Source organism: Salmo trutta, chromosome 34 (genome assembly GCF_901001165.1).
Source record: "Salmo trutta chromosome 34, fSalTru1.1, whole genome shotgun sequence".
Taxonomy (NCBI): domain Eukaryota; kingdom Metazoa; phylum Chordata; class Actinopteri; order Salmoniformes; family Salmonidae; genus Salmo; species Salmo trutta.
In genome coordinates, this window is record NC_042990.1 from 4,642,959 (window position 1) to 4,853,283 (window position 210,325).

General features: G+C 42.7%; 2 protein-coding genes across 13 annotated transcripts; both read left to right on the plus strand.

Moving 5' to 3' along the window:
- Nucleotides 1-25,576: 25,576 nt before the first annotated feature.
- LOC115173367 (plectin) lies at nt 25,577-200,830 on the plus strand. 12 transcript variants are annotated; one of them, XM_029731376.1, is made up of 37 exons: nt 25,577-25,639; nt 25,896-26,106; nt 139,908-139,969; nt 146,012-146,026; nt 147,389-147,478; nt 148,013-148,048; nt 149,057-149,134; nt 151,811-151,903; nt 162,659-162,825; nt 167,767-167,882; nt 168,020-168,126; nt 169,024-169,143; nt 169,499-169,594; nt 169,727-169,854; nt 170,968-171,061; nt 171,307-171,461; nt 171,675-172,002; nt 172,162-172,239; nt 172,349-172,510; nt 174,728-174,832; nt 175,242-175,337; nt 175,452-175,577; nt 175,693-175,845; nt 179,244-179,398; nt 179,790-179,916; nt 180,262-180,445; nt 180,697-180,717; nt 185,419-185,576; nt 186,256-186,434; nt 186,572-186,710; nt 186,954-187,310; nt 187,526-187,609; nt 187,718-187,822; nt 187,933-188,031; nt 189,411-192,761; nt 193,170-200,469; nt 200,602-200,830. In XM_029731376.1, the coding sequence occupies exons 1-36, from the start codon at nt 25,592-25,594 to the stop codon at nt 199,533-199,535; spliced, it is 13,989 nt and encodes a 4,662-aa protein (XP_029587236.1). In that variant the 5' UTR covers nt 25,577-25,591; the 3' UTR covers nt 199,536-200,469; nt 200,602-200,830. The 12 variants fall into 12 exon arrangements, with proteins under 12 accessions (XP_029587236.1, XP_029587237.1, XP_029587238.1 ...); XM_029731377.1 differs by lacking the exon at nt 146,012-146,026; XM_029731385.1 differs by lacking the exons at nt 25,577-25,639; nt 25,896-26,106 and adding an exon at nt 32,596-33,055.
- On the plus strand, nt 98,763-102,256 carry LOC115173368 (fibrous sheath CABYR-binding protein-like). Its single transcript, XM_029731389.1, has 2 exons — nt 98,763-101,276; nt 102,222-102,256. The coding sequence occupies exons 1-2, from the start codon at nt 99,254-99,256 to the stop codon at nt 102,227-102,229; spliced, it is 2,031 nt and encodes a 676-aa protein (XP_029587249.1). The 5' UTR covers nt 98,763-99,253; the 3' UTR covers nt 102,230-102,256.
- Nucleotides 200,831-210,325: the final 9,495 nt, after the last annotated feature.

Consider the following 210,325-nt stretch of genomic DNA (forward strand, 5'->3'; position numbering starts at 1 on the left):
AGTGTCTTCCCTTCAATAAAGAAGAAGATGATAAATATACCCACTGCATTTTGGTCCACTCTTCATGACGAACGTGACAACACTGGAATGGTAGATTTGTAGTGGAAGAAAGTGCAAAGTAGAAATATAAATAATGGGGTGCAAAGGAGCAAAATAAATACAGTAGGGGAAGAGGTAGTTGTTTGGGCTAAATTATAGATGGGCTATGTACAGGTGCAGTGATCTGTGAGCTGCTCTGACAGCTGGTGCTTAAAGCTAGTGAGGGAGATAAGTGTTTACAGTTTCAGAGATTTTTGTAGTTTGTTCCAGTCATTGGCAACAGAGAACTGGAAGGAGAGACAGCCAAAGAAGGAATTGGCTTTGGGGGTGACCAGAGAGATATACCTGCTGGAGCGCATGCTACAGGTGGGTGCTGCTATGGTGACCAGTTAGCTGAGATATGTTTTTTTAAAAACATAGCTGATATGGCTGACTTGCTTAACTTCTATGGGCTAGCGTCCCACCCAGGTCAACAGCCAGTGGAATCGCGTGGCGCGAAATACAAATACCTCAAAAATGCTATAACTTCAATTTCTCAAACATATGACTATTTTACACCATTTTAAAGACAAGTCTCTCGTTAATCTAACCACATTGTCCGATTTCAAAAAGGCTTTACAGCGCAAGCAAAACATTAGATTATGTCAGGAGAGTACCCTGCCAAAAATAATCACACAGCCATTTTCAAAGCAAGCATATGTCACAAAAACCAAAACCACAGCTAAATGCAGCACTAACCTTTGATGATCTTCATCAGATGACACTCCTAGGACATTATGTTATACAATACATGCATGTTTTGTTCAATCAAGTTCATATACATTTTAAAAAACAGCTTTTTACATTAGCATGTGATGTTCAGAACTAGCATACCCAGTGAAAACTTCCGGTGAATTTACTAAATTACTCATGATAAACGTTTACAAAATACATAACAATTATTTTAAGAATTATAAATCCAGAACTCCTTTACGCAGTCGCGGTGTCAGATTTTAAAATAGCTTTTCGGCGAAAGCACATTTTGCAATATTCTGAGTACATAGCTCGGCCATCACGGCTAGCTATTTTGACACCCACCAAGTTTGGGGCTCACTAACTCAGAATTACTATTAGAAAAATTGGATTACCATTGCTGTTCTTCGTCAGAATGCACTCCCAGGACTTCTACTTCAACAACAAATGTTGTTTTGGTTCCAAATAATCCATAGTTATATTCAAATAGCTCCGTTTTGTTCGTGCGTTCAGGTCACTATCTGAAGGGTGACACGCGAGCGCATTTCGTGACAAAAAAATTCAAAACATTCCATTATCGTACTTAGAAGCATGTCAAACGCTGTTTAAAATACATTTTTATTTGATTTTTCTCGTAATATAGCGATAATATTCCAACCGGGCAACGTTGTGTTCATTCAAAGGCTGGAAGAAAAAAATTGAGTAGTCTCGTGAACGCACATATCAGTCTCACTGTCCCCAGGCTGACCACTCAAACTCTGCTGCTGTTCTTTGCCCAGAGACAGCAGACACCCCATTCCACTTTCTGGTGGCTTTAGAGAGCCAATGGAAGCCTTACAAAATGTCAAGTTACAGCACAGATGCTGTATTTTCGATAGAGGTGCAACAGAAGGACAACAAATTGTCAGACAGGGCACTTCCTGTATGGAATCTTCTCAGGTTTTGGCCTGCCATAAGAGTTCTGTTATACTCACAGACACCATTCAAACAGTTTTAGAAACTTTAGAGTGTTTTCTATCCAAATCTACTAATTATATGCATATTCTCATTTCTGGCCGTGCAAATACTGCCCCCTAGCCCCAACAAATGTGGTGTCTACTGATAATTGAGATGTACAAACTATGGCATAAGGAGACAACAAGTGGATATGAGGACATCCATAATTTCGATTAAGACGTTAGTGAGTGAGCTAGGATGGATGTAGTCAACATAACTATTTGTTCAGCACTTTTGAAATGTGCAGCGACGGAATTCAGAACATGGACCATTCTTACAGTGTTCTCCCTGTACACCAAGTCAGAACCATAGGATAAATAAAGGGGGTATATAAGCAGGCAGTGAAAGCTCTTACAATATTCAATGATTACATTTCTCAAAAACAGGTTATAGGCTACATGTGCACCACCAAGTCAGAACAGTAGGCGAAACTAAAAGGTAAAAATAGACCAAATTATTAGGGTGAGGCACATGGGCTACTAACTGCTTACTACACAACATACACTTAGTATAACTTACTTACCTACAGTATACATATCTCCCTGGCATATTACATAATTCATGCAGCAGCATACAAGACATTTTTGGATTCACCTTGTTGTGCAGTGCTCACTTGAACAGGAAGGTGGTCCTTCGTGGGCAAACTTTGTCATCAAAGTCTGGCATTCTCTGGATTTATGGTGCTTTCAAGACAACTTGGAACTTACTTTTTTTTTTATCATGATGATGTCAGTGATCTTCAGGTTGTAGCTCTAGAACGAGGCCTGAGTTCCTGATTTACAATTCTGAGTTGGATGAAAGTTCAAAACGTATTTTCCCAGTCCTAGCTCATTTTTCCCGAATTCCCAGTTGTTTTGAACTCACTAAAGTCAAATTTTATAGTTCTGAGTTAACAGTTGTTTTGAGTGTGGCACAAATCACGCTTAATTGACAGCATGGCCAATGTTGAATGCTTATCATTTTAAACTAGGAAAATAGACCCTTATTCTTAGATTTGGTACCACACAGTTACTACTGAATAGCAGGCTAATAATTGCTTTGCAATGCTTGCAGTTAGCCACTGATTCCTTCCAAAACACTCATTGTTGAATTTACGATTTCCAACTTGTTTTGTCCAATGGCCGATGAGCACTGATACGTTTATCTCTAATTTCTCTTCATTATTTATCTTCATATGACAAGGATTTAAAAGGATTTGCCAGTAGATTGTGGACTTGATTCATGACTGCTGGCTAAGATTTTGAAAGTATGATGTTGACAGTCCAATCAAAGCTACTGTAGATATAACGTGATTTGACGAAATTGTATCTGTGTCCAATGACCTTGAGCCTTCTTGGATGGGCACTTCTAATGCAATTCTATGACAGCACCCAAGGGGCTAGAATTTTAGAGCTCTACCCTTAGACTCGATGGTGACGTAGTGTCCCCATGAGTGACAGAACACTGAGCCAATCACGCCGCAACACTCCGTATTTTCTGCTGGCTTCCCCAACCACCACAGAAAGCACTGAGCTAGCCTGCATTTTGGAGCTGCCTTACTCAAGAAATCAAAACAGAGACCATTTATTATCTCAATGGTATATATATATTTTTTTTTACATTGCTTGCAAACTGATATGTGACACATATTAATGCCAAAATAACATGCAAAACAGGCAAGCCCCCTGTTTTGCAGTTTATTTTATTTATTTATTTTTTTTGCCAAAAATGTGGGACTCTAAACAGGTGGGGCTCTGGCCTGCCCTGAACGACAGGTTGCCACTGAGTGCACTACATTTAGCCAGCAGCATACCACACTGCCTCCCACTATTGGTTTGTCTCTGAAGATAAGTAGGGTTGGTCCCTGAATAGGAGACTGGAAGTGGTGTTGGAGGGCCAGTAGGAGGCACTCTTTCCTCTGGGCAGTGATTGGGGGCATTGCCCTGTGTTGGGTGCAGTCTTCCAGGTGTCCTGACTATCTGTGGTCACTAAAGATCCCATGGCACTTTTCATAAGAGTAGGGGTGTTAAACCCAGTGCAAATTCCCAATTTGGCTTTTATACCAGCATCCAATTGGTTTATTGTTCACCCCTGTAACTATACCCCAGGTCGTTGCTGTAAATGAGAACGTGTTCTCAGTCAATTTACCTGGTAAAATAAGGGTGAAATAAATGTTTTTAAAAAAGAACTTTTGACTAGAGCTCAACACTATGAAGGGAACAGGGTTCCGTTTGGGAAGTAATTTATGACTTTACACTGTTATTCCCACTGAGAAGACCAGTTGATGATGACCAGGGCAGATTGCGTTTAGTGTCCTGTGCCGTAAAGTGGCATATTTTGCGTCGTTTGCATTTTTTCCCTAATCATATTCATCATCCCGTCAACTAGTTATTGGATTCCATAGTGCTTCTAGAAGTATCTATACAGTCTGATCTCATAACTTTGCCCATGCGCCTCTGTGAATCTATCTGTGATATTGAGAAGGAACCTGCAAATAAGCATTTTGTTCGACGGTGCAAGGCAGGCTATACCATGTCATGTGTATCTCGTACGTACGACTAATACAACTTCAAACTAGATATTTTACACTGCTTGATTCAACCATTACTTGGCGAGTGGTGTGTGGCAGCCTCGGTTATCTTCCCCGAACCTGTCTGTCTCTCGAGGGACCATCTATTTAAACAGCCCAACGCGGGATACAGACCAAGGGGCTGCCTTTCGATGGCGGTTTAATTTTTCTGTGAAACGGGCCGGAGGACATTCCCAATTCAACCTGGTAGAGTCATTTATTGCTGTATAACAAGTCGTGGAGCGATACCGCGGTTGGACCAGTGCAGTCAAGGTTGTTAACGTGAGTATAAAAACATCCACTGTTTTACCGAATGACTCATCATCCTGGGGCTATCTTGCCGCATCATCGATGTGGTTTAGTAAGCTATAATGTGGGCTTGTGTCATCGAAACTGTTATGACTTCTACCATATTGTTGACAAGTTATCATTTGCGTTTCTGGAGGATGACTTTGATCATGTAGTAGCATCAATAACATCCAGCATGTAATTTCGCTACAAACTAACGTCACGGCATCATGCACCTGTAATGATACAGTATGAAGAAAACAACAAAAATGCTTTTTCATGAATGTCCTGCGACTGTTTAGGGAAGTGTTTATTCATTTGAGTACTGTCTTTTAAATAATTTTAAAGAGTCAAAGTTATGGGACCTTAAATGTAATCAATGGGAAGATTAAATAACATACAAACCAATGGCAATTTAAAACAGTGCAGATATAACCAACAGAAAGTTGTGGTGCAGTAATTCCCTCAGCAAGCGATCAGTGGGCGTGTCATTTCCAAGTGGTGTCATTGTTGAGGTCAGGCTTCTCTAGTTTTTAATAGAATATAATAATAACACCTTTTCCGCTCCCACTGTTACCTCTGATAATACAGCACAGGTAATAAAATGTACACTCCTTTCCCATATCAAAGGACCGCTACAGACTGTGCCTACGGTATCCAATCATTTGCCCTGTCTTTGCCCAGCCTGGTCTCATAGACTAAACGTAAAATAGTAAACGTAAATCTGTGACACTCAAATTAGTATGCGGTTAGGTATGATTACATAAGACAGATGGTTATTAACACTAGAACCGCTGGGGCCTCGAGGGACACTCCTTCAAGCTAACAAGCAGTCATTCTGACTGCAACATTCTAACAGTGTAATTAATACATTTCATATATGTGACTAGTTTCAGGAAACTACGCATATGTCGCACATCACTACTTCACAGGAGCGGCATTTGAACATAAAAAATAAATGTTTATCAAAATGCGAACTTTCATGTGCCTTAATAACAAACTTGTATTCATCCATAAATACAAAATAAAATTGGTAAATTACGAGCCTAGTTGGTTTAGCCATGGAAAAGGGCAGGAACCTTCCCACTAGCCATGATTGTCTGAGATAATGGATGGGCTGGACATGCCGAGAGATGAGTTTGGATTGGTCTGCCATGTAGCATGCTTCTGTCTATAACGTGAGCTGTTCAGTATGTGTTGACAGTCCTTTCTACCGTGCTGTTTTTTAAAGATATAATGTTAGCCATTGAGAACTACAAAATATTTTCTACTTTTCTCAACAACATTGATGCCCTGAATTTAGCAGGCGCTATCGACAGATTAGTTGGAAAAAGTGATGGGCTACTTTCTGCACACACCACGGTCAGTGTGAACCGGAGTGACTTGACACAATGCTGGTCGAAGAAGATGTAGCTACAAACAAAACGGAATTAAATGGTTCCAGTCTGCCGTGAAGCGTTCATCTATGGATACGGGGAAGAGTCTAGCTACATTTTCAGATATGTTTCTAATTTTGTTCAGAAAGATGTTTTTATTGCAAGTTAAAGCTTACTGTTAGTTAGCTAGCAAATGTTAGCTTGCTGGCTCGCTAGCTAATGTTACGTGTATGATCTGTGTAGTAATGTTATTTGAATCAGAACTCCATTTGCATTGCTAATTATAGCCTAATATTAGCTAGCTAACATTGAACCTAGGAGAATTGTTCAACCTTTGAGTAAGGGAGAGAGTGAAGCCACACCCGATCACTAACCTGGAACTGCATGTCTCTTCTTACTATAATTTGTCTTCTGCTTGAGTCGAGCCTGGATCGTGTTCTTTGAGACAAGCTCTCAAGTTGTGGAGATGGACTACCTGGTCATAGCATGCAGAGTCTGGAGTAACCTGCTGGGGCTGTAGCACCATATCCAAGGGTCCTCGGATGGGACGACTCAGGTTCAGCTCTGCAGGTGTGACTCCAGTGGACTCTTGCACAGCAGAATTCAGGGCAAATCGAAACTCGTGAAGGTGCTTGCCCCAGTGTTTGTGCAGGGTCCCTATATAGGAAGCAACCTTTGTCTTCAAGGTTCGATTAACTCTCTCACTGAGGTTGGTCTGTGGGTGATAGGCCGTGGTCATCTTCTGTCTCAGGTTCCATCTTTGGCAGGTCTCTTCAAAGAGATCAGAGACGAATTGGGAACCTCGGTCAGACAGGATGTAATCAGGCACTCCCCAGCGAGTCAGGATCTCTTTCGTGAGGATGTTAGACAGTCCTCGCTGTGGCCTGACGCTGGGCAAAGAGCTCCATCCACTGAGTAGTAATCAACAATAATAAGCACGTAAACATTCTGATTGGAGCTTCTAGGAAATGGGCCCATGAAATCCACTCCTAACATTTCCCAAGGTCAGGAAACCACTGTTTGCTGCAATTTGCAAGCAGGCTTTCTACCTTGTGGTTTGTACATTTGACAAACCTGACAGTTTCGGATGCAAGTTCACATCCATGCTCAGATGTGGCCAGTACAGTAATACTTGCAACCGCTTGTAGGTTTTGAACCTGCCAAAATGACCAGCTAATAGGTCTTCATGGAAATGTTGCAGCAGTTGAAGACGTAGAGGTTCAGGTATGTCAATTTGGTAGAGTGTTCTGTGAGGTAGTTGTACAACTCGGTAGACTTTGTCTTCAATGATGGTCAGCTTGGTGGTAGGATTGACCATCTTTTCTCCATCTTCCAGGATAGTCTGGTGCAAAGCCTGTACTTCTGGATCATCCTTTCGGGCTTTCCATATGGCCTCATCAGAGATGGGAAAATCAGTTTTGGGTGAGTCTCGACTGCTAGACAGGACAGTAGCACATGTAAGATGATGGCCACCATTACCACCAGCAGGAGCTCTGTATAAGGCGTCTGGAACAGTGTTGTATTTTCCTTTCCTGTATTCTACTGCAAAAGTGAACTCTTGCAACCATAGAGCCCATCTGATGAGTCTAGTACTTGGTTTGTTGGTCTTGAACACCCACACAAGGGAGGAATGATCAGTGAACACAGTGAAGTGTCTTCCCTCCAGATAGTGCCTCCACTTTTCCAAAGCCCAGACAACTGCAAAGCACTCTTGCTCGGTTGTGGAGTAGTTCCATTCTCCTCCATTCAATGTCCGACTGGCGAACGCTAGCACTTCTTCAGTGCCAAGTCCTATCTGTTAGACTAGGACAGCACCAAGTCCAACATCACTTGCATCAGTGTAAACAACAAAAAGGCAGCCAAAGTTGGGATGACCCAAAATGGGAGGTGTGACAAGGTGTCGTTTCAGGGTTTCAAAGGAGGTCTGGCACTCTGCCGTCCATCGGAATACCGCTCCTTTTCGCTTCAACGCGTTGAGTGGTTCTTCCACCTGGGAGAAGTTCGACACAAACTGATGGTACCATCCAGCCATCCCAAGGAACTGTTGAAGGGCCTTGTGCTTCAGGAGCCCAGTGCGTCCCAGCTTTGAAGTACATACATCAGATTTATTCTGCAGCTGTTCCAACAGCCTTAACCCTTCTGGCTGTTCCAGCTGAGCTCTTCTCGCAGCCTGTAAAAGGAGATCATCAGAAGGTTTACCAAGGGTTAGTACAGGAGTAAAGGCCACATTTGAACCCCAATCATGTAACTTCGTAGCTTCTGATTGGAAGAAATGCTTCTTGCTCTGATTGTGGGGATACCAGTAGCAATTGTGTGTGATATCAATCTGGACACCACTGAAGTACATGAAATCAATTCCCAACACGGCAGGAAAAGCAAGGTTCTTGGTATGTAGAATAACTGAAGGAATCATTTAGGAGCGGTTACACAGGCGGAACTCCACCTCACACCATCCAAGTGGCCATTTAGCCTCACCATCAGCCAGATAGAGTGGACCTTCTGTCCACGGCTTCAAGTTGTATTGTGGACCTTTAACCTCCTTCCACAGTTTCTCAATGAGCAGTGTGTAGGATGACCCGGTGTCCAGGATAGCTCTTCCTGTCCACGGGACTATGGACAGGGGTAACACCAGTTGGTGCGGTATTAACTGAAAGGAAGGGGATGTCGACGGGGGGGCGTAGGCAGTGACTCTTGGGGTTTCAGCTCTGGTCAAAGCACCCAGAGTAGGATGGTCGTTCCTGCGAAGGGAGTTAGGTGTGTTGGCCTGTTGTGATTTGTGGTTTCTGGAAGGGTTTACTTGATACTGACTTGGACATGTAGCTGAAGAATGTCCCTTTTGGCTACATCTCCAACAGAACATGGGAGGGGTCTTGGCTGGAGACTCTGGCTGTTGGTGATGGTCTGGTTTGGGTAACTGTTTGGGTGTCTTTCTTTCTCTGTTCATATTGCTGTTGGCATTCTCTGTCCTTCTCGAACTGCTGTCCCAGTCAAACCAGTCCATCGACAGTGGTGACTCTTTCTCGGAGTTGACTGGCTAGTATAGGGTTGCTGTTCTTCAAGATCAATTTAATGACCTCTTCCTCCTCAATTCCAGGTTTCCACCTTCTGCACAGGGAGTGGTAACGGTATGCAAAGTCATGGATACTCTCTTTCTCTCTTTGCACTCGATTCCTGACTCTGTCTGCCAGCTCATCTGTGTAGTCCTCAGACAGAAATGCAGAGGAAAACTTGGCCTCAAAGTCAGCCCAGGAGGTAGTGGTGAGACGTGCCACATCCCACCAGTCTCGAGCTGTCCCATGCAACACATTCCTTAATGTGGCAAGGAGTTCTTCGTCTGGGGTGCCATTTTTTATGTAACGGTTTTGACTTGAGGTTATTGTTTGTAGGGGTGCCAGGTAGGTTGTGCCTACCAGAGAAAATATTGATTTCTCCTTTTGGTTTGGGAGGGAATGAGTCCCGTCTGGTCCGTTAAGTCTACACCAATACAAAGGACTCATGTAAAAGTCAGGATGGACATACACTTTTCATAAACCCTTAAAACATTAGAAATAACTTCAAAACAACTATTCTTTTGCGTGGGTTGTATTACCAACATAAATGATCACACACACACATAATAATATAACAAATCATGAGCTCTGGTTCCTCCAGAAAAGTCCTGTACCTCGGGCCTAAAGGAGTCCAGCCCGGTAAAGAAGTTCAGGGAACTCAAGTGACCTTAGTCACGCAATGTTTGTCCATTCATAAAAGTGTAGCGTAAACCCAGTCTCAATCATACACTCAAAATATCAACTCTTTTACCACACAACCATAAAGAGTATCAAATCTCAATAAGTCTTCAACTACAACTGACCACATAAATCATCACGGTATACATCACACCAAAACAAATGAAATACCGTATACAAAAAGGTTGTAGTCAGTCAGACAATCAAATCCGCCAACAGATATCCAGCGGAGAAAGGCTGCTGCGATTAGGCTACAATGCACACTTTTAAATACAACAAAACAAACGGAGTAAAGAATCTTCGGGAACTGAGGGTTGAACACATCCTCATTCGCGTCTCCATCACAACCCCACTTTTGCACAGCTGATGCTGGCTATTTAATTGGGAATTAAAGGGGAAGCGCCCTATTGGAAGGAGAAGCACTGAGACGGTTCAGACAAATTTAGGGCCGTCACAGTATGATAAACAATTTTCTAGCTCTGAGTCTCGTGTGAAAAAAAACACAATTTCAAATTTTGCTACATAAGACGAAACGAGGCAGTCGGTCACATATGCTATCCATAAAATAATAATTTGGTTGTGTTCATGAAGGTGTTGGGTAACATTAGAATACATTTTATTTATTTTTTTCATTTCAAATAACAAAATTTGCATTTTCATTCGTTTATGTTACTGTAGGCTATATGTAAACACAGAAAACTCACAAATTCAACTGTTCAATACGTTTGATTCATGGAGTGCCTTTGTTACAACTATGAAACAGAAACCATATGTGTTCGAACATGGTAACAGCTTCTTTTTAGAGACATTTATTTTTATTTATTTTTATACCCCAAACCTAAAGATGCATGCACGGTCAAATGATGAAAACAGTAGCCTAACCATCATTATAAGTGCCAAGTGTGCTTGATAAATAGTGATAATCAGCACAAAAGCAATAATGGCATTATAATGAATATTAGTGTCGATATGGCAGCAGTCAAAAATAGTAAATTATTGTCAGCTCATGCTTACATGGTCTGCGTTTTCACGCAATGGCATCAGTTGGATTTCATCTTGGGGTGATCCCTTGTCCTAACAGTCAACACAAATCTTTGCCACTTCACTTGCTTGGTATATGTCCCACAAACACGTCGCATGCAGGTGACACAGGTGTCTTGGGTTCTTTGTGCGTCTGGCCACCTGACACTGTCTCCTCCCCGGGAGCTGTGCGCAATTTGCCTCGTGCAAATGCTTGCGTGGATGCTTTGCTGCTGCCTTCGCCCCCACATGTCTTTGACATAGCCTTAATGCTAGACTCATGATGAAGTCTTTCCTGGGAATGGTGTTGTTCATGGACTGCTTGAACAACATGTGTGCGTTGATAGCAGCCAAGTTAAGCATGTTGTAGAACACAGCAACAAGCCAGTGGCAGAGACATTTTTTTCAAAGAGTACAGCCATGTCATCTGATCTAAAACAGCCACACCTACCTATGAAACAGAATAGAGTAGAAAACATTAGAGCTGTGCTCGAATACTCATACTAACCGCACTAACTTTACTATTTGTGATGTAAATTGAGTATATAGTATGCTTATTGGTCATAGTATGGATATAGTTAGTATGCCAAAAGTTCCTGGATGTCCGTACTACATTCTCCAAAATACGAAATATACTAGCAGTGGACACTATTTCTGTACTTTTAGGGCCCATAATGCAATTCTTCAGGAAATGGGCGTGGTTTCACATTGTTTTCAGATTTGAAGAAAATGGCGGAAAATATGCAGCTGCAGTACAATGAGAGCAGATACAAATTCATTGCTTTAACTAATTAGGACAAATGTTAAGAACATTTTAAGCAATGTAAAAAAAAGTAATGACTTTTCAAATAAGTTACCTTACACGTTATGTTGGCTGACAATTTGTTAGCTACGCTGTCATTACGAACGACATAACATATCATTACAGCAGTATGTACCGGTATGTTAGCTGGCTACCTAACATTAACGTTAGTTGGCTACTAATACATCAAACATGCCAGTATATTAACTATATGCTATCTAACTAACTACCCAATGTTTATTGACTTGATTATTCCCATCATTCTTCGCTTAGCTAAATGGTATGGTCATTGTGCATTCTCAATGGACATTCGGGTGCTTTCGTAAATTCACTCTGGTTCTCTACTCTGATTTCAGAGCACTCTTGTCTGAGTGTGCCAGAGAGCAGAATAACTGATGAATTTACGAGTGCTCAACACCGGTTGAATATGGCCGGTGTCAGTAAATGTCTGCAAAAAAGTGTAATTAAATTGTTGCCAGCAGCACAGTTATAGTCACCAACGCTCTGGATAACATGAAAACTGCCTAACCAGCTCTGCTAGGGCAAGTAAAATGGTCAGAGTGAGGTGTTCTCTCAATTGTCTGGAAGTAGCTAGCAAGCTAGCCAACGTTAGCTTGTGTGCTTGACTGCCATTGTAAGGTCAGAACGCTCTAATCAACCCCACTCCTCGGCCCGAGCATCCAGTATGCGCTCCGAGAGCGAAATGCTCTGAATTTACAAATGGACAATCTGACAACGCTCTGAATTTACGAGCGCACCTTGGCACTCTAGAGTGAATTTAAGAACACACCCTAAATCGTAATAATGTCTAGTAATTTGTTGTGCTAACTAGCTAGCAACAACATAAACTTCCGGTAGACGGGTGAGGAGCTAGAACGCTCATCTGAAAGGATACCGTTCATTTACAGTATACTAAAATGAACCAATAGTATGTAGTATATACTCATTAAGTATGTAGTATACCAGTGGTTCCAAACTTTTTATAGTCCCATACCCCTTCAAACATTCAACCTCCAGCTGCGTAGCACCAGGGTCTGCGCACTCTCAAATGTTGTTTTTTGCCATCATTGTACGCCTGCCACACACACACTATACAATATGTTTATTAAACATAAGAATGAGTGTGAGTTTTTGTCACAACCCGGCTCGTGGGAAGTGACAAAGAGCTCTTATAGGACCGGGGCACAAATTGTAAACTTGAGTTCATTTGCACACACAAAAATCATACAATGATGGAAAGACCTGTGTGTTGTCCTTGTTAATGCAGACAGAGAAGAGCTCCAACTTCTTAATCATAGCCTCAATTTTGTCCCGCATATTGAATATAGTTGCTGAGAGTCCTAGATTCAGATCATTCAGGCGAGAAAAAACATCATCCAGATAGTGCAGCCGTGCGAGAAACTCGTCATCATGCAAGTGGTCAGACAAGTGAAAATTATGGTCAGTAAAGAAAACTTTAAGCTCGTCTCTCAATTTAAAAAAACATCTTAATACTTTGCCCCTTGATAACCAGCGCACTTCTGTATGTTGTAAAGCGTTACATGGTCGCTGCCCATATAATTGCATAGTGCAGAAAATACATGAGAGTTCAGGGGCCTTGCTTTAACAAAGTTAACCATTTTCACTGTAGTGTCCAAAACGTCGTTCAAGCTGTCAGGCATTCCCAGCAAGAGCCTCTCGGTGGATGCTGCAGTGTACCCAAGTGGCGTCGGGAGCAACTGCTTGCACGCCTGTTACCACTCCACCATGTCTCCCTGTCATGGCTTTTGCGCCATCAGTACAGATACCAACATGAGCAGCAGCTACGTTTCGCTACATACGGACCGTTAGTGGAATTCTCACGAGAGAGTAACGGTTAATGTGATTGGATGTTAATTATTTGACCAGGTTACCTGTATTTGACATTGTGTTGTTATTTCACTGAACACTAGATGGTTTCATTTTATTTTTGGTAGTGACTCAGGCAAGAAAAAAACCTCGCCCAAATGTATAGCTCCGTTGGAAAATGTAAATGTACTGTTTGAAAATGTAAAGAGAAAAAAAATGTGAATGTGAATCACATTTGTATTTGGCGCACCCCCGACAGCATTGTGTGTACACCAGTTTGGGAATACCTGTAGTATACATTATGTTAGTATGGGTATTCAAACACAGTTTTGGATTATTTCCCCATAGGAAAAACAACATGTGTTATGTAGAATAGCATAATGCATTGCATAAGTTTATCTATATATGGTGATGTGTATTATGTAATATTGGCATATGTTTGATTGTAGTGCATAATAGTATCTGGTTTTCTTTTTATTGAGTCCCTGTCTATGGCAACTGTCGGATGCATGGTGCTTATGACAGAAATGTTCTTTCTTGCCTTGCATTGGTATAGTGTGAGTGTTGTCTTGTCATTCTTCAGCATCGTTGTGGACTACAACGGCAGTGCAGGTGCCTTGTTTTGCACAGAGGGAGGGAGCTCCCGTCTCGCTTTGTTCATGGTGTTCGCCAATGACAGTGACGTGTAGAAATTGTCCACGGTGTAACGTGTGTTCTGGGAGTCGGGAAGCAAGTTCAGGGAGTGAATAATTGTATAAATAAATAAATGAATACATAATGCTAAACAAGAAACACGAACAAAGCACAGACATGAAACTGAAACAGAAACAATGATGCCTGGGGAAGGAACCACCAAAAGGAGTGACATATATAGGGAAGGTGATCAGGGAAGTGATGAGTCCAGGTGAGCCTAATGACGCGCAGGTGTGCGTAACAATGGTGAGAGGTGTGCGCCATAACGAGCAGCCTGGTGACCTAGAGGCCGGAGAGGGAGCACATGTGATAGTACCCCCTCCCCGACGTGCGGCCCCAGCCGCAGGACGCCGACCAAAATGACGATCCCGGGGGTCAGGAGCGGACTGGTCACCTCTGCTGAGGCACGGGAAACTTGTCAGTCCGGCTGAGACGCGGGAGCATGGCGACCTAGAGCACCGGAGAGAGCATAAGTGACGGTACCCCCTCCCTGGTGAGTTCGGCTCCAGCCACAGTACGCCAACAAAAGGGACGATCCCGTGGATCAGGAGCGGACCGGTCACCCCTGCTGATGCGTGCGAACCTGACGAGGTGTGCACCATAACGAGCAGCCTGGTGACCTAGAGGCCGGGGAGGGAGCACACGTGACACACAGTGGCATTTTTCCCCTTGCCAACGTAAGGTTCCACAAGCCTCATCCCCACATTCTCCGACACTCGCTCGTCTTGTTTCCCAATGTGGATCTTTTTTCCAAAATGGTGCTGTCCCATCCTTTCTCCTGTCTCACCGTTTGATGGTGGCGCGGGCATCAGCAGTCTTTTTTGTGCTTAGGCCTCGTCTGAGCCTTCCGGCTGAGGCTCAGAATCAGAATAATAACAATCAAAGATGTCATGATTAATTTCTTCCGCACCATCTGAGTCGTTTTCATTCAGATCTTGTAGCAGTGCTAACACAGCATGTGCATCCAATCTTCTTGGTTTTCTTGCCATTGTAAATTACGCATGCTCTCGCTGTGTATTACAAGTAGGCCAAAGTAGACTGATAAGACTGCTTGGATTTGATGGACTGAAATAGGGTATGTCAAGCAGTATTACGTCAAGCATTTCATTAACTGCAAAACCACTCATGTCATCTATAGATTGGAATGTCCTCAGTGCAAGGTGTTCTACATTGGACGGACAAAGAGACGCCTTCAAGATCGCCTAGCAGAACACAAGTACGCCATACGGGTAGACAATGAAGACTACCCCATGGCAAGGAACTACAAGTCCTTACACCATGTCAACCCTGCCTCCCTACAAGCTATGGGTATTGATCATATCCCGGCCTCTATTAGAAAAGGGTACCGTCTTAAACAGTTAAACCAAAGGGAAGGTTTTTGGATTTAGAAACTGCAGGCCACTAAATACCCGGGTTTAAATGAAGATATGGATTTCTCACCCTTCCTGAAGGGTTGTGATGGGTCCATTTGCTGTCATCTAGTGGACATTTTGCTCAATTGCCCTCAGCTATGTTTACTCTTGTTGTTCCTGTTTTGCTGTGTTCTAGTGTACTATGGAATATATTGCTTTCTTATTCTTGACACTTCTCCCAGACATATTTAAGGTTAGAACTACCTTTCTAAGTGTACTGATACTTCTAGCTTGGAGTAAAATTTTTATGATAACATAGCTACAGTATTTCACTTTACAGTGTGTATAGTATTGCTTACTAGGTGTGTCCAATCAATTTTAACCACTCCCTCTTCAAATTAGGGTTAATTGGAAAAGCTGTTAACCTCTCTGGGCGTCCCACCTACTCAACAGCCAGTTGAATCCCGTGGCGCGTTATTCAAATACTTTGGAAATGCTATTACTTCAATTTCTCAAACATATGACTATTTTACATCATAAAGACAAGACTCTCGTTAATCTAACCACACTGTCCGATTTCAAAAAGGCTTTACAACGAAAGCAAAACATTAGATTATGTCAGCAGAGTACCCAGCCAGAAATAATCAGACACCCATTTTTCAAGCTAGCATATAATGTCACATAAACCCAAACCACAGCTAAATGCAGCACTAACCTTTGATGATCTTCATCAGATGACAATCTCAGGACATTATGTTATAAAATACATGCATGTCTGTTCAATCAAGTTCATATTTATATCAAAAACCAGCTTTTTACATTAGCAGGTGACTAGCATGTGACTAGCATTCCCACCGAACACTTCCGGTGAATTTACTAAATTACTCACGATAAACGTTCACAAAAAACATAACAATTATTTTAAGAATTATAGATACAGAACTCCTCTATGCACTCGATATGTCAGATTTTAAAATAGCTTTTCGGTGAAAGCACATTTTGCAATATTCTAAGTAGATAGCCCGGCATCACAGGGCTAGGTATTTAGACACCCAGCAAGTTTAGCATTCACCAAAGTCAGATTTACTATAAGAAAAATGTTATTACCTTTACTGTCTTCGTCAGAATGCACTCCCAGGCCTTCTACTTCAATAACAAATGTTGGTTTGGTCCCAAATAACCCATTGTTATATCCAAATAGCGGCGTTTTGTTCGTGCGTTCAAGACACTATCCGAAAGGGTAAATAAGGGTTACGAGCACGGCGCATTTCGTGACAAAATATTTCTAAATATTCCATTACCGTACTTCGAAGCATGTCAACCGCTGTTTAAAATCAATTTTTATGCCATTTTTCTCATAAAAAAGCGATAATATTCCGACCGGCAAATCGTTTTTTATTACAAAGAGAGTGAAAGTAAAAGCATGCTATCCCCTCATGCACGATAGCACGAGCCTCAGTCTAATGGCCCTCTGATAGAGCACTTGCCAAACGCGCTAGTGTGTTTCAGGCTGGGGCTGCCTCGATATCATTCAGCTTTTTCCCGGGTTCTGAGAGCCTATGGGAGCCGTAGGAAGTGTCACGTTACAGCAAAGATCCTTAGTCTTCAATAAAAAGAGCCAAGATGAACAAGAACTTGTCAGACAGGTCACTTCCTGTATGGAATCTTCTCAGGTTTTTGCCTGCCATATGAGTTCTGTTATACTCACAGACACCATTCAAACAGTTTTAGAAACTTTAGGGTGTTTTCTATCCAAAGCCAATAATTATATGCATATTCTAGTTACTGGGCAGGAGTAGTAACCAGATTAAATTGGGTACGTTTTTTATCCGGCCGTGTAAATACTGCCCCCTAGCCCTAACAGGTTAAAAAGAGAACATTGTATTATTTCTTTGTACTCCCTGACGAAGGCCATGCAGCCGAAACGCGTCGGATTTTTAAAAACATTGTTTCTATTGAACATGCCATACTAATAAAGGCATTTTAATCAATTATATGAAGAGTGCCTTGGTCCTCCTTTCTTTTTGATGACCAACTCACCCCTTTTACCAAAGAGCACCTTCTGTCTAACCAACATTTACTATTGTGTACCTTAGTAGCGCTTCCCTTTCTCCTCTTTCTACTAGGGTACGTACCATTTTGAGATAATAATTAGAGTATACCAATATAATAGAATTGCCTGCCCTGTTCTTCATTCACAATTGGTGATTACATAATTATGCATTATCCGCTTCCCCTCACTCATCAACTCACCCATTCTCCCCCTTTCTGCCCCATCATACTTTACTTCATTTATTTCATCTGTAGTTATATGTGTGAAAATAGTTTCAGAATAGTTTATGTTCAGTTTCGAGGAAATTATTGGGGTGATTATCAACTGGCCACTGCACCTTCCAATGTCAGGATAATGAGTGGAGCAGGCCGAACTGTCGGGAGAAGGAGGCGTAAAGGGGAAAGTCATTTAAATAAAACTGGTTATAACGGCAGTTCTGTTTGTGATATTATGATTCTAACAACGACAGTGTGTTATATAGACTTATTCGGGAAAGTCAAGGATGAAGGGGGGCATGCCTTTTAAAAATGGAAGAGTAAGAAAATTAATTAATTAATGAGCACTCAAAATGACTGCTTTAGCAGTTATAGTGTTAAAGGAAAACTCCCACCCAAAAACTCCCACCCAAAAACTATCTTTTGGTATTTGTTTCAAAATACATCAAACGGGATGATTTCTGTATTTTGAAAGTTACATATCTTGAAAACTTGATTGCTGACAAGCAAAACATTTTGGGACTATGTCACCAATGGACTAATAAAACAAATACCAAAATATAGTTTTTGGGTGGAGTTTTCGTTGAAGGCCGTGGTTCCCAAATAATGTTTTTTAAGAAACTTTCAATCTTTAACCTTAACCCTTTAACCTAACTCCTAAATATAACCTTAACCCTAACCCCTAATCCTAACCTCCTAGCCTAGCTAACGTTAGCCAGTGAGCTAACGTTAGCCACCTAGCTAGAATTCAATACATATCATATGTTTTGCAAATTCGTAACATATAATAAAAATTGTAATTCGTAACATATCATATGGAATAGGTGATGGACACCCACAAATTAATACATACTAAATGGGTGTCGGGATTTAAACACAGGACAAGGACAATGCAAAATGCTCTGAGACCTGGTTGCATCTGCTCTGAGACCAGGTTGTCATTTTAAGCATAAAGGAAATTAGAGGAGGAAAGGGAGTTGTCTAAGACTATACAGACACATCCACACCAACTTTCTACAACTTCTTGACCTCACCCAATGATCTGAGAGTGATTCATGCACTGCCAAAGTCTATTCAAATGGGAAAACACTGATGACTTTCCCTGTTTCATTTACATCTGGAAAACTTTCAGGAGTAGCATACCCTTTAAAACTCCTCGAGGTTGCCTAGTAACTCACAGTTGCCTTCACCTTGGACATGCTTGGGTGCTATCCAGGCAGAAGGCAATGCCGCTCTGAATAGAAATGATGTAGTTTAGGAATAATGGCAAGTAATTTCCTTCCTGAGAGGGGTACTCCAGGTATTACCATACAGTGAAATGCTTACTTATAAGACCTTAACCAACAATGCAGTTCAAGAAAGATTTAAGAAAATATTTACTAAATAAACTCAAGTAAAAAAGAAATACTAAGTAACACAATAAAAGAACAATAACGAGGCTTTATATAGGGGGTAACTGTACCAAGTCAATGTGTGGGGGTTAGTCGAGGTAAGTTTTACATATAGATATTGGTAAAGTAATATTAAACAGTGAGTAGCAGCAGTGTAAAAACAAAGGGGGGGGGGCAATGTAAATAGTCCAGGTGCCATTTGATTAGTTGTTCAGCAGTCTTATGGCTTGGGGGTAGAAGCTGTTAAGGAGCCATTTGGTCCTAGACTTGGCGCTCCGGTACCACTTGCCGTGCAGGAGCAGAGACAACAGTCTATGACTTGGGTGACTGGAGTCTGACAATTTTTTGGGCCTTCCTCTGACACCGCCTAGTATAGGTCCTGGATGGCAAGAAACATGGCCCAAGTGACATACTGGGCCATACGCACAACCCTCTGTAGCGCCTTATGGTCAGATCCCAAGCAGTTGCCATAGCAGGCGGTGATGCAACCAGTCAGGATGCTCTCGATGGTGAAGCTGTAGAACTGTTTGAGGATCTGGGGACCCATGCCAAATCTTTTCAGTCTCCTGAGGGAGAAAACGTGTTGTCGTGCCATCTTCACGACTATCTTGGTGTGTTTGGACCATGATAGTTTGTTGGTGATGTGGACACCAAGATATGAGAAACTCTCGACCCACTCCTCTACAGCCCCATCGATGTTAATGGGGGCCTGTTCGGCCCGCTTTTTCCTGTAGTCCACGATCAGTTCCTTTGTCTTGGTCACATTGAGGGAAAGGTTGTTGTCCTGGCACCACACTGCCAGTTCTCTGACCTCCTCCATATAGGCTGTCTCATCGTTGTCGGTGATCTGGCCTACCACTGTTGTGTCATCAGCAAACTTAATGTCTTAATCAAAATTACAGCTTGTCTCTTATACACTCATCGTTCCCTTATGCCATAGTTTGTACAGCTCAATTGTTATATTGCATATATAGGTCTATCTCATTAGTATCTTATTCATTATTTTAGGTGATGTTGGAATGATGCATTTTATTGTTTTGCTTACTTTGTGTATTATAATTAGGCAATGTGCTTTTCTCAACAGGTAGGGATACTATATAGTGTTGTTGGGTTTGTAACCATGTTTACCAGTGACAGTCTCATTCAAATATTTTTCTTTCATCAAAAAGTCCAGTAATAGACCCATGTAATTCCAGTTGATATCGCAAGGGTTTGTTTTGCGCAATGCACTGTCTGTGCATCGTTATATTGGCTATAAAAGTGGATCCGCGTGATTGTATTTTCCTTCCTTTTTAGACCACATAGGCCTAATAAAATACTTCAAATGTTAGGCTAACCGTGTCTCTCTCTCTCACTCTCTCTGTATGTGGTGACTTAAAGAAGAGTAAGGGTAAGGCCTCAACATCTTGCTGAATTTATCTGAACTAACATCTATCTGAATTTCTGTCGGTGTCCATTTTGGAAGTGCTGAACGAAGGCCTACCTTGTCGCAGCTCATTTGCTTGCACTTGCTTATACTTAGAGCTAAATGTTAATGATATAAGAACAAACAGATGCAGGAATGACCACATGCAGGAATGCCCCGAAATACAGACTGCAGTTGCACACTGTTGGCCTGCCTGCCCACACTCTTCGATTGCGTCGCTACAGCTCACCAGCTGATGTAGGCTGTTTGTGCCGGTGTGGCGTGTCCTTCTCACTGCTAGAGAACAGAACCCTCTCTGTTCTGTGCACCCAGTGCTGCTAATATTTTGCTTATCATAGCCTATCCAGTCCAAGTTTAAGTACAAGTCACGGAAAGGCGAGTCCGAGTCACAAGTCATGAAAATCGGTCCTGGACTCGAGTACTACAACTCTGCCCACATCACCCACCTTCAGTCTAAAGTTAAATCCAGAATTGGTTTCCTGTACAGCAACAAAGCATCCTTCACCCACACCGCCAAGCACACCCTAAAAATAACCATCCTGCCTGTAACATGGCAATGTAGTTTACATGCTTGCCCCCAAAACTTCCTCAATAAACTTGATGTCATATACCACACTGCCATCCTCTTTGTTACGAGTGCCCCCTTCAACACTCATCACTGTGACCTTTACACCCTGGTCAACTGGCCCTTGTTACATACCCAACACCTGACCTACTGGTATCAATTTATTTACAAGTCCCTCATAGGCAAGTTCCCCCTCTACCTCCGCTCACTCCTCATCTCCACTACCAATCGCAACCTGCGCTCAGGTAGATAGGTCACACTAGTCATTCCCAAAGCCTGCATATCCTTTGGCCGTCATTCATGGCTGCAAACAACTGGAACGAGGAGCTGCACAAGACCCTCAAACTTGACACATCAGTGGCGGTCGGTGCCGTTTAAGATGAGGGAGCATATTGGTGACTGTTATTCATACTCCATTCACCCCGTTCAATGTAATAGCGATAGGTTAAGGCTACTACATGATACTCAAATTTTCACTATACCCATCGAGGTTGCTACAAGCTAGCCTATGAATAAAATATTACAGGTGCACACTGGTCGAGAGAGAATTTTGAGGTGACAGTGACACATTCAATACCGCCTTGCACACTCTTGCCTGCATCTAGCTGATCTAGGGTGTAATCGTTAGTGTAACCAACAGTTGCAAATAAGAATTTCTATTGGACATATTCAAGTATGTTTATCCCTGTTTCGTTCCGTTTGCTTCCGTTTAAGAAACGTTTTTTCAACAGAATCGGCAGAATGAATACACCCCTGATCATGCATAAACACTTTCATAGCAGCCACGTTGTATTCCTTCTCGCATCTATAAGCTCTCCTCCTCTCACCTTTTCCCTTCACTTGTGGACTTCAATGCACAACACGTCAGCTATATGTGACCAGGCGAAAAAACCTTTCCAAGCCAAATTATATCATAACCGGTGGCAATAAATTACTAAAATCAAAAGCTTACCTTGACTTGAAATAGTTCCAGTGTTGTGTTGGATAGTCCTAGCCAGCTAGCTAACATAGCATCCCTCTCTTTAAGCAGGGTGTTTGAGTAGGCTAAACTAGATAGCTGCATTTGCTAAGTAAGTGGAAATGAAAGTTTAAAACAGGAAATCTTTCTCTTGCTTCTCCTTCATTTTGGAAGAAACTAATTTGTTCAAAACTGTTCAACTATTGTCTTTCTCTCAGAGTCAACTACTCACCACATTTTATGCACAGCCGTGTTCGCTAGCTGTAGCTTATGCTTTCAGTATTAAATTCATTCTCTGATCCTTTGATTGGGTGGACAACATGTCAGTGCATGCTGTAAGAGCTTTGATAGGTTGGAGGACGTCCCCCTGAAGTTGTCATAATTACTGTGTAAGTCTATGGAAGGGGGTGAGAACCATGAGCCTCCTATTGAAGTCAATGTATCCAGAGGAGGACGGAAGCTAGCTGTCCTCCGGCTACACCATGGTGCTATCCTACAGAGTGCTTTTGAGGCTACTGTAGACCTTCATTGCAAAACAGTGTGTTTTAATCAATTATTTGGTGACGTGAATATATGGTATTATCTGAAAAGGACAACTTGTTAAATATTTTAAATGCCACCCTATCCCCTATATAGTGCACTACTTTCATTTACATTTACTTTCGACCAGGGTCTACCCTCAGTAATAAGTGAGGACACAGAGCGGGATCTTTCAGTAGTTGTTGTTGCTAACCACACTCTATATTACATAGACAAGTGCAGACAGACTGGACAGGGTCAGTCATATTTTGTGCTTATGGGGGTAATTTTCCCTTGACATGCCTTAGTCACCACCTGTCACGTGTCATTTCTTGCCACAAACTCATATCTCCTGTGCCTCAACCTGTTGCTTTGGTCTGTTGTTTCCCAAGTTTTATTTTGTTTTAATTGAATTTTGTTCATCAGTATTTGCATCAAAACCTGTTACCAACTAGCCAGCTAGCTAGATAGCTAGGTTGCAATGGCGCCCGCTTTGCCTGGAATAGCTAACAAACGTTTCCAGCGCTGTAGAAGCTGTGTTTATTACGCTCTTGTCCGGGACAATATTGACAATCCAGAGTTCCAATGCGGCAATTGTTTACTAGTTGAGGATTATAAGAATGAGGTAGGTATGCTTAGATAGCAAATTTCAATTCTGAGCGAATTTATGAGAAAAATGCAATTAAACTTTCTCGTTATCAACTCCTGTGACTGGATGTCTGATGGATGTTTCCCCAACCTGGTCATCTGTCCCTATCCGAATGGACTGTAATACCTGGAACTTGCCTGCATAGGAAGTTGTCTCCATCTGCATCTCCTCCTCCATCTTGTAGTGGAGTAGACAGAGAACAGCAATAAGATTTGTTCCAGTCAGCGCTGGTCCCATGTCACAAGTTCTGGAAACCGAAGGCAGTGGCATGCTGCTAAGTGGATGGGAGTGACTGGGAGAGGTTCGTAGAAGATTGACATAAGGAATAACTCTGCTGCACTGGTGCCGGATCTACCTGCGCCTTCACCGCTGAGATTGCTCGTGTCAGCGACGGCTGTGCTGACTCCAACTGCGCTGACTACAGCAGTGGCTTCGTCGTCGAGTTCGGCTCCTTTCCCGCTCTCTGGATCTGATGGGGCACTACCTGCTGTGGGAGGTCTGGACAGCGGGCTTACGCTATCCTGCTTCTCGTGAGCCCGTAAGGGGGGAATTGTGTGAGGGGTAGGAATGGGCGGATTTCTCCATTCTCTTCTCTGGCCATATTGGGCAGTTCAATGGTGAGAAATGTCTCACTCCCTGTAGCATGAGGAGCACAAGTATAGGACATCAATAAACTGCTCCCAGACATTTTAAACCTGCATCAGCAAATTGAGTCTATCATAGTTCATGTTGGATTCAATGACATTATGAATGGCAGCTCAGAACAGCTGAAGATGGATTTTAAAGAACTGATTGGGTCTCTGCTTGACACCAACAAACGCCCCATAATATCTGGCCCTGTCCCCTCCCTAAATCGTGCCATTAAACATTTTAGCAGACAGCAGATGCTTGTTCTATAAGGAGGATTGGATCCAACCAAATCATTTGTGTTCCTGGATCCTTTCACAGCTTTATAAGGCTGCGTTGAGACAATGACTTATCAAAGATTGAAGCCCAGCTCAGTTAATCCCTACCATTGTGTCACTGAGTTGTCATAATGATTCAGCAAATGTACATTATCCCATTGGCGTTGGAAGACACAATGTAAGTCACCTAATTTATGTCCCTCTAACTGCCCTGAATGCCTCTGCTGACCCTACAGCTGTTGTATGCAGTAATCATGTGATTATGAACCAGAGTTATACTGTTAGCACTGAGGTGGTTTGCCCTAGAGGAAGTCCAGTGTGTGCAGCTCACCCTGCACTAACATACATAACGTGAGCATGTCTACTTCTGCTAAGCTTCCCAGTAAAGAAATGCAAACTATCAAGCATTCCAGAAAAGTGATAAAAATAGCCCACGTTAACATATGTAGTTTAAGAAACAAGATTCATAAAATGAGTAATCTGCTAATAACAAATGACATTTATATTCTGACAATCTTTGAAACTCACTTAGATAATACCTTTGATGCAGTGGTAGCAATACGTGGTTATAACACATACAGAAAACACAGAAATGCCAAAGGTGGAGTTTCCGTTTATTTTCAGAACCACATTCCTGTAAAGCTTAGAGAGGATCTCTTGTTAAACACCGTTGAAGTAATATGGCTACAGGTTCATCTGCCTCAAGTACCGGTCTGAAGTGAGCTCCATCGGGGCAGTCTCGTTTTTCTCTTATATACTGCTTACATAGACAAGTTATATGTGCATGATTTACATTATTCATCATTAATTCATCATTAACTTTTGGTTCATGCATGTGACTGACCAATACCTCACGAGACTTCTTCTCTCCAAGCTGAGACCTTGAAACTGAAATATTCCTTTCCGTTCTCAAAACAGTGTTCTGAGCGTCCTGCTAAATTGCTTATGCTGATTGATTGATGCCTGAGAGGAATCCTCACTGTCATTTGCATGAACCCAGTTGAATTAGTTATTAGAAAAACACAAACGTAACATTTTCCTTCACAGTATTACTTTACTTAACATAGTGATCAGTGTTATCACTTTACTTACCAAAGTTGGTGATTTTTTTTGCATGTTCATTACGTGCCCATTGCTCTATATTATTGAAGATTCCTACTAGACAGGAATACAGTAAGCTATCTTACAGCATGTGATTTTGCATAGCCTATGTGTTGATACTGTATGTAGCATAGGTTTTATTAAAGCGTGTTGTTGCTGTCACTTTGCTATCCTAGCCGGTGGAGGGATAGGCTACACTGATATCATAGCCACTGTGTAAACCGTGCCTGATGCGCTCTATGCCTGGTTACCCTTGGGACAATGGTCCTGTCTGCTCTCGTCCAATCAGCGCCGGGCTGGTGAGGCAGCCAGCGCCCCTGTGGAGAGCAGCTTGAGTACTGTATGGTGACTCAGCTGAAAAGGAGGCTAGCTTACTTGGTGCATCATCACGGAGAGTGTAGCTTAAGAATGCTCACTTTCTCACTCGGACCATTTACAGTCGACTATCTGTACAAGGTTATATTTTAGTTTTATCTAGCTGAAGTGGCTATCTTTGTACAGTTTCTGAACCTGATTTTCTGTGTTCCCCCCAGTACTAATATACACTAGGCATGTAATCCATCTAGTCTATATGTTATCACCTAGTAGGAGAATTTACTATTTTAGGTACCAAGGTGCTCCATTGAACTTAGAGTCCACAGCACAACACACCCTTGTGTTTTCCCACCATCCTATACTGCACATATTCATTATTCCTTTGTTGCTCATGCAGGCCATGGAGGAACTTAAGGAGAATACTAAGAGGTATCCGTTGGTGAGGGCTGCATCTGAGGAGAGCTCCAGTGAGCAGAGCAGCTCTCCGTTCCCAGGAGACACCATGCCCTGGAACCTCTCCAAACACCACCAGATCAAACGCTCCAAGTCTACCTCCGGAGACGTGCATGTGCTGGACTCGGCGGAGAGGGCCGTTCTCCGAATCGCAGGTAAGCTTGGACTAAAAGAGCGTGGGACGCACACAGAGAGGACTGAGTCAGAAATAATTTGTTGTTAATTGACCTGCCTGGTAAAATACATACACACACACACACACACACACACACACAGACCATTAATCAGATACACTATACTACGCCGCACATCGCACACTTTTGGACAAGAGCAGAGGACTGATACATTCATCTTAACAGGTGCTCTCATGAATGTTCTCTAAGTGTTTTATACAGCTTGTGATTCAGTAATGACATTGCCATTGCATTGCTAATGAGGATTTAGGAGCTAAGCTATTATGGTAACAACTCTAAGTTTCCCATTTGAATTCCAAAGGGTGTATTAGGCTGTCAGAGCTTGTCCCTGTCAATCTCAGGGCTCTCCTTCCTTGGTTCCAACTTCGAGTCCACTATATGACACTGCGACTTCAAAATAAGTGTGCTATATAGGAAATAGGGTGCCATTTGGGACACAGTCTGTGTCTGGCCACTGATATTGTGGTGTGATTATGTTGCTGTGTCAGCAGGCACTGACTCTCAGATTCTCTCTTTGGAATAAACCGTATTGATTTGATTCAGTGGGGTGGGGTGGGGTCCTTAGACTGCAGTAGCATTGTGACTGGATATTATCATTGGTCAGCACAACAAGAGTTGGAAGATGCAGTTTGGAGATAAGATTGGTTTCTTTTGAAAGCTTTTTATTTTCATTTATGTTCACTCAGCTGCACGGCGGCAGGTAGCCTCGAGGTTACAGCGTTGGGCAGTTGTGCCCTTAAGCAAGGCACTTAACCACAATTTCTCCAAGGACACCGGTTAATTGGCTGACTCTGGCTGTGACCCAAATTTTACAAACTGTATCAAACATTTATTTAAAAGCAATGATCTATTCTAATCTGCTTAGTTATGTCTGTTTAATTATAACTTGCTGCTAGTTCTGTCCTGTACAGGGATGGGTGTTACAAGTAGGCTCTCTTCGCTAACACCCTGTGGCTCTTACTGAGTAGTGCAGCATGGTGGTCTCCCTGCAGTGAAGATTGTCAGGGAATTATGCTTCACAGCTATGGCGTAGATAAGGATCTATATTGCTGTTGAATATTTATATTCTGTGTGATAGAGGGAAAAATGGTTTTGATTGACCAATGTCAATGTGTAGGCTAAAGAAGTGGGCTGAGAGTAATTGATAACATAGTACATACAGAAGTAGACCAGACAGATGCTCATTGAAATTAAATGGTATGACCAGGGCATCTAAAAAAAAAAAAAGACATTTTATTTCACCTTTATTTAACCAGGTAGGCTAGTTGAGAATAAGTTCTCATTTACAACTGCGACCTGGCCAAGATAAAGCAAAGCAGTGCGACACAAACAACAACACAGAGGTACACATGGAATAAACAAACATACAGTCAATAATTCAATAGAAAAAGTCTATATACAATGTGTGCTAATGAGGTAGGATAAAGGAGTTAAGGCAATAAATAGGACATAGTGGCAAAATAATTACAATATAGCAATTAAACACTGTGATAGATGTGCAGAAGATGAGTGTGCAAGTAGAGATACTGGGGTGCAAAGGAGAAAAATAAATAACAGTATGGGGATGAGGTAGTTGGATGGGCTATTTACAGATGGGCTATGTACAGGTGCAGTAATCTGTGAGCTGCTCTGAAAGCTGGTGCTTAAAGTTAGTGAGGGAGATATGAGTCTCCAGCTTCAGTGATTTTTGCAGTTCGTTCCAGTCATTGGCAGCAGAGAACTGGAAGGAAAGGCGGCCAAAGGAGGAATTGGCTTTGGGAGTGACCAGTGAAATATACCTGCTGGAGCGAGTGCTGTGGGCGGGTGCTACTATTGTGACTAGTGAGCTGAGATAAGGCAGAGCTTTACCTAGCAAAGACTTATAGATGACCTGGAGCCAGTGGGTTTGGCGACGAATATGAAGCGAGGGCCAGCCAACGAGAGCATACAGGTCACAGTGGTGGGTAGTATATGGGGCTTTGGTGACAGAACAGATGGCACTGTGATAGACTGCATCCAATTTGCTGAGTAGAGTGTTGGAGGCTATTTTGTAAATGACATCATCGAAGTCAAGAATTGGTAGCATAGTCAGTTTTACGAGGGTATGTTTGGATGCTGCCAAACATAAGCTGCATTTAGATAAAGGGGGTGGTTATATGACTCACAGGTTTGCAGTCACAATAGCACTGGTCTCGTACATCAGCTGTGTGTCTGACAAGCTAGGCCACAGCAACCTTAACTCACAGCTACTGGAGACAGGACCGTTTGTTATCCCGCTGCTTTTACAGCTGCCGGCCATACAGGCAAATTAATTTGCCCATAGTAGTACTGTATACAAAAGGCTGTTGTGCAAAGACTGCAGAATAGTCTCCATTTATTGGTAGTGGATAGTTTTCTCAAGTTATTTTTAGCAGAACCACTCTGTACGCTTATGTTTTGTTGAGGAGGGTGTCGTGTGGTAGCCTACTTTCCCACAGACATTTCACTGACCTCTGACCCTAGTGGAGCAGGCCTCTTCAATTGACCCCTACATGTCAGAAGTTACTGTAGATGGTTTGGGCTAGTTAAACCAGTTCCTTTTTACGCAAGCCATCGGCAGTCTGTTATATCTCAAATGCTTCACTTTCCAGTTATGCCTGGAATACCAGGCATTTGACCCTGGGGAAATGTACAAGGTTTTGGGAGGTGACTTAATGGTGCCAGTGTAGACAATTATTACCCATTTCCCAACTATGCAGACTTATCTGCATAAATGACACCCCTGGTGGTGTGTGACCTTAGTCAGTGATTAATTATAAGGACACATTAAACACTAACCCTTCCTTCTGGAGTGATGTGACAGAGGACAGGTTCACTGGACAGATGTTTACTGTTGCAAGCATTATGATAAGCCTATGAGAGGAATGCAGTGTTAGTGTGGTACCATGGTATCCCATGTCCAAAAACCATCCAGAGTCTTCACTGAAGAGATAACTAGTTTAACACTAAGGAGCGGTTTCCCAGACACAGATTAAGCCTAGTCCTGAACTAAAAAGCTAGCTCATTGGACAATCTCCATCAGAAAATGATTTTTAGTCAGTACTAGGCCACAGATAGAAGAAGGAGACAGATATCTCACAGAATGTATAAATCTGAAGCATCTGTTTAGAACTTCTCACCACCAAATATGGTGAGGAGAGGAAGTCCAGTGGTGGGAGAAGATGGAGCTAGATGAAACTTAGACTTGATCCTTTTGTCAAAGTTTCTAAAAATGTTGTTAAGAAGGAGTGCAAGGGCGAATTGAGTATTGCACACGTGCACTTCACATAGTAGGCGTTCCCAAACGGAAATGTGCAAATACATGCTGTAATGCGCCAATAGGATCTCGCTAGCTCAAGCTTGGATCTGCCCACCTCCTTGCTTATTCTGTCCACCGCCTTGCTTATTATGGAGACTGCCCCTATACCTTCAGAGGAGGCATTGGCAAAGAGGTAATTGCCTAGGTTTGTGTACACTACAGTATATGATAGAGAGAATCCTTATTTTGGTGTTTTTCTCAAACATTCTCATAGAATGCTTGGAGTAAAAAACTTCAGTCAACATGCTGTAAATGTACTGACATATAAAACATGATTTACTGAAGACCATGACTTGCTCCTCTGAACATTCTGATGTCCAATGAATTATTCATCATAAGTTTCAAATAGTTATTTCCACCCTACTAAAAGCACCCCTGTGCTACATGTGAATGAGCCGCTGAGGGATTCTACTAGAAAGTGGTATAAACAAGTAACCATACATCAGAACCTGCAATGTAAGTAGTTTCACACAAGTCAGACCTTCTATGTCCTAAATGGCATACCTGCATAGTGCACTAATTTTAACCAGGGGTAAAAATAAATGCACTTTATAGGGAATAGGGTGTCATTTAGGATGTAGCCCTTCTCTCTGTGCCCACTGGGTCTTAGTCCATCAAGACGTCATAATGTCCACCGCACTGTGTGCCGGAAAAGACATCATAGGGAATCCCATACATACTGTACATAAGTGCAGTGAGGGGGGATTCTGCCGTGCTAACAGAGGCTGCTGACCCATGTAATGCTCGCTGATGCCACAAGAGGACAGTAGCCAAAGCTAAAGTATCTCTAGTATGATTTGTTTGATCTCTGTTCAAGATTTTATGCATCAAAGTGACTTCAGGTCTCAAAGAAGCCTTGTGATACCCAGATAGGCATGCTTTGGGGTCGTTTTTCTGTGCTCTATGCCAACCTAACTCAGCTGTAATCTTTAAAAATACGTTTCAGGACGGCAACTTCAGCTGTACTACTACTTTAGACTAGATCTACAGTTAATTAAGCAATAAGACCCAAGGGGGTGTGGTATATGGCCAATATACTGTACCACGGCAGGGGGCTGTTCTTAGGCAAAACGCAGCGCATGGTGCATGGATACAGCCCTTAGCCATGGTATATTTGCCATATACCACAAACCTCTGAGTTGCCTTATTGCTGTTACATGTATAAACTGGTTACCAATGTAATTAGAACAATAAACAAGTAATTTTGCATCATACCCATAGTATATTATCTGATATACAGTACCACGGCTTTCAGCCAATCAGCATCCAGGACCCCAACTACCTTGTTTATAGCATATATAGCCTTACAAACAACATTCCCTTCATTTGCTGTGTGGGGACCATGTCTTGGTAATGAAAGCCAAGCAAAACCTGAGAAACGTATGTAAGTGTAAAGCGTTTCCTTTCTATTAGCGTTCAACCTTCAAGGAAGACATCAACCAGATGTATTACAGAGGCTGTAAAAAAAGTGTGTTGTTACTGAACAGATCAGAAAGAATACATGGCTACAATCAATGAACACTGAGGACAGTGTCCATCTTAAATATTTAGTTTGATCCTCCTGCCTTCTTTTGATGTTTTGAGATAAGACAGTAGAACTACTGTGCTCCATAGCCAATGTAGTTACTGAGGCATGGGAGGGTTAGCTGCCTGGCAGCACAGTCAGTCATGAGGGCCCAAGGCAGGCACTATAACAAAGGGAGAATCTTCTTCCTCTGAGGTCATAATGACCTTGGTTATCTGGGCTAGGCTACATGTCCTTCAACTAGTTACCTTGCTATGCACTAGGTTAGTGAATCATAATGTTGAAATATTTTCACATACCAGACATGGTAAATATTTTTGCAATTAGTACATTTCGGCAGTTGATCTTGTTTACTAGTTTGAACTTGGTGAAGACTTCCTCTCCTAATCACTCTGCTGAATGAAGTCTGTCAGGATGCAGATCACATGGCATCCATATGTGTTTACGTACCCTTCACTATAATGAAGTTTTAAGAACACACATGCACATGCGTGGTTACACACACAATACACACACGCACACAAATACACAATACACACACACACACATACACAATACACACTTACACACACTTACACACATACACACACGAATACACAATACACACTTACACACATTTACACACACAAATACACAATGCAAACATACACACACAAGCACCTTGAAGAAGAATGTTCTGTCAGTGCAGTGCCATAATGTTTCCAATTCCTCCCGTATTAGGGTCATTCTAGTACATTTCCTCCTATTTCGCTCTCTCTTTTCCTGATGGAGAGAACTCTGACATGCTTCCCAAACGCAGTTTCCTTTCAGGAAGGTTCCATTGATGATGCAACATGTCTTGGCATCCACAGTGGCTCTTTTAGTTGTGATGTACAGATTTCTTGAGTCTCTCTGTTTACTATCAAGATCAGGTTTGCACTTTGCATTGGATTTTCCAACAGGCTAAAACTCACAGAGAAGGGGACAGAAACAAACATTTGCCAATAAAATGGCTATTTAAGTTCATTAACTCTTCACGCACATAGACAAAACATGTATTGTTTTTGCATATCATGTGAATCATTTGTAACTGAGCTGTAGCATGCAATCATGTCATTTGTTGAAAATGTAGTTTGTTTGGCATCTCTCCATTGTATTATGGTGCTGCTTCAGTTGCAGCTGAAATTCTTAAATCCAATAACCTTCTGGGGACTTTTCTGAAATGGACAGCATATTGGCATTATCTCTGGTATACTACAGCTACAAGTTGTATCAGGGTTATCATCTTCTGAAGAGGTGTGGTTCTCTGGCATCAGTCTTTATATGTAATCTGTCGTCATCCAGTTCTGGGAAAGTGTGGTGTAGAGTGCTGGGTGTTAAAGCTATGTGTGGATGGGAAGTTGTGATGCATCTGATACCCCTTGTGTGCTCTCTGTTTCCCCTCTGTTAGAGGAACTTGTGTAGCCCCATGTAGCTTAGTCACTTGTTTCTCGTTGAGGTAGCTGTGTGAGTGTCTGTATGGGAGGGGTGGGGGGTTTGACCGACTCTGATTGTGTGGGAGATCTCAGTGTCTGCCTCTGTGCCTTTAAGAGGAGGGCCTGTTGTGTGTGTTGGTATTTCTCAAGCAGAGAGAGGAGGGGAGTGGTGGTGCTAGTGGTCTGGAATCAAATCCACTGCTTTAAAGGGAATAGCCTACATTTACATTTTAGTCATTTAGCAGACGCTCTTATCCATAGCAATTAGGTTTTAGCGCCTTGTTCAAGAACACAGCCTAGTCGTCTCAGGGATTCGAACCAGCGCCCTTTTGGTTACTGGGCCAACACTCTTAACCACTAGGCTACATGCTGCCCCACTGAGTGCGCGTGAGAGAAGGAAAGGGGGACCAGCAGATACCACTGTACTTTTAAAAAGTTACTGGACAGCGACAGTGGGGAAAAAAGAGAAGGATCAGAGGAACGAGAGAGGGTGACCTGACCCTACTACAGTGGCAGCCAGGGCCATGTCCATGTATGATCCAGCCAGCCGGCCAGCCCATGCAGAGGAACAGAACTATGTACAGGCGTATGAGAACGTCAGGGAGAAATATAAAGGTAAAGACCCCCTCTAATATCCCTGAGTGGCTGGTACAGCGCTAATGACGTGAATTGTAATCACTTCTGTATGTTAGGGTATGTGAGGTACAGGGTTGGTTGGGAGGGGGCGTGTGTGTGTGTGTGTGTGTGTGTGTGTGTGTGTGTGTGTGTGTGTGTGTGTGTGTGTGTGTGTGTGTGTGTGTGTGTGTGTGTGTGTGGGCAACTCGGGTAGCTGACTGGCGTTAAGTGGTTCCATATTGATTGGCACAGATGTGGTCTATTTCAGGGCTGCTCGCAGTGCAATGGGAAGCTGCACCTACTGTATTGTTCCTCATCAGAATAGTGGTAAGCTGTTCTACCACAAGTGTGCCGTCAATGTCAATAGTGGTACATTAAGATTCAGCCATTGCAAGTATTTTGTTATTTATACTCTTGTAACATCATTGATCACAATGTATCAGAAGGTAGGCTATACAATGCTCTGTACAGTAGGCCTTCAGCCACCCGAGCCATGGCCTGTTCACCCCGCTACTATCTAGAAGGCAGTGACAGTACAGGTGCATCAAAGGGACCGAGAGACTGAAAAACTGCTTCTACATCCAGGCCATCAGACAGTTAAATAGTCACCATTAGCTGGCCTCTGCCCAGTATCCCGGCCCTGAACTTTAGACACTGTTACTAGCCGGCTACCACCCCGTACTCAACCCTTCCACCTCAGAGACTACTGCCATATATGATTGAACACTGGTCACTTTAATAATGTTTACATACTGTTTTCCCCACTTCATATGTATATGCACCTTATTCTAGTCAAAGCTTATCCTCTCAGGCTCTGTCAGGTTGGATGGGGAGTGTCGCTGCACAGCTATTTTCAGGTCTCCAGAGATGTTCGATTGGGTTCAAGTCCGGGCTCTGGCTGGGCCACTCAAGGACATGCAGAGACTTGTCCCGAAGTCACTCCTGTGTTGTCTTTGCTGTGTGCTTAGGGTCGTTGTCCTGTTGGAAGATGAACCGTCACCCCAGTCTGAGGTCCTGAGCGCTCTGGAGCAGGTTTTCATCAAGGATCTCGTTGTACTTTGCTCTGTTAATCTTTCCCTCGATCCTGACTAGTCTCCCAGTCCCTGCTGCTGAAAAACATCCCCCCATATATATTTATATTCCGGACTCTGACCTTGCTCATTGTAATATTTCTATATTTCTTAATTCCTTTCTTTTGAATTTAACGTGTATTGTTAGGTATTACTGCACTGTTGGTGCTAGGAACATAAACATTTCGCTACACTCACAATAGCATCTTCAAAATATGTGTACCCGACCGATACAATTTGATTTGATCCTTTGTGTCCGGTGAATGGTAACATGAGTACGAGGGATTGATGTTTCTTCCTTCTCGGACCTGCCGAACTGTCCACCAGGGTTGGGGTCAATTCCATAAAAAATCCTGTCAATTCAGGAAGTACACTGTTAGCAGTTGTTGAGTTTTCTTCAATAACACAGATCCCAAAGCAAATCAGGGGGAGGAAAATAGGTTTATTCAAAGAGATCAAATCATACGGGGAGGTAGATGGTAGATGTTCATGCTCCCCTGTCCTCAGTGATTCTCTCCCATGATTCTCTCCCATGATTCTCTCTGGTGATTCCCTTCTGTGATTCTCTCCCGTGATTCTCTCCCCAGAACAAAGGGACAGGATATAGTTTTATAACCCAGCCCTAACCTGTGGTTGACCAATTAGAATTCTTTGCAATAAAACTGGGCCAATGGCCAAATAACAAGTACCCTATTTCAGATTCAATGTATAAACAATTTGGACCAATGACAACTTGCCTTGTAGCTATGAGTCCCAGACTGAAATTCCTCCCATGTCTCTGACCCATTGACATTAATCCCCTATTACAGGAAAAACACTATTTCCATTGATCATTAGTAATCTATTGACCTCTCGTCCTCTGCGTTATGTATTTATCTTCAAAATATTCTTACAACACTGAAACTCCAATTCTCTTCAATGCTTTTCAATGAGGAAAAATTGGAATTTGGTTTACTTTCTGAATTGACTGGAATTCAATCAATCAAATGTATTTATTAAGCCCTTTTTACATTAGCAGATGTCACAATGTGCTATACAGAAACTCTGCCTAAAACCCCGAACAGCAAACAATGCAAATGTAGAAGCATGGTGGCAAGGAAAAACTCCCTAGAAAGGCCAGAACCTAGGAAGAAACCTAAAGAGGAACCAGGCTCTGAGGGGTGGCCAGTCCTCTTCTGGCTGTGCCGGGTGGAGATTCTAAGAGTACATGGCCATTTAAGGCCAGATTGTTCTTCAAGATGTTCAAACGTTCATAGATGACCTGCAGGGTCAACAGGTCAGTACCTCAAGAGTAAATGTCAGTTGGCTTTTTATAGTCGAGCATTCAGAGGTCGAGACAGCAGGTGCGGGAGAGAGAGAGAAAGAGAGAGAAAGAGACGAAAACAGCAGGTCCGTGACAAGGTAGCACGTCCGGTGAATAGGTCAGGGTTCCCTAGCCACAGGCAGAACAGTTGAAACTGGAGCAGCAGCACGACCAGGTGGACTGGGGACAGCCAGGAGTCATCAGGCCAAGTAGTCCTGAGGCATGGTCTCAGGTCCTCCGGGAGGAGAGGGAGAGAGGGAGAGAGAGAGAGAATTAAAGGGAGCATTTTTAAATTCACACAGGACACCAGATAAGACATGAGAATTACACCAGATATAACAGACTGACCCTATCTCCCCTGCACATAGACTATTGCAGCATAGATACTGGAGACTGAGACAATTTAAATGGAGTTGACCCCAACTCGGCTGTCCAATGCATCAATCACCTGGGAAAGACTTAAATCCACATTGTTTGCTCCATGTCTGACTGTGATGTATTCCAGATTGCATTATAATAAATCATATGTGTCACTGCAAAGTTCCCACAGTTACTATTCTAAGCATGTGTATTTCAATAATACATTTCAGTGACGTGTTTTCAGTAAGTCAGTAAGAGAATATGTTGTTGGTCATCCAGTGCTTTCATGTTGATAAAATCTCTCAGTATACCATCAATTACATAGCCTACCTTTCAACATAACTTTTTTCATACCTTTGGCAATGTTGTTTACATTTGCATCTCTGTAACTTAGAAACAAGTTAAAGTAAAACCTACATGGATCCCATCCCTCCTGCAGTGTTGGCTGCTGTGTATTATTCATATCCTCCCTTGCTTCATCCCAATGTTGGGGAAGAAAGTGATTTCTAAAAATACAGGCCCAATTTGTTATCACAGAGAAAGAGAAGTTCAGTCCACCAGAAAGAGTTGTACAATGCCTTGGCTGGGTTTCTCTCTATCTCAGGAGGCATAGTTACCAAAATTTACTGTATATGAAATGAGAGTATGGATACGCCCCGTATGTCACCCTATTCCCTTTATAGTGCACTACTTTTGAGGAAGTAGATGAATTCACTTTTGGGGAATATGGTGCCATTTGGGACACACGCTATCTGCTTTATTAGGAGTGCTGAGCTATGCCTTTATAGACCTTTTAAAAGCGTATACAAAAGCTGTGTGTATACAAAAGTGTGTACAAAGTGTATACAAGAGCCAATGTGTGGGGCCAGTGTGTGACATTGGGATACACATTTCAAAATGGTTTGAAGTTAAAATAAAAAGGATTTTCATGCAGTTCCACATGGGTAGTTAGAGGAATCAAAGTGAATATATGCAAATTTGCCAATAACTCCACCTATACAACAACATAGGCCTAGGACTATACATCCTTTAAAGAAGGTTCATACAGACATTGGCAATTCAAAGTCAAGGGATTTCAATGTTATACAATGGTATAATTAATATAATTGTACATATAGAGCCCCCCCACCTCTCCCAAAAAGCATGCAAAGTGTCAAAAAGTAGGCCATTACCTCTTTAAGAATAATTCGTTTTTTAGGCCTTGCACATGCATTGAGATTAAAATTATTATTACATTCTAGAATATATGTGGACATTGCCTGACGAAATAGATTGGATTCATGGCGATTTTTCTGTTGTCTGTGGCTGACACAGGCACACAGTAAATCCATAAACAGCGGTAGCATTAATCTCACCATTAGAATCTCACCATCGCTGTTTTTATAATGAGAAAGCGACCAAAAACCAGGTTCCTTTCTTAATGGAAGGATTTGTATGGAAAGCCAAGTTGAAGCCAACATTAGATGTTGTTGTCCTCATAATAACCGCACGTGGTTTTACCGCAACACTCTTCAATTTAAGTGGCAGGAAACAAACAAAAGTGAAGAAAAAAAAAATCTTAAATAAAATCACAGATAATTATAAGAGACAGTGGCGACCAGTCATTCAGGGCAGGTGGGGTCTAGCTCAGTGCTTTCTGTAGTGGTGGGGCAGCCAGCGGAAAATACGTAGCGTAGGGGTTGGTAATGTTCTCTAGTTGCACCTTGATTGGTTCAGTGTTCGGTCACTCATGGGACACTACATCACTGCAAATATACGGGGAGAGCTGTGGCTCAGTTGGTAGAGCATGGTGTGTGCAACGCCAGGGTTGTGGGTTCGATTCCCACGGGGGGCCAGTACAAAAAAAAATGCATGAAATGTACGAAATGTATGCATTCACTACTGTAAGTCACTCTGGATAAGAGCGTCTGCTAAATGACTAAAATGTAAACGTAAAATGTAAAAATTCAAGCCCCTTGGGTGCTGCCATAGTTACATTAGAAGTGCCCATCCAAGAAGGCTCAAGGTCATTGGCTTCCGTTTTGAGGAGAATACATTGCCACCGACACGGCCCGCTACCAAAGACTGTGGGCTCTCCTTCTCTGTGACCGACATGAGTAAAACATTTAAACGTGTTAACGGCCCAGACGGCATCCCTAGCCGTGTCCTCAGAGCATGCGCAGACCAGCTGGCCGCGTCTCTCCCTATCCCAGTCTGCTGTCTCCACATGCTTCAAGATGGCCACCATTGTTCCTGTAACCAAGAAGGCAAAGGTAACTGAACTAAATGACTATCGCACCGTAGCACTCACTTCTTTCATCATAAAGTGCTTTGACAGTCTAGGATCATAGCACCTCCACCTTACCTGTCACCCTAGACGCACTTCAATTTTCTTACTGCCCCAATAGGTCCACAGATGCTGCAATCGCCATCACACTGCACACTGCCCAAGGAATAACTATGTAAGAATGCTGTTCATTGTCTACAGCTTAGCATTCAACACCATAGTACCCTCCAAGCTCATCATTAAGCTTGAGGCCCTGGGTCTCAACCCCGCCCTGTGCAACTGGGTCCTGGACCTCCTGATGGGCCGCCCCCAGGCGGTGAAGGTAGGAAACAACATCTCCACTTTGCTGATCCTCAACACTGGGGCCCCACAAGGATGCATGCTCAGCCCCCTCTTGTACTCCCTGTTCACCCATGACTGCGTGGCCATGCACACCTCATCGAGTTTGCAGATGACACAACAGTAGTGGGCTTGATGACTTTAAAAAATATCGATATATTTTACCTCTTTTTCTCCCCAATTTCGTGGTATCCAATTGGTAGTTACAGCCTTGTCTCATCACTGTAACTCCCGTATGGACGCGGGAGAGAGAAAGGTCGAGAGCCGTGCATCCTCCGAAACACAATCCAACCAAGCAAAGCCGCACTGCTTCTTGACACAATGCCCACTTAACCGGGAAGCCAGTCGCACCAATGTGTCGGAGGAAACACCTGGCAACCGTGTCAGCGTGCACTGCACCCAGCCCACCACAGGAGTCGCTAGTGCGCGATGGGACAAGGACATCCCTGCCGGCCAACCCTCCCCTAACCCGGACGACGCTGGACCAATTGTGCGCCGCCCCATGGGTCTCCCGGTCGTGGCCAGCTGCGACAGTGCCTGGACTCGAACCCAGAGTCTCTAGTGGCACAGCTAACACCGTGATGCAGTGCCTTCGACCACTGCGCCACTCAGGAGGCCCTTAGGCTTGATTACCAACAGCGACGAGACAACCTACAGGGAGGAGGTGAGGGCACTTGAAGTGTGGTGTTAGGAAACAACCTCTCACTCAACATCAACAAAACAAAGGACATGATCGTGGACAGCAGAGGGAGCACCCCCCTATCCACATCGACAGGACAGCAGTAATGGTGGAATATTTTAAATTTGTCTGCGTACATATCACGGACAAAGTGAAATGGTCCACCCACACAGACAGTGTGGTGAAGACGGCGCAAAAGCCCCTCTTCAACCTCAGGAGGCTGAAGAAATTTGGCTTGTCACCTAAAACCCACAAACTTTTACAGATGCACAATTGAGAGCGTCCTGTCGGGCTGTATCACAGCCTGGTAGGGCAACTGCACCGCCCACAACCGCAAGGCTCTCCAGTATATACATCTCAGCAATCTACACACAATACACCATAATGACAAAGCAAAAACAGGTTTAGACATTTTTGCAAATGTATTCAAAATAAAAAACAGAAATACCTTATTTAAATCAGGATTCAGAACCTTTGCTATGAGAGTCGAAATTGAGCTCAGGTGCATCCTGTTTCCATTCCATCTACCTGTGGTAATTTCAATTGATTGGACATGATTTGGAAAGGCACACATTCGTCTATATAAGGTCCCACAGTTGACAGTGCAAGTCAGAGCAAAAAAACAAGCCATGAGGTCGAAGGAATTGTCTGTAGAGCTCCAAGACAAGATTGTGTTGAGGCACAGATCTGGGGAAGGGTACCAAAACATTTTGCAGTGTTGAAGGTTCGTAAGAACACAGTGGCCTCCATCATTCTTAAATGGAAGCAGTTTGGAACCATCAAGAACACAGTGGCCTCCATCATTCTTAAATGAAAGCAGTTTGGAACCACCAAGACTCTCCCTAGAGCTGGCCGCCCAGCCAAACTGAGCAATCGGGGGAGAAGGGCCTTGGCCAGGGAAGTGACCAAGAACCCGATGGTCACTCTGACAGAGCTCTAGAGTTCCTCTGTGGAGATGGGAGAACCTTCCAGAAGACAACCATCTTTGCAGCACTCCATCAATCAGGCCTTTATGGTAGACTGGCCAGATGGAAGCCACTCCTCAGTAAAAGGCACATGACAGCCCAAGACTCTCAGACCATGAGAAACAAGATTCTCTGGTCTGATGAAATCAAGATTGAACCTGAATACCTAGCATCACATCTGGAGGTAACCTGACACCATCCCTACGGTGAAGCATGGTGGTGGCAGCATCAAGTCCGTCAAGACACAAACCATGATAAAGGTTTGAACATTTTTAAATCAACTCGGGAACTGTATTGAATAGAGCTATGATCCCCCTTATATCTTAATGTAATGGCATGAAAAAAGATGACGGATTATCATCAATATCTTATCAACAGCTCTAACATTTTGCCCAGTGTAGGAAATCCTCACTGGTAGACCTGATAAGCAAGACTGATTTTGGATCAGCTCTCCCCCCCGCCTATGACACAAGTGTGTTGTTTCATGCCTCAGTGGGATTGGTCAGTCTGCCAGGATCAGACTTCCTGTTCCTCTGGATCTTGTTGGTCATTGGTGGAGAGAGACGATGTAGGATTAGAAGCAATTGGACCAAGTCTTTCGCCATGATATCGACTATTCTCCTTGGTGCTCTGATACTGGTATTGTTTTTGAGGCACTTACCATACAGCAGGGTTTTCCAAGCTCCTGGGGTCCTGGGGCTTCCCAGGGATGCACATTTAGTTTTTTGCCCTAGCACCACATAGCTGATTCAAATAATTAAAGCTTGAAGATGAGCTGATTGTTTGAGTCAGCTGTGTAGCGCTAGGGCAAACCAAAACGTGCTCCGGGGGGGGGCTGCTATGTTCGAGCTTGGGAAACCCTGCCATACAGTATCTCCCTTCAAGGCATCATTGTCATTCAGGGGTATGCACAGTTTTGTATATAGGGGGGACTCATGTTTTTGTATGTCAGTCTTGTCCAGTCATTATAGTCTAACTCTCTTCCATTTACAGTGATCTGGCACATGAGGTAATGTTGCCAATTGGACCGATGAAGCGGTAGTTATAATAATTGCTGTACTGTTTAATTAGTGTTGAACACGCTGCTTTGCTTTAAATACTCCTAACCAATATATCTTGTGAGAGCAGTCAGTCAGTCTCAATTATTCTAGGTTGAAAGGCACAGACCTGTTAGTCAACTGAGGTCCATGTGAATGAAATCTTATTTGGGAAGATTTAAGTCTCTTCAATGTTAGCTTATGTCTGATTACATGTTTAAGAAAATAACGATTAGAACAGTAGAGCCTCTAGGCGTGATATTTACCTTAAGACAAACTTGTTTAGTTATGTGATTAGTTGGCGCTCTGGTCTGTATTGATGGCCACCCTCATTTTGTATTTGCGGGTTTTCAACGACATCAGTACAGTCTGTAGGCGTGTTATTTATGTCTTATTACATGATTTAAGAACAATTGATCAATGAGAACAGTAGTCTCTAGGCATGCTATTTACTTGTAGATTTCAGTATCTTCAATGTTAGTTTGTCTTATTTCATGTTTAATAACAGTACAGTCTTCAGGCTTGGTATTTACCTTTATCTATAGAACAGTAAATCTTAAGTACAACAATCCCCTTGTCAAGCCTGTTGCAATATGACTAATAATACAGTACTGCATCTCCAGCAAGCTGGTATTGTTTTAACAGTAGACATGCATCGCCGCCCCCTCAGGTGTTCAGGCCGACTTGCTAAACTGTAATTTGTTAACTTGTTAAACTACAATTACGTTTTTTCTTGCCACCCAAACCTGATTTCAAATAACTCACAACTCTCACCTGGAAGGCAAGGTAACTATAGAGCAAAATGATTCCTGCAGTTCAAATATTAGTCTAATCAACTCCTAAAGTAAGTCCAGTAGTACACTACTGCACCCCGAACATATGCTGACCCAAACATCTTTAGTCCCTGGCTTGCATGCCATCTCGGGTGGACTCCGTCCCTCAGGAAGTTAGTGAGCTCATCTCATCTCCCACCATGCCTCAATTTCAGTCAGGTCTTTTTAGCCCCCAGATAAACCACGACCAGGGTGAAGAGGACAAAGGAAGTCCTGTCACCCCCACTGATTGTACAGATCTTCGTTTGCTTAGTTCTAAACTTCAAGTTTAGGGTCATTTCAATGGAATTCCGCCCCCCGTCCCACCGAGATTTTTGAATACCCAAAACAGTCTGGTGCAAAACACTGCTGTTAGACATTCTGGTTTGAGTTTGGACTGTGAATTAGGCTATGTGCATGTAAATGGCAAAAGGGATTATTTTGTAATATTAAAGGGATTGATAGGTTTGTATGGTTGTGAATAGAGGTCGACCGATTATGATTTTTCAGCGTCGCCGATTATTGGGGGCGCGGAAAAAGCCGATACCGATTAATCGGCCGTTTTTAATTTAATTTTAATTTTGATTTTTTTACATCTTTTTTGTTATTATTATTATTATTATTATTTTAATTGTTTTATTGTTATTTAAAAAAAACTATTTTTTATAATAATGACAATTACAACAATACTGAATGAACACTTATTTTAACTTAATATAATACATAAAATCAATTTAGCCTCAAATAAATAATGAAACATGTTCAATTTGGTTTAAATAATGCAAAAACAAAGTGTTGGAGAAGAAAGTAAAAGTGCAATATGTGCCATGTAAGAAAGCTAACGTTTAAGTGCCTTGCTCAGAACATGGGAACATATGAAAGCTGGTGGTTCCTTTTAACATGAGTCTTCAATATTCCCAGGTAAGAAGTTTTAGGTTGTAGTTATTATAGGAATTATAGGACTATTTCTCTCTATACGATTTGTATTTCATATACCTTTGACTATTGGATGTTCTTATAGGCACTTTAGTATTGCCAGTGTAACAGTATAGCTTCTGTCCCTCTCCTCGCTCCTACCTGGGCTCGAACCAGGAACACATCGACAACAGCCACCCTCGAAGCAGCGTTACCCATGTAGAGCAAGGGGAACAACTACTCCAAGTCTCAGAGCGAGTGACGTTTGAAACGCTATTAGCGCGCACCCGCTAACTAGCTAGCCATTTCACATCGGTTACACCAGCCTAATCTTGGGAGTTGATAGGCTTAAAGTCATAAACAGCGCAATGCATTGCGAAGAGCTGCTGGCAAAACGCATGAAAGTGCTGTTTGAATGAATGCTTACGAGCCTGCTGGTGCCTACCACAGCTCAGTCAGACTGCTCTATCAAATCATAGACTTAATTATAATATAATAAACACACAGAAATACGAGCCTTAGGTCATTAATATGGTTGAATCCGGAAACTATCATCTCGAAAACAAAAGTTTTTTTCTTTCAGTGAAATACGGAACCGGTCCATATTTTATCTAACGGGTGGCATCCATAAGTCTCTAAATATTCCTGTTACATTGCACAACCTTCAATGGTATGTCATAATTATGTACAATTCTGGCAAATTAGTTCGCAACGAGCCAGGCGGCCCAAACTGTTGCATATACCCTGACTCTGCGTGCAATGAACGCAGGAGCAGTGACACATTTTCATGTTAGCAGGCAATATTAACTAAATATGCAGGTTTCAAAATATATACTTGTGTATTGATTTTAAAGAAAGGCATTGATGTTTATGGTTAGGTACATTGGTGCAACGACAGTGGTTTTTTTGCAAATGTGCTTGTTAAATCATCACCCGTTTGTTGAAGTAGGCTGTGATTCGATGAGAAATTAACATGTTGGGGATGGGGGCAGTATTTGCACAACCGGATAAAAAACGTACCCGATTTAATCTGGTTACTACTCCTGCCCAGTAACTAGAATATGCATATAATTATTGGCTTTGGATAGAAAACACCCTAAAGTTTCTAAAACTGTTTGAATGGTGTCTGTGAGTATAACAGAACTCATATGGCAGGCAAAAACCTGAGAAGATTCCTTACAGGAAGTGGCCTGTCTGACCATTTCTTGCCCTTCTTGATCATCTCTATCCAAAACAGGGGATCTCTGCTGTTACGTGACACTTTCTAAGGCTCCCATAGGCTCTCAGAAGGCGGGAAAAAGCTGAATGATGTAATTCCAGCCCCAGGCTGAAACACATTAGCGCTTTTGGCAAGTGCTCTATCAGAGGGCCATCAGACTGAGGCTTGTGCATGAGGGGATCCCATGCTTTTACTTTCGCTCTCTTTGTATTAAAAAACGATTTCCCGGTCGGAATATTATCACTTTTTTACGAGAAAAATGGCATAAAAATTGATTTTAAACAGCGGTTGACATGCTTCGAAGTACGGTAATGGAATATTTCAAAAAAAATTGTCACGAAATGCATCGTGCTCGTCACCCTTATTTACCCTTTCGGATAGTGTCTTGAACGCACGAACAAAACGCCGCTATTTGGATATAACCTCTATGGGACCGGCGGGACGAATTCGTCCCACCTACGTAACAGCCAGTTGAATCCTGTGGCGCGATTTTCAAAACCTTTGTAATGCTATTACTTCAATTTCTCAAACATATGACTATTTTACAGCTATTTAAAGACAAGACTCTCGTTAATCTAACCACACTGTCCGATTTCAAAAAGGCTTTACAACGAAAGCAAAACATTAGATTATGTCAGCAGAGTACACAGCCAGAAATAATCAGACACCCATTTTTCAAGCTAGCATATAATGTCACAAAAACCCAGAAGACAGCTAAATGCAGCACTAACCTTTGATGATCTTCATCAGATGACACACCTAGGACATTATGTTATACAATACATGCATGTCTGTTCAATCAAGTTCATATTTATATCAAAAACCAGCTTTTTACATTAGCATGTGACGTTCAGAAAAAGCATACCCCCCGCAAACTTCCGGGGAATTTACTAACAATTTACTAAATTACTCACAATAAACGTTCACAAAAAGCATAACAATTATTTTAAGAATTATAGATACATTACTCCTCTATGCACTCGATATGTCCGATTTTTAAAATAGCTTTTCGGATGAAGCACATTTTGCAATATTCTGAGTAGATAGCCCGGCATCACAGGGCTAGCTATTTAGACACCCACCCAGTTTAGCACTCACCAAAATCACATTTACTATAACAAAAATGGTCTTACCTTTCCTGTTCTTCGTCAGAATGCATTCCCAGGACTTCTACTTCAATAACAAATGTAGGTTTGGTCCCAAATAATCCATAGTTATGTTCCATCAGCGACGTTTTGTTCGTGCGTTCTAGACACTAGCCCAATGGTAAATAACGGTCGTGCGTATGGCGCATAACGTGACAAAAGATTTCTAAATATTTCATTACTGTCCTTCGAAGCATGTCAACCGCTGTTTAAAATCAATTTTTATGCCATTATTCTCGTAAAAAAGCGATAATATTCCGACCGGGAATCTGCAATTAGGTAAACAGCCGAAGGAAAATACTGCACGGGGTCGAATCGGGCACGCGCCTAATTCCATTGTCCTCTGATGGGCCACTTGGAAAAGGCGATAATGTGTTTCAGCCTGAGGCTGCCTCGTCATCGTTCATGTTTTTCCCGGGCTCTGTGAGCCTATTGGAGCCGTAGGAAATGTCACGTTACAGCTAAGATCCTGACTCTTCAATAAGCAGAAGCAAGAACAACAACACCTTGTCAGACTGGCCACTTCCTGCATGAAATCTTCTCAGGTTTTTGCCTGCCATAGGAGTTCTGTTATACTCACAGACACCATTCAAACAGTTTTAGAAACTTTAGGGTGTTTTCTATCCAAAGCCAATAATTATATGCATATTCTAGTTACTGGGCAGGAGTCGTAACCAGATTAAATCGGGTACGTTTTTTATCTGGATGTGAAAATACTGCCCCCTAGCCCAAAGAAGATAACAATGGATTATTTGGGACCAAACCAACATTTGTTATTGAAGTAGAAGTCCTGGGAGTGCATTCTGACGAAGAACAGCAAAGGTAATAACATTTTTCTTATAGTAAATCTGACTTTGGTGAGTGCTAAACTTGCTGGGTGTCTAAATAGCTAGCCCTGTGATGCCGGGCTATCTACTTAGAATATTGCAAAATGTGCTTTCACCGAAAAGCTATTTTAAATCGGACATAGCGAGTGCATATAGGAGTTCTGTATCTATAATTCTTAAAATAATTGTTATGTTTTTTGTGAACGTTTATCGTGAGTAATTTAGTAAATTCACCGGAAGTGTTCGGTGGGAATGCTAGTCACATGCTAGTCACCTGCTAATGTAAAAAGCTGTTTTTTTTATATAAATATGAACTTGATTGAACAGACATGCATGTATTGTATAACATAATGTCCTAAGATTGTCATCTGATGAAGATCATCAAAGGTTAGTGCTGCATTTAGCTGTGGTTTGGGTTTATGTGACATTATATGCTAGCTTGAAAAATGGGTGTCTGATTATTTATGGCTGGGTACTCTGCTGACATAATCTAATGTTTTGCTTTCGTTGTAAAGCCTTTTTGAAATCGGACAGTGTGGTTAGATTAACGAGAGTCTTGTCTTTAAAATGGTGTAAAATAGTCATATGTTTGAGAAATTGAAGTAATAGCATTTCTAAGGTATTTGAATAACGCGCCACGGGATTCAACTGGCTGTTGAGTAGGTGGGACGCAAGCGTCCCACCTAGCCCAGAGAGGTTAACAGGCACCGCATCGATTATATGCAACACAGGACACGTTAGATAAACTAGTAATATCATCAACCATGTGTAGTTAACTAGAGATTATGTTAAGATTGATCGTTTTTTTATAAGATAAGTTTAATGCTAGCTAGCAACTTACCTTGGCTTCTTGCTGCCCTTGTGTAACAGGTAGTCAGCCTGCCATGCAGGCTCCTCGTGGAGTGCAATGTAAGGCAGGTGGTTAGAGCGTTGGACTAGTAACCAGAAGGTTGCAAAAACGAATCCCGAATCCCCCCTGTACAAGGCAGTTAACCCCAGTTCCTAGGCCGTCATTGAAAATAAGAATGTGTTCTTAATCTGACTTGCCTAGTTAAATAAAGGTGTAAAAAAAAAAAAGATATCGGCAAATTATGAAAACTTGAAATCGGCCGAAATTAATCGGCCATTCCGATTAATCGGTCTACCTCTAGTTGTGAATCACACGTGCTGTGTTTGGACAGCTGACTAGTACAGCAAGCAGAGCAGTCCTCCTCCTTCATTTCCAGTCCTTGTCCAAGATCAGTTTCATGCAACATGACCTTGCACTCTAAAATAGTATCCTTTTAAAGACACACACACTCAACTATGAAAAGAAATGCATACACTGTACTGTTCAATAAACAGATATGGTATGTCTCATTCAGTGAACACACACACATATACAAGCATGCACACCAACAATATAGCATACACTCACACCTGTTCGTCATAGGAAAGGAGAGTACTCTCAGATCCTGTTGGCACTGCCACATTGTGAGATATGGTGTAAATAGTATTGGAGTGTGGTTGTGACTAACAATCAGAGCAGTTTATTAGAAGCTATTTATCTAGTTCCAGTCTCATTCCCAGCTGGGTGTCCATGTCTGTCAAGCTACAGTATACCATAATACTTTATTAGCTTGCTTGTGGTCAGCCTGAAAGTTTCATATTACTCAGTCTGTACTGTATTTACTGTACCCTATGGGAGTGTTTAGGTGAAATGCTTCAGGCCTCTAATGGGTGGTTGTATGGACCCCACAGTGGGAGCAATTGCTGTATACCGGCAATCATTCAATGTGATCTAATGAGAGTGCATCCATGTGGACAATGTGCTGCCCATTTGTCTTCAATTGCTCACCAAAAATTGACTGTGCATGACAATCCTTCCTGTCCATTTGAGACCAAGTTAGCTGTTGAAATCAGTGTTTCCCCTAAATGTAGGCGGGGTGCAAAAGCCCCCAAAGCAACATCCGGGCCACTTGGCACTAAAACTGTTGATTGAAACCAATGAATGACGACCAAACTTTTTTTAGTTTGGGGGCAACTGAGTTAGCCTGGCCTCACTGGTTGAATCATTGTTTGGAAAAGAAGTGAGGATATGTGACATTTAAGGGCTATTTTCTTGTAGTCCTCTCCTCCCTCTCTGCTATGGCTTTGGAAGCAGTCCTAGTGGATATTAGCTATTGGTTGAAGGGGACATTTTCAGTAATGGAATTGTATTCTTTCTCTATCCGGACTGAAAACTGTTGTTTTGCAGGGAGGAGAGTGACTGCATCATTCGTCTTTGTGAGATGTTGAAAGCACCGAGCTGGCTGATCAAATGACTAGCACACAGCTCATACACCCATGCATACCCCACAAAACATGCCACCAGGGGTCTCTTCACAGTTCTGAAGTCCAGAACAGAGACTCTGGAAAACACACAGTACTACTTGCAAGCAGTAAAATCAGATTTAAAAAAACAAAACAAAAAAAAAAAAAAAAAACAAAGTACGCCTTCTGGAACAACAGGCACTGTGAAGACACACACACACACACACACACACACACACACACACACACACACACACACACACACACACACACACACACACACACACACACCACACACACACACACACACACACACACACACACACACACACACACACACACACACACACACACACACACACACACACACACACACACACACACACACACACACACACACACACACACACACACACACACACACACACACACACACACACACACACACACACACACACACACACACACACACACACACACACACACACACACACACACACACACACACACACACACACACACACACACACACACACACACACACACACACACACACACACACACACACACACACACACACACACACACACACACACACACACACACACACACACACACACACACTACACACACACACACACACACACACACACACACACACACACACACACACACACACACACACACACACACACACACACACACACACACACACACACACACACACACACACACACACACACACACACACACACACACACACACACACACACACACACACACACACACACACACACACACACACACACACACACACACACACACACACACACACACACACACGTCATTTAGCAGACGCTCTTATCCAGAGCGCAACAACCACTTTACAATAGTACATCTATATCTTTTTTTTGGGGGGGGGGTAGAAAGATTACTTAATCCTATCCCAGGTATTCCTTAAAGAGGTGGGGTTTCAGGTGTCTCCGGAAGGTGGTGATTGACTCCGCTGTCCTGGCGTCGTGAGGGATCTTGTTCCACCATTGGGGTGCCAGAGCAGCGAACAGTTTTGACTGGGCTGAGCGGGAACTGTGCTTCCACAGAGGTAGGGAGGCGAGCAGGCCAGAGGTGGATGAACGCAGTGCCCTTCTTTGGGTGTAGGGACTGATCAGAGCCTGAAGGTACGGCGGTGCCGTTCCCTTCACAGCTCCGTAGGCAAGCACCATGGTCTTGTGGCAGATGCAAGCTTCAACTGGAAACCAGTGGAGTGTGTGGAGGAGTGGGGTGACGTGAGAGAACTTGGGAAGGTTGAACACCAGACGGGCTGCGGCGTTCTGGATGAGTTGTAGGGGTTTGATGGCACAGGCAGGGGGCCCCGCAACAGCGAGTTGCAGTAATCCAGACGGGAGATGACAAGTGCCTGGATTAGGACCTGCGCTGCTTCCTGTGTGAGGCAGGGTCGTACTCTGCGAATGTTGTAGAGCATGAACCTACAGGATCGGGTCACCGTCTTGATGTTAGCGGAGAACGACAGGGTGTTGTCCAGGGTCACGCCAAGGTTCTTAGCACTCTGAGAGGTTGGACACAATGGAGTTGTCAACCGTGATGGCGAGATCATGGAACGGGCGGTCCTTCCCCGGGAGGAAGAGCAGCTCCGTCTTGCCGAGGTTCAGCTTGAGGTGGTGATCCGTCATCCACACTGATATGTCTGCCAGACATGCAGAGATGCGATTCGCCACCTGGTTATCAGAAGGGGGGAAAGGAGAAGATTAATTGTGTGTCGTCTGCATAGCAATGATAGGAGAGACCATGTGAGGAAAAGACAGAGCCAAGTGACTTGGTGTGTAGCGAGAATAGGAGAGGGCCTAGAACTGAGCCCTGGGGGACACCAGTGGTGAGAGCACGTGGTGCGGAGACAGCTTCTCGCCATGCAACCTGGTAGGAGCGACCTGTCAGGTAGGACGCAATGCAAGAGTGAGCCGCGCCGGAGATGCCCAACTCAGAGAGGGTGGAGAGGAGGATCTGATGGTTCACAATATCAAAGGCAGCAGATAGGTCTAGAAGGATGAGAGCAGAGGAGAGAGGGTTAGCTTTAGCAGTGCGGAGAGCCTCCGTGACACAGAGTAGAGCAGTCTCAGTTGAATGACCAGTCTTGAAACCTGACTGATTTGGATCAAGAAGGTCATTCTGAGAGAGATAGCAAGAGAGCTGGCCAAGGACGGCACGTTCAAGAGTTTTGGAGAGAAAAGAAAGAAGGGATACTGGTCTGTATTTGTTGACATCGGAGGGATCGAGTGTAGGTTTTTTGAGAAGGGGTGCAACTCTCGCTCTCTTGAAGACGGAAGGGACGTAGCCAGCGGTCAAGGATGAGTTGATGAGCGAGGTGAGGTAAGGGAGTAGGTCTCTGGAAATGGTCTGGAGAAGACAGGAGGGGATAGGGTCAAGCGGGCAGGTTGTTGGGCGGCCGGCCGTCACAAGTCGCAAGATTTCATCTGGAGAGAGGGGAGAAAGAGGTCAAAGCATAGGGTAGGGCAATGTGAGCAGGACCAGCGGTGTCGTTTGACTTAACAAACGATGATCGGATGTCATCAACCTTCTTTTCAAAATGGTTGACAAAGTAATCCGCAGAGAGGGAGGAGGGGGGGAGAGGATTCAGGAGGGAGGAGAAGGTGGCAAAGAGCTTCCTATGTTTAGAGGCAGATGCTTGGAATTTAGAGTGGTAGAAAGTGGCTTTAGCAGCAGAAACAGAGGAAGAAAATGTGGAGAGGAGGGAGTGAAAAGATGCCAGGTCCGCAGGGAGGCTAGTTTTCCTCCATTTCCGCTCGGCTGCCCGGAGCCCTGTTCTGTGAGCTCGCAATGAGTCGTCAAGCCACGGAGCAGGAGGGGAGGACCGAGCCGGCCGGGAGGATAGGGGACATAGAGAGTCAAAGGATGCAGAAAGGGAGGAGAGGAGGGTTGAGGAGGCAGAATCAGGAGATTGGTTGGAGAAGGTTTGAGCAGAGGGAAGAGATGATAGGATGGAAGAGGAGAGAGTAGCAGGAGAGAGAGAGCGAGGGTTGCAACGGCGCAATACCATCCGAGTAGGGGCAGAGTGAGTAGTGTTGGAGGAGAGCGAGAGGGAAAAGGATACAAGGTAGTGGTCGGAGACTTGGAGGGGAGTTGCAGTGAGATTAGTAGAAGAACAGCATTTAGTAAAGATGAGGTCAAGCGTATTGCCTGCCTTGTGAGTAGGGGGGGACGGTGAGAGGGTGAGGTCAAAAGAGGAGAGGAGTGGAAAGAAGGAGGCACAGAGAAATGAGTCAAAGGTAGACGTAGGGAGGTTAAAGTCACCCAGAATTGTGAGGGGTGAGCCATACTCAGGAAAGGAACTTATCAAGGCGTCAAGCTCATTGATGAACTCTCCAAGGGAACCTAGAGGGCGATAAATGATAAGGATGTTAAGCTTGAATGGGCTAGTGACTGTGACAGCATGGAATTCAAAGGAGGAGATAGACAGATGGGTCAGGGGAGAAAGAGAGAATGTCCACTTGGGAGAGATGAGGATTCCAGTGCCACCACCCCGCTGACCAGATGCTCTCGGGGTATGCGAGAACACGTGGTCAGACGAGGAAAGAGCAGTAGGAGTATCAGTGTTTTCTGTGGTAATCCATGTTTCCGTCAGCGCCAAGAAGTCGAGGGACTGGAAGGTAGCATAGGCTGAGATGAACTCTGCCTTGTTGGCCGCAGACCGGCAGTTCCAGAGGCTGCCGGAGACCTGGAATTCCACGTGGGTTGTGCGCGCTGGGACCACCAGGTTAGTTGCAGCGGTCATGCGGTGTGAAGCGTTTGTGTGGCCTGTGCAGAGAGGAGAGAATAGGGATAGACAGACACATAGTTGACAGGCTACAGGAGAGGCTACGCTAATGCAAAGGAGATTGTAATGAAAATTAACTAAACAACTGGGGAAGCGAGAGAGCAGGGCCTCCCTCACTAACCATTCACTGAAACACTCAAATATAACTTTTCCAACTTCCACTTTAGAAATTATAATTGATGTAAACTACAGTGGTTCAATGTTTCCAGGAATAGGCTCAAACTTAGTTTATTCAGCTAGATAACTTGGTACAGTATTCTTCCGTGAAACCCACCCAGTGCACCGTGTCCTATGATGCCGTAGCTAACTAGCATGCTAGCATCCAATAACGCATGGTTAGCACCAATACTTGGTTACAACAAACTACCAATGGATCATTCGTGTTCGTGTCTAGTTCCTTTCATAACGCAGAAGTAATTAAACGTTGGCTAGCTAACACAAAGTCAGTCCTGCTAGCTACACAAGTGGACTACACAACTCGAAAGTTCAGAAAGTTAAGCTTACGTTGCAAAAATCTTATTGACTAAAAATGATACAGTACTGCTAGCTGGTAGAGTTGGCTAGCTAGCAGTGGCTGCGTTTACCTTTATCTTTGATACATAGACAACTATGTAGCTAGCTAACATTACACTAATCAAATTGTTCTGTTGTAATGTATTTAGTTTCTACAGTACTGCTAGTTGGTAAAGTTGGCTAGCTAGCTGTGGTGTTGTGGTGTTGACGCCATTTGGAAAACGGCACGAATGAACGAATACAGCTGGCTAGCTAACCTTGTTAGTTTCTCAGTTAGTTTCTCAAAGCTACACCTACACCTTTAGCTACACCTTTATCCTTGATGCAAAGACAACTATGTAGCTAGCTAGCTAGTTAGCTAACATTACACTAATCAAATCGTTCCGTTGTAATGTAATGATAATCTTGAAACCTATAACGACACAGGGCTAGACCCAGATGCAGATGGGTTGAGTCTGATATTTATTAGAATTCAAGGGGCAGGCAATATTCAGGTCAAGGACAGGCAGAAGTTCATTAACCAGGTCAGAGTTCCGAAAGGTACGGGGAGGCAGACAAGCTCGAGGTCAGGGCAGGCTGAATGGTTGACAAGATCATTAACAACTAAAGTGGTTGCTGTAATAGTGCATGCCCATGCCTAAACCCTGATTAGTGTACATTAAAAATATATTTCTCACATAAAAAAGAGCACAGTTGTACATTTACCAAGGATTCAAGAATCTTAGCTAGACAAGGAAGCCTTGAAATGGGGCGATAATTATTAACATCACTACTTTCCCTGCCCTTATGGAGTGGTAGCACAAGAGCTTCCATACTTTTGAATATTTCCTGATAACAGTACATTCTTTTTTTAAGTGGGTTATTGAGCCAACATTGATGGTCTTAAGCAATTGGTTGGCTTCTGTGGATTTATTGTTGTCTAGTGCTAGCAAAGCATCCATTATTTATTTTTCTGTAAATATCCCCCCCAAAAAGTTTTGACTATCATTTCTCTGATCAGCAAGTTTCCCCTATCAGCATCCAGCACAGTATCATTCTGAATAGGCTTAGACGTTTTTTCAAAGGATTTGACAGTTTTCCAGAATTGACATTACAATCTGAAAGAAGGGTTTCATAATAATCAGATTTATCCTTACATTTGTCATACACAATGATTCCTCACTTACTTAAAAGCTTGCCAGTCCGGGCCTGTGTTCCTGGCCTTGACCCAAGCATTTTATGATTGACTTCTGATAATTCCGGAGTGTACCAGGCATTCAATCTATCTTTAACCCTTAGTTTTTTGAAGGGAGCATGATTGTCCACAATAGTATTGAAGACATCTAAAAAAAAAGTCTGAACACTAAATCAGGTTCAGGGATTGCTGAAATACAATCAAGGTCACTAAAATAAAGATCATGTAAAAAAAAAAAAGCCTGTTGACTGAAGTTTTAAAGTGCCTCTTTGTGATGACACAAGGCTTAGATTTTCTTATTCTCACATCTCTAACACAAATAACTGGGCAATGGTCACTAATATCTTGGGCGAATGCACCAGTAGAAACATATATCTCTGGTGCATTCATTAGAATAAGATCAGAGTTCACCTTGAAGTATCTTTAGGGTTGGGCGATTGAGGCTTAGTCACCAGCTGAGTTAGGTTTCGATAATGACGTTGTCTGAAGCCTGCATTTCCCAAACATAATAATTTATGATTAGGTAAAAGACAACAAGCAAGTTAACTCCTCTAGTGCACAACGGTTAGCCGAGGGAGGACAGTAGACCCCTATAACAGTTATGGATTCATTTTTCCCCAGACAAAGGCTTAAAAGAGCTCAAATTTTTGGGCAAGGGAAATGGATTTCCTTAGAGACATTTTTTAAATAGTACCTATAAGCTAACAACAGCAGATCTAAGAGTGGAGTTCAAACAAATGGGTACAATATTCCAACTGACAACATCCCTGGCAGAATAGACAACAGTACGACGACAATGCTTAGAAAGCATGGGAGGTATTACCTGAGTGGGGCTTGGTCTATCTCTGAGTCAATGTCTTAACGCGGCCTTGAAATATGAAGAGAGGGTCCAGGCTCCTAGATGGTTTGGGTGAAGGCCATCATCTCTGTAGAGCATCTTTTGTTTCCAAAAACTGTCGAAATTGTTGAGGTTGAGCCTCAGACACCCTCGAGGCCTGAAGTGAGAGGACCCTCAGGAGATAGGGTAGAGGAGGAAGGAGTCCCCCAACCCAAGATGATTTCATCCCCGTTCACCAAAGACCGCTGACTTGCACTGGGCTTATAGTGTCTCAAGGCTTAAAAAGTCTTCTTTAGACTTCATCTACACTGATTAAAGTGGATTTAACAGGTGACATCAATACATGATCATAGCTTTAATGTCATGGAAAGAGCAGGCGTTCCCAATGTTTTATACACAGTGTATGTTCACACCTAGTCTTTATTAAACATATTTAGGCTTGAGGGGCTTGTTTTGGCTCACTGTCAGAGGGTGGTGGGGTAGGATAGTCCCGGGACATACAGGGCCTTCCTCACTACTCTGCTATTTCACATGGTCCTGTCAGATCAGAAGCCCCATTTGTCTGGCTGTTCACATGTGAACCTGAATGTACAGGGTGATTTATTTCATGGTGGCTTATGGGGTGTAATGTGATGAGGTATGCCTGTTCTGTCATATGCCATAGAATGGCTTCTCTCATACATAGGCATATTTTGAGCAGTGGAGGAAGCCATGTGTTTGATGTATTTGATACCATTCCACTCATTCCGCTCCAGCCATTACCACGAGCCCATCCTCCCCAGTTAAGGTGCCACCAACCTCCTGTGATTTTGATGTGTGTGTGTGTGTGCGCATGTTCCAATCTTGGTGTTACTGGGTCTTTCCCTGTTGCATGCTTGTTACATTAGGCACCACAAGTGATTTGTCAGCATAGCTCCAATTGGTCATGCCACCCTGCTTTGCCAGTAATGACTTGGCCTTTATGAATATAAATATAACAAGTTCAAAATAGTGTATTTACTTTGTTACTTTTTGCTAAGCATTATTTGTGAGGCTCTCCATGCCCTACTGTTAGATATGTCTGATGAATATTGAGTCTGCAGTAAAATAATCCTCTCCCACCTGAACTCTTCTTGACACAGGCTTCATCCCAAATGGCACCCTATTCCCTATAGTGCACTACTTTTGAACAGAGCCATATGGGCCCTCTACAGGGTGATTAACCAGTGGCGATGGGAGATTATTGAGTGGTCTCTGAGTTTCCACAGTGACTAGAGATACAGTACGACTGAGGTTCACTGGGTCTAGCTCCCAAATGGCAGTCTATTAACTACATAGTACACTACTTTTGACCAAACCCCTGGTCAAAATATTGCACAATAAACAGATTATGGTGCCATTTGGGATGCAACTGGAGGTTATTGATTGATTGCATGGGCGCTAAGAGGGATGTGTTTTATTTTTTTACCCCTTTTTTGTGATTACAACCTTGTCTCATCGCTGCAACTTCAACATGCTCGGGAAAAGTAGAGTCATGCGTCCTACAAAACATGACCCGCCAAGCCGCGCTTCTTAACAGCTCGCTTAACCAGGAAGCCGGCTGCACCAATGTGTCAGAGGAAACAGTCAGCCTGCAGGCGCCCAGCCCACCACAAGGAGTCGCTAGAACGCGATGAGCCAAGTAAAGCCCACTTGGCCAAACCCTCCCCTTCCTTGGGCGACGCTCGGTCAATTTAGCACCGCCCAATGGGACTCCTGGTAATGAAAAGGGGATCAAACCCCAGGCTATAGTGATGCCGCAACACTGCAATGCAGTGCCTTAAACCACTACGCCACTTGGAAGGCCTGAGGGATGTGTTTCTAATCTGTCTACGATGATGACGTCACATTGAGACATTTGCCATGGTGGTGTGATATGTCCGTCTCTCTGGGTTACTGTCTGATACAAACTCTGTTTCCTGTCATTTATCCCCTTCCTATGTTCTCTACTCAAATAGTCTATTAAAAAGGTGGGTGCAGGCCTCCCGGCTGTGCCACCAGAGATTCTGGGTTCGAGCCCAGAAGGGGGTAAAAAAAGGTGGGTGCTAAGTTTGGCTGCACAAAAATATCACAATGTAGACCTAGCCTATACACACAACATAATATCTGAATTGTAAATCAGGAAAATATAGTTGCAGTCTGCAGATGGGGCACAAGCTGATAGCGACCCAAGTGTACAGCATGTGATTCACTGTTTAAATGTGTGTGTGCATGCATGTGTTAGACCACTGGTTTTTAAACTATTGCATACCGGTATCTGCAGCAGTGAATGTGGCATCAAGGCATGTGGAACAATAGCACTAACACGCTGGTGCGCTAAAACAAACTCATGGCAGGAATGTCATAGCAGGTCGGCTGGTACATACTGTATGTTCTAGGGGGGCCTACCTGGGCTGGAGGCTGTACAGTTGAAGTCAGAAGTTTGCATACACTTAGGTTGGAGTCATTAAAACTCATTTTTCAACCACTCCACAAGTTTCTTGTCAACAAACTATAGTTTTGGCAAGTCGGTTAGGACATCTACTTTGTGCATGACACAAGTCATTTTTCCAACAATTGTTTACAGACCAGATTATTTCACTTATAATTCACTGTATTACAATTCTAGTGGGTCAGAAGTTTACATACACTAAGTTGAATGTGCCTTTAAGCAGCTTGGACAATTCCAGAAAATGTCCTCATGGCTTTAGAAGGTTCTGATAGGCTAATTGACATAATTTGAGTCAATTGGAGGTGTACCTGTGGATGTATTTCAAGGCCTACCTTCAAACTCAGTGCCTCTTTGCTTGACATCATGGGAAAATCAAAAGAAATCAGCCAAGACCTCAGAAAATAAATTGTAGATCTCCACAAGTCTGGTTCATCCTTGGGAGCAATTTCCAAACGCCTGAAGGTACCATGTTCATCTGTACAAACAATTGTACTCAAGGATAAACACCATGGGACCACGCAGCCATCATACCGCTTAGGAAGGAGATGAGTTCTGTCTCCTAGAGAGGAACGTACTTTGGTGCGAAAAGTGAGAATCAATCCCAGAACAACAGCAAAGGATCCTGTGAAGATGCTGGAGGAAACAGGTACACAAGCATCTATATCCACAGTAGAACAAGTCCTACAGCGACAACCTGAAAGGCGCTCAGCAAGGAAGAAGCCACCGCTCCAAAACCGCCATAAAAAAGCCATACTACGGTTTGCAACTGCACATGGGGACACAGATCGTACTTTTAGAAGAAATGTCCTCTAGTCTGATTAAACAAAAATAGAACTGTTTGGTCATAATGACCATCGTTAAGATTGGAGGAAAAAGGGGGAGGCTTGCAAGCCAAAGAACACCATCCCAACCGTGAAGCATGGGGGTGGCAGCATCATTTTGTGGGGGTGCTTTGCTGCAGGAGGGACTGGTGCACTTCACAAAATAGATGTTATCATGAGGGAGGAAAATTGCGTGGATATATTGAAGCAACATCTCAAGCCATCAGTCAGGAAGTTAAAGCTTGGTCGCAAATGGGTCAACCAAATGGACAATGACCCCAAGTGTACTTCCAAAGTTGTGGCAAAATGGCTTCAGTACAACAAAGTCAAGGTATTTGAGTGGCCATCACAAAGCCCTGACCTCAATCCTATAGAAAATTTGTGGGCAGAACTGAAAAAGCGTATGCGAGCAAGGAGGCCTACAAACCTGACTCAGTTACACCAGCTCTGTCAGGAGGAATGGGCCAAAATTCACTCAATTTATTGTATAAATCTTGTGGAAGGCTACCCAAAACATTTGACCCAAGTTAAACAATTTAAAGGCAATGCTACCAAATACTAATTGAGTGTATGTAAACGTCTGACCCACCGGGAACGTGATGAAAGAAATAGGAGTTGAAATAAACCCCTCTACTATTATTCTGACATTTCACATTCTTAAAATAAAGTGGTGATCCTAACTGACTAATACGGAGTCTTTACTAGGATTAAATGTCAGTAATTGTGAAAAACGGAGGTTAAGTGTATTTGGCTAAGGTGTATGTAAAATTCCATCTTCAACTGTAGCTGGTGCCCCCTTTCATTTCCAAGCCATCATGTTAGTGCCCAAACACCTATAAGCTATACATACACACTCCACTGTCACTCCATCCTGCTGGCCAGTTAATTCAACAGCTTATAAGATAAACAGACATGTCTGATCTTGTTTATGTCAAGGTGAACGAGGGTGCGAAAACACATTTTCACCAGTTGATTTTAATAATATTGGAAACCTGTCAAAGACTTACAACATAAATGAACGCTATAGTATTGGTAATTATTTTGGACATTAGTAATTAATAAATCAAACAATCAGAAACAAAACATCCCCGGTCTCAACCTCTCCTCTTCTATGGCCTTTGTCAGTAGGTCCATCTCACACAGATAAAAGTGTTGTTCCCAATCTCCACCCTATAACATCTACTTCGGGGTGGCCCTTGAACAGCCCCTAGTGGAGCTTTGTCTGAGCTACAGAAATTCCACCTGTACATTTGTGTGGAAAGTGATGTATGGCATAATGACTCTGTAGCGTTTCTCACCAATCCCTGTGCTAAATCCTGCACTACAAGAGGAACAGCCTTAGAATGATTCAGACAAGACATCTCTTGCAATCGATATATAATCAATGAATGACAGTCAAGTTGAAGCTATTGCATGGATTCGGGAAAACATCTTTAGTCCTTGATTCGTGTAATATTGTCCTGTAATATTCTTCAAAAGGACATTTCCCCTCACATTCAGTGTCTTTGTATTGGGGATACATTTCAAGAGTCTCCGTCAGTGATGTATGGGTTTGTATTGATTTGTGAGTGTGTGCAGTGGAGTGATAATGAGCAACAACTGCACTTGGAATTTGATATATCTTTGCTAAGTTTAGATGGCACTCCAGACATTATCTGGCCTCTTTAGACCACAGCCAAGATCAGACATCACATTCTACATCTGAGCCAAACAGCCTGAACTAACCCAGTCGCCCCCGTCAGTGTGGGAGTGGGCTGGTCCTGGTCCAAGCTCTCATTCTGGAACTGATGAGTGTGTGGACTGGGGCAAACCACACCCCAGTACAAGGGTGTATATGAGGTCCTACAACCCCCTGTGTGTTCAGATGGGAAGAATGGACTTGAACAGTTTCATGCAAACAGCATCCTCAATGAAAACACTTATAAGTTATGACATATCACTTCCTGGAAGTTTGGTCAGGTTAATCACAACAGTATTTGTAACATGGTTTTGATATGGAACTCGGTGTCTATTCTGATGATATCTGATGCACTTGACTGATGTTCTGATACCCTGCTTAATCTTGTGTTGTATGATGGGAATGTCCTTTCAGTTGGTACATGATGTTTACTGCCTGTCATCAGTGAACACTGAGGCTGTACCCGCTTTAACTTACAGTTTCAGACAGTGGTCAAGTAGGCTACTGTGGCTATTTGATCATAGTGTAGGCCTACCAGAGTGGCCTTACATACAAAAATATGGAGAAAATGCATCCCATAACATTTTAACATGGAAATAGCTGTTCTATCATTCAGCCTACAGTACAGTAGCAGCCAATATGTGTTGTTAAATGTAGGCCTACATTCCATGAGACTCTTGATTAAAAAAAAAAAACATTCAGGGCTTGACATTAACCTGTTTATCCACTTTTCCTTCAGACAAGGAGGTGACTGAAAATGTTGTAGTTTGATGCAAGAAACCACTTTACAAAATGAAATGCATTATTATTCCCATACCATTATTACAAAAGAATTAGACAAATTATGCTACCCTCTGCCTATTGGCTACTTAGCTTATTCAAGCTTGTCTCAAAAGACATTGTGCCTTTAAGAAAAAAAAAGCTCTTAACCTGTCTCCCTTTTCAAAGATATCTAGAAATGTATACGTTTTGTGCTCTTGTAGGAAGCAATCACTCCGCTATTGCTGACTACAAATTATCTATAACTGGGCTAATAACTCACTAACTAGCAAAGGATATGAACAAATGTGCACACCTGGCTACATGCAGTTCTGGCTAAATTTCAAAACAAGCGTATCTACTCATGACCTCTCATTTTTATTTTACCTTTATTTAACTAGGCAAGTCAGTTAAGAACAAATTCTTATTTTCAATGACGGCCTAGGAACAGTGCCTTGTTCAGGGGCAGAACGACAGATTTTTACCTTGTCAGCTCAGGGATTCGATCTTGCAACTTTTCAGTTATTAGTCCAATGCTCTAACCACTAGGCTACCAGCCGCCATGCTGTAAACACAGTCCAGTTTAAATAGAAGGGCAAAGAAACCATTGCCACATATGGATATTTGCATATAGGCCTACTGCAGCTCTGATTAGTTATGCTGCACAAGTCTGTGTAGAGTACAGGCTGAGTCGTGCGTGTCAATGCAGTAGAATCCTACTCCGATGAGTTCTGCCTACATCAAAATATCTTGCAGAGTTTCTTTTGTTACGGTATGTTGCATTGAAAGTGGCTAATATTGCATTGATTCAATCACAATTCCCACAGTAAAGAGAACCGTTGATAGTGTTAACTATCAACGGCTACACCATGAGCGTGGCCTTGTTTATATTACAGCATATTTTGTATGACTTTCATATTCCATTCAACCAGTTCAATGTAACAGTGATAGGTTTAGGCTACTACATGATACTTACATTTCCCCTATACCCATCATGAGGTTGCTACAACCTAGCCTATGAATGAAAGTTTACAACATAGGTGTACACAGGTTGAGAGACAAATTTGAGTTGACAGACAGTGACATTCAATACTGCCTTGCACACTCTTTCCTGCATCTAACTGATGTAGGGTCCAATCATCAGTCCAACAGTTGCAAATTAGCGTCTCTATTGGACAAATTCAGATATGTTTATCCCCGTTTTGTTCTGTTTGCTTCTGTTTAAGAAATGCTTTTCAACAGAATCGACGGAATGAATACACTCCTGATCATGCATAAACACAGTTCACTTTCATAGCAGCCATGTTGTATTCCTTCTCTCTTGCTTCTCCTTCATTTTGTAATAAATACATTTGTTAAAAACTGTTCAACTATTGTCTTTCTCTTTGAGTCAGCTACTCACCAGATATTATACACTGCAGTGACAGCTAGCTGTAGCTTATGCTTTCAGTAGTAAATTAGTTATCTGATCCTTTGATTGTGTGGACAACATGTCAGTTCATGCTGCAAGAGCTTTGATAGGCTGGAGGACATCCTCCAGAAGTTGTCATAATTACTGTGTAAGTCTATGGAAGGGGGTGAGAACCAAGAGCTTTCTAGGTTTTCTATTGAAGTCAATGTAGCCAGAGGTCTCTTCACAGTCCCCAAGTCCAGAACAGACTATGGGAGGTGCACAGTACTACATAGAGCCATGACTACATGGAACTCTATTCCACATCAGGTAACTGATGCAAGCAGTAGAATCAGATTTAAAAAAACGGATAAAAATACAACTTATGGAACAGCGGAGACTGTGGAGCAACACAAACATAGATGCAGACACACATACACACACATGATAACATACGCACTATACACACACATACACATGGATTTTGTGTAGTGGAGTAGGGGCCTGAGGGCACACACTTAGTGTGTTGGTAAATCTTTTATGAATGTATTGTAATGTTTTTAAAATTGTATAACTGCTTTAATTTTTCCGGACCCCAGGAAGAGTAGCTGCTGCGTTGGTCCATAATAAATACAAATACACTAGAGCACAGTATAGTAGAGTAGAACCAAATATGTGTCTATGTTCGGGCTCTTGGAGGGTTGGAGCTGCCGGCTGGCTATGCATCTCAATACTCTATACTTTTTCCTGAAGTGTATACTTGTCTACTACACACGTGGTGGCCGTCTGTAACTCAGTTGGTAGAGCATGGCGCTTGCAATGCCATTATAGTGGGTACGATTCTCGCAATCACCCAGATGTAAAGAATGTATGCACGCATTACTCTAAGTTGCTTTGGATAAAAGTAACCTGCTTAAATGGCATATGTTACATTATTATACTGTATGTTATAATATTTATGTAAGTGAAAGCGATGGAGTCAAGACTGGAACCTGCAATTCATACATACATGCATGCTCTTCCATAGTGTGGACTTTTGCCCTGACTTTTGCTATTATGCGAGAATGGCTCAGAGGCTTAGTGCCTTTGTCTCGTAATACATACCAACCCATGGCAGTCTGGGTTCAAATCCCACCACTGAGGCTTTCAGATAGACATCCCTGGACAGTGAGGGATTGTTGGTGTTGTGCCTGAACTGAATTTGATGACTTGTAAAATAAGGGCATAATATTTGAGAGGGTGAAACGGGCGAAAATACTTGATACCCAAGTTATTGCTGTTTTCTGTTTGTGTTTCCCTGATGCTATATCTCCTCTCCAATGTCACTGCTAAAGGATCAAACTCTTATTTATCAATTGTACTCTATTTCCCTTCTTGTGTGGAGGGATAGATAGATGTCGGAATGATTATGTTGATTAGCTGGTTTTTATGGCTTTCCTGCACCCACCCACTTACTCTTTGGTTCTTATGAGGGACCAACAGAGCCACTCTGTGGTGTGGTGTTGTTTGTGACATGGATGACACTGAATCCTTTCAGTCCCCTATGTCCCTCTGCATCCCAAATAGCACCCTATCCCCGTTATAGTACACTACTTTCGACCAGGGTCCATAGGGATATGGTCAAAAGTAATGCACAATGTAGGGAATAGAGTGCCACTTGGGGCGCATCCCATGTCTGTGCTGTGGGCAGTGCTAATAGAGATGGTACATTAGGGCAAGATTTACAGCCCTCTGTGATCTCACTGGGTTGGAATGTTGTTGGCTGGAGCTTTGGGGCGTTGCCTTGCCTGACTGGACTGTGCAACCACTGTGTCCCTCAGATGGACCGCTGTCACTGTAGTAGAGTTTCTCCCATCTTCCCTTATCTTTCCCCCCTCCTTATCCCTCTCTCCATAACCCCCTCGCTCAGTCAATTCTTTATTTCACTCCTCCCAGATTCTCAATTCCCTACTCCCCACCCTTATCTGTGCTTCTACATGTGCATTACTTGCTTTTTGGGGTTTTAGGCTGGGTTTGAGATATCAGCTGATGTAAGAAGGGCTATATAAATACATTTGATTTGATAGTCCACTCGAATATCAACCCCCACCCCCTTTACTCCCCCCATCTCTGCAGATTGTTAGAAGTTGGAACACGATCCATGCCATAACTTCAGCTTGACAGCCATTCATTGGTTATATATTGATTGGAAGAGAAGCCCTTGATGCCTTGTCTGAATAATGTTAAGGCTGTTGTAGTGCAGGATTTAGCACAGGGATTGGCGAAGAAAGCTGCATAGTCATTATGCCACACATCACCTTCCACACAAATGTACACATTTGGAGGTGTACCATATTTGCCATTTTCTCACCGTCCTTTACAACTACTAGCCTCTCTCCTGGCTCGTTTGGACAAGAGGACAGGATGAGAGATACGTGCATGAAAAAGTGGACCAGCAGAGAGAGTGCTGAATTCAACAGGGTTTTGTGAGAGGAGAAAATTAGATTCTTACCCAGGTGTGTCATGTCAAGTCCAAAGCATGCCGAAGTGAGCTAGAAAGAAAAATGCGGGGTTTGGGTTGTTTTTTTTACTAGAAATGGCAGTAGCTGTCAAATATAGTAATTCCATTGCGAATCTTCCTACTTATCTTTCATTGAGTATGAAGAAGGTTAAATGGATAGTTCACCCAAATTACAAAATAACATATTGGTTTCCCAGTAATTATAGCATCCATGCTTTAGTTTTTTTTACCTGGACACTTTCCTGGACAAGTGCTAGCTTTTTAGCATTTGTGGCACAGTCAATATCCCCAATATTAGAATTGTTCATTGTTCATGTCCAAATCTGCAATTGCTTTGTCCACTGCTACATCCATCTAGGTCAGAAATAATATTTGATCAAAGCACAGTTGTCCTCACTGATATCATGCCACAACAAATATATATCTTTTTTCTTTATTTGCTGCTAAAATGTTTTTCTCTGACTGAAAAATATTTGGGACTGTTATTAATTTGCCTAGCATCTGTTCTCTGCATCTTGCTCTGGCTGGTGATCAAACAATCTCGTGTAACTTTCTGTGATCCGTTTAATTATATTATCCTCTTACAAGTGAATCCTGTTTTGATGTTCATGCAATTAATGGCCAACTAGTCTGGCTATGTGTGAATAAAGGTAGATGGTTGGTACACTTACGCAGGAATGCGTAATAGGGTTTTTTATTCCGCCCCAAATTACGGCGTGCCGTGTAAGGGGACGAAGACCAAACAAACACGTATACAACACACAGGGTTGAAACCCAAACAAAAGAGTGAGGAGTACCTGGAATAAATACACACGCAGACAACCCATGGGACGAGACCCGCAATCATCTGCGCAATCCACAAGGGCACGAAAGCCCAAAACACACAGCACGGGTACTCACACGCACCAACGGACATTGTATCAATAATCGACAGACAAGGAAACCAAAGGGCACACTTATACAAGTACTAATCAGTGGGAATAGGGGACAAGTGTGCGTGATGAAAGTTCCAGAGGGATCCGTGACAACATCAAACAAGGCCATGCAGGTCCAAACCTCAGACAAGCTCACAGCCAAATCAAACAGTCCCTAAACAGCTGTGTTGTTCTGGCTGGGGGATTGTCAGCGTGCACCCTTTTCCCTATAAAGTGATGGCACCCTTTTCCCTATAAAGTGCACTACCATTGACCAGGGCCCATTTCAGACACACCCATTGACTCCCCCTTATAACTAGTGATGATACATTAATGAACACATACTTCGTGCCTGATGAAATCTCAGCATTGGTGCCTACAGTATGTCGTTGCCAAGAAAGTGTCAACAGTCTAATTTCCAACCAGGTTTTGTTGTAGTAAAGCGTAACAATTGGTATTAGCTGGTATGCTAAACGTGTCCACTAAAGCGGACTCTGAAGCTACTGTATCTATATGGATGTATTATCTCTGTGGTTACTTGTATCTGTACAGGGTAAACTCTGAATTACCCTGTGCAAAGGGCATTTATGGTCCTCTCAGGAATTTTGTCTTATTGGTCTCATCCCCCAAACAAGCCTTTAGATGCTGTGACACCCTGTGGAGATTGGGCCCAACCTGGTCTCAGAACATTTCGTATTATTCTGTACATAAATCCGACACAGTCCATTTAGTATGATATGTTCCGTTTTGTATAGTATATATTAATTTGTGGATGTCCATCACCCATTTTGTATGATGTGTTACGAATTACAATTTGTATTATATGTTACGAATTTACTAAACGTACAATGTTAAGAATTAGCTTCACGTATTATATGTTACAAATTCTAGCTAGGTAGCTAACGTTAGCTAGCTGGCTAACGTTAGCCAGGCTAGGGGTTAGGGTTAAGGGTTAGGGTTAAGTTTAGGAGTTAGGTTTAAAGGGTTAAGGTTAGGGTTATGGGAAGGTTTAGCTAAAACATTTCAAGTTTAGGGTTAGGGGAAGGGTTAGCTAGCATGCTCAGAAGTTGCAAAGTAGCTAAAAAGTAGTAGGAAGTTGAAAAGTTGCATTTAAAGAGTTTAATGGCTGTGATAGGAGAACTGAAGAAGGATCAACAACATTGTAGTTACTCCACAATACTAACCTAAATGACAGAGTGAAAAGAAGGAAGCCTGTACAGAATAAAACTTTTCCAAAACATGCATCCTGTTGGTATCAATACACTAAAGTAATACTGCAATAAATGTGGCAAAGCAATAATAGTATAGTGATGGCTGCATCATATTTTGATTATGCTTGTCGTCGTCAAGGACTGGGGAGTTTTTCAGGCTAAAAAAGAAACGAAATGGAGCTAAGCACAGTCAAAATGCTAGAGGAATACCTGGTTTAGTCAGGGGTTTGAATACTTATGTAAATGAGATATTTCTGCATTGAATTTTCATATAATTTGCCAAACATGTTGGGGAAAATTAGCTGTCATTATGGGGTATTGTGTGTAGATGGGTGAGAAAAAAAGATATTTAATCAATTTTGAATTCAGGCTGTAACACAACAAAATGTGGAACTAGTTAAGGGGTAGGAATACTTTCTGAAGGTGCTGTGTAAGAACACACTCACTAAAAGGTGCTGCATCATCCTACATTGCTCTAAGTCTGAGCTCCCTGCCCCTCTGCAGCACTGGCATAAAATATAGAGTAGTATTGAGTGACTACACACTTTTCTAGATTAGGATTCTGTCGACTCACAGCATCATCCATGTGGGTGAAAAGAGACTGCACACTGCAATCTATGCTCCCATGTGATTTATTGGTGACCATTTTTCATCTACTCACATCTTCACCAAGTCTCCATTGATAAAGAACAAACTGATATATATGCTACACAGTATAGGCCTATGTATAGCAAATTCATTTTAGTCTTTCTCTCTTCCTTTGTCTGTCACTCAGAAGACCCTTTTTACATTACAGTATCTGTGATGGCTATGTGATGCCATCCTGCACATCTGTGAGATGTGATGGCTGAGCTGAGCTGTGATTGGTCTGTTAAAAGCATAGGGGATGGAATGGGGTAGAGGGAGGAAGGGGAGGAGGAGGGGAAGAGGGAGGTGTACTTAATTTCTTTCAGTTTGAGGGGGAGAGAGGGAGAGCAATGAGAGAGGTAGAGAGAGAGAGAATCAAAACAGAGCAGCTACGCAGCCCAGCCAGCTAGCAGCAGCAACAATTCTGGTACTATAGAGCGAAATCCTCCACCTCCTCCAGCAGAGTGCTGTGTAGCATTAGGCTGACTTTGCAGTTCATAGCCTCCCAGACGGAGCAGGAGTGCTCGCTCAGGGGCAGGCAGCCTCAGAGCCTGACTGGGACAGAAGGAGCAGTGGGAGGGAGAGCATGGACACCGCAAGGTCTATCCAGCATGAGATCACCTCTCTCAAAGGTATTCTCCTCTCTGTCTCCCTCTTTATCAAGTGTGATGTTCAGGACAGGACCGCCAAATTTTCCCACAACCCCTTGCAGAGGAGTACCTCATCTTGTGAATCTGTGGAGAAAGTTTGATCGAAGGATCTGTGCTGCTTTTGGTGTATAGATGGAATAATTATCTTTCCCTCTCTCTCTCTGCGTTTTGTTGAGAATAAAAGGAGAGAATGGCTTACATGTTAAAGCGTGACTGGAGGGGCTCGGTTGGGGGTGGTGATGGTATTGATGATGGTGTAGTTGAGCTGGTATGTTGTAGACAGCTTCATGTTGTGTGTTTTTGTGTGTGTGTTCATAATATGTGTGTGATTGTGTTCTGAATGCACTGGTGCGAAGGGTGAGTGATGCGAGCTTACCGCTGCTGCATGCGGCACACAGAGTGCGTCTGCGCTACGCTGGGGTCTGCAGAGTGCTGCTGCATCGCCACGACAACGCTACGATCCGGCCAACCACGACCCTGCCCTTTGGCTGGGGATATCCCTGCCTGTAGCCGGAGAGGATCCTTTGGGACACAGGACAAATAACATATAAAACCAGACAACATTACATTTTGTAAAGAATCTACCCTATAATGTATGGAAATGTTCATTTTGACTTGATGCACTGCAGTGTGTCATGAAGCAGCTCACTTCATACTGCATTTGTTTACATCCTAGAGGTGTTAGCCACTGCACCCCCCTCCCACCCGACTGCTACTCTATGATTATCTCACTGATCATCAACCACTTGCACTAAATGAGACTTTCAAGATTACTGTGAAGAAGACATGTTATGAAATGCAGGATACAGTATATGCTTATTTAAATTTTTTCCCCTTGTGTTATTTTTTTTCTGTTTGAAATTAGTAGTAATTGAGTAATGATGATAATTATAGGATACTGACAGTATATAACTCATTTTAATCTCTTTATAATCTCTCAGTTTAAAAATGCTAATAATGATAGTTTACACTCGGCTCTTGACAGACTCTTGAGTCTCTACTTGGTTTGAATCAGTCCATCCCTGGTGTAACCTTTTGGGATTTCGTGCTAGCCTAGCACAGCGATCGATTGGCTGTGCAGTGCAAGAGCAGAAAATGTTGAACATTCAGCACAACTGGCTTAGTGGTGGTTACAGTAATATTAATTGAACAAGTTCGGAACACAAGTCTAATGTTATCGCCTAGACCTGTTAGTTAGTCGCAAGAAAGAAGTCTGGATTTAGAGCTAGTTATGCGTTTAGGCCATAGTTTCAATCAAAATGCTGAGTGCAATTTGTAATTTCTAATGGCGTCATGGCATCCAAACCCAGCCTTAAGGGTGCATTAGGGAGTTTGTGTCTCAGATTGAACCTTGCAGTGCTTCTTAGTCTGAATAAATGATCTCTCTCTCTCTCTCTCTCTCTATATCTCTCTATATCTCTATATATCTCTCTTTATCTCTCTCTATCTCTCTATCTTTCTATCTCTCTCTCTATCACTCACTCACTCACTCTCTCACTCTCTCACTCTCTCACTCACTCAAAGGGGCAATCTGGGATTGGTACATCTATTTTTGGACTTTTAAATTAATGATATACAGTAATTGATTCTTGAAGAATATAGCTTAATATAAATGTCTCATAGGCTTAGTTCAACTGTCGTACCCCAGAATCCAAAGTATAAGCTTGTTTACTCCATTGTTTGTAAACTATATAATTGTAAACAAATACTGTATAGCTTCAAGTCATGGTTTTGAAAACTATAATTTTATCTCATGGATAGTCCTTGCATCCATAGCTCGGTCCATGAATTGGAGAGTGGATACATTTCTTCACCCCATTCCTCAAAACAAGTGGTTGTTTTTCCTGAAATGCAGACTGTAACTTTAAGAAAAGGGTCCCTTAACACCTCTACAGGATCGGTGTCCCTAAACTGGGACGGTTGTTGCTAACGTGCGTTAATGTGACTAGAATGACATTGTAAACAACAGCCAACTTTCCGGGACATAGACATGTTTCATATGGGCAGAAAGCTTAAATTATTGTTAATCTAACTGCAGTGTCCAATTTACAGTAGCTATTACATAAAAAATATATATAGCATGTTTGAAGAGTGCACAACAACAAAACACTTATCACGGAAACTGGTTTGATACATTCGCCTCTGAAGGTAAATAATGTACTTACATTCAGTAATATTGCTCTGGTTTGTCATTCTGAGCGTCCCAGAGATGAAATGTAGCATAGTTTTGTTTGCTAAAATCCATTTTTAGATTCAAATGTAGGAGCTGGGTTCTACAGTTTGAACCCATGCTGTCTCTGGTCCCACACCCACCCCGCCCGGCCATCTAGATGTGTGAAGGTTAGTGACTTTTCTGTAGGGAAGCTAATTATCCATCATGTATGACATTCCTGGGAGTGTGTAAACTATAGCATTTTTGTATGTTCTCTATAATTATGTACTTAAAAATGTATTAATTGACCAATTCAGCACATTTGGGCAAACTCCTGGCAGATACAAAATATTGTGTAACGATGTAGTTCTTCACTGCATCCGTCTGAAACTTTGCACACACACTGCTGCCACCTGCTGTCCAAAATCTAAATGAAATCTAGACTCCTATCTGAAAGTATGGCCTTTCTCTTCATCAAAGATGATGAAAAAAAACTAAAATAGAAAACGCATGTTTTTTGGTGTGTATTATCTTTTACCAGATCTGATGTGTAATATTCTCCTACATTAATTAATTTCACATTTCCACAAACTTCAAAGTGTTTCCTTTCAAATGGTATCAAGAATATGCATATCCTTGTTTCAGGTCCTGAGCTACAGCCAGTTAGATTTGGGTATGTCATTTTAGGCGGAAATTGAAAAAAAGGCTTTGATCCTTAAAACCTCTTAAGGATAGGTCCCCTTTTCTCAATTATCGCCTAAAATTGAAACGCAAGAGAAAGGCCATAATATATTATTCCAGCCCAGATGCAATTTAGATTTTGGCCACTAGATGGCAGCAGTATATATGCAAAGTTTTAGACTGATCCAATTAAAATAAAATTTCTGTTCAAAATGTTGTATCAAGACTGCCCAAATGTGCCTAATTTGTTTATTAATAACTTTTCATGTTCAAAACTGTGCACTCTCCTCAAACAATAGCATGGTATTCTTTCACTGTAATAGCTACTGTAAATTGGATAGTGCAGTTAGATTAACAATCATTTTAAGCTTTCTGCCAATATCAGATATGTCGATGTCCTGGGAAATGTTCTTGTTACTTACAACCTCATGCTAATCGCATTAGCCTACATTAGCTCAACCGCCCCGCAGGGGACCCACCAATCCTGAAGAAGTTTTAAGAGATCCTCCCTGACATTTGTATTTATTTTTATTTAACCTTTATTTTGACAGGGAAGTGATACTGAGGCTAGGGTCTCTTTTACAGATGATCCTTGCATATATACATAAACATATACAAAATTACAAAACATATTAAGAAAAACAGACACATTTAGCTGTGGTCTCCATTTAAAGGGATGAATACCATGCCAGGCTGGCAGAGCTAGCATAGCCAGAAGCTGATACTCTTTTTTTAACAACAGGCCTGGTGTGAAAAACATGGGTAATTTGAGTTTTTTGGGGCAAACAAACTGGCCTAAACTTTGTGGCAGGTCTTTTAAATCACTTTCTGGAAGCAAAGCCACTTAAATGGTGCGGGATCTAACACACAGTTCAGACCCTGAACTTATGGCAAGTCAAACTTTATAGAAATTAAGAGTGGGCTGGTATGGTTGAGAGCTTTTCTTGACGTACCGATTGGTTTCATACCCGCGCTCAACACTGCAGATGGTAGGTTTTGGGTCGAATTCAGGCATAACTGCAACCTCTTCTGTGTTAATGAAACCTAAAGTTTATAGCACTTAAAAGGCAAAGAAATAAGTTTCACACACCTGTGCAGCGCGATAGTTAATGTTTGAAACACTGAATATGATCAGTTTAATGTTTCTCGGTTAACATAACCTTTCTTCAGATTTCATCTCGCTTAAGGAATCATGAGTCTCCTCATCCCTTAAATAAACCATGAGTTTAAGATAGCGATATTACTGTACAATGTAGATGTTTTATTTTCTCCTGAGATTGCAAAACAATGTGTGTTGATGATTATGAATATTATAAATGTTTCAGCCTCTGTGTTGGGAAGTTGTTTTTACTGTCAGTTGCTGGTTTCAAAGAGCACCAAAAACCACGCTACCCATGAGACTTTTAGCGTTTCTTCCGCCACAGAAACAGACCCTGGGTCTGTTCTAATGTGTCCACCTGTGAATCCGAGGCCATGATTGTGCTTCTGTTGTGGGTGTGGTAGCACGGTAACCTTTATTTGCATGTACTTAACATATATTAATATGCATTACCAGTTTCCCCAACAGTGGTTGGAACTGCTCGGGACCGCTGCATGAAACAGAGCTGCGCTTCACCCGCACCACGCTGAAAGAGCGGAAGAGGCTGCCGAACTATCGTTAAGTCTGACCAGACCCACTTCGTGGTTTCAGACGACATTCTATCCCCGCTCTTCCAAAGAGAAAGTGACTAATTTTTTTGTTCGGTGTGGCCATGGAACAGTGTTTGAACTAGGGCTAAAGCCTGTCTCATGCTTCCCAGTTGAAACTGTTTGCGCATATATTATAGTGACATTTTGTGACTTTTTTGTTCATTTTGGTGTTTGGCAGGTTTTTTTTGACTATTTGAGCACACACATTTTTTTCTTGAGGCAAGTCGAAGTTCGGTTGCTGAAGTCTACGCCCCTTCGTCGGTTATTGTTCAACAGTACTACTCTTAGTACTAGCCCTATGGACGGGATTCTTCAATTACAGTTCATTCGGAAAATATTCAGATCCCTTGACTTTTCTTCACATTTTGTTACGTTACAGCCTTATTGTAATATTGATTAAATAAAAGAAAATCCTCATCAATCTACACACAATACCCCATAATGACAAAGTGAAAAACAGGTCTTTAGAACATTTTGTAAATGTATGAAAAATAAAAAACAGAAGTATTCAGACCCTTTGCTATGGGACTTGAAATAGAGCTCGGGTGCATACTGTTTCCATTGATCATCCTTGCGATGTTTCATCAACTTGATTGGAGTCCATCTGTGGTCAATTCAATTGATTGGACATGATTTGGAAAGCCACACACTTGTCTTTAAGAGGTTCCACAGTTGACAGTGCATGTCAGAGCAAAAACCAAGCCATGACTGAACAATTGGGGGAGAAGGGCCTTGGTCAGGGAGGTGACCAAGAACCCAATGGTCACTATGACAGCGCTCCATAGTTCCTCTGTGGAGATGGGAGAACCTTCCAGAAGGACAATCATCTCTGCAGCACTCCACCAATCAGGTCTTTATGGTGGCCAGACAGAAGCCACTCCTCAGTAAAAGGCACATGACAGCCTGCTTAGAGTTTGCCAAAAGGCACCTCTAACGAGACGCAGACCATGAGAAACAAGATTCTCTGGTCTGATGAAACAAAGATGGAACTCTTTGGCCTGAATTCCAAGCATCACCATCCCTATGGTGAAGCATGGTGGTGGCAGCATCATGCTGTGGGGATGTTTTTCAGCGGCAGGGAAAAGATGAACAGAGCAAAGTACAGAGAGATCCTTAATTATAACCTGCTCCAGAGCATTCAGGACCTCAGACTGGGGCAAAGGTTCACCTTCCGACAGGACCATGACCCTAAGCACACAGCCAAGATAACACAGGAGTGGCTTCGGGACAAGTCTCTGAATGTCCTTTAGTGGCCCAGCCAGAGCCCGGACTTGAACCAGATCGAACATCTCTGGAGAGGCCTGAAAATGGCTGTGCAGCGACGCTCCCAATCAAACCTGACAGAGCTTGAGAGGATCTGCAGAGAAGAATAGGAGAAACTCCCCAAATACAGGTCTGACAAGCTTGTAGCATAATACCCAAATGTGCCCAAAATTATAAAAACCTGTTTTTGCTTTGTCATTATACCGTATTATGTGTAGTTATATGTAAAATTGTGTGACTAAGACCTCGGCAAAAACATCAACATTTATTACAGATTTCTTGATTTGTCTTCAGACTATTTTGAGGACGTGTATACTGGCTATGTTGTTGCTATGGCATCTCAAGAGGGACAAACGATAATATTGCAGTTTTTCAGATCAGGGTCTGTTAAAGAGTATGCGACGTACAGACATTCACTTCGCCTACTCGAAACTAGTATGCAGGCAGCTTAAGATGTCTCCAGCACTTGGACCTGCTGAGAATGGTTGTGTCCCAAATGGCACCATATTCCCTACATGGTGTACTATATAGAGAATAGGGTGCCATTTGGTACGCAGACAATTTTTTACCAAGAGGAGATGAGACAAAGCTTACTCACGCTATTGAACACTGCCCATTGGAGTTACTTAAAATGTTTGACATTGATTGCTCAGTTGGTTCATTTGTAAGCATGTCCTCACCAAGGAGAGTGCAACACATGGCTGCTGGCCTGATGTTCAGCTTTTTAAGGTGTCATGCTACGTAACATCCTAAAAAGCTGACCATCAGGCCAGCAGCTATGCAGTTGTGAAGATGTTTACCTATATTACTCACCAAATATGTTTTGAATTGGGGAGAGGTGTTCACATTCGTCATAGTGGGGGTTGGCATCACAGAAACTGGGGTTGTGTCCCAAATGGCATCTTATTCCCTACATAGGGCATACGGTGCCATTTGTGACGGAGTCTGGCTCTGTCTCCAAGTAGAATAGCATCAGATTCCTCTCAGCTTTGCCCGTCTTATACCACTCTCATGACCAGTTCTGGGTCTTGACCTACATTCTCTGAGCTTAGTGCAGCTCTCTAATCAGCCTACGTAACAGGCTTTTTAAGGCCAGTGTTTGTATGTGGGGGCCTGCTTTACCATATAAACTGTGGGAGGGGTACAGGAATTTAGGGTGAAGTTAGTTATTACAGGGTTGACAAATTGGTTGTTTACTAGGTACAAAGGCTGTCATTATGTCACTGCATGAACAGACCACAAACTACTGTGGAAACAAGTGCATAAGGCCTGAAATGTCCCGATGAGAGAATGGGTACTTTAATAGGGCTTTTCCACTGCAGCAGTGGTGTCAGCACTGGTGCTCCAAACACTGGTGCTCCAAACACTGGTGCTCCAAACACTGGTGCTCCAAACACTGGTGCTCCAAACACTGGTGCTCCAAACACTGGTGCTCCAAACACTGGTGCTCCAAACACTGGTGCTCCAAACACTGGTGCAAGGCCTGACCATGGAAATGCAGCATAACATAACTAACATGATTATTTATCTGTCTTTTTAAAAAGGTAACCTTTTGTCTACCTCTGATTGCTCTCTGAGGTGATGGCACGTTCCATTGACACTGAGCTAATATTTTAGCCTGTAGAAACCTTTGACCTTTGTGGGGCCCCTCAATGCTTCGTCTATCCCAGTGGGTCTAGCGTGAAGAAGAAAAAGACTCCAGTGTCCAGTCTAGCCTCCTATCAGTTTGTTTTTCCAAACAGTGCGGTATGTTTTGTTTTGATTGACCTTTTTTTGAAGGGCTTTGTTTTGGGGGAAATGTTCATGCGTGTGTTTTTCAACATGTGAGTTCATCAGGGTTGCATCCCAAATGGCACTGTATTCCAAATGGCATCGTATTCCCTATAGTGTACTACTTTTGATAAGGGCCTAAAGGGCTCTGGTCAAAAGACGTACACTATGTAGGGAATAGGGTGCCATTTGGGCCACATCCCTCATGTGATCCATTGGGATGGCCTCTGGAGAGGAAACTGTAAGACAGCTGATGACCCCAGGTCTCCACAGTATTCTATATGGCTGTAGTCCTCTCAGCACTCTGAATTCCCATCCATTGTTTGTGATCCAAATGACACCCTATTCCCTATATAGTGCACTACTTTGACCAGGGCCATAGGCAAGTAGTGCCCTGCATAAGGAATATGGTGCCATTTGGAACACAGACATTGACTCTCTGAGCAGTGGCTATCCAGCCCAGGGACCAGACACTCTATTATATATTTTATATTATAATTCATATTATATATATATATATATATATATTATATTACTCTCTATTATAACTACTCCCATCTACCCTCACGAAAAAACTAAGGGTTGACTCTTTGATAGATACAGTACTGATGGCCAGCCTCCGAAATGGCACCCTATTCCATAGTGCACTACTTTCGACCAGGGCCCCAACGAAGTGCACGACTAGGGCCCTAGTCAAAAGTAGTGCACTGTGTAGGGAATAGGGTTAATTTGGGATGCAGAGAGCTCAGAGGGACGGAGGGCACATAAATGTTGATGATGAGCATTACATCATTGTTTTGGAGAGGGGTATTTGTGACATCATCTGTATCAGACACTCACTTTACTGGAACTCAAAGAACTGCTGCTTTTCTGTTCCTGGAATATTTATATATTGGTCCTTTAAAATGTGATTGTTTTACCCTCTTGGCATCTGTTTGGAACTCAACTTTGACTCTCATATCATACCAATATGTCAATTTAAGAAGCTTTCGGACTATTAAAAAATAAGTTCTACTTGTCTGAAGGACATGTGGCTAAAACGGTTAATGTCAAGCCCTGAGAAGTATGAAAAAAACAATCATACTTTAGCTCTTGTTATGAGCCGCAATCCTGTTGGCAACATCCAGACAGTCATGGTCTGCTTGAACCAGCATATTACACTCAGGTACAGGTTGTATTCCAAATGCTCTGGTCAAAAGCAGTGCACTATGTAGGGAACATAGTACCATTTGGGATGCAGAAACAGTATTTTATCAGCGTTTTCTCTTTTCTCCCTCACTGCACTTTTTGGATGAAAAGAAAGGCTGCTTTCCCAGCATAAAACGAGATGAGGACATGAGAGATCAATAGATTTCTGCTGTTGGAGGCCACAGGCGGATCAGAAGGAAGCAACCATAAACAGCAGCCGTGTGTGTGTGTGTGTGTGTGTGTGTGTGTGTGTGTGTGTGTGTGTAGAGAGATTTCTTTTGCATTTTTTTATTGCCATCATTTATCATAGTTTATCTGAGTTTTCAGTCCCAATCATTGAACGTTTCACACAGGTTCTTCTCCTCCTCTTTCTAAAGGCTGGAATTCAAATATCATCTCTGACTAGAGAGAAGGCAATGCAGATCAGAAAATACACCCAGTCATCCAGTCTCTGGTTAAAAATCACTTCTTATTTGCTGTGTTTTTTTAGTAACTTGTTGCCTGTTGTTTACGTTAGTTACTGATTTTATAATTGAATCAGACAAGTAGTCACACAGCCTGTGAGCAACTTCAGTAGCTGCAGTCAGCTTAAAGAAGCATCTGTAGTTATCTGAGCCCATAGGGAATTAGATCAGTGATCATGTTGTATGCATGGTTAGGATGCCTTTCCTGTTCGTCTCCAGGGATTTACAGTATGTATCAAGTGTCTAATAGTAGAAATGCTGATCTAAGATCAGGTACCACCTGTTTGTGTAGTCTCATTCATTGTGATCTAAAATGCGAAACTGATCCTAAATCATCACTCCAACTCTGAGACGCTTGATACATAGGCCTATGGTTCCTGATCTTTCCTGTTAGGAACCGCTGTCTAAGCTACTCTCTGCTGCTATCACCTACTAGCCCCATTTGGATGGCCCTTGACTTTGACTGACATGCAGTCCTTCTCCTCTGTGGTAATAAAGTGTTGAAATAATTATCGGTAGGACATTATAAGTAACCAATCATATAGTCTCAAAAGTTTTTTGAAATTTGCTCTAACGAAAAGGAAAACCTATGGACTGGTCATGTAGTACACTATTTTTTTTTATCACACATAGTAATAGAATACCTCCTCTATCTGTGGTTTATACTAGCTCCTGAGAGTGGAATCCTTGCTCTAGATATCCATCCACCTCCTCAGGATTCCTGAATGCAGAGTGACATCGATCTATTTTAAGACTGAAGAACTTGCATCTCGCATGACAGCAGCTTGGTGGGACATAGCCCAACTGCATCATGGGTCTTGGGCAGGTGGCAGTGAGGGTTGTGCAAGAGGGATGTGGCGGGTGCCATTTCAGGAACTGATGCGTCATGTAGCGCTATCAACGGCAGCCTTTTTTAAAAACGTGATTTGAAATGGTGCTCTATGGAGTCGATTTTAAGATGATGGATAACTGTAATGTGTTCCAATTGATTGATATGTTAGGGATGAAGATGGGTTTAAATGTTCCAACAAGTCAAAATATGTCAAAGGCAGTATCCATTTTGTGGCACAATCTTATTACTATCATCTAAAATTCAACTGACATTTTGTGCAATTTGTGGCTTTCGCCTCTTACTGTATATTATCAGTATAATTATCTGAAACTCATACAGGTATTTGAGAATCTCCATTTTGAGTCATTAATCCTCAGTGGCAATCTGAGTAATCCTGTCAGTGTGTCTGTTTATCAGTGAGACCGCCTGCCACTCATATTGGTTAATGGGTTGGTCTGGGCTCTGTCCCAGCTGTGTTATCTGATGTGATTACTACTTAATCTAATCTACTCCAGGTCTGCTGTAATTCCGTAATCCAACACATCCTCCGCAATTATCCACTCCTTCTTCTAATCCGTGACCCAGTGGGATGTAATCGCATTGCTCACACTGTATTTTGTCAAGAAGTAGGGGGTTATGGTGAAGTTGCCTCTAGATGCTGATCTTGGGTCAGTTTTGTATTTGCTGGTCCTAGACCAGTACAAAGGGGAAACTTTAGCTCACAAAACAGACTGTAACGGATTGCCATGCCTCTCAGCAAACGTTATCTTAAACCAACCAGAAGGTGGCACTGTTACTAAAGCTTCTGCAGACCGTTCTGGTTTGCTACACAGCTCACCATGTGATACCCCCCCCCCCCCCCCAGCCGAGGCCTCTTTTTAAGTTTCTACATAATTTTTTAGAGTTTAAGTGTTATGATGTGGATTGCCATTCCCTGTCTAACTTCTCCATGGTACATTTACTACAACTTCCTCCTGAGGTGTATTTGTCTTTTGTTTGATCCTTCCTATTTTTTTTATAATAGTTTGCAGATTATGTGGGTGTGTCCTCCTGTCTCATGTCGTAAAATAACACTTTCCCCCTATAAACCTGTCATCTTTTAATTCATTAAATCTTACACAATAACACTTAACATTTGGGAGGAGGTGTTTTGTTGCTAGTTTTTTTAGGCCCATGCTTGGGCTGTGGTCGTAAAGACACGCCAACTGCATATGGTTTTGTTCTATCTCGATACTGTAATGTTTTTTTTTTGTGTCTAAAATCTTGTTTACATTGGTAGTGTGAAATGCCAAAAAATAGGATTTGAGTCACATCTGATTCAAATCTGGTCATTTTCCTGCAGTTTAAACACCCAAAAGCACATGGAATCGGATATATCAAGCCAGATACAAATCTGACTCTTGACCATGCAAATGGTCAAATATGATTTATCTGCCCTCTAGTGGTTTTTAGACTGTTATTTGGCATATCTTATTACTTGCTAGCTACTCTGTTGACAGTTTGACAAGAACATCGTAGCTTACCATCATGTTGTTTACAAACAAATTAGTGGATGTGCTAGAAAGCTAAACGGCCACCTAGCTAGCTAGTTGACTGCTGTGGCTAGCCAAAAAGGACTTGTTTTGAAAGTTGTATCACCTTTTCAGGCTTTAAAAGTGTTCTTACACTATGATTTTGAACATTCAAAGTAACTGGGAAATGTCAATGGCAGGCATTGTTGTCACTTTAGCTTGCTACATAACCACTGTAGCCATGTCAGCAAATGTTTTATTTATTTAACTAGGCAAGTCAGTGAAGAACAAATTCTTATTTTCAATGACGGCCTAGGAACAGTGTCTTGTTCAGGGGCAGAACGACAGATTTTTACCTTGTCAGCTCAGGGATTCGATCTTGCAACCTTTCGGTTACTAGTCCAACGCTCTAACCGCTAGGCTAACCTGCCGCCCCATAATGGCTGTCTGAACACACAAATCTGATTTGGTCACTTGTAACTTGCTGTTTGGACAGGCAGTGTTCAAAACAGATTAGAAGAAGAAAAAAACTGATTGGAGCATTAAGGCCTGCAGTGTGAACAAGGCTTAACAATGTGTGTGTTCTTGTTTATTTTCATTTGCAGGTAAGCTGCTGTTCCAGTGCTGTTGTATGACTTTGGGTGTGGCAAGGTCAACATGGAACAAGGTAATGAATGGGGGTCAGAGAGAGGGCAAAGTGCAGCAGTGTTTAAAACTATTGAACACATCCCAAAGTGTTTAATGAGAAAAGGACAATGTTTCAGGGGCGCCGTACTACTATGGCTGACCCTGTAAAACAATACATTGGATAGATGCAGTGAAATGTATGTGACAACAAAACATGAAGTCGTCAGAAGCGCAGAAGTGTACTTTGAGAAAGATTACCACAACTGCCTGTCTCTCTAATATAGAAATGAAGAACGTATGTCAGGTTTTTTTACCCAGAGGCAGGGAGGACTGATCTTTATGTGGTCTGGTCAGACAGAATGATTCCACCTATTTATCAAGATCCTTACACACACTATATAGTCTTGTCTATTACCCACTGGTTGATATGTGCACACAGATTGGTTTCTCAGAGTTGAAAACAAGACCCCATAGCAACGGCGTGTCTTTCATCCTCTTTATGTATTTGTCTATTTATTGCACTGTCAGCATACTTTACGGCTGCATCCCACATGGCTAGGGAATAGGGTGATACTGAGTGAAGGGTGCAGGATAACTCAAGTCACTGCAGACAATCATGAGCCATTCAGGTGGTCACTGGGTCAGGTTGAAGCTGAAAGGTTTGAAACATTGTTTGCGTCCCAAATGACAACATAGGGCTTTGGTCTAAAGAATGGCACTATGAGACAAAGTGACAATTTGAAGACTTCCACTGCATATTTTAGATGTGCCTTCTGCTCTTATAAGACTGTTTTTCACTTCTGCCTCCACTTAGTTGCAGTAACTCACATTTTGTTTTGAATTTTTCTCCCACTGACATTTAACATTTAACTTGTCAGTTTTGAGTTATATAGCCTTCAACCCTGTGCCATTCTCAGCCCTGATGCTCGCCTGGCATGAGCTGATTGTTATAAAACCCCTCAGAGACTATTTGTTTGCCAAGCCTTTACCACATGGACCACTGCCCAGGGAGGCGCCTCACTCAGAGTACAAAAAATGGGCAATCTACCAATGAGGCCCTTCTCTCTCCCTTCCTATGTTATGGAAGGCAGATCATCACGGATATCCAGGATTTCTCTCATAGGGGTGTCAAGTACTGTGCAAATGCAACTCAGACCGTGAAGGGGGTGGGTTGTGGGTCCATGGGGTCTGGTAGGTGGGGTTTAGACTGAAAGGGGTCTTTTAAAGGAGTGGGCTCTCACACTGTCAAAAGCTGGGTTCACAAGGAGGGAAAGGCATTATATATGACCCTGCTAATGGCCATCTATCAATGAAGAGCCTATGTCTATGGCTTTGGTGAGATGGGTTGTAAGTCAGGGACTGTTGTTTTGGGACAGCAATACTGTCCCTTAGTTGTTTATTTTGCATATTCATCAGTCTCGAGCACCATAGTCCCACCAAGTATCGCCCCAAGACTGGGCAGTGGCAACATCCAAAACATCCTCTGACTGAGGTGTTGTCCCAAATGGCACCCTATTCCCTATATAGCTCATTACTTTTGACCAGGACCCCCATGGCACTTGATGGGGAATAAGGTGCCATTTGGGATGCAGACTGAGTGGAGCAGTCCCTGTTGATAAAACATACGTCCTTCCCTTTGCTTTGTGTGCCAGATGGTGCTCCTGAGTGATGGTGTCCATCTTCTTTAATGGGCCATGACTAGGTGCTGCATTCCCAGCGGCGAGAGCAGAGAGAGGATGTTGGTGTGGGAGGCCCCAGAACATTCATGGAGAAATGGAGTACCAAGTTTAACTATGTGAACAAAGTTAAACATTGACCGTCCCATAGATAAACAAAAGCGTAGTGAAAGCCAGCAGAACTTGACAACTACTGTACTCCCTCATTTGTATATGCGAATGGGTTCTTCGGTCTCAAATCAATCAAATCTAATCAAATGTTATTTGTCACATGCCTCGTAAACAACAGGTGTAGACTAACAGCGAAATGCTTACTTAGGGGTCATTTCCAACAGTGTAGAGTTTAAAGATAATGAGGAATAACGAATAGCTATAACATGTAAAAACAGCTTGGTTATATACAGGGAGTACCAGTACCGAGTCCATGTTGAGGTTATATACAGGGGGTACCAGTACCGAGTCCATGTGGAGGCTATATACAGGGAGTACCAGTACCGAGTCCATGTGGAGGTTATATACAGGGGGTACCAGTACCGAGTCCATGTGGAGGCTATATACAGGGAGTACCAGTACCGAGTCCATGTGGAGGCTATATACAGGGAGTACCAGTACCGAGTCCATGTGGAGGCTATATACAGGGAGTACCAGTACCGAGTCCATGTGGAGGGGTACCAGGTCATTGAGGTAGCTATGCACATATAGGTTGGGGTAAAGTGACAAAGCAACAGGATAGAGAATAGACAGTCACTTTACATAGCTACCTCAATGAATGAACTGTTGTGTTTTTCTCACCCTGTTACAGTGACTCTGTTGGACTCTTGCCAAGCGCAGTCATGTTGTGATTGAAGGTGTTGTGCTAAGGGGGGTTGCTTACAAGTCTGCTTAATTTTTGGGGGAACTCAGTCAGAGTCTCAACTTACTGTTGAGAGTTAGAATAATAGAATACACAAGGTGCAATTTCGAAATGTGGTTATGAATCAGCAGTCACTGAGTCAGCCCATGTCAGCAAACATTTTTTAAATTGTATAAGTAAGTCTTGGGACCCATTGATCATCAGTTATCATATTAAAAACTGCCAACATTTGCCTCCACCCAATGGCAAAATGTGTAGAATTGCAGGAAATAAGCTCTAAAACTGCTAATTAAGTCTTCTCTTTGCCTCATGGCAAAATGTGTGGAATTGCAGGAAATGAACTTTAAAACTTAAATGTTTTTTCTTCGCTTCACGAAGGAGGCCGCTAAAATGTTTTACTCGCGAAGTGGGGGGGGTACGCAAACCCACGAGCCACTGCGGCCCCTCATGATAAGTTCCGTTTTTTTGTGGCCCCCATCCATATCAAAGTTACCCATCCCTACTCTAGAGTCTAGACAGACGGGTTGCCTCCCACAAAATGTAACCAATGTTCCAGCATGGGTCTGGGATTTCCAAGACTACTTTGAGAGGCATAGCTAATGTTGTGCTATCTTCAGTCACAATGAAGCAACAGACCAAGGCTTTTAGGAAAATGTTCTCGACCACAGCTCAGGGTGCACGCACATCACATTGCAGAAGTAAAGAATTGTTATTTTCATAACCGTCATTAATCCAGACTGTATGTGCCAGACCCTGTTGGCACTGGCAGTCTACCAACCCTCAAGCTTTTATGATATGATCTATCTCAATAAAAGTACAGAGATGGTTATTCATATTTATGTTATGATCACATCACATGATGAGCTCTTGAGCCACTCTCACTTCCAGGAAGAGTTATTGTCCAGTGTCTATTTTTTATGTTACCAATAACAACCACACTATTTCTGAACACTGCCCTGGCCAGACCTTGTATTTATTTACTCATATTTTGGAGGGTAAGGATGATGAGTCATGTTGCCAGGGCAACAGGGGATTTTTGACTAACCACACCATGCTGAGGGTTTGATGTTGACTCACTCTGGATGTGTGAACAGTGTCCGAGTGAGCAGTGTCTGTTAGAGGAAGGAATTATACAGTTTCTCCCACTCTGTTGTGCCCTGTGGGCAGGTCTGGCTGCCATTTTCTGTCTGTCTGCCTGGTCAGCCATTTTGGCAAAAATGTACTGGTGCTGCTTTCATCTGACTTTCAGTAGTTAGGTTATGCTAGGAATGTTGATATCTGTTCCCTTTTCTTTCTGGAGACTTGTCTAACCCTTTTCTCAAATCTATGCCGTGCAAGCTTATTAAGGTTTTTCTTTCTTGCAAATTGTCTACATTTCCTGCCCTGAGCTTTTCTCCTGAAGAAGTTCCTTTCGTTAAACTGAAACTTTCTTTAATTTGATTTCATCTATCGTTAAATGCACTGATTCCTGACTCATTCTTATCAAATCAAGTGTTATTTGTCACATACACATGGTTAGCAGATGTTATTGCGAGTGTAGTGAAATGCTTGTGCTTCTAGTTCTGACAGTGCAGCAATATCTAACAATTCCCCAACAACTACCTAATACTCACAAATCTAAGCAAAGGAATGGAATACGAATACATACAAATTAATATATGGATGAGTAATGACCGAGCGGCATAGGCAAGATGCAATAGATGGTATAAAATACAGTATAAACATATGAGATGAGTAATGCAAGATATGTAAACATTATTAAAGTGGCATTATTAAAGTGTGAGGGTTGGTTGGGCCATTAGCGGTTTGGTGTGTGTGCGTGCATCTCATGTTGTTTGTAAGAACATCCATCGTAGCATTTTTCCCACTGCTCAGTCTCCAAATGTCAACATGCCGAGCTTGTTTTAATGACTTGGAATACACCCATGCGGCATAAATTGCTCTCTTTAAACTGAGAGGTTGGAATGCTAGGAAACAAGTTGTATTTGGTTTGAATGTCAAGCTTGTTCAATACAGCCTGTCGGAAACAAACGTGTATACAGTAGAGTCTACAATATGAATGATTATTAAAGTATGTGTAGCTTTGTTAGTCACTGTATATTTGCCTCTGTATGTGTATATGGGTTTTGTGCGGGTCACAACCTAGTAGATATTTGACGGGTTGAGATTGATTCTGTTTGCTACATCTGGGACTCAGTTGGTATATGAAAACAAAAGTCCTTTGTTGCTCTACTCCCATTTAAATTGGATCCATAGGAGAGGCAATGGGTAGCAGATGGAAACGGATTCTCTGGCATGGTCTGCAGTACACTCTGTGACAGAGAAGCCTCCGGCATCAGTGTTGAGTTTGCTCAATCGTTATGGATGGGTTCACAACCTTCTTTTGAGTTGAAAAAGTTGCATTTTAGTTTGTGTCAGATTAAACTGGCATTCTACTGTATATTTTAAATCTAAATCCTTATCTGAAAAGGCATATCCAGTTAAGACCATTCCAGTAATTACTTATGATTTGTCTTTTAAGTTTTGACTTAGACTTCAATCTCAAAAGTCACGAAAAAGTCACGAAAGGCTTCTACGTTTGATTGGTAGTTTGATTGGAATGAGATGCATTGGAGTCCTCCAGGTTGCAATAAATAATTTAAAGCTGCTAGAGAAGGCATAATGCCTCTCTGGCACGCTGCTTGATGTGGTGCCTAAGTCTGATATACCGCTCCCAGTGGATACAAGGGCCTGTTTCGTATTCACAGTGGTTACGTCCCAAATGGCACCCTATTCCCTATGCAGTGCAGTAATTTTGACCATAGCTCTATGGCCCTGGTTAAAAGTAGTGCAGCTATATACAGTAGGGAATAGGGGATCATTTGGGACCTAGCCCAAGAACTCAAATGAGCCCTGTCTTTTTTTTATGACGTTTAAACATGATTTTCATTATGGATAAATTATGAAAGGGCTTCTATGTATAAATCATTTGAGGCCTCTATGTATATATGGTTAGGCCCAGATGTTTTCCTTGTTCATGTGAAATGTGAAACTACCACTCATCATTGATTAGGGTTGCCTCCCAAATGGTATGGAAAAGTGGGGTAAGTTGACATTTTTCACATTCAGCATCACTCCTTCAAGGAAAATATAGTATTATTTCTAACAAAGATATCTACATATAGTTCAGGATGTTGTGTATCCCGGGAAATAATCACAATTGATGTAAACATTACAGTTTTGAAAACATAGCTTGTCCAAAAAAAGTTTTCTCTTGGCACAACTTACCTCGGGTATGGGGTAAATTGAGTCACGGGACAGGGTAAGTTAAGCCACCTACAAATTTCTGTACTGAATTAAATATTACTACCTTTTTATGACCATGTCTATCTTTATTTCCCAAACACAATTCAACACAATCACAATATATTTTTTTTTATTTTCATAATTTGAAGCATCTTTTAACACAGGCTTAACACCTAAAAAACACTTTGTACTTTTTAAACACTTTTAACATGGGCCTGGCCCTGTTGTTACCTCATATCCCAGTGATAATGCCTTCCATTACGCCTGGGAAGAAAACACTTAAATTTGCTCAACTTGCCATTGGCTCAACCATTGTCTCAACTTACCCCATAGCCATTGGAACTTACCCCAAGGCAAACATTTTGACTATATTAGCCCACACAGCTACAAGGATGTTGAAATCAAATCAAAAATCTCATTTGATATGTCACATGCGCCGAATACAACAGGTGTAGACTTTACCGTGAAATGCTTACTTACGAGCCCTTAACCAACAATGCAGTTCAAGAAATAGAGTTAAGAAAATATTTATTAAATAAACTAAAGTAAAAAATAAAAAGTAACACAATAAAATAACAATAACAAGGCTATATACAGGGGGTACCGGTACGTCGAGCTAATTTGTACATGTAGGTAGGGATAAAGTGATTATGCATAGATAATAAACAGCGAGTAGCAGCAGTGTAAAAACTCGGGGGACCTAGACTTTGTGCTCTGTTACCATTTGCCGTGGAAAAGGTGTTGTGCCCTCTTCACCAATCAAATAAAATGTATTTATAAAGCCCCTCTTACATCAGCTGACATCTCACAGTGCTGTACAGAAACCCTGCCTAAAACCCCAAACAGCAAGCAATGCAGGTGTAGAAGCACGGTGGCTAGGAAAAACTCCCTAGAAAGGCCAGAACCTAGGAAGAAACCTAGAGAGGAACCAGGCTATGAGAAGTGGCCAGTCCTCTTCTGGCTGTGCCGGGTGAAGATTATAACAGAACATGGCCAAGATGTTCAAATGTTCATAGATGACCAGCAGGTCAAATAATAATAATCACAGTGGTTGTCGAGGGTGCAACAGGTCAGCACCTCAGGAGTAAATGTCAGTTGGCTTTTCATAGCCGATCATTCAGAGTATCTCTACCACTCCTGCTGTCTCTAGAGAGTTGAAAACAGCATGTCTGGGACAGGTGGCACATCCGGTGAACAGGTCAGGGTTCCATAGCCGCAGGCAGAACAGTTGAAACTGGAGCAGCAGCACGGCCAGGTGGACTGGGGACAGCAAGGAGTCATCAGGCCAGGTAGTCCTGAGGCATGATCCTAGGGCTCAGGTCCTCCGAGAGAGAAAGAAAGAGAGAGAGAATTAGAGAGAGCATACTTAAATTCACACAGGACACCAGATAAGACAGGAGAAATACTCCAGATATAACAGACTGACCCTAGTCCCCCTACACATAAACTACTGCAGCATAAATACTGGAGGCTGAGACAGGAGGGGTCGGGAGACACTGTGGCCCCATCTGACGATACCCCCGGACAGGGCCAACAGGCAGGATATAACCCCACCCACTTTGCCAAAGCACAGCCCCACACCACTAGATGGATTTCTTCAACCACCAACTTACCATCCTGAGACAAGGCTGAGTATAGCCCACAAAGATCTCTGCCACGGCACAACCCAAGGGGGGCGCCAACCCCAACAGGAAGATCACGTCAGTGACTCAACCCACTCAAGTGACGCACCCCTCCTAGGGACGGCATGGAAGAACACCAGTAAGCCAGTGACTTAGCCCCTGTAATAGGGTTAGAGGCAGAGAATCCCAGTGGAGAGAGGGGAACCGGCCAGGTAGAGACAGCAGGGGTGGTTCGTTGCTCCAGAGCCTTTCCATTCACCTTCACACTCCTGGGCCAGACTACACTCAATCATAGGACCTACTGAAGAGATGAGTCTTCAATAAAGACTTAAAGGTTGAGACCGAGTCTGTGTCTCTTACATGGGTAGGTGTCTCTCACATGGGTAGGCAGAGCTCTATAGGAGAAAACCTTGCCTCCAGCTATTTGCTTAGAAATTCTAGGGGCAGTTAGGAGGCCTGCGTCTTGTGACCGTAGCGTATGTGTAGGTATGTACGGCAGGACCAAATCGGAAAAGATAGGTAGGAGCAAGCCCATGTAATGCGTTGTAGGTTAGCAGTAAAACCTTGAAATCAGCCCTTGACTTAACAGGAAGCCAGTGTAGAGAGGCTAGCACTGGAGTAATATGATCACATTTTTGGGTTCTAGTCAAGATTCTAGCAGCTGTGTTTAGCACTAACTGAAGTTTATTTGATGCTTTATCCGGGTAGCCGGAAAGTCGAGCATTGCAGAAGTCAAATCAAATCACGTGGTTAGCAGGTGTTAATGCAAGTGTAGCGAAATGCTTGTGCTTCTAGTTCCGCCCATGCAGTAATATCTAACAAATAATCTACCAATTCCACAACAACTACTTTGTACACACAAGTGTAAAGGAATGAATTCGAATATGTACATAAATATATAAATGAGTGATGGCCGAACGGCATAGGCAAGATGTAATAGATGGTATGGAGTACAGTATATACATATGAGATGAGTATTGTAGGGTATGAAAACATATAAAGCAGCATTGTTTAAGGTGGCTAATGATACATTACATCAGGATGGCAAGATGCAGTAGATGGTATAGAGTACAGTATATACATATGAGATGAATAATGTAGGTTATGTAAACATTATCTAATATAAATAATATAAAGTGGCAAGTGATAAATTGATTACATCAATTGTCTCATTATTAAAGTGGCTTGAGTTGAGTCAGTATGTTGACAGCAGCCACTCAAGTCTAACCTAGAAGTGACAAAAGCATAGATTAATTTTTCTGCATCGTTTTTGGAGAGAAAGTTTCTGATTTTTGCAATGTTACGTAGATGGAAAAAGCTGTCCTTGAAACAGTCTTGATATGTTCGTCAAAAGACAGATCAGGGTCCAGAGTAACGGCGAGGTCCTTCACAGTTTTATTTGAGATGACTGTACAACCATTAAGATTAATTGTCAGATTCAACAGAAGATCTCTTTGTTTCTTGGGACCTAGAACAAGCATCTCTGTTTTGTCCGAGTTTAAAAGTAGAACATTTGCAGCCATCCACTTCCTTATGTCTGAAACACAGGCTTCCAACGAGGGCTGTCTTGGTGTGTTTTAACCATGATAGTTTGTTGGTGATGTGGACACCAAGGAACTTGAAACTCTCGACCCGCTCCACTACAGCCCCCTCGATGTGAATGGGGGCGTGTTCAGCCCTCCCTTTCCTGTAGTCCACAATCAGCTCCTTTTGTCTTGCTCATGTTGAGGGAGAGGTTGTTGTCCTAGCACTACACTGCCAGGTCTCTGACCTCCTCCCTATAGGCTAATCGTTGTCGTTGATCAGGCCTACCACTGTTGTGTCGTCAGCAAACTTAATGATTGTGCTGGAGTCGTGCTTGGCCATGCAGTCGTCGGTGAATGGGGAGTACAGGAGGGGACTAAGCACGCACCACTGAGGGGCCCCCGTGTTGAGGATCAGTGTGGCAGATGTGTTGTTGTGTACCCTTACCACCTGTGGGTGGCCCGTCAGGAAGTCCAGGGTCCAGTTGCAGAGGGAGGTGTTTAGTCCCAGTTTCCTTAGCTTAGTGATGAGCTTTGTGGGCACAATGGTGTTGAACGTTGAACTGTAGTCAATGAACAGCATTCTCACATAGGTGTTTCTTTTGTCCAGGTGGGAAAGGTCAGTGTGGAGTGTGATTGAGATTGCTTCATCTGTAAATCTGTTGGAGCGGTATGCGAATTGGAGTGGGTCTAGGGTTTTCGAGATGATGGTGTTGATGTGAGCCATGACCAGCCTTTCAAAGCACTTCATGGCTACCGACGGTAGTCATTTAGGCAGGTTACTTTCACTTTCTTGGGCACAGGGACTATGGTGGTCTTCTTGAAACATTACAGACTCAGTCAGGGAGAGGTTGAAAATGTCAGTGAAGACAATTGCCAGTTGGTCCGCACATGCTCTGAGTACACGTCCGGGTAATCCGTCTGGCCGCGTGGCCTTGTGAATGTTGACCTGTATAAAGGTCTTGCTCACATTTGCTACGGAGAGCGTGATCACACAGTCGTCCGGAACAGCTGGTGCTCTCAGGCATGCTTCAGTGTTATCTGCCTCGAAGCGAGCATAAAAGGCATTTAGCTCATCTGGTAGGCTCGCACCACTGGACAGATCCAAGCGGGGTTTCTCTTTTGTAGTCCGTAATAGTTTTCAGCATCCGACCACTTCCGTATTTAGCGAGTCACTGGTACTTCCTGCTTTAGTCTTTGCTTGTAAACGGGAATCAGGAGGATAGAATTATGGTCAGATTTTCCAAATGGAGGGCGAGAGAGAGCTTTGAATGTGTCTCTGTGTGTAGAGTAAAGGTGGTCTAGAGTTTTTTTTTTCGCTTTGGTTGCACATGTGACATGCTGGTAGAAATAAATGAAAAAAACAGCAAAATGTATATTATCCCTGTTGTCGTTCAGCCACGACTCTGTGAAACAAGACATTACAGTTTTGAATGTCCCGTTGGTAGGATAGTCTCGAACAGAGATCATCCAGTTTATTTTCCAGTGATTGCACGTTGGCCAATAGAACGGATGGTAGAGACAGGTTGCCCACTCGCCGACGAATTCTAACAAGGCACCTCAATCTCCGCCTCCTGTATTTCCGTCTTTTCTTCATGTGAATGACGGGGATTTGGGCCTGGTCTCGGAGAAGCAGTATATCCTTCGCATAGGGACTCATTAAAGAAAAAATCTGTTCTGATATCCAGAAGCTCTTTTCGGTCATAAGAGACGGTAGCAGCAACATTATGTACAAAATAACTAACCAACAATGTGAAGAAACACACAAAATAGCACAGTTGGTTAGGAGCCGATAAAACAGCACCATTGGCGCCATTGTTAGGACCTCATATTGAAGCTTATAGAGACCTCAAGTGATGTATAGAACAATACTTAAAATGATCTACGTTGGTTTAGATACAAGCATCGTGAATCCTCTAACACAATAAATTATTTTGATTTGGTGAAAATTATTTTTCTGTACCTGACTTGATTACCTCTTTTTCCATGTGGTTTCTTCCTTCACAAAATCCATGAAATTATGACCTCTTCCTAAATATTTGGTAAAATTATACATTTTATGTATGGTTTCCTAGAAACAAGGGTGGCTCAACTAACCCACTCTCCCCTACCCTATTAACTATATAGTGCACTACTTTTGACCAAGTCCCATAGGGCTCTCATCAAAAGTAGTGGACTATATAGGGAATAGGCTGCCATTTGGAATTGGAACACACCCTAGGACCTTTATACTTGTTGGGAGCTTTGTTGTGTTGTGTTGTCACCTGAACCCCAGAGTGCTTTGGGTCCTGTCCCCACTAGGGTCCTGTCTCCAATAGAGGGCAGTGTGAGTTGACATGTAGGCTACTGGTACACCACACTATACTGCACCACACTCTACTGATGGTTTTGTCCACTCCACTCTACAGACGTATAATTGGTGGAATAGCAGTAGAGAAGCACTTCATGAGTCAGGAGAGCACAATTCTACCATCGAACTCTCAGAAAATAGGAAAACAAATATTTTATCATTCCCCTGCAGCATAGTTTTAGCCCTGCAATGGGTGTCCATAGTGTGCCTGCATGGGCTCCATATTTCTTTCCACGTTCGTTGCTCTCTCAGGGGAGGCATGGGTGACTCATGTTGAATGGAACACAGACACAATTGACCTTCTAAAGGCAAAGAAATCACTTTGTGGCTTTTCCATTAAGGTTCGCACAGGGTTTGCACAGGGAAGTGTTTTGTGACCCCTGAGGAAAAGGGAGTGAGAGCTGCAGGATTCTGGACTTTCTCAGGTGTCAGTACTCTGCAGGAGTTTGTTTCGTTCTGAACAGAACCATTTTTTCCGTTCTATTCCACTGTTCTGAACTGCAAAATAAAGTTCTGAAGCTTTTCCATCCCAGAAAAAGTAGCGGTTTATATCGTTCCTTTTTAAACCTCTGAAATGATTTTTTTTGTGCATTTAGCTCAACACTAAGTTACTTCACCAAGCTATAGTTGTTTACATGCATGATGGCCAGACAAGTGTAGGGCGCGAGATGCGACTGAAATTTTGCGGGTTAGGGAGAGAGCAAAAGAGGGTGGAGCGGGAGGCTTGGCTTGGCTTGAAGCACTGGGCATCTTGTTATGACATGCAATATCTGAATTAGGCCCACAGAATTATACCTAGTACGAGCAGCTTCTATGGAAGAACTTTGAATGTCTTTGAACTTCCAACAGTTGGCTTAACGTTGGACCAGTGCTAGCTAGCTAACAAGCTTGTGTGTGCAGAGCGGCACCAGAATTAAAAACACACCTTTAGTAGTTAATAAATCTAATGTGAAATGTGATATCTATAGTATCCTTAACTAACTAGCATTGAAAAAGTGTATATTCTGTAATTAAAAATCTCTCCCTAATTTCTGAATCACACCTGTAGGCTATGCTTCAGAGGGGGAGAGGCAGGTACCCTACACACGTACACACACTGGCAAAGGTTTTCAGCTGGCAGGCAGACACTGGAATAAGTTTCTGAGTGACAGAGTGAAGGCTTTGCATAGTGCCTATGTTTTATGTTTTTGGTGGGACTGAAAAAAGGCCGGAATGTAAAATAACGTTATTAACCGGTTCCCATACTTCCCATAAAATAATGTTTCTGTTCCAGAACAGTATAGATCACTTTCGTTCCCGCTTCTGATTCTGTTCATCAAAAAATGTCTGTTTTTGGTTCTGTTTCCTAAATCAGTTCCAACCCCTGGTTCTCTTGTTTGTTTTTTTTACCTGTGTTTTATACTGTCTGCAAGAGGCGTTAAGAACAGTGTGCCATATGCATCTGTCTTTGGCATGTAATCATATTTGGAATGGGTGTTTTTCCTGACCAGGTGTCTGTTATAACTGGCTTTTTCCTGGCCAGGTCACATGAACTATAATCAACAATATCTTAATGTTTTTCAATTGTGTTAAAAGCCAAAAGACACTGCCCCTCTTGTGTGTCTGTGCTGTTTCTCAGGGACTGGTTCCCCCAGGCTAGGTCTGTTTTGGCTGTTGAATGTAGATGGCATGTGGTTCCTAGCACCACTATTCTGGAACTCCCCGATTATCTGTCAGCTACTATCATCTCCTTCAGTGGGCCCTTTGCCTCTCTCACCCAACTGGTTACTCCTCATTTACCTAACAGCTCAGCGGTTAGCTATGCCAACTTTCTCTTTTAAACATTGAGGCAGATATTTTTTTATTTCAAATCCCAGCTTTGTTCCAAATGTCTGTGGTTCTCACAGAGTCCCAAAGATAAGTGCATTACTAATTTAAAAACTGTCATTACATTCCATTTATTGAGTAATGGTGAGCCTTCCTTTGCATCGGCTTCACCATGGTAGGGCTTGTGTCTGCACTGATCATGCGTAAATCAGAGACTAGGGCTTCATCCCAAATGGCACCCTATTCCCTACATAGTGCACTACATAGGGTACTACTTTTGACCAGAGCCCTATGGGCCCATCAAAAGTAGTGCCCTATTTAGGGAATAGGGTGCCATTTGGGTCGCTACCTAGGGATGTTGTTATGCAATGTTATGCAATTAGTGCACTACTTTTGACCAGAAAACCTGATTTGATGACTAGTTTGTGAGAAGTGTCATTTCAGTGCATTGAAGAATGATTAAACATATTTTGTTATGAACAAGCAATTTCATGAAAGTCTCGTCCACCAGCAGGCTCTCTCGGAAGCAATTGAGACTAGGGACGAGGTTATGAAAGTACAAGGGACAACAAAAATGTACCTACAGTGCACTCTAACAACCCTTGGTTACAGTATAGGTATGCCAGACCCCACAGCTAAGCTGTTTTGAGAATAGAGGAGGAGAATATCAGGAAGATGATGGGACAGGTCATTAATCAGAGTAGATATTATCTCCTTTTGCTTTCACTCAGGCCGCATCCCAAATGTCACCCTATTCAAAATTGACACACACAAAAATATGTTTTTTTCTAAAAGTAAAACATGAGTAGACTTATATCCTGCAGTTATACATATTTTGCCATGGTTTATGCGGTTTTCTTATGCTATCTGAGTGACTCAAACATAATAAAATAATCTGGTCCCCATGCCATTTATTTTTGTTGATTCTCCCTGATTATCTAGTTTTTATTTTGGTGGTTGTTAGTTCTCAAAGATGATCTTATAAAGCTCCATTATCTGTTCTACATACTTTATATCTGGGTTTAGTCATATAAGTTTCCACTGAAAACATTAGACCTTCACTTAAAATGTATTATTTTTTTAATCATATGTTTGGGCATGGCGGCAATTATTTAGCAGTGGCGGCCCGCCGTGACCGGTGGTATAAACTTCATCCATTCTCCTCTCTGAGTACGGTTGCCAAGTGCCCCTCATCCCCCGCTGACATTGCTATTTTGGGTGGTGGTGGATGGAAGCAACAGGACTGAAAGTGTGTGCCCAGGCATTGCTCAGGGGATCCATCAGATGATTTTTCAAAACGCATTGCTCCAGTGCCTGCTGTAGGGCTGTACAGTATATTGTACTGTTTTGATGAAAAGTAATACAATTCAATAGACTTGATTAATGCATGTTTACTGCAGTTGTGTCCAAGTCTAGACTGAATAGGGTGTGGTATCTCTCCATCTCCATCCTGTCCTGAAAGAGGAAAATCTTAGCAGTCAATGGTTCCGTGATGGTTCTAACTTGGCCACAAGCTCTCTTGCATGCCAGTCTGGCTGTAGCCTGGAATCATGAACACGGTGAAGAGATCCACTGCGATAGGTTGTTAGAGACTCCTTTGTTTATAATCAGTGCGTGAAATCCTCCCTCTGGCAGTAGCACCATCCCTGGTGGTTGTTCATTAGCAGCAGGGATCTGCATCACTGGGCTGTGTGCATCCGAAATGACACCCTTTTCCCTATTTTGACCAAGGCCCATAGGGCTCTGGTCAAAAGTAGTGCACTTTGTAGGGAACATAGTACCATTTGGGACACAGGCACTGTGCCAGAGTCCTGGGACTGGTGTGTTGTGCGAGACAAGAGTTGATAAAGGAATGGGGAGATATGCAGGGTTGAAGGTTTAGGTACTATAGTATGTATAGTGATAACTAATAAAGTGTGACAGATCTATTCCCTACATGGTGCACTACTTTAGGGCATAGGGTGCCATTTGGGATGCAGACAGAGTTGATAAAATAATGGAGAGATGGATATGCAGGGTTGAAGATGTAGGTGCTGTGGAATGTATGCAATGACTCATAAAGGGTGTGATGTGATTTACATATAGGTGATCGTGTACAGTATAGGAATTTGCTTTATATCTTACTGATTAGGCTACATCATTCCGTGTCATGGTTAGAATAATAAAGTAGTGTGTTTTAGTAGTTTGATACTGTGTTTTGTCAGGATGACTGCCTATAGATGTTTGATACTTTACAGTTGTTGCACTGTGTGGACACCTGTTTAGCAGAGGGTTTCTTGACTGTCCATTCAAATTATCTGTGTGTCTTGTTCATCCCCGACAAGAGCGTATAGCTTAGATGACTGGCTTACTGAATAGCCTCTCCCTCCCCTGTCAGAAGATTAACTCTGAGACACTATTGTTAATGGAGTCTGGTGTTGCATTAGTGTGATTGTACATCCCCTCCTCACAACTACCACTACTGTTAGGATGTGTCCCTAATGGCACCTTATTTCTGCATAGTGCACTACTTTGGACCAGGGCCCATTGGGACATATTTGAACACATATTTTTCTTCCTTCTTTGCTCCTATGAGTACCTATTATGCCAACATTGACTTGAATGGGGACGCCCGTTCTATTCATTCTATATCAAATCAAATGTTATTAGTCACATGTGCCGAATATAACAGGTGCATGTGTATAACAGGTGCACATCCGCCACCTTACAGTGAAATGCTTAAATACAACAGGTGTAGACATTACAGTGAAATGCCGAATACAACAGGTGTAGACCTCAGTGAAATTCTGAATAGAGGTTGTTGTCCTGGCACCGCACGGCCAGGTCTCTGACCTCCTCCCTATAGGCTCTCGTCGTCGTCGGTGATCAGGCCTACCACTGTACTGTTATCGGCAAACTTAATGATGGTGTTGGAGTTGTGCCTGGCCTTGCAGTCATGAGTGAACAGGGAGTACAGGAGGGGGCTGAGCATGCCCCTGTGTTGAGGATCAGCGTGGCGGATGTGTTGTTCCTACCCTCACCACCTGGGGGCGGCCCATCAGGAAGTCCAGGATCCAGTTGCAGAGGGAGGTGTGTAGTCCCAGGGTCCTTAGCTTAGTGATGAGCTTTGAGGGCACTATGGTGTTGAACGCTGAGCTGTAGTCAATGAATAGCATTCTCACATAGGTGTTCCTTTTGTGACAGGGCAGTGTGGAGTGCAATGGAGATTGCATCATCTGTGGATCTGTTAGGGTGGTATGCAAATTGAGTGGGTCTAGGGTTTCTGGGATAATGGTGTTGATGTGAGCCATGACCAACCTTTTAAAGCACTTCATGGCTACAGATGTGAGTGCTACGGGTCGGTAGTCATTTAGGCAGGTTACCTTAGTGTTCTTGGGCACAGGGACTATGGTGGTCTGTTTAAAACATGTTGGTATTACAGAGTCAGACAGGGAGAGGTTGAAAATGTCAGTCAATACACTTGTCAGTTGGTCAGCGCATGCTCGCAGTACATGTCCTGGTCATACATCTGGCCCTGCAGCCTTTTGAATGTTGACCTGTTTAAAGGTCTTACTCACATCGGCTGCGGAGAGTGTGATCACACAGTCATCCGGAACAGCTGGTGCTCTCATGCATGTTTCAGTGTTATTTGCCTTGAAGCGAGCATGGAAGTAGTTTAGCTCGTCTGGTAGGCTCGTGTCACTGGGCAGCTCTTGGCTGTGCTTCCCTTTGTAGTCTGTAATGGTTTGCAAGCCTTGCCACATCCGATGCGCATCGGCGCCGGTGTAGTACAATTCGATCTTAGTCCTGTATTAACACTTTGCCTGTTTGATGGTTCGTCGGAGGGCTTAGCGGTATTTCTTATAAGCTTCCGGGTTAGAGTCCCGCTCCTTGAAAGCGGCAGCTCTAGCCTTTCGCTTGGTGAGGATGTTGCCTGTAATCCATGGCTTCTGGTTGGGGTGTGTACGTACGGTCACTGTGGGGACGACGTCATCGATGCACTTATTGATGAAGCCAATGACTGATGTGATGTACTTCTAAGGTAGCACATGTGGTTAGGAGTGGAGGAGAGGAGAGTGTATAAAGTGTGTATAATTTATTTTATTAAATACAACTTTTTGGGGGCTATTCCAATGGTTATTATGGTGACCATGGTCATTTGGCCAATTACCTTCATCCAAAATTCCATGACTGTCACAGCCCTAATTCTGAGACCCCATTTAGACCGGTTTAACAGCTAACACTCAGACCCTCTCCAGTTCTTCCATATATCCTGCAACCACAAAGTGAACTGCACATGTGCACATGCATAGACAGATACATGTTCAAGTTGACATGTGATCTACACATGCATTAGATATTAAATGTCATGTTCCTGGCTGCTGACACAAATCGGGAAATAGATGGTTTTCTTGTTCAGTACAGCAGTTTATACATGGTTAGCGGTAGTTATCAGTTTGATTTCACTAGATTTGTACTATTTGATCTAGTGAAAGTGTGCAGCACAGCAACAGATCTAGAATGAGTTCTATTCATTGTATTTCTACGAGCACAGCATAGTCAGCACAATTCCCTATTATTAAATCACTAGTAGCCTAAGGGTTTTGAATACACTTTTACCTTATAGAAAGACTACAATAATGGCTTTCAAAAACATTCTCAGTATTTAGGCAGGTAATGAGAAACTAACCACTAATTGCAATCATGGTGTTTTATGAACACAAGATAAATAAATAAAGATTAAGCAGTTTTAAAGTCCCAGTGCAGTCAAAGTTCGGTTTTGCCTGTGTTGTAGAACAGCTGTACAACAGCTGATGAAACTAAAAGTGTGAAAACATTTGATCAGTGTTATTTCCTGATAGTTGCTGGTTGAAAATACAATCTACGCAGGAACTTCTAATCAGAAGGGTTTCATGGACAGGAGTTTCAGCTTTCCATGGTGATATCAACATGCGGTAAATTGGTTAATAGACCAATAGCAACAAGCGTTCCAAACCTCTCTGCCAATAACAGCTAGTTTCCAGTTTTAACCTTCCCATATAAACCACTCCCAGACAGTCCTAGAAAAAGTCTTGCTTGATAAATATTTTTTTGCTAAAAAGCAATTTTTGCCAATGTTAATAAAAATCAATTACAGTAAGGTACTTAGTTGTTAACCAGAAATTATACCGATATAAAAACGGCTGCTTTGGGCCTTTAAAGAGGGAGCAGTTTTTCAAGGAATGCAGTGTTGAAAATTCAGTAGAGTGCTGGAGCAAAGAACCAATAATAATTCCTCCTCCTTAAAGTGCTCTGAGGGACATACTGTTCCCCTACTAGACTCACATGTGCACCATGTATGTTCAACATGTTTGCTCAGTTTTGTGAAACACTCCCTGGAGTTTGGACGGTCTATATGTAATTTTTCTCTCTTTCTTTAAGCAGTAGTTTGCCCCCCTCTTTGGATATTCAAATGTGAGTGTCTAAGCTTCAGAAATATATACTGTAAGTGAAAACAGGAGGAACACAGTGTAACTTCCCCATATAAGGGTTTTGACTTGGGTATTACTTACAGGGGTGGGAGTGTAAAGTATAGGCTAAACCTAAATGTCACTGAGTGCAAGAGATGTGCTCTGGTTTGGCTGTAGAGGTTTGCACTAAGATGAGTGAATGTCTGGCTGTTGCTGACTGTACAGGACAGGGTGTCTCCTATGTGTTCTTTTGTTTATGCGTTGGAGCCCAGCCCACTCTGCCTAGATCTCTGCTTCCAGCAGCCAAAGGGGGAGTGGCGGGGCTCTGGTGGGGGTGTCCCCTTTAGGCACACAGTGTACAAACACATGTGCTATGGTGCGGCGGAGGTGTGTCACTCGTGGCTCTCTTGCTAGCTCGCCAGCTTGGCTTCCTTCCTTTTTTTCCCCTGCATCCCGCGTGTGCACACACCCCCTTCGCTTTTCCCCTTTTCTTCCCTACTCGCCTCGGCCAGGCTGTTTCTCCACCGACCAGAGAGAAGGTAGGAGGGGTTGTGGGCTTGCTTTTTGTGCCACACTGACACAGGCACTTCGGTAGATCAGTGCCTTTTTACTTCCAAGGGAAACTGATTCATAGGGAACATTTCCTGTGTTCTGTGGGACTGAAATATATAGATTTTCCCAACACAATAGAAGAAATAAGGAAATACACAAGGACAGCATCAAGACTGTAAGACTTTGTTAAAACATTTTTTTAAAGTCTTAATAGTTGGCAGCCGGTCCTGCTATTGTATAACCAGGAGTGACTGCATTCAGTTTCCTCTGCATTAAACAAAATAAGTTAATTAGGCCTTAAAAGAAAACCAAAGAAGTCAAAATGGTTGCTGGCATGGTTATGCCCCTGGCAGATCTGAGGGCCATTTATGAGCTCCTGTTTCGGGATGGCGTCATGGTGGCCAAGAAGGACAGGCGTCCCCAGTGCATGCACCCTGAGATCCAGGGGGTTGCTAACCTGAAGGTGATAAGGGCCATGGGCTCCCTCAAATCCAAAGGTTTTGTGCGGGAGACCTTTGCATGGAAGCATTCCTACTGGTACCTCACCAACGAGGGTATCGTGTATCTGCGGGACTACTTGCGTCTGCCACCTGAGATCGTGCCCTTCTCCCTGCAGCGCGTGCGTCGCCCTGCGTCCACTCTGGACATGATGCGTCGTGCCGGCCGTGGAGTGGTCCAGACCGTGGAGGGCCCCCCCTTCTACGCCCCCAAACCCAGGGTCAGACAGGAGAGCCAGCAGGGCATGATAGACCGCCAGGGCTACCGCCACAAGAGGGGACTCCCCGGCGAGGAGGAGGCCTCAGGTGAGAGGCCCGCAATGAGGTTCAGGGGCTCCTACCAGAGCCGTGGCCGCGGAGCTGTAGGGGAGCCTGGAGCTGAGACCCAGACTTTCTTCAGAAGAGGCCAAGGTTTCCACAGAGAGGAACAGCATGTGCCAGAAGTGGGCCAGAGGAGAGGCTTTGCTCCACGTGGCCCTGCTTATCCTCCTCCTCTGGAGGCTAGACCTGTCAGATCCCCTGCCCCAGCCGGAGATGTCAAACCATTTGTACCTGAAGTTCCTGCCCCTGCTCCTATTAAGCCAGAGAAGCCCCAGGAAGTTGCTGTGCTCGTGCCTTTTGCAGAGATCATTGAACCAGCATTCATCCCTGCAGTGGAACCAGAGGCCCAAGCCCCAGCCCTAGAATTGGAGAAAGTGGTGGAGGAGGTGACAGTTGAGGAAGTGTCATTTGAGGCCCCCATGCCTGTTGAAGAGGCTGAGCAAGAAAAGGAAGAGATCACCGCTGTGGAAGCTGCAGAGGTGCTCTCAGATGTGTGGGAACAGGAGGAGCCAAAGCCAGTTGTGGAGGAGATAGAAGAAGCAGCTGAAGAGGCCACCACACCTGTTGAAGAGTTTGAAGAAGAGCCCAAACAATCCACTGAAGAGTCTGCCGAAGAGTCCATCGAAGAGTCTACTGAAGAGTCCACTGAAGAGGTGGAAGATGTTGTTGAGAAAGTGACTGCCACAGAAGTGGTGGTTGTTGAAGAAGCCGCTGCCATTCAGGCAGTGGTTGTCGAGGATGCCACTGAAGTTCCTCCCGAAGACCACCCACATGATACTGATATTGAGATACTCAAAGAGCCCAAAGAAGTTGAGGAGGAACCATCCACTCATGAGGAGCCTGAGGCCTCCTCGTCTGAGGCTTCTTCTGATTCTGAGGCCTCTGAGCCTGAGCCAATCACAGCTGCAGTTGCTACTGAAGCCGAGAGTGAACCAGTTACAATCACAGAAAACATTGAAGCTGAAAGTGAGCCAGCTACATCAGAAGGCGCCGTAGAGGCTGAAAGTAAACCAGTTACAATTACAGAAGCCATACCGGAGGTTAAGGCCTCCGTCCCATTGACCAAAGCTGATTCCACTGAGCCAGACTCTGACACTGACCTTCCCACCCCTCTACCCCCAGTCACAGAGGACTTCACAGACATCACAGAGTACCATCAGCAGACAGTGCTAGAGCACATCACTCAAGAAATACCCGCTATGGCAACCTTCAGATCAGAGATGCCACTTGAGGTAACCTCCCAGGTAGTAAGCTCCACAGTGTATTCCACAGTGTTTGAGACCCAAATCTCCCAGTCTGAGGCCTTCATGGAACCCCCCTCCATTGGAATGGCAGGCATTGTCTCACAGCTTGGACTTGAGCAAGAGGCTAGTCTTCTCTTTGGGGCTGAGTGTACTGCCCCTGTCATCCCCTCTGAGTGCCCCGTTGCCGCTCTGAAAAGTTCCCTTCCCCAGGGTGACTGGGCCTTTCTCACAGAGAAACCTGAGGAGGAGGAGGAGGTGAAGATCTGGCCTGATACACTACAAGGTTTGAGCTCTTTCTAGTTAACCCTTCTTCGACTACAGTCTTTTCCTGCATCAGTGACATCACAGGCGTTTCTATGGGTACTGTTTGTTTGTGAATGTGTGGGAGGGTGATCTGTGGTTAATTAGATCCAATAACGATACAAGTAATGCACTTGTCATTTTCCATAAGGCGAAACAATAACCAGACTCTCTAAATCATGTCACTTGCAGGATGCATGATATAATATTCTGATACTGCATGGTTGTGGCTTGCTTGCTTTGCACTTAACTAAATATAGTTCTTCTTGTAACATGAAATGTAATTCTCAGAACACATACACTACCGGTCAAAACTTTTAAAACACCTACTCATTCAAGGGTTTTTCATTATCTTTACTATTTTCTACATTGTAGAATAATAGTGAAGACATCAAAATTATGAAATAACAAATTAAATCATGTAGTAACTAAAAGTGTTAAACAAATCAAAATATATTTTATATTTGAGATTCTTCAAATAGCCACCCTTTTGCCTTGATGACAGCTTTGCACACTCTTGGCATTCTCTCAACAGGCTTCATGAGGTAGTCACTTGGAATACATTTCAATTAACAGGTGTGCCTTCTTAAAAGTTAATTTGTGGAATGTCTTTCCTTCTTAATGTGTTTGAGCCAATCAGTTGTGTTGTGACAAGGTTGCGGTGGTATATAGAAGATAGCCCTATTTGGTAAAAGACCAAGTCCATATTTTGGCAAGAGGAGCTTCAAATAAGCAAAGAGAAGCGGCAGTCCATCATTACTTTAAGACATGAAGGCATGATGTGGGGGTGGTTTTGCTGGTGACACTGTCTGTGATTTTATTTAGAATTCAAGGCACACGTAACCAGCATGGCTACCACAGCATTCTGCAGTGATACGCCATCCCATCTGGTTTGTGCTTAGTGGGACTATCATTTGTTTTTCAACAGGACAATGACCCAACACACCTCCAGCCTGTGTAAGGGCTATTTGAACAAAGAAGGAGAGTGATGGAGTGCTTCATCAGATGACCTGGCCTCCACAATCCCCTGACCTCAACCAAATTGAGATGGTTTGGGATGAGTCGAACCCCAGAGTGAAGGAAAAGCAGCCAACAAGTGCTCAGCATATGTGGGAATTCCTTCAAGACTTGTAAAAGCATTCCAGGTGAAGCACATTGAGAGAATGCCAAGAGTGTACAAAGCTGTCATCAAGGCAAAGGGTGGCTATTTGAAGAATCTCAAATATAAAATATATTTAGATTTTTTTAACACTTTTTTTGGTTACTACATGATTCCATATGTGTTATTTCATAGTTTTAATGTCTTCACTATTATTCTACAATGTAGTAAAAAGAAAGAAAAACCCTTGAATGAGTTGGCGTTCTAAAACCTTTGACCAGTAGTGTATATGTAGCATTTCATTTTTCAATTTTATATGCCTGACCTGTTGCATGATTTGAATCATCTTTTGTGTATTTGTTTTCACTGTGTGAAATGATGTGCCATTGTACAGAGGACTGCCAAAATGCTGGAGAAATACATATTTAAAACACACAAGGATAAAACCACACAACACAACATTCCCTCCTAGTTGAAAAGATCCACTGAAAACACCACTGATTATTAGACACTATTATCAGACTAGTAGGTAAAAACAACAGTCTATGAAGTGTTTGCACAGAGCTCAGTATCCTTACATTAGATAATTAGCCAGTGTGGCTTTGGTGCTGTTTTTGTTGCAAGCTGTGTTCAAATAAGGAATGGAGCAGTGTGCTGAGGGATGACCCTGTACTGTACTGTGCGTGCCTATGCCCCTCTCCCTATTTCCCATGCTCTTTGGCCTGGCCAATGAGGCTGTAAGACTGCTCTGATCTATGTATGCTGCAAATATTTACAAAGGCATATATTCTCCCTGATGCTATCACCCTCTCCCCTGCTAATGGCGAGAGGTTTGAAGGAATGAAGGAATGAAAGAAGGAATGGAGGAATGAAAGAAGGAGTGAAGGAATGAAAGAAAAGGCTATGAAGTGACTTAAGTAAACTTGTGCAATGTGGCTGGGTAGCCTAGCTCACACCTCTGTGTTGCTATGGCAGACTTTTTGTACCAGGTTGGTTAGATATAAAATGAGAGATTGCGCTCTTTGCTTGCTGACGTCTTGTCAAGTCTGTTTAAAACAGGAAGCCTGGTGAAGTTGCATGGCAGAAATCAGCTAAAAAGGGGTTGGAGCCTGGTGTAAACTCTGGGATGCTGGCTCTTAGGCAGAGTTCCTCTGTCCAGTGTCTGTGTTTTTTGCCCATCTTAATCTTTTCTTTTTATTGGCCAGTCTGAGAGATGGCTTATTCTTTGCAACTCTGCCTAGAAGGCCAGTATCCCGGAGTTGCCTCTTCACTGTTGACGTTGAGATTGGTGTTTTGTGGGTACTATTTAATGAAGCTGCAAGTTGAGGACTTGTGAGGTGTCTGTTTTTCAAACTGGACACTCTAATGTACTTGTCCTCTTGCTCAGTTGTGCACCAGGGCCTCCCACTCTTTCTATTCTGGTTAGTCAGTTTACGCTGTTCTGTGAAGGGAGTAGTACACTGCATTGTACGAGATCTTCATTTTCTTGGCAATTTCTCGCATGGAATAGCCTTCATTTCTCAGAACAAGAATAGACTGACAAGTTTCAGAAGAAAGGTCTTTGTTTCTGGCCATTTTCAGCCTGTAATCGAACCCATAAATGCTGATGCCCCAGATACTCAACTAATCTAAAGAAGGCCAGTTGTATTGCTTCTTTAATCAGAAGAACAGTTTTCAGCTGTGCTAACATAATTGCAAAAGGGTTTTCTAATGATCAATTAGCCTTTTTAAAATGATAAACTTGGATTAGCTAACACAATGTGCCATTGGAACACAGGAGTGATGGCTCAGTTGGGTTCGATTCCCACGGGGGACCAGTACGGGGAAAAAATTTATGAAATGTATGCATTCACTACTGTAAGTCGCTCTGGATAAGAGCGTCTGCTAAATGACAAAAATGTAAATGTAAAATGTAATGCTGGTTGCTGATAATGGTCCTCTGTACGCCTACGTAGATATTCCATTAAGAATCAGCCGTTTCTAGCTGCAACAGTCATTTACAACATTAACAATGTCTGCACTGTATTTCTGATTTGACATAATTTTAATGGAGTTTTTTTTACATTTTCTTTCAAAAACAAGGACATTTCTAAGTGACCCCAAACTTTTGAACGGGAGTGTACATTTTACGAACACAATGTATTTTTCAATAGTTTTCTTTCCTCCCATCTATTTCTGAAGAGCATCCAGTTTTGATTTTTTTTTATATATATTTTTAACTGTGCTGTTTTATAGAATTTCTGAACCTTTATCTCATAGTTTCTACAGATTGTAAATTAAAGATACATTTTTTTTTGCAAAAAGTATTATATTATTGATTGATTGACTATGACTTTTCAATCCAGCAGTACTATTTGCAGTGCTATTTAACGTGAAATGCTTACTTTTACAAGCCCTTTCCCAATAATGCAGAGTTAAAAAGTACGAAAAATGTGCAAATAAGGGAAAAAAGGATATAGTAGCACAATAAAATAATAATAACGAGGCTATATACAAGGAATACCGGTACCGAGTCAGTGTGCAAGGGTACGAGGTAGTTGGGGTAATTGAGGTAATATGTACATGTAGGTAGGGGTAAAATTGAGTAGGCAATCAGGATAGATAATAGAGTAGCAGCAGCGTATGTGAAGAGTGTGAAAGTGTGTCTTTGTGTGAGTCCAGTGAGTGTGCGTAAAGCCAGTGCAAGAATGTCAGTGCAAAAAAAAGGTGGTCAATGCAAATTGTCCAGGTAGCCATTTGATTAACTTTTCAGCAGACTTATGGCTTGGGGGTAGAAGCTGTTCGGGAGCTTTTTGGTCCCAGACTTGGCGATCCGGTACCGGTCGTGTAGTATAGAGGTCCTGGATGACAGGGAGCTCAACCCTTTGTAGCGTCTTGCGGTCAGATGCAAAGCAGTTTCCATACCAAGCGGTGATAAAGCCAGTCAAGATGCTCTCAATGGTGCAGCTGTCAAACTTTTTGAGGATCTGAGGGCCCATGCCAAAATCTTTCAGCTTCCTGAGGGGGAAAGAGGCATTGTCGTGCCCTCTTCACGACTGTGTTGGTGTGTTTGGACTATGATAGGTCCTTAGTGATGTGGACACAGAGGAACTTGAAGCTCTCGACCTGCTTCACTACAGCCCCGTTGATGTGGATGGGGACGTTCTCGGACCTCCGTTTCCTGTAGTCCACGATCAGCTCCTTTGTCTAGTTGACATTGAGAGCGGTTGTTGTCCTGGCATCATCGTCGGTGATCACCATCGTGTCGTCGGCAAACTTAATTGTGTTGTTTGAGACATGCGCGGCCACGCAGTCTTGGGTGAACGGGGAGTACAGGAAGCACGCTCCCCTGAGGGGCCGCCGTGTTGCGGGTCAGTGTGGCGGATGTGTTGTTGCCTACCCTCACCACCTGGGGGCGGCCCGTCAGGAAGTCTAGGATCTAGTTGCAGAGGGAGGTGTTTAATCCCAGGGTCCTTAGTTTAGTGATGAGCTTGTAGGGCACTATGGTGTTAAACGCTGAGCTGTTGTCAATGAACAGTATTCTCACGTAGGTGTTCCTTTTGTTCAGGTGGAAAAGGGCAATGTGCAATAGAAATTGCATCATCTGTGGATCTTTTTGGGTTGTATGCACATTGGAGTGGGTCCAGGGTGTCTGGGATTATGGTGTTGATGATGGTGTTGAGCAATGTTCCCTCTAAACTGCGCGCGAGGCAGAAGAAATATGAGCCCGCGCAGAAAATCACAAGATTAAAACTATACAATCACATTGTGTAATTGAACGCCTTTTTTCTTTATGATTAAGGCAAATACAGAGCTGGAGAATTGTCAGATCCTAACTTGATCACCTACGCTGTTTTCTTTACACCTACTTTGTTTGCTTTATTGCCAGACAATAAACGAGGCACTCACCTGAACCCGATGATCCTGTGTGTGTGTGTGTGTGAATCCTGCAAGTAGTGACAATTATATGTTAGAATGCATTTATAGGACAATTAATGCATTGTTGTTAAAATGTAGTTCCGAAGATAGATGCCTCAAAAAAGGCAATTGCATGGGGCAACTGCATCAATATGCATCCACACACGACACGTCCACATTCCCACACTCACACCCAGCGTCCACGAGCTATAAAACTCGCTGGACTTGCTGCTGCCATCTGCTGGGTAACAGCTCTACTCCCCATCTGTGTACAGTATGGATAAAGTTGTAATAATACCCACATAGTTGCAATAGACACTGAAATACATGGATATAAATAGACAAGAAAACATTCAAGTGAAAAGATGACATATTGTACATTCATGTTTATGGATACTCAAGTAGTTGTGTTTATTAAGTGGGAAAAGTAAGGTATGGGTGACCTGTTTTTTGTTTGTTTCAGTCCTGGCCTGTGGATCCTTCCTCCACATGGCCTGTTTCAGCCCCCCTGATATCCATGCACCCTGAGAACTTTCCATTCTCTGCAGGCTGATAAATGACTCAGCAAGATATTGGGAAATGTGAGTCCAATTAGTGAACACCACTTTTTCCTGCTAAATGGGGCGAAGCCTCAGATCCTACATGATGGAGCTCAGATGGGAACATGTGGCAGTTGCCACCTTTAATCTGGCCTCAACTCCCTGTTTCAGCTCAGGCTGTTGCTGCTGGAGATATTCAATTCTAACAGTAGGGAGACGAGTGTATAAAGAGTAAATGCACACAGAGAGTAGACTCTAGTAGCTAGTGGTATCATTTTCTCTCAGTTGTTGTATTGTGAATATATATTTTTATAAGCTATTATGAAGATTGATTATGGTAGATCCTTCATGGAAGATCTGATTCAACAGGGCCAAGGTAGGACACTTTAACTACTGGTACAGTACAGTATTCTTACCAAGAGGTGTCAGCATTAGGTTTGCATTGCTAAAGCTGGGATCTAATGCTGCTAGTGTATCACATAACAGTAGTGGCATTCCATCTCTTTGTGATAAACCTGTAGCATATGGTTCACATTTAAGCTACAATATATATACAAAAGTATGTGGACACCCCTTCAAATTTGTGGATTTGTCTATTTCAGCCACACCCGTTGCTGTATAATATCGAGCACACAGCCATGCAATCTCCATAGACAAACATTGGCAGTAGAATGGCGTTACTGATGAGCTCAGTGACTTTCAACGTGGCACCATCATAGAATGCCACCTTTCCAACAAGTCAGTTTGTATAATTTCTGCCCTGCTAGAGCTGCCCCGATCAACTGTAAGTGCTGTTATTGTGAAGAGGAAACGTCAAGGAGCAACAACGGCTCAGCCGCAAAGTGGTAGGCCTCACAAGTTCACAGAACAGGACCGCTGAAGCATGTAGCACGGAAAAATGGTCTGTCCTTGGTTGCAACACTCACTACCAAGTTCCAAACTACCTCTGGAAGCAACGTCAGCACAAGAAGTGTTCATCGGGAGCTTCATGAAATGGGTTTCCATGGCTGAGCAGCCGCACACAAGCCTAAGATCACAATGCGCAATGCCAAGCGTCATATGGAATAAAGCTCACCGCCATTGGACTCTAGAGCAGTGGAAACGCGTTCCCTGGAGTGATGAATCACATTTCACCATCTGGCAGTCCGACGGACAAATCTGGGTTTGGCGGATGCCAGGAGAACGCTACCTGCCCCAATGCATAGTGCCAACTGTAAAGTTTGGTGGAGGAGGAATAATGGTCTGGGGCTGTTTTTCATGGTTCGGGCTAGGCCCCTTAGTTCCAGTGAAGGGAAATCTTAACGCTACGGCATACAATTACATTGTAGACGATTCTGTGCTTCCAACTGTGTGGCAACAATGGTTTGTCGAGATGGGTGTGGAAGAACTTGACTGGCCTGCACAGAGCCCTGACCTCAACCCCATCGAACGCTGACGGCGAGCCAGACCTAATCGGCCAACATTAGTGCCCGACCTCAGTAATGCTCTTGTGGCTGAATGGAAGCAAGTCCCCACAACAATGCACCAACATCTAGTGGAAAGCCTTCCCAGAAGAGTGGAGGCTGTTGTAGCAGCAACGGGGGGCCAACTCCATATTAATGCCAATGATTTTGGAATGAGATGTTCGACGAGCAGAACTTTTGGTCATATTGTGTATTTAGCTAGATTCCATTTGTTTTTGATGCGATTATGTGGTAAACTAGTTTTACTAGTGAAAGTTGATATTTGTTGTCTATAAATTGCCAGCCAACGACACATAGCCTACTTTCCATCTATTTGGATTTGCTGATTTAGTAGTATTAACTGTGAAGCAGAGTTGTAGCACAAACTTTATGGTAAGACCAAGAGCTGTAGGGCAGGCTCCTCCCACTCACAGTCTGGTTCTGCCAGGGATCAGGTTCCCCAGAGCTGGCTAAATCCAGGGGGTGTGAGCCGGATGAACTCCTCTGAGCGGGGCTACTCCCCGTCCTGTTTTTTTCCAATGAGAGACAGTGTGTGCGTCCTAAATGGCACCCTATGGCTGCGGATCCAACTTTTCCCTGACCTTTTTCTCAAAAGTATCTCTGGTGCTAAAGGTCCCAAAGCTTTAGCGCATGTGCAGATCACATTCTGCACATGTCTTTATTCTCTACTTTACACACAGTCTGCTCTACTCTAAGAGAACAGGCTAATCTGGCGAATGGTGATCGTTTAATAAAGTTAGATCAAAGCTGAATCAATTTCTGCAAGATTACGTAATGATAGTAGGCTATTGTGCATAACAGAACCGAATATAATAGCATAGTATAATGTTACTGTAAGACAAAAACACCACCGTATTTTTCTCTCGTGGCCAAAACTCAACAGCGCGCACCACTAGGCAATTTACACGGGTAGGTTTGTTAATACCATCTGCTCTCAAATTCTCTCAATTTACATAATTCAAAACACTGTATAACTCAAGAAGATCTGAATGGGCATTTCCATGTAAAAAGCCCCATGAGCTGTAACGTGAAGTTCACAGGAGCACATCAAATTTGGTGTGAAATGAAAGCTAAGTCTATATTTTTGAGAAATTAAGGCATCATCAACTATTTTCCATCCAAACAATTTTTAATAAGCAAAGGCTTTGATTTTCCACCAAACAGGTGGAAAATGGCTATTAGAGAACATCTAGCAGAAAACGTCTTAAACGTTATTAGAAAAACATTTTAAAAAATCTATAATATTGAAGTAAAGACCCTTGCCAACTAATATAAACATTTAGTTTTGCGGAAATTATTTGAGTTATGTAAGTTTAAAAAATATTGCCTTGTGTCTTGTCATTCGTTTACCAAAAACCCACATATCTTTAAGATACTTTTCAATTTCTTTCCCTCATAAGAGCGTCTGCTAAATGACTAAAATGTCAACGTAAAATGTGGTCCGGAATAACCAAATGTGGTTTGGAGCCGGAACTCTTTAGAAGGTGTGTCGAATAATACCAGTGTGTCGAATAATACCCAAACATGCAAACAGTAACATTTCAACTAACTATTTCTAACCCTAACCTTAACCCTTATTCTAAACCTAACCCTAACCGTAACCTTAGCAAGCAGTTGCTTATCAACAGATAGTTTGTTGGTAGTATGATGATCTCTAGAGCCTTTTGTGTACCTATTCAGGATACATCACCATGAAGAGAATGACATTCAGAATTATGTTTAGTACAGATCAAGGACCCATGGTGTCATTCTGTTACAATCATTCTGTTACCGGGTGTTAATCCAATTCACTTACTGTAGTTCAATAACCAAAATAGATTTTTTTCAAACTCAAGGTGTCAGCTGACACCCCATTCTTTCTGAAGACATCTTTAATTCTTAATTTGGAGTAGACATTTAACATTTTTTTGAAAAATTAGATCAAATAAAACTGAGGGAGATTTTACTGCCATTCTGTTACCAAACCTTACATCTGCGTTGTTTTTTGAGTAAATATGTTTTTATAAAATGTTTGAAATTGTTAAAGGTGGTACACATATGCATAGAGTTGTATGGTTTGTTTAACTTTGCAGTCAATGGTTTTTGTTTGGCATACTTTTAAAGTGAAAAATGTCAGAGTCTGTGTCATTCTGTTACCGTAGATTTGCCCAAATGCATATCCCCATTAAACTGATTGAGAAGAGGATCACAAAAATGTGTGTGTACGGTAGAGGTAAAGAAAGACGTGCAGAATCTTCAGGTAATTTAGTGCTAGAGATACTTTTGAGAAAAAGGTCTGTGAAAAGGTCTATTTACTGCACTACTTTTGACCAGGGCCCATAGGGCAGTGGTGTAAAGAACTTAAGTAAAAATACTTTAAAGTATTAAGTTGTTTTTTGGGGTATCTGTACATTACTTTTCCATTTATATTTTTGGCTACTTTTACTTCACTACATTCCTTATGAAAATATTGTACTTTTTACTTCATACATTTTCCTTGACACCCAAAAGCACTTGTTACATTTTTAATGCTTAGCAGGATAGGAAAATAGTCCAATTCACGAACTTATCTACCAAACATCCTTGGTCATCCATACTGCCTCAAATCTGGCAGAGTCACTAAACACATGATTCGTTTTTAATTATGTCTGTATGTTGGAGTGTGCTCCTTTGTTTTCCGTATTTTTTTTTAAACAAGAATATGGTGCCATCTGGTTAGTTTTAATATATGAAATTTGAAATTATTTCTGCTTTTACTTTTGACACTTAAGTACATTTTAAACCAAATACTTTTAGACTTTTACTGGGTGACTTTTACTTTTATTTGAATAATTTTCTATTAAGGTATATTTACTTTTACTCAAGAATGACAGTTGGGTTCTTTTTCCAGCACTGCCATAGGGCTCTAGTCAAAAGTAGTACACTATAGAGGGAATAGAGTTCCATTTGGGATGCCGCCTGTAGCTCTCCTATGCAGGGGTAGTATGGGTAATTGCTAGCCGTCACAGTGAACGAGCCAGTGACTGCATCCAAAATTGTAGTCTATTCCCTATATGTGACCGACCGGCTCAATTCGGTCTTATGTAGCAACATTTCAAATTGTGTTTTTTTCATTGGATAAAAGTAGAAACTCAGAGCTAGAAAATGGTATATCACTACAGTTGAGGAACAATGGGAAAGTACTTCTGCTTTGAAAGTTGGTAAACTTGTTACCCCACTTTTGAGAAAATGGCCCTTCAATGTTTGGTACACCTACTGGAAAGCTCTTCTTTGTCTACACCCATTCAGCATCGTTCACACCCTCTTAAGCCTTAGCCCCACCCATCTCTTTAAGGATTCACATGTACTGAACCAAAGATTTCAAGACTAAAGGCTGGTTTATAAAACGTCTATCGACAGTTGTCGCAGTGACATCATGAACATTTTATTGTCGTCCGACATCAAACTTGTCGTTATGAAAAAGTATGAACACAAAAACTACAGGCTGCATGACATCAGTAGCCTGGTGGTCCAAAATTGCATAACTGGTGTATTTTAACACCAATAAACCCACCCGTTTAAAAATGTATTTAGTATATGTCAATCTATCAAACCAGGCAACTAAAAGCAACTTTCTAAACAATGTTTTGGTTCGTTTCTAGCTTTTTAGCTAGCTAGCTTACATTAAGTTAGGGTGAATACTTTCGCAAGCCACTGTATTATATAAAATAAAATCAGTTTATTTGTCACATGCACAGGATACAGAAAGTGTAAACGGTACAGTGAAATGGTTACTTGCATAGTGGAGTCTTTTGTTTAGACATGTAGCTAGCGAGCTAAACAATAAACCATAATCCCAACTCATAACGTTACTACCCTGCATGAATCTGCAGGTAGCTAACCAACCAGGTTTGATGTTAGCTAGCTAGCTAACATTAGGCTATAACTAGCAATGCAAATGGCTCTGAGATACGATTAATATTACTACACAGATCATACACGTAACGTTAGCTAGCGAGCCTGCCAGCTAACATTAGCTAGCTAGCTAACAATACACTTGCAATGAAGTTACTTTTCCAACAAAATTTGATACATATAATATCTGAAAATATAGCTAGCTAGACTCTCTTGCCTGTATACATGGATGAACGCTTCTCCCTCTCTGTCACGGATGCCATGGTTGCCTTTAGTTTGAAGATGTAATCTGGAGACAGGCCTTCTGTGTGTTCTCTTTTCGACTGACTCCCTCTGCATATTTGCAATCAAACGCCAGCATTTTCTCCATCTCTTTTGCTATCATACTTCTTCCACCGGGCATTCCACTGATTTCAAAACTCGGAGAGCAACACTTTTGCAGTTCTACGTGATATCTTTCAAAAAAGCTGTGTTAGAAAGGATTACCTGCACATACTGACCAGCTCATATTATAGACAGAAGGTGCTAAATGGCAGACCAACCTGAACTCATCTCTCGGCATGTCCAGCCCATCCATTATCTCAGCCAATCATGGATAGCGGGAAGGTTCCTGTCTTTTTATGTGGCTAAACCAACTATGCTTGTAATTTAACAATTTTATTCGTATTTACAAATGTTATACAAGTTTGTTATTAAGGCACAATAAAGTTCAGTTGGTTTAGCCACGGAAAAGTTGGTTTAGCCACTGAAGAAGACAGGAATGGAAGAGGGAATAGAATGAGATGGGAACAGCAATTTGTTGCAAGTTGGGGAGGAGGGCTAATAGCTGAACAATAGACTATTCAACCTTTACTAACGACCAAGGGGTAGCTTGCTATTCAATGTAATAAAGTCATGACTTTTCAAATAAGTTACCTTACACGTTATGTTGGCTGACAATTTGTTAGCTACGCTGTCCTTACGAACCACATAGCATATCATTACAGCAGTACGTACCGGTATGTTAGCTAGCTACCTAACGTTAGTAGTTATACAACAAACTTGCCAGTATATCAGCTATAGGCTATCTAACTACCCAACGTTTATTGACTTGATTTTTCTCGTCATTCTTAGTTTAGCTAAATGGTATAGTCGTTGTGCTTTCTCAATGGACATTTGGGTGCTTTTGTACATTCGCTCAGGCTATCTATAGGCTGGACAATAGAACGAGTCAAAACGGCTTAAGAACGTTGGCTAAACTGGAACACTAGTGCGAGCCCATAACAAATGAATGGAATCGAACGTTCGCAGAGTCTGTTTGACTGGAGTGATGCTTAGAATTCCATTAAATGTGTCCCTTTTTATTTTACCACTACAATCTGTTCGTCAGACGAAACTGTGAAAAAAAAAAAAATTGTGTAGAAAGTAAACATCCGCACCTCGATGGTGCCAACTGTGCTTATGTCCGCGTAATGACAAAGTAGGGAAAAAATAAAAACTTCGGACTATTTCTGGTCTAGCGATCGATGACAAACGAGCTCGCTGCCCAGACTTACATAATTACAAAGAGGAGATTCTCCTGATTTAAAATGGTGCCGTGTAACAGTTTTGCTTCCGTCCCTCTCCTCGCCCCTATTGGGTTCGAACCAGGGACCCTCTGCACTCATAGACAACAGCCATCATCGAAGCATCGTTAGGGCAACAACTACTTCAAGGTCTCAGAGCGAGTGTGACGTCACCGATTGAAACGCTATTAGCGCGCACCCCGCTAACTAGCTAGCCATTTCACACCGGTTACACCCGATTTAATTTTTTTTTTAAATATACACATTGTGAGATATATTTAGCGAAATAGACAAACATGCCTATATTTCCCTTATAGGAAACAATGGGAAGACCACAGAGTACCAATATTATTTTTGTTGTTTACATTTTAACTATAAAACAACGTGAGCAGGTCTCATTGCCAACAATAGCGAAGCAGGCATTGTGACGTTGAACAATAAACTGGGAATAGAACGTTCAGAAGGCGAGTTGGTGCCACGGTGCTCAATTGAACTAATAGGAGCTGGCAGGGTGAAAAATGCACTAAAATAAGGCATGTTTTTTCGCGATTACTTCAAAACAACGGCAGGCAGCTGGGAAATATGGTCATATTATGAAAATGGGCTCCACGGGGGATGCAATGAACTAGTTTTTATCTGAAAAGAACGTTGTTAAAAATACACGGATTTCAGAGCACTCTCATCTGAGTGTACGCGAGCACAGAGTAATTACTTAACGAGCGCTCAACACCCGTTGAATATGGCCAGTGTCGGTAAACGTTGGAAAAAAAGCGCAATTAAATTGTTTCCAGCACCACATTTACAGTCACCAATGCACTGGTTAACACGACAACTGCTTTATCAGCTCAGCTAGGGTGAGTAAAATGGTCAGAGTGGTCTCATTTGTGTCTGGAAGTAGCTAGCCAAAGTTAGCTTGGGTGCTTGACTGCCGTTGTAAGGCCAAATCAACCCTACTCCTCGGCCCGGACGTCCAGTGTGCGCTCCGAGAGCGAAACGGCCTGAATTTACAAACTGACAATTTTTCTCTGAATGGAATCACCATAATATTAATCAAATTAATTAAGCCAAATTTCTTAAAATCAATCCTGTATACTATGTTATTACAAAAAAGGTTTTAAATTCTCTGGTAATGCCAATACGGAATACTATCAAATGCTTCTCAAAGATGCCCTCTGGTGGTCAAACTAGCAATAACTTGCAGTATCAGAAGAAATGGCTGATAATTAAATGACGTGCCACAGAATGCTGCAGCAGCACGCAGGGTGTGCCGTAGTATGACGCAACTTTTAAAGGAGGAACCAATGTATAAGGCCCCACAGTTGACAGTGCATGTCAGAGCAAAAACCAAGCCATTGTGTCGAGGCACAGATCTGGGGAAGGGTACCAAAACATTTCTACAGCATTGAAGGTCCCCAAGAACACAATGGCCTCCATCATTCTTAAATGGAAGAAGTTTGGAATATGAATATGTCCGTTTATTTTATTTTACACATTTGCTAAAGTTCATACAAACCTGTTTTTGCTTTGTCATTATTGGGTATTGTGTGTAGATTGGTGAGGGAAAAAATGATTTAATCAATTTTAGAATAAGGCAATCCCCAAATATATATATTGGGGATTGTAAATACTGATAATAATTACATTGATGGAAACCACAATCTGTCTGCAATATTAAATCTGCCCCCCCCCCAAACAGAAAGGGGTCAAATACTTTTTCACGACACTGTAGTTGAGGCCTGTTGTTGAGATGTATTTCTTGAGTCACTCTTGTCCACGTGGTTTAAATGTACTAAACATGGAGGCAGACTCCACCTATATCATGGGAGTGTTGATGTGACATCACAAAGCTAGAAGAATATTTTCTTCTGTCAGTTTCTTAGCTTGTCATCATGACCATATTGCCCATTCAATGTCCACTTTTAACTTAAATGTGTAGGCCTATTCCATATCCCCTTGACAATTGTTTTGGTCGCTATGGTTTTGGTTGACATTTACCAGCAGGGGTAAAATAGGCAACCCTCAAATAGCATGAAAAGGACACTCCTCATAATAGAGTTATCAGACAGAGATATGAGAGAAACCACCTCTCTGTCCCTTCAGGTCTGTCTTTGACATCCTGAATATCTCCCCTTAGGCTAAATATCCCTCTTGTGATATCTTCTATAGATGAAGATCATACCTGGTAGGTTGATAAAAGTGTGTCTGTGTGTTGCTTATCGTTACTGGGAAACTAGCCTCGGCTCCAGGCTTTGCACCTTTGGCAGAGGCGTAACCGACCGGAAAGCTTACTAATTCGGCTAGAGCATACTGTATGTAGTTCAGTTTGTAGCCTAAAAGCACTGGAAGCTATACTCTCACTTATTTTGCCCACAGAATGAAGCTTTTGATGTTGTATTTTGGGGCGTGTCATGTGAAGTGTGTCTCGGTTTTATTTGTGTGTTTTGCGGCTTTGGGACGGTTACAAGTCATAGTTTGTTTTGTGATGGGGGATACGGTCCAATGTCAAGGACTAATGCATTGTGTGGCTCTGCAAAGAGAGCACCTTCACAAAGAGACAGCCATGAAAACAGGATCCGTGTTTTAAGGAACATTCCCACTCCGGGGTTGGCTTTTCTCTAAGATATTTCACCTTCAGGTCTTTAATGACGTTCTTTGTCCAGAAAAAATGGGGTAGGTGTTGGATTTACAGGCAGAAGGCTTAAACAGTGAGTTGGTATTTGGAGGTTGGGGTTTTTGTATTGGTTAGTGGTCAAGAAACAAGACTCAGTTCTATAGGCTTCTGGAAACCCTATGGACATGAGTATGGAGTTAAGACATAGCTTCTAGGAAAATGAAATGGGAAGCTTTGTAAATAGGAGCATAAACCTTTGGAGAAAAAAAGTGAGATCCTTGGTTTTTATGACTCATGGGGAGGGTGGAAAATAATTTGTAGCTTACTGCTAGAAGTTTGTAAGCCTTCCCATGGAGCAGACCAGTTGGAGTAGCAACAGCAAATAGAAGATCACTTTACACTACACTACTTTGACGACAGAAACTAGGTCCAGGAGAGATACTTGTGTAAGTAAAGAGAAGATCTAGATTAACATCTCACTTTATGAGATGTCTCCCAAACTACCTTCAGAGATAGTGTTTTATTTTTTTATTCATCCTTTATTTAATCAGAGAGGTCACATTGGAATGTACATCTCTTTTACAAGAAAGCCAAGAAAGCACCATACATAGTAAACACAACATAAAGACATAACATAAAACATAACAATGAATGGAAGTTAAAAACGTGCATAGTGAAAAAGTAAGCTAAAACTGCAGGTTTAAAAACACTATTAGCATTTTTGTGTTTGTCTATATAATATGGTATTTACGCTATGCTCATAGCCGCACTCACACATGAAGCAGGAATGTGACTTTGGCCACACCACATCCAACTAAGGCTATTGTAAACAGAAAAGTTGCAACTCTGATGTTGAAGAGAGATAGATCTGACTAGACATATTTTACTAATGTAAATCCATCCTATGGACTCTTTACTTTGTTACCTGAAGGCTACAATCAATAGACTTAAATGTACCTGGCTAAGTGAAGAAGAATATAATGCAAGTCTGAGTGGACGAACGAGAAGCAGAGAGATTGTGAAAGGAAGGAAGGAACGAGCGAGAGAGAGAGTGGGTGGGAGCTCGGCCACTTTTGCCAGCAGTCTGCGTCAGAAGGAGAAAAAAAGGTGGGAGCGGTGCTCTTTCGCTCTGCTCTCTCGTAAGTTGCAAGCATGTTGGCTTCCTCTTTGGTTTGAAGTCCAGGACGGCGGCACCACACCCCTGGCTGGCCCCCCCTTCCTCCATAAACCCTCACCTTTCACCCGGGCCCTCCCACCTGTCTCTGGATCCTTCGAGACCCCACTCGGTCCCAGGCCTGATGTCGGCAAGCCCCCCCGGAAATGTCTTCCCAACCCTGGTGGTTGTAGGACATATTGTCACTTTGATCGCTGTTTGGCAGTGGAGGCAACGTAGGAGGCAGTTAAGCGAAGGTAAGACCAGCTGGGAAAAAAACTTGTTACGAGGTTTACTGTGCTTCATGTGTCCTTGGGGCACATGAATAGAGATCAGAAGCTTTCTGTGTGAATGGATCTGGTGAAGTCTCTAGTCTTCACCATTTGTCTTAAATGGTCTGCTCTCTCTCCCCTCTCTACTCTCTGTGCTTTTGTGGTGCATGCTGCTCCCCCTCTTTTTCTCCCTCTCATCTCGAATTTCCTGACTGTAGAGTTGGGGGTGTTAACCCTGTAAATGCTGGCTGTAATATGATGATGTAGGAGCTGTAGTATTTTGATGACTGACGTTGCTTCACAATTGGATTCACAACTTGTAGTTCCGCCTCAGTCTTGTCTCACTTATCTGAAGTTGTTATGAAGTTACATGCGCTAAGGAGAAATAAATGATTCCCTATCATTGAAAAATAACCTCAAGACAGATATTATCATTTTGTTTCACGTGAAGATAATTTGTTCTATTTGTGAGAGTGTTGTGGTGTGAAATGGGATAGAGAACTTGATAAAATAATAATGTTTCATCTATTACATGGTAAATCTGAATGATCTTGTGTAGTATAGACTTGCTTACTAGGCGAATGCAAAAGCCCTGAATTATGATTTTTTTTTTCTTCTTCTTCGAACGACTCTCCTTTTGTTTATGAACATGTTCAACATGCTGTCACATTGGTCCTATATGGAATGTTCACAATGTTAAGAGTTATAGACGTGGGCTATTCTCAGGCCTTCTGGTCTCTGAAGAAATATCACACACGATTTGGCTCAGTTAACCTCATAAAGTTTAGCTTGCTACGTCTCTATACCTGTGGCACAGACACCTCTTTCAAATGTAATGTATTGTTGACACAGCTTGTCACAGTGAGCGTGTCAGGCTTTCCTCTGCAGAACAGTGGACAACCACACCCTTAGGTAAATTACAGGATGCCTGAGTTTAAGGCTACAGATGTTGAGCGAGAGAGGGGATAATTACTTGCACTTGTGAAATGAGAAACACCCATATACCACCCTACACTAAATCGATGAGTCTGATGGTTAGGACAATAAAGTAAAGTTCTAATGCAGCCAGCTAGCCAAAAGAGGATGCTAAAATCGCCACCAGTCTGAGTAGCTCTTTATCTGATGCACAATCTTCTTTAAATTAGATTTTCGGGTCTAATTTGTTGTTTTCCTGAACCTTGGCCAGGTACCGTACCTTGGCTGGTAATGACTCTTGGCCCTAAGCGACTCTGTCCAGACTGACGAATCAATCTCACAGGAAGTCACTAGAGGACCCACCTATTTGGATACGGGATTTCTACAGCGTTGTACTTTATTTATCCTTTATTTAACCAGGGAAGTCACATTGACATTGACATCCCTTTTTCAAGTGAGCCCTACTTGTTTTTTTAAGTAATATCCTTACTGTATGACCCAAATTGTATTAAGTTCACACTTTATTCTATTGAATCCACAACTAGACATGCTAACTGATAATGTTGGTTTGACTGTGAAATGTCAGGCAAACATTTCTTTGCACAACTAGGCTGTGGGTTATCTCTACCTCTGCGTGTTAATATTTAGCTGCTTTGCATTTGACCTGGTCAACTTTCAGCACTGCACATGTTGCACTGCAGACAATGCATAGAGAAGGGCAGAAGTCTATCACATTTGTGGTTTCGTTGCTAATGCTACCTTAGGTGCACTGTTTTCACTATTGTCATACCGTATTGGACTTCTTTTATCAGATTATTGGATGGCTTCTGTGTTTGTTGAACATATTACACATTTAAAATAAATACTTACAGTTGAAGTCGGAAGTTTACATACGTTTTTCCCCCACTGTAAGTGTATTTGATCCCCTGCTGATTTTGTACGTTTGCCCACTGATAAAGAAAGGATCAGTCTATAATTTTAATGGTAGGTTTATTTGAACATTGAGAGACAGAATAAAAACAAAAATATCCAGAAAAACACATGTCAAAAATGTTATAAATTGATTTGCATTTTAATGCGGGAAATAAGTATTTGACCCCCTCTCAATCAGAAAGATTTCTGGCTCCCAGGTGTCTTTTATACAGGTAACGAGCTGAGATTAGGAGCACACTCTTAAAGGGAGTGCTCCTAACCGCAGCTTGTTACCTGTAAAAAAGACACCTGTCCACAGAAGCGATCAATCAATCAGGTTCCAAACTCTCCACCATGGCCAAGACCAAAGAGCTCTCCAAGGATGTCAGGGACAGGATTGTAGACCTACACAAGGCTGGAATGGGCTACAAGACCATCGCCAAGCAGCTTGGTGAGAAGGTGACAACATTTGGTGCAATTATTCGCAAATGGAAGAAACACAAAAGAACTGTCAATATCCCTCGGCCTGGGGCTCCATGCAAGATCTCACCTCGTGGGGTTGCAATAATCATGAGAACGGTGAGGAATCAGCCTAGAACTACACAGGAGGATCTTGTCAATGATCTCAAGGCAGCTGGGCCCATAGTCACCAAGAAAACAATTGGTAACACACTACGCCGTGAAGGACTGAAATCCTGCAGCGCCCGCAAGGTCCCCCTGCTCAAGAATACATATGCATGCCCGTCTGAAGTTTGCCAATGAACATCTGAATGATTCAGAGGACAACTGTGTGAAAGTGTTGTGGTCAGATGAGACCAAAATGGAGCTCTTTGGCATCAACTCAACTCGCCGTGTTTGGAGGAGGAGGAATGCTGCCTATGACCCCAAGAACACCATCTCCACCGTCAACCATGGAGGTGGAAACATTATGCTTTGGGGGTGTTTTTCTGCTAAGGGGACAGGACAACTTCACCGCATCAAAGGGACGATGGACGGGGCCATGTACCGTCAAATCTTGTGGTGAGAACCTCCTTTCCTCAGCCAGGGCATTGAAAATAGGTCGTGGATGGGTATTCCAGCATGACAATGACCCAAAACACACGGCCAAGGCAACAAAGGAGTGGCTCAAGAAGAAGCACATTAAGGTCCTGGAGTGGCCTAGCCAGTCTCCAGACCTGAAGGTTCGAGTTGCCAAACGTCAGCCTCGAAACCTTAATGACTTGGAGAAGATCTGCAAAGAGGAGTGGGACAAAATCCCTCCTGAGATGTGTGCAAACCTGGTGGCCAACTACAAGAAACGTCTGACCTCTGTGATTGCCAACAAGGGTTTTGCCACCAAGTACTAAGTCATGTTTTGCAGAGGGGTCAAATACTTATTTCCCTCATTAAAATGCAAATAATTTTATAACATTTTTTTACATGCATTTTTCGAGATTTTTTTGTTGTTATTCTGTCTCTCACTGTTCAAATAAACCTACCATTAAAATGATAGACTGATCATTTCTTTGTAAGTGGGCAAACGTACAAAATCAGCAGGGGATCAAATACTTTTTTCCCCCACTGTAGGTTGGAGTCATTAAACCCGTTTATCAACCACTCCACAAATTTCTTGATAACTGTCACAGGCGTCGAAATGAGTAGACCAAGGCGCAGCGTGTATAGTGCTCATATTTAAACTTTTAATGAAGACACTTGAACCAAAACAATAAAACGACCGACAACAGTTCCGTAAGGTATACTCTGACAAAAAGGAAAACAACTACCCACAAAACCCAAAGGAAAAACAGGCTGCCTAAGTATGGCTTCCAATCAGAGACAACGAAAGACACCTGCCTCTGATTGGAAACCATTCCCGGCCAAAACATAGAAAACAAAACATAGAAATAGAAATCTAGAAAACCCCCACATATAAACAGATAACCCCAAAACAACCACATGTCACGCCCTGACCACTCTACTATGGCAAATGACCTCTTACAAGGGTAAGGACATGACAATAACAAACTTTAGTTTTGGCAAGTCGGTTAGGACATCTACTTTGTGCATGACACAAGTAATTTTTCCAACAATTTTTTACAGACAGATTATTTCACTTATAATTTATTGTATCACAATTCCAATGGGTCAGAAGTTTACATAGACTAAGTTGATGTGCCTTTAAACAGTTTGGAAAATTCCAGAAAATGATGTCATGGCTTTAGAAGCTTCTGATCGGCTAATTGACATAATTTGAGTCAATTGGAGGTGTACCTGTGGATGTATTTCAAGGCCTACCTTCAAACTCAGTGCCTCTTTGCTTGACATCATGGGAAAATCGAAAGAAATCAGCCAGGACCTCCGAAAAATAAATTGTAGACCTCCACAAGTCTGGTTCATCCTTGGGAGCAATTTCCAAACGCCTGAAGGTACCATGTTCATCTCTACAAACAATAGTATGCAAGTATAAACACCATGGGACCATGCAGCCGTCATACCGTTCAGGAAGGAGACGCGTTCTGTCTCCTAGAGATGAACGTACTTTGGTGCGAAAAGTGCAAATCAATCCTAGAACAACAGCAAAGGACCTTGTGAAGATGCTGAAGGAAACAGGTACAAAAGCATCTATATCCACAGTAAAACAAGCCCTTTATCGACATAACCTGAAAGGCCTCTCAGCAAGGAAGAAGCCACTGCTCCAAAACCACCATAAAAAAGCCAGACTACGGTTTGCAACTGCACATGGGGACAAAGATCGTACTTTTTGGAGAAATGTCCTATGGTCTGATGAAACAAAAAATATAACTGCTTGGCCATCATGACCATCGTTATGTTTGGAGGAAAAAGGGGGACGCTTGCAAGGCGAAGAACACCATCCCAACAGTGAAGCATGGGGGTGGCAGCATCATGTTGTGGGGGTGCTTTGCTGCAGGAGGGACTGCTGCACTTCACAAAATAGATGGCATCATGAGGATGGAAAATTACGTGGATATATTGAAGCAACATCTCAAGACATCAGTCAGGAAGTTAAAGCTTGGTCGCAAATGGGTCTTCCAAATGGACAATGACCCCAAGCATACTTCCAAAGTTGTGGCAAAATGGCTTAAGGACAACAAAGTCAAGGTTTTGGAGTGGCCATCACAAAGCCCTGACCTCAATCCTATGGGAAATGTGTGGGCAGAATTGGAAAAAGAGTGTGTGAGCAAGGAGGCCTACAAACCTGACTCAGTTACACCAGCTCTGTCTGGAGGAATGGGCTAAAATTCACCCAACTTATTGTGGGAAGCTTGTGGAAGGCTACCCAAAACGTTTGACCCAAGTTAAACAATTTAAAGGACAATGCTACCAAATAATAATTGAGTTTATGTAAACTTCGTACACACTGGGAATGTGATGAAAGAAATAAAAACTGAAATAAATCATTCTCTCTGCTATTATTCTGACATTTCACATTCTTAAAATAAAGTGGTGATCCTAACTGACCTAAGACAGGGAATTTTTACTCTGATCAAATGTCAGGAATTGTGAAAAACGGAGTTTAAATGTATTTGGCTAAGGTGTATGAAAACTTCAGACTTCAACTGTATATTGGTCACATTTTGGATGACGGGGGAGGGACAACCATGGCCGCCCTGGCAGAGAGCACTTGTATAAGGCAGTGCTTTTATTGACAAGGGTGCCTTTGACATAGTTCAGTTATAGGGGAGGTGAGTGTGCAGCGGGCGAAGGGAGTTTACACCCCAAACAGTTTAAAAATAGAACTGGCCAACTCACACACACAGCAGAGGTTGGGTGATAGTGCCTTCCTCAACCCCGTGCACATGGCGTGTGTTGTGTGTGTGTATCCTGGATACCACCATAACATACTGGAAGTTCCCCAGACTGGCTCTGCGGGTCTATAGGCATGTGTGCTATTCAGTGCCTGTGTCCCAAATGGCACCCTATCCCTACATAGTGCACAGCCATATAGGGAATAGGGTGCAATTTAGATACACCCAGTGTGTGTGCTTTAACAATCAAAGAACCATTAGCACAGCCACAGTGCAAGGTCTTAGCGTCACTGCTGAGGGAATGTGTATATTTGTACAGCTTTTACTGTACCTTGCACAGACCAAGAAAACAGTATTTATGTATCAATCTTTGGCCCCGTTGAAGAACAATGGCGTGGGATTTGAGTTGATCTTGGCAATGGCTTCTCCTAATAGTAATAGTGGGTAATAAAGCAATCTGTTCATGCAGCCAAACCGGTAGACTGTCTTTGAGATGTGATGAGAAACACTTCCTGTTGTGTTCTTTTCTCAGCTGTTATTATTTTACTGCACCTTTATCCTTGATTACTTTGGTATTGTACTTTTCATCAGTTCTTGATAAGTTCTTGATTGAATCTTTATCTAATCCAGGGGTGTCAAACATATATCGCCTATGGGTGGTTTGAGTAAAAACTCTAACTCAATATACTTTAAAATGACTATAACCAAATTGAAACTGTGTAGAAATGATAATGGACCTATACTCATACTCCTACATTCAAACAGTTTCTTGACTGTCTAGCTTGCTAATAATCACTAGACAGTCAGGGAGCCTTCGAAAATTCCAAAAATGATGGATAGAGGAATTTTTTTTGCACATTTTGACAGCAAGGAAATATAACCAATTTCCAGTGCGGCCTTCTGGACCTCGTTGAAGACTGAATGCGGCACCCGGGGTAAAATGAATTCGACACCCCTGATCTAATGTAATAAATGACACACCCTGGCAATATCAAATGCTGTTTGAGGACACTGAGTCTCGAATAATACACACAATTCCACAAATACAATGTACTCCACCAATATTCAAGATTCAACCAATACTAAATACTCCACCGAATACACAGTACTCCAATTCCAGAGTTTCATATGCACATGTGTGCGCAAAGATGTGCCTACATCTTTGTCCCTCTCCAGCATCTTGGCATGTCCTCAACCTCTCTCATTTGCCGCATGTCCTTGCTGATGGGATGGCACTGTTCCATGTACAGGTGGCACCGCCTTTCTGAGCACTGTCTAATTGTGTTTCATAGGGTGAAGATCCGGCCACGCCTGCCACAACCCTCATAGAACAAAACTGTCTCGCTCTTTTCAGGGAAATGCCATCAACTACCTCTGCGAAACGCTTGACTCACAACTTCCAACAAAACAGCACTTAAAGTTTATAAAGATGAAAAGGGAGTATGCCAAATAGATTGATTAATAGATTTATAGTCAGCATTGACAATAAATGCCTACATTATGTGACTAGTCATTAGGAATGTTTTGAAATGTGAAACTTTTATAATCTTATCGCCTTAAACATAGTTTGTAGTTTTCTATGAAAGTTTGAATACTATTTTATAGTACACTATATCTTGATCCTATCAGATACATACATACTTTAGGACATTAGGTGACCTGAAAGGGCGGGTTCTAATAAATCCTTTACATCCTTCTCTCTCTATGTGTAAGCGGTTCAGTCAGATATTTTCATAGTTGAATGCAGCCAAACATTCTTTATGGCTCAAAAAGTACATGAACCCTTAATATGCATTTTGTTATCATCCTTTTCTTTTTCATTTTCTCTGTTAGTTAATTTATTAGTTAAAATTGCTATAAAATAGTTTAATGACATGGATGATGAAAATATAAAAGGGAAAAAGAGCCAATTTATTCAACATTTTGTGCAATGCTCAGTCTAGCAACCAACTAATCCTTGCTGATTTAGCTGCTGAGTCTAAAACCAACCAACAACTCACAATGCATGTACACCCAATGTTTCAGGCTGTTACAGCAGTATTACACTGAATGCATTGAGGAACTAAGTAAGCATAATAAAGTTTGGAAAATTAACTGACTCCTAATGGATTTTATCCATTTAAAATGGTTTTGAATGAAGGTGTTTGGGAATGGCTTCTTCTCACAGGAAATGTACCCCTTTTGTTTGTCTTATTTTTAACATCATTAAAAGACACTTTGGAAAAGAAATGATGCATTGCTGTTTTCCTTAACCAACACGGCGAGGAGGAAATGAACACGTCATCACACTTTCTATTAACTGTCAAACAATGCCCTTGTCAACATGAGATGACAACCTGGTGGAGAGTAATATTGTACATGAAAGACAGCCCTGCCAGTTGAACGAACCTGGTGGAGAGAATGCCAAGAGTGTGCAAAGCTGTTGTCAAAGGGAGGCTACTTTGAAAGAATCTCAAATATATTTTAATTTGTTTAACACTTTTTTGGTTATTACATGTATCCTTATGTGTTATTTCAAAGTTGTGACTTCTTCACTATTATTCTACAACCTGGAAAATAGTAAAAAATAAAGAAAAACCCTGGAATGAGTAGGTGTGTCCAAACTTTTGACTGGTACTGTATGTAAAAAAATAGATGTAGTACATTTGACTAATTTAGCACAGTGGACCTGGAGCTACTTGGCCTATCCACAGACGGTACTTGAGAAGACTTGTGGGACCATAGGTCTACTGGTAAAATGCACAAGGGTACTCCTGCTGAGCAAAATACAGTAACCGAAAAGGTTGGGAAGAGAAATAGTGCCAAAAGGCAGTCTAATATATGAAATGGCCAATGAAAATGTGAGACGTTTAACATGCATCTCACCTGTGACAACATCATATGCGCATTGGTGACTAGTGCTATTGACACCATTCCTTCAGGGATCATTATGTAAAAGTTGAAAAGAAACACCCTCTAGCAGCTAGTAAAAGAGACATCGCGTGTCGGGCTGAAACCGTTTAAAGTGAAACAGTCCAGCTAGATTGTTATATTGGGGATGGCCTTTAGTATCGCATTTCAATAGCACCGATTAAGAACGCTTTGTCCGGCAGAGGCGGGCGCGTGTAGAATGAAGCTACGGGAGACTGCGCTCACTGGGTAATTTCCTAAACAAAATAATGTGGGCTGGGCTTGAGAAAGTGAAGATTTGACTCATTGTAACTTAATACGACAACCCCTTGTTTTTTCATTGTATGTTGAAGAGATAGAAAATAAAGACATCTTTTGTTCCGAACGCCGTGTAGTTCCAGGGGCACTTCTTTCGACAAAGCAGGGTGCGCGCTCGACACAACTTGTGCCCTGGGTGCTCCGTTTTGGTATGGCGAACGCTAAAGATACTCCTACCGCCGCTGCTATGTCTTCTCGGTATGGCGGATTCGAACAGAAAATTATTTATGGACGTGCAAATTACATCAATGAAATGAGCTGTGGAGAAGTGGGGTCCCATTTGTACAGCAGAATGTGTTGCGCAGGTAAGCAGTGGCCAACACTCCGTCAATGCAGCACTGCTGGACTGGAGAGGAGATCTGGCAGGGAAGCGTTGGTTTGGACAGATAACGTTTCCATGCCATCATTAGTAAACAAGACTGTAAAGGACTGTTGGCTCAGGGTAGCAGAACTGTAAAATGAGACATCTCAGAATAACCTTAAGTAACTTGTAAGTCATCTCAGCAGTAATATTAAAATACAAGTTATATAGAGTGTATTGTTATAATTGCGGTGTTACTATGTAACAAAGAGCTTTATTATTTTGGTGAAAAACCAGTCCACCTCTTAATTAAGAAGACCTACAGTGTGTGTTGTTTATTGTATGTGACTTTCACTAGTGTGTCTGAAATAGTATGTTGATTTATATGATTTCCGTGCAAGTAGACCAATGCATAACAGTACAACCTGGACTCTGGGGTAGAGGTAACATAGCAAATGTCAATCTGAGACACTCCAATTGGTATGGTGTGTTACATTTCGTGTGGTATGTAATAGTTTGTGGATGTCCATCATCCATTTCGTATGATGTTCCAAATTACAAATCGTATGATATGTTATGAATTGCAATTCGTACAATATTTGCTAAATATATGAGACGGTGGCTAACATTAGCTAAGCTAGGGGTTAAGGTTAGGAGTTAGGTTAAAGGGTTAGGGGAAGGGTTAGCTAACATGCGAAGTAGTTGAAAAGTAGTAAGTAGTTGCTAAATATTTCCGGAATGAGTTTCGAACACGCAGCCTTTGGGTTGCTAGACATTCGCGCTATATGCCCACCCATTCTCCCTACTTTTGTTTTTGCCTTAAGTAACCTTCTCTTATGTAACCCCCTCCCCTTTCCCCACTGACTCAGGCGCTATCAGACTCAGGCTTTCTGGTGCTCCAGAGGTTTTTGGACAAAATCACACATCTATAAATTCTAGTTAATGGGCTCCCGGCTCCTGCGTGTTTTGGTCTGTTGTCCTGGAAACAGCTCTCACGTTTCCTTTTTCCAGTCTTGCATGACTGTCGAATAACATTTGCCAGAACTCTACTAAATGTTGACCTAGGATGTTAGTAGTCAAAATGCCGATTAGGTGGTAGACTAGACATGCGGAGGAAAAGGTTACAGCGAGACATCAAAGGTTTCTTTATGGTGTAAGGATAAACTTTCTTTGGAAGACTCAATAAAAATTATTGAAATAAAGTTAAAAGGGGGAACTTAGTTCAAGTTGAATTAACCCTGATTAACTTGATGATTTAAAAAAAAAAAAAATCTTCAGGGTGTCAATAAACATTTCTGATCAACAGGGCATGTTTCTGTAGTGCCTTGTTTTCAACAGAAGAGGGAGACAGCTCACTTATGCCTGGGATACAATTTGGCCTCAGTCATTCTTGAAATATGAGAGAGTAGAGAGATTATAGTAGAGTAGAGAGTGTAGAGTATTACTTTATTAATCCCAATTTGGGAAATTGTTTTAACACAGCATGCATCACCAATGACAGGACATGCAACAATAACCACCACATTATATATATATATATATTTTTTAAACACATTAAGAGACACAAAGGCACATGCACCAACCATAGTATCCCTAAAATGAATAGTCTGTTTCAAGTGCTGTTTTCTATCCTACTTGGGGAAAACTGGCAACAACATTTTCCAATAGAACGACCTCATAAAACACTCATTAAAAATGACCGTTTTAAATAGACCTCTTCCAAACGAATATACCGGTATTTGAGATCTGTTCCTTGCAGTATTTTTGGAGGAGGATGCATTTAGGAAGTATGCAGTTTTTACACGTTTAAAATTAAACATGAATAAATAAAATATGCAACACATCAGATTTTTGTATACAGCATACAACCATGTTTTTAAAAAAAAATATTTGTGTGGGCCGATCAATGTCACGTGGCGTTTTTGAGTCACAGGATTGTGGTAGTTTTGGATACAATAACACATGTTTTATATATGAGATGAGAATATAGTTTGGGTACTGAAGTTTTTTTTTTCTCATGAAAAACCAGGGGCACATTATATGCTTTAAGATTCAATTCCAACTAAAATATTGCGGAGCCAAGAGACTGTGCTGCAGCAATAACAATGACAGTAGTGAATTTTACTAGCTAGTATTTTCTGCCCCCCGATGGCCTGGGCTTCAATACCTTGGCCTTGCTCCCCAATATTCATAGCATTCCTACATCATAAATCAGAACCAGCTGTGTGTGAGCCATATTATCTCTTGTGTTTTCTTAAAATTCATATCTTCAGTATTGATGGCCATCACATGCAGAGAGATTTGGTGGGTCGGTGGAGTTGAGATGGCGCCATTGGTGTGTTTATCATGGGAAGGAGGCTCCTCATCTGTAGGGAGGGTGGGTACCGCACACCTACACCCTGAGCAGGAATGTACTATAGAGTGTCAGGCATCTCCTCCCGCCAAAGCAGTCATAATAAAACTGCTATCGCATCTCTCATGTCTTGGCGTTGTATCTGCATGCAGGGGGGAGGGGGTGTCTGTTCAATGGTTACATTTCCTTATTGAATTCTCATATATTTAAATACAGGTGATCCTAACTGACCTAAAACAGGGAATTTGTACTAGGATTAAATGTCAGGAATTGTGAAAAACTGAGTTTAAATGTATTTGGCTAAGGTGTACGTAAACTTCCGACTTCTACTGTATAGACCTTAGGCAAATACATTTAAACTCAGTTTTTCACAATTCCTGACAAATTCCCTGTCTTAGGTCAGTTAGGATCACCACTTTATTTTAAGAATGTGAAATGTCAGAATAATAGTAGAGAGAATGATTTATTTCAGCTTTTATTTATTTCATCACATTCCCAGTGGATCAGAAGTTTACATGAACTCAATTAGTAGTTGGTAGCATTGCCTTTAAATTGTTTAACTTGGGTCAAACGTTTTGGGTAGCCTTCCACAAGCTTCCCACAATAAGTTGGGTGAATTTTAGCCCATTCCTCCTGACAGAGCTGGTGTGACTGAGTCAGGTTTGTAGGCCTCCTTGCTCGCACACACTTTTTCAGTTCTGCCCACACATTTTCTATAGGATTGAGGTCAGGGCTTTGTGATGGCCACTCCAAAACCTTGACTTTGTCCATTTGGAAGACCCATTTGCGACCAAGCTTTAAGTTCCTGACTGATGTCTTGAAATGTTGCTTCAATATATCCACATAATTTTCCATCCTCGTGATGCCATCTATTTTGTGAACTGCACCAGTCCCTCCTGCAGCAAAGCACCCCACAGCATGATGCTGCCACCCCCGTGCTTCACAGTTGGGATGGTGTTCTTCGGCTTGCAAGCGTCCCCCTTTTTCCTCCAAATATAACGATGGGCATGATGGCCAAACCGTTCTATTTTTGTTTCATCAGACCAGAGGACATTTCTCCAAAAAGTACGATCTTTGTCCCATGTGCAGTTGCAAACTGTAGTCTGGCTTTTTTATAGCAGTTTTGGAGCAGTGGCTTCTTCCTTGCTGAGCGGCCTTTCAGGTTATGTCGATGTAGGACTCATTTTACTGTGGATATAGATACATTTGTACCTGTTTCCTCCAGCATCTTCACAAGGTCCTTTGCTGTTGTTCTGGGATTGATTTGCACTTTTCACACCAAAGTACGTTCATCTCTAGGAGACAGAACGCGTCTCCTTCCTGAACGGTATAACGGATGCTTGGTCCCATGGTGCGTACTATTGTACTAGCGTCTTGCGTACTAGCGTCTTGCGTACTATTGTTTGTACAGATGAGCATGGTACCTTCAGGCGTTTGGAAATTTCTCCCAAGGATGAACCAGACTTGTTGAGGTCTACAATTTATTTTTCTGAAGTCTATCTTTTGATTTTCGCATGATGTCAAGCAAAGAGGCCTTGAAATACATCCACAGGTACACCTCCAATTGACTCAAATGATGTCAATTAGCCTATCAGAAGGTTCTAAAGCCATGACATCATTTTCTGGAATTTTCCAAGCTGTTTAAAGGTGCAGTCAACTTAGTGTATGTAAACTTCTGACCCACTGGAATTGTGATTCAGTGAAATAATCTATCTGTAAACAATTGTTGGAAAAATGACTTGTGTCGTCCACAAAGTAGATGTCCTAACCGACTTGCCAACAAGAAACTTGTGGAGTGGTTGAAAAACTAGTTTTAACTTCTATGGGCTACGTGGGACACAAGTGCCACCTGCGCGGGACAGCCAGTGAAATATCAGGGCGGCAAATTCAAAACAACAGAATGTCATAATTCAACTTTCTCAAACATACAACTATTTTACACCATTTTAAAGATACACTTCTCCTTGATGTAACCACATTGTCCGATTTCAAAAAGGCTTTACAGCAAAAGCAAAACATTAGATTATGTTAGGAGAGTACATAGACAAAAATAATCACACAGACATTTTCCAAGCAAGGACATGTCAATAAAACCCAAAACACAGCTAAATGAAGCACTAACCTTTGACGATCTTAATCAGATGACACTCCTAGGACATTATGTTACACAATACATGTATGTTTTGTTCGATAAAGTTCCTATTTATATCCAAAAACAGCATTTTACATTGGCGCATGATGTTCAGAAAATGTATTCCCACCTAAACGTCCGGTGAATGTGCACATCAATTTACAAAAATACTCATCATAAACGTTGACAAAATATATAACAATTATTTAAAGAATTATAGATAGACTACCCCTGGATGCAACCGCTGTGTCAGATTTTAAAATAGCTTTAAGGAGAAAGCACATTTTTTCAATATTCTGAGTACATAGCTCAGCCATCACGGTGAGCTATTCAGACACCCGCCAAGTTCGGGGCAACCTAAACTCAGAATTAGTATTAGAAATATTCTCTTACCTTTGCTGATCTTCGTCAGAATGCACTCCCAGGACTGCTACTTCCACAAGAAATGTTGTTTTTGTTCGAAATAATCCATATTTATGTCCAAATACCTTCGTTTTGTTCGTGCGTACAGATCACTTATCCAAAGGCATAACGCGCGAGCGTGGAACCAGAGACGAAAAGTCAAAATGTTCCATTACCGTACTTAGAAGCATGTCAAACGCTGTTTAAAATCAATCTTTATGGTATTTTTTACGTAAAATGGCGATAATATTCCAACCGGACAATAGCGAATTCATTCAAGGAGAAAAAGAAGGAACGGCGCGCTCGTGTGACCGCGCACATATCCAATCCCTTTGTCCACAGGCAGTCCACTCAGTAACTGAGCTCCTATTATCTGCCCAGTAACAGGAGAAGGCTGAAACAACTTTCTGAAGGCTTTTGACAGACAATGGAAGCCTTAGGAAGTGCAACGTAACCCCACAGATACTGTAGTTTCGAAAGGGACTAGAAAGAAGAACTACAATTCTCAGATCCTCCACTTCCTCGTTGACTTTTTCTCAGGTTTTTGCCTGCCATATGAGTTCTGTTATACTCACAGACACCATTCAAACAGTTTTAGAAATTTCAGAGTGTTTTCTATCCAAATCCACTAATAATATGCATATTCTCGTCTCTGGGCCAGAGTAGTACCTGTTTAAATTGGGTACGTTTTTCATCCCGCTGTGAAAATACTGCCCCCTAGCCCAGACAGGTTAATGACTCCAACCTAAGTGTATGTAAACTTCCGACTTCAACTGTATATGCGCTTTTCATGCTTTCTAAGTTTACCTGCCCTGCGGAGATACAGGGCTTGACAGAAGAGCAGTGTCAGCACTTCCCACTACTCAAGCCCAAACAAGCCAGTGTCTTTAGCAGGCATCCAAAGTATTCTCTCTGCTCTTCTTCATGATCATGAATGTCCCCTTTGAAAGAGAAATATGTCTAGAGGGTTGAAGGTGTAAGAGGTATTTGGGTGCTCTGCAACACTGTGGAGACCTGAGAAGGGGGCTTTCTGCCGCCCGCTAGCATGTCTGCCTGGACTTGTGCTATGGCCTTGACCCCTCCAAATCATCATAACTGTCTTCTTTGTGAAGTGCATGTCCAGTTTCAACTTTCACCAGATATATCTTTTTTTGTTAGTTATGGACATATTTTTATCTAGTGAGGCACACTCACAGCACCAAATCAGTATTGTTTTGATGTCCTCCATTAAATTCAGACACTGGCTTCCTTATATAAGGAATAGGGTGGTATTTGGGACACAGACTTGGAGTCCGCTCCGAGTCAACCCTCCACTGTGTACTGACTCCTTGATGAAAACATTTCTTGATGGAGGTTTCCCTCTAATTATGTACTGATGGAAACAGACCGTTCATAATTAAGGGTTCCCTTGTGATTGTGCCAGTTGATGTATTGCCTGATGACTTATTTCCATTGCCTTGTACTATACCCTGGTCTGGTCCGCTATAATACAGGCCTTTCATTCAGTGTGGGCTGTGGTAGTTTTAGTTGCATGTACACTCTTCCTCTCTCTCTCACCACACTTACCACTTACTTACTTACACTTACACACTTACCAGAACACATGGAGCCCTATATTATATATATTATATAAATATACTGCTCAAAAAAATAAAGGGAACACTTAAACAACACATCCTAGATCTGAATGAAAGAAATAATCTTATTCAATACTTTTTTCTTTACATAGTTGAATGTGCTGACAACAAAATCACACAAAAATAATCAATGGAAATCCAATTTATCAACCCATGGAGGTCTGGATTTGGAGTCACACTCAAAATTAAAGTGGAAAACCACACTACAGGCTGATCCAACTTTGATGTAATGTCCTTAAAACAAGTCAAAATGAGGCTCAGTAGTGTGTGTGGCCTCCACGTGCCTGTATGACCTCCCTACAACGCCTGGGCATGCTCCTGATGAGGTGGCGGATGGTCTCCTGAGGGATCTCCTCCCAGACCTGGACTAAAGCATCCGCCAACTCCTGGACAGTCTGTGGTGCAACGCGGCGTTGGTGGATGGAGCGAGACATGATGTCCCAGATGTGCTCAATTGGATTCAGGTCTGGGGAACGGGCGGGCCAGTCCATAGCATCAATGCCTTCCTCTTGCAGGAACTGCTGACACACTCCAGCCACATGAGGTCTAGCATTGTCTTGCATTAGGAGGAACCCAGGGCCAACCGCACCAGCATATGGTCTCACAAGGTGTCTGAGGATCCCATCTCGGTACCTAATGGCAGTCAGGCTACCTCTGGCGAGCACATGGAGGGCTGTGCGGCCCCCCAAAGAAATGCCACCCCACACCATGACTGACCCACCGCCAAACCGGTCATGCTGGAGGATGTTGCAGGCAGCAGAACGTTCTCCACGGCGTCTCCAGACTCTGTCACATCTGTCACATGTGCTCAGTGTGAACCTGCTTTCATCTGTGAAGAGCACAGGGCGCCAGTGGCGAATTTGCCAATCTTGGTGTTCTCTGGCAAATGTCAAACGTCCTGCACGGTGTTGGGCTGTAAGCACAACCCCCACCTGTGGACGTCGGGCCCTCATACCACCCTCATGGAGTCTGTTTCTGACCGTTTGAGCAGACAAATGCACATTTGTGGCCTGCTGGAGGTCATTTTGCAGGGCTCTGGCAGTGCTTCTCCTGCTCCTTCTTGCACAAAGGCGGAGGTAGCGGTCCTGCTGCTGGGTTGTTGCCCTCCTACGGCCTCCTCCACGTCTCCTGATGTACTGGCCTGTCTCCTGGTAGCGCCTCCATGCTCTGGACACTACGCTGACAGACACAGCAAACCTTCTTGTCACAGCTCGCATTGATGTGCCATCCTGGATGAGCGCCACTACCTGAGCCACTTGTGTGGGTTGTAGACTCCGTCTCATGCTACCACTAGAGTGAAAGCACCGCCAGCATTCAAAAGTGACCAAAACATCAGCCAGGAAGCATAGGAACTGAGAAGTGGTCTATGGTCCCCACCTGCAGAACCACTCCTTTATTGGGGGTGTCTTGCTAATTGCCTATAATTTCCACCTGTTGTCTATTCCATTTGCACAACAGCATGTGAAATTTATTGTCAATCAGTGTTGCTTCCTAAGTGGACAGTTTGATTTCACAGAAGTGTGATTGACTTGGAGTTAGATTGTTTTGTTTAAGTGTTCCCTTTATTTTTTTGAGCAGTGTATATAAATATTTCTAAGTGGCTATAGCATATTCTAGTGGACTGTTACTATATGGTTGTATGGCTAAATCAAATCAAAATGTATTTGTCACGTCCTCCAAATACAACTGGTATAATAGACCTTACAGTGAAATGCTGAATACAACAGGTATAATGGACCTTACAGTGAAATGCTTACTTACAAGCTCTAACCAATAGTGCTAAAAAGGTATTAGGGGAACGGTAGGTAGGTAAAGAAATAAAAACAACAGTAAAAAGACAGTGAAAAACAGTAGCGAGGCTATAAAAGCAGCGAGGCTACATACAGACACCGGTTAGTCAGGCTGATTGAGGTAGTATGTACATGTAGATATGGTTAAAGTGACTGCATATATGATGAACAGAGAGTAGCAGTAGCATAAAAGAGGGGTTGGAGGGGCACACAATGCAAATAGTCCGGGTAGCCATTACCTGTTCAGGAGTCTTATGGCTTGAGTGTAAAAACTGTTGAGAAGCCTTTTTGTCCTAGACTTGGCACTCCGGTACCGCTTGCCATGTGGTAGTAGACAGAACAGTCTATGACTGGGGTGGCTGGGGTCTTTGACAATTTTTAGGGCCTTCCTCTGACAGCGCCTGGTGTAGAGGTCCTGGATGGCAAGCAGCTTAGCCCCAGTGATGTACTGGGCCGTACGCACTACCCTCTGTAGTACCTTGCGGTCAGAGGCCGAGCAATTGCCAAACCAGGCAGTGATGCAACCAGTAAGGATGCTTTCGATGTTGCAGCTGTAGAACCTTTTGAGGATCTTAGGACCCATGCCAAATCTTTTAGTTTCCTGAGGGGGAATAGGCATTGTCGTGCCCTCTTCTTGACTGTCTTGGTGTGTTTGGACCATTCTAGTTAGTTGGTGATGTGGACACCAAGGAACTTGAAGCTCTCAACCTGCTCCATTACAGCCCCGTCGATGAGAATGGGGGCGTACTCGGTCCTCCTTTTCCTGTAGTCCACAATCATCTCCTTAGTCTTGGTTATGTTGAGGGATAGGTTGTTATTCTGGCACCACCTGGCCAGGTCTCTGACCTCCTCCCCACGCAGTTGTGGGTGAACAGGGAGTACAGGAGGGGACTTAGCACGCACCCCTGGGGGACTCCAGTGTTGAGGATCAGCGTGACAGATGTGTTGCTACCTACCCTCACCACCTGGGGGCAGCCCGTCAGGAAGTCCAGGATCCAGTTGCAGAGGGAGGTGTTTAGTCCCAGGATCCTAGCTTAGTGATGAGCTTTCAGGGTATTGTTGTGTTGAACGCTGAGCTGTAGTCAATGAATAGCATTCATTCCTAAACCTTTCCTTCATGAGTAAGAGTAGGGGATGTCCACTCATCTAGGATTGTTTTTCTCCCGTTGACTGTTTGCTGTTTTTCTGCTCCTGTTTGCAAACGTAGAAAATCAAATGCCCTTTTGGCTGTCCTGTGAAAGTTTGTCAAGTTGTTGGAATAGGATTAAGCAGGATACACTGTCTTGCAGGTAAACCGCTTCAGTATTTTCATGAAAAATGTGTTTGGATACAAAACCTTCACAATTATTTCTATGGCGCTTTTAACAAAAACATTTCTTCCAGGGTGAAACCTGTGGCTCTGTATTTTTCTCTAGTAAATCTGTCTAGCTGTAAGCCTCCTTATCTGTTCTCTCAGCTGGGCTAGGCAGAGGTTTGGCCAGGGTGGGCTTGAGTGGGCTGGGCTGGAAGGATATGGGATGTTCCCTTTCAGTACACACAACACAGAGCAGTGAATGACGAGCCCAGATATTGTAGCCTGCAGGCATGCATTTTGCAAAGGAAAGAGGAAAAAAATGCTCAAGAGATTGAGAACAGAGAAGGGAAAGAGAGAGGGATAAAGGGGAGAGAAGGCGTGTACAGGGACAGTCTTGAACTAGAACACACCCACTTGACTACATGCTCTCTCTGCGCTCTTTATGAAGCAGCGTTTTGAGCAGTAAGCAGAAGTCTCAGAGACTAGACAGAGTAACCTTACAAACTGTATTTGTTACTGTTAATTCTCTGAGTTAACTGCACCTACCTGACAGTGGGATGTCAATGCAGCCGGTGTACAGAACCTACTCCAGTGACAGTGTGGGAAGTGACAAGGTCTTCACTGAGGGATACTACTACCAGGGGATGCTCAAAGCCACCGATGGAAGGAAAGGTAGAATTATCATGGTGTCTAATAGTTTTTACTAGTCTAGTTTGAGATTTCATTTTTATCAAAAAGAAAGACAGATCTTTGCTTGGTTTCATCTGATAGAAATGCTTCACTTTATTGAGCTTTTATTTGATTGAGTAACTGATGTTTTTTCCCGAGTTATGATTTCCTAAAAAATTATGTGACTTGTGCATCTGTGTTGAAATATTTAGCTTTCGCTTGTTAGCTTGTATTGCATAGGATTACCTGGGATTACCCAACTTTTGGCAGATATGACAGTTTATGTCTATGTAATTATAAACAACTAGTCCAAGTTAGTTTGTTTCATGTAAGTAAAATATACAAACAGAGGCATTGTCCATTACTGTCAAAGCACTGCCATGTTATGGCTCTCAAAGGGCCACACCCCTTTATGTGTCACTGGTTTTGTCCAGCCTTATTGGTTTATTAAAGTGTCACTCAAGTTTACTTTAGCAGATTACTTTAGGACAAGCCGATTAAAACATAAGGTTGTGGACCATAACTAAATACCAGTGGTGTAAAGTACTTAAGTAAATATATATATTTTTTGTGGTATCTGTACTTTACTTTACTATTTATATTTTTGACTACTTTTACTTCACTACATTCCCAAAGAAAATGATGTACTTTTTACTCCATACATTTTCACTGACACCCAAAAGTACACGTTACATTTTCAATGCTTAGCGGGACAGGAAAATGGCCCAATTCATGCACTTATCAAGAGAACATATCTGGTCATCCATACTGCCTCTGATCTGGCAGATTAATTAAACACACACGCTTCATTTGTAAATTATGTGATGGAATGTGCCCCTGGCTATCTGTAAATAAAACATTTATATAAAATGATGCCTTCTGGTTTGCTTAATATAAGCAATTAGAAATTAATTATACTTTTACATTTGACACTTAAGTATATTTTAGCAATTACATTTACTATTGATACTTAAGTATATTTAAAACCAAATACTTGTAGACTTTTATTCAAGTAGTATTTTACTGGGTGACTTTCACTTTTACTTGAGTCATTTTCTTTTACTCAAGTATGACAATTGTATACTTTTTCCACCACTGCTAAATACATGTTTGCTGAGAGAATAGACCAATCAAAAATAGTCTGGCTTTTTGAGAGCACTACATATTACTATGACAGTAGGAGTAGACTATGAAGGTTTTGTAGGAGATCGGATACCTTCCCAATTAATCTAACCTCAGTCTCAGTTTCTCAGACTATGAAAGGCTAACCCTTAACTTTAACCCTTGTTTCAGTATCTCAGACTATGAAAGGCTAACCCTTAACTTTAACCCTTGTTTCAGTATCTCAGACTATGAAAGGCTAACCCTTAACTTTAACCCTTGTTTCAGTTTCTCAGACTATGAAAGGCTAACCCTTAACTTTAACCCTTGTTTCAGTATCTCAGCCTATGAAAGGCTATCGCCATGGCTCGGAGTAAAGTGTTTCAGACTGTATATGAGCTTTACAACCAAGAACACACAATCAGGATAAATGGATTTAAGTTCCCATTATTATTTTTTGAACTGGAATGTCTTTGGGCTTGGAACGTTGTGTTTTTTTCAGTTACACCTTGACCTTTGCTTCTGTAGATCATAGTCAGTGTCACAGCAGTGGGACTCTTCGTCTGTGTCGCAAATGACACCCTATTCCCTGTATAGTGCACTACCGTTGACCAGATTCCTATGGGTCCTGGTCAAAAGTAGTGCACTATATAGGGAATAGAGTGCCATTTGGATGTAGCCTTACTGTTAAAAACATATCTGAGGGGGATTTGACTTGGCTGCCTACCATGGGGATGCTGCATTGGCACGACAGGAAAGGTTGTGTGTGGTGCCTCACGATGCCACTTTTGTGTTGGTGCAGTTTTTCCAAGACACCATACATGTGTGATTCACAGGCAGTACCAGTAAAGGGATTTGGCATTGGTGGGGCACATCCTCTCCTCTGTTGCCCTGCCCCATGACTCACCAGTCCCTGACATTGTTATGTTCTTTCTCATTGTCACACAATATCTGCTTTGATCTAAGAGCTTATCCTGAGGATGAAATCAAACTCTGTTTCTCAAGTCACAGATGGCTTATGAAGGAATTATAGCTTAAATTCCCATGCTAGGCTGTGTTTTGATACAGTTGAGTTGTACTCAATGTTTACTTTCTCAAGCCGTCTCTATATTTCAACCATAGAAACTGTATGATCTTAATGCTGTGTTAAACTACTGTACAGAATGAGACTGAATAAGGAAGTGAGAGTTGGGTTGCTTTGGCGTTGGACTTGCCAGGCTTGGATCAAGTGCCTTGTTAGGCTGTGTGGAAAACATTATACTACTCATGTCTGCTGCTGGTAGATGTGGATTGTGATAGCAGGACAGTTTTCACTCTTGCCCATAATCAGACATGCGTTGACAGTCCCCTAGAGTTAGTAATCACACGGTGACAGACCTGAGAACGGTATTACTCAGGGAGGATGCTCTTCCCAGTTGAGCAACAGATGGTAACACTGTAAAGTAGTCCCCCTTACCCATCTTATGTTACAATTGTTTTGTTCTACATTATTGTCCTCTCTGATCCAGCACTTGGGACAAATGTGTTATGGATGTGAGCATACCGCCCCACTTAACTGTATGAACTATCCACACTTTTTGTGATCCCCATAGACATTACCTCAAAGACGACAGAATTCTGTATCTATATAACTCTTGGTCTCTTATTTGAAGTTGAGTCTCTGTATGCTGTTGATATTGACCATCACTTTTTCTCTGTCCCATAGATGAACGGGACCGGGTACAGAAAAAGACCTTCACAAAATGGGTCAACAAGCACTTGATGAAGGTAAGATGAGGACATATAACACCTCACTTGAGCTCATCCCACATCTACTCTAAACTTGAAAATAACCAAAGCTGTAATGGGGTGTTCCCAAAAAAACATGCAAAACTAGATTCAGCTCATTGAAATTCAATGTGGTCATCTCATCCATGTATTTTATAGGGGTCCATAATTCATTCAGCAATTTTGTAGGAAAGCAACTACAAGGGAGTTATAACATGCAGTGCACATACATATGTGATACACAGGACAACATACCAGTTTAGAGTCTCATTGAGGAAATCACTTGTAACTAAGTGATTGTGCTCTGTGGCTCTGATCTGGATAGATAAATTACATTCTCAACTGCAATAGAATATGCTGCTAAAATATTAGAGAAGGTTTACTCATTACATGGTAAAGATAGTGCGTGCATCCCAACTGGCACCCTATTCCCTATACAGTGCATTCAGAAAGTATTCAGACCCTTGACTTTTTCCACATTTTGTTATGTAAGAGCCCTATTCTAAAATTGATTAAATAGTATTTTTCCCCTCATCAACCTACACACAATACCCCATAATAACAAAGCAAAAACAGGTTTGTGATTTTTTATTTTTTTTGCTAATTTATAAAAGAAAGAAACTGAAATATCACATTTACAGTACCAGTCAAAAGTTTGGACACACCTATTTATTCAAGTTTTTTTTTATTTTTACTATTTTCTACATTGTAGAATAATAGTGAAGAAATAAAAACTATGAAATAACACATATGGAATCATGTACAGTCGTGGCCAAAAGTTTTTAGAATAACACAAATATTAATTTTCAAAGTCTGCTGCCTCAGTTTGTATGATGGCAATTTGCATATACTCCAGAATGCTATGAAGAGTGATCAGATGAATTGCAAGCTGACATCATGTCAGTGATTCTCTTTAACACAGGTGTGAGTGTTGACGAGAACAAGGCTGGAGATCACTCTGTCATGCTTGAGTTCGAATAACAGACTGGAAGCTTCAAAATGAGGGTGGTGCTTGGAATCATTGTTCTTCCTCTGTCAACCATGGTTACCTGCAAGGAAACACATGCCGTCCTCATTGCTTTGCACAAAAAGGGCTTCACATGCAAGGATATTGCTGCCAGTAAGATTACACCTAAATCAACCATTTATCGGATCATCAAGAACTTCAAGGAGAGCGGTTCAAATGTTGTGAAGAAGGCTTCAGGGTGCCCAAGAAAGTCCAGCAAGCGCCAGGACCATCTCCTAACGTTGATTCGGCTGTGGGATCGGGGCACCACCAGTACAGAGCTTGCTCAGGAATGGCAGCAGGCAGGTGTGAGTGCATCTGCACGCACAGTGAGGCGAAGACTTTTGGAGGATGGCCTGGTGTCAAGAAGGGCAGCAAAGAAGACATGAATAAAGAATGGTACCAACACATCCTCCGAGAGCAACTTCTCCCAACCATCCAGGAACAGTTTGGTGACGAACAATGCCTTTTCCAGCATGATGGAGCACCTTGCCATAAGGCAAAAGTGATAACTAAGTGGCTCGGGGAACAAAACATCGATATTTTGGGTCCATGGCCAGGAAACTCCCCAGACCTTAATCCCATTGAGTACTTATGGTCAATCCTCAAGAGGTGGGTGGACACACAAAAACCCACAAATTCTGACAAACTCCAAGCATTGTTTATGCAAGAATGGGCTGCCATCAGTCAGGATGTGGCCCGGAAGTTAATTGACAGCATGCCAGGGCAGATTGCAGAGGTCTTGAAAAAGAAGGGTCAACACTGCAAATATTGACTCTTTGCATCAACTTCATGTAATTGTCAATAAAAGCCTTTGACACTTATGAAATGCTTGTAATTATACTTCAGTATTCCATAGTAACATCTGACAAAAATATCTAAAGACACTGAAGCAGCAAATTTTGTGGAAATGAATATTTGTGTCATTCTCAAAAATTTGGCCACGACTGTAGTAAGCAAAAAAAGTGTAAAACAAATCTAAATATATTTTAGATTCTTCAAAGTAGCCACCCTTTGCCTTGATGACAGCTTTCCACACTCTTGGCATTCTCTCAACCAGCTTCATGAGGTAGTCATCTGGAATGCTTTTTTCGAATAGTCTTGAATGAGTTCCCACATAAGCTCAGCACTTGTTGTTTCCTTTTCCTTCACCCTGCGGTCCAAATCATCCCAAACCATCTTAATTTGGTTTAGGTCAGATGATTGTAGAGGCCAGGTCATCTGATGCAGCACCCCATCACTATCCTTGGTCAAAAAACCTTGCACAGCCTGGAGGTGTGTTTTTGGTCATTGTCCTGTTGAAAAACAAATGATAGTCCCACTAAGCACAAACAAGATGGGATGGCATATCGCTGCAGAATGCTGTGTTAGCCATGCTGGTTAAGTGTTAATTGAAATGCAATCCAGGTGACTACCTCACGAAGCTGGTTGAGAGAATGCCAAGAGTGTGCAAAGCTGTCATCAAGGCAAAGGGTGGCTAGTTTAAAGAATCTCAAATATAAAATATTTTTTAGGTTTAACACTTTTTTGGTTACTACAGGTTTCCATATGTGTTATTTCATAGTTTTGATGTCTTCACTATTATTCTACAATGTAGACATTTAAAAAAAATAAAGAAACTGGTCCTGGTACTGACTGATACTGTACATAAGTATTCAGACCCTTTGTTGAAAGACCTTTGGCAGCGCTTACAGCCTTGAGTGTTCTTGGGTATTACATTTTACATTTTAGTAATTTAGCAGACGCTCTTATCCAGAGCGACTTACAGTAGTGAATGCGTACATTTCATACATTAAAAAAAAAATCCCGTACTGGTCCCCCGTGGGAATCGAACCCACAACCCTGGCGTTGCAAACACCATGCTTTACCAACTGAGCCACACGGGACCGGGTATGACGCTACAATCTTGGCACACCTGTATTCGGGGAGTCTCCCATTCTTCTCTGCAGATCCTCTCAAGCTCTGTCAGGTTGGATGGGGAGCGTTGCTGCACAGCTATTTTCAGGTCTCTCCAGAGGTGTTCATTTGGGTTCAAGTCCGGGCTCTGGCTGGGCCACTCAAGGACATTCAGAGACTTGTCCCGAAGCTACTCCTGTGCTGTCTTGGCTTTGTGCTTATGGTCATTGTCCTGTTGGAAGGTGAACCTTTGCCCCAGTCTGAATTCCTGAGCGCTCTGGAACAGGTTTTCATCAAGGACCTCTCTGTACTTTGCTCTGTTCATCTTTCTCTTGATCCTGACAAGTCTCCCAGACCCTGCCGCTGAAAAACATCCCCACAGCATGATGCTGCCACCACCATGCTTCACCATAGGGATGGTACCAGGTTTCCTCCAGACGTGATGCTTGGCATTCAGGCCAAAGAGTTCAATCTTGGTTTCATCAGACCAGAGAATTTTGTTTCTCATGGTCTTAGTCCTTTAGGTGCCTTTTGACAAACTTCAAGTGAGCTGTCATGTGCCTTTTACTGAGGAGTGGCTTCCGTCTGGCCAATCTACCATAAAGGCCTGATTGGTGGAGTGCTGCAGAGATGGTTGTCCTTCTGGTAGGTTCTCCCATCTCCACAGAGGAACTCTGGAGCTCCATCAGAGTGACCACCGGGTTCATGGTCACCTCCCTGACCAAGGACCTTCTGTTTCTTATTTTTAGTACATTTGCAAAAATGTCTAAAAAGCTGTTTTAACGTCGTCATTATGGGGTGTTGTGTGTAGATTGATGAGAAAAAAATAATTTAATCCATTTTAGAATAAGACTGTAACATAACAAAATGTGGAAAAAGTCAGGGTGTCTAAATTCTTTCCGAATGCCCTGGTCAAAAGTAGAGCACTATATAGGTAATAGGGTGCCGTTTGGGACGTAGCCAGAGGGCCTTGTTTTCTGTCAGTGGACGCAGATTAATGTTTCTGTTATGAGTTGCTACTCTGACTGACTGGAGGGCACGCGGTGCAAAGATTCTTGCTAATGTATGCGCTCTGCCTCTTGGCAAACTGTTGACCAAAAGCTTTTGAAAATGCATCAATTGATCATATGAGCAGGAAATAGTTTTTTTTATTTCATTGCTGCAATTACAGCATGTTTCTTGACTCATCTTGGTTCACTCAAAGCCCACAGCTGTTCACATGATAGCGACTTTGAAAACTGCAAGATAGGAAAAAACAAATGTTGACCGTTAGGTTGATTAGAAGCAAATTTGTTCAAATATTTGATGTTCTGTCCAACCGTCCATCTCTGAATCTACTTTTGATGTAGACGGTACCATAATGATACTGTACAGTGATGCCAATGGCCAAATTACTGCATCCATCTGTTACTACAATTATCACTGCTTGAGCAGTTTAAGTGCAGACTATTAGGGGACTACTTAACCATAACTGTAGATAAGTGAAAGGACCTCGGATGGCCTGAGATGTCCTAGAGAGCCTGTACAATGGTTCCCATGCGGGCCACTGTCATATTTCTATAGTGGCAGTCACAAAAACATATTTTTGGTTGCCTGTTGTTGTAGTCCAAGTGTCTATGGTAAGAAGAGGAAAACACAGGCCTGTGGTGCTGCATTCATAGTATGAATCATCAGACATTCCTCAAACAGAAGCTTGGTTTACATAAAAAGACTTGGAAAACCACTGTACTTTTACTGGAAAATATGGATATGCACCATACATTTCCATTGTGACTCACATCGTCTCCCAAATAAGATTTGGAGCCACGTGGAAAATAAACACCCTACTTGTGCTAAAAACATATTTTCGTACCAGTTTTGATTTTGTTCTCAGCACAATTGCAGTACGTACACGCATGCTATTTCTGTGCTATGTGTGGGAGTGAGTCACAAGCATCTGGTCTCGCTTTAGCTCTATGAAGGAGAGCGAGGTGGGCTGGAGTTTTGGGCATGGGTCATGTTCCACACACATCTGGCCCACAGACAGTCTGGCTTCTGGGGCTGTATTGTGCGTCCCAAATGGCACCCTGTTCCCTATATAGTGCACTACTTTTGACCAGGACCCATAGGGCACAGTTCAAAAGTAGTGCACAATATAGAGAATAGGGTGGCATTTGGCACGTAGCCCTGCAGTCGGCAGACTTAGTGAGAGAGCACCAGGGTGGAGGTGATGGACCCGTGAGGGTTTCTGACTAGTGGGACACATTACAGAGTTTTCAATTAGTTTGTCTTGGAGAGATGTTTATGTCACTCTCAGTAAATGCTGAGGCCCCTAGCAAGGGACTCTATGGGCCTCGTACAGTATGGATGGAGAGTTGCTGCTGCTATCCCACCCTCCTCAGAAGAGGGTGGAATATACTGTATATAGGGACTGTGTCAGTGAACAGAAAATGTAGGATTTCACATATTTGAATCAATGTGGAATCAACCAACTAACTAAACCACCCCAGCAGTCTGCTGTACTGTATCTCATTGCTGAACCAGAGAAGTCAAAGTAAGGAGTCTCTATTTCCCCTCTTCTTTTTGTTTTTCACCGGTGAACTCAAGTGTGTCAAACTCTGTGTGAAATGTCTGTGCGATTCATGCGATAGGGGCGTAGATATCCTCTGGCACGGGGACGGTTGTCCTGAGTTAGTACTCCATTGTAAAGGAAATCCCTCTCATGTTGATGCAGTGGACCTGCGTGGTTCAGGGCTTTGGCTTCCCCCAGGCTGTTTGGGCCTTGTTCAGAAAAGGACTGTGGCATTAACTGGGAGGGAGATACACAGGTCTAGTTGTGGATCATTGCCAGTCAGACACCTCTCATTCCTGAGGGCTGTTGTTCATGCAAAATCGAGTGGGACATCGCACTCTTCTCATGGTCTTTCCCACTATGGTGAAATATAGATTTAAGTTCAGTGCATACATCTTACTCTGACAAACTATGTTACATATGATTGGCATGATACGAAAACAAAAGCATTCAGCAATACTGTATTTTACCCAAACAGTCTGTCTTTTTTTACATCTCTCCAACTCTCAGTCAAATGAATGTCCACCTTTCTGCTCATACTTCTTTCCTCTCCTCCGTTTCTCATCCTGTCTTTCCATCCTTCCATCAGCACTGGAGAGCAGAGGTAGGTGCAGACTGTCTGTGAGCAGGCCTGTTCAGAGTGCTGAGTGGACATGCATTATTTTCTGCATGGGTTTCTTTTGCTGCTCCTCTCCTTAGGCGTTCTAGCCGGGCACCTAAATCTCTAACCTCTGTCCTGCCTGTGTCTATTTCCCTCCTCTCTTAACTTCCTAATGTAATTGCTGCTTCAGCCTCTCTGCAGAGTAAAGTGGCTGACCAGAGCATGTCCCATCAAACCAATCTGGCAATTGCTTAGGCCTAAGTGCTATTTTATTAGGAGGCATATGAAAGATACCCTATTATCAAATGAACTCTCAAAAACATTTGACTTTGGACAAAGTCACTGTAATTGCTACAGCAGGAGGTTGTGTGACCTTTTTTATAAGTTGCATAGCTATTAGTTTATATCAAATTAGGATAAGAAGATAAACAAGTAGTTTTATTTTTACCTTTAATTAACTAGGCAAGTCAGTTTAGAACAAATTCTTATTTACAGTGACAACCTAGGAACCCTTGTTCAGGGGCAGAACGACAGATTTTTACCTTGTCAGCTCAGGGATTTGATCTTGGAGCCTTTTGGTTACTAGTCCAACGCTCTAACCACTAGGCTACCTGCCGCCCCAAATCAATCAATCTGTAAATCAAAATGTTTAAAGTTAACTATTCAGGTCACTCGTCTAAGCCTGTGGTTCCCAACCAGGGATACTAGGACCCCTAGGGGTACTTGGCCTATCCACAGGGGGTACTTGAGAAGCCTCATGAGAACATAGAACATGTAAAATGCACATGAGGGGGTACTTTAAGGGTACTCCAGGCAGAGCAAATTTCAGTTAGTGGTACAGTAACCAAAAAAAGTTGGCAACCACTGATCTAAGCAATGCATCTTCAGATTCTCAGACAAACTGGCTGTGTGTGAGTAGTGTAGTGTAGTATAGTATGAATACAATCAAGAGATACCGACAGAGATACTGTTGCATTACTAGAGGTTTCTTTAGTTTCAAATACAATGGGGACTCCAGTCTGCCAAAGTAGTGATTGCTAGAGTGTTTTTAGCCTGAATGACAGTTAGAAATAGCAAAAGTCTTGGTTATTAGTTATTTTTGGAAATTGCAGGGCTCTCAGTTTGATTCCTAATCCCTGATTATAATGTCAAGAACAGTGTTGTTTCTTCACGAACAGAGCTTTTCTAAGCACCGGTCTTGTTAGATCACGAGCATTTACAGTGCGTAAGCAGTATTCATTCCTCATCCTCACAGCTGATCAGCTTATAGATAACAGAGAAACCCTTCAAGTGCATTGAACCATAATGAATCCACTGTGTCTCTCTGTGACTCATCTCTAACTGTTTCTCTTGACCCCTCCCCAGGCCCAGCGGCATATCACTGACCTGTACGAGGACCTCCGAGATGGACACAACCTCATCTCCCTGCTGGAGGTGCTCTCTGGAGAGACACTGGTGAGTCCCTGTAACCTTTGCCCTCTGACTGGAAGGAGAAGGACCTCTGTTTCTGCTACAATCTTCCTTCCCATTCCTTCTGTCCCTTTTCCCCATCCTACTCACATCAGTTGCTTTTCAGTCCATTATACTATTATATTTTAATTAGTCATGATGATGCATTAGATCTTTTGTAATCTTTCCTATACTCGATGTCACATGTAATACACAACCTGGGCTGGTAGGTTTTGTTTTCACCACCTTCTTGCATGTGTTGAAACTTGCGGGGATACAGTATGTGGTCCACAAACAATACAGTACATGCTTAAGAATGCCTCACGATTTTACTTAACCTATCCATGGCACTGATTTGAAGTTGTTTTTGGTAATAATGCATTTTATAAGTAATATCTCATACCATTAATTTCATAATTTGCTTTTCTAACCTTTTTGCACTTGTTTGACCCCTGTTTTTCCTTTTCTAATTCCTTTCTTGCCCTGACCTTTGCCCCCTTTGCTTCTGCCTCTTCTCTTGCAATGGTCTTGCTGTGATAGCCGAGGGAGCGTGACGTTGTCAGGAACTCGCGGTTGGTGAGTGGGCCTGGACTGTATAGCGCCTCCTCGGGCGTGGCATCTGTCACTCCCCCAGGTGGCTGCCGGGTTGTGCATGTTGATGTCACCTCCTTGTCTCTGTGTCCACAACGTCGTCGTCCTCTTCCATCTGTTGAAGAGCTTTAAGAGACTTGGGATGTGTCCCGAATTGCGCCTTATTCCCTACATAATGCACTATTTTTAACCAGAACCCTATGGGCCATGTTCATAAGTACTACACTATATAGGGAATAGGGTGCCATTTGGGTCATTGAGTAGGGAATGCAGATGTAAGATTATCTTTTTTGTGTTTTCCCATGGATTTGGGGATATTGTGTGGTAAATTACTGATAGTGCCTAGTCATTGTGCTTTGATAACCTATGTGAGTGGAGTAGGTGCCTTAGAAGGCATTTAGCCATCTTTAATGAATAAAGCTGGGATATTTCCTTCAGTTTCAGCACTAGATAATTTCATGTTCAGTCTGCTAGTTCCATCCAAGTCTTAGCATATTAGTCTGAGGTCTCAGAAAGAGATGCAGGTTCCGGTCATTTGACCCAACTTACTGTAAACCGAGGCCAGACTCACTGCAAGCCAATAAGAGATCGACCTGTATGGTAGATGAGCTTGTGATTGGCTGAGAGCTTGTGACTTGCTGCACCTATGCATGTAATGGTGGACCAGATATGCAGGTCTCCTGAACACTTGACCATTATCTAGAGATTGAGAAGCATAAAGACTCTAAGCACTGCTGCTTGGCTCCAGGTATCTGCTCGGTAAAAATGGATTGTGTTGTAGATCAAAATGTGATAATGTCATTTAGATATCATTTCTCTGCAAAAAAAATCATATATATAGGACCAAGACTGCTGCTTGTAATCCATGTAAAATGTTTTCTCAATCAGAAATCCCTTGTCTTCAGTCATGGGGCCTGCTCTTCTCTGTCCTATTGGTACTGAATGTGTGTTTTCATGTCCCTCTAAAGTTCAACCTCTTCTCACACCTCACAGCCCAGGGAGAAGGGGCGCATGCGCTTCCACAAACTGCAGAATGTACAGATCGCACTGGACTTCCTCAAACACAGACAGGTACAGTGTGATGATTAAATGGATCAATATAGCTATGTTTTTTAAGTAAAAAAAACTTCTCACTTGAACTGATTCTTATAATGTACTCTAACAGTCCCAATACCTTATAACAGAGGTGGGACCAAGTCATTGTTTTACAAGTCACAAGTAAGTCTCAAGTCTTAGCACTCAAGTCCTAAGTCAAGTCCCAAGTCAAGACAGGCAAGTCCAAGTCAAGTCTCAAGTCCTAAACTTTGAGTTTAGAGTCCTAAACAAGTCATAATGTGCTCTTCACCAAATGTAATACCATTGCATATTTTTAAGAGTAAGAGTTAGTATATGACATTTACACAAATCATGAATACTTAAAAAATATATCTATATATTTATTACTTTCCAAATAAACGTTATATTTCCATGGAAATACAGTCGTGGCCAAAAGTTTTGAGAATGACACAAATATTAATTTTCACAAAGTCTGCTGCCTCAGTTTGTATGATGGCAATTTGCATATACTCCAGAATGTTATGAAGAGTGATCAGATGACTTGCAATTAATTGCAAAGTCCCTCTTTCCATGCAAATGAACTGAATCCCCCAAAAACATTTCCACTGCATTTCAGCCCTGCCACAAAAGGTCCAGCTGACATCATGTCAGTAATTCTCTCGTTAACACAGGTGTGAGTGTTGACGAGGACAAGGCTGGAGATCACTCTGTCATGCTGATTGAGTTCGAATAACAGACTGGAAGCTTCAAAAGGAGGGTGGTGCTTGGAATCATTGTTCTTCCTTTGTCATCAATGGTTACCTGCAAGGAAACACGTGCCATCATCATTGCTTTGCACAAAAAGGGCTTCACAGGCAAGGATATTGCTGCCAGTAAGATTACACCTAAATCAATCATTTATCGGATCATCAAGAACTTCAAGGAGAGCGGTTCAATTGTTGTGAAGGCTTCAGGGCGCCCAAGAAAGTCCAGCAAGCGCCAGGACCGTCTCCTAAAGTTGATTCAGCTGCGGGATCGGGGCACCACCAGTACAGAGCTTGCTCAGGAATGGCAGCAGGCAGGTGTGAGTGCATCTGCACGCACAGTGAGACGAATACTTTTGGAGGATGGCCTGGTGTCAAGAAGGGCAGCAAAGAAGCCACTTCTCTCCAGGAAAAACATCAGGGACAGACTGATATTCTGCAAAAGGTACAGGGATTGGACTGCTGAGGACTGGGGTAAAGTAATTTTCTCTGATGAATCCCCTTTACGATAGTTTGGGGCATCTGGAAAAAAGCTTGTCCGGAGAAGACAAGGTGAGTGACACCATCAGTCCTGTGTCATGCCAACAGTAAAGCATCCTGAGACCATTCATGCGTGGGGTTGCTTCTCAGCCAAAGGAGTGGGCTCACTCACAATTTTGCCTAAGAACACAGCCATGAATAAAGAATGGTACCAACACATCCTCCGAGAGCAACGTCTCCCAACCATCCAGGAACAGTTTGGTGACGAACAGTGCCTTTTCCAGCATGATGGAGCACCTTGCCATAAGGCAAAAGTGATAACTAAGTGGCTCGGGGAACAAAACATCGATATTTTTGGGTCCATGGCCAGGAAACTCCCCAGACCTTAATCCCATTGAGTACTTGTGGTCAATCCTCAAGAGGTGGGTGGACAAACAAAACCCCACAAATTCTGACAAACTCCAAGCATTGATTATGCAAGAATGGGCTGCCATCAGTCAGGATGTGGCCCAGAAGTTAATTGACAGCAGACTTTGTGAAAAATCATTCTCAAAACTTTTGGCCACGACTGTACATCGATAGTCGATAGTGATCGACTATCGAGGATCGCTATGGGGTGCAATGTAGTCTTGTACACAATTGCCCAACCTTCACACACTCTCGCTCTCTGTCTCTCTGTGTGTGTGTGTGTGGTTACAGTAGTAGTATGTCAATGGTTTTAGGAACAGCAGTTTCATCAGGCAGGATTTAGGCTACCAACTGCCTAGCCAGTAGTAGCTCAATCTCGGGTGCAATAATCACGTTCCCACACTGACTGACTGTGTGGAGGCTCATTGATTTAACATTACGTTAGCCTACACGATACACTAGTAAAGTAATAACATATATAGCTGTCGGCTATATTAGCCACGACTTACCGTTCTTTGTGCAGCTTCAAATGTCGAACAAAGTTGGAAATTGTTGCGCCTCCATCTGTAATTTTCTTCCCGCATGTTTTGCAAGTTGCAATCCATTTTTTGTTGATACAGCGTCGTCTTTATAACCGAAAATAATAATTTTGGGTATCATCTTTCCAAGGGCTCCATCTGAATTCACCCGCCAACGTTCCTCTGCACTGCCTCACAACTTTTTCTCAGTTGGCACAATTTGATTGGCTGATGTCCGATTCAAACTGTAATCCGTTAAATGAAGAGTTGATGCGCTGCACACTTGTTTAATAGCATCATTTTTAATATTTGGAGGGTATCAAGTCAGGTCGAGTCAAAAGGCTCAAGTCCAAGTTAAGTCACGAGTCGTTGGTGTTAAAGTCAAAGTCGAGTTGCAAGTCATCATATTTGTGACTAAGTCATGTGACTCGAGTCCACACCTTTGCCTTATAATTCATTAGCTAACCATTTAGATATATATTAATCTAGAGGGCCAATTTTCTATAAGATGGTTGTACATACTTGTGTCCCATTTGTGACAGGTCAAACTGGTCAACATCAGAAATGATGACATCGCTGATGGAAACCCCAAGCTGACCCTGGGCCTGATATGGACCATCATCCTTCACTTCCAGGTATGTCATGCTTCACTCATAACATAAAACAAACTAATATGTTTATTATTATTCAAATGATAGACCTAGGCCAGGGTGATGCGATCTAGGTAAAACATCCTAAAACCTGTTTGTTAAACTACATGGCCAAATGTATGTGGACACCTGCTCGTCGAACATCTCATTCCAATATCATGGGAATTCATATTGAGTTGGTCCCCTTTTGCTGCTATAATAGCCTCCACTCTTATGGGAAGGCTTTCCACTAGATGTTGGAACATTGCTGCGGGGACTTGCTTCCATTCAGCCACAAGAGCGTTACTGAGGTCAGGCACTGATGTTGGGCGATTAGGCCTGGCTCCCAGTCAGCGTTCCAATCAATCAAATTTCAATCAAATGTATTGATAAAGCCTCTTTTACATCAGCCGATGTCACAAAGAGTTATACAGAAACCCAGTCTAAAACCCCAAACAGCAAGCAATGCAGATGTAGAAGCACGGTGGCTGTGAAAAACCTCCTAGAAAGACAGGAACCTAGGAAGAAACCTAGAGAGGAACCAGGCTCTGAGGGGTAGCCAGTCCTCTACTGGCTGTGCCAGGTGGAGATTATAACATTACCAAGATGTTCAAATGTTCATAGATGACCAGCAGGGTCAAATAATCATAATCACAGTGGTTGTAGGTCAGCACCTCAGGAGTAAATGTCAGTTGGCTTTTCATAGCCGATCATTCAGAGTTAGAGACAGCAGGTGCGGTAGAGAGAGAGAGTCGAAAACAGCAGGTCCGGGACAAGGTAGCACGTCCGGTGAACAGGTCAGGGTTCCATAGCCGCAGGCAGAAGAGTTGAAACTGGAGCAGCAGCATGACCAGGTGGACTGGGGACAGCAAGGAGTCATCAGGCCAGGTAGTCCTGAGGCATGGTCCTAGGGCTCAGATCCTTTGAGAGAAGAGAAAGAGAGAGAATTAGAGGGAGAATACTTCAATTCACACAGGACACCGGATAAGACAGGAGAAATACTCCAGATATAACAGACTGACACTAGCCCCCCGACATAAACTATTGCAGCATAGTTACTGGAGTATGAAACAGGAGGGGTCGGGAGACACTGTGGCCCCATCCGACTATACCCCCGGACAGGGCCAACAGACAGGATATAACCCCACCCACTTTGCCAAGCACAGCCCCCACACCACTAGAGGGATATCTTCAACCACCAACTTACTACCCTGAGACAAGGTTGAGTATAGCCCACGAAGATCTCCCCCACGGCACGAACCCGAGGGAGGCGCAAACCCGGACAGGAAGAACACGTCAGAGACTCAACCCACTCAAGTGACGCATCCCTCCAAGGGATGGCATGGAAGAGCACCAGTAAAGCCAGTGACTCAGCCCCCGTAATAGGGTTTGAGGCAGACAATCCCAGTGGAGAGAGGGGAACTAGCCAGGCAGAGACAGCAAGGGTGGTTCGTTGCTCCAGTGCCTTTCCATTCACCTTCACACCCCTGGGCCAGACTACACTCAATCATAGGACCTACTGAAGAGATGAGTCTTCAATAAAGACTTGAAGGTTGAGACCGAGTCTGCATCTCTCAAGCAGACCATTCCATAAAAATTGAGTTCTATAGGGGAAAGCCCTGCCTCCAGCTGTTTGCTTAGAAATTCTAGGGACAATAAAGAGGCCTGCATCTTGTGACCGTAGCGTACGTGTAGGCATGTACGGCAGGACCAAATTGGAAAGATAGATGGGAGCAAGCCCATGTCATGCTTTGTATGTTTGCAGTAAAACCTTGAAATCAGCCCTAGCCTTAACAGGAAGCCAGTGTAGAGAGGCTAGCACTGGAGCAATATGGTAACATTTTTGGGTTCTAGTCAAGATTCTAGCAGCCGTGTTTAGCACTAACTGAAGTTTATTTAGTGCTTTATCCGGGTAGCCGGAAAGTAGAGCATTGCAGTACTCTAATCTAAACTCGGCAAAAAAAGTAACGTCCCTTTGTCAGGACCCTGTCTTTCAAAGATAATTCGTAAAAATTCAAATAACTTCACAGATCTTCATTGTAAAGGGTTTAAACACTGTTTCCCATGCTTGTTCAAAACAATTAATGAACATGCACCTGTGGAACGGTCGCTAAGACACTAACAGCTATACAGACAGTAGGCAATTAAGGTCACAGTTATGAAAACTTAGGACACTAAAGAGGACTTTCTACTGACTCTGAAAAACACCAGAAGAAAGATGCCCAGGGTCCCTACTCATCTGCGTGAACGTGCCTTAGGAATGCTGCAAGGAGGCATGAGGACTGCAGATGTGGCCAGGGCAATAAATTGCAATGTCTGTACTGTGAGACGCCTAAGACAGCGCTACAGGCAGACAGGACGGACAGATGATCGTCCTCACAGTGGGAGCCCACGTGTAACAACACTTGCACAGGATCGGCACATCCGAATATCCCACCTGCGGGACAGGTACAGGATGGCAACAACAACTGCCCGAGTTACACCAGGAACGCACAATCCCTCCATCAGTGCTCAGACTGTCCGCAATAGGCTGAGAGTGGCTGGACTGAGGGCTTGTAGGCCTGTTGTAAGGCAGGTCCTCACCAGACATCACCGGCAACAACGTCGCCTATGGGCACAAACCCACCGTCGCTGGACCAGACAGGACTGGCAAAAAGGGCTCTTCTCTGACGAGTCGCGGTTTTGTCTCACCAGGGGTGATGGTCGGATTCGCATTTATCGTCGAAGGAATGAGCGTTACACCGAGGCTTGTACTCTGGAGTGGGATCGATTTGGAGGTGGAGGGTCCGTCATGGTCTGGGGCGGTGTGTCACAGCATCATCGGACTGAGCTTGTTGTCATTGCAGGCAATCTCAACTCTGTGCGTTACGGAGAAGACATCCTCCTCCCTCATGTGGTACCCTTCCTGCAGGCTCATCCTGACATGACCCTCCAGCATACTGCTCTTTCTGTGCGTGATGCAATGTCACGTAGATGGAAAATTCATCCCAAAGATGTTCGATGGAGTTGAGGTCAATGCTCAGTGCAGGCCAGTCAAGTTCTTCCACACCAATCTCATCAAATCATTTCTGTTTGAACCTTGCTTTGTGCATGGGGGCATTGTCATGCTGAAAAGGTAAAGGGGCTTCCCCAAACTGTTGCCACAAAGTTGGATGCACAGAACCGTCTTGAATGTCATTGTACTGTGCATTCGGAGAGTATTCAGAGTCCTCTGAATACTTATGTAAGGTATTTCATTTTTAAATTTCTACAAATTTGCAACAATTTCTAAAAACCTGTTTTTGCTTTGTCATTATGGGGTATTGTGTGTAGATTGATGAGGTGGGAAAACAATTGAATCTATTTTAGAATAAGGCTGTAACTTAACAAAATGTGGAAAAAGTCAAGGGGTCTGAATACTTTCCGAATGCGCTGTATACTGTAGCGTTAATATTTTTCTTCAATGGAACTAAGGGGCCCAGCCTGAACCATGAAAAACAGCCCCAGACCATTATTCCTCCTCCACCAAGCTTTACAGTTTGCACTGCATTCGGGCAGGTAGCGTTCTCCTGGCATCCGCCAAACCCATATTAGTCCGTCAGACTGCCAGATGGTGAAGCGTGATTCATCAATCCAGACAAGGTATTTCCACTGCTCCAGAGTCCAATGGTGGGAGCTTTACACCACTCTAGCCGACACTTGGCATTGCGCATGGTGATCTTAGGCTTGTGTGCGGCTGCTCGGCCATGGAAACCTATTTCATGAAGCTCCCGATGAAGTTCTTGTGCTGACACTGCTTCCCGATGCTGTTTGGAACTCAGTAGCGTGTGTTGCAACCAAGGACAGACAATGTTTGCATGCTACGCGCTTCAGCACTCGGCGGTCCCATTCTGTGAGCTTGTGTGGCCTACCACTTCGCAGCTGAGCCTTTGTTGCTCCTAGACATTTCCACTTCACAATAACAGCACTTACAGTTGACCTGGGCAGCTCTAGCAGGGCAGAAGTTTGATGAACTGACTTGTTGGAAAGGTGGCATCCTATTACAGTGCCACATTGAAAGTCACTGAGCTCTTCAGTACGTGTCATTCTACTGCCAATGTTTGTCTATGGAGATTGCATGAATGTGTGCTCGATTCTATACATCTGTCAGCAACAGGTGTGGCTTACATAGCTGAATCCACTAATTTGAAGGGGTGTCCACATACTTTTTACCATGTAGTATATATTTCACCTGGAAGAATAATTTCTGATCCTTGCCTGCAGTAGTAGGGAAAGCTATAGTAGTACATTATAACTTTTCTGGGCCAACTAATCAACTCCAAGCCAACCGCTTCTGTTGATAGAGCAGATATGAGTCCAATTAAATTATTCAAGAAAATCGGCCTCTTTTGGCATTTGGCACCCGCTGTCTATACACAACTCTGCTACTCATTATTCCCATATGGCTGAAGGATTTCAGACTAAACATCGAAAAAACATATTGAAACTCTCATACCATGTGAGGTTTTCATCCTCAATATAACTCAATAAAGGATGAAAATGATTTCTGCCCAAATGGGAGATGCTGAGAGTATTTGGTTATTTGTTTTAGCAGTTGAGAGTATTTTGAAATATGGAAAAAGAAGGGCAAGGAGATTCTTTGATTCTATAATGGATATACTGGTTATACTGGGATTACCATCATGTGGAATTCCGTCCACTCCAGGGTGACTCAGTGTTTCCCGTGGGGAGGCAGGAAAGAGAGGTGGGTGTGGCAGGTAGTGGATATATACTTTGTTTTGATGAGAGGAATCTGACTTCGTCCCAAATGGCACCCTATTCCCTATGTAGTTCACTACTTAGGCCCATAGGCGCAACATGATTATCCTTTTGTTTGCGGTTGGATGCCTTGATGAAGTGGAAAGAAGCAGGAATCTCTATAGATTCTCATAAAGGCGAATTGATGTTTCCGTGTGGTGTGTGTGAGTCACATCATGAGTACCTACATAGAAGTGTGGTTCCCCCACTACAGAGAAGAAGGGAGAGGGATGGTAAGGCCTAGAGGGATGGTAAGGCCTACATTTTTCCTCTCTCCACCCTTTCCTTCAAAAAAGCCTGAAAGTGATATTAGAACCACTGACAGTGTTCCACCACCGGCCAAACATTGAAAGTCACATTGGTCATAAAGCAATCTTTCTTGTTCCAATAAGGCTCTATAAAGTGTCCTTTTTATGACTAAAAGTAACCACTACTCCATGGATCATCCATGTTTTATTTGGTTATTATTTTATTTTTGGTGGTTGAGAGGGGTTTGGGTTATTCATTGTATTTCTAACAAGGTAATACATTCATTATTTAACAATGCATTGAACAAACACAGTATGCAATGCACACATATTATTGAGCATTGAGTAACAGCAACAAAACACTAAACACATGTCGAGTCAGTGTGTAGCGGGTCGGACGAAGTCAGGCACAGGATACAGAACTGAGTAAACCCTAGAAACCGCTGCACCTCCTTTACCGTGGTGGGAGTCAGCCAATTACACATGGCTGAAATGTGGTCACTCTCCATCTCCACCCCTGAAGGGTAAATGCGGTACCCTAGGAAGGAGACGGACTGTTGGAAGAACAGACATTTCTCAGCCTTGACATACAGGTCATGCTCCAACAGTCGACCAAGCACCCTGCGCACCAGGGACACATGCTCGGCGCGTGTAGCGGAGTATATCAGAATGTCGTCGATATACACCACTACACCCTGCCCGTGCAGGTCACGGAAAATCTCGTCTACAAAGGACTGGAAGACTGATGGAGCATTCATCAGCCCGTACGGCATGACGAGGTATTCATAGTGTCCATAGGTGGTACTAAATGCTGTCTTCCACTTATCCCCCTCCCGGATACGCACCAGATTGTACGCGCTCCTGAGATCCAATTTTGTGAAGAAGCGCGCCCTGTTTATTGACTCGATCGCACTGGCTATGAGAGGCAGCGGGTAACTGTACCTCACAGTGATCTGATTGATCCCTCGATAGTCAATACACGGGCGTAAATCACCCTCCTTCTTCTTCACAAAAAATAAACTCGAGGAGGCAGGTGAAGTGGAAGGCCGAATGTATCCCTGCCCCAGAGATTTGGAGACATATGTTTCCATAGCCGCCGTCTCCTCCTGTGACAGAGGATACACGTGACTCCTGGGAAGTGCTGTGTCTACCAGGAGATTTATCGCACAATCCCCCTGTCGATGAGGTGGTAATTTAGTTGTCACGTCGTGTGTGTGTAGGTGGCAGGGAAGTCAGGCGCAGGAGAAACAAACTTGGTGTAACTGGAGTAGTTTAATAAAGTAAAAACAAACTCCAAAACCAAAGTACATAATAAAATAAACATGGCTACAATAACCCGTCGCGCACCAATCCAACAACACGAGCACATAACAACAAACAATCTCTGGAGGACATGAGGGGAAACAGAGGGTTAAATACATAACTTGTAATGGGATTGGATGGGATTGGGATTGAATGGGATTGGAAACAGGTGTGTAGGAAGACAAGACAAAACCAATGGAAAATGAAAAATGGATCCATGATGGCTAGAAGACCGGTGACGTCGACCGCCGAGCACCGCCCGAACAAGGAGGGCCATCGACTTTGGCAGAAGTCGTGACATTAGTCGCCCTCTTCTTACAGAAGGCGAGAGCCATATCGGCATATTCAGAGGGGATGTGCAAGGTGGAGACCTGATCTGGACTCTCCACCGTAGTAGTACCGATTGGAAACACCTACACACCTCCCTAAGCACTTATGTGGCCATCCCTTGAGAGCCCTCTGTTGCCACGAAATAGTGGGGTCATGATAGGCCAACCAGGGAAGACCCAACACCACGGGAAACGCAGGAGAATCAATCAGGAAGAGACTAATTCTCTCCTCATGACCCTCATGCGTTATCATACATAGTGGGGCAGTGGTCTCCCTAATCAGCCCTGACCCTAAAGGACGATTATCTAAGGCATGTACAGGGAAGGGCACATCAACAGGAACAATAGGGATCCCTAATCTAAGTGCAAATGAACGGTCAATAAAGTTCCCAGGTGCGCCTGAATCTACTAGCGCCTTATGCGGGGAAAACTCAGGAAATTCTACACACACATGTGCGCAACAGGGAGCTCTGGGTGAGTCGGGTACCCACTCACCTGGCATGATCCAACAGTGTCCTGCCTGCTGCCTCGACTCCCTGGGGAACCTCCCCATCACCGACCAGCAGTGTGCCCTCTGCGGCCACACGTGGTATAGAAAGTGCCCCCCCCCCCTCCGGTCACCCTCATAGCAGCACCTCCGAGCTCCATAGGTGTAGGATCGGAGGTGCTGGGGGATGGAATGGACGAGCCCCGCTCTGGACGTCCGCGGGAGGCCAACAGGTTCTCCAGCCGGATGGATAAATCCACCAGCTGGTCGAGGTTAAGGGTGGTGTCCCTGCAAGCCAGGTCCCGACGAACGTCCTCACGCAGACTACACCGGTAATGGTCGATCAGGGCCCACTCATTCCATCCCGCGCTGGCAGCCAGGGTCCTGAAGCCCAGAGCGAAGTCCTGTGCACTCCTCATCCCCTGTCTGAAATGGAACAAGCGTTCCCCCGCCGCTCTCCCCTCAGGTGGATGATCGAATACCGCCTGGAATTGGCAGGTGAAATCCTCATAGCGGACCGACGCTGCCTCTACTCCTCCCCAGACGGCGTTGGCCCACTCAAGCGCTTTCCCCGACAAACAGGAGATGAGGGCGGACACGCTCTCGTGTCCCGAGGGAGCCGGGTGAACGGTCGCCAGGTAGAGCTCCAACTGGAGCAGGAACCCCTGGCACCCGGCAGCCGTCCCATCATATGCCCTCGGGAGCGAGAGCCGAATCCCACTGGATCCTGGTGACGGAGGGGTGGACAGTGGTGTGGGTTGGGGTGAAGTTGATGGGGGTGTGGGAAAACCCCCTGTCGTGTCTTTGGCTATGCCGGATTAAGTGATATGACAAGCTATTCTATAAAATCCTTTCTCTGTAATTAATATCACCTGATTCGCTAATCATGTAAATGTAATTAACTAGAAAGTCGGGACACCACGGAAGAGTGTTTATAGAGCCGTTATCTTCCGAATAAACTCTTAAAGACTTTAATATTTCACATCGATAGCCGTCATCTTAATCGTCAACTTATTTTCAGTCTCATAATGAAAGTGGTCAATTCTTGGTTATCTTCACGAACCCTGGCTAACAAGTTGAATCAGCAATACCAAATTGGGTTTAATTATTTATTTACTAAATACCTAAACTAATCACACAGAATTACATATACGCAGAATACAAATGATGTCATACAGAAAAAGGCCCTGGTGGACGGAGCTGACATGGCGGCTGGTTACACAAAGAAAGGGGGTTGGGCTTGAATGAAAGAGCGGGAAGACTTAGGAACAAAGAAACAGCAGCTATGCTATCGTAAATACAGAATCTTATTCATTCTAAATTACCGCCCATTTGGAAAAGGGAAATGCAATAAATATTTACTCTGAGCTGCGCTTCGGTAGGTTGGTCGTAGATGCTGGCCGGGTTGACCAACAGATCTTCTGGTCCTCGGAAGAATGTCTCTGGTGGTAAATTGGATACGTGGTAGTATCTTCGTCTGTGGTAGACTGGATCCGTCGTCCGTCCTTTCCTAGCCCACGTCTACAGCGGCCGCTGCTAACTCAACGGCTAGGAAGTATCACTTCTGTAGTGAATAAGTTCAAAGTTCATACCATTCACAACCAAAGCTCACGCCGAGGTTGGCTTAGTTCTGTACTTGACATGTGTGTCCTTATAACGCAGAGGCTGCAGACCTCACGTAGTGGAACTCTGGAGAACATTGGTCATTGTCTTATATAGTGGCGAGGGGAGGAGGGTGTGTTTCATCATTTATAACCCCTGTCTCTTCACGGGGGCGGGCCACTGATCAAGCAGGGCACTTTCCTTATGAAAACTCAATTCTCTCAATTGGAAGCTAAAATTACATTTAATCTCCTAACAAACAATTTCAATATCAAACCTTTCAATTGCATAACAATTCCATGTGACTCTGATAACTAGAGGGTGTATACTTTCCCAGGTACAGTTTATGTCATCCTGTCATCAGTCATAATGTCTCAGATGACAACCGAACTGACATCCATACTCCTTAAGTTCCAAAGCATATTTCCAACTGGTTTTATTACCAAAATATGGTTTCTTTTCCCCATTTGTTTGATGTTCCCAGACTCTCTATATTTAACAAAGGCTATTCAACAGTCCTTCAGTAGGGTCAGAAAGAGAGGGGAAGGGAGAAAGGTATTTATGGGGGGGGTCATAAACCTTAACCACAGGCCAACGTCATGACACCCCTCTCTCCCATCAGTCCATGGTGTGCAGCACGCGATCCATGGCTGTGCCAAGATTTTGGAGCATCGTCGGGTGCTGCTGGACGCGCTCCTCAACTGGTAACGGAGGACTAGGTGCACCTGCTGACTCCATAATTTTGGTGCGTGTTTCTGTCAAGAGTCAGTGTGTAGCGGGTCGGACGAAGTCAGGCGCAGGACACAGAACTGAGTAAAAAACGTAACTTTACTCGAAGTAAACCAACAAAATATTCCACACTCGGAAACACCCCTGCTCACAGAAATAATGACCACTTCACAACGAACAAACACGCACAAAATAATAAATAATGAACATGTAATTAAGGAATTGAAACCAGGTGTTTAAAACAAAGACAAAACAAAAGGAAAATGAAAAGTGGATCGGCAATGGCTAGAAGGCCGGTGACGTCAACCGCCGAACGCCGCCCGAGCAAGGAGAGGGACCGATTTCGGCGGAAGTCGTGAGAACACAGCTCCATCATTTATCTTAAGTTACCTCAGTATTGTTGAAGCTTCCTGTAGATGCAGTAGTTGTCATCTCTCTCTCTTCAGAGGGAAATAGACTGCTGAGAGATTCTCAAGGCTGTACCTGTGACTCATAGCTTTATCTTCCAACTTCGTTTAAACAGGAATTCGCTGCAGGAATTCACTGCACCTTATTAAATTCTGTGCCCCATGGATGTTTTTACTCTCACAACTTGGATTCTGCAACCGGGAACATAAAGCTGTTTGGGGTGTTTTCACAGCAGCAAACTGCAATAGATTTCATATGCATTTTGCATCTGACTGTTGGTTATTGAGGTTGAAAATGTGAGTCATCGTAAGCCTGGATCAAGTCAAGTTGCTTATTGGAAAAAGGTATCCCTGCCTTTGAACTTGAAATCAATGCATTATGATTATACCTAAGCACACAGAGTTCTCTTCCGTTATGTTCCCTTTATCCACAGCCCATAACCCTTTTTGCCAGCCTTTTTTCCAACCCACCACACCTTGAACCATCTATAACACTGTTATTCAGTCCTGGGGACCTACAAGGTGTGCAAGCATTTGTTCAAGCCCAGTTCTAACACACCTGATTCAAATAATTAACCAATCATTAAATTAGTTAAATCAGTTCCAGGCTGTATCACAACCGGCCGTGATTGGGAGTCCCATAAGGCGGTGCACAATTGGCCCAGCATCGTCCGAGTTAAGGTTTGGCCAGGGTAGGCTGTCATTCTAAATAAGAATTTGTTCTTAACTGACTTGCCTAGTTAAATAAAGGTTAAACAACAAAAAATAAAGATGTGTTAGTACTACTAGAATTGAACAAAAGCCTGTATACCCTATGGATCCTCAGGACCATGATTAAAGAACACTTTATAGCCTGCCTCACCAATACCCCCCGCCTCCAGATCTCCGACATCCAGGTGAATGGCCAGTCAGACGACATGACGGCCAAGGAGAAGCTGCTGCTGTGGTCCCAGCGCATGGTGGAGGGATACCACGGGATGCGCTGCGACAACTTCACCACCAGCTGGAGGGACGGCAAGCTCTTCAACGCTGTCATACACAAACACAGGTGAGATGCATCCTTGAAGGAGTAGTATTGAGGTGATCTGACTGGGACTTGAGGACATTGTGGTTGTCACAGGGGGGAGGTTGTGCCAGGGGGATACATGGACATCCAAGAACACATTTTTTAAGCTATGCCTAACCACTTTGTGATTTACATGCGATTGCCTGGACCTGCTATAATATATGTCCTTGGGACACAATGAACCCCTGTGCTCCTTGTAAGGCTCCACCTACATGTTACATTTTACATGTATTACTGTACATACAAAGACAGGAATGTGAAATTCATATTCACTGTCACGCTGCAGAAAGGCTGACCTCTTCAGATAGTTATGTAATCAGTCGTCAATCAAATTCAGTCAAACGTTACAAGTATTTCTCATTATTTTATTTGGAAGCAGTTTCATTGATGAAAATATTTTATTTGCTGTAGCAATCACGCATGTCCAGGTATGCATTCAAGCACATAGCAATAATACAGTGAGTATACAAAACATTATGCTCTTTCCGTGATTATAGACTGACCAGGTGAATCCAGGTGAAAGCCATTATCCCTTATTGATGTCACTTGTTAAATCTATGTGTAGATGAAGGGGAGGAGACAGGTTAAAGAAGGAATTTTAAGCCTTGAGACAATTGAGACATGGATTGTGTGCCAGGCGCACCGGTTTGTGTGAAGAACTGCAATGCTGTTGGGTTTTTCACGCTCAACAGTTTCCCGTGTGTTTCAAGAATGGTCCACCACCCAAAGGACATCCAGCCAACTTGACACAACTGTGGGAAGCATTGGAGTCAACATGTGCCAGCATCCCTGTGGAACGCATTCAGACACCTTGTAGAGTACATGCCCCAACGAATTGAGGCTGTTCTGAGGGGAAAAGGGGTGCAACTCAATATTAGGAAGGTGTTCTTAATATTTTGTACACACAGTGTATATAATAATGATGATAATAGATTGAATTTGTATAGCGCTTTGTATTACAGCAAGAATCTCAAAGACTCTTAAAACAACAAAACCAAGCATTTCAGTTAGCCTGTTGACAGTTCTGGATGGAAGATCTTCCTCAGTCATCCATGGAGGCAGGGGCAAGTCCAACAGGTCACATATCAGTAACATTCACTCAACACTGAAAGACTTAGCTAAATGCCTGTGTAAAAAGAATAGACATAACAACTACCATAAGAGGTCAGGGTAGATTTTGACAACAGACTTTTCATGTTTGCACATACTGTATAAACACACGCCCTGTAGGCTCACTCATACACACACACACACGACTCAGGAGAACGGCACAGGTGGTGGCGAGGCAGCTTTGAGATAGTATTTAGTTGCATGAAAAGAGAGAGGATTGTGACTGAGGGGTTGTGTCCCATGAATTTGAAAATAAGATGCCCACAGGGCTGTGCTTTTAAGTCTCAGCAGATAGCAGCACAGCTCAGGTACGCCCACTTGTCTCAGGTGTGTCTGCCATACAAACGCCACACAGACCAAGCGCAAAACAGAAACACACTGCAGAACGACAAGTCAACAAAGTAGTCTGGGCTCACACTGGGCTCAAGGCTTGCACAGTATCTAGCTGTGGAAAGGGGATGCTTAATCAAAGGCAATGTGGAAACATGAGACACTGAACTGAAAAAGGACTGGAAAGCTTGAACGATAGTTGTGTTTTGGGGGAGTGACTGCCGCTACAGTATGAACGTCTATTGACTCATATCTGGAGGGTGAGAATGCATCGTAAACCTTGTAAAATCTTAAAAACATCTGTCACAGTCTTATACGCGGATGGATTTGTAAGACTAAGGAAAAACTGCAAGAGGAGCGTTTGAACACTGTTTGGACACTGTTGCAGTTGAGGACACCCACACACACCCTCACCATGATGCACAGTCTGAAGAAGAAGTTCCGCTCCTCCAAGAGACGGTTAAACAGCACCTCCAGCAGCACCCAGGGCTCTGTCAGTGACCTGGAGGACCGGGTGGTCATGCTGTGTGAGGACATCCCAGCTGAGAGCAGCTCCTTTGACTCGGGTCAGGGGTCCCAGAGCCCGAGGAAGTCCTCCTCCAGCCTAGGCTCCCAGAACAGGGAGCAGGAGGCAGGGTCTGGGTCAGAACTTCGCATAGTGCACCTGAGCAGGGACAGACACTCCTACAGACACTCTGATATGGAGCACCAGCCCACTGGCCATGGAGACTACAATGTGCAAAGAGTTGTGCAAGGGTATGGAGGGTTTATGTGATTTTCTTTTCATTAAGGTGGTGGTTGGGATTAACTTTGATAGCCGTTTCCTTTTTTTTCTACTTCTAGACATTACTTCATTTCAAATAGGGAATATAACAATTTATGCCTTTTTATAATTTGTTTACAAAACCCCTGTATTTTGTCTAACCATGCCAGACTAAATCCCTTGGCAAATATGAGATGCCCTGTGCTCATTCCAAGCAGTCAAAGCTTGTATCTGCATGGTATTTGGCTGCAATTACCTTTATTGGCAGTGTACATGGAATTACTTGCATGTTTTGTGCATGAAACGGTGGGGGAATTTCTAAGTTACTGGTTGGTAGGAGCTCTTGTTTTTTCATGCCCTCCTGTCTGTATTCACATTCTTCTGAGAGAGGCATGTCGATCAGGCATTCCATCATGATTAAATTGCCTTCAGCAGGGTTCCCCAACTTATTTTTTTCTTCATTGTTGGATATAAAAGACTACAAAACACCAGGAAATCAAGTGATTTTAATTTTGGAAATCTGTTCCCAAGTATTCCCACCCATAATAGAGAGACGCGTGATCATATACAAATGTAAGCAATGTTTGAAATGGTTATGTTTTAGTCTAACATTATACCTGTTCGGGCTTCTTGCGGTCAATTTGCAATCTACAAATTATTTGTAATCATGTTTTCGGATCTGCAAAAAAAATAAGTTTTTTAGAACTCTTATTTAATGGTTTTACCTACCGTAATTTCCGGACTATTAAGCGCACCTGAATATAAACCGCACCCACTGAATTTTAAAAAATATATTATTTTGAACATAAATAAGCCACACATGTCTATAAGCCGCAGGTGCCTACCGGTACATTGAAACAAATTAACATTATGTAGCGTGGTTCGTTCTGCGTTGTGTACTTTTAATCAGGACACTGCCACAACTGGAATTATGATGGTTGAATCATGTTTATTGGTCCTGCACACGAAGAGACAACACACAATAGGTTAGCCCTCGGTGCAGTCACAGCTCTCGGGCACCTTGCTAGCTGAAGGTCCGGCAAAAGAGCGGGAACTGCATACATACATTCAGTGCCCAACAGCACACTATACAATACAGTTAAAATTATATACAACATATTCGGAACAAAATAAAAGACATACCTGCACACGAAGAGACAACACACAATAGGTTAGCCCTCGGTGCAGTCACAGCTCTCGGGCACCTGCGTGACCACATAGCAACTCACTCAAACACGGTCCCAAATACTCCCGAGTTACAATAGGTACCCTAATTAGCGAGCTTGGTGAAAGTTAACATAAATCTTTATAATTGTTCACATTGTAACAAACCCTATAATTGCGTAACAGCACTTTATGTAACTTTACCACAGTTTTATATTGCCAAATTACGGCGCCAAGGACAACATACCTTGCTAGCTGAAGGTCCGGCAAAAGAGAACGATAAAAGGGTCCGTAAGTACGGATAACCCGCGATGGACCAAACCAAAATATACAAACTTTTACAATTAGGTGTATTTACAATATAGATATCAAAAAATGTTTGTACACTGAAAAATAACATTAACTATGCTGCTGTAATTAAATAAAGAAAACACATTGAATTATTATTATTGTTATTAACTTATTAACATCCCCTCTTGCCCTGGCCTACTTGAACTGTCCTTGCGTGCAACTTGGTGCATAATCTAGGGGAACAACATCACTCTACTACAATTACACAGGCTTTAACGAAACACGGCTTGTAACAAAAATAAATAGGCTTTAACGAAACACGGCTTGTAACAAAAATAAATAGGCTTTAATGAAACACGGCTTGTAACAAAAATAAGTAGGCTTTATCGAAACACGGCTTGTAAAAAAAAAAAAAAATTGCAGTAAACAGTAGCCTACCAAGAAAGTCATTGGTCACTATCTTCCTCCTCCTGTGCATTGAAACCACTGAACCACTGAAACCACTCGGAGTTGAATAGCCTCAGAATTGCTTCATCCGATATTGGATCGTTTTCATTGTCGCTCTCGTCACTTTCATCCTGGAGGCAAATCCCCCGCTGAGCCCTCTTCAACACGCAGCAGTCCAGCCTTTCGAAACCCGTTGATGATAGTGGATTTTTTACAATGCTCCACGCTGTCAGGACCCACTGGCAGACTTGACCATAAGTTGCTCTTAGCATGCGGCCCGTTTTAGTGAAGGATTTCTCCCCACTTGTCATCCAAGCCTCCCACTGAACACGGAGCGCCACCTTAAATGCACGATTTACACTGATGTCGAGTGGCTGCAAATACTTTGTTGTGCCCCCAGGAATCAGGGTGACAAAATAGACTACCGTAATCAGAATGATGAGAAGTTTGAGAGCGCTCGATTTAATCTAAACAGTAAACAAAAAAGTTGTTTGACCTTAACCCGTTCGGAAATTTCATTGGTCTAATGAAAAAGCTTCATGCCGCCAAAAAACTGAGCACGTCACAGAATGTGTTTTTTTGGAGAGAAAAAAAATGTGAAAGCGGGAAAAATCCTTATATTAGTCGCGTCATTGTTTAAGCCGCGAGGTTCAAAGCGTGGGAAAAATGTTGCGGCTTATAGTCCGGAATTACGGTAAATGTTTTGGGGTTGCAAAGATTAATATAATACATCCATTTGCACTATATTCTATAAGAAAATACAGTGTCTGAGATTCAATTTCATAGTTTTAACAGTCTTCTCTATGTTCTGTCCCCAGGCCTACTCTGATTGACATGACTAAGGTGTACCGACAGACCCATGTAGAGAACCTGGAGCAGGCCTTCAGTGTGGCAGAGAGAGACCTGGGAGTTACTCGGCTGCTCGACCCAGAAGGTAACGGAACGAGCGAGTATTGTTTTCTCCATCACTGTCAATACTATTCGCAGATATCTGTATTTGTATGAATACTTGCATTTAGCTTATAAAAAAATCTGTTTTTAACTGATGTTCATTGTCTCCCTTCTATTAAGATGTGGATGTGCCACACCCAGACGAGAAGTCCATCATCACGTACGTGTCCTCCCTGTATGACGTCATGCCCCGTGTACCTGACGTCCAGGATGGGGTGAAAGCCAATGTGAGTGTTGTCTTCTTGGAACCATATAGGTCATCACCACTAAGGGCTTCCTCCTGGTCTCACCTATGAGGTCACATCTTCCCAAACTTTAAGATGTCTTTTTTTCCAGAGGGAATTTTCCCTTATGTACAGGTATAGGATCAGCTTCCCCTCCCCCAATTCTAACATTAACCAATAGTGGGGGAAATGCAAAACTCAACCAAGATTAGCATCTAGAGGGAACTTCACCCAACACCATGTTTGACCAGTGGAGTGATTTTTAATGCAGTGGTATGGAGACTCCCGGATTTGTTTTATATTGAACAAAAAATATAAAAGCCACATGTAACAATACATTTATTTTTTATTTTTTTTAGTTACAGTTCCTAGAAGGAAATCAGTCAATTGAAATAAATTAATTAAGCCCTAATCTATGGTTGGGCATAAGCCCACCCACTTGGGAGCCAGGTCCACCCACTGAGAGACAGGCCCAGCTAATGAACATTCAGTTCTCTGGCAACAGCTCTGGTGGACATTCCTGCAGTTAGCATGCCAATTGCAAGCTCCCTGATAACTTGAGACATCTCTGGCATTGTGCTGTGTGACAGAACTGCACATTTTAGAGTGGCCTTTTATTATTTCCAGCACAAGGTGAACCTGTGTAATGATCAAGCTGTTTAATCAGCTTCTTGATGTGTCACACCTGTCAGGTGGATGGATTATCTTGGCAAAAGAGAAATGCTCAGTAACAGGGATGTAAACAAATTTGTGCACAACGTTTGAGAGAAATTAGCTTTTTGTGCATATGGAAAACTTCTGGTACCAACACTTTACATGTTGCGTTTATATTTTTGTTCAATATAGTTTCATTAAACCTTTCTCTAATGAACCTTCTCCTGTCTCCTGTGTGTCCCCCAGGAGCTGGAGCTGCGCTGGCAGGAGTACTATGAGCTAGTGACCCTGCTGCTGCAGTGGATCAGACACCACATCATCGTGTTTGAGGAGAGGAAGTTCCCTACCAGCTATGAGGAGATTGAGGTAAGTCTCCTCACCTATTGGGGAAATCTTTTGCTTGATACATGTAAGTGAATATTTTAATTGTCTGTTTATTTAATTGTTTATAATAATTGTCTTAGAGACTTGATACTGTATATGACAAAAGCTATGTTCAGTTGTAACAGTGAATTAAATGAGCATGATTTTTTCATATTGGGGCGACTGTGGAGTAGCAGTTATGGAAGTGGTACTAGCCTTCATAATACCTTATGTCTCGCTTGATGAGGAAATACTCTGTTTGTCTCTGATTTCTGAAAATTGTCTGAGGGATGTGATGAAACAAGAACTATGTTCACTTGTCATGTTGAATTAATTCAGCAACATTTTAAATATTCAGGTTCTTTGGCGCCAGTTTCTGAAGTACAAGGAGACAGAGCTGCCTGCAAAGGAAGCTGACAAGAATCGATCCAAACATGTCTACAAGTCATTTGAAGTTAGTAAATAATCCTCTAAAAAGAGAAGAAGCCGAAACACCCAGAGTGAAATCAACTAACTGTATCAAATAGATGCAGGCCCTTTTTTTTAAAGTTTTCCTGACTGTGCCTGTCTGTGTCTGTCCTTGCAGGGTGCAGTTCAGGTGGGTCATGTCAAGGTGCCCCCTGGATACCACCCCATCGATGTGGAGAAGGAGTGGGGTCGTCTGCATGTAGCCATATTGGAGAGAGAGCGTCTTCTAAGGACAGAATTTGAGAGGTGGGTCAGCCATTATACAGACGTACAAAATTGTGGTGGGAGAGCCTATGGTGTTTGAGATTATACCTTCATCTTTGAAATGAGGCTGAAATCTGTTACAAGTGTTTTTGTTAGATGCAGTTTTGAAGAGAAATTCTCAATTTAGGGACTCTGTCACATGGTGTTTCTGTTGTGTTTCAGTTGTTAAAGCAAACGCAATAAATACTAGAAGTAATAAATGAAACATTGGAGAAAACAGCATTTAAACCCCAAAGGCGTCTAACTATGTGGCTGCTGTAACTATGTGGATTATAACCAGTTTGGTAGATGTGAGAAGACATTGTGAGATAAAGATAGCTGGACAACCCGACCATGACTCACTGAAAGATCCGTTGCCATGGCAAAGAGTTCAAAACCTTTCAATAATGTGATTATTTGCGCCCTAAGCAAGTTATTATAGGACAATCCTTTGCAAATCACAAGCAGGGCGTATGTAGTTTTTGGTAAGGGTTGGTCTCTCATCACAAGACTTCCAGTCTTGAAGTAAGCAGTCAGGGCAGCGGTCGGAGAAGCTACTGTGGTCTGTGACTCACGCAACAGCCAACCACACAACACCTTATCGCATTACAACATCCTGTGGACTGTCATCATATCTACTGGGGAGGACAAGCTGTCAGTGAATCCATCATGGCGTTTGCCAGTCAGAGCTATGGTTTAGAGTATTTACTTCACAAGAAGATCGAGAAGGAGTGAGTGTTTTACCGTGCCTGCATAACGTTTCTGAGAAGATTGTTGGATGTTTGCTGTAATTTGCAGAAGTTTTTTTTCTTCCAGATATTTTATTGAAGCTATTGAAATGAATACATACCCACATAATTTTTTTATTTTTATTATTTATTTATATTATTATATCTTTATTCAACCAGGTTGTCCCATTGAGGTCAAAATACTTGTTTCAGAAGGGATCTGGCCAAGGGGACAGTGTTGTCTTTGAGTAGAGTACTGCCAGTCATGATTTACAGTACCATCATTGAGTTAAATCGTTACCTCATTAGACAATACCTCAGCCTAAGAGCCGAGTTATGATGGACTGTGGAACATGTCTCAACTGATGTGTTGACCTTTGACCCTCAGGCTGGAGCGGCTGCAGAGGATTGTCAGTAAGGTCCAGATGGAGTCTGGGGTGTGTGAGGAGCAGCTCAACCAGGTTGAGGGCCTGCTACAGATGGTGAGTCTCACACCCTGCTGGGGCAGACAGTCACTAGCCAATATAGACTGTATAGTGTACAGATTTGTAACCACAAGCCCATGCTAGACTGAGTCTAGTCAATGATACAATGAATGAATACCCCACAGATTGGATGTGTTCCGAAGTTCAAAAGCATTCTCACGCTGATGGACTGATGTCTACTGATGCTGTATTCAAGATGGAACACATGATGTCATGGTGTTTATACTGTATCTATGTTCTAGGATGTCCGTTTGCTGAACTCAGGAAAGCCTGCTATGCACACAGCAGAGGTAGAGACAGACCTGGACAAGGCCGAGGGCATGATCCGGTACCTCTTCAACGATGTGCAGCTGCTGAAGGATGGACGCCACCTACAAGCTGAACAGATGTACCGCAGGTCAGAACAACCACTGAGTAAAACCATTTCAGCATCACGTCATTCACTCAGAGCATTACTGTATTATTGTGAGGCCTTGTGCGACACGCGATGACACCTAAGCCTCTTACTGTATTGTAACTATTATATTATTACTATGTCTTTACATATTTATGACAACTTGTTTTGTTGTCATTGAACAAGTCATCATTGTTCCTGCTGTTTTACCTCCAGAGTGTACCGTCTCCACGAGCGGCTGGTGAACCTGCGCAGTGAGTACAACCTGCGCCTGAAGTCCGGGGTAACCATCACCCAGATACCCATGTCCCAGATGCAGACCCTTCAGCAGGCACCCATAAGGGTGCGACCCGAGCTGGATGAGGTGACCCTGCGCTACATCCAGGACCTGCTGGCCTGGGTGGAGGAGAACCAGAGGCGGGTGGACCGGGGGGAATGGGGCTCGGACCTGCCCACCGTGGAGTCCCAGCTGGGCAGCCACCGCGGCCTTCACCAGTCAGTGGAGGAGTTCCATGCTAAGATTGGCAGGGCAAAAGCAGACGAGGTACGTTGGGAAAAACTACCTGGGATGGGATTAGAGTTGGACTGATTCAGTCATACCATCATTGATCCTCTTTGGTTAATGCTCAAAGTAGTCTGACTGTTTATTTTTTTAACCCTGCTTCTTCTCTAATCTTTAGTCTCTTTTTCTATTCCCCTTCAGAGTCAGCTCTCCCCTGTCAGCAAAGGTGCCTACAGAGACAACTTATCCAAGCTAGAGTTGCATTATGGCAAGCTTCTGGTATGTTCTGGACTCAAGATATTAACGTGCAACTACAACTTTTCAACTATCCGACATTTATTTATCTAATGTGTCTTCTCCAATGTCATTTATATTATTTTCTCCTCAGAGTTCTTCCAAGGCTCGTCTGCGCAGCCTGGACGGGCTTCATGCCTTTGTCACTGCAGCCACCAAGGAGTTGATGTGGCTGAATGAAAAGGAAGAGGAGGAGGTTAACTATGACTGGAGCGAACGCAACACCAACATGACAGCCAAGAAAGACAACTACTCGGTATGGCTGTTTTCATCCTCACCATACCTGGAAAGTTCAACTTCATTTAAATACGAAAAGAGTTAAGCCTAGTACGGTATCTTGTAGAGTAAAGTAAAAAGCTATTGCACTTTACAGAACAGTAGAACGCCATCTTGAAATAGCTTTTGATCAGATTTTATATTTATGAAGGATCCCCATTAGCTGCTTCCAAGGCAGCAGCTACTCTTCCTGGGGTCCAAACACATAAAACAAAAGATAAAACACTACATCATATAACATTATTACACCACTACATATCTACAATACAAAAATGTATAATACCACCACACAACAATATTACAATGTATGTGTGTGTAGAATGTGTGTGCTAGCGTATGTGTGTCTGTTCCTGTGTGTGTGTATCTCTTCACAGTCCCCGCTGTGTATATTTATCTGGTTTTTTTTCAATCTGATTCTACTGCTTGCATCAGTTACCTGATGTGGAATAGAGTTCCATGTAGTCATGGCTCTATGTAGTACTTTGCGCCTCCCATAGTCTGTTCTGGACTTGGGGACTGTGAAGAGACCTCTGGTGCCATGTCTTGTGGAGTATGCATGGGTGTCCGAGCTGTGTGCTGGTAGTTTAAACAGACCTCTGGTGGCATGTCTTGTGGGGTATGTATGGGTGTCCGAGCTGTGTGCAAGTATTTTAAATAGACACCTTAGTGCATTCAACATGTCAACACTTCTTACAAAAACAAGTAGTGATGAAGTCAATCTCTCCTCCACTTTGAGCCATGAGTGATTGACATGCATATTATTAATGTTAGCTCTCTGTGTACATTTAAGGGCCAGTCATGCTGCCCTGTTCTGAGACAATTGTAATTCTCTGACATCGCTCTTTGTGGCACCTGACCACACGACTGAACAGTAGTCCAGGTCAGACAAAACTAGGGCCTGTAGGACCTGCCTTGTTGATAGTGTTGTTAAGGCAGAGCAGCATATTATCAAGGACAGACTTCTCCCCATCATAGCTACTGTTGTATCAATATGTTTTGACTATGACAGTTTACAATCCAGGGTTACTCCAAGCAGTTTAGTCACCTCAACTTGCTCAATTTCCACGTTATTCATTACAAGATTTAGTTGAGGGTTAGGGTTTAGTGAATGATTTGTCCCAAATACAATGCTTTTAGGTTTTGTAATATTTAGGACTAATTTATTCCTTGCCACCCATTCTGAAACTAACTGCAGCTCTTTGTTAAGTATTGCAGTCATTTCACTCGCTGTAGTAGCTGACGTGTATAGTGTTGAGCCATCCGCCAACATAGACACACTGGTTTTACCCAAAGCTAGTGGCATGTCATTAGTAAAAATGTAATAAAGCAAGGGCCCTAGACAGCTGCCCTGTGGAATTCCTGATTCTACCTAGATTATGTTTGAGAGGATTCCATTAAAGAACACCCTCTGTGTTCTGTTAGACAGGAAACTCTATATCCACAATATAGCAGGGGGTGTAAAGCCATAACACATACATTTTTCCAGCAAGCGCTATGATCAATAATGTCAAAAGCTGTGCTGAAGTCTAACAAAACAGCTCCCACAATATATTTATCATCAATTTATTTCAGCCAATCATCAGTCATTTGTGTAAGTGCCGTGATTGTTGAATGTCCTTCCCTATAAGCGTGTTGAAAGTCTGTTGTCAATTTGTTTACTGTAAAATAGCATTGTATCTGGTCAAACACCATTTTTTCAAGGAGTTTACTAAGGGTTGGTATCAGGCAGATTGGTCAGCTATTTGAGCCAGTAAAGGGGGCTGTGCTATTCTTCGATAGCGGAATAACTATTGCTTCCCTCCAGGCCTGAGGGCACACACCTTCTAGTAGGCTTAGATCGAAGATATGGCAACTAGGAGTAGCAATATCGTCCACTATTATCCTCAGTAATTTTCCATCCAAGTTGTCAGACCCCGGTGGCTTGTCAATGTTTATAGACAACAATAATTTTTTCAGCTCTTCCAAACTCACTTAACGGAATTCAAAATGACAATGCTTGTCTTTCATAATTTGATCAGTTATACTTGGATGTGTAGTGTCAGTGTTTGTTGCTGGCATGTCATGCTTAAGTTTGCTAATCTTGCCAATGAAAAAAATCATTAAACAAATTAATTTATTATGATTAGGGATGCACTTGCATATCTAGTAATATCCCCCCTCTTGCCATAACTCCTGTGTTTTCTTTGGTTTATTTCAGGGGTTGATGAAAGAACTGGAGCACAGGGAGAAGAGGGTCAACAGTGTCCAGGTCCAGGGAGATAAACTGCTGAAGGAGGGACACCCTGCCAAGACGACTGTAGAGGTGAGAAAATAAATACATTTATATCACCAGGAATTCAGCTAAAATTAATTGAGTAAATATGTTCAAGTATTCCCATGAATAAAAATAAAGATGTGTGATTGTGTCTCAATGTAATAAAGGTATGAAATGATCATGTTATCTTCAAATACAATCTCTTTTTGGGCTTAATTGTGTTTAATTTACAGCGTTCAAATTATTCAAATTATGTTCTGGTCCCCTGACCATAGACTCAGACAAAAATCATCCTGTGGCTAAATCTAGTGGCCTACCCCTGCATTACAGTATCTATTTAACAGGGCTTTGTCTTTCATGTCTAAAAGCAGAGGACATGAGGATAGGTGGGTTGTTAAAGCGTTTTTTTAAAGAGGCCAATGGTTGTCTCACACCCATCTCTCTCTCTCCACCAAAGGCCTTCACTGCAGCCCTGCAGACCCAGTGGAGCTGGATCCTGCAGCTTTGCTGTTGCATTGAGTCCCACCTCAAAGAGAACACTGCCTACTTCCAAGTATGCCAACTCATATATCCCCCTCAGATGGTCCAATGAGCATAAAAACACTTCTTAAAATACATCATCCTATCTTTAAAATGGTTTGTGCTCCTCCTTTTCTACCCATTGTAGTTTTTCTCTGATGTGAAAGAGGCAGAGGAGAAGATGAAAAAGATGCAGAAGACAATGAAGAAGAAATACACATGCAACCGAAACATCACTGTGACAAGACTCGAGGACTTGTTACAGGATGCAGTTGTAGGTTGACTTACGAAGTGAAGAGGAAATTCAGCAACTCTACTTCAGTGACATTACAATAGCAACAGCACCTGTCATTGTTTGTTTATTAAATACAATGTGATATTTCCTATAGGATGAGAAGGAGCAACTGAAAGAGTTTAAGACCCATTTGGATGGGCTGAACCGGAGGGCCAAGACCATTGTCCAGCTGAAGCCACGTAACCCAGCGACACCAGTCAAGGGCAAATTGCCTGTCCAGGCAGTCTGCGACTTCAAACAGATGGAGGTGAGGAGATATTAATGTTCATGTGACCAGCTTTCCAGTGGTCACATGAATACTTCTAGTAAGTTGTACTTAGTCAATGAAAAGTCATTATTACTTAAAGTGTTTATGTGGTACTGACTCAAAACTAAATAAGAAGTCACACCAAATCATTTTTTTTAAAGATATGATAACAAATTAACTTTTTCCCAGCATGCTCTTTAAAAAATATATATACACTACCGTTCAAAAGTTTGGGGTCACTTAGAAATGTCCTTGTTTTTGACAGAAAAGCACATTTTTTGTCCATTAAAATGACATCAAATTGATCAGAAATACAGTGTAGACATTGTTAATGTTGTAAATGACTATTGTAGCTGGAAACAGCTGATTTTTAATGGAATATCTACATAGGCGTACAGAGGCCCATTATCAGCAACCATCACTCCTGTGTTCCAACGGCATGTTGTGTTAGCTAATCCAAGTTTATCATTTTAAAAGACTAATTGATCATGAGAAAATCCTTTTTGCAATTATGTTAGCACAGCAGAAAACTGTCGTCCTGATTAAAGAAGCAATAAAACTGGCCTTCTGTAGACTAGTTGAGTATCTGGAGCATCAGCATTTGTGGGTTCGATTACAGGCTCAAAATGGCCAGAAACAAAGAACTTTCTTCTGAAACTTGTCAGTCTATTCTTGTTCTGAGAAATTAAGGCTATTCCATGCAAGAAATTGCCAAGAAACTGAAGATCTGGTACAACGCTGTGTACTACTCCCTTCACAGAACAGCTCAAACTGGCTCTAACCAGAATATAAAAAGGAGTGGGAGGCCCTGGTGCAAAACTGAGCAAGAGGACAAGTACATTAGAGTGCCTAGTTTGAGAAACAGACGCCTCACAAGTTCTCAACTGGCAGCTTCATTAAATAGTACCCGCAAAACACCAGTCTCAACGTCAACAGTGAAGAGGCAACTCCGGGATGCTGGCCTTCTATGCAGAGTTCCTCTGTCCAGTGTCTGTCTTCTTTTTCCCATCTTAATCTTTTAATTTTTATTGGCCAGTCTGAGATATGGCTTTTTCTTTGCAACTCTGCCTAGAAGGCCAGCATCCCGGAGTTGCCTCTTCACTTCTTTCAAAAACAAGGACATTTCTAAGTGTCCCCAAACTTTTGAACAATAGTATATGTATGTATGTACGTGCGTACGTACAGTGGGGGAAAAAAGTATTTCATCCCCTGCTGATTTTGTACGTTTGCCCACTGACAAAGAAAGGATCAGTCTATAATTTTAATGGTAGGTTTATTTGAACAGTGAGAGACAGAATAACAACAAAAATATCCAGAAAAACGCATGTCAAAAATCTTATAAATTGATTTGCATTTTAATGAGGGAAATAAGTATGTGTATAAATATACATATATATGTATGTGTATATATATATATGTATGTGTATATGTATATATATATATATATATATATATATATATATATACATATATATATATATATATATATATGTGTGTGTGTGTGTGTGTGTGTGTGTGTGTGTGTGTGTGTATATATGTACACTGCTCAAAAAAATAAAGGGAACACTAAAATAACACATCCTAGATCTGAATGAATTAAATAATCTTATTAAATACTTTTTTTCTTTACATAGTTGAATGTGCTGACAACAAAATCACACAAAAATAATCAATGGAAATCCAATTTATCAACCCATGGAGGTCTGGATTTGCAGTCACACTCAAAATTAAAGTGGAAAACCACACTATAGGCTGATCCAACTTTGATGTAATGTCCTTGAAACAAGTCAAAATGAGGCTCAGTAGTGTGTGTGGCCTCCACGTGCCTGTATGACCTTCCTACAACGCCTGGGCATGCTCCTGATGAGGTGGCGGATGGTCTCCTGAGGGATCTCCTCCCAGACCTGGACTAAAGCATCCGCCAACTCCTGGACAGTCTGTGGTGCAACGTGGCGTTGGTGGATGGAGCGAGACATGATGTCCCAGATGTGCTCAATTGGATTCAGGTCTGGGGAACGGGCGGGCCAGTCCATAGCATCAATGCCTTCCTCTTGCAGGAACTGCTGACACACTCCAGCCACATGAGGTCTAGCATTGTCTTGCATTGGGAGGAACCCAGGGCCAACCGCACCAGCATATGGTCTCACAAGGGGTCTGAGGATCTCATCTCGGTACCTAATGGCAGTCAGGCTACCTCTGGCGAGCACATGGAGGGCTGTGCGGCCCCCCAAAGAAATACCACCCCACACCATGACTGACCCACCGCCAAACCGGTCATGCTGGAGGATGTTGCAGGCAGCAGAACGTTCTCCACGGCGTCTCCAGACTCTGTCACGTCTGTCACATGTGCTCAGTGTGAACCCGCTTTCATCTGTGAAGAGCACAGGGCGCCAGTGGCGAATTTGCCAATCTTGGTGTTCTCTGGCAAATGCCAAACGTCCGGCACGGTGTTGGGCTGTAAGCACAACCCCCACCTGTGGACGTCGGGCCCTCATACCACCCTCAATTCAATTGAAGAGCCAAGGCACACGGGAAATGATTAGAGCCGCTGGCTTTGTGGGGGGTGTTACATTTAAGTATACCTTACTTTAAAAAACTGCATTTGTATTACTAATATGAAGGTAGTACTGCTCAATTCAGCTATTTAAGTTTCTTGACTTTTTGAGGTGATCGGTTTCCTCAAAAATGTTTGAGCAGCCAGGACTTATCCGGTTTTACAGTGTATAAGCACATTCTATCAGAATCAGTGGAAATGTAGTGTTTATTCAAAGCATACACTGAGTGTACAAAACATTGCTCTTTCCATGACACAGACTGACCAGGTGACTGGTGAAAGCTATGATCCCTTACTGATGTTACCTGTTAAATGCACTTCAATCAGTGTAGATGAAGGGGAGGATACAGGTAAAATAAATATTTGTAAGCCTTGAGACAATTGAGACATGGATTGTGAATGGGCCAGTCAGAATATTTAAGTGCCTTTGAACGGGGTGTGATAGTTGGTGCCAGGCGCACCGGTTTGGGTGTGTCAAGAATGGCAACAGTGCTGGGATTGTCATGCTCAACCGTTTCCCGTGTGTATAAAGAATGGTCCACCACCCAAAGGACATCCAGCCAACTTGACACAACTGTGGGAAGCATTTTAGTCAACATGGGCCTGAATCCTGTGGAATCCTTTCGACACCTTGTAGAGTCCATGCCCCGACGAATTGAGGCTGTTCTGAGGGTAGAAGGTTGTTCCTAATGTTTTGTACACTCAGCGTAGACACTTAGAAGTAGAAAAGCAGTAGTATATGTTTTTTTTTCTCTATTTATCTTATTAGTCATGCTTGAAGGCTTGTCATTAGAACTCTTCAGATACAGTACAATGTGGGCATCCATTTTGTACCTCTTTCCAGCTCACAGTTCACAGAGGGGAGGAGTGTGCACTGCTGGACAACTCTCAGCCGTACAAGTGGAAGGTGCAGAACCCCAAAGGCAGCAAGGCCACCGTGCCCTCCATCTGTTTCCTGGTTCCTCCCACCAATAATGACGCAGTGAGCGGCGTTTCAGGGTGAGGCGACCAATCATCTCCTTGCCATAAAACAACATGGCAAAAACCTCTGATTTTAGCCTTACCATAAACAACATGCCTAAAGCCTTTGATTCAGCCTTACCATGAAAAAAAATGGACAAAACTTTTGATTTAGCCTTACCATTAACAACATTAGCCTGGTCCCAGATCTTTTTGTGCTCTTGCCCACTCCATTTTCATTGTCATGACAAACATGTCTGGCATGGCAATTCCATAAGGAGTTGACAAGAGAGCAGAAACATACTGGCTACCAGAATAAAATAACATGGCTAAAGCTTTTGATTTAACCTTTGACAGACCTTTGATGCCTCGTAAAGACGTTTGACCCCAGCACCTGTATGGTTCACTAACCTCTAACCTCCCCCCACAGTCTGGACACTAGTCACCAGAACCTGCTGGTCCTGTGGCAGATGCTGTACGTGGACATGAAGAGCCTCATGACCTGGCAGTACCTGACGAGAGACATCCACCTCATCACCTCATGGAACATCACCATGGTGAGCTCAGTTTCACACAGGCTGTGTCTCAAAATAGAATCCTATTCCATATTTAGTGCACCCTGGTCAAAGGTAGTGCACTGCATAGGGAATAGGATGCCATTTGGGATGTACACACATACTTTTTGGAGACAGTAGATCAGAGAATTAAGGACATTTTAGTTATTAGATGGTGTCTCTTTGTTGCAGAATTGAATTAGGCCCACAGAAGGATTTATTCTTAGCTATACAATTCCAAAGGTCCTGTAATGGGGGGACGGGGATCGGATGGAATTCAGCCAAAGAGAATATAACACTCTTCCTAACCACGCTCACCTTTCCTATCTTTCTTCCCCATCACTACAGTTTAAGACCCTGAGGGTGGAGGAGTACAGACTAGCTTTGAGGAACCTGGAACTCCATTACCAAGAGTTCCTAAGAGACAGCCAGGACTCCCAGCTGTTTGGTGCAGACGACCGCATGCAGGTGGAGAGTGGCTACAACAAGGCTAGCCAGCACTATGAAGGACTGCTGCACTCTGTGGAGAAAGGTGAGTGTTGGACATCTGGGCAGGTAGAGGGTCTGTATAGTACAAGAAGTAGCATCAAACCATGTTATTTTTTATGACATCAGTGTTGCACTTTGTTATGCACACTTTGTTGCACTGCACACCTTATGAGTTGTCGTTGCATTTTCCTTTCATGAACATCATGATTTCAATATTCGTTGTTGGAAATGTTGAAATTCATCACAGGCCCATTCGTCTAGAAATAGTGGTTAACTGTTGAATTCACATTACAGGCTATGTGTCACCCACTGGAGGTAAGGTGTCCTAGTTGCAGTGTCAGATTGAGCACATTTTTGACTGGCTTAGCTTTTTCTCTGATAGTTCTGATTCGTTTCACTCCATCAACTTCACTCAACCTATCCATCATTCAAGATTTTCTCTAACTTCGCTGTTCATTGCATTAGCGACCTTGTCCAATCGCACGCGTTTGCATGTGTTGATGCATTGTGTTGTATAATCATGTTGTTTAATCATTTCTCCTGCATGAAGCTGGCAGTGGATTGAGTTTGATTTTGAAACTATGCATTGATAAGCAAAAGCTTGAGTGATTTTATGGATTTCATGAGACAAGAGTTCCAGAAATGTACAATAATTATGTGGGCATAAATAATGAATTCATGATCGAAATTACCAAGAACAAAATCTATCTCAAGGCCATCAGACTGTTAAATAGCCACAATTAACCGGCTACCACCCATTACCCTGCCCTGAACTTACACACTGGCACTAGCCGGCTACCACCCATTACCCTGCCCTGAACTTACACACTGGCACTAGCCGGCTACCACCCATTACCCTGCCCTGAACTTAGTCACTGGCACTAGCCGGCTACCACCCATTACCCTGCCCTGAACTTACTCACTGGCACTAGCCGGCTACCACCCATTACCCTGCCCTGAACTTACACACTGGCACTAGCCGGCTGCCACCCATTACCCTGCCCTGAACTTACTCACTGGCACTAGCCGGCTACCACCCATTACCCTGCCCTGAACTTACTCACTGGCACTAGCCGGCTACCACCCATTACCCTGCCCTGAACTTACTCACTGGCACTAGCCGGCTACCACCCATTACCCTGCCCTGAACTTACACACTGGCACTAGCCAGCTGCCACCCATTACCGTGCCCTTAACTTACTCACTGGCACTAGCCGGCTACCACCCATTACCCTGCCCTGAACTTACTCACTGGCACTAGCCGGCTACCACCCATTACCCTGCCCTGAACTTACTCACTGGCACTAGCCGGCTACCACCCATTACCCTGCTCTGAACTTACACACTGGCACTAGCCCGCTGCCACCCATTACCCTGCCCTGAACTTACACACTGCCACTAGCCGGCTACCACCAATTACCCTGCCCTGAACTTAGTCATTGGCACTAGCCGGCTACCACCCATTACCCTGCTCTGAACTTACACACTGGCACTAGCCCGCTGCCACCCATTACCCTGCCCTGAACTTACACACTGCCACTAGCCGGCTACCACCAATTACCCTGCCCTGAACTTAGTCACTGGCACTAGCCGGCTACCACCCATTACCCTGCCCTGAACTTACTCACTGGCACTAGCCGGCTACCACCCATTACCCTGCCCTGAACTTACACACTGGCACTAGCCGGCTACCACCCATTACCCTGCTCTGAACTTACACACTGGCACTAGCCCGCTGCCACCCATTACCCTGCCCTGAACTTACACACTGCCACTAGCCGGCTACCACCAATTACCCTGCCCTGAACTTACTCACTGGCACTAGCCGGCTACCACCCATTACCCTGCTCTGAACTTACACACTGGCACTAGCCCGCTGCCACCCATTACCCTGCCCTGAACTTACACACTGCCACTAGCCGGCTACCACCAATTACCCTGCCCTGAACTTAGTCACTGGCACTAGCCGGCTACCACCCATTACCCTGCCCTGAACTTACTCACTGGCACTAGCCGGCTACCACCCATTACCCTGCCCTGAACTTACACACTGGCACTAGCCGGCTACCACCCATTACCCTGCCCTGAACTTACTCACTGGCACTAGCCCGCTGCCACCCATTACCCTGCCCTGAACTTACACACTGGCACTAGCCGGCTACCACCCATTACCCTGCCCTGAACTTAGTCACTGGCACTAGCCGGCTACCACCCATTACCCTGCCCTGAACTTAGTCACTGGCACTAGCCCGCTGCCACCCATTACTTGCCCTGAATTTACTCACTGGCACTAGCCGGCTACCACCCATTACCCTGCCCTGAACTTAGTCACTGGCACTAGCCGGCTACCACCCATTACCCTGCCCTGAAGTTACACACTGGCACTAGCCGGCTACCACCCGGTTACTCATCCCTGCACCTTAGAGGCTGCTGCCCTATGTACATAGACATGGAACACTGGTCACTTTAATAATGTTTACATACTGTTTTACCCATTTCATATGTACAGTGCATTCAGAAAGTATTCAGACCCCTTGACTTTTTTCACATTATGTTACGTTACAGCTTTATTTTACAATTGATTAAATCATTTTTCCCCCTCATCAATCTACACACAATACACCATAATTACAAAGCAAAAAATGTTTTAAAAGATGTAAATTAATCAAAATCTTCAATATCACTTTTACATAAGTATTCATACTATTTTGAAGCACCTTTGACAGCGATTACAGCCTTGAGTTTTCTTGGGAATGACACTACAAGCTTGGCACACCTGTATTTGGGGAGTTTCAACTATTCTTCTCTGCAGATCCTCTCAAGCTCTGTTAGGTTGGATGGGGAGTGTCGCTGCAAAGCTATTTTCAGGTCTCTCCAGAGATGTTAGATCGGGTTCAAGTCCGGGCTCTGGCTGGGCCACTCAAGGACATTGAGACTTGTCCCAAAGCCACTCCTGTGTCGTCGTGGCTGCATGCTTAGGGTCATTGTCTTGTTTGAAGGTGAACCGTCGCCCTAGTCTGAGGTGCTGAGCTCTCTGGAGCAGGTTTTCATCAAGGATCTCTCTGTAAATTGCTCCGTTGATCCTGACTAGTCTCCCAGTCCCTGCCGGTGAAAAATATCCTCACAGCCTGATGCTGCCACCACCATGCTTCACCGTAGGGATGGTGCCAGGTTTCTTCCAGACGCGACGTTTGACATTCAGGCCAAAGAGTTCAATCTTGGTTTCATCAGACCAGAGAATCTTGTTTCTCATAGTCTGTGAGTCTTTAGGTGCCTTTTGGCAAACTCCAAGCGGGCTGTCATGTGCCTTTTACTAAGGAATGGCTTCCGTCTGGCCACGCTACCATAAAGGCCTGATTGGTGGAGTGCTGCAGAGATGATTGTCCTTCTGGAAGGTTCTCCCATCTCCACAGAGGAACTCTGGGGCTCTGTCAGAGTGACCATCGGGTTCTTGGTCACCTCCCTGACCAAGGCCCTTCTTCCCCGATTGCTCAGTTTGGCCGGGCGGCCAGCTCTAGTCTTGGTGGTTCCAAACTTCTTCCATTTAAGAATGAAGGCCACTGTGTTCTTGGGGACCTTCAATGCTGCAGACATTTTTTGGAAGCTTTACCCAGATCAGTGCCTTGACGCAAATCTGTCTCGGAGCTCTACAGACAATTCCTTTGACCTCATGGCTTGGTTTTTGTTCTGACATGCACTGTCAACTGTGGGACCTTATATAGACAGGTGTGTGCCTTTCCAAATCATGTCCAATCAATTGAATTTACCACAGGTGGACTCCCAAGTTGTTGAAACACCTCAAGGATGATCAATGGAAACAGGATGCACCTGAGCTCAATTTTGAGTCTCATAGCAAAGGGTCTGAATACTTATGTAAATAAGGTATTTCTGTTTGTTGTTTTTCATAAATTTGCAACAATTTTTAAAAACCTGTTTTTGCTTTGTCGTTATGCGGTATAACAAACGTAACAAAATGTGGAAAAAGTCAAGGGGTCTGAATACTTTCTGAAGGCACTGTATATACTGTATTCTAGTCAAATCCATTCTATTCAACTATTGCTGTAGATATACTATCCACAAATTCTTTAGCTATATGTATATAGCTGAAGAGGGGGTAGTCCAACAGTCCAGGTCACAATGGGCAATCACAGAGCTTTTGCTCTCGTTTCTCTCACTCTTTGTACCTCTCTTGTCTCTCACTCTTCGTACCTCTCGTTTCTCTCACTCTTCTTGCCTCTCTTGTCTCTCACTCTTCATGCCTCTCTTGTCTCTCACTCTTCATACCTCTCTTGTCTCTCACCTCCTCTGCCCCCTTTGTGCAGGCTGCTTCCTCCTTTATCCCCAAGCACTCCCTGGCTTAACGACCTACAGCCTTTCCTCGTTGGGGCAGGAAGTCCATGTAAGGCTTGGGGATGGAGCAAGCTGCCTGCAAGATATCTCTCTTACCACTCCCCTCACCTCTCCCTGCCATCTGCCACAAAAAAAAATATATATATATATTTATACTCCAAACTCCGACATTGCTCGTCCAAATATTTATATTTCTTAATTCCATTCTTTTACTCTTAGATTTGTGTGCATTGTTGTGTGTTGTTAGATTATTACTGCATTGTTGGAGCTAGGAACACAAGCATTTCACTACACCAGCAATAACATCTGCTAAAAATGTGTATGCGACCAATAAAATGTCATTTTATTTTATTTTGACTGTGCTATTGTACCATAACCATGGATGCATCCCAAATGGCACCCTGTTTCCTACATAATGCGCTACTTTTGACCACATCCCTATGAGCCCTGGTCAAAAGTAATGCACTGTATAGGGAATAGGATGCCATTTGGGATGCAGCCCATGTAACCAAATAATTTTAAGCATATACATAACTATATGCTCTTTGTATCATTTAATATTAATTAGGGAACAGAGCACTATTTTATGATCCAGAATTCTAGTCCTATTGATCTGTAAATTCATCTTCTTATACACGTTTGTAATGGTTGCTCCATTCTGTTCAGGTGAGCAAGATGAATCTGAGTGCCGGAGCTACCTGACCAAGATCAAGGACCTGTGTCTGAAGCTGGAGGGCTGTGAGACTCGCACCGTCGCACATCTGCGACAGCCCGTGGACAAGGAGCCGCTCAAGGCTTGCGCCCAGAGGACAGCTGAGCAGAAGGTACTGCAGTGACGTCACCCCTCAGTGACACTGTTTTGTCTAGTTTATTAGGATCCCCATTAGCTGTTGCACATGCTGCAGCTAGTCTTCCTGGGGTCCACACAAATTACAGTTACAGACAAGAACAACACAAAGACAATACAACAATACATTATAGGGGCACCTTGGGAGTTTTAGGGCACTTCCCTATGGGTCTAACAGCAATGGAGGAAGAGACATTTGCTGTTGTAGCTGTTTCTCAACCAAGACAGAAACAAATCAGTATCTATGTAATTTAGACTCAAGGTTGGCCAGGCCACTGGTAAATGGTTACCATAAATCACACATCCAATCCCATCTGTAATGAAGTGTGAGCCCAAATGAGATATAACATGCCTATTTGAAACGGAGACAGGCCAAATTCAACATGGGATTATTGTTTAGGAAGCTATTTAAAGTTCCTGTGTGTCAAGTAAATGAAGTTAAACAGTAGAAGAGACAAACTAACATTTTTAGATCAGTCATGCTGTTTAGTATGTTCCATCTGCTCGTTTCTGATCGTAAGAAGTTTCAGAAGACCTTTGTGTCCCTATTTCACTTTACAGTATATTGCTGGTTAGCTTGTTAACAACTCCATGACTGCTTGGATGCCCAGGTGGAATAGCCAGTTATGGTACATTATTCCCTTTTCTGCTCATAGAAAGTCCAGTCAGAGTTGGAGGGCTTGAAGAAAGACCTGACCAATGTGGCTGAGAAGACAGAGGAGGTGCTGGCATCTCCTCAGCAGTCCATCTCCAACCCGGTGCTGCGCTCTGAGCTGGATATTACACTGAAGAAGATGGAGCACATCTACAGCCTGTCCTCCGTGTACCTGGACAAGTGAGTCCCTCACTGACTCTGATTGTTACGACATGCATATCAAAACCATAGGACCAATAAGTAACATCTTCAATCTAAATAGTAGATCTGAGTCATGTTACATATACAGCTAACACTATACACCATTCCTTGTTCAGACTGAAGACCATCGACATAGTGATCCGCAGCACAAAGGGAGCAGAGGACACCCTCAAAAAGTATGAAGCCCGTTTACGAGACGTCAACAAGATGCCAACAGATGAAAAAGAGGTGGAGAACTACCACACCCAGTTAAAGGTACAGTGTCTCTGTTCGAATCAACGGTATTCTATCCGTTGGTGAATAGACAATGCTTTTATATGGACTGGTTATCCGACAGTAACTTCATGATTTCTATGCATTTGTAGTGATGTTCCTCTCTCTCCCACTCTTTCTTTCTCTATCTCTCTCGTTCTCTCTCTCTCTCTCCTTCTCTCTTTCTCGCTCTTCCTCTCTCTTTTTCTCTCTCTCTCTCTTTGTCTCCCTCTTTCACTCTGGTAGACAATGCGTGGCGAGGCAGAGGATGACCAGAAGACGTTCGACAATCTCCAGGTGGAACTGAAGAAGGCGGCGGCCGTGAATGAGCGGATTAAGCTGGTCCACAGCGAGCACAACACCGAGCTGGAACACTACCGCCAGCTAGTGGCCGGGCTAGAGGAGCGCTGGCAGGTCGTGTTTGCCCAGATAGACCTGCGCCAACAGGAACTGGACTTGCTGGGGAGGCAGATGTGTGCCTACCACGAGAGCTATGACTGGCTCATCAGATGGCTCGGTGATGCCAAGCAAAGGCAGGAGAAGATCCAGGCCATGCCCATCGGCGACAGCAAGGCCCTTATGCAACAGTTGGCACAGGAGAAGGTACTGTACGACTAATAATAATATTTGATTAGATTTATAAGCGCTTTACATAGTAAAGGGGAAACTCACCTCATCCACCACCAATGTGAGGCACCCAGGACAAGGTAGCAGGAGGCTTCCATTACAAATAGTGAAGATGAAGCTTCTTTGCTCGATGATGGAATATAATGTTACATTATCATGACAGTCAGTGTTCCAATATTTTATCATTGCAGAAACTCCTAGAAGAGATCGAGAAGAACAAAGACAAGGTTGAGGAGTGTCAAAAACATGCAAGGGCATATATTGATGCAGTCAAGGTGCGTATGCAAATCACTTAAAACAAGATCATGCGTATGGAGATTTTTTGCAGTAGTAAAATTATTAAATTATGTCCATGACATGTTATGTCCATGTGTTTTCCCCAGGACTATGAGCTTCAGGTGGTGATGTACAAAGCTCTGGTGGAGCCCCTGGCTTCGCCCCTTAGGAAAACCAAAATGGAGTGTGCATCTGACAATATAATCCAAGAGGTAGGTCATATAGACATGGGGAATTTATTTAATATTATTTTACAGCTACAGTAGCTTTAAAGTTGTTAACAATTATATGGGATTACTAAACATCTGAAATTGTCTTTCAGTATGTGACTCTGAGAACCCGCTACAGTGAGCTAATGACTCTGACCAGCCAGTACATCAAGTTTATCACGGAGACACAGCGTCGTCTTGAGGACGAGGAGGTAAATGAGGGACAAATTGAAGACAGGCAGCAGCTCCCTGCTCCCGACAACTTTAATTAAACCCAATAACCATAATAACAATAGCCTGGTCCAAGATCTGTTTGTGCACGCATGTCAACTATTTAGATGTTTGGCATGTCAAGGAGTGACATGATGGCACAAACAGACTTGAATACCCAGGCGATAACAACAATTACTATAAAACACTCTCTTTATGTATTAATTAAAGGGTTCAAAATATTTTAGCTGATGTGGTCTGTGAGGAAATGAATTAGTTTTTGTATAGCTCATCGCAGTATGGAAAGTAATAAAAAAGAGTAATTTAAAATTCTGGTGCTGCAGCACATCCCATTCACTAACAGTATCTGTCTCTCATTCCCCCTATACTGTGGTTCATGGTTGTGTAATCAGTCTTTAAATTACACTTGCAAGTTAGTTTTGCTACAGTATTCCCTTCAAATCTGAAGCAAACATCAGGCTCCCCATTCAACCCCAGCCTTTTCTTCTGCAATTTAATGTTATTTCACTCTTGAAACAAAATATTTCTGCACACTCCATTTTCTCAGATCTGCTGATTAGGACTCTGCAGTCTGACTAACTACCACCTCAGAATGATTATTTCAAGTGACCAGTTTTGTTTGCCCCTAACTCAATCTAAGCATATTCTCTATGGGTAATACACTCTTTGCAAATTATCAGCTTCTGTCCTTTCAAGTTTATTTCCAATTTTTAAACGTGATGGATTTAATTTGTAAAAGATAATACGATCTTAGTCCAAGGTAAAGTTTAAGAGTAGTAGCCTAGTCAGTACATTGAAAAGTGCTATTTGATTGATTCATATTTTATCTTAGTAATGAAAAATTAAATGGCTACTTCAAAAGACCCAAGGTAAAATACCTAATTGGCATGATACCATTCAAGATCCCAATAGTGTTGTGATGTAATGTCTCATTATGTGTGCCATACATTAAGTAAATGTGACAAGACGTGTGATTATTTCCCTAAAGCAAATAACAAACATTTCTTTCCTTAGATAATAAATATTTGTTCATGTATTTACATCTACAATGGGGTCCGAAATGATTGACACCCTTGATAAAGATGAGCAGAAATTACTGTATAAAATACATCATTCAAATACTGAGCTGTATTGTATGTTCAAAAACATTGGCACTTTTTAAATTCTGTATTTTTTTAAAGTCAGTTTTGCTCATCTTTATCATGGGTGTCAATCATTTCGGACCCCACTGTATGTGTACCTACATGTACTTAAACGTTTGACTTTTTTTTGAGTAATTCAATCAACTCAAACATTTATATTCTAACACTGTAATACTTAACATTGTTTTTCCCTTTACTTTTTGCTTCCACTAATACAGAAAGCTACTGAAATACTAAAGAAGGAGGAGAGAAAAAAGTTGTCTGAGATGCAGGCTGAATTAGACAAACAAAGACAGTTAGCTGAGGCACACGCAAAAGCTATCGCTAAAGCGGAACAAGAAGCCCAAGAGCTCAAGTTGAAAATGAAAGAAGAGGTCAGCAGGAGGGAGGTTGTGAAAGTGGATTCTGAGAAACAGAAGCACAACATACAGCAGCAGCTGCACGAACTCAAGAATCTGTCAGAGCAAGAGATCCAATCCAAGAGCCAGCAGGTTGAGGAGGCACTGTATAGTCACACCAAGATAGAAGAAGAGATCCACATCATCAGAATCCAATTAGAGACCACCATAAAGCAGAAGGCCACTGCTGAGGCCCAAGTTCAGCAGCTCAGGGACATGGCTGTCGAGGCTGAGAGACTGAGGAAAGTTACTCAGGAGGAGGCAGAGAAGCTTCGCAAGCAGGTGAATGAAGAGACTCAGAAAAAGCGCAATGCGGAGGAGGAGCTGAAACACAAAGCAGAGGCAGAACAAGAGGCGGCCAAGCAAAAGCAGAAGGCCCTGGATGAGGTGCAGAAGTTCAAGATGCAAGCTGAAGAGGCAGAGAGGCGCATGAAACAGGCAGAGGAGGAAAAGCAGAGGCAGGTCATGGTTGCAGAGGAGGTGGCACAGAAGAGTGCCGCCACCGAGCTGCAAACCAAACGCATGTCCTTTAACGAGAAGGCAGTAAAGCTCGAGGCATCACTGAAACAAGAACAGGACACTGTTATTCAGTTGCAGGAACAGGCAGAGCGCCTCAAGAAGCAACAAGAGGAAGCCAACAAAGCCAGGGAGGAAGCAGAGAAAGAACTTGAGAAGTGGAGGCAGAAAGCCAATGAGGCACTCCGTTTGAGACTCCAGGCTGAGGAAGATGCCCATAAGAAGAGCCAGGCTCAGGAGGAAGCAGAGAAGCAGAAAGAGAAAGCTCAGCGAGAGGCAAAGAAAAGGGCTAAGGCTGAAGAGGCTGCTCTTAAGCAAAAGGAAATGGCAGAGAAGGAGCTGGAGAAACAGAGGAAATTGGCAGAGGAAATGGCCCAGCAGAAACTCTCTGCAGAGCAAGAGCTAATTCGCCTAAGGGCTGACTTTGACCATGGTAAGCAACAGAGGTCTCTATTGGATGAAGAGCTCCAGCGCCTGAAAAATGAGGTGAATGCTGCTGTAAAACAAAGGAAAGAGCTAGAAGACGAACTGGCCAAAGTAAGACGTGAAATGGAAGTTCTTCTTCAGATGAAGTCCAAAGCTGAGAAGGAGACCATGTCTACAACAGAGAAAAGCAGAAATCTCCTTGAGTCTGAGGCATCGAAAATGAGGCAATTAGCTGAAGAGGCGACTAAGCTGAGATCAATTGCTGAAGACGCAAAGAAGCAGAGACAGATAGCAGAAGATGAGGCAGCTCGGCAAAGAGGAGAGGCTGAGAAGATACTCAAGGAAAAACTGGCAGCCATTAATGAAGCAACTTGTCTGAAAACTGAAGCTGAGATTGCCCTGAAGGATAAAGAGGCAGAAAATGAGCGACTTAGGAGAAAAGCCGAAGATGAGGCTTATCAGAGAAAGATCCTGGAAGACCAAGCAAAACAGCACAAGCAAGACATTGATGAAAAGATCACCCAGCTTAAGAATACTTCTGATTCTGAATTGGAGAGGCAGAAGAAGATTGTAGAGGAAACTCTTAAGCAGAGGAGGGTGGTCGAAGAGGAGATTCGCATACTAAAACTAAACTTTGAGGAGGCATCATCAGGCAAGTTGGATCTTGAGTTGGAGTTGAACAAGCTTAAAGGCATTGCAGATGAGACACATAAGAACAAAGTCAAGGCAGAGGAAGAATCAGAGAAACTCAGAAAGCATGCTTTAGAGGAGGAGAACAAAAGGAAGCAAGCTGAAGAGAAAGTAAAAAAGATCACTGCAGCAGAGGAAGAGGCAGCGCGACAATGCCAGGCAGCTCAGAAAGAAGTTGAGCGCCTCAAAAAGATTGCTGCTGATGCTAACAAGCAAAAGGAGGATGCTGACAAAGAAACAGAGAAACAGATTAGTCTAGCCAAAGAGGCTGCACAGAAATGTAGTGATGCAGAAAAGAGAGCACAGGCTGTTCTGGTCAAGCAGAAAGAGGACAATCTTTTCCAGGGCAAGCTCAAAGAGGAGTTTGACAAGGCTAAGAATCTTGTACAAGAAGCTGAGAAGGCGAAGGAGAAAGCTGAGAAAGAGGCTGCTTTACTCCGTCAAAAAGCAGAGGATGCTGAGAAGCAGAAGAAAGCAGCTGAAGCTGAGGCTGCCAAACAGGCCAAGGCTCAGGGGGATGCTGAGAGACTGAGGATGGAAGCAGAGCAGGAGGCTGCAAAGCAAGCTGAGGCTGAGGCTGCTGCTCTGAAACAGAAACAGCAGGCAGATGCAGAGATGGCCAAGCACAAAAAGCTAGCTGAACAAACAGTGAAGCAGAAGAAACAAGTTGAGCAGGAGCTGACAAAGGTGAAACTGCGACTGGATGAGACTGATAAGCAGAAATCTGTTTTGGATGAAGAGCTTCAGCGCCAGAAGGATGAAGTTAGCAATGCTGTCAAGCAGAAAGCTCAAGTGGAGGATGAGCTATTCAAGATCAAGGTCCAGATGGAGGAGCTGGTCAAACTTAAGCTTAGAATTGAGAATGAAAACCAGCGTCTCATGAGTAAAGACAAAGATAATACTCAGAAATTCCTGGAAGAGGAAGCTGAGAACATGAAGAAGCTTGCGGAGGATGCTGCCAGGCTAAGCTTAGAAGCTCAGGAGGCAGCCCGAGAGAGACAGATTACAGAGTCCGAGCTTGAAGAACAGAGGGCTCTTGCTGACAAAATGCTGAAGGAGAAAATGCAAGCTATCCAAGAAGCAGCTAAACTGAAAGCTGAGGCAGAGAATCTCCAGAAACAAAAGGACAAGGCTCAGAAGCAGGCCCAAAAACTGCTGGAGGACAAGCAGCAGATGCAGCAACGTTTTGAGGAGGAGACAGAGGGCTTCCAAAAATCCCTAGAGGCTGAGCGCAAGAGGCAGCATGAAGCTACGGTGGAGGCAGAGAAACTGAAGCTTAGGGTGACACAGCTTAGTGATGCTCAGTCTAAAGCAGAAGAGGAGGCCAAAAAATTCAAGAAACAAGCAGATGAGATCAGGGTTCGTCTCCAAGAGAAAGAGCAACATGCTTCAGAAAAAGTAATTGTAGAGAAACTGGAGGTGCAGAGATTACAGAGCAGCAAAGAGTCTGATGACCTACGCAAAGCCATAGCTGACCTTCAGAAAGAAAATGAGAAATTACAAAAAGAGGCTGCAGATCTACAGAACAAGTCTAAAGAGGTATTGCAGAATGTGAAATAATCCTGTGAAATAATAAGTGCAAACCCCTTTGCAAATATCCATAACCTTCTCAAAAACACTAACACATAAAGGAGGTCCAAAGTTACTATTCATGTGAATTGCAGAGACTGTCAACAATACTAAGTGTCCAGCAATTTCTCATGAATTACCAAATGTTGCTGCATTTTGTAAATCCAATTATGTTTTCTAGCAAATGTTTATAATTGCATTTCAAAATGAAACCGACTTCAAATAAATTTCCAATCATAGAATACAGAATACAGTTATGTTGTATATACAATACCATTTATATATAAATATATTGATTATATTATTTAGCAGTTATAATCAGTGTAATAGAATGTTAATTTTGTATTAATTTTGTCTTTTTTTTCTTCTCCAAATTAGATGGCCAATGCCCAACAGGAACAAATTAAAAAGGAAAAGATCGTTCTTGAGCAGACTTTCCTGACAGAAAAACAATTGTTGTTGAAAAAAGAAAAGCTCATTGAAGAAGAGAAAAATAAGCTTGAGAAACAGTTTGAGGATGAGGTTAAGAAGGCCAAAGATCTCAAAGATGAGCAGGATCGTCAAAGGAAGCAGATGGAACAGGAGAAGAAGAAACTCCACGCTACCATGGATGCCGCTGTTAAAAAGCAGAAGGATGCTGAGGAGGAGATGTGCAACAAGCAGAAAGAGATGCAGGATCTTGAAAAGAAAAGGCTTGAACAAGAGAAATTGTTGGGTGAGGAGAATGAAAAGCTTCGAGAGAAGCTGCAGCAACTTTCTACATTAAAAAAATCAGCAACATCCCACACTAAAGAAATGGAGATGCAAACGGATGAGGTCCCTGAAGATCAGCTAATTGCAATGACAATGGTGGGAACTACAAAGAAAGAATTCGATGGGTCTGCAGTAGTAGATGGGGAGAAGAAAAACGAAGAATCACCATTTTCTTTTGATGGGATTAGGGAGAAGGTTCCTGCCAGCAGGCTCCATGACATTGGTATACTGAACAAGAAGGACTTTGATAAACTGAAAAAAGGCAAAACCACAGTGAAAGACCTGAGCAAGACTGAGAAAGTGAAAACATGTCTCAAAGGCAAGAATAGTGTTGGCGGAATCTTGACTGCAGCCAAGCAAAAAATGAGTGTGTATCAGGCCATGAAAGAGAATAAACTTTCTCCTGGCGCTGCCACAATGCTTCTTGAAGCTCAGGCAGCATCTGGGTACATCATCGATCCAGTGAAAAACAGAATGCTCACTGTGGATGAAGCTGTAAAGGAGGAATTAATAGGTCCAGAACTCCATAACAAAATGCTTTCTGCAGAAAAAGCAGCTACTGGTTACAAAGATCCTTACACTGGAGACAAAATCTCACTCTTTGAGGCCATGAAAAAAGGTCTGGTTGAACAAGACCAGGCCTTTAGACTTCTGGATGCTCAGATTGCAACTGGTGGAATAATTGACCCTGTCAATAGTCACCGTGTACCTCTCCAGACAGCCTATAAGCAGGGCCAGTTGGATGCTGAGATGAGCAAAACTCTATCAAACCCTACTGATGACGCAAAGTTATTCATTGACCCAAGCTCTCAGGAGAGCCTCACTTATCAGCAACTATTGGAAAAATGCACCCCAGATGCAGAGACAGGCCTACTTATGTTACCAATCACAGAGAAAGCTACACAAAGTGACAAGACCTATACAACTGAAGAAACTAAATATGTACTCACTAAAGCGAATATCTCTGTACCATTTGGAAGATTCCAAGGAAAGACTGTGACCATTTGGGAAATCATTAACTCAGAGTATTTCACAGAGGCACAGAGGAAGGATCTGATTCGCCAGTACAAGACCGGAAAAATTACTGTGGAAAAAATTATCAAAATTGTAATTAGCGTCGTGGAAGACAAAGAGAAGGGGAATGAAATTGTGTTTGACGGTCTGAGGATTCCTGTCACTGCAGCTGAACTTCTAGAATCTAAGATCCTCAATAAAGACCTGTTCAACAAATTGCATAATGGTAAAACAACTGTCAAAGAAATCTCTGAGATGGAGCCTGTTAAGAAAGCCTTAAGGGGAACACATAGCATTGCTGGAGTGATCGTTGAGTCAACAAATGAGAAAATACCATTCTATCAAGCTGTAAAGGAACAGATGCTCTCTCCCGAGACTGCATTGACTCTTCTTGAGGCTCAAGCTGGGACTGGATTTGTAATTGACCCTGTCAAAAATCAGAAGCTCACTGTGGATGAGGCTGTTAAATCAGGTCTTGTTGGCCCAGAGATGCATGAAATACTTATGTCTGCAGAGAGAGCTGTTAATGGGTACAAAGATCCCTACACTGGAAAGAATCTATCCCTATTTGAGGCAATGTTGAAGGACCTCATTAAGAAAGACCAGGGTATCCGTCTGCTAGAGGCTCAGCTTGCAACTGGAGGTATAATTGATCCAGTTAAAAGTTATCACATCCCGCATGATGTTGCCTGCAAACGTGGATATTTTAACGATGAAACAAACAAGACCTTGAGCAACAACACTGATGAAACTAAAGTCTTCTTTGATCCTAACATGTGGGAGAATGCATCTTATGTACAACTCATGAATAAATGTGTCACTGACGAAGAGACTGGTTTTCCATTTCTTCCGCTTTCAGAGAAAGCAATTCAAAAGTCAAAAGAGGAACATTATAAGTCAAAAGAGGAACATCAATATACTGAGGTCCAGATCAAAGATGCCCTGAACCAGGCATCTATGGAGCTGCCATATGGACCTTTCAAAGGAAGGAAAGTCACTATTTGGGAGATCATAAACTCTGAATATATTACAGAGGAACAAAGAATCGAGTTGATTCGACAGTACAGAACTGGAACAGTGACTATTGAAAGAATGATTACAATCATTGTCACAATGGTTGATGAAAAGGAAGACAAGAAACAGGAAAAGGAACAGGCCAGCTTTGAAGGGCTTAGGTCATCTGTCACTGCCAGCTCATTGTTTGAATCCAAAATAATTGATAAAGCTACATATGATCAACTCCAACAGGGTAAAAAGAAACCCAAAGAAATCAGTGGCATTGACTCAGTCAGAAAGTACTTGCAAGGAACAGATGGACAGATTGTAGGCATCTATATGGGTGATTCAAAGGAAAAGGTTAGCATTTATCAAGCAATGAAGAAGAACATACTGAGACAAAATACAGGTCTTTCGTTGCTCAAGGCACAAGCAGCAACCGGTTTCATTATCGATCCTGTCAAAAACCAGAGGTACACTGTGGATGATGCTGTGAAAGCAGGAGTTGTTGGTCCTGAGGTTCACGAGAAACTTCTGTCAGCAGAGAAAGCAGTGACTGGTTACAGAGATCCATACACGGGCAACACGATTTCCCTCTTCCAAGCCATGAAGAAGGAGCTTGTGCTACGAGAACATGCTATTCCCCTGTTGGAAGCTCAGGTGGCCACAGGAGGGATTATTGATCCAGTCAGCAGCCACTATGTTCCAAATGATGTGGCCTTCCAACGTGGCTATTTCAATAAGCAGATGGCTAATAACTTCACTGACCCCTCAGGGGATATCAAAGCTTTCATTGATCCCAACAATAATGAAAGTTCCACCTACAAACAACTGCAAGAGAAATGCATAAGAGATCCAGATACCGGTCTGTGCTTCCTGCCGCTATCAAAGGCTGAAGCTCAAAGTCCCGTGGAAAAGTCATACATATACACAGAAGAAATGGCACAGACAGACTTGACTAACACTCAAGTGGATATTCCTCATCAGAGCTATGCAGGGAAGGTAATGACCCTATGGGATGTCATGGGGTCAAACCTTCTCCCTGAGGAGGAAAAGCTAAGGCTCCTGGAGCAGTATCGCCTTGGGCAAATCACAAAGGAGAGAATGATCATCATCGTCATTGAAATCATTGAACAAAGGGAGATACTGAAAGGAGAGCAGAGCATGTCCTGTGATGTGATCAGACGAAGAGTCACTATTGAGGAGCTCTATAGTTCTCGCATTATCGACCTTCAAACATACAACATGTTGAAGCAAGAGAAGAAAACTATCCGTGAGGTAATGGAAATGCCGTCTGTAAAGCAGTATTTGTTTGGCACAGGCAGTATTGCTGGAATCCTCTCAGACTCCCCCTCTAAGGTTAGTATTTACCAGGCCATGAAGAGAGGTCTCATTAAGCCTGATTTTGCTATCAGTCTCCTGGAGGCCCAAGCGGCAACAGGATTCATCATTGACCCTGTGAAAGAAGAATTGCTAACAGTTGACGAAGCTGTGCGCAAAGGGCTAGTTGGCCCTGAAATCCATGACAAACTTCTCTCTGCGGAGAGGGCAGTCACTGGCTACAAGGATCCTTACAGTGGAAAAGTAATCTCTCTCTTCCAAGCGATGAAAAAAGACCTTGTTCCTGAGGACTATGCCCTGAGGCTTCTTGAAGCCCAAGCTTCCACTGGGGGACTTATGGATCCAGAATACTACTTCCACCTTCCCACAGATGTTGCAATGCAACGCGGATACATCAATAAGGAAACGCATGACAGGATCACAGATCCAAACAGTGATGTACAAGGTTATGTTGATCCAACCACAGAGGAGAGACAGAGCTATGCCCAGCTGCTGAAGAGATGCAAAGCTGATAAAGAGAGTGGTCTGCGATTACTTTCACTGGCCGACAGAAGGCTGCTTTTCAAGGGTCTCAGAAAGCAAATCACCTTAGATGAGCTGCTTCGTTCACAGATTATTGACCAAAAGACATACAATGATCTCATTGAAGGCCTTATCTCAGTAGAAGAGGTCAGCAAAGAAGTGAAGAAGTACCTTGAGGGCACAAGCTGCATTGCTGGAGTATATGTAGAATCCAGCAAAGACCGTCTGTCCATCTACCAAGCAATGAAAAAGAACATGATAAGACCCGGGACAGCCTTTGAACTTCTTGAAGCTCAAGCAGCAACAGGATATATAATTGACCCAATAAAGAACCTGAAACTGAATGTCGGTGAAGCTGTTAAATTGGGAGTCGTTGGTTCAGAGTTCAAAGACAAGCTCATCTCTGCTGAGCGTGCTGTTACAGGCTACAAGGATCCGTACTCTGGCAAGAACATCTCTCTATTCCAGGCCATGAAAAAGGGTCTCATTCTGAAAGACCACGGCATTCGCCTATTGGAAGCCCAAATTGCCACTGGTGGGATCATTGATCCAGAAGAGAGTCACCGCTTGCCAGTCGAGATGGCCTACACACGTGGCCTGTTTGATGAGGAGATGAATGGCATTCTTACAGACCCATCTGATGACACTAAAGGCTTCTTTGACCCTAACACTGAGGAGAACCTCACTTACCTGCAGCTGATGGAGCGATGCATGATTGACCCGGAAACTGGACTAGCACTTTTGCTGTTGAAAGAAAAGAAACGTGAGAGGAAGACATCCTCTAAATCATCTGTGCGTAAACGCAGAGTAGTCATTGTTGACCCAGAGACAGGCAAAGAGATGTCTGTGTATGAGGCATATCGCAAAGGACTTATAGATCAACAGACCTACATGGAGCTTGCAGAGCAGGAGTGTGAGTGGGAGGAGATTACCATCTCCTCATCTGATGGTGTTGTGAAGTCCATGATCATTGATAGAAGGTCTGGCCGACAGTATGACATTGATGATGCAATCACAAAGGGCCTCATTGACCAGTCTGCTCTGGATCAATACCGTGCTGGAACTCTGTCCATCACAGAGTTTGCAGACATGTTGTCCGGAAACATAACTGGCACCAGATCCAGGTCATCCTCTTTTGGGTCCACATCATCTTACTCCAGTAGCCCAGCTCCCTCTATCAAACCCCCAGCAACAATATGGAATGACCCAACAGAAGAAACCGTGCCTGTGGCTGGAATACTGGATACTGACACATTGGAAAAGGTGTCTGTCACAGAAGCCATGCACAGAAATCTTGTGGACAATATCACAGGTCAAAGATTGCTGGAGGCTCAGGCTTGCGCTGGTGGCATCATTGATCCAAACACTGGAGAGAAGTTCTCAGTTTCAGATGCAATGAACATGGGACTTGTGGATAAGATCATGGTTGACCGAATTAACCTGGCACAGAAGGCCTTCAATGGATTTGAGGATCCCAGAACCAAAAAAAAAATGTCTGCTGCACAAGCATTAAAAAAAGGGTGGTTGTACTATGAGGCTGGTCAGAGATTCCTGGAAGTACAATATCTAACTGGTGGTTTGATCGAACCAGAGGTCACTGGGAGAGTTCCACTAGACGTTGCAGTCAACAAGGGCACCCTAGATGCACGTACTGCACAAAAGCTACGAGATGTCAGTGGATACTCCAAATACCTCACCTGCCCAAAGACAAAGCTTAAGATCTCATACAAGGATGCCATGGATAGAAGCATGATTGAGGAGGGTTCTGGTCTGCGTCTGTTGGAAGCCTCTTCTCAGTCAAGTAAAGGCCTTTACAGTCCCTACAGTGTTAGCGGTTCTGGGTCAGCATCCGGTTCCCGGCCCGACTCAAGAACTGGCTCCAGGTCAGGCTCCAGACGAGGGAGCTTTGATGCCACAGGCTCTGGTTTCTCCACTAACTTTTCCTCCTCCTCCTTCAGCTCGACGAGCTATGGGCGCAGATATAATGCAGGATTACAAAGCGGACTTAGCATGGATGAGCTAGCACAGGCCCTGACATCATTAGCAATGGGCAGGAACTGCAGTTCTGAAGAGAGAATATTCACCACAATACAACCCAATTACTCACCAGTTGCCTAATTCTTATTAGAAAAATAGACTACCTTTATTCTGCTCTGCATGTTGTTATTATGGGGCTTTTCAGCAGTATATTATATACATCTTTTTGCTGGCTTTACATTTTGTCCATAGTTTATTCAGTTCCATTTTTTTTAAGTACATTTTCGGTTGCTCTCTTTTGTTTTGTGTAGTCTGAGAAGTCACATTTTTGTAGACTTTAATGGCAATGTTGCCATTATTTATATGCTTACATACAGAAGAGCTGTATTCAACCTATTATCTTTTTATTTTTAGCAACTACAATGATATTGATAATAACGTTTTCAGTGTTAGACATATTGACATATTTTTTTATTTTTAAGCCAGCTTCTTATTAGTTCTAATTCATTATACTTCTATAGTTACATTTTCAGACATTTGAGTAAAAAATTATATTTTGATTTTTGAGATATTTCTGTTAAATTCCATCAAAGAAAGAACAATATCTATTATAAAGTATTCATTTTTATGGCAAAACAAATTAGATGTAAAAGCTGTTAAACTGATGTCTGTCATTACAAATATATAGAAATAGAAAGGAAAGCATCCAATCTGCAGAGTAGAATAAGGAGTCACAGGACAATTAATTATTATAACACTGGAAGAAATGCTTAAACAAAAACCAAGCTTCAAGATCTTTTCTCATCTCGGCTACAGTGCCACTAATGTTTGGATTCTACCTATCCCCTTCTTGTAATATACAACGGACTACCAATCAGTTAAAACTATGCAGTCTTTATACAGTCAAGCACCTTATGGAGAGAGCATTCCAAGGATGGCAATCCCAACATAATAAAACCTGGACAAACTCACTTGAAGTGAAAGATGCCCCAAATCACCATGAAACAGCTTGGTCTCATCTCAAGCTGAAATAACTTCTCAGCAGAACCATTGCTTCTCTGGAGACTTTTGAAAGGTAAGTGTCGAAATCTTTTCTTTGATTTTATATTTTTTTGCTAGACATGAATCTTAAATAAATGCTGTATCTTCAAGTATTTGTTCTTCATTTTGTTGAAACCTAAGTTTTGTCTGTTTTTTACTCCCTTAGCCATCTCCACTCCTCCTCTGTGTGCTGATGCTTTGATGTCTTCCAATATCCTGAGACCCTCAAGTCAAAAAGAAGAACTACCTGAGATCACCGGCAATGTTCACACTCAAGACTGCACCAACAAACATTTCCATAATTTGTTTTAGACTTTTTCTTTTTCAGCCATTTATTAAAAAATTAAAGATGATGTTGTTAACTAAGCAAAATATAATGAATCACTGTACTGCTTTGACCGTCTTCAGCCTTGCTTCTAACTTGGACCCTATGCCTGCTCACCTACACCTGATCTCAGTAACAGTCTTAACCACCGCCACACAAACCACAATTGCTGTATTGAAATGTTTTTGTAAGTGCCTGCATATTCAATGCATCAAAGGGTTGCATAGATTACAAGGTGTGAATTGTACTGTAAATTGAGTGATTCACAACTGGAGAAAAAACTGATACACACTTCCCATAGTTCAAGTTATATATTATCATTATTATCAGGTATTTCCCAAGTTCATGACACAATTTATGCATCATACGGTATTCATACCGCATCAAAACCCTTTTATTTCTATATAATCAAACTAAGAACATTTGTACAGGGCTAATACTTAAATAAATGTTTAGAGCTAAAAATAATTATAACATTTGAAATATACTGACAAGCTATGTACTGTACACTGTATTATACACAATGTACAAAACATTATGCACACCTTCCTAATATTGAGTTGCACCCCATTTTGCTCTCAGAACAGCCTCATTTCGTCGGTGCATGGACTACAAGGTGTTGAAAGCGTTCCACAGTGATGCTGGCCCATGTTGACTTTAATGCTTCCCACAGTTGTGTCAAGTCAGCTGGATATCCTTTGGGTGGTGGACGATTGATACACATGGGAAACTGTTGAGCATGAAAAACCCAGCAGGGTTGCAGTTCTTGACACACTCAAACCGGTGCACCTGGCACCTATTACCATACCAACTTCAAAGGCTGGTAATTCTTTTGTCTTGCCCATTCACTCTCTGAATGGCACACAAAATCCATGTCTCAATTGTCTCAAGGCTAAAAAATACTTATTTAACCTGTCTCCTCCCCTTCATCTACACAGATTAAAGTGGATTTAACAGGTGACATCAATAAGGGATCGTAGCTTTCACCTGGCCAGTATATCATGGAACGAGTAGGTGTTCCTAATGTTTTGTACACTCAGTGTATATTTGAAAAATATCTTTAAGCTTAATCACTTGTTGCCTCCTAAACTAGTGTTCATATTTTCCACCACAATTGTTTGTTTTATTGTTCCTTAAAAGTACTTTCCTTTGTAAATCATCTAAATTTCCATAATATTGTCATACATATTTTATTATTGTTTTGCATGTTTGATCCCCCTTTAAATGACGTTCAGCTTATGAAGGCTTTAGCACTACATACATGTGTTACAAAGTATCTATGACCGTATGTCATGCTTTGTAAAGGGTTCATAAATGTGGCATAACTGACATAATCATCATTAGTTAGGGTTAGGTTTAAAATACATTTTTAAGAAGATCAATTGTGGAAATGTGCAAGGTTTAGCCATAATTATGACTTTTTTTTACTGTGTTAACTAGTGATGATAAGTACTTTACTCTGTAAGGTCACTCCTATAGAATTCTATGGTCACTCCACTAAGGCCAGCTTTGAATGGTTGATATCACAGGCTTAAATGTGCGGTGTGTTCAATAGTCTAGGGACGACGTTACACCAAGAAACACTTACCTTGATGAAAGCCCCCAACCTAAAAATATTGAAAATGGCTGTCTTCTGGCACCAAGTTACATGTTCCTCAGTACACAAACACGCACACAACAAAAACAAGCCATACCGTGAGGTGTTGGGCCCATCAGGTCTTTGCATCAGCCCATTTAAATACCTCTTACACCCTTTGGATCATGAGAGAACCTTCATAATTCAGTCGAACGTTAATAACCTATTTATTGACACTATGTAGTGTCCTGTAATACTTAGTTTGAAGTAAGACACCTTTTGTCATTCATACCACATCCATAAAGACTCTATATTGCATGATGCTGTACTTAAGCCAGACAGCTTTGGTGATTTATAACACATACATAAATGCCTTGTATCATATGAAGCTGTACTTACTATAAAGTCAGACACCTTTGGTCATTCATAACAGACCCATAAAGGCTTAATGATGTAAACACAAATGTATTAACACTTTAGAAATTATCACTAAAAGCTAAAACAAATAAACATTAAAGACAAATACATTAAGTTTCAAAAAGTCCAGCAAAGCAATTATATTGAACATTACACGGGACTGTGAATATTGTAGCTTGTCCCTGAGGTAGTGGATTAATGGTTCTTGCCTCTCTGCCTGCTGGAGGTACTGCATGTTGGTTCCAACCTTAAAAGTAACAACAAAGAAAGTTGCATGTCTGTTTTTTTGTGCAGCGCCAGAAACTCTAAATGGGGAGATGGGAAACTCCATTTGATTCGTATTATTATATTATTTAATGTACAAATCTGATGACATGACTATGAGACATGTCTGTATCTAAGGGGATTTTTATTTAGCTGAGCCTGCTGGCTAGCTAGCAAAATTATTTGAAATTATTTTAAATAACGACTGAGGTGGCTACAGTATGGAATATAACTCAACACAACTACTAATTTAAATTACAATGAATAAAGGTTAACTTGTTTTTCACTGTCCAGTGGCACCACAATTGGGCATTTTCATTTGCGAACTCATCACATGATCAGCATCTTGTCGGTAACACTAAAGAAATACTTCCGGGTCACGGAATTTAGGAATTCTCTCAAATAAAAGTACGTCATGTATTGAATTCATAGTATAAAAGTGTCAATAATCTGTATTCATGATATGAAAAATAGTTGTCTAAACATTAACAATGATTCATATATGTTCATATATAAGTGACATTTGTATTAAATTTGGAATGCGAATCACTGTACAGTGTGTGGTACGGAGTGTTGCTGGCCTTTTACTCCACCCATTCCATTGGTGGTCATAATGCTAATCACTGCACATAATCATCACGTGCCATTGTTCCGTAAAACAAAAAGCCCTCTAACCAAACAACAATGCAGGGCATTAAAGGGTAACTACACTCAAAATATACATTTCTTAGATTTTTCACATACCTCAAATGTCATCCCCTGATGTGGTTGAAGCATTGTTGTGAAGACAGAAAATCAAATGTGGTAGTTTTTGAATTAAAAACGTGTGAAAAAATTTAGGGAGAACCTGAAACAATTGGGGAAATCTGAAACCTGGAAAAACAAAACTGAGAACATTTTATTTGGGAAAAGAAAACAGAAGTAGGCAAAAAATCTAAACGGATTTTAAAATGCCTCACCAACGTGTTTTGCTGTGCATGACTGCACAGAGTGTGTGTCAACCTACAGCACAGTATTTTGGGGAAAGTTGAGGTCTGGTCCAATATTGACTATGCACACAAGAGGGAAAGAAGTTGGGCCATCCTAGAAATGTTTTAAAATAATATCAAATTTAGCAGACGCTTTTATCAAAAGTGACACAGTCATGCGTGAATATATTTTTTTGTATGGGTGTTTTCAGGAATCGAACCCACTCTCCAGGCGTTGCAATGCTCTACCAAGATGCATGGCAGGGTTATAAATGCTTTGTGAAGCTTCAATTTAATATGATTTATAAAGCCTTTATTAAGCGGTGCTTATGCCATCGTTTATAAAGTACAGGTTTGTCATATTTGACATAGTGGGTTATGTCACATGTGAGATTGGTGGTTATGTCACACAGTTATGCCACATTTATGAACCCTTTATAAAGCATGACATATGCTTGTAGATTATTTGTAACACATGTATGTAGTGTTTATGAAACCTTTATAAACTGCACGTCATTTAAAGCGGGACATTTAACTTGGTTGAAAATATAAATAGTTGTATCCATTTGAGAATACATTTTTGGTTGTGAAGGCTTTTAAAAATGTTTGAAGGATTTACTTTAAAGTTGGGTTATCAGGCATGCTTACAATGGCATTTTGAAAGGGTGACATTGTATTTTAATGTAACACCTAACAGAATGTAAATAAACTTATGAGGCATCAACACAAAAGTCCATGCAATGTCTTTTGAGTAATTAAATGTTTTTCCTGATGAAAATATGTTCGCATGTAGATAATTACACTCCAAATAATATAATGTTTCAGGGAAGACCCAGATGGAGAGTGTTGAAGTAACAAAAGTGTATTACTAGAACAGGGGGCAGGCAAAACGACAGGCAGAGGTCAGTAATCCAGATCGGAGTCCAAAAGGTACAGAACGGCACGCAGTCTCAGGGTCAGGGCAGACTGAGGCCAATAATCCAGTGTGGTGAGGCAAGGTACAGGACGGCAGGAAGGCTCAGGATCAGGGCAGGCAGAATGGTCAAAACCGGGAAAACTAGAAAACAGGAACTAGAAAAAGACAGGAGCAAGGGGGAAAACACTGGTAGGCTTGACGAACAAAACAAACTGGGTGAAAAGCTTCAAGTTCCTCGCCGTGCACATCACTGACAACCTGAAACGGTCCCTTCAAACAGACAGCGTGGTGAAGAACCTCAAGACGCTGAAGAAATTCGGCTTGGCCCCTAAGACCCTCACAAACTTTTACAGATGCACCATTGAGAGCATCCTGTTGGGCTGTATCCTCGCCTGGTACGGCAATTGCACCATCCACAACCACAGGGCTCTCCAGACAGTGGCACAGTCAGCCCAACGCATCACCGGGGGCACACTGCCTGCCTTCCAGGTCATCTACAGCACCCGATGTCACAAGAAGGCCAAGAAGATCATCAAGGACCTCAGCCACCCGAGCCATGGCCTGTTCACCCCGCTACCAAGAACCGATTCTATCAGCAGGCCATCAGACTGTTAAACACTGATGTGGGCATGTTTTCAACACAGACTCCTTTTGTTGTACAGTATTTCATATAAGGCATTCAGACCTTATGAAAGTTGCACAGTATACCCTTAATGTTGTAATAAATTAAATATAGTGATACATAATTTGACATTTCTTCCATCCATTGTTGGAGGATAACCAACCTTCCAATTAATGTCACTCCATTTCTTAGCCCCTATAAATGCTAGGTTACACAGTTCCTTCTGATAACGGTCTCCAGTATCAACATTTTACAAGCAAACAGAAACAGGAAGGGAGAATCTGCATACTGAGATGATAAAAGAACATAGTCTTTGCCAGAATTCAGCCAGCCTTCACAAGACCAGAACACAAGACCAGAAATATGTCCCCTTTTGTGTTTTACACCTCCAGCAGAATAATACAATTTCTGAGAGCATGCTATTCAGTTTCACTGGCATATAGTACGTTCTATGGATGGTTTTAAACTGCAGTCATTTATGTCTGAGATTATATGAATATGACTGGGCATTCTAACATACCTACATCCATTCATCATAATCAATAGCGTCTCTCAGGTCATCCTTATATTTTTGTTCTTACATGTTTTGTGTCATCAGGAAAAGCCTCTATCAACCCTTGATACAGTTTGGAAATCAACGTTAAAGGTTTGTCAGACTGCCTTAAAATAGTTTCAATCTTTGCTTGTCCAGTGCTTGCTTCACAGAGAGAATAAAGTGTTACATCTGCAAAAGTTCACCTCTGCGCCGTCACAGACTGGTCTTCCCTGGCTGCCTGACACTGATGAGACCTCTGTTACCACCTGATCCTGTTCAGATGATGCATGACAAATACTTACCTTGGTGTACAGTTGAAGTCGGAAGTTTATATACACTTAGGTTGGAGTCACTAAAACTCATTTTTTTAACCACTCCACAAATTTCTTGTTAACAAACTATCGTTTTGGCAAGTCGGTTAGGACATCTGCTTTGTGCTTGACACAAGTAATTTTTCCAACAATTGTTTACAGATTATTTCACTTATAATTCACTGTATCACAATTCCAGTGGGTTAGAAATTTACATACACTAAGTTGACTATGCCGTTAAACACCTTGAAAAATTCAAGAAAATGATGTCATGCTTTAGGCTAATTGACATCATTTGAGTCAACTGGAGATGTACAGTGAGGGAAAAAAGTATTTGATCCCCTGCTGATTTTGTACGTTTGCCCACAGACAAAGAAATGATCAGTCTATAATTTTAATGGTAGGTTTATTTGAACAGTGAGAGACAGAATAACAACAACAAAAATCCAGAAAAACGCATGTCAAAAATGTTATAAAATGATTTGCATTTGGTGGCAAAACCCTTGTGGGCAATCACAGAGGTCAGACATTTCTTGTAGTTGGCCACCAGGTTTGCACACATCTCAGGAGGGATTTTGTCCCACTCCTCTTTGCAGATCTTCATTAAGTCATTAAGGTTTCGAGGCTGATGTTTGGCAACTCAAACCTTCAGCTCCCTCCACAGATTTTCTATGGGATTAAGGTCTGGAGACTGGCTAGGCCACTCCAGGACCTTAATGTGCTTCTTCTTGAGCCACTCCTTTGTTGCCTTGGCCATGTGTTTTGGGTCATTGTCATGCTGGAATACCCAACCACGACCCATTTTCAATGCCCTGGCTGAGGGAAGGAGGTTCTCACCCAAGATTTGACAGTACATGGCCCCGTCCATCGTCCCTTTGATGCGGTGAAGTTGTCCTGTCCCATTAGCAGAAAAACACCCCCAAAGCATAATGTTTCCACCTCAATGTTTGATGGTGGGGATGGTATTCTTGGGGTCATAGGCAGCAATCCTCCTCCTCCAAACACGGCGAGTTGAGTTGATGCCAAAAAGCTCCATTTTGGTCTCATCAGACCATAACACTTTCACCCAGTTGTCCTCTGAATCATTCAGATGTTCATTGGCAAACTTCAGACGGGCATGTATATATGCTTTCTTGAGAAGGGGGACCTTGCAGGCGCTGCAGGATTTCAGTCCTTCACGGCATAGTGTGTTACCAATTGTTTTCTTGGTGACTATTGTCCCAGCTGCCTTGATATCATTGACAAGATCCTCCCGTGTAGTTCTGGGCTGATTCCTCACCGTTCTCATGATTATTGCAACTCCACGAGGTGAGATCTTGCATGGAGCCCCAGGCCGAGGGAGATTGACAGTTATTTTGTGTTTCTTCTATTTGCGAATAATCGCACCAACTGTTGTCACCTTCTCACCAAGCTGCTTGGCGATGGTCTTGTAGCCCATTCCAGCCTTGTGTAGGCCTACAATCTTGTCCCTGACATCCTTGGAGAGCTCTTTGGTCTTGGCCATGGTGGAGAGTTTGGAATCTGATTGATTGATTGCTTCTGTAGACAGGTGTCTTTTATACAGGTAACAAACTGAGATTAGGAGCACTCCCTTTAAGAGTGTGCTCCTAATCTCTGTTTGTTACCTGTATAAAGGACACCTGGGAGCCAGAAATCTTTCTGATTGAGAGGGGGTCAAATACTTATTTCCCTCATTAAAATGCCAATCAATTTGTAATATTTTTGACATGCGTTTTTCAGGATTTCTTTGTTGTTATTCTGTCTCACTGTTCAAATAAACCTACCATTAAAACTGTAGACTGATCATTTCTTTGTCAGTGGGCAAACGTACAAAATCAGAAGGGGATCAAATACTTTTTTCCCTCACTGTACCTGTGGATGTATTTCAAGGCCTACCTTCAAACTCAGTGCCTCTTTGCTTGACATCATGGGAAAATCCAAAATAAAAATTGGCCACCCTCAGAAAAAAATTGTAGACCTCCACAAGTCTGGTTCATCCTTGGGAGCAATTTCCAAACGCCTGAAGGTACCACGTTCATCGGTACAAACAACAGTACGCAAGTATAAACACCATGGGACCACACAGCCGTCATACCGCTCAGGAAGGAGACGCGTTCTGTCTCCTAGAGATGAACGTACTTTGGTGCGAAAAGTGCAAATCAATCCCAGAACAACAGCAAAGGACCTTGTGAAGATGCTGGAGGAAACAGGTACAAAAGTATCTATATCCACAGTAAAACGAGTCTTATATCGACATAACCTGAAAGGTCACTTAGCAAGGAAGAAGCTACTGCTCCAAAACCGCCATAAAAAAGCTAGACTACGGTTTGCAACTGCACATGGGGACAAAGATCTTACTTTTTGGAGAAATGTCCTCTGGTCTGATGAAAAAAAGATAGAACTGTAATGCCAATTGTTATGTTTGGAGGAAAAAGGGGGATGGTTGCAAGCCGAAGAACACCATCCCAGCCGTGAAGAACGGGGGTGGCAGCATCATGTTGTGGGGGTGCTTTGCTGCAGGAGGGACTGCTGCACTTCACAAAATAGATGGTATCATGAGGGGGGAAATTATGTGGATATATTGAAGCAACATCTCAAGACATCAGTCAGGAAGTTAAAGCTTGGTCACAAATGGGTCTTCCAAATGGACAATGACCCCAAGCATACTTGCAAAGTTGTGGCAAAATGACTTAAGGACAGCAATGTCAAGGTATTGGAGTGGCCATCACAAATCCCTGACCTCAATCCTATAGAAAATTTGTGGGCAGAACTGAAAAAGCGTGTGCGAGCAAGGAGGCCTACAAACCTGACTCAGTTACACCAGCTGTGTTAGAAGGAATGGGCCAAAATTCACCCAACTTATTGTGGGAAGCTTGTGGAAGGCTACCCGAAATGTTTGACCCAAGTTAAACAGTTTAAAGGCAATGCTACCAAATATTAATTGAGTTCATGTAAACTTCTGACCCACTGGGAATATGATGAAAGAAATAAAAGCTGAAATCATTCTCTCTACTATTATTCTGACATTTCACATTCTTAAAATAAAGTGGTGATCCTAACTGACCTAAGGCAGGGAATTTTACTAGGATTAAATGTCAGGAATTGTGAAAAACTGAGTTTAAATGTATTTGGCTAAGGTGTATGTAAACTTCCGACTTCAACTGTATATTTATACATTGATTCAATCCATGGATAATATAATGGTTCAATAATTTAAATGACTGTTATTCCCAGTTCCTAGACTGTAACCTACCCATCAACTCAAGATGGAACTTTGTATCAATTCACTGATTGTTATAATATACAGAAAATTCACCTGAGCTCCGTAGACTGGTCTTCCCTGGCTGTCTGACCCTACAGGGACACCTGTCACCATCTGATCCTGCTAAGATATGATGAGCATAGTGTTGTGTACTGACTGTGCACCATGACAGTGAAGCCCGTAGAGCTGTTTATACCGTGTCAGTGTGAAAAGTATGGAATTAGCTAGGGAAACTGACAGACCAATAAAGTTACATTGCTATACTGACTAATAAAAACTCACATTGCGTTGAAAAAAGGTCAGAATATTGGTCTTTAATTATTTGTCAGCTGGCTTCATCATTTGATTCAGGTATTGTGTGGCTGTGGCAAAAATAATAGCTAAAATTAGTGATCTAGCTAACAGCCAGCTGTTGGCTAGCTCTAGCTAATGGTACAGTGGTACATCATCAAATTGACTTCTGTTGAAATGGGACAAAACAAAAGCTAACAAAAACATTTCTATACACACAACAGCTTTTAGATACTGCTACCGACAGATAGCTAGAGGCTATCTAGAGCTCAACTGGCTGTAGTAGCTACTAGCTAGCTAACTAGCCTTTCAGAAGCTTTGCCTTCACACAGCCTGTCTGCACGCTCTGTGATTTCCTGTGTGGTCCTAAATTCCTCCTGCTGAGAACTGAAAACAGCCTACT

Excerpts from the sequence above, each read along its gene's own strand:
- LOC115173367 (XM_029731376.1), top strand. The coding sequence starts at position 25,592 with ATGCTCACTTTCTCACTCGGACCATTTACAGTCGACTATCTGTACAAG. Across the intron at positions 148,049-149,056 it reads TTGTCAGGAACTCGCGGTTG|CCCAGGGAGAAGGGGCGCAT; the intron begins GTGAGTGGGCCT and ends CACACCTCACAG. Across the intron at positions 180,446-180,696 it reads GCTGCACTCTGTGGAGAAAG|GCTATGTGTCACCCACTGGA; the intron begins GTGAGTGTTGGA and ends TTCACATTACAG.
- LOC115173368 (XM_029731389.1), top strand. The coding sequence starts at position 99,254 with ATGGTTGCTGGCATGGTTATGCCCCTGGCAGATCTGAGGGCCATTTAT.